The following is a 288,358-nucleotide window of genomic DNA, read 5'->3' as shown; positions in this document are numbered from 1 at the left end:
CCAATATTTTCCAGTAAGGTTACAAGAGTTTCGTGTGGGATCGTTGGGCTTACATTCGATAATACTAGTCTGTCTGCTGGTGAAATTAGACGTCTTGCTTTGATGACTTCATTATTGACAACAATTTGACCATGATTAGTTAAAAACTCATCAACCAGTGATTTATTGGTTAGATAAACACATATTCTGTTGTGTGAAATTCTGCTACAGAAAATGACGTTTATTGGTTTTACCAGAGGTCCCAATTGGAGAAGATAATCTTGAAGTTTTGCTCCCTGAATGGAGCCGAAGATAAGTGCCTGGTCTTTGTTAGGATACTTGTAGATATTTTTTGAGACAGTGCTTGCATAAGATGTGTTGGAGGTATTCATATTATTTAAATTATTATCTGGGTGAGTGTTGGTGGATGAAGATTGATTTGTAAATGTTGGTTGTGACATTTTATTTAAAATATTCAAATTTGCTAAGTAATTTTGTTAAATATAATTATTGTCCAAAACATTTTTCCCAGGCCGACCCTGCCTTTTGTTGTTAAAAATTCTTTATTTCGCTAGGCGAGTTTTTAATGGTTTTTACTAGCTAATTACTTTTCAGTCTTGTGTATCTGATATCTAACCTCAATCAGCCTAACAAAAATCGTCTAGATGCAGTTAATATTAAAAATTTACTCACAGTTGCTGTTCTTGGTATTTTATGTCACTGCACTAGTAAAACTTAACTATTAAAAGGCTTTTATTTAGCGGTAATTTGTTTAAATCGACCGTAAATTATAAAACGTGTGTTTACAAACAGGTCTCACAAACAAGTCCTCAATTGGTGTTTAAAACTATATAAATTAACAATGTACCTAATATAGACCGGAATAGTATTATATAGTTTGGGAGCCATGTAAGTATACGATTTTTGTGTACTAGTTTTATTCATAAGAGGAACAATAAAATGGTCTCTTTGACGAGTATTATATTGGTGTGTTGGTAGTGCATCTAAACTTTTATTTGAATAATACCTGATGCCAGAACACAGATAGTATAACTGCCTTACATCCAAAATTTTCATTTCAGTATATAGACTATCAGATGCATACACTGTACTTCTGGACAAGATTAATTTAAGAAATTTTCTTTGCATAATTTCTAGGGAGGTGATATGTGTTTTAAAAGTTGAACCCCATACTAAAATTCCATATCGCAGATGAGTTTCAACCAATGCAAAATATAAAGTTTTCAAGTGATTGGTAGGTACCAGTTGTTTTAGTTTTCTAAATTTGTACAGTATTACTCTTAATTTATTTATTAAATACTTTATATGTAGATCCCATTTCATGTGGGGGTCTATAATAATCCCTAAATATTTCATTTTCTTTTCAGGTGCAATGGACATTGATTGTGTAATACATAAGTGGTTAAATTGAGGAGCACCCGAAGAATAGCAACTAAATGGTAGATAATTGGTTTTACTTAGGTTGACTGTTAATAATTTACAGTCCAATCATTTTTTAATTTTTACAAAGTCAATTTCAGCTGTATGTTTTAGTTCTTCCCAATTGGTAGCATTATAGAATATTACGGTGTCATCTGCAAAGCCGATAATGCTTCCAGTAGATTCCAATGAAAATAAACCATTTATATATATATTAAACAGGATAGGTCCAAGTATTGAACCTTGTGGAACTCCATAATCAATAATACGTGGACTACTCTCTACATCGCTTATTTTTACAGTTTGTTGTCTGTTAGTTAGATAACTATCAAACAGTTTTAGTGATTTATTTCGTATACCAATATCTTCCATAGATTGCAAAAGTAAATGATGACTAACTGTGTCAAAAGCTTTTGATAGATCTATAAATATGCACAAACACGGCTTACTTTCATTAAGAGATTTATTTATTTTTGAGGTTAGTGAAAGAATGGCATCTTGTGTGGATGTATTTTCCCTAAAACCAAATTGTTTTTCTGAAAGTATTTTGTACTTTCCTAGGTAAGATACTAATCTAGTTTTGATTACATTTTCAAATATTTTTGAAATGTGGGTAATGAGAGATATACGTCGATAGTTATTCATATCAGTCGAGTTTCCTTTTTTATATACTGGAGTCACAATAGCATGCTTAAAAGCTGAAGGATAAATAGAACTGTCCACACATTTATTCAGTATGTATGTCAAAGGTTCAGTGATATAATCAGAAATACTTTTAATTGTTTCTGCTTTTATATTGTCAATACCGACTGCTTTACCATTTTTTAATCCGAATATTATATTTTTTATTTCATCACTTGTAATCGGTGCAAATACAAAAGAATTAGAGACAGTATGTCTGTTAGAAATGTATTCATGATCTTGATGTATTTTAGCTGCCAGTTTTTTACCGATTTCACTAAAATGTTTATTGAATTCATTAGTAATATCCAACTTTTCGCTTAATAATTTGTTTGTGTTTGCTTGCTTTATACTGTCAATTCCTTCATCTCGTTTTTTCGTCTTGGTAATTTGTTGTACCACTTTCCATAGACTTTGACAGTTGCCTTCGTTGCTCTCAATTTGCTGTTGGTAATATCGAAATTTTGCTTTTTGTATTAGCGAAGTTAATTTATTTCTGTATATTTTGTATCTGTTTTTTAGAATAATGTTATTTGGGTCGTTATGAAGTTCAGTATATATTTTATTTTTTTATTTACAGAAATTAGCAGTGCGCTTGTTATCCAAGGAGCGATTTTATCACGTTTCCTTCTTAGCTGTTTTTTCTCACTACACGCTTCCAGGTTATGTTTCAAGATTCTCATAAATGTATTCGTCGCAACTTCTGGGTCCTGTAAAGAATATATTGAATCCCATTTAGTATTTTGAAATGTATAAGTTAACTTTGTTGTATTAATAATATTTCTGAATTTTCGAGCGTTTTTTTGTATGCTTCCACCAGCTACTAATTGTAGAATTGTTATGTAATGATCAGTAACTGAAGATTTCAAGACTAGTGGCAAAACATAGTCCAAATTGTTAACTTCTGTTTTCAAAAAAATATGATCTAAACATGACTTGCTGCTGGCCTGAACCCTAGTAGGTTCATTTATTGTTGAGATATAGCCAAACTCACTTAAAATATTTAAGTACTCGGCAGTGTAGTTATCATCAGGTTGCAACAAGTCAATGTTTATATCTCCCACAAATACAGCATACTCATCTGAATCAGTCAATCAGTGTCAGTCTTTTCTAGAAACTCATACAAACTGTGATTAAAATCATTTAAGTTAGTACTGGGTGATCTGTACAAAGCAGCCACTTTAATTAATTGACGATTTTCTAGTTTTATCTGAATTTGCAACAAATTTATATTATTATAAAAAGGAAGTATTTCAAATTTGTACTTTAAAGATGTTTTTATGTATATAACAACACCATCGTTTTGATTGTAATGGCTCTCACTATATACGACATCATATCCCGGAACATCAAATACATTTATATCAATTATTTCCCATGTTTCACTTAAGATTATACAGTCAATATCAGTTTTGTTTATTAATTACAAATTCCTTTTGTTTATTTTAAGTTTATTGTATACAAAAGTTTGTTTTTATCTATTGAGGCAGTACGAAGTCTGCTACGAATAATAAAAGTAATAGCAGGCAGATATTCAGTTCGGTACGGAAGAAGAATGACGTAACTGCAAATTTTGTCAATTCCTGTTTATTGCGTAATTAACTTATAAAATACTATGTACATAATATGATACAAAAACTACCGAACTGTAAAAATATGCTGGGCCACTATTAGTCTGGGCTGATTATCGGAGAATAGGCCATTTTTGGGAAAAGTTATTTACCAGCAATTTTATTGCTGGAATCGAGTCTTATGATTGTATATATTAATAATATAGCTATGCAAAGTCCGCAGATAGTGTACTACTTTTTTTATAAACAAAATGGCGCCCGAAAATCGTTTTTTTTTCAATTATTGCTCTAGAACTCCGAAGATTTGAACTTTACAACACAACAAAAATACTCAAATAAAAATTCACCGTGATTAAATTCTGCATAGAGACGTGTTTTTCCCGATCTGCTCCGACGAAAATTTTCCTCGGAAAATGCGGGTTTTCCCAACAAAATCTTTAATTTTCAAATAAAGTTTTAGATAAGCAATTATTTACCAATAATTAAATAATTTGGTGACTTAAAAGCCTCCTTGGTTTAGATTATAGTTCCAGAAGCTGGTGAAAATTAAACGAATATTTTAGCAATAATTCAATTGTTAACTAATAATTTACGGTCGCAATAATAACCAAAATAATTATGATACACTGATCAAACTTTGAAATCTTATAAAGATGAGATGCCTATTTAACACTTTGTCGCCAAAATATAATTTTTTTTATTTTTTTTGCATAATCCTTAAATGTTAAAAAAATAGTTATAAACAAATTAACATTTCTCAGAAAGTTTTTATTATATTATAATTTTAAAAAATAGCTAAAATGCGCATTTCAAATATCTTGAAAATGAATGCTTTAAAACTTTTTTGCAACCATTTGCAAAAAAGTTATGAAACAGCAAAGTAAACATACGATTACTACGGTGTTAATAATTTTTTTTAATTCTTTCAAAGCGCAGAAGTGAGTTTAAAGTACAAGCTAATTATTTATAAAACAATATCGATTATCAGCTTAATGGTTATATTTTAATTAAAGATTATATATATATATATTTTTTTGTAATTTATACGCGCGAAAGTAGAATAATACAGTACCGTAGCTACCCGCCCACATACACAACTCGCGCGAGTTTAAGCGTGTCAGTCGCTTCGAGTGAACATTTTATCTCCGGCTCTGTATCAAGCCTACTTTCGCGCTAAAAATTACAAAAAAAAGTATTTTTAATCTTTGATTAAAATATAACCATTGCACTAATTTTTGACATTCTTTGTGAGTAATTAGATCGTACCATAGACTCACTTTTAAGCTTTGAAACAATTAAAACAAATTATAAACAATGGAGATATCTGAAGCTATTTCCTTGTGGCATTTTTATGATTAATTATTTATATGGAAAATAAGCCACAATTAAAATGAAAAAAATAATTGTATTAACGTTTCGACGCCCAAATCGGGTGCCGTTGTCAAAATACAAAATATTACTAAAATAAACTAAAGTGTTGTTGCTAAGCAAAAAAATTCTTCTAATAATTTATTTAATCTCACTCATTTATATTGGCAATTCAGACATATATTATACATTTTAAAGTAGAAGACTTTAAAATGATATTGCCAATATTTATGAGTTGCGTTCCTGGGACGACTTACTGAAACGTTAATAAAATTATTTTTTTCATTTTAATTGTGGCTTATTTCCCATATAAATAATTAATCATAATGGAGATATCGTATATTTATTTTGCTGTTTCCTAACTTTTTTGCAAATGGTTGGAAAATTTTTTTAAAGCATTCGTTTTCAAGACCTATGAAATACTCATTTGAAGTATTTTTTAAAATTAGAATATAATAAACAATTTCTAAGAAATGTTAATTTGTTTATAAAAATTTTTTTTAAACATTTAAAGATTATGCAAAAAAATGAAAAATTTATATTTTGTCGACAAAATATTAAATAGGCATCACACCTTTATAATCTTTCTAAGTTTGATCAATGTCTCATGATTATTTTAGTTGTTATTGCGACTATAAATTGTTAATTAACAATTGAATTGTTGCTAAAATATTCATTTCATTTTAACCGGCTTCTGAATTTATAATCTATACCAAGAAAGCTTTTATTTCACCATGCTATATAATTATTGATAAATAATTAGGTACTGGCCCAAAAAATTTATTTGAAAATTCGAGATTTTGTTGAGAAAACCCACATTTTCCGAGGAAAATTTTCGTCGGAGCAAATCGGGAAAAACATGCCTCTATGTAGAATTAAATTGGGGTGAATTTTTATTTGAGTATTTTTGGTGTAAAGTTAAAATCTTCGGAGTTATAGAGCAATAATTGAAAAAAATACGATTTGTCGGCGCCATTTTGTTTATAAAAAAAGTAGCACACTATCTGTGGACTTTGCATACCTATATTAATAATATATAGGATCTTATAATTCGATTAAAGCAATAAAATTGCTGGTAAATAACCTTTCTTTGTACTTTACTAATTAGACCAACGTATTATAACTATTTTTTTTTTCAAAATTTAAAGATTATGCAAAAAAAAGAAAAATTTATATTTTGTCGATAAAATATTAAACAAGCATCTCATCTTTATAATCTTTATAAGTTTGATCAATGTATCATGATTATTTTGGTTATTATTGCGATCGTAAATTGTTAATTAACAATTGAATTGTTGCTAAAATATTCGTTTAATTTTCACCGGCTTCTGGAATTACAATCTATACCAAGAAATCTTTGATGTCACTAAGTTATTTAATTATTGATTAATAATTACTTACCTAAAACTTTATTTGAAAATTATAGTTTTTGTTAGGAAAACCTGCATTTTCCGAGGAAAATTTTCGTCGGAGCAAATCGTGAAAAACATATCACTATGCAGAATTTAATTGCGGTGAATTTTTATTTGAGTGTTTTTGTTGTAAAGTTGAAATCTTCGGAGTTATAGAGCAATAATTGAAAAAAATACGATTTGTCGGCGCCATTTTGTTTATAAAAAAAGTAGCACACTATCTGCGGACTTTGCATACCTATATTATTAATATATAGGATCTTATAATTCCATTCCAGCAATAAAATTGCTGGTAAATAACTTTTCCATGAATTTTGCTAATTAGCCCAGAGTATATAGGGTAGTTGCGTCGTTACTGAAATACGCTCTATGTTAGACCTTGTTTCAGATGCATAATGACGCAACTGTAGATAGGGTCGAAAATGGTTCAAAAATAGATTAATATTAGCATAGGAATGTTAAAATCATAATAAATTGTATAAATAGAAAAATATATAGATAGAAGAGTTAGCCTAACGTTTTGTTTTTATTTTATCCCTATGAGCATTCGAGAATCTGGTCAAGTTTGGAGCGCTGTAAAACCTAGATAAAAAATAGAATTAAACAACTTTATAGTGGAAATTGTTCGCTGAAAACCCCTCTACAAAATTTCTATAATGTTATTTTATTGTAAAATGAACTAAAAAAAAGTTATAAGCTCCAAAAGAAAACTTGTTAAAAAGTTTTTACTTATTTTTGTTTATATCTTTTTTGCTGATCACTTGACGATAAAAAGTAATAAAAGATTATTTCTGTTCGATGAAAAAAAAATAATTTTAGGAAAAAACAAAAAAAAAATTTAAACAATTTTTAACCATTTTTTGACAGTGGCAACATGCAAAGTGTTAAAAGGAGACCTTTCCAAGCAAGATGGTGAAAAAAAAAATTGAATCAGAATATTTTTCCGAACAAATGCGCAGCTACATCCTGGACTAGTAATAATGTCGATAATGCCATTACCGACTAACCTATCACTACCTTTTATTAAACGTTTGTGGCGTGGTGTGTGGCGTGGCCCACTACACAAGTTAGTAAAAAACATAATGTAAACAAATAATATTTTAGTTTGCGTGTGGATCTGATATATCAAAACAATAAATTATTAAGTTGTTTATTATACTGCACGGAGTGTCGTGTACCTACGTGGAGGGGATATCAAAAGTCGATATTTCTGGAAGATAATTAATTGTAAATAAAGGAAAATATTCATTATTTCAAAATTCCTTGAAATCAAAATAAAACCCTAATCTTCTCTGTGGCTCAGTGGTATGAGGTAGGGATGGCGGTTGTTGACAAAACACCGGTTTTCGGTTATACCAACTTATACCGTCTTTTTACCTACGGTTTAACCTGCCGGTTATAACCGGTCAAAAAAACCGGTTGTTTCAAAAACTCAATAGGCAGTATCGTAGCGTAGAGGAGCCGGCAGCGGCGGACCGCCCCGGGCGGCACTTTTTAGGGGGCGGCAAAATTTAACGATAAATAATAAAAATATTTTGTAAGTATTTGAACCATTTTATATTTTTATCGCAACTACAAATTCGGACCGATTGAAAGGAGCACGGAATCTTTAAAATCAAAAGGAGATACAAGACGGCTTACTAAGGAATGGTTTTGCCGTAACGGCGAAAAAGTTTTACGTACTTGGATGGCTTATTCTCCATCTAAAGTATCATTATTTTGCTTTTGTTGTCGTTTATTTGAGAACACATAAATATACCGAATGGATCTAAATTCTGCTCATCTGATGGATTTAATACTTGGTGTAAATTAAATCCTAAGGTTTCAAGTCACGAGTCAAGTGCACTACACATCCAAAAGTATTGCAAGTGGAAGGAGTTGGAGAGCAGACTTCAAAAAGGACAGACTGAGACTATTGACAAAAAGAGCAAGACATAGTGGCAAAAGAAATAAAGAAAGGGCAGGAAATTCTTATCAGAAGGTTTGATATTATAAGATTCCTTGCCAAACAAAATTTGGCTTTACGTGGACATATAGAAAACGACACCAGTACTAATAGAGGAAACTTTTTAGAATTGGTTAATTTAATTGCAAAATACGATCCTGTACTTCCTGAACATCTTGTAAGTTCTAAAATGTGTGGCCAAATTTCAATCACTTATATGTCACCACAAATACAAAACGAATTTATTGCCATTTTGGGAAATAATGTTTGCCAACGTATCATCGGGCAAATAAAAAAGGCTAAGTATTATTCAATTATATTCGACAGCACTCCAGATCTTTCTCATAAAGATCAAACGAGTCAGGAATCTGTCATAGATTTCATTGAAACTAAAGATAAAACTGCTGAAGGAATTTCAAAGATCATTTTGGACGAGATTCAAGCTGATGGTCTAGATATAAGCAACTGTAGAGGCCATGCATATTATAATGCTGCTGTTATGGCTGGAAAGTATTCAGGAGTTCAGGAAAGAATTCAAGAAATAAACATCAAAGCTGAATTCGTACCTTGCTCAAATCATTCGTTAAACCAGCGTTTGTAAACGCTGCCTCAGTTGAGGTGGATTTAGTAAATTTTTTCGGCATTTTACAACGTTGTTATCCTTTTTTTCCTCATCGGCACATCGTTGGGAAGTTATGATAGCAGCTACAGGCAAAAGCTTCTTAAAAAGGATTCAAGACACGCGGTGGAGTGCAAGAGGCGATGCCGTAAATGTGACATGGCATCATTACAAAGACATTCTCGTCACTTTGAAAAAACTGACAGAGGCATGTGAAAGTTTAAACACTAGAACAGATGCAGGCGCTTTACTAGTTTCGATACAGTCATTTTCATTTCTTTGTTTTTTGGGCCCGTGGCAACCGGTGCTACATGAAGTGAATGATGTACAATAATATTTACAAACAAGGGGACTAGACATAAAATTCTGCGCTCAGAAAGTAAATGCTTTACAGATAATATTAACAGACAGTGGCGGCTCGTGATTTTTACAATAGGGGAGGCAATACCTAACTGTAAAATATCTAGACAAATTTGCACTAGCAAAAAAATCCGCCAATAAAATCTAATTTAAGGCCCCATTTTTTGACCATTTTTTATTTACATTTTATCATATCATCATAATTCATAATTTCATAATATCATATCATTTTAAAAATAGTTAGTCAAATTGTAAAAGTTTATTACCAAAGTTTGTGTCGTTTATTTGTTAAAAATTCTATCTCTGTAAGTAGATATGCATATCAAAATAAATACAGATTTGTACTTTTGCAGTCCATACAGGTTGAAGGTTCACATTTTTTAAGATACTCAACTGAATTTTTTTAATTCTAAAAGCGGCCTACTGCGAATCCAAAAAACACGGTAAATTACCGATATTTTGCTTTGCATTACAGATATCGGAAAAAGTTATTTGAACAAGTTGTTCCAAATATTATTCTAACCCCACATACCAAATTTCATCAGAAAATTCGCACTTTTAGTTTTTTCATTATTTGTAGTAAGGATCCTAAAATTGCAGAGGAGGCTGCTGGCCGATCAGCTGTCCTTGCCCAATCTCCGGGCAGCGTGTGCGTTCAACTATGTATAAAGGCTGTATGACACTATACATTTTCTTGTATCATTTCTAATATCGTTTCCGATATGTCAAAAAAATGCATAGTGTCATACACAGATACAAGAAACGATATCAGAAACGATACAAGAATTTGTGTCAGGCACAGATTCTTGTACAAGAACTGCGCCAATTTCTGCGCAAAGAGCAAAAACGTAAAACCTGCTGGTAAAACATCTAAAATGTCATAATCACAGAGAGTTAAGTGATCTGTGGTCATAATTACTTACTCATAATGGCGGCTGAAATGAAAATGGGATCATGTATTGATGAATTTATTTGTGTTTTTGTAGGTATTATTTATAAGTCTTTTATTGATACTTAATATACCGTTGGGTATGGACTACTGTTCTACTAATAACCATATATTTAGCTCCTAGTAAAGTTCAAACTATAAATTTGGGTTTCATGGTGCATAATTTTTTAATAGACCCAAAAACAATAGTTCCTAATTTGTATTAAACTGAAGATAATTCTAATGCAAATATTTTAGCACAAATATCAAAACAAAATAAAAACACAAATAATCAACCTCAAACAGTCAACGTAAGATTCTGGTTAACATTCATTAAAATGTTAATTAAAAGTTTATAAATTTTATAAAATTCTTAAAATCAGCTGTAGACGCGTGGTAGACGCAATACTACCATACCATACCAATGTAACGTGAATGTAACTTGACGTGACACAGGGTGACAAACAAAATTTCGACCAATCACGTGCCGAATTTCATACAATTTTCGATCCAAGAACTTGCATAGTGTCATACAGGGCACAAATGTACGTACAAGAAATGATACAAGAAAATGTATACAAGAAACGATATCAGAAACGATATTAGAAATAATACAAGAAAATGCATAGTGTCATACAGCCTTTATGCAGCTCTAAGGAGACCGGGTCTCCGTAAACGCTACTGGGCTGCGCGGAGCATTAGCAAGTGAGATTTTCCGGCCAGCAGCCTTCGCTCCAGTTTTAGGATCCTGACTACAAATAATAAAAAAACTAAAAGTGCGAATTTTGTGATGAAAGTTGGTATGTGGGGTTAGAACATTATTTGGAACAACTTGATCAAATCACTTTTTCTGATATCTCTAACGCGAAGCAAAATAGCAAAGTAAACAAAACAGTGTAGCATGTGTAAAAAATTTATGGGGAGGCTCTTGCCTCCCCTTATCAGCCGCCATTGTTGACAGAGAATTATTAAACGTGATTGTAAAACTTAGATAACCTTTTTTATGTAAAATCTAACCTGTATAATGCAAAATAATGATGACTGTTCTCGCCGAAAAGTTATCTATAATTAATGTATGTAATGTATAGTATACATTAAATTAAAATACCTAAATAAGAGGGCGGCCAAATTGTCCTCCGCCCCGGGCAGCCGACACTCACGCTACGCCACTGAATTTTGGTATCTCGTGATTGGCGAGAGAGACGGTTGGAGGGAGAATAGAGTGTTTGAGTCTGGTTTTGAGGAGAAAGAAAGTCACTGTGTAATGAATATCTGGAGAGAGCAGTCCAGTTTTTTTGAAAAGTAAGAAGTCGGTGTAAAGTGGTGAAGTTGGCGGCCGTGTAAGCAGAATAGTGTTGAAACGAAATCGTTGATCGAGTTGAGAAGTTAAATCTGCTTGTGTCCGAAGAGATTCCTGTTTCTGTCTGGAACGAGTAGCCGGTTGGTATCAATTTGCACAAGATATCGAGCAGAGAGAAAACTGAGGAGAGATTTCGAGCGAGTGCTGTTGTTTGTTTGTAAAGCAGTTTGGACGAGAAGGATCGTTCGCAGCATTCTAGGAGCACGTGTGGGAGAATCGAGGACTACACAATCCATGAGAAGAAATAAAGAAGAGAAAACAAGGTTAGTCAGATTATTTGTGAAACGGAGAGAGTTGTTTTATATCACATACCATATTTGTTTATTTTTTATTGAACTCTACAGCATAATTTAGTCAGTCATAAATTCAAAGAAGAAATAAGTAATCTATTCAAAAGGTGAAAAGCAAATTTTGTTTTTTTATATAATAAAGTAAGAACAGTCTAACGAATTATTTAAATGAAAATTTTGTTAAAAAAGCAGAATTAAAGATTAATTTATTAGATAAGAAATAGGTGCAACAAAATTGAGTTTTAGCATACTTTTAAATCTTATATTTATGGTATATTGGATAAATAAATAATATTTATAGAATTTATATGACATTGAGTATATTTATTTTCCCTGTTTTATCCTGGATGAAGTAAGCAACTAGAGATAATAGAAGCTACAAACCAAAGGTAATACACTAAAATAAATTAGCTCTGAGAATTAATTTTACCGGAAAGTTTTATTTAATTTTGGTTTTGTTTTCCATAAATAGTAATTAAAATAATTAATTAATTAATCAAAATAAGAATATGCTGATCAATCTCATAACAGAGAGAAAATACAGAGTATAACAATGGGTGTAACGAAAATACAGGTCATAAATTAAATCACATATTCTGAGACCAAAAATAGTTCGAATGAACCTAATTTACCTTAGTACAAATATGCACATAAAAAAAGTTACAGCCCTTTGAAGTTACAAAATGAAAATCGATTCTTTCGAATATATCGAAAACTATTAGAGATTTTTTATTGAAAATGGACATGTGGCATTCTTATGGCAGGATCATCTTAAAAAAGAATTATAGTGAAATTTGTTCACCCCATAAAAATTGTATGGGGGTTTTGTTCCTTTAACTCCCCCAAACTTTTGTGTACGTTCCAATTAAATTATAATTGTGGTACCATTAGTTAAATTCAATATTTCTAAAACTTTTTTGTTTCTTAGTATTTTTTCGATAAGGCAGTTTTTATCGAGTTGCGGCTTCTTTTTTAATATGTTTACATAAAAATTTTATGGGGGTTTTGTTCCTTTAAACCCCCCAAATGTTTGTGTATGTACCAATTAAACTTTTACTGCGGTACCATTAGTTAAACACAGTGTTTTTAAAATTTTTTTGTCTCTTTGTATTTTTGTCGAGAAGGCACTTTTTATCGAGATGTGACTTTTTTTTAATATGGTTCAAAATATACCTAAAAATGTAAATCATAAATAAATTTTCATATTATTACAAAGTCTCCATATAGGGCAGTCAATGAGGGTATTTGGCTCCGAATTCCGAAAGAAACAAAGTCTACCCTATACCGATGTGCGCTTTTATCTTGGGGGTGGTTCCCACCCCTTCTCGAGGGTAAAAAATGTTTTGGTTAAAATAGCCACGGAAGAGGCTAGAGAACCTAATTTTAAGCAAAAACTGTTCTATAATTATTTTTTTAAAACTCAATACTTTTTGGATTATTCGTGGTTGAAAATTGGCGATTTTGATTGAAAAATGACACCTTTTCGGACGGATTTTTGCGAATAACTTAAAAACTATGCATCTAACAAAAAAACTATTTGAAATATTTCTTTAGGTTATAAAAAAACAAGAGATTCGTTCCTTCATAAATCTTTTAGTTAAAATACAAAGAGGGATATGGTAGGTAAAAAGAGTTCGTTTTTTTGCTGCATGCTCAAATCGGTGTATTCAACTTGAAATAACAGAGAAACTGTCGATTTTAGGTGTATAATGATACTAATAACTTTTGTAGTACTTAAAAAGACCTTTAAAATGAGCAATACTAAATGTCGATTACATTCAAACTAAGCGACGTATTCTGCAAAGAAGTTGATGACTAATGTATTTTAAGAAGAATTGAGAAGTATATTTAACCCCTCATCCATCAGAACTTAAATACATCGTTTTCCTTCTACAAAACTTTTTATTATAGTGTTATTTCTATGTTCAACAAGTTGGACTAGATTAAAATGAATGGTTTTTGAAAAAAAATAAGATCAAATTATAGAGCGCATTTTTAAATTTTCCTAAAAAATCTTCCTTTTCCTCCATGTAACTCGAAAAAGATAAGAGATACGAAAAAAAGATATTGCACAAAAATGTAGGGCTTTTTCAGATAAAAATTTTCTTTTTATTTTTCATTACTGTATCTCTTATCATTTTTAAGTTACATGGAGAAAAAGGAAGATTTTTAAGAAAATTTAAAAATGCGCTCTATAATTTGACCTTTTTTTAAAAACCATTCATTTTAAACCCGTCCAACTTTTTGAACATAGAAATAACACTGTAATAAAAGGTATTGTGGAAGGAAAACGATGCATTTACATTTTGGTGGATGTGGGTTAAAATTACAGTGGAACCTCGATAACTCGGATTAATCGGGACCGCGACCGATCCGGGTTATCGAAAATCCGAGATAGCCGGAGAATATGGTAAAAATTAATAAAATACGGTATACAGTAGAGTGTCGATTATCCGAACGTCGATTAACCGAACGACCGCTTATTCGAACTATCGACTCCCGCGTCCCGCACTCGAATACCGAGCAAGCGTTAGTAATTGACGCTTAAAATATCTTCAATTTTCTTCAATATTGTATTCAAAAATAATTATGTTGTTGCAAAGACTGCACTTTTTTGTTTAGTTGCTAGTTGTCATTATCAAGCTATAAATAAATATGTAGGTATATAAATATGGCTTTTATTCACTTGTGGATAAATATGTATGACTATAAATATGTATCAATATATTGTAGTTCGATTATCCGAACAAATCGGTTTTCCGAACACCTATGTCCCCCAATTAGTTCGGATAATCGACGCTCTACTGTACTTACAGATAAACTCCGTTAGAATTGAAATAACATGAAATATATTTATAAATATGCACAGTACCTACTCATTAAAATTACTAAAAAAAACACCAAACACAAACGTAAGCAAATGGAAGCGAACAATACAAGACACACAATACAGTTACAACGATGTAATGTTATTATTAGAGCAGTGAAAACTAAAGACCATTGTTTTTAAAAGAATTTTTTAAATAGTCTTTCCTAAATAATGCTGACAGTTTGAAATAAAAAGGATTAGATACTACAGACAGATGGCTGTTGTTTCTGCGGCGTGTGCTATGAGTCATTTTTAATATCGTATAGTTCAAATTACCCACATACACATTATCTCTCAAATATTATATATATTACATACATTTTTATTGTTGAAAGGTTTGTCTGATAATTAACTATTTTGATGGGAAATAAGCCACAATTAAATTGAAAAATACAAAATATTGAAAATCAAAATGTTTATCTGATGAAAATCGGTCCGGGTTAGCCGGATTTCCGGGTTATCGGGGGCCGACTTATCGGGGTTCCACTGTGCTTCTTATTTTTTTCTTAAAATACATTAGTTATCAATTTTGTTTGCAACATATCTCGCTTAGTTTTAACTTAGTGGACCATTAATATAGCTCATTTTAAAGGCCTTTTTAAGTGCTAGAAAAGGTATTAGTAGCATTATACACCTAAAATCGACCGTTTCTCTGTTATTTCAAGTTGAATACAACAATTTGAGAATGTACCAAAAAACAAATTATTTTCACCTACCATATCTCTTTTTGTATTATAACTAAAAGATTTATGAAGGCAAATGTCTCTTTGTTTTTTTTTATAAGCTACAAAAATGTTTAATATAGTTTTCTTAGCTAGATGCATAGTTTTTACGATATTCGCAAAAAACCGTTCGAAAAGGTATTATGTTTCAATGAAAATGGCGAATTTTCAACCACGAATATCTTAAAAAGTATTGAGTTTTCAAAAAAAATTATAGAACAGGTTTTGCTTAGAATTAGGTTCTCGAGCCAATTCCGTGGTAATTTTAACCAAAAAATTTTCCACTCCTAAGAAGGGGTGGGAACCACCCCCAAGATAAAAGCACACATCGGCATAGGGTAGACTTTGAATTAGGAGATAAGTAGAAGCTAGGCCCAAAATTGCATTACAATCCATGCAGTAGGATAGAATTCGGAGGTAATATCCTATTCTTGATCCCGTTGACTGGCGTAATAATCGGAGAATCGTACTTAGCCATATACAAATATGTGGTGGATTTGACAAATATTCAAAATATCTCGATAAAAACTGACTTTTCAAAAAAGTACTAAGAGGCAAAAAAGTTTTTAAAATATTGTGTTTAACTAATGGTACTACAATAATAATTTAATTGGAACGTACCCAAAAGTTTGGGGGGGTTTAAAGGAAGAAAAACCCCATAAAATTTTTATGGTGTGTCCAAATTTCACTATAATTTTTTCTTAAGATACTACTACCATAAGAATGCCACATGTCTATTTTCAATAAAAGATCTCTAATAGTTTTCGATATATTGGAAAACATCGATTTCCAGTTTGTAACTTCAAAGGGCTGTAACTTTCTTTATGTGCACATTTGTACTAAGGTATGTTAGGTTCAATCGAACTATCTTTGGTCCCAGAATATGTGATTAAATTTATGACCTGTATTTGATCACATATTCTGAATAATCTCTATATGAAAAGTATATCGTGTTGTACTTGGTCGTCGAATGCCTTCTCGAAGTCGATGAAACAAACATAAACGTTCTTTCGGAATTCACAGCTTTTTTGTGAAAGAACACGCATACAGAATAGTGCCTCTCTAGTTCCTAGACCATCTCTAAATCTTCTTCTTCTTCTTCTTTTTGTATAGACATGACTGTCTGTTTTTTCAATGTGCCTCTAGTAAGTTGTCGTTCCATAGATTTCGTGGTCTTCCCACTGATCGTCTTCTTATTCCATCTCTAAATCCAAATTGCTTATTACCCATTCTACTTTCACACAGAAGGAATACTCGGTTTTGTATAATTCGTAAAAATATATTAAGTGCTTGACTCATCAAACTGATTAGTCTAAAATCCCTGCATTTGGTGGGCCTGATTTTCTTTGGTAATGTTACAAACAATGACTCCAACCAATCATCTGGTATTTTTCCTTCGTTGTAAATTTTGTTAAAGAAAGTTGTCAAGTAGGTAATGTTTTCCTCATCCAAAAGTTTAAGTAGCTCAGCAGGGATTTGATCCAGTCCGGGTGCTTTACTGTTTTTGGCTTGCTGTATTGATTTTCTGACTTCAGAGTTCAGTATACTGGGACCTCTGTCTAACTGGTTGCCACAGGTAGTATGTGGAGCATTTTCTCGAGAAACATCGTCAAAAAGGTCAGTGATGTATCTTTCCCATTCTTTGCACTGTTGTTCGTGATCACAAATTTTTCCGTCTGCGTTTTTAACCCAGATATGCCTAAAACTTAGCTTAAAATATTTTTTAATATTTTTCTTTAAATTTTCGTGTTGTGTAAGCTAACAAAAGCATATTTGGCGTTAAAACAAAATATTTATGTAAAATAAGTAAAAAAATGCTGTACAAAATATGGTATAGTCTGTTCGCTAAACTCAGACGCAACTTTCTAGATATTTTAGTCGGTAATTTTGCCAAATTTAGCAAAATTGGCAAAAAATAATTTTTAAATAGTTAATAATCACTAAATATTTAGTAATTTTGCCAATTTTTGCAAAATTGGCAAAAAACAAAAAAAATATCGACTAAAATATCTAGCCAGTTGCGTCTGAGTTTAGCGAACCGACTATACACCAGGCATATAACCTACCATTAGGTTTGGGTATAGTATAAAACAAAACACTCGAAATTTAAGCATACGTTGCATTTTGAACACCTTATTCATGATATATTATGGTACAAATCATATATACTATCGAGTTCTTTTTTCCTGTGGAATCACCAAATGGTCTAGTCGATCATAGCAAATTTAGACGTTTTCATTGGCAGATGGACGACCTAATCTAAATTAGCGTCTTCTAAATTATAACTAATCCAATTTTGTAAGTAAGGACATCTGTCATAGCTTTAAGTCGATTTCTAGGATCCCTTTCACGTTTCCAAAACATTCTCCTCCAAGGAATGTTGACATAACCACTCAATAGTAGAGTTTCCAGAAAAGCTTTGACCTCATACTCCGGAACTTCTTGTTGGCGATCCTTCTGTGAAGCATATCGATTAGTTGCTGACGTTATAAGCTTTAGTATAAGTTACTTATCTATCAAATAAAAGTGAAAAACATTCAGCGGAACCCTTAGAATCATATTTTGGAAGTTCTTTTTTACCAATGCATTGACCTTCTCTCTGCGTGTTTTCTTTTACCTAGTGATATGTATTTTTTCTTTGATCCTTTACCTCTTAACTCTGAGAATGGAATGTTTTATCGAAAATCGGGTAACAATATGCCTTCGTCATTATTTTGCACATATATCTGAGAACGAGGTTATAATTGCGAGCCAGGTAAATTATCCATTGCCAACATCTCTATCATCAATCTTCGTCTGTTAGGACATCACATGCATTTACTGAAGACACCAAAGCAATACCACAGCATAGAAAACGCAACAGCAGTGACACACTAGTAGGCGGGAAAAGTTCGCGCACTATTACTGCGCAGATCGTCGGCCATTTTGTGCGTAGTACCAGACAATGTAGAAAATCGACACACATACACAACAACATACACAATACGTAATTATCAGATTTACTCAACTTTTATGACATTCATATTTTTTAACATAATTTTATATGTATGCCTGTGGGAATTATGTCAATAATTGGGACATAACACAAAATATTGACGATGAATGGCGATTGTATTGTTAATCTTTTGCATAAATTCCAGAAATTATTCAAAAATAATCTCTTACGGGTAATAAAGTTGGTGACATCGGCAACACTGATGAACCAACACATCACATCACCACTGAGATGTACTACGCGAAAAATGGCGACCCTGTACTTTTCAACTTCAAAGGCGGCATCAGGGAGTGTCTTTGCTGGTTTCGTTTATTATGCTGTGGCAATACTGTGTACAATTGCTACTAAATTTTCATGACTCTCCAACATACCGCAAGCGCATCCTCAGTGAAAAGCCCATGATAATAAATAGTACTTATGGTATTTTCCTGGCGTACAATATTTTGCACACCAAAATGAAATAGCCCAACGCATATTGTAGAATAAAAATTTAATCAATTTCTAAATCTAAATAGAAATATATACCTGTTCTCTACCGGTATGTACAAAAATATATATATTTTCTGCATAAATATAACAAATATTTAATAATTTAGCAAATCGTTTTCCAAATTCAGCCGGATTATAAAACTTAAATTTTTATCACAAAATTATCGCCAGATATCACAAAGTCATTATGATTCCTAAACCAGGAAAACCAGCACATGAGGTTTCGTCATACAGACCGATATCTCTGCTTCCTGTAATATCGAAGCTGTTTGAGAAACTGCTCCTCAAGCGAATAAAACCAATTATTGAAGCAAGAAATTTGATACCGACACATCAATTCGGATTTAGAAATAAGCATTCAACAATTGACCAGGTGCACAGAATCACAAATATTATCGAAAGATCCCTAGAAGAAAAGAGTCTGTTTAACTGTATTCCTTGATGCTGCACAGGCTTTTGATAAAGTCTGGCATGAAGGTTTAACATACAAACTAAAATGTTTTTTACCTATACAGTACTCAAAACTTTTACAATCATACATAAAAGAACGACATTTTAGAATTAGGCAAGAAGACTGTTTTTCAGACTTAAAAGAATTAGAGCAGGTGTTCCACAAGTCAGTGTGTTGGGTCCAGTCCTATACCTATTATACACGTGTGATATACCTGTACTGGAAGACAACACAGTTGCAACCTTTGCTGATGATACAGCTATTCAAGCAGTAGGGACAACAAGTGAAGAGGCGACCAACAAGGTCCAAATGCAGTTAACCAAATCCATAAATGGACACAAAAATGGAGAATCAGGCTGAATGAAACTAAATCTGTCCATGTTAATTTCACCAACAAAAAAATAGAATATATACCAGTTATAATCAACAATATCCAAGTACCATATGCAGATACTGCTAAGTATTTGGGTATAACATTAGATGCAAAACTACGCTGGAAGGTGCACGTTAAGAAAAAAAGGGAAGAACTAAATATAAGATATAAAAAAATATATTGGCTAATTGGAAGGAACTTCACATTGTCGATGCATAATAAGTTACTAATTTACAAACAAATATTGAGACCTGTATGGACTTATGGATGCCCACTATGGGGGTGTACTAGACCAAGTAATATAACAGTAATACAAAGATTCCAGAACAAAATACTAAGAAATATTGTAGATGCTCCTTGGTATGTTACAAACAGTGATCTCCATAAGGACCTAGGAATGGAAACTGTGGATTTAATCATCAAGAAGATGGCAGGAAGTCACGAGCAATGACTTCATATGCACGAGAATATTGAGGCAATCCAGCTCCTCGATACCACTGGGCAAGTTAGAAGACTGACAAAGCCTTATGAACTAGTTTAAGTGATAGGTGATAGTGAAAAGCAGAGCATAGTGCTTGTGCGCGTTAGTGTGTATGCTAGAATAGTGCACTATCTTGTTAGGTTAGATAAGAGACGCTATGGGGTAAGCTCTTAATTTTAAGAAACATTAATAATTTAGGTTAGATTAAAATTGCTCATTGATCAAGTATGACCAGATTGTAATCGTAATAATCATCATCGTAGTGATGATTATGGGAAAAAAAAGATATCGCAAAGTGAGCAATTCAAAACTACACCTTATGGTTGGTTGAGACTTACTGAAAGTATTTACGCTGTTACCAAGACAAAGAATGCGCATATATGTACAAGTCAAAACATTTTTATGGTGTACAATTTATTGTACGTCAGGCACATTTGGGTTAAACGTGAGCATTTTTCTGTATTCTATATCCGGAGGTGTATTTAAGTTTCTTGTGGAGGTTGAAACAGTCATGTTTTTTTGGAGGTCTTCTATTTCTTTACATGAATTTTCGAGCCAGGATTTTTTGGCTTGTTTAATGTTTCTTCAGTCACCTTGTATATAAACGTTATAGTTTACTTATCTATGTTATATTTAAACACTAAATACTTAATACTTCATTCGATTACTAAACCAACTTTAAGTATAATTACGTTCTAAAACTTGTAAATTTCACAAAGAAATACTAAAATTGAACAAATGTATCCAAATATTAGTATATAAAATATTACAAAAATATCCTCGAGTTTCAATTCCTCAACGCCAAGTTCTCTTTGATCTTTATTGTTCACGGAAAAAATTTCTTGTTTCCATTTCTCAACTACTCCTGTGGATAATAATTGGTGAATAATCGTATTAAATTCATTAATATATAAAAAACCTTTCCTCATAATTAAAGAAATGGAGCTGCCATATGAATAATAAAAGCAATAAATTAATTCTTTATCAACTTGTTTCATATCTAGATAATATTCAGTATTACTTTTCGTAGTCAAGAAAGAGGAAAGTCCTTCTTGAATAAATTTTAAACATTCTAGGGAATCGTGACAATCAATTTTCCTCTTTACTATCTCATCTCTGGATATTCCCTCAATAAAGTCACTGTTGAAATATCTTATAGAATTCGTCACAAAATAAGTTTTTAAATTATTTTTATATATTTTGGGCATTGAATCATACATCTGGCATGGTTTCCTTTTCATAAAGAAACTTGTTATTTCCGTTGTAAACGTGGTATTGCAAAAAAATGCAAAAATAATTAGTAAACCCACAAAGTATCTCAACCTGTTAGATTTTGGCAGGCATGGAATCGGAATGTGCAAGCAAATCGCAAATGCTTTTAAAACGATACCATCGATAGACGAATCAAATCTTGATATTGGTTCTTCGCTTCTGTTAGTATACCAAATCAAAATTATTAATGCTAATAATATTAGCAAACCAAGTAAAATTACAATTTTTTCAATGTATATATCATATTGGTATTGTTTTTTGCTTGGAACGCACCATAGTAATTCATCATAGTAATAGGAAACGCTAGGACTAAGGTACAATATTCTTTCGTAAGTTAACGTATATCCCCCAAATATTATATCAAACTTGTTATCAGCTAAATCTTTGAACTCCTTTGTTAGAGTCCCATTGGCGAAAACTTCCCCGCTAGGATATCTTGGATCGATTTCATAATACTCCACAGTAAGTTTACATGTTTTTGCTAATGTCTCTATCAGCCTTTTCTCTATTCCCGGTTTCTTTAAGCTGAAAGAACCGTCGAAAGAAATACCGTCATACATAGTAAAAGGAGGCCATCGGTAGAATTTGGCTCTAACTTTTTTAAATGTTTCCATTGGCCTCGTTACTATTTTATTATAAGTTATATTTTCTCTTCTCAATCGTCCACATATACTTAATTCTGAGATATTTACATTGAGATCGTACATGGAAGATCTTGTAAAGATATCGAGGTTTGTTAAATTTTTTTGATCTATTAGTATAACAGCTATTGGTACAATATCTTCTTTCCAAAGTATGGTGAAAATTGTATTAGCTGTTGCCTTGGAATCTTCGAATGCTGTAAAAGATATAATTAAAAAGTTAGCTTTAGGGTTCCAACTAGGTAGTACTTTGATTATTTCAATAGTTTCTTTGAATTTATCGACAGACGACATTTCTATTAATAGATGTTTGAACATTCTTGTTGATTTGTTCCTTAATATTGATTTGTTCAAAGCTATTATATAGTATGATTTATTTTCATTGGCTAATTCATTGATTAAAAATGAACGGGGAGTTGAAAATTTCGTAGAATTTTCGAAGATTACAATAACGCTCTCATTGAATTGATCCCTAAAATACATTTGACACAATTCAGCAGCACAACTACTTAAAGACTGTTCAGTACTCAGATCTGTAAGTGGATCAATATTTAATATTGCTTCAGCAGAAGGTATAAAAAATAACTGAGCAATCAGAACAAACATATTTTATGCTAGTAGCTTTGATTGTTAAATATTTGGAAAATTTTTGGATACATTATTACTTGTTTAAATTTCTATACTCTATTATGTTGAAAATTCATTTTTGCGTGTAGATAACCGATTATGATAACATATTATAATATACTTCAGGGTAAAAAATTGGTTTGTCACAGATACAAAACTTTAAAATTTTTATAAAAATAATTATACATGAAACTTTTATAGATATCAATAATATATAGTTTATACGTGAACACGATTTGAAAAAATCGTATGATCGGATATGCAGTACTACCGCTTGTGTTTTTACAACTTAACTAATAAAATGGAAACTTCCAGTGATTGGCTGTATACCAAAGTTTTAAAAACTAATTAGTTTAATAATAAAATTAAAACAAAATCAATGGGAAAATCCCAGTAGCTGGTTGTATACCATACCTAATTAAAAAATCATACAGAAGTAAAAACTTCGTTTATACAATGGTATAAAAAAGTTTCTTAAAAACCATTAAAAGTTATCCAAAAGGATTCGCAAAACGTTTTCGATCTAGATCAGATCATCTTCAGTGCGTTCTGCTTAGTACATGAAACTAGGAACCTTATGAAATTGGTAACATCGAGAAATATGGTTTACAGCAGGGGTGGGCAAATACTTTTAAGCGCGGGCCAAAATGAAATTTTCAAAATGTCTCCCGGGCCGGAGGACTATACCCATTATGTACGCTAATGTTTTTGGTGGAGGTTTTTCTCTGCACAAGAAATTTTTTTGACAAAAATACTATAAGTATAAAATAGTATAATATACTAATAATAAATTGTCTTTCTGGTGTGTGCATGCGAACAATTTGTTCACAGTAAAATTACGAAATTTTTATGGTCCATTATATTAAGCCATAACAAGGATCCAGATAAAAAATGAACTTCAGAAATTCGATCAAGAATAGAGTAATCAAGAGCAGCCTTTTTGAAGATGAGGAAATTTTTGAGTAACCAAAGATTCAATCTGCAAATCTGATATCGGATGGTAAAATGTTATGTCAAGTCAACCATCATAGACGGAATTCAAAGGAGGCAACTGATCTGATATTGTCATGTACGACGCCGACGTCAATGGACGACGACAGGCTGCCAAAACAAATTTTAAAATGGACGCCAAGGAAAAGAAGGAAGAAAGGAACGCTGAAACAATCCTGGCTAGGCGGCATTCAGAAGGCAATGTCGGAAAGGAACTTTCACTCTGACGAATGCAACGACGGACGAAGCTGGAAACTGGCAACCGGAAGGCGGAGAACACTATAAAAATCCGGGATAATAATAAAAATGTTATGTCCACTCTATTCCTCTTTATTGGATTGTTAATGCTGACTTAATGAAAAAGCTGCAAGCTTTTGAGATGTGGCTTTTTAGGGGAATTTTGAAAATACCAGATCATATTACGAACGAAATGGTGTTGCACAGAATGGAAAAGGAACAGAGAACTTTTGACCATCATTAAAAGGAGAAAGACAGCAAAGAGAAAGGACACATACTTAGAAATGATAACGCAAGTAAGTTGTTGTAAGTTGTTGCAGCAGCTGATTATGAAGGTAAAATCGAAGAAGAAGGGGTCTTGGTAGACGACAAATACTCTGGCCGAAAAATATTCGCAACTGAACCGGGTTAAACACATAGACTCTTTTAAGAAAAGCAGAAGATAGATATTTATTATTTATACGAACACTACGAACACTAATACTGTTGATTTCAGCTAAATTGCACAAAAGAGATTAAGAGCGTAGGCGCAAAATTTCGGACCAATGCTTTTTAAATGCATTATTTTTTTTCGAATCCTTAGAAAACTAATAAATATTTTTGAAAAATTACATTATTACCGAGGGCCCAAAGTCCCTTAGAATAAAAAAAAAGTTTCTTTGAATTATATATTTGAAATTAAAAATCATACTAAATTTTCTCTTTTTTTTCACCTCTGTGATAAACATTATAGAAGTTTTCAGGGACTTTCGGCCCTCAGTAATAATGTAATATTTCATTCTGTGTATAAATTTTTTAAAAATACTTATTAGTTTTCTCAGGATTCGAAAAAAATGAATGCATTTAAAAAGCATTGCGCCTACGCTCTTAAAAAAATTGCTTGCGGGATTTCTCAATGGGCCGGATAAAGTAAGGAAAACCCCTGGTTTACAGGATACTTATATGATATTTATAGCGACTCCAGACTCCAAGTCGATGTTAAAAGATTGAATGTGTTAGGAGTGCTCAAAGGGCAACATGGTTCCTCATGGTTGGTCTGTGTCCATTGAACTGGCAACACTGGCGAAGCGTCCGTGTAACCACCGTTACCATTGGTAACAGTTAAAAATCTTGCAATAAATATTTTATGACTGTTATGAAATAATTCCATTTATATTTTTTACCAACAGAAATATTTGTTAATAGTACCTAATTCAGTAAATAGCCAACTAGACGCACGAAAATATTGGTGAGATAAATGAATCCATTGCACTTTATTATATATGCTGTTACCGATACTGGCAGTGGTAACGCAGGAGAAACCTCGCTATCGATCCGGTCTAGCTCGTTTCTGAAAATTTTGAAGGAGCGACGGCTCTGTTCGAGCGACGAGAGACGGCGCGCGGGCACGCTGTGTATATCAGTATTGCCACCATTTTGAGGATTGGTAACATTAGTTTAGTACCTATTACAGATTACAGTGTGCGTGCATTTAAACATTGAAGAGTGTTGCTACAAAGTTGCTACGTATTGCGTAATTGGTATTATTGAAAATGGAAGAATTAAAATATGAACAATAGTTTTCAAAATCTATTCTTTTTCCTTGTTCATTTTTTATGTTAATTTTATGGTAGAATAATACAGCGTGTGTCAGCCAAATGGAATAAATTCAATAGTTCAAATACTAATTGTTTTTGTGAAAAATGCTCAGATCTCTCGATTAGTATTTTAAATCTTAATTTTTTACATACAATAATAATATATACAGGGTGTCCCAATTTAGAAATATGACGTCATCGTTAATTTTCTTAAATGGCAACACTGTTATTTTAATGGCTATTTAGATAGAGCGTGTAAAGCTATACATAACTGCAAAATATCAAATTATTGTAATTTTTTGTCCGTGCTTCTTTTACTAGCTAAAATGATCCTGTTTTAGCTAAATTAATCGATAAAAACGATAACTTAAAAACAAAACGAATACAAAGCGAAGTTGTACATTTGATGGCTCAAGAAACTGAAAACAAATTGAATAATTTAATTAAAAAAAATTGGTTTTATTCAATAATTCTTGATACCACACAAGATATTTCAAAATACGAACAGCTTAGTTTTATTTTCCGGTATGTAAAAATGACTTGCGATGAAAATAATTATTTACCTTCTAAAACAGAAGTTGTTGGAAGTTTCTTGGGATTCATTCGCATATTAGAAAATAGGCATGGTCACAAGCCCGAGCTTAGCTGGACTCGGCTTGAGGCTCGGCCCGTTTGAGGAGCCGAGCTTCAAGCTTAAGACGGTTTGTTTCTTGCGAACCGAGCTTCGAGCTGAAACAATTTTTTTTGAGCCGAGTCGAGCTGAGTTCGAAACGAGCAGAGCTTTCCTTAACGAGCTTGTCCATATTTTAGCTAATACTTAATACATGTTCTAATTCATTTATTTCTGCTGCGACTGATACTTCTGTTTGGGAATAAGTAATTCAGACTATAAATATGTATTTTCAATATACAGTGTATCAGTAAAACATGGAAAAAATTCCAGCCGAGCCCAGCTCGATTCGGCTCGAAATATTTGAGTCGAGCTGACACGAGCCACGAGCTCAACCTGCAGCTCGAAGTTCAAGCCGAGCTTGGCTCGAAAGTTAAAGCTTGTCAAAAACTCGGATCGGCTAGAATCGAGTCCATCCCTATTGGGAAATTTTAAAATTCACAATCAAAGCACCTTTCCGTACACAACTGCAAAGGGAAGGGGTATGACGGGGCAAGCGTTATGAGCGGTGTATATTCAGGCGTACAAAGGCGCATAACTGACATTGAAAAAGAGCTTTGTATGTTGATCGTCGTGCATCCCATAATCTGAACCTAGTATTGAATGATTCCGTTGCTGGTGTACAGGAGTTGTTTTTTAGGATATAATTAAAATATTATATGTTTTTCTTTTTAGTGCAAGTATTAAAATATGGGATGTACTATGTGCTGTTATGACTTTGGATTCATCGCGTTTGCCAACACTTAAAAGATTATGTGAAACCCGGTGGTCATACAGACATTATGCTATTGTGGCTTTGCATCAAGCTTTCCAACAAATAATGAAATTTTTCATTAATTGAAATGATTTCATTGCGTAAAAAAACGATGAAAAATTAGAAGCTAATGCATTATTATATATGAGTAATTGTGAATCTAACATCAAAACTTTTGCAATCTGAAACGGCCCTTCAACTTTTTGAAAAAACTCGTGATAATTTTCGAGAAATGAAAATTTTGTTTTCCGAAACTTTAGCAGAAGCAGCAGGAATAGCAAAATAGTAGGGTATTATTATAATATTATACCTATATCGGAATTTAAAAATAAACGGATAAAACGTATAAAAAATTTTTTACGATGAGCTACGATAAAAAAATAACTTATAGCAAAAGTTAATCTTTTCAATGTAAATTTAGATATAATATAATAACTTACTAATAGGTTTGTCGGATTAGAGACATGTATAATAGGTTTTCATGTCTATTCCCAAAAAATCCTTTAACACTAACTGATGAAGACTTATACAAAGGCCAAATAATGTCATTGACATATATTTTAGTAATAATTATACTGTTATTAGTTGTCGTTATGTTTATAATACGGGGGCCCACCAAAAATTGTTGCGGGGAGGCCCCCCAATCTTTAGCTGCGCCACTGGGTCTACCTCGTTTTATCTTTCCTTCTGATTGCCATTGTAGTATTTCCTTTGGTATTCGTTATTCATCCATTCTTTGCAGGGCCGGCGATAACGGGCCTGCAAGGGATGCACTGCAGGCGGGCGCCCCTGTTCAGGGGGCGCCAAACTGAGCTTTTTGTTCTGCTGGTGCTATAAAAAAATATCAATTTAAAAAATCGAAGGGCGCCTATGCTAGTGTTGCAGGCAGGCGCCTTATACCCTAGCACCGGCACTGATTCTTTGTATGTGTCCGAACCAGATAAGTTGTTTTGTTGTTAGGTCATCCGTAATTGTTCGTTTGATTCCTATTATTCATCTAATGCGTTCGTTGATAATCCTTTCTCTTCTAGATCTTCCAGCGGGTCTTCTCCAAAAATCCATTTCCGTTGCTCTCAGCGTTGCCAGTGTTCTTTCTTTCAGTGGCCATACCTCACAGCTGTATAGTATAGAGTAATACTTTTCACTATAGTCTCATATACAGTTGAACCTCGATAAGTCGGATTAATCGGGACCGCGGTCGATCCGGGTTATCGAAAATCCGGGTTAGCCGGAGAATATGGTAAAAATTAATAAAATACATATAAATAATGAACAAATATACACATCGTCGGTCTAATAAGCAAATTGCCCAAGTCCATTTTTTCCGAAAATTGTTTTTTGGTGTCATCTAGTAGTAAACGGTAAAAGCTACCGCCTAACAATTCCCACAAGCGCCATTATTATTTTATTTCGCGCCAATTTCGCTAAACGAATTTTGCTGATGTCCAAACGTTCTTTCCCAGTCATACGAATATTGCCTATGTTAGTGTTTCTGAAGTTGTTTTTATTGAAAACGTTAGAAAATGTAAGTAAATAAATATATTTTGAATATTATTATTAATATGGATATAGTACAATAACTAGAAAGTTTGTGTAAATATTTTGTTTACTTAATTTTGGACAATTATGTATTGCATGGAGTTAGTCAATTTTCTCTTTTTTTACTTTTGTTCAAAAGTTTTTTGTCTCTCCTGTAAAATTTTCAATTTGTGACTTAAGCAATTTGCTTATTAGACCGACTACATTATAATTGCAAAAACTTTGAAATACATATCGTTGGTCTAATAAGCAAATTGCCTGAGTCACAGATCGAAAATTTTACAGGAGAGACAAAAAACTGTGGAACTTGCCTATGTCCAAAAGACAACAAAAGTAATAAAAGAGAAAATTGCCTAACTCCATTCAATACATAATTAATCAAAATTAATTGAACAAAATATTTACACAGACTTTTTACTTATTATACTATAATCAGTGCTAGTCAAAAGTCCGTACCTCCCTCGTATCTTTTGAACGGTTATACCTATAATAGTGAAATTTGGAGGGAGGAAATAAACGGACGTACGCTTCTTAACTATTTATGACAGGTGACGTAATTATGACAAATGACTTTACAGCGCCACAATGAAAGATACTTTTAAATGGGACCTTATGGCAAGTGATACCTTGTTGCAAGTGTATTGAAAATACCTATTCAGTCATACTAACTTTGTTTGAGTTTAAGCTAATTTTGATAAATAAATGAAATAAACATAAAATTCTAGTTTCGCATTTAATTAATAAAAATTAAAAATTCCGCATATGATTACTTGTCAAATAGGTTGACGTTGACGTAAAAGCTACTAGAGAATTGAAAAACGTCAACTTTTTTACAAGAAAACCACAGGCGGACATTTGAATTTTTATTAATTAAATGCAAAGCTACAATATTATATTTATTTAATGTATTCACCAAAATCAACTAAAACCCAAAAAAATAGTGTGACTAAATAGGTATTTTGAATACCTTTCAAACCAGGTATCACTTGCCATAAGGTCCCATTTAAAATTATCGGTCACAGTGGCACTGTAATGTCATCTGTCACTAATACGTCACCTGTCATGACTTGTTAAGAAGCTTACGTCCGTTTATGGTTTATTTCCTCCCTTCAAATTTCACTATTATATGTACCTATAACCGTTTAAAAGATACGAGGGGGGGTACAGACTTTTGACTAGCACTGTATATTAATAACAATATCAAAATACATATTGTTATGCTCTACTTTTTCTATTTATTTAGATTAATTAGCAAATTCTTAATTTAATTAATTATTCAATTATTTTATTTCTTGCCTATGTAAAAACACAACTAAATTCCAATTAAATTTTCCAATCAATTTTATTCTCAGGGCTAATCTTGTATTTAATACAATACCTGTGATATGTGGCTTCTAGTATTTCTGGTTGCTTACTTCTTCCAGGGTAGAAACAGGGAAATTGAAAACACTCAAAATCATATAAATGTAATTTATTGTTTTTATCAAATAAGTCTAAAGAGATTCAAAAAATACTAAAATTTAACTTTGTTGCAACAATCTCTAACTTAATAAATGAAACTCTAACTCTAAAGGCCGCGTCCCACCATCAAATAATTTGATCAAACTGGTTTGAACTGAAAGTGACAGTTAATGACGTCACATCCTGAGTGTTCATTGTGGATAATAATGAAAAATTTTAATTTTAAATAAAGTACAAACAAGTTAGACAACTCAATACAAAAAATTTGATCAAAGTAGACTGATAGTGAGAGCAGAGATTTTTAGAATTTCAAAAAAACTGCAATTGTGACGTCACTTTGACGTACTTCCGGAGTTTGCTCAAACTGTTTGATCAAATTATTTGATGGTGAGACGCGGCCTTGATATCTCCTTGTTTTGACAAAATATTTATTTGATTAATTTCTTATTTACTCATAGTAAATTGAATGAATTTTACTTTTCTTCTTTTGAATTGATTTCTCAAATTTGAAATGACTAACTGCGTTAAAAAAATTGTTCAATAAACAAATAAACAAATATGGTTTTGATATAAATAAATTTTCTCAATTCCTACAAATGATTTGACTAACCTTTTATTCTTCACTCCCTCGTTTTCTGGATTGCGCCGTCCTTGATTCTCCCAACACGTACTCTCTGGGTGTTGCGAAAAAGTCCCTCTCGTCCAAACTGCTTCCAAGAAAAACACACAGGACTTGCTCGAATATCTTGTGCACAAACGGATAATAATCAGCTACTCGTTTTAGACAAAACAAAGGAATCTCCCTCGGACCAGGAAAATTAACTCTTCAACCGGTCGACGATTTGGTTTCAACTTGATTCTGCTCGCAAAGGCCGATCACACCACTCTACACTGATTCTACACTTTATAAAAAATTGGACTGCTCTCTTCCGATGTCAATTACACAGTGTCTTTATGTTTCTCTCAAATCCATACTCTCACATTCATTATCCCTTCTCCTGATATTTTCCATCCAATAAACAACAACCTCTCTAAAACCATTTATTTCTTAAGAAACCAAATATTCTTCCAACAACTTTTCCAATTTGTCAAATTTCAAAGAATATCATAATTAGTTCTTTACTAATTTCTACTTTTACAACTAAAAACTAATACAGTTTGTTTACCACATTAAAATACCTTCCCGGAAGGATCTTAAAAACGTTATTGTCCCGTCAACGCCCTGTCCACTTTCTAATCACCCACTTGTTTGTTAATGTACCGTCCATTTCGTCGAATAATTATCACTAATCGTTTTAATTTTTCCAAAACACTTGCTTAATAGCAAAATTGAATTCTATACAATCTTGGTCATATACAGGGTGATGAAAAACTATGATTTTATGGTCGTTGATATAAATTTAATTTTTTTGAATTTCCTTAAAAAAAAACAATTCCACAACAATATATCTATTTATTTACTTACATTTTCTAACGTTTTCAATCAAAACAACTTCAGAAACACTGTTACGTGCAAGTGAACACGTGATCAAACAATGGACATAGGCAATATTCGTATGAATGTGAACAGAACGTTTGACTTCAGCAAAATTTGTTTAGCGAAATTGGCGCGAAATAAAATAATAATGGCGGTTTTGGGAATTGTCAGGCTGTAGCTTTTACCGTCTAATACTAGATGACACCAAAAAACAATTTTCGCAAAAAATGGACTAAGGTAATTTGCTTATTACACCAACGAATATGAACAGTACATCTAAATTACGTACAGTTGTCTACGGTATTGTTTATTTCTTGGTAACAAACTCGGTCAAAGTGGAAAAAATGTTTGTTTTGTCTGATGAAAATCGGTCCGGGTTAGCCGGAATTCCGGGTTATCGGGGGCCGACTTATCGGGGTTCCACTGTATCCTCTTTTTATTTTCTTTAGTACTTCCCCTTTAATATAATTAATACATAAAGGTAAAATGTTGACTATTACACTGAAAAAACGTGGTAAATATTAATCATTAGCGAATATTGAAACTATTAGCCACATATTATACTTAGTGCAGTCACTGAAGGTGGATATGAGCTATTACATCCGATTTCGGTGAACCTCCATATGGATTTTCATGAAAATTGATGAGTGGTTAGAGAATACCTCAAGAAACAAAAGTGACATGGCGACAACTTGCGCTTTTACCATGGGGGGAATGCCACCATCTCTGGGGGGTTAAAATTATTTTATTAAAAATAATCCCAGAAATCGATAGAGGAACAAATTCTAAGCAAAATTTGTTGTATAAAGTTATATTAAAATAAAACAATACTTTTTAAAAAAAGACATGTAAAAACTATAGATTTTTATAAAAAGTTATCCTCCTCAACCCATTCATTTAGAGACTTTAAAGTGTACATGCATAGTAAAAACCTACCACTTGAGAAATGCACTCTGCCGAAACAGCTGTAGTGACAATAATTTTTAATACATTTTGTGGAAATAGTGAAAACAAAAATTTTCAGTGTTTTATTGATAGAAAAAAGTTACCATAACCAAAATTAAAGATAATAAAAAATCAAATAAACGCCTTACTTGAAAAACTCCTTACTATTAATTTTTACAAGTAACTGGGAGTATATTTTTTTCGGTGAGTAGGTACTCAAATAATCTAAATATTCAAGCTTAAATAACGATCAAACGATGCATTTTATAACATATACTTACTTAACACTTGTCCAAGTCCTCAGGAATATCTATCAAATGAGCTCCCGAAGAAGTTAATAGAAGTAAAATTTTTGCTCCAAAAATTTTTCAAAATTTATGATCCAAAGTTTTTCCAAAAAGATTTTATTGTTTTTTTTTTAGAATCACTCTAATAGTTTTTATGATACCTATCAAGTTAAGGGGATGGGTACGTATTTTCGGCTGCAATGGTATTTAAATGAGGATTCATTTTTTCGAATCCTGAGAAAACTAATAAGTATTTTTGAAAAATTTAAACGCAGAATGAAAGATTACGTTCTTACCGAGGGCCGAAAGGCTCTGAAAACTTCTATAATGTTTATTTTAATAAGTTACAGGGGTGAAAAACTAAGAGAAAATGTAGTGTGATTTTAATTTCAAATATCTCATTCAAAAGAAACTTTTTATTCATTCTAAGGGACTTTCGGCCCTCGGTAATAAAGTAATGTTTCATTCTGCGTTTAAATTTTTCAAAAATATTTATTAGTTTTCTCAGGATTCAAAAAAAAATGATTACATTTAAAATACATTGAAAACTTTGACAGGCGTCAAAATGTTCCAAAAACCATTTGAAAGATAATTTCAAGGGCTATAAAACCGTGTTAAATATAATTTTTGAAATCACTAATGTATTTTTTTAAAGATAAAAGGTTAAAAGGCCCCGATTACACGGTTCTCGCAATAAAATTTAGGCTTTAAACGTTTCTATCTCGGTTAGTTTAGATCGTACGAAAATAATAAACAAAAGTAAAATATTTATAAACCGTAGCAAAAATTAAAATTTAGTTCTCTATCATTTTTTAAAATGTATTTCTACGAAAATTTTAAAAATGATGACTTTTTAAATCATACTTTTTTCTATTTTCTAATTTAATTATTAGAAGTAATATAAAACATCACGAAATAAATAAAGTATGTGAAATAAACATTTAGGCAACCTCGATATCCGTAGAACTTAGCAAGGAACATATAACGATGTCAGTTGCGTATTGTCTCCCTGGTAAAATAATTAAAGAGGAACATTTCTCTAGTTATTTCAATGGGCTTGGTCATCATTTCATTGTAGTCGGTGATTTGAATGCAAAACATACAAGTTGGGGTTCAAGATTGATAACAACACGCGGAAGAGAACTTATTAAAAGTTTAATCGACAATAATTTGACTCCAATTTCTACTGGACAACCAACCTACTAGTCTACGGATAGAAGTAAAATTCCTGGTCTCATCGACTTTGCTATCGTAAAAGGAATTATTAGTGACTTTTTAAATATTAAACCATCTTTTGACCTTTCCTCGGACCATTCTCCCATATTTACTGATGTGATGGAACATGTATACAATACAAATAAATACTCCTCCCTTTCAAATCATAAAACAAATTGGGGTCTGTTCAGAGTTAATATTCAAAATGCAATTAATTTAATTATTCCTCTTAAAATAAATGAAAATGTTGAGGAAGCAGTCCAAAACCTTACAACAATCATTCAACAGGCAGCTTGGAGAGCAACTCCAGATCTAAATCAGAGGAATAACTGTGCACCATATCCACATCTTATAAAAATCCTAATCAACGAAAAGAGAAAACTAAGAAAACAGTGGCAAACTTCCAGATCTCCTGGGGACAAAACTCAACTGAATAGGGGTATTCGCATGCTTAAAAGGGAACTACACAAATACAAAGATCAAGGCATAAATGAATTTCTTGAAGGTCTCGGATGACACAAATTACTCTATTTGGAAACTCTCAAAAAAACTTAAACATCAGATCAAGCATGATGGTCCCATTAGAAAGGGAGATGGTGATTGGGCCAAGGCAGATGACGATAAAGCCCAAGCTTTCGCTAATCATCTCAGGCAAGTTTTTCAACCTCATCCCAGAATTGTTTCTGCGGAAGAAGAAGAATTCATTCACAAGAGCTTAGATGTACCCTACCAGATGTCACCTCCTATCGAAAATATCAAAATAAATGAAATTAAAGATTTAGTTAAAAATCTTAATATTAAAAAAGCTCCAGGGTATGATTTAATATCGGGAAAAATCTGCAAAAACTTACCTGAAGAAGGACTTCGGTTGGTTATGTACATATTCAACGCTATAATAAAGTTAGGCTATTTTCCGTTTCAATGGAAAATGGCACAAATTATTCTAATACCGAAATCAAATAAAGATCCACACGAACTATCATCTTATCGTCCAATCAATTTGCTTCCCATTATCTCTAAGATATTTGAAAGGTTACTCCTTCAAAGAATGAATCCTATCATTGACAGACAAAAGTTGATTCCGGAGTACCAGTTTGAATTCAGGCAACAACATGGAACAATTGAGCAGGTACACAGGGTTGCCAAAGTAGCAAGAGATGCAATTGAAAAGAAAGAATATTGCACTGCAGCCTTTTTGGATGTCTCACAAGCATTTGATAAGGTATGGCACGATGGGCTGCGATCTAAAGTAAAAACTCATTTTCCCCATCCTCTCTATACACTTCTGAGATCCTATCTTACCAATCGATACTTCCAGGTTAGACATAATGAAGCAGTATCAAACATAACTCCCATTATATCAGGAGTACCTCAGGGCAGTATATTGGGACCAACTTTATACTTACTCTACACAGCAGATATTCTCACAACAGCAAACAGCGCAATTGCTACCTACGCAGACGATACTGTTATAATGGCCTCTATCTCGGTTCCAGTTACAGCGTGCCAAAATTTACATCATTTAAATGGTTTAGAGAAATGGTTAAAACTGTGGCTAGTTAAAGTAAATTGCAGCAAATCTGCACATATAACATTCACTTTATGCAGGGAAAGTGTACCATCTGTGCATATAAACAATACCATCATACCCACAAGAAATGATGTTAAATACTTAGGAATACATTTTGACAGCCGACTAAATTGGGGAAAGCACATCTGGAAAAAACGACTACAACTCGGATTAATATACAGAAAAATGTATTGGCTCATGAACAAAAATCCAAACTAAGTCTATACAATAAATTATTATTTTATAAATCTATCCTAAAGCCAGTTTGGACTTACGGTATTCAGATATGGGGTACAGCATCTAATTCCCATCTACTGAAACTTCAGCGTTTCCAATCAAAAGTCTTGAGACATATTACCAATACACCGTGGTATGTGCCTAATTATGTTATACATCGAGCCCTTCAGATCCAAAACATTAAAGACACCGTTGTCTCACTCAGTGGAACCAACAAAAATAGACTACTGAAGCATCCAAATACGCTTGCGCAAGACCTACTTAAGCGACCGAGGAGAGGAAGATTAAAACGACGTGACCCATTAGACCTTTCTGTACCTGTAATTACTGAAACGTAGATTCATGATACTATAAATAACAAGATAATATATTGCACATCCGGAAGTCGTGACGTAACTGGAGACCGGCAAGTTCGTAATGGTTCGTAATCATTCGTAATGTCCGATTACTTTGAATTGTTCGCGGTTGTATTTTATATTGTATCTTTTACAGTTATTTTGACTGGAATCTCGACACTAAATTTTTTTCGAATACATTAAAGTTTAATTTTATTTTGCTAATTGAATAATTTCATCAAATAATGCATACAAATCCCATTTAACTTTAACAAGAATTCAAATTCAACTTCCGGTCTCCAGTTACATCATCAATGCGCGAGCTCGGACGTATTTGCGCTACGGGAAAATACTATCTCTTTATTTATAGTATCATGCGTAGATTAGGTATATAATTTAATGTGTGTGTATTATAACTATTGATGTTTTTTTATATGTTCGTAAAATATGTCTTTGTAAATTGTTATTTATATCTCAGATATTTTTATCAGAAATGTATCGCAAAGGATTTTCATCACTGGATGGATTCCCACTAGGTTAATGTGATAAACCTATTGATTATTGTTTTGTTTTAATTGTACAAACAGATTTCAAGAAATAAAGGATGTGTAAAAAAATAAATTTTAATTTTTGTGAAAATGTACATAAGTAGGTATGTTTATTTTTCAGTTTTCCCTAAAAAAATTCGTAAGAGTTCTCTTATTTTTATCATAACTTACTTATAGTAGGGGAGGAAAGTATGCTAAATTTGCAGTTACTCGAGCGTTGTGGGGACCTATTATTGTGTTGTGAAGATGAGGTCTTAAAACCAAAAAAAGTTAAGTAAAGTTTTCCATTTAAGTGGGGACTTTTCATTTTTTAATTTAATTTTCCATTTCCAACAATCGTTTTTTCCGAATATAGCGCCATCTATCCATAATTCGGAAAAATGTCTCGAATAAAAGTTACTTATGTTTACGTAATGAATTTAAATCTATAATAAAAAATGGAGGCTCCTATTTAAGATTTTAAAGTAACCTTCCCACCCCACCTCCGTGGGGGTCGCGTTTGGTGTCACTCGATAGATTTAAAAAAAAAAATTGAATACGTGTATTTTGTAGTTTTTCGATCTATTGTTCATTTCGCAAAATATCGCGGGATTCCTATTTAAAATTTTAAATTTACCCATAGCCCTCTCCGTGGGGGGGGGGGGGGGCGTGTTTGGTATCATTCGACAGATTTTTGAAAAATATTGAACACGTATTTTTTAGTTTTTCGATCTGGGTAAATTTCTCGAATTAGTCGCTTTTTTCTTGTGTAATTTTGTGACACTTATTTCCTTACGCCCGCTCAAATCGTCAGTTTTTTTAAATATACACTGTTTTGCATGTACTTAACTTACCTTATTTTTAGATAGATTATTTTTCGGACCCCCTTAACAAACTTCCCTGTATTAAGAGCCAATATATGGTAGAGGTTCATTTACAGGGTACAAGGTTTCTCCCATGTGATAATCTGACGCGCTCGAGTAACTGCTCCCTTACCATAAGTAAAATATAAAAAAACATATGAGCCAGATTATTTATTTGTAGATTATTGATGGCATAAAGGAGAAGCATATGGAAGCGATATTATGATTAGAAATTTAAAAGTATCCAGAAGTAGGAAAACTCACATAACCTTAGAATCCATAAGATTAATTGCAACATTCTTTAATGAAAAGGAAATCACGTATAGCAAGCCAGTTGATTCCGTCAAACTTATACACACTTAAACCAACCAACCACTAGAAATTACCCGTGTGGAAAATAGAAAATACTAATTTAAAAAGCCTACGCTAGCTTTGCAGGCGGGTACCTTATACCCTAGCGCTGCCTGGGACTCTGGGACTGCCCGTATCAACCAAAAGTCAAATGGCATACAGCTATGTATTTTTGCAGTTTAGGCTAGGATATCTCAGAAATCAGAAATAATAACATATCTTTCACAAAACACGGAACATTTATTTGATGTCTCATTAACTTGTATATTATACACTGGCGATCAAAAAATTTAGGTCACATTTAAATTTTGTGTTTTGAGGTAGTAATTCGTTTACGGTTGTATCGGTTTCTTAGTAGGCCTTGATATATTGCTTTTCGAGAAATGATGTATAATTTGCTATTGTTATCTGTCAGTTCAGTCACGTATTATCATTGTATTTACGACGTTTACGACTTTTTTATGAAAAATCTGCGTTCATTCTAGTGGAACCTTTACAGTTTTTTGTCAATTTTTCAATTAGGTGTTATTTTTTTTGTCTCAAACCTATCGGTGGTACAGCAGCGTTTCCGAAACGGTGGGTCGCGACTCAGTACCGGGCCATGAAAGCAAAATGCCGGGTCGCCTCGCCTCGTCGCTTCAGATCTTCAAGTGAACATGAACATATTTTACACTGCGAAGTTCGTTGGCTATCAAGAGAGAATTTTTTAAAAAGACTTATTGAATTAATGGAAAAAATTTCACTATTCTTAGAACAACATCCACCAACGGCTATGGATGCAATATTTCAATTTAAAGACAGTTTTCATTATGTCAATTGGTTAATCAAGGTAGCCTATCTTTGTGGCATTTTTTATTACTCGAACAATCTAAATATAACATTACAAGGTAGCAATTAACTGTATTTAAAGTACAAGAGAAGGTGCCCATGCACCACGCACCAAGCACCACGCACCAAGCAACACGCACCAAGCATTATGCACCACGCACCACGCCCCAAGCACCAAGCACCACGCCCCAAGCACCAAGCACCACACATCACGCACCAAGCACCAAGCACCACAAACCACGCTCCAAGCACCACGCACAAAGCACCAAGCATCACGCACCAATCACCACGCATCAAGCACTACGCACCAAGTACCACGCACCAAGCACCACGAACCAAGCGCCACGCACCACGCACCACGCACCAAGCACCACGCACCAAGCACCACGCACCATGCACCACGCACCAATCACCACGCCCCAAACACCACGCAATACGCACCAAGCACTACGCATCACGCACCACGCACCAAGCACCACGTACAAAGCACCACGCACAACGCACCAAGCACCACGCACCAAGCACAAACCACCACGCATCACGCACCAAGCAACACGCACAAAGCACCAAACACCACGCACCAAGCACCACGCACCAAGAACCACGCACCAAGCACCACGCACCACGAACCAAGCACCACGCACCAAGCAACACGCACCACGCACCAAGCACCACGCCCCAAGCACCACGCAACACGCACCAAGCACCACGCACCAAGCACCACGCACCAAGTACAAAGCACCACGCATCACGCACCAAGCAGCACGCACCATGCAACAAGCACCACGCACCAAGCACCACGCACATCGCACCACGCACCTCGCACATTGCATCACGCACCTCGCACATTGCATCACGCACATCGCACATCGCACCCCGCACATCGCCCCTCGCACTTCGCACCTTGCACCTCGCATATTGCACCTCGCACCACTCACTTCGCACCACGCACCTCGCACCTCGGACCTCGCACCTCTCATTCACACACACACACACTCACACACACCAGTGTATGTAGCGAGTATGTAGTATGTAAATAGTGGGTCACGAAGGATAAACACAAAAATAACCGGGTCACGGAAAAATAAGTTTGGAAAACGCTGTGGTACAGTGTATTGTTGATGGTGTATATCTAATGAATCATAATGCCTTTACATCCTGTTATTGTGGCAAGAATTCTAGCATTGATAGAAAATGGTTGCGGACAACGTGAAACTACAAGAATTATTGTTGGAAGGAGTCGATATGTGCAGTTCAAAATGTTTACCAGCATTATGAGGAGACTGGTCTAATCACCAGAAGGCCAGGATTCAGACGAAATCGAATCACCCCCCAAAGAGATGACCGGTTTGTGGTGTCAGAAAGTATGCGGAATAGAAGAGCCTCTGCGCTAGAAGATGGCTACTACAGGTCCACCATTACAACGCCGGAAGATTAAATTTTGCCCAGACTCACCTCCATTGGATTAATGTCACTTAGCGCAACATACTGTTTTCAGATGAGTCTTGTTTTTGTCTCAATGGATCAGATGGATGTTGTCGAGTATGGAGAAGATTCAGAGAAAGATATGCTGCGGCTGATATTGATGAGCGACTCCCATTGGCGGTGGGTCAGTTATGGTAGGGGCAGGAATTACTTCACAAGCACGTACAGAGTTAGATATATTTAAAGAGGTGGCCTTCTGGCCTATTCCACTGCGACATTTTCAGATCTATTGTGGTCCTCTGGTTCTAGATAACATTCTCTAGCCTGACTCTTTTTAAAAAATCTAATAGCTTCGAGACTGAACCTTTCATGTAGCTATTTGCCGTTTTATTTTGTTCTCCTAATGCAAAGAACCGCACATTTTCCAGACTGTCACACTGACATAGAATGTGCTCTGCTGTTTCTTCTTCCAGGTGACAGAATTACACAGGTCATCATCTGCCAATCCCATCAGCTTTAAGTACCTATTCAGCTTACAATGCCCTGTTAGCAGACCTACTATGGCTTTGAATGTTTTCCTGTCTTTACTTATTAGGTCTGCCGTAAATTTTGGCGAATGTTCTGTAATGAACTGTTTCGCCTGTCTTTGGCCTATGGAATTCCTCCACCACTCCAAAGACTTGTGAGCTACTCACTTTCTTGTAGCCGTTCTTGTAACTGCCTTTGCAACGCAGAAGAAGGGTTCCGGTCCAACGAATGGCATTGATGAGCCTTGTTTGGCCATTTCATCTGATTTTTCATTGCCCTTATGACCCTCCTGCTCCAGTACCCAGTCTACCGTAACCTTGCTACGGTGTCCTAATTTATTTAGGGCACACACACAATCCCATACTAGCTTAGAATTGACCTCTACAGAATTGAGTGCCTTAAACGCTGCCTGACTATCTGTGAAGATGGCAACTGAACGGAACGTTCTTCTCTGCCTGTCTATTTCTTCCACACAGTGATGGATTGCTGTTATTTTCGCCTGGAAAACTGTGACGACATCCTTTGATAGACTAACCGAGAAAAGAATTCCTTGATTTGTCCCTACTATGCTGGCTCCCACACCTTCCGATGTTTTTGAGCCATCAGTGTACCAATTAGCAACAACTTGTATGGGTACACATTCCTTCCAGTCTTCCCTGCCTGGTATATTAATTTCGAACTTATTGTCAAAGCTAGATCTCGTTGCTGTTGCATCGTACAGAGTTAATTTTCATACAAATTATCTCCCTTACGGCTAAAAGATGCAGTACAGAAGTTTTAGATGATCATGTTATGCCTTTCATGACTATTATGGGCGAGAATGGCATTTTCATGCATGATGCATGATAATGCTGGACACATACTTCCAGAGTTGTCAGAGAATATTTTGATGAAGTGGGAATTAGGGGGTCTTCTTGGCCTACACTCAGTCCAGACATGAATCCTATCGAACATGTCTAGGATGAGTTAGGCTGAAGTATACGAAGGCATACACCCGCTCCAAGAACTGCCCAAGTAGCACCGAACGGGTTTATTAAGTATTTTAAGGATGCTTTAAAACTGTAGAATAAAAGTAAAATTAAAACCATTTGGTTTTTAAGTAAACCTTAAGGTTGCAATAAAACCGCTTTCAGCATAAAAGAGCCCACTCTGAAAGAGGTCAATCCAAAAATAAAAACCTTAAAACTTTGTTTTCTTAACAAACTGGTTTTAAATCTGCTGTGAAGGTGCTTTTAAAACCATGTTAAAAGACACTTTAAGTGCAGGCAGTTTTATAGCAAACTTAAAAAAGGTTTCTTAAATGGAGACTTTTAAAGACAATTTACCATATTAAATGATTCTTTAAACCGATATACTCCATATAGGCCAACAAATTTTTACATGTGTTATGATAGGTAGATACGTATTTGTAATCATAAAATAATAAATAGTACTTGGTTATTTCGGACTGTCAAGGTAGAAAAACACTTGCGCACCCAACTTTATTGATAATGTTAACAAAAATAGGTCTAATAACTCACGCGCCCTAAAATTTCTGACTTTTAGCGATAAAACAATAAAAATAATAAAAAAAAAATTAAATCTGAAAAATATTAATTTGAAAGAAAAATAATTTTATCTACGATTTTAATGTTTTAATGTTAAAATAAATAGAATTTATGTCTTTAAGACGCTTATTTATAATTTTTATGTAAGCATAATTACAACCTTTTTATAATATATCATGGCTTTCAGCATCCCCAGAAAGCAATATGGCCGAAATCCAAATAAAACTATTTGGTCTATCGACAGAGAATTGTTAAGATCAAATGGTTTTATTTTATACCTTTCCAAGAGCATATATCCTACATAAAAGCAAGGTGTCCTTGGGATTAAAACCGTTTAGTTTTAATGCTGCTGTCAATAATGCCACTCGGTTTTAATGTAAATCTAACCTAAAATCGAGGCTTCGCATTGCTGTATGTGTTGTATTTTTCTTTTAAAATGACCAGTTCGTTTATATTTTAAGTACTTGCGACTTATTTCTTCCATACTAACTGTACTTCTACGTTTTACAACACACGCTACACCACTGTTTCGCTCTAAAACAAATGACCGACCATTTTGGACATGAAAGAAGAGGGGATGAGTTTAGTTTTATTGTTTCTAACAAGAAGCATAGTTTAGTCTTTACGATAAGCAAATTGATTCAGTTAAGAGCGTTTGGTTTTAATGTAGCCTACTAATTGCTTTTATGAAAGCAACTTTAAAGAAAACTAAAAAAACAGTTTTAAGGCATATGTTTTACTGACATAATAGTCTTGATATTTCATTATTAGTCATATTAGGATAATCATTAAAACTGCAATAAAACTAAAAGGCAACCAACTAGAATCTAATAAAACCAAACAGTCCTGAAGTTCTTCATAAAACTGATTAGTTTTAAAGTGAACTGAGAATAAACCATGTTAAAACTACAATAAGACAAATTATCTATTAAGATTAATTAGTCTTATTTGATACTCTTATTAGATACTTTAAAACTAGTGACCAATGCTTAACAGTTTTAAAGTTCTGACAGTATATCTACAAAGTAACTTTAAAGCCATTATCTTCTTATTTACCACAACAAAACCTTTATAAACCTTAAATAAAACTAAAATGTTTTTATTGTGCTACTTGGGAGCTTAGGAGCTACGGGAGTTGTTATTACAACAATGGGATAACATCGACCAGAATGTGATCCGTAATTTGATTGAAAGCATACCTCGTCGCCTAAAAGCTGTCATTAATGCAAGAGGGGGAAAAACACTCTAGTAATCAACATTTTTTTTCAACAGTGTTTCGTTTTAATAATTTTTTTGTCAGTTCCTTAACAAAAAGTCGCACTTTGTTTTAACTATAAAGTTGTTACTTCTCCTAAATAAAGCTCAAAAACCAAAATATTGCTATTAATTTAAAATTTATTATTCAAGTTTGTTTACAAAATACACTACCAATGGTTTACTTATTTATGTTAAATTTAAACACTTAACACTTCAATGGATTACTTAACTAACTTTATAAGTATAATTACGATCTAAAACTTATAAATTTCACAAAAAAATACTAGAATTGAACAAATACAACCAAATATTAGTATATAAAATATTACAATAATATCCTCGAGTTTCAATCCCTTAACGTCATGTTCTCGTTGATCTTTATTGTTCACGGAAAAAATTTCTTGCTTCCATTTTTCAACTACTCCTGTAGATAATAATTGGTGAATAATCGTATTAAATTCATTAATATATAAAAAACCTTTCCTCATTATCAAAGAGATGGAGCTTCCATATGAATAATAAAAGCAATAAATTGATTCTTTATCAACTTGTTTCATATTTAGAAAATACTCAGTATTACTTTTCGTAGTCAAGAAAGCGGAAAGTCCTTCTTGAATAAATTTTAAACATTCTAGGGAATCGTGACAATCAATTTTCCTCTTTACTATCTCATCTCTGGATATTCCCCCAATAAAGTCACGGCTGAAATATCTAAAAGAATTCGTCACAAAATAAGTTTTTAAATTATTGTTATATATTTTGGGCATTGAATCATACATCTGGCATGGCTCCCTTTTCATAAAGAAACTTGTTATTTCCGTGGTAAACATGGTATTGCAAAAAAATGCAAAAATAATTAATAAACCCACAAAGTATCTTAACCTGCCAGTTTTTGGTAAGCGAGTAATCGTAATGTGCAGGCAAATGGCAAATGCTTTTAAAACGATACCATCGATAGATGAATCAAATCTTAATTTTGGTTCTTCGCTTCTGTTAGTATACCAAATCATAACTATTAATACTAATAATATTAGTAAACCAAGTAAGATTACGATTTTTTCAATGTATATGTTATATTGGTAACGTTCTTTATTGGGGACGCACCATAGTAATTCATCATAGTAATAGGAAACGCTAGGACTGAGGTACAATATTCTTTCGTCAGTTAACGTATATCCACCAAATATTATATCGAACTTGTTATCAGCTAACTCTTTGAACTCCTTTGTTAGAGTCCCATTATCGAAAACTTCCCCGCTAGGATATTTTGGGTCAATTTCATAATACTCCACAGTAAGTTTACATGTTTTTGCTAATGTATCTATCAGCCGTATCTCTATTCCCGGTTTTTTTAAGTCAAAAGTAAAAGGAGGCCATGGGTAGAATTTGGCTCTAACTTTTTTAAATGTATCTATTGGTCTCATTACTATTTTATCGTAAGTTATATTTTCTCTTCTCAATCGTCCACATATATTCAACTCTGATATATCTACACTTAGATCGTACATGGAAGATCTTGTAAAGATATCAAAGTTTGTTTTTTTTTGATCTATTAGTATAACAGCTATTGGTACAATATCTTCTTTCCAAAGCATGGTAAAAATTGTATTAGCTGTTACCTTTGAATCTTCGAATGTTGTAAAAGATATAATTAAAAAGTTAGCTTTAGGGTTCCAACTAGGTAGTACTTTGATTATTTCAATAGTTTCTTTGAATTTATCGACATACGACATTTCTATTAATAGATGTTTGAACATTCTTCCTGATTTGTTTCTTAATATTGATTTGTTCAAAGATATTATATAGTATGGTTTATTTTCATTGGCTAATTCATTGACTAAAAATGAACGCAGCGATGAAAATTTCGTAGAATTTTCGAAAATTACAATAACGCTTTCATTAAATTGGTCTCTAAAATAGAATCGACCCAATTCAGCAGCACAACTACTTAAAGACTGTTCAGTACTCAGATCTGTAAGTGGATCAATATTTAATATTGCATCAGCAGAAGATACTAAAAATAGCTGGGCAATCAGAACAAACATATTTGAACTAGTAACTTTGGCTGTTAGATATTACCTAGTTGGATTTTTTTTGTTATATCGCTACTTGTCTGAATTTCTATGCTATTATGTTGAAAATTCATTTTTGCGTTTAGATACCCGAGTATGATAACATATAAAATACCTAAAATACCAGGGTAAAAAATTGGTTTGCCACAGATACAACACTTTAAAATTTTTATAACAATAATTATACATGAAGCATTTATAATAATAAATAATATAGTTTACACGTAAAACGATTTGGAAAGATCGTATGATGATCGGACATGCAGAACTACCACTTGAGTTTTTACGACTTGACCAATAAAAGGAAAAATCTCAATGGTTGGATGTACACCGTTGTTTAAAAAACTAATTAGTATAATTATAAAATTAAACGAATGAAAGTTTTACTTTCAATATTAACAATATTAAAAATAAAACTTTATTAGAACTAATCTTCGGGTTACAGTATTCGTGGCTTCTAAAATTTGCAAGCCAACGAATTGCCGGAGCTAAGAAGGCCGAGGGTGATCCATTAGGTTGCATCTCACTACCCGCCTGTCCAGCACTGTAAAATTGCAACAAAGATTAGTTCCCAATACTCAGGAGAACCAGGGGCGTGCGGTCCATGGAAGCAAGGGAAGCATTGCTTCCCTTGGTGTCCGCAGGTAATACCGTACCAACTGAGTAACTGAGATTATTTAAAAAAAATGAACAAACACATAAGCAAGATTTTAAGTTGCATACCAGAACATTTAATTATGTAATACAAGCAGTAAGTAATAAAATAAAAACGTATTTTACTCTATTTTTGTCATACAGTAAACAACAAAGCAAAGGAATTCTCATAGAGCAGCGCTGAATGCTTAGAGAGAGCTGTGTAGTTCGTGAACGAACTAGTTCAAAAGATCGACTCTCATAACTGAACTAAAAGATTCAATCACAAATATTAAAAAGATCGAATCATATCGAACTAAACGTACTGACTGCAATACACAAACACAACGCAACGGGCAGAGCGAGAGAGGCGACGATGGAACGATGTCGATCTCGATCTTTCAACGATTTCAATCCATCTCGCCAACCGCAAGCAAACGTTTGTCGAGGTCGAACTGGATCGAAGTAAATTAATATTTAACCATTATTTAAAGAAAAAGCGTCATAATTTAACCCCCCGAGGAAGAGTGAGATGCAAATTCGGTTTACTGTTACTGAGTTTGATTATTTGATTTGATATTTGATGGATTTAGTTACGACCTACTAGCGAAATAGAAGTAAAGGTTGCGTTAAGTAAGGGTTCTTTTTCATTTTATGAAAATGAGATGCATGGAGGGTTAAAGAAAGAGTTGCTGAATAATGTCCTATACTTTTCCATTAAATTTTTTAATAACCGTTATTTTATATAAAACCGTTATATTGAAAGATTTATTTCGAGGAAAAACTGAAAACGTGAAAACCCAGACTTTTAGTAAACAGTAACAAAACAAATACAATTTTATAGGTTACTTTTTATTTTTTTATATTTACAAAAATATTTATTAGGTTCGTTCCAAGACGACACATTTGTACGATCCCTTGAACCGCCACGAAATCGATTGGACTGTTTTAATGCGCAGAATCGCCCTTGAACGGTTTTCTTTCGATCTGGAACCGATTACTGGTACGTAACCCTCTTGGAACGAATTGGTGTACCATTTCAAGTTCGAGTTGCGCTTGAGCCATTTTCAGTATGAGTACAACTGTACCACTAGTAGTTTGCTAGATGGTTAGAAATTAATATTTCTAACATGTTCATTAAACATCACTTCAGCTTCAAAATCTTCCCCAGAATCGATATCTGACACAGGGGCGGATTTATTCATTAGTGGGCCCGGTGCTAATTCTTGTAGAGGGCCCTACCCAACTCTTTTTTGACAAGGCACTTTAAAAATTAAAACAATATAAACTTCAGTACATTTAAAATTATGCAGAAGATACAAAGCTAAGACAAGGTAACGCTTTTTTCTTTGTTTATTTTCAACAAATGCTTTTATGACACTTTCAAAATTAATTTCCCCCAATACGTCATTCTCAATAGAGCAGATCGATAACGAAACTAATCTGTTCTCGCCCATTGATGACCTTAATTTATTTTTAATAAAGCTTAATTTTGAAAATGGTCTTTCGGATTCGCTGTTCGTGATAGGTAAAACACTGAAACAAGGTCTTTTTCGATAATAATATCCAACATGTCTTTAGGTGTTACTATAGAATTCCCGGAATTAGGAAGAGATAAAATAAAATTTTGAAAAAATATAATCTCTTCGATAAATGCCTGATCTATATCAAGCGGGTACGTTTTGATAAGATTTCGCGCATATCGTTTTAATGTTTCACCTTCAATAGTGCGAAAATTTCCAAAAAATGCAAAAAGATTAGATACATAACCGTATGCTTCACGTCGCTTGTCTAACTCTGTCATTAATGTATCGATCAATAAATAAAATGTTTCGACTTTAAATTTGTTTGAACCTTCTAAATGTGAAAAGGGCCCGTCTGGAAATTTTTTTTTTGAATCTGCTCGTTTTTTTGAATAGTCAAATTTAACGTATAAACTCAATTTTTTTGCTTTTTCTTCAAAGTATTCAAAATTTTCACGGTGTTTTTGTATACCACTGTGTAGTCCTTGTAGTAGAAGTTTGCCAGTGTTTAGATCCAGACCAGGTTTTTGAAGAATATTACTAACTGTTCCAAGTTGTTTTAAAATTTCGTTCCAAAATACGGTTAAAAAAGCAGTTTCAAATTTCTCAAGGATTTTTACTAAAGTTCCGCTTTCTAATTTTGTTTCCTTTTCTCATCGGGATCGTCGCGAATAACAGTAAGACCATCGTGTATTTGATCATAACTAGCTTCTAATGCTTTTGTAGCATCCTCTCGACATGACCATCTGGTGGACGAAAGTGACTTCAGTGTAAATTTTGTACGATTTTCTTGCATCTTTCTTGTAAGAATATCCCACCGATGAGTTGAACTAGCAAAAAAAGCGTAAAATTTTTGTAAAAACATGAAGAAATGAGATACTTCTGTAGATGTCTCCACGCTGCATTGACCCACTAGATTTAAAGAATGTGCAAAGCACGGCACATAAAATGCAAGGTTGTTCCTGTTTTTAATTTCCGCTTGAAGTCCCCTGTATTTCCCAGACATGTTACTCGCGTTGTCGTAAGATTGACCGCGACAATTCATAATGTTATTATCATGACGTTCTAAAAATTCTAAAACTACACTACTCAAAGAAGCACCAGTATGACTAAATATAAGTAAAAATGTCAAAAAACGTTCATGAACTTTATTAGAAGAGCAATATCTAATAATCACTGAAAGTTGGTCGGTGTGTGATATATCGGACGTAGATAGAGTTCACGATCAAAGAAAAATATTTAGAGTTTTTAACTTCACCAATAATCTTGTTTTTCACTTCACCGCCAATAATATCAATAAACTGTTCATATATAGTTTTTGATAAATATGACACGTGTCCACTACCTTTACCGCCATACCTTTCAATGTGTGTTTTAAGGAAAGGATCAAACTCAGAAATTAGTTCTAGTATTCCCATGAAATTTCCATTTGTACTATCACCAAATTTTTCTACGCTACCACGAAATGATAAGCCTCTTTCCGCTAGAAATTTTACGACCGTAACTACCCTTCTAAACACGTTCATCCAGTACTCAGTTCCTTGAATAAACTGATTAGCTAAGCTTTTGTCTATACGATTCTTTAAATTAAGTCTATTTAACAATAAAGACATACTCTCACGATGTTCTACCACTGGCGGATCCAGGGGGGGTGTCACGGGGGTCATGACCCCCCCCCCCCCATAATTGGTCACCCACCACGCACGTATCCTAGGGTTGGTAAGACCTAGTGACCTTGCATCAGAGAAAGGTAACTAAATCACCCTCAAGATCCATGACCCCCCCCCAAACTAAATTTCTGGATCCGCCACTGTGTTCTACACTATTTTCGTGAGAAAGTGTGCTTTCTTCTGCTTTACCTCAGGTTGAGAACCCGTGGTGAGCAAACGCACTTACACTTTTTACCGAAAAAAGCTTACACGCGAAACAGTAGATGTTTCCAGTCAATACAACAATAATTTCAAAGTAATTTTTACAATAAATAAGAGGAGTTTGGTAGGGTAAGTACGACAGCGCGTCAGAATGCCAAATACGTAATTTTAGACAAATGTGTAGGTCTTCTGGGGGCCCCTTCAACCTGGGGGCCCGGTGCTACAGCACCTCTAGCCCCCCCCCCCCTAAATCCACCACTGATCTGACATTAAATCGTTGTCTTCTATGAAAAAAAAAATAATAAATTATCCATTTTTATAAGATTAATTTGAAAAAAAAAGAATTAATAATTATTTAAACGGAAATCAAGATTCACAGGTACTAATAGCGTAAATTGTGGATTATTCTATTATTGAATCATCAGCTGATCTCATAGCAGTGACCAGTAAAAATGAAAACAATCCTAACTGCGCAAGTCAGTACAGATAGTTTCTGCTTGAAGGCATGTATCAAAAGGGCCGTTCAGTTACCGATTTCGAAGCGGTACATGGATCACTTGGAACAACACGGTGTACAATACCAATCATCGTTCATGTTCGCTTGGAACGCATTTTTTATAATGCGCATGACGAGGGCAGTACGAAGGACGGTTTTCATGTCACTTGGAACGCGCCTAATGTCATTTATCAAAATAAACGATTCCTGATTGATCTACTTTGAACTAATTTAAAATTTATATTTGATTCTCCCATCTTAAAGTATGTCGTATGAATCATCAGTGAACTAAATGAACTAAACGAACTACTCTTTTGTACTATTCATTTTAATGACCGAGATCGAAATCCACGTAGTGAACTAAACTTCCCAGCTCTAGAAAAATCACGGGGGTTACACGCTGAGTGACCAGTTCAAATTTCGAGCATATGTACCGCTTATAAGCAATTCTGTCAATTGCATACAAGGAGCTGTTTTCGTGAATTTAAATGGGATTTACCAGCATTTCACAATGAGGGGCTTCGTCGACTGATTTTGTGGAATTATGAAGATTGATTTTATTTAATTATTTATATAAATAAATATATAGAATTATTTACATTATAAATACTAAATATATATTATAATTAAATATATTTATATAAATATATATGTATTAGGGTTTTGGAGAATGGTAAAAATCTGAAAGTGGGATACAGAAACCATAAATAGCTCGAGAGGATTTTTGGATAGTTTAAAAAATTATTTTAATTTTAATTTTTTAACTTTGCTTTTTCCAGAAATATTTCCATTCTCAGATAATTTATTTAATGTATTGCAATGCCAGATAAACGAGATTGGTTTCTGTGTAATTTGCGAATTTCAAGATGTTATTAACAAAAGGAGAGATATGACTTTGAAAAATGCTGGAATAATATGATGACAAGAATAAGTTTTGAGCCTAAAAAGGAAACGCATACGCACTGATAATGTTGGAGATGTCCAATCGTGCTACCGTCGACTATATTATCAGATTTTAAATCAAATATGCCAACGAATGGAAAACAGGTTTAAGAATTTTGATGACCGAGACTTTCGTTCAGGTAGAAGTATTGAATTACATTATAAATAGGTGTTTTTACAATTTTTTTATAAATTGCTTCCCCTGTTTCAAATTTCACCGCACGCCCCTGAGGAGAACTAACAAAAATAATAAATAACCATTTCGTTGTGAACCGAAACAAGAGCCGTCTTACTTTAGTTAGTTCGGAGAACGCCAAAAGCACTCTAACTATAGTTTCTATCCTTATTGGGGTTTCCTCAGAGAGCGCATATTTGATTCTCTCTGAACTCTGAACAACTAAAATTCAGGCCGCCAGCCTCGGTTCACAAACGAAAGATCATGATGACTTGGATGCCGTGGCGACATCTACTAAATACAAAGTTTTTCTTTCAATATTAACTATTATGAAAATAAAACTTTCCATCCATCCAATGGCACTACAGCCCAAATCGAGCCTTGGCCTCCTTCAATAAGCTTCTCCAATCATTTCGATTTACCGCTGTTCTTTTCCATGAACGCGTTCCCAGAAAGTTTCTGGCATCCTCATCGACTTCGTCTTCCCATCTCTTTTTAGGTCTTCCAACAGGTCTTCTTCCCTGCATTCTTGCATTCAGCAATTTTCTGGGGATTATATTCTCATGCATGCGGACCACGTGCCCTGCCCACCGTAATCTCTGCAGTTTAGTGTGTTGTGCTAGAGTTGGTTCGCTATATTGCTCGTATATTTCTCTATTATACCTAATTCGCCAGTTGTTATTTTCACTTATTGGGCCCAGTATCCTACGTAATACTTTTCTTTCAAACACATCTAATGCATTGGCAGATTTCTGTGTTACCACCCATGTTTCGCAGCCATAACTTACTATGGGCCTGATTATTGTTTTATATACCCGGAGTTTTGTTTTCCGGTGTACGTCTCGCGATTTGAATATGTGGCCCATCGCGAAATAGGCTTTATTTGCCAGCACAAGCCTTCTATTTATTTCCGGTTCTTCTTCATTGCTTGCAACCAGATCCATTCCTAGGTACGTGAATCTATTCACATGTTCTATATCGTCAATAAAGTGTTGTTGCGCCGGTCTATTTGATCTGGTTTGTATGAGTAGTTTTATTTTATTTGTGTTTATTGCTAGCCCTAATGCTTCTGCACTCTGTTTCAACTCAACGTAGGTTTCTTCCGCTGCATTCATTGTTCTGCTCATTATGTTTATATCATCCGCGTATACTGCTAATTGGGTAGATTTGTTTGTAAGTATGTTATTTCCGCTTACCGTCAACCGTCTAGTTACATATTCAAGAACAAGATTAAAAAGCGTTGGAGCCAGTCCGTCGCCTTGTTTCAGTCCTTGCGTTATCGTAAACGCATCAGTGATCTGTCCTTGAATACATACTTGTGCTTCTGTTTCTGTCATTGTCATTTGCACTAGTCGTATTAATTTTGATGGTATGCCAAATTCTTCCAATATATTAGGTAGAATTGTTCTATCTATTGAATCATAGGCTTGTTTAAAATCTACAAAGAGATTGTAAACGTCCATGTCATATTCCCATGCTTTGGCTAGTATTTGTTTAACTGTAAATAGTTGGTCAATGGTAGATCTATTTTGCCTAAACCCTGCTTGATATTCCCCGATGATTTTTTCCGTGAGAGGTTGAAGTCTTCGATTAAGGATGTTTGTGAATATTTTGTATCCCGAACAAAGTAAAGAGATGCGTCTATAATTCTGACACAACAGTTTGTCTCCTTTTTTATGAATAGGGCAGATTATACTTTTCTTCCATTGTTGGGGGATTTCTTCTTCTATCCATATCTTTCGTATTAGCTGATACATCTGTTGTGTCAAATTCCTTCCTCCTTGCTTGAGTAGTTCTGCCGGTATTTTATCTATTCCCGGTGCTTTATGGCTTTTTTGTATGTGGATTGCCGTTTGGACCTCCTCTAGCGTTGGGGGTCTAGTTAATTCATTTTCTTCTCCATCTTCCCCCAGCCCTTGTTGTTGTACCTCCTGCCGTGCCTGCTGCTGCCTCTGTTGTTGTAATGGTGGTTGTGCCCCTTTGTTTAATACTTCCTTAAAATATTTCATCCAGGTTATCTTAATTTCGTCCATATCGCTATTGATTTCATATAAAAACTTTATACAGGGTGCGCCAAACCTCTGGTTTTCTTTGATTACGGCTAAACTATGAGATATACAAAAAATGTTTATAACAAAACTAATGTGTATCAAAGAGGTTTATAATTTAAAATTATTTTCTATTATACAGGGTGAGTCAGAACGACGGTATGAACCAAAGTTGTATTTTTTTAAATGGAACACCCTATATATTAAATCATTTTGGAATATATTATTTAAAAATATGAAAAATTTGTATAAGGTCTTATAGGCCTAAAGTTAATAATTTTCGAAATATTTACATTTTTATTGAGAAAAATGGTAATATTTATAGGGTTGTGGATTATGTTTCCAAGGAAATAAAAATGTAGGTGATAGGTCAAAGTTTTTAAAATATAGTGTTATTTTTAAATAATTTAATATTTTTTACTTTTAGCCATAAAATATACAGTTCAGTATCACTATTTGCAAATACAAAATTTTCTCATTTTTTTTAAATGGGACACCCTGTATATTAGTTCTGCGTTTTGTAGTAAATATTACAACCTTTCTTTTGGTATAAGGTTGTATGTACCTAGCATGTTTCGTTTTGTAGATATTTAAAAAAAACTATAGATTTTACGTTTTTGCGGATTACGTTTTTATTTAAAAATTTTTTGGAAAAAAAATAATTATAATCTGGTTTTAGAAACATACACTAAAATATAAAATATGAAAATAAAAACGTAATTAAAGATTAAAATAAATCGTATGCTAGTACAATTCAATTGAATTTAATAACTTTAAATTATTTTACAAAAAATATTTTACCATATTAATGAATGCATAAATTATTTACTAAATTAAATAAACAACCAAATTTTAAATCAGCCGTAGTAATTCTTCTACCGCAGCAACTTTCCTGTACCAAATTAATTGTTAGTTATATTGTATTTACGAGTAAGATCAGTTAATAACTTTTTAATTTACCTACATCTTGAGAAAGTATAAAGTATGCTTTGAAACACTATGTACCTACTCGTGTCACAAAAGCTGATAATAATTTCTAATGGTTTCGCCCAAAACAAATGTCATATCCAAAAATTTTTCGGTTAAAAATTAAAATTTAAAATATAAAAAATTGTTACAAAAATTTCAACTACAAAAGTATTACCAGCTTTTGTGACACCAGTAAATACTATTTATATTAATAAATAATTTGGCTGATACATTTAACATTCAGCTGTTTTAAAGCATACTTTATAATAATTTTTATATTCTCAAGATGTATGATGTATGTAAGTAAATTTAAAAGGTAAATTAAAAGTTTAACTAAATACAATTTAACTAACAATTAATTTGGTACAGGAAAGTTGCTGTAGTAGAAAAATGACTACGGTCGATTTAAAATTTGGTTGTTTATTTAATTTAGTAACTAATTTATGCATTCATTAAAATGGTAAAATATTTTTTGTAAAATAATTTAAAGTTATTAAATTCAATTGAATTGTACTAGCATACGATTTATTTTAATCTTTAATTACGTTTTTATTTTCATATTTTATATTTTAGTGTATGTTTCTAAAACCAGATTATAATTATTTTTTTTTGCAAAAAAAATTTTAAATAAAAAATCCGCAAAAACGTAAAATCTATAGTTTTTTTTAAAATATCTACAAAACGAAACATGCTAGGTACATACAACCTTATACCAAAAGAAAGGTTGTAAGTAATATTTACTACAAAATGCAAAACTAATATACAGGGTGTCCCATTTAAAAAAAATAGAAAATTTTGTATTTGCAAATAGTGATCACACTGTATATTTTATGGCTAAAAGTAAAAAATATTAAATTATTTAAAAATAACACTATATTTTAAAAATTTTGACCAATCACTTAAATTTTTATTTCTTTGGAAACATAATCCACAACCCTATAAATATTACCATTTTTTTCAATAAAAATGTAAATATTTCAAAAATTATTAACTTTAGGCCTATAAGACCTTATACAAATTTTTCATATTTTTAAATAATATATTCAAAAATGATTTAATATGCAGGGTGTTCCATTTAAAAAAATACAACTTTAGTTCATACCGTCGTTCTGACTCACCCTGTATAATCAAAAATAATTTTAGAATATAGACCTCTTTGATACACATTAGTTTTGTTATAAACATTTTTTTGTATATCTCATAGTTTAGCCGTAATCAAAGAAAACCAGAGGTTTGGCGCACCCTGTATGAACTATACTCAATACTATATACTATACTTATAACTATACTCAAAATAAAACTTTATTAGAACTATTCTTCTGGTTACACCGTTCGTGGTTTCTGAAATTTGCAAGCCAACGAATTGCCGGAGCTAAGAAGGCCGAGGGAGATCTATCAGGTTGCATCTCACTACCCGCCTGTCTAGCACGGTAAAATTCCCACCAAGATTAGTTCCCAGTACTCAGAATAGGAGTAGAACTAATAAAAATAATAAATAATCATTTCGTTGTGAACCGAAACAAGAGCCATCTTACGACTTAAGTTAGTTCAGAGAGCGCCAAAAGCACTCTAACTAGTTTCTACCCTTCCTTATTGGGGTTTCCTCACAGAGCGCATATTTAATTTTCTCTGAACAACTAAAATTCAGGCTGCCAGCCTATAAAATTAAAATTTCAGAACTGTTTCGGTCTTATCAGACCTTATCTTATCAGTGAAAACCTAAAATTATACCTCCTATTTCAGTGAACCTTAATCGACTTTGATGAAAATTGGTGTGGTTAGAGAATACCTCAAGAACAAAAGTGACATGGTGCCAACTTGCTCTGTTACTATGCGGTTGGATGCCACTCCCTCTCGCTGGTGAAAATTAACTTATTAAAAATAATCCCAGAAATCCATAGAGGGGCAAATTCTAAACAAAATTTGTTAAATAAAGTTATTAAAATAAATCAATACTTTTTGAATTATCTAAGATAAAATATTTTAATTTTTTAGGAAAAAATACAAGTTTTAAAGCGATTTTTCATAAACAACTCAAAAACTATAAGTTTTTACAAAAAATTTATCCTCCTCCACCTACTCAGTTAAGGCTGTATGACACTATGCATTTTCTTGTATCATTTCTAATATCAGCCATCACTCGATCATTTCTGTTAAATAAGAAATACTTCATTCTACTTCCATCTTCCAACAATGCAGATTTTTACCACAACCGGCACTCAAATTTATCTGTTTGTCCCTTGTTAAGTGTATTTGTTCGTAGTTATATGTTAATTTAAGTTGCCAGCAATCTAATAAGTATCATAGTAAATGACATTCGAGGATACCTTCATTTTATTGACGAAGTAAGTTTAAAACGTTATTGAAATTTTTTTAACACATCATCTTCGATTTTTTGTCGAAGTTTCCAACTTATTCTTGCTTTACAATGGCGGGCGGCTTTTCTTTACTTATTTCAGATGCCCCTGATGATGATCTATGAGCGAAAGTATACTTGGGCAAGATTAAATTAAATTCAGTCTTCGATATATCTGCCTTTCACTTTGTAAAATTTCTAATATCGTTTCTGATATTAGAAAGATATATACATTTTCTTGTATCGTTTCTTGTACGTACATTTGTGCCCTGTATGACACTATGCAAGTTCTTATATCGAAAATTGTATGTAATTCGGCACGTGATTGGTCGAAATTTTGTTTGTTACCCTCCTGTGTCACGCTACATTGGTATGCAGTGCCGGATTAACCATTAGGCAAAGTAGGCAGTTGCCTAGGGGCCGCGGCCCCAAAGGGGGCATCGCAGGACCTAAACGAAAAAATAATAATTAGAATTAAATAAAAACTATAAATCATGTTATGTTGAAAAATTCAAATATCGCGCAATACCATAAAAGTGGTGGTGGGCGTATAAAACTGCATTACAATACATACTTTAGTTTACATAGAAAGCCTGTGTTGTGAGAATAAGTCGCTAATGAATGCCGTTTGGTAAAAGGAACAGTACTGCCTATCAGTCTGCACAGTTTCTTAGAAAAGTAGTCATCGTCATTCTCTTTGCCTTATCCCTATGCGGGGTCGGTTTCCCTAATTGCATTTCTCCACACAATTCTATCTTGGGTCATATCAATGTTAATCCCCTTTACCAACATGTCCTGCCTTATCGTCTCCCCCCAGGTCTTCTTTGGTCTTCCTCTCCTACTCCTTCCAGGAATCTGCACTTCAGCTATTCTTCGTATTGGGTGATTAACATCTCGACGTTGAACATGACCAAACCATCTTAACCTATGCTCTCTCATTTTGGCATCAATTGGTGCCACACCTAGACTTCCCCTAATATACTCATTTCTAATTTTATCCTGCTTTGTCACTCCACTCATCCATCTAAGCATTCTCATTTCCGCCACATGCATTCGTTGTTCCTCTTTCTTTTTCACTGCCCAACATTCAGTTCCGTGCATCATAGCCGGTCTTATGGCTGTTTTATAGAATTTTCCCTTCAACTTCATTGGAATTTTTCTGTCACACAACACACCACTCGCTTCTTTCCACTTCATCCATCCAGCCCTAATTCTACTGCATACATCTCCATCTATTTCTCCATTACTCGGTAATACCGATCCTAGGTACTTAAAACTATTGCTTTTCACAATCATTTCACCATCCAAAGATACCATTTTATTTGTAGTAACTCCATCTTTAAATGAACATTCCAAATACTCTGTTTTTGTCCTACTAAGTTTTAAACCTTTTTCCTCCAGAGCTTGTCTCCACTGTTCCAGTTTTTGTTCTAAGTCTCTTTCACTATTTCCTATTAACACTACATCATCAGCATACATTAGGCACCATGGAATACTACCCTGTAGTTTCGATGTTATCTGGTCCAAAACTAATGAGAATAAATAAGGACTAAGCACCGAGCCTTGGTGCAATCCTACTTTCACCTGAAATTTATCAGTCTCTCCCACACCTGTCCTAACACTAGTCGTTACTCCCTCATACATATCTCTCACAATCTTTACATATTCGCCAGGGACTCCTTTATTATTGAGAGCCCACCACAGAATCTCTCGAGGAACTCTATCATATGCTTTCTCAAGATCAATGAATACCATATGAGCGTTGGTCTCTTTATTCCTGTATTTTTCCATCAGCTGCCTTACAATGAAAATTGCATCTGTTGTTGATCTGCCTTGCATAAAGCCAAATTGATTATCGGATATTTCGGTTTCTTCACGTATCCGTCTATCAATTACTCTCTCCCATATTTTCATGGTGTGGCTAAGTAGTTTTATAGCCCTGTAGTTTGTGCATTGTTGTATGTCTCCCTTATTTTTGTAGACAGGTACTAATATACTGCTTCTCCATTCGTCTGGCATTTGTCCAACTTCCATAATTCTATTAAATAGACCTGCTAGCCAACTTATTCCTGTCTCTCCCAATGCTCTCCTTACTTCCCCAGGAATATCATCTGGTCCTACTGCTTTTCCTTTCTTTATTTTTTGAAGCGCTTGAACCACTTCCTCGTTTGTTATTCTGGTAACCATTGCTGTTACTGTCTCCGTTAACTCGAAAGGCTGTCTGTCAAATTCTTCATTTAATAGACTGTCAAAATACTTTCTCCATCTCTTTTTGACATCCTTTTCGTGAATTAGTATTTTATTATTTTCATCTCGGATACATCTAATCTGATTAAAATCTCTTGCTTTCTTTGCTCTCTGTTTGGCTATTTTATATATCTTTGCTTCGCCTTCCCTGGTATCAAGTTGATCGTATAGGTTTGAATACGCTTCTGCTTTAGCTTTTGCTACTGCTACTTTCGCTTCCTTTTTGGCGACCATATAGTTTTGAAGATCTATATCCGATCTGGTTTCTTGCCACTTTTTATATAATTTTCCCTTCTCTTTTATTTTTCCTAGTACTTCATTTGACCACCAATACCAAGTCTCTTTATCCTCAAACTTCTTTCCTGACGTTTTCCCAAGTATTTCAATAGCCGCCTCTCTAATAATATTGGCCATTTTTCTCCAAATTGTGTTAGGGCTTCCTTTCGTGTTCCAACATATTTTTTCTACTATTCTTTTCCTGAATAGACCTTCCTTCTCATCTTTTAGCATCCACCACTTGATTTTTTGTGGTCCTCTCCGATATTTTTGTTTAGTTTCGCTTTTTACTTCGATGTCCAGAACAAGCAGCTTATGTTGTTGGCTTACTGTCTCACTAACTATTACCTTGCAGTCCTTGCATTCACGTATGTCTTCTTTCCTTATCATGAAGTAGTCTATTTGGGATTGATGTTGTCCACTTTTGTAGGTAATAAGTTGAGTTTCTCTCTTTTTAAAGAATGTGTTAACAATCGCCATATCCAATGCTGTTGCTAATTCTAGCATGTCATCTCCAGCTTCATTTCTAGTTCCAAAGCCTAATCCCCCATGTATTGTTTCATATCCTGTCTTGGCTTGGCCCACATGTGCATTGAAATCACCTCCTATTATAACTTTCTCCTCTGCTGGAATATCACTCAGTACGTCTCCTAATTGGTCATAGAAAGCTCTTCTTTCATTCTCACCCAGGCCTGTTTGAGGAGCATACACACACAACATTCAATACCTCTTTATCAATTACAAATTTCACTGACATCATTCTATCACTCGTTCTTACAACTTCTACTACGTTATCTTTCATTTCACCATCAGCAATTATACCAACTTCATTTCTAGTGTTACTACTCCCTACATACCACAATTTATATCCATCACCTAGTTCTTTCGCCCTTTGTCCTTTCCACCTAGTTTCTTGAATACAAGCAATTTGAACTCTTCTTCGTTTGAGCGCATCCACTAACTCCAAACTCTTACCTGTAAGACTACCAAGATTCCAAGACCCTATCCTGATTTTTCTAACCTGTAATGGTGTTCCCCCTGAGATAGTCCTCACCCGGAGATCCGTACGGAGGTTCATTTTACTTCCGGAACATTTTACCTCAGGAGATTCCATCATTTCAGTATAAGTTTTTATTGCGTTTGGAGAAAGTCTTTTCATTATTATGGCCTGAAAAGATTTTTTGGATATTTGATGCCTGAATGCCTTTTCTATCAGCACCATACCCTGCCCTGCACGTTTAGCCAATACACCACCAATGCAACCAAAGTGCAGTATTACCCCACACCCGCCTGCATTTTTCTGTATAGGCCAGGATCCCTACTGTAAGGACTGCCCTATTCGCCATGAGCCGATGGGTAGAGGGGATTTGACAGCTTTCGCCAGCGCTGTTAGTGGCAGTTTTGTGCATTTATCTGATAAATTCAAATGGCGCGCCATGGGTAGAGGAGAGGGGATTTGACGGTTTTCACCAGCGCTGTTAGTGCAGCGTTGCCACATTTAGTAGATTTCTACTTTTTGGGTAGATTTTTGATATATTTTAAAAAATTCTAGTAGGCAATATTTATTAGTAGATTTTTGGTATATTTCAACATTTTCTTATGACTAAAATAAAATTTGCTTTTTAATAGTATTTACCCCATTTCTAAATTAATTTTTAGACATTTTGTTACAATTTCCCAATGTCATTACCGAAAATAAGATTCAGTGGTGGGATTCTGTGTACAATTGCTGACACCGCCGACCGCTTTCTATCAATGTCAATATATTTGAATTTTTAGTTTTAATTCAAATATTTTCTTGTTTTACAAGGGCCGGTTGTTCGAACGCTAATCAAAAATGATCATTATCAAATATTTAATTACTTTCACAACTGTCAATGTCAACTTTGATTGGGTTGCTGAAAACAATTTTATTGATTACAATTATGAAATTAATTAATCAATTATGTTAATAATTGTTATGTTAATTGATTAACTAATCTCATAATTATAATAAATTATGTTTTCAGCAACCCAACCAAAGTTGACATTGACAGTTGTGACAGTAATTAAAGCCAAAAACTATATGAAGAATTTATGAAATCAGAAGATCCCGAAATCGGTGACAACTTACTCAAGTCACTGGATTCAACTAGACTTAATAAATGGAAATCTACCGTAGAACATATTGATTTCTCCCGTTCCAGTCGGAAGGCATGGGGACTGATCCGCAAACTGGGCGAAGCAAGCAGAGCACAACACTTAAACAAATCAACAATTGAGCCAAATAAGATAGCCAATAGAATAATTGAGAACTCTCGAGCTCCATCTGAGAAAACTCATACATCGATGGTAAAAAAAGCTTTTAAACAACTTAAAGCAAATACCCCCGCATCATCAGAATACTCACGTGCCTTCTCATTGGATGAAATAAACGAAGCGCTTAACCAAACCAAAACGGGAAAAGCAGCTGGTTTCGATGGAGTATATCCTGAGTTTATAGTCCACACTGGTACAAAAACAAGACAGTGGCTCAAAGAATTATTTAGCGACATTGTGACTACAGCTATGCTACCCCCCGAATTCAAAAGAACAAAAATTATCGCAATCCAGAAGCCTGGCAAAGACAACAAGCTGCCTGAAAGTTACCGGCCTATCGCCTTACTCAGTTGCTGTTATAAATTACTAGAACGACTCTTATATAATAGAATATGTAACACCATTGAGGACGCTGTACCAATTGAGCAAGCTGGATTTAGAAAAGGACGAAGCTGTTGTGACCAAGTGCTGTCCTTAACTACATTCATCGAAGCTGGCTTTGAAAGACGTGAAAAATCTGCCATAACATTTATAGACCTTACGGCTGCCTATGACACTGTGTGGAGAGAGGGTCTTATTTATAAGTTGATGAAAATCATACCCTGTCTCAAAACTTGCCAGCTGATAAACAATCTACTAACTAACAGACTGTTTCAGGTATATATAAATGATGCACGAAGTAGCGTTAGAAAACTTAACAACGGCTTACCTCAAGGCTCAGTGCTAGCTCCTTTATTATTTAACCTTTATACGGCGGATATACCTGAAACAAAATCGAGAAAATTCGCTTATGCAGACGACCTGGCCATTGGCTTCCAAGATAATAGTAAGGAAGCTGGAGAACGAGCTCTAAACGAGGACCTAACTACACTTAGTAACTACTTTAAGAACTGGCGCTTACGTCCTAACACAAGCAAAACTGAAACCTGTCTCTTTCACCTGTCGAATCAACTTGCGGGCGATACCCTCAATGTAACTCTAAATGATGCAGCTATCAAACATAACAACAACCCCAAATATCTAGGCATCACACTTGATAGAACACTCACCTTCAAAAGCCATCTTGCAAACGCAGCCGGTAAACTGAGAACAAGAAACAATATAATAACAAAACTTGCTGGAACAACTTGGGATGCTTCTGCAGATACTCTTCGGACCTCTGCTCTAGCTTTGGTTTTTTCAGTGGCAGAATATTGTGCACCAGTATGGTTAAATAGTGCACATACAAACAAAATCGATGTCCAACTTAATCAAACCATGAGAATAATCACTGGAACAATAAAATCAACCCCAGTGAGATGGCTGCCTACTTTGAGCAATATTGCTCCACCAGATCTACGCCGTACAGCAGCATTAGTGAGAGAGTATCAGAAAATTGTAGCCAACATACAATTACCAATCCATCAAGACATACCAGACATCTCAAAAGAGCACCAGCGACTGAGGTCTAGAAATCCTCCAATCAGAACTGCCCGAACAATTGGTGATTCCTATGATATACAAAGGCAATGGTCCACAAGATGGATGCCAACAATAGCAGCAGACTATATTCAGATATCCATCCCAACCCAGGGTTTCATCGGATCGGGTCTGCCCCGGCCCACCTGGGCGAGGCTTAATCGCATACGTACCGGACATGGTAAATGTGCTGATTCTCTGTTCAAATGGGGACGTGCAGAAAGTCCACAGTGTGATTGTGGATCGCCTAGACAGACCATAAGTCATTGTGTTTCAGATTGCCTAAATCGTGCCTACCGTGGAAACCTCCAGGACTTTGTGGAATGCTCCCCAGATGCAATTGAATGGCTATGTAAATTGGACATTAATATTTAGATTCATTCATTATGTTTTGGTGTTTGAATAATATATATTATATTTGTATATTTATCGTACTGAAAAAGTCCATACGCTAAATAAAAACAGTAATTAAATATTTGATAGTGATCAGTGTTGATTAGCGTTCGAACAACCGGCCCTAAGTGTCACTTCAGCATCAACTAGCAAAACTAGAAAATAATTCAATTAAAGCTAAAAATTCAAATATTTTCACGACAATTGACATCGATAGAAAGCGAAGTGCAGATATCTACAGTGCACGGAATCTAGCCCCAGGACGTAGAAGATGAATATTAAACAGACATGAAACTGGATTCTGGTGTAACAAACTTGCAGATTTCAAGTAGCAGTGCAATCAGTACCTATTTCAGGTGTTATTGAAGAGTTCTGGTATTCGGTGAGCCTGTTAGAAGCTAACGATGGAAAACTAAAATATAATATATTGTTATATTTCTATTTGATATGAAAATTAAATTTTGATAATTATAAACAAAATTCACTTTAATATAAAATATTTTTAATTTTCTCAACCTCGGGCATATAAATTTAGAACAACCTGTATACAACAAATTGTTATATTTAATTTTAAGAAGTGATTAGAATAAGCGTACGAAACTCGGAACAATGTGCTTAGATAAACAAAGTGAATGACGCGTACCATTATCGTTCTTCTCGGAAGGTCGATCATTAGCCTATGCTAAATAAAACTCAGTGAAATAGATGATAGTTCATTATCGTTTTTCGCGGAAGGTTTCGATCATTAGCCTATGCTAAATAAGACTCATTTGAAAGAGAGAATAGGTCATTAAAATTTGTAAATAGTTAGAAAGTATTTTAGAATGGGAATTAAATATTTTCTTTTGAAATCCATTAAGCATATTTAGAAAGATTAAAAATTGGTTTTGAGGAATATTACGAATGAGAGTTGGTGGTGGAAGATTGATTTGTGAATCTGGAAGGGATATTTAGAAAGTAGGGGAATGGATGAGAAAGTGAGATCAGAATGTTTTGAGCTGTCGAGAAGTGAAGTCGAGTAGTAGACGGTAGTGTACGGAGAGTGAGAAAGCCGGTATAGTTCCGTGAGTGTGGAGTATCTATCGTGGAACGAGAAGTAGGCCAGGTCGAGAGTAAAAGAACCTCCTTGAGCCCAGAGTGTCCCGGTAGCTGATAGCAGTTTCGAAAAGGGTAGAACACAGCATCACGACAAAAGCAGGAACGAGAGCTATTCGAGCTAGTTTTTCAAAGGAGAACATCACTGGAAGCCAGGACGAGGTTTGATCGCAGCCAAGGATAGCAGGAAAGGGTCTTGTGTGAGGACATTTTCAGTTCACCAGGAAAAGGTCAGTCTCATTTGTTTGGACATGAATGTATGGGTTTTTCGTATTAAATTCCACATAAAAAATTGAATAACATAATCAATAATATCAGAAAAGCTTCATCAAACTTAAATAGAGTTGTTCCTAATAACTCCTAATAGTTAAATGTTAATAAAAACTTTCAATTGAAAACCAAAAGGAAATAAGATTCCCATTTGTAAATGTTATGTTTAAGAATAATAAGAAATAGCAAATATTAAGCATTGATTGCCTTTTAAATAAAATAAAAAATATTTTGATTATAATTGTGACCCATATGTGTATTTTTTTTTACTCTTTTCTTTTCTATCCCGATTAGGAACCATTAAGAAATATTTAGAAGCCACGGAAGTAAGTAATTAATTTATAATTCGCCCTGAGATTGAAAACATATTGATATGTGATCTGGTTAATTAATTGGATTAGTATTAATACATTGATTAAATTAAGTAACATATAAGAATATTATCTCATATCAATAATCAAGATCACATCAACTGTCGTCCAACGTGGAAAGCATTGTAAAGTATTTCTAGTGGCAAATTTGAAGGATAGAAAGAGTAAAGCCGGTATTTGAAAATTTATATGCCTGTGGTAAAAAGTGAGATACTTACATTTGATAACATAAAATTTTAGATCTCTTTAGGTACAAATTTTACATAACTGATTTAATATTTTATTTTACGATATTTACATTTGATATATTTATTGACAATTTATAATATTTGGGTGAGAAAAAGTCGTCTTGGTAACATACTAGTAAAATTTCATATTTGGCGGGGACAGTACTTCTTGAAAACAAATGTCTGTGACAAGAAGCCAAAGCAAAGACAACAAAAAACAAAAAGAACATTCAAATCAAGAGAATAATTCAGACCAAGAAGATATTTTAGACAAGACAATCATGGCATCAGAACAGCAAGAATTATCAGGAATAGATAAATTATTACAAATGATGCAACTCCAGTCACAAAGAATGGAACAGAAAATGGATGAAACACAACAAAAACTGGATGACAATCAAAGAGAAACAAAACAAACAATGGAGAAAAATCAGGAAGAAACATCAAAGAAAATGGATAAAGTGGATCAAAAAATGGAGGAAACACAACGAAAAATGGATGAAACACAACAAAAATTGGATCAAAAAATGGATGAAACAAAAAGAATAATGCAAGAAAATCAGAAGGAAACAAAACAAGCCATAGAAGAGAACAACAAGAAAATGGAGGAACGCATAGAAAAGTATGAAATGAAAATTCAAGATAAAATAAAGGAGTTAACGAATGGCCAGAAAAAGGAACTAGAAAATTTGGAAAATAAGTTGGAAAATGCTATTCAAGTAGACAGAGAAGAAGTGGAAAAAAGAATCACAGAAATAGAAAAACAAGTCACCGAAAACCGGACGCAACAAAATGTCGGAGAAAGAAGAGAAATGGTGATACATAGCACAGATGACGTGAAGATAAGGTTTGGCGGGGATGTAAGAAGATTACACCCAGTGCCGTTCATAAATAGCCTGAAAAAGAAAATACAACACATCGGAAATTTCGATACAGCAAAAGAAACTATCAGAAACCATCTCAAATATGAAGCAAGCCTATGGTTCGATAGTAAAGAAGAAGAATTCGGCAATTGGCAACAATTTGAACAAAAATTTTTGAATTATTTCTGGGGAAAGGTCCAACAATTGGAAATTAACAAGGAATTGCAAAATGGGAAATACAATGATAGGATGGGTGTATCAGAAAGGACATATGCTTTGCAAATTTACAATAATGCAAAACATTTACAATATAATTACTCATCGGAACAATTAGTCGAACTGATTGCAAGACATTTCGAGGAAACGCTGGAAGACCATATCACATTGCAAAATTACAAAGACATAGATAGTTTATGCCAATTCCTACAAATAAGAGAATCACGTCTAAGAGAAAGAAAATCAAGAAGGTCGCGAGAAGATTACAGGCCCCGAGAAACACAAGATTACAGAGATAGAAATCAAAATAGGAGGGACTATACAAGACGAGATTTTAATCCCAGAAGGGAAAACGAAAATAGAGACAACGGAAGAGGAAATTATGAACAAAGAAATAGGCAATGGAATGAGGACAGAAATCGAGAATACCAGAATAGAAACACCACACGCTCAAATCAAGAAAACAGAAATAATGGTAGACAAAATAAACAGGTATATCGAGAAAACCGAAACAGATCCGACAGACCAAGAGAAAATAGAAGAGAAGTAAATAATACCCAGACAGATGAATATGACGGAGAGAGACATTATGACGAAAATATAAACAACGATGAGCAACCGGCGTCTTTTCACGACGGCGCTCACTAAAAACCAAAAAGCAAACAGGAATCTTTTGTCACCCCAAGGAGTTTATTAAATTGGCAGGAAACAACGAAAAGAAAAATGGAATTAATTTAAAATTTGTGGATGGATTTATCAACGAGAAACCAATTAAAATTATGATAGACACTGGATCTGAAATAACATTGGTCAACAGAAAACTAATAGAAGAAGTTAACTTAACAAATTTAATTTATAAAATACCTAGGGTAAATTTAGTGGGCGCAAACAAACGGACATTGGCAACTATAAATGAAGGCATACGAGTAATGGTACGACTGGGCAAGAATATGTATGCACTACAATGTGTAATAATGCCAAACATGTCACATGACATGATAGTAGGAGTGGACGAATTGGCAGAAAAACATGTAGTGATAGATTTTAAAAATAATACGATGAAACTAACAGAAGAAAAAGAAAAAGAACAGGACAAGGAACATGAGAAACAAAATACGGACGAATCAGGTAAAGAACAAACAGTGGAAATGAATTTGGCAGCGAAGCAAGGACAAAGAAGAAAAAGGAGAAAAGGTCAGAAAAAGATAAAAGAAAATGAAACCTGTGGCTCCTCAAAAGAAGAGTTGAGCCCAGAAGAAGAAAATTTGAGAGTATCAGAAACAAAGGAAACCTGGGATTCCTCAAAAGAAGAGACGGGCTCAGGAGAAGAAGAAATAAAGCTAAAAAATGAAAGTGAAAAGAATATGATTGAAACAGTGGTATTTGAAGAGGAGGTATATGCAAACGAGGATGCAGAATGCACGGTAAACTTGTGTGAAGAATCTGAGAAAAAAGACAGAAAATTGATATGTGGAGAAGGGAAAGAAAAAGAATTGCGGTTGATGTTAAGAAACTACGAAAATTTGATCAATGAGGAAAACAGAGTGGCTAAAAAGTACGAACATTCATTTGAGGTGAAAAACTTGGGAAATTTTCGATCAAAGACTTACCCGATTCCATACAAGTATCGACAAGAGGTGAAAGAAGAAATAAATAAAATGTTGGAAGATCAAATCATCGAAAGATGTGATTCACCGTATGTTAACCCGATTGTGATAGTAAAGAAAAGCAGTGGAGAATTGAGATTATGTTTAGATGCCAGGAATATCAACCAGCACACAGTATCACAATATGAATCACCTCTAAACATCGAGGCCATTTTTGGAAGAATCACCGGGTCACACATATTTTCGAAAATTGACTTAAAACACAGTTTTTGGTTGATACCGTTAGCTGAAAAGTGTAGAAACTACACCGCTTTTTCTATTGATGGTATTGTCTACCGGTTTAAGGTAGTGCCGTTTGGATTGCAGAGTGCTTGTGCTGCACTCGTCCGAGCTCTACATACCATTTTGAATCGCCACGAAGATTTCATAGTTCATTATATCGATGATTTATTAATTTTTTCACAAGATACTCAGAGTCATCTGAAACACATAGAAATAATTCTGGAAGAATTGGACACAGCGGAATTGAAATTAAACATTGAAAAATGTCAATTTTTTCAAAAAGAAGTCATTTATTTGGGTTTTCAATTGGACACCAAAACAGTAAGATTATCCGAAGACAGAGTCAAGCTCATAGATGAATACCCAAGACCAACGAATTTGAAAACATTGAGAGGTTTTCTTGGCACGATTAATTATTTTAAAAAACTGATTCCCGATTTGAGCCAAAAGGAAATCCCTCTGATAAAGTTGCTTAAAAAAGGAATAAAATAGAATTGGAAAGAAGAACAGGAGGAAGCTTTCGAAACATTAAAACGAGAATTCGCAAAAGGAACGAAAATATACCACCCCATTTACAATTTACCTTTTATACTCCGAACTGATGCGTCCATACAACAATTTGCAGGAGTTCTGTCTCAAATACAAAACGACCAAGAAGTGCCGATATGTTTTATATCTCGAGTGACTAAAACACATGAGAGAAAATATAGTGTTACAGAATTGGAGTTTGCCAGTGTACTATATTGCGTAAACAAATTGAGGTTTTACTTATTGGGAGCAAAATTCACAATCGAAACAGACCATGCAGCTTTAGTACATATCATGAAGAATAGATTAGTAAATAATAGAATACATAGAGGCATTCTATTATTACAGGAGTATGATTTTGAGTTCCGATATATAAAAGGAAAAGACAACATAATAGCCGACGCTCTAACACGGGATGAGGACACCGGAAAAAAGGAAACAATTACTCTACAGGTGGGACTAAATAGATTAATACAAGAAGAAGGGATATATTCGTTAAATGAGATAAGGACAAACCAAGAAGACCTAGAGGAAAGAGAGAAAAGAAGAGCGGAAATAGAAAATGACATATATTTTAAGAGAATAGACGGAAAGGAACTATATTTAGTGACACAGACATTGGCCGAAAAGATAATAAAGAAATTACATGAGGACAATGGGCATATCGGTAGCAGAAAAGTTTGGCTCGTTTTTAGGGAAAATTACATCAGCCGACAGGATTACCGCATTGCAAAGGAAATTACCCAGAAGTGCGATGTATGTCAAAAATATAAGAGTCGGAATTTCAAAAACGAAAATGTTGCCAAAAATATTGAAGCCCGAAACAAACTAGACATTGTAGCAATAGCTATGTTAAGCGATCTAATTATGACCACTAAAAGGAACAAACATATTCTGGTAATGGTGGATGTGTTTTCAAAATACGTAAAATTATATAGTTGCCGCACCACAAAGGGGGAGGAAATATTAAGAAAAATCGACAATTTTATAGCCATAGTAGGAACACCAAAAAAGATTCTACTGGACAATGCAACGTATTTCCGAAATGATCGTTTCAAGGGACAACTTCGAGAACGAGGAATAGAGACAAATTTTGTCAGCATCAGGCATCCACAGAGTAATCCTTCGGAACGATTCATACAGGAAGTGACGAAATTTCTTCGCATTGCAACAGATGGTCAACATCGCCACTGGGACAGGAAAATGGCGGAAATAGAAAGGTATCTAAATACAATTCTGAGCACAGTAACAAAAGAGACCCCAGAATACATCATGAAGGGTGTACTGCCGATAAGGCCATGGGAAGACCAAGAGCCAAAAGAATATCAACAGGTGATTGAAACCGTACAGAGAAGATTACGGCGAAGCAACGAAAAATATATCCAAAGACAGGAACAAAATAGAAAAAGAAGACCAGTGACTTTCCAAAAGGGTGAAAAAGTACTCGTGAGGGCATTACGAGTATCAAATCTTCCTGGGGGCATTTGCGCAAAGTTGATGCCTGTTTTCGAAGGCCCGTACATAGTGAATAATGAAAATGGGATAAATAGTTATGAGTTGAGGCACAGGAACTCGGAAAAGATCCGAGGAATTTATAATATTCACGATGTATACAAATATCACGAATAAAAGACAGAATTACATGAAGTAGATAGTAAGTTAGGATATAAGACGTAGATTAAAGTAAGGAAATATACAGGGATTTGGTTTTGCCTCGAGAAAATTTATTTAAAAATGCAGATAAATTTTATCGAATACAAGGCGGGGATTTGTTATATTTCTATTTGATATGAAAATTAAATTTTGATAATTATAAACAAAATTCACTTTAATATAAAATATTTTTAATTTTCTCAACCTCGGGCATATAAATTTAGAACAACCTGTATACAACAAATTGTTATATTTAATTTTAAGAAGTGATTAGAATAAGCGTACGAAACTCGGAACAATGTGCTTAGATAAACAAAGTGAATGACGCGTACCATTATCGTTCTTCTCGGAAGGTCGATCATTAGCCTATGCTAAATAAAACTCAGTGAAATAGATGATAGTTCATTATCGTTTTTCGCGGAAGGTTTCGATCATTAGCCTATGCTAAATAAGACTCATTTGAAAGAGAGAATAGGTCATTAAAATTTGTAAATAGTTAGAAAGTATTTTAGAATGGGAATTAAATATTTTCTTTTGAAATCCATTAAGCATATTTAGAAAGATTAAAAATTGGTTTTGAGGAATATTACGAATGAGAGTTGGTGGTGGAAGATTGATTTGTGAATCTGGAAGGGATATTTAGAAAGTAGGGGAATGGATGAGAAAGTGAGATCAGAATGTTTTGAGCTGTCGAGAAGTGAAGTCGAGTAGTAGACGGTAGTGTACGGAGAGTGAGAAAGCCGGTATAGTTCCGTGAGTGTGGAGTATCTATTGTGGAACGAGAAGTAGGCCAGGTCGAGAGTAAAAGAACCTCCTTGAGCCCAGAGTGTCTCGGTAGCTGATAGCAGTTTCGAAAAGGGTAGAACACAGCATCACGACAAAAGCAGGAACGAGAGCTATTCGAGCTAGTTTTTCAAAGGAGAACATCACTGGAAGCCAGGACGAGGTTTGATCGCAGCCAAGGATAGCAGGAAAGGGTCTTGTGTGAGGACATTTTCAGTTCACCAGGAAAAGGTCAGTCTCATTTGTTTGGACATGAATGTATGGGTTTTTCGTATTAAATTCCACATAAAAAATTGAATAACATAATCAATAATATCAGAAAAGCTTCATCAAACTTAAATAGAGTTGTTCCTAATAACTCCTAATAGTTAAATGTTAATAAAAACTTTCAATTGAAAACCAAAAGGAAATAAGATTCCCATTTGTAAATGTTATGTTTAAGAATAATAAGAAATAGCAAATATTAAGCATTGATTGCCTTTTAAATAAAATAAAAAATATTTTGATTATAATTGTGACCCATATGTGTATTTTTTTTACTCTTTTCTTTTCTATCCCGATTAGGAACCATTAAGAAATATTTAGAAGCCACGGAAGTAAGTAATTAATTTATAATTCGCCCTGAGATTGAAAACATATTGATATGTGATCTGGTTAATTAATTGGATTAGTATTAATACATTGATTAAATTAAGTAACATATAAGAATATTATCTCATATCAATAATCAAGATCACATCAATATATTAGGTACATTCCATGTCAAATCACTCAGACAAAAAATTTTGGATCTCCGATTTGTCTGAAAATTGGTATATAGCTTCTGCGGGACGTAAAAATAAGATAATTAAGGTCAAAAAATCGTCTTCTTCTTTTTTTCTCAAAATGGTATTTTATGCGATTTCACAGTGATTTGGTGTTTATTTAAACAAATTTGCATTTTCTGTCGTAAAGTATCAATGAAAAACATAATATTTTAATAGAAAGGACTCAAAAATGTCATCATATGGCATTATAACAAGTTATTTTGAATCAAAACAAGTTTTTGATCAAATTTTATAGTGTAAAAAATGTTAAAATACCGTTTTTTACATTTTCCTCCATTCCCAAAACACATCATCATTGATTTGTCTGAAAATTTGCCCACCGATAGCCAAAAGATAGGACTCTAAGTGGTTAGAAGGATTTGAATTATATTCCAATACCAAAAAAGTTACATGCAGTAATATCAGACTCAACAGTATATATTAGTCCAGTCGGGATAGCATTTGACCTTGAATGCCGAGCTGCCCAAAATTTTATTTTTCTGATCTTTAGGGGAGTCAATAGTAGCCTAAATTTAAAATCACGAATTAATTCCTCCGTTACGTTTGCCGCCATCTTGATTTTAAAGGAGAACCTGTTTTGCTCAATATCTCCGCCATTTTGAACTTTTCGACAAAAATGGTAGGAACTGAAATTGTTCCAAATAAATCGTATTTACAATTATTACAATTTCTTTCTAACAATTTTTGTCGTGAAGTCGATATTTTTGAGTTAATTGTACTTACAGTAGATGCCTATATTTTTGACTATAATATTGCATGTAACTTTTTTGGTATTGTAATATATAATTCAAATCCTTTTCACCACTTAAAGTCCTATGTTTTGTGTATCTGTGGGCAAATTTTCAGCCAAATCGATTTTGATGTATTTTGGGAATCGAGAAAAATGTAAAAAACGGTATTTTAACGTTTTCTACACTATAAAATTTGATCAAAAGCTTGTTTTGAATCAAAGTAACTTGTTATAATGACATTTTTGAGTCCCTTCTATTAAAATATTTTTTTCCATTGATACTTTACAATAGAAAATGCAAATTTGTCTAAATAAACACCAAATCACTGTAAAATCGCATAAAATAACATTTTGAGAAACAAACGAAGAAGAAGATTTTTTGACCTTAAATATCTTATTTTTACGCCCCGAAGAAGCTATATACCTCAGACAAATCGGAGGTCCAAAATTTTTTTTGCTCCAAAATTGAGTGATTTGAAATGGAATGACCCATTATAATATATATTATATAATATATATTATAATTATAATATATGTAACTTTGCAAAACAACAAATGTTGTGTTTGCGTGTTTCTAATGTAAAATGCGAAATAATTGTTTGAAGAATGTGATCCAGACATGCAGATGTTAAAATCAGTTGATGACAAAATATTATATACAAATATTAAATATGAAACTGATAAAAATTAATTATAGTTGGTCATTTTGTTCCCCAGTTAAAATATAAAAAAGTTTGGTTTTTGTTTACAAACAGTCATATTAATTTCTAGTTAAACTCCCTCTGTGGCTCAGTGGTAAGAGCGCCTACCTTTGGATCGAAAGGTCCGAATGGTCGTGAGTTCGAATCTCACCAGAGTAGAGAATTTTTCGTTTATTATAAATTAATAAATGAAAATAGTTTCTATCCTTGTGGGATCGGTACCCACCGGAGGGACCGCAGACGTTCGGATACAATTAGCGTCTCTGCAGAGACAATGACATCGACTTTGCAAAGTACCAAGACACTTACTCAACACACACACTACACATAACACTAGCTACCTAATTGGTAAAATCCACTGTAAAATCACCATGCCAATGCCCATTAGTTGTCGAGGCATTAGCTAAATAAAAAAAATTTCTAGTTAGTCAGCTGTTATTTTTATTATAAAAAGTCCTAAATTATATACAAATATATTAATAAAGTTTTATAGTATATTTTAGTTTTTGATAAGTAAATTTTAGTAAGCTAAACTTACAGTAGATTTTCTAAATAAAATGTGGCAACGCTGTGTTAGTGGCAGTTGGCCTTGGCAGTTTTGTTTTGTGCATTTGATAAACTTCACAAACTGAAATGGCGGATAATATGGATTTTTCAAAAAACTTATATATTAAATATTAAAATTATAATGAATAAAATAAAAAAACATAATTAATTTTACTATTAATTCTGTGTATTCGTTTAGTAATCAGGTTACAATAATATTTCAGTTCATAATTTGTGTCTTTCTAGATAAGTATCTATTTTTCTCGTTTTGCATATTTCACATACATAAATTTTATCAGAAAAGTATAAGTTTCAAACCGCGAGATAGCGCTACCGTCGAAACTCACAGCCAATAAGCCAATGTATTGTTGCCAGTATCCCGCCACTAGGAGGCACGTACTTTATGCGGGATACCCCGCATTTCTGAGAAAAGTAGTAAGAGCAAGAAATGAGTCAGCGCTCCCCCGCTACCCTCTTCTTCATTACCCATGCATTTCACTACATGTCAGGCAAATACAATGGTCTCCAGGCTCATTCATCTAAAATTAACAAAATTGCAATTTACATTTTTTGTGCCGCACACTCGCTTGGAGTAAGTGCTGCTAAAAGTTGCGGTGGACCCGTTGAAGCAATATCGTATTTTGGATTTGTTCTGTCCGTGTACAACTTTTTTTCAGCCTCTACCCACCGTTCTTCTTCTTTAAGTTCCATCTTCTATCGAAGGTTGGAAATCATCATGGCAATGCGGACCCTGTTGACTGCCGCTCTAAATATCTCTGCACTACTGCATTCGAACCATTCCCGTAAGTTCTTAAGCCAGGATGTTCTTCGTCTTCCCACATTTCGCTTTCCTCGGATTTTGCCTTGCATAATAAGTTGTAATAATGCGTATTTTTGCCCTCTCATCACATGTCCCAAGTACTCAAGTTTTCGTATTTTGATAGTTAGTATTATTTCCGGTTGATTTCCTATCCTTCTAGTTACTTCCACATTCGACATTCTTTGAATCCATGATATTCGTAGGATTCTTCTGTAACACCAAAATTCAAAGGCGGTAAACTTATTCAAATGGACTTGTTTCAACGTCCACGCTTCCAAGCCATAAAGAAGAGTAGAGAACACGTAACATCGAAGCATCCTTAGGCGTAGTTCTAACCTTATATCCCGACAACAAAGAAACTTTTTAAGTTTAATGAATGATGCACGTGCTATTTCAATACGTGTCTTAATTTCTTTGGTTTGGTCTACATTTGATGTTATCCATGTTCCTAAGTATTTGTAGTTATCCACACTCTCAATCACAGTATCTTCAATAGTTAATTGGATGTTTACGTGTGCTGATTTAGTTATGATCATGCATTTGGTTTTCTTTAAATTCATCTTCAGTCCGTACTCATGACAGCGTTCATTAAGGCGTTGCATTACGTTCTGTAAATCATTGTTGTTATCTGTTATTATTACTGTATCGTCTGCAAAACGTAAGTTGTTCAAAACTTCTCCATTGATAGATATACCTTCTATTGAATTTGAGAGCGCTTCTTGAAATACCGCTTCACTGTAGACATTGAAAAGTAGTGGAGACAGCACGCAACCCTGACGGACTCCTCTCTGTATTTTGATATCTTGGGTGTCCTGGTTGTCAACTCTTATCTTGGCAGTTTGATTCCAATATATATTAGATATAATTTTCATGTCACGACTGTCAATATTTTTGCTTTTTAATATATCTACAAGCTTTTTATGTTGAACTTTATCAAATGCCTTTTCAAAGTCTACAAAACATAAGTACATATCCTGATTCATGTCCATGCATCTCTGGGCCAGCACATTCAAGCCGAACAAAGCATCTCGTGTGCTCATACCATTTCTAAAGCCAAATTGTGTGTCACTGATTTCATATTCGAGAGTTTTAACAATTCTACTGTGTATTATTTTCAAAAATGTTTTAAGTGTGTGACTCATTAAAGATATTGTTCTGTGATCCGAGCAGGTTATTGCACTTGACTTTTTGGGAATTGCTACAAAGGTCGATTGCAGCCATTGTTTGGGGATTGTGGCAGTCTGATATATTAGATTAAAGAGTTCAACCATTACATCAATACAATCTTCATCAATAAGTTTTAATAATTCGATGGGCACATCATCTGGTCCAGTAGCTTTACCCTCTTTCGTGTTTTTAATGGCATAGATGACTTCGTCTCTTAATATTGGTGGTCCGATATCCTCTGTGATTTCTAATGACAGTTCTCCTCTTTCATCATTAAAGAGTTGTTGGATGTAATTGGTCCATTGACACAATCTCTCCTTCACGTCAGTAATAATATCCCCTTTATCATTTTTAAGGGTATTCGTTCTTGTGCTTTTTCTAGAACCTGTCATTTCTTTGATTTTTTTGTGGAAATTAAAGCTGTCATACTTTTTATCCAGGTCTTCTATTTCTTTGCATCTGTCGGAGAGCCACTTCTCTTTTGCCTCTCGAATTTTATTTCTGATGTTTCTCTGAATTTCTTTGTATTTATTCGGGTCTTTTGTTTTATGTTTTCTTCGTTCTTCCATAAGTTCAAGAATTTCTACTGTCATCCAAGATTTTGTTTTTTTTCCAAGTGGTTTGAGTGTTTCTTTTCCAACTGATACTAAGGCATGTTGAATTTTTCCCCATTTTTGGTCAACAGTCAGAGTTTCCGCACTATCTTCTTTGACTTTCCTTAAGTTCTCGTTTATTTTAAATTTCGTTTCCGCATAGGTCTTGTCTTGTTTGAGCCGCCTTGTATCCATGATTTTATTGGAGCTAGGGCTCTTTACCTTCTTTAGTTTCACTCTCATAGACAAAACAACCGGGTTGTGATCGGAGGATATGATATACCCACCGTTGGGAAGCTACAATTAAATACTTAAATGAAACTCTACTAAGCGATCCCATTCGCCACGATCTAAACATTGTCCTTAAAAGAACAAGCTGCACTAGATGGGCTGCAAGGGGACATGCAACAAGACCTTTGTCTAAAGGTTACAACTCTTTCAAATCTGCTCTTCATACCCTTGCTGAAGCCACTAATCAGAAAGCTAAAACAGTTCATGAAGCTAAGTGTTTGTTGAAAGAAATGTCAAACCAGAAACATTCATAATGAATGACTTTTGGGCAACAATTTTAGAAGTCTCAACGCTGTCAATAAATCATTACAGAGAGAAGAGATTGAACTTAAAACTGCAGTTCAGCTTCTAAAATGACTTTTGGAGTTCTTAAAATCCCAAAGAGATAATTTTGCTTACTAAAGCATAAGAAGAAGGTCTGCGATCTACAATACTCTGAATATACCGACGAGAGCAAACAAACGCGAGCAAAAAAACTACATTTTGATGATACTAATTTCAATGAAGTTTTTCTACAGGGTGGAGAAAACTTAGAGGTTGAAACGAATCTACCAATTTTGGATAAGCTAATTATTGAGCTGAGTCGTCAGTTGACAGCGTATGAGTCAGTAACTCAGTATAATGGTGTTTTGTGTGTTTTCCAGAACTGATGATACTCAAATAAAGGAATGGGCTTCAAAAATACATGAAAACTATACTGATTATATTGAACCTGAAATTTAAGATGAACTCTTGCAGTTCAAATATTTTATAGTCCATCTTCAGGACTGGTAGCGAAAACAATTTATTCCTTCTTCATAGTCTTTTTGGGTTCAAAGTTCAAATCGAAGTTTCGAAATTTGTCAGTAGCTTGTAAGATCTATGTATCTTACGCTAATGATTACAAATGCAACAGGCGAACGATCATTTTAAAAAATGAAAATTATTAAAAACTGTCACCGTTCGACAGTGGTACAAAATAGACTTAACTCATTTCCCTCAATTATGGCTATTGAGAATGATGTGCTCGAAAATTTGGAAGTTGAAGATATTTTAAGTAGTTTTGTTTCTACGAAACTCAGAAAAGTTGTTTTATATGAAATTATAAGGCTTTGAAAACTCACTAAATTTAATCCATAATTATTTATTATTACATAATTATGACATGTAATAAGTAATAGTATATTATTCAACGAGCATGTAATGATGGGTATTACTCACGATGATGAAGTTTGCAACATGAAGGCGAGTGTCTTCATCAGAGTGAGTAATAGCTATTACATGTAAGTAGAATGCTATACTTTTTCTACGACTTTCTTTTTTTTCATTATTAGAAAAATTATTATACTTTAAAATGAATCATTCGTTTATTGATACCTATAACAAAAAAAACTAAAATAATTTTTTTTTGCAAAATTATATAAATAAACAATTTCTTGCCTATTTCTTGCCAAAATGAAACAAAAATTGAAGTTAAAATCTACAAAATGTCCACTAATATATCAAAGGAATACCTCTCGGAGATGAAGGGGTTATCCGAGGTTTTGGAGGGAAAAGAAAAAGTGTCCTAGGGCCTCCTAGCTTGGGTTGCCTAGGGGCCTCAACATTCTTAATCCGGGACTGTTGGTATGTTAGTACTGCGTCTACAGCTGGTTTTAATAATTTTATAAAATTTATAAACTTTTAAAAACTTATAAATTTAACATTTTAATGTTAACCAGAATATTTGCGTTGACTGTTTGAGGTTGGTTATTTGTGTTTTTATTTTGTTTTGATATTTGTGCTAAAATAGTTGCATTAGAATTAACTTCAGTTTGATTCAGGAACTATTAGTATTTTTCAGGAACTATTATTCAGGAATTAGGAACTATTGTATTTTCCTCTATTAAAAAATTATGCAACATGAAAGCCAAAGTTATAGTTTGAACTTTACTAGGAGTTAATATATGGTTATTAGTATAACAGTAGTCCATATATTAAATATCAATAAAAGATTTATAAATAATACCTACAAAAACACAAATTAATAAATTCATCATGACATAAATCATAATATGATCCCATTTTCAGCCGCCATTATGACATTTTGATGTTTTACCAGCAGGTTTTACGTTTTTGCTCTTTACGCAGAAATTGGGGAAGTTCTTGTATAAGAATCTGTGGCTGACACAAATTCTTGTATCGTTTCTGATATTGTTTATTGTATCTGTATATGACACTATACATTTTTTTGACATATCAAAAATGATACAAGAAAATGCATAGTGTCATACGGCCTTTAGACTTTAAAGTGTAGACGCAGAGTAAAATCCCATCACTTTAGAAAGGTAATCTGCCAAAACAGCTGTAGTGACATTATAGTCAATTTTGTGGAAATAGTAAAAGCAAAAGTTTTCAAACTTTTATTGGTAGAAAAAAGTTATCATAACCAAAAGGGTACCCCCCGTTAAGGGGCAAAATGCCCTCACTCCCAGAATTCAATTTTATTAATTTTTTTACGTTCTATGCAACTAAAAAATGAGATAACGCGGATTTTTAGCTCGCCACCCCCCTTACCCCTCCCCCCACAGCCAAAAACGTAGATTTTTAGATTTAATTTTTTTTAGTTGAGTTCCAATTGATTTAAAAATTTAAAAAAATTTACAAGTGTAGCTGAGGCTTTTACAAAACATGTCCATTTTTTTTGGACCCATAGGTCGAGTGTACATAACCTAAAATTTTTTCTTAACTTTTTTAAAACCTATAACTTTTTTTTTGGAGGGGGCTGCAGGTCCAATTTTTTTTGCATTTTGTGTATTTTATCAAAAGCTATCTCTTGGATTTTTTTCAGATTTTTCCGTCAGGCGCGACATTTTGAAAAATTAAGAAAACTGTTTTTTTAGGGGGTTTTTGAAGATTTTCACCATTTTATAGACTGCAACATAGATCAACTCAAGGTGTTGTTAATAGATTATGTATAATTTAAAATAACTGAGTATATTAGGATATTCAAAAATTGGGCGAAACACTTTTAAACCCCCCAAAAACCATGTTTTTTTAAAGTTTTGTAAGAATTTTTGCGGATCTAATTATATTTTTTGTGGTCGATACAGCCTGAATATTTTTTTATTTTTTTTACGTTCTATATGATTTAAAAAAATTTGGACTTACCGCAATTTTAGCCCACTTCCCCTATTCCCACTCCCCCACAGGCAAAAATATCAATTTTTCGATTTTTTTTTTGCAGTTAAATTATGAATGTTATTCTGAAGCTATTTCTTTGGGCATTTTTGTAATTAACTATTCTAAATGTTCATTTTTTAGTTAAATTGTGGCTTATTTCCCATTTAGAATACATAGTTAATAATTATTAAATTATAAATTACAAAAAATTCACACGCACAGCTGAGGCTTTTACAGAACATCTATTTTTATGGACCTGGAGGTTGAGTGTAAGTACAGTAGGAAAAATGAAAGAATACCCATGAACGAACATATAAAACACGCTGTATTTTCCTGTCACCGTGTCACACAAAAAATTGGCCAGCGCAAGTACATCTAATAATTATTGTTACATGTACTTGCACTGGACAATTTTCTTTGTGACACTGTGACAGGAAAATACAGCGTGTTTTATATGTTCGTTCATGGGTATTCTTTCATTTTTCCGACTGTACATATTATAACCTCTTTTTTTTTGTTTTTTAATACGTATATTTTTTTGGTGATGGATTTATGTCTATTTTTTTTGTGTTTTGTGTATTTTATCAAAAACTATATTTCTGACTTTTTTCAGATTTTTCCGTAAGGTGCGCCATCTTCAAAAATCTGCAAAACTGGTTTGTTCGGTGGTTTTTAGGGATTTTCTCCATGTTATAGACTTCAAAATAGATTAATTCAAGGTTTTTTTATAGGTAATGTAGGTATAATTTGAAATAACTGAGTTTTTAGGGATATTTTATATAATTTGCTATTGAATAAACTTAAAAACAACCTGCTAGTTTTCACAATCATAAACTTGTCAGGATGGCACGTTTCACAATTAAAATTAAGTTTCACAATTAAAACTTCCCCTGTTTCCATACCTACATCAAAGTTTGTCCGACTAGACACCGTTAAACTATTCAGATATTTTCAGCTTGCTATTAATCAAAAATAATTTCAAATTTTTGCAATATTTTTTTATAAAGTAAAGATGTCATTGTGATATCTTTTGGGTAGGATACAAAAAACAAAAATAAAACAGAATAATCAATTTAAGAAAAATACATTATTTTAATATATCCTACTTCGTGTCGTTTTGTGAATCAAAACATTTTGTTCTTTGTTAGTGTGTATTTAGTAGGTACTCTAATATTACCTTCCATTATACATATTCTAATTATTCAAACATGTGCTTGTACCATCTACATAACCTATATCTCTGCTCTGCCTATTATAATGTCATTTTGATTCACGTTTACTGCTACGTAAAACACCATAAAAAGAATAAGGAAAGTATTACCAATATATAGCTCCGTATGCAGGGTGTCCCGGAAAATAGTGCGTTCCTTAAAGGTATAGGTAGAAGGCACCGTGTAGAACAAAAAACTCTTATAACATTTTTTTCTAAATGCAACCGTTTGACCAAAAAATTAAAATGTATTTTGGTAGGCAAATTTAAATCTGACAACTATGTGCGGTACGCAAATTTAAGCAAGACAGTCCCATGTAAATAAATAGATAGAAGATAGATAGTAAACAGATAGTTTTAAAGAATCCTGTTTAGTGTCAATGCCGAAAATGTTTTCGAGTGAGTGTATTACCTATTATGTTATTACCTATGAATGGTGTTTGTGAAAGGTTACTTGAAACATCTATTCGGTATAATAATTATTTTCAAGTAAGTACAACTTAGTTATTTCAGTTCACAAGTAAACAAATTACTGAGACATTATCTGGTGTATTTAAGTTCCACTGTAAACTATTAAAACTATGTAATTCAGTTCAAGCCCTCAGCAATACTCAGCATTCAACCCATTTAAACCTTACTAAATACATAATACTAGTTCAGTTAAAAGATGTGTTTTTATGTTAAAAGTTAAAAGATGTGTAATTCCTTTAAAATTATGCAATAGGTATTTCAATACATTTCAAAAGAAAATAATTTTAGTAAACAAATAGTAAATACATAAGTATTACCTACTATTAGGTTGGATTATTTTAAATACTGTTAATCACAATCACAAACGAGTTCTTATTATGTATTATGTTATTATTCCGTAGTGCGTACGATGTTGCCAGTTTATTAAAATTTCCAAACATTAAAAAACAGGTATATGGAAAACAATGTTAACTTTGTTTTGGAAACGGTTAACTTTAGAAAAAAATGGTATAGGACTTTTTTGTTCCAAATTGTGTATTCTCTCCATACCTTAAAGGAACGCACTATTTTCCGGGACACCCTGTATACTCGTAGAGTATTCGGAGAGTATATTCGTTGGTATAACACTTCAGTTCTAAAGTCTTCATCGCTGTCTTCGTCTATTACAGGTATAACATCTGTATTGTCAAAGAGTTTTTTAAGATATTCTGCTGGCTTGATGATTTTTGTAAAATATCTTCCATGCGATAAATATTATATTATGGCAGCTAATTACATGCGAACAACAGCCTATGGTCATGTTGCCGTTTGCGCAACTCGCATCTACAACAGTATCTATCGTTTAATGTTTTCCGAACCATCTTAGTTTGGATCATAATGCAAATATTCCATGCTGCATGCTTGTCCCCATTAGGTAAATTATTTCGATTAATTTTTTTGCACAAACTTATTCAAAAACAGGTCCTTATAACAAATCCACATGGTGCCAAGCAGTACCGCGGTCGGAAAATTGTTAAACAATTTTTTAAACGAATTCAAAAAATCAATTTTTTCATTTAGAACAAATTTGTTTTAGATTCTCTGGATCAACCTGAGCAAAAAAGGTCTCTTGTGATTTTTCTATAAAATTGACTGTTGTCGAGTTACATGCAATTTAAAATTTGAAAAACGCGAAAATGGCCATTTTGCAAAGCTTAATAACTCGATTAAAATTTATTATTATGTAAGTCATAAAGTGACCAACTCAAAGTTTAAAGCCCCCCTGCAGGAGCCTGAAGAAATTTTTGTCATTATTTTATTACTATTATTTTTAATAATTAAAAATGAGCGCTAACCACGTATTGAACCGGCCGTCCGCGAGAGAGATGTAAATTCATTGGACGTTTTAGAAAAATATCGATGGGAAGTCAAAAATGCGTTTTAAAAACATAAAAAAGGAATTTTGAGGTTATATGTATTGTACACTCGACCTACGGGTCTATAAAAAATAGATATGTTTTGTAGAAGCCTCATAAAATTTTTAAATTAATTGCAACTTAACTAAACAAAAAAAAAATAGAAAAATTGACTTTTTTGTCGGGACAGGGGGAGGGGGTGGTGGGCTAAAAATGCGATTAGTCTTATTTTTAATCACATATAACGTAAAAACATAAAAAAAATTCAGGCTCTATCGATCTCAAAAAAATATAATTAGACCCGCAAAAATCCTTACAAAACTTAAAAAAAAACATGGTTTTTGGGGGGTTTAAAAGTGTTTCGCCCAATTTTTGAATATCCTAATATACTCAGTTATTTTAAATTATACATAATCTATTAACAAAACCTTGAGTTGATCTATGTTGCAGTCTATAAAATGGAGAAAATCCCCAAAAACCCCATAAAAAACAGTTTTCTTGATTTTTCAAGATGGCGCACCTGACGGAAAAATCTGAAAAAAATCAAAGAGATAGTTTTTGATAAAATACACAAAATGCAAAAAAATGGACCTGCAGCCCCCTCCAAAAAAAGTTATAGGTTTTTAGAAAGTTAAAAAAAATTTTGAGGTTATGTACACTCGATCTATGGGTCCATAAAAAATGGACATGTTTTATAAAAGCCTCAGCTACACTTGTGAATTTTTTGAAATTTTTAAATCAATTGGAACCCAACTAAAAAAAATTAAATCTAAAAATCTACGTTTTTGGCTGTGGGGGGAGGGGTAAGGGGGGTGGCGTGCTAAAAATCCGCGTAATCTCATTTTTTAGTTGCATAGAACGTAAAAAAAATTAATAAAATTGAATTCTGGGAGTGAGGGCATTTTGCCTATCTTAACGGGGGCGGGGGGTACCCTTACATAATAAAAAATCAAATAAACTCCTTATACTTGAAAAACCCTTTAATATTAATTTACAGTTAGTTACAATATACCTTTGAATTATAGTCCAGGGTAATAAGGTTTTTTCCATGCCACTCGAGCAGCCAGGGTACTGAAGCGTTTTTTCGACAGGTTTTTGTCTTATTACCCTGGCCTATTATATCACATACTAACTTAACACTACTTGTGAAAGTACTCAGTATTATCTATCAAATGAGCTCCCAAATAAGTCAATAGTATTAAAATTTATGCTCCAAAAATTTTTCCAAAAGAATTTTGTTTTTTTTAGAATAACTCCAGTTAGAATGACTTATTTTTATATTAGGTTCATCTAAAAACCATTTGAAAGGTAATTTCAAAGGCTATAAAATATGAAATTTAATTTTTTAAGTCGCTTATTTTTTAAAGATACAAGGTCAAAGAGCCCTGGTTACATAGTTCTTGCAGTAAAATTTAGGCTTTAAACGTTTCTATCTCGGTTTTTTTATCCTACGAAAATAATAAACAAAAGTAAAATATTTGCCAAAGAAAAAACTAAAATCTGGTAATGTATTATTTTTACGTATAGATATCGAGTATTATTAAAGTTATAATATACTAAGAAATAAGAAATACGGGGTGTGTCAAAGTTAAACTTTTATTTTATTTATTCTTGAATATTTCCTGAGAGACATGGAATAACAACACGAAATTTGGTAAGCGGGGGTTTTGGGATGAAAAATCTAAATTTGCCACCAAAAATGATGTATTACCAAGAGGGCGCTACATAGGTACGTCTTTCAGCGCTCATTTAATACGTTCAATTTTTTTATCTCCCACTCCACGTACTTTTTGAATCAACATTTGTATTCTCTTAATATTTTTTACTTAAAAAAGGTATACCACATTGATCTCGCTAAGCTCAACTGTTTTCGATTTTTAAGTCTACGATACAACATAATTTTTGCATATTATTGTAGTTAGGCCCGAAAAATAAACTTGAAACAATAATAATTGTGTAATTCCCCGCTTACCAAATTTTGTGTTATTATCCCATGTCTGCTAGGAAATATTCAAGAATAAATAAAATAAAAGTTTAACTTTGACACCCTGTATGTCGGTTATTATCAACTTTCGTACAAAGGTAAGTTAGTTAAATCGACATATTTTAACCTCAGGAATATAGGGTTAAGCTATGCCCCATTCTTTACCAAACACCCTGTATACAGTGTGTCGCATTTAAGATGGAACCTTATATTTCGGCTATCAAAATATTTTGATTTTGATGGTTTACATTTTTTAAGATAGTCAACTGAAATTTAAATTTTAAACGCGGCCTACTGCGAATTCAGAAACAGGACGAATTTTCAATATTTTGTTTCGCGTCAGAGATATCGCAAAAAGTTATTTGGAAAAATTGTTAGAAATATTAATCTAACCCCACATACCAAAGGACCTCGCAGAAACCTTATGGGAAATGGCTCTCTGTCAAATGCTCTGAAACTTTGGGTTCTGGTAGTCCTTGATGTGTAGAACAAAAGACTGAATGGGCGCGTAGATCCAAAAAATCATGGTTTTAAGATATAAGCCTCTGAAGTTATAGGTATGTACCTATCTGAGTCTTTTGTTCTACACATTTTGACTACCAGAACACAAAGTTTCAGAGGTATTTCCCATCAGGCGTCTGCGGGGTCCTTTCATGACAAAATTCGAACTTTTCGTTTTTTTTTTCAGAATTGGTAGTCAGGATCCTAAAACATGCAATTGTAAGTCCCGAGATGCAGCTCGACACAACCAACATAAAAGGCGCAAAAAAATCTAGCCTACCTATAGCCCGAAAATATTATTGGAAATGCTGCTACCACGGCCAGGCAAGCGACAAAATTACAGCGCTGTGCTTAGCGTAAAGAGTGAGATAAATGCGAATTCTGTTCGGCTACGTTTAAAAGCGCCTGCCCTAGGGTAGAGCCGTCGTAGTAGTGCTACGCTACGGGGAGCGCACAATAATTATTACAACTTCGGAGATGAATTAAAAAGTAGCTTTATTTTATTTTAGATTTTTAGATACTTAGGTATTGTATCAAAATTTATAAATTATAGTTTTGAAATAAGTAATTTATATTAATAAATAATTTAGTATTGTACATTTGAAGAGGTTAGGCGGCGCCTACCTTACCTACCCTGACGGGCCACCCCTGTCAGACTTGTAACGCTTCCCTATTTGTTGAATGTCATTGTTGAATTTCCGTTTTTTACCTGTTCTCTTGGTGCAACAAAGTCAGATTGTCAGTTGTGCGTGATACAACATTATGATACAAAATTTTAGTATGCAATAATAAAATTAATGCAATTAAGTATGATACAACATTTTAGTAGGCAATAATGAAATTAATAACATAATAATATTTTTTGGAGAAAAAATGACATATTTGCTAATTTTATCCCCTTTCAGGTGGCTTTAAAAGGGGATGTTTAAGAAAAATCATAAAAAAACTTTATATATTATAGTATACGGTAATAACTAAAACGGTGGACAATAAATTTCTAATTTCTCTTGTAATTTGCATCTCATTTTTGGCCTTAACTATTTCAAAAGTTTAAATACGTTTTCTCAACAATTAACAAATTTGCACTTACGTCAGTGTTTCTCCAAAGGTGCGTTATGTCAAATTTTAACACTTAATACTTCAATTGATTACTAACCCAACTTTATAAAAGTATAAATGCGTTCTAAATAGTGCCGGTTTATCCACTGGGCGCTTGGGGAGGGCGCCCATGGTCCATGGCTACGGAGGTGCCCTAAGGGACCCTTCTTTTTATTAATAATAAATTGAAGTCCGCTAAATAATCGAGGTACTTATTTTTTGAAATAGAGAAAAAGACTACGAAATACCTGCGATTTCGAAATGGTCTGATTTTAAGACTGATAACTTTATAAGAACTGTGATAACTTTTAAACCAAAGACTGATTCCTTAGAAAATTGTAAAAAAATGTATGAAGCGGGAAACAAAGCTTATTATAGAAGATTAAATGAAAGCAACTCTTATAGAGTAAAACCCAATGGAGGCAAAGAGAAGAGAGAAGTGTTAAAGCTGTTTATTGTTACCCATTGCAAATTATTTTCAATTGAAAATAGTTTAACTGATTGTGGATGTATTTTACCCACTGGAAACATTTGAATAGTTTACTCAAATCTAACGAATAAACTAAATTTCATCTGAACTGTATGCCTACATTAATAACAAGATCATCAGTTAGATGGATCATCAGTTAATTGGAGTTATAGACGCTGGCTTGAAAGAGCAAGTATGTAGAACGCGAAGCTGACTATTGAGTAAAGATGCTAAGAAGAGTTGTTGTCACAATTAAATTATTTGCTTCTCAAGGACTAAGCTATTAAGTTAGGTTAAACCGTCACTGGTTCTAAATCTTGTATATTTCACAAAGAAATACTAGACATGAACAAATGCAACCAAATATTAGTATATAAAATATTACAACAATGTCTTGCAGTTTCAATTTCTCAACTTCAAGTTCTTTTTGATCTTTATTGTTCACGGAAAAAATTTCTTGTTTCCATTTCTGAACTACTCCTGCAGATAGTAATTGGTGAATAATCGTATTAAATTCATTAATATACAAAAAACCTTTCCTCATTATCAAAGAGATAGAACTTCCATATGAATAATGAAAGCAATATATAGATTCTTTATCAACTTGTTTCGTATTTAGAAAATATTCAGTATTACTTTTCGTAGTCAAGAAAGCAGAGAGTCCTTCTTGAATAAATTTTAAACATTCTAGGGAATCGTGACAATCAATTTTCTTCTTTACTATCTCATCTCTGGATATTCCCTCAATAAAATCATTACTGAAATATCTTAAGGAATTTGTCACAAAATAAGTTTTTAAATTATGTTGATATATTTTAGACATTGAATCATACATCTGGCATGGCTCCCTTTTTATAAAGAAACTGGTTATTTTCGTGGTAAACATGATATTGCAAAAAAATGCAAAAATAACTAATAAACCCACAAAGTATCTTAACCTGCCAGTTCTTGGTAAGCGCGTAATCGCAATGTGCAAGCAAATGGCAAATGCTTTTACAACGATACCATCGATAGATGCATCAAATCTTAATTTTGGTTCTTCGCTTCTGTTAGTATACCAAATCAAAACTATTAATACTAATAATATTAGTAAACTAAGTAAGATTACCATCTTTTGAATGTATATGTTAACTTGATAATATTTTTTGCTTGGGACGCACCATAATAATTCGTCATAGTAATATGAAATACTAGGACTCAGGTACAATATTCTTCCGTATGTTAACTTATATCCACCAAATATTATATCGAACTTGTTATCAGATAACTCTTTGAACTCCTTTGTTAGAGTCCCATTGGCGAAAACCTCCCCGCTAGGATATCTTGGATCAATTTCATAATACTCCACAGTAAGTTTACATGTTTTTGCTAATGTCTCTATCAGCCTTATCTCTATTCCCGGTTGACCGTCATACATACTAAAAGGAGGCCATGGGAAGAATTTAACTCTAACTTTTTTAAACGTGTCCATTTTCTTCGTTACTATTTTATCATAAGTTATATTTTCTCCTCTAAATCGTCTACATATATTCAACTCTGAGATATCTATATTTAGATCGTACATGGAAGATCTTGTAAAGATATTGAAGTTTGTTAAATTTTTTTGATCTATTAGTATAACAGCCATTGGTACAATAGCCTCTTTCCAAAGTATGGTGAAAATGATATTAGATGTTACCTTGGAATCTTCGAATGCTGTAAAAGATATAATTAAAAAGTTAGCTTTAGGGTTCCAACTAGGTAGCACTTTGATCATTTCAATAGTTTCTTTGAATTTATCGACAGATGATATTTCTATTAATAGATGTTTGAACACTCTTGTTGATTTGCTTCTTAATATTGATTTGTTCAAAAATATTATATAGCAAGGTTTATTTTTATTGGCTAATTCATTGACTAAAAATGAACGGAGAGGCGAAAAGTTCGTAGAATTTTCGAAAATCACAATAACGCTTTCATTAAATTGGTCCCTAAAATAGAATCGACACAATTCAGCAGCACAACTACTTAATGACTGTTCAGTACTCAGATCTGTAAGTGGATCAATATTTAATATTGCTTCAGCAGAAGATAATATTAAAAATAACGGAGCAATCAGAACAAACATATTTGATGCTAGTAGCTTTGACTGTTAAATATTTGAATATTTTTTGGATACATTATTACTTGTTTAAATTTCTATACTCTATTATGTTGAAAAATAATTTTTTGCGTGTAGATAACTGATTATGATAACATATTATATACTACAGGGTAAAAAATTGGTTTGTTACAGATACAAAACTTTAAAATTTTTATAAAAATAATTATACATGAAACTTTTATAGATATTAATATTATACAGTGATGAGCGCGCTAATATCCGGCAAAATAGCTCAAAAGATGGAAAACCTAATACATTGCGAAACAAAAAGAGATGAAACTAGTGGAGGTGGAAAGTATCGTTATAAACCAATAAATTAACATTACATTACATATTTTCCCACTTATAGACGTATCAGAGGAGTATGACAACTGTCATTGTGACAGTAGAATTTTATAAAAAAAAAACTCCTGTCACAGACGTCTAAAGGTGGGAAAATATGTAATATAATGTTAATTTATAAGTTTATAACGATACTTTCCACCTCCACTAGTTTAATCTCTTTTTGTTTTGCAATGTATTATGTTTTCCATCTTTTGAGCTATTTTGCCGGTTATTAGCGCGCTCATTACTATCCACATATAAAATTATTATTTATGACCACACCGTCGAAACTTTTTGAACTTGTTATTTGGGTGGAGTCGGACAAATTTGGAGCTAGGCGCATTATGGTAGTGGGGCGTTTGTCTGTCAAGCTGTCACGAAATTGTTAATTTTATGCAAGAACAAAATTTATAACCAGATTGGTCATTTTATTTTAATCAATGCTTTTTATCATATAAATAGCGAAAACAATTTTGTCGGACAAAAATATTGGGCCATATGACGCGTCGGACACGCTAAATATGTCAAATTTATGAAAATAATATATTTATTACCACATAGCCAATTTTAACAGAATCTATCATAAAACCTTTTAACAATAATGTGGTAAACTTGTCGGACAATTTTCACGGGGCTTATGCGCAGTCGGATGCGCCGAAGATGTCAATTTCCTGGAATTTTTTATTTACAACCATTTTTCCGACAAAAATATTAGGTTATAAGTAATTATATTCTAAAAAATAAAAATGTATACCATTTTTATTCAGTTGCAATGCGAAGGCAAAACAATCTTACTTTTCAATTAGAATACGGAGCGCAGTCCAGTCCTCTGAATCGCGATTTTCGGCTCTTATTGGAGCCTCATCGGAAAGAACGTAGGCACTGTTCTCCATACCCTAACTGACCAGCGCCGAGAGTTTTTCCCACCCATTGCAACCGAAGTGAAGGTATTAAGTGACTAGCGTCATCTGGCAATTGAAAGATGAAGTAGTTTTCAATCCTAATAGCAAAAATAATAATATTGAAAATATTAAAAATATTACTAAAAGATTTTTAAATTGAAAACTTATTGGTATATTTCCCTGGTGACACCTCCAAGGCTTCTACAATTTGCAAGCCAAATGGATGCTGCAGTGAAGACAAAGGGAAGGAATTCTACACTATGCAATTCACATCCCCCGTCTGCAGCTTGGTAAAGTTCCAACGGAAAATGCACCTGGTTACTCTACGGAGTAATACGACTATAAAATAAAAATGTATACCATTTTTATTCAGTTGCAATGCAAAGGCAAAACAATCTTACTTTTCAATTAGAATACGGAGCGCAGTCCAGTCCTCTGAATCGTGATTTTCGGCTCTTATTGGAGCCTCATCGGAAAGAACGTAGGCACTGTTCTGCATACCCTAACTGACCAGCGGCGAGAGTTTTTCCCACCCATTGCAACGGAAGTGAAGGTATTAGGTGACTAGCGTCATCTGGCAATTGAAAGATGAAGTAGTTTTCAATCCTAATAGCAAAATTGATAATATTGAAAATATTAAAATTATATTCTAAATAAACAAATCTAAGTGTCCGACAAAAATATTGGGACAAATCGACAGTCGGACAAAAAATTTAATTTTTATTAGTAAACTATACTTTTAAACTATACTTAGTTCGTGCATCTTTTATCTTCACAACCATTTTACCGACAAAAGTAGTAGGTTACAAGTAATTATATTATTAAACAACAAGATGTAATTGTCCGACAAAAATGTTGGGGCAAACGAACAGAAAACAATTCTTTTAGGTTATCGACGTCCTTAACAGGAGGCATTGTCAAAAAAATTTTAAAACAGTTTTTCTCGGATACTTTTGAATCGATTTAGCTGAAGATTGGTACACACACTAAGTACAACATTTAAAAGGGCGTAACGTAGAGTTGTACCCAAAATTTTCCAAAAAATTTTCCGACAAGAGGGAAAATTTTGGAAAAATTTTGATCTGAAAATGTGTGTACATACTCCTTGAACAATGACAAACATCGTACTGTAGTTTTTTTTTCGAATTTTCAAAAAAAAATTCCAAGAGGGAAAATTTCGAAAAAAAATTTTTCCCATTATTTTTGTCCGACAAGTGATTAAATATGCATTACACATGTAAAAAAACAGTACAAAATAAAAATGACATCTGTGGTAATAAATAAAAAAATTCCAGGAAATTGACATCTTCGGCGCATCCGACTACGCATATGCCCCGTGAAAATTGTCCGACAAGGTTACCACATTATTTTAGAAAAGTTTTATGGTAGATTCTGTTAAAATTAGCCATGTGGTAATAAATTTATTACTTTCATTAATTTGACATATTTAACGCGTCCGACACGTCATATGGCCCAATATTTTTGTCCGACAAAATTGTTTTCGCTGTTTATATGATAAAAACCATTGATTAAAATACAATGACCAATGTGGTTATACATTTTTTCTTGCATAACATTGACAACTTCGTGACAGCTTAACAGATAAACGCCCCACTACCATAATGCGCCAAGCTCCAAATTTGTCCGACTCAACCCAAATAGCAAGTACAAAAAGTTTCGACGGTGTGGTCATAAATAATAATTTTATATGTGGGCCCAAGGACTAATAGTTTATACGTAAAAACGATTTGTGTTTTAAATATTAGACTGTTAAATATTAGTTGAAACTTTTTTGGATACATTGTTACTTGTTTAAATTTCTATACTCTTTTCTCTATTATGTTGATGATTTATTTTAGAGTGTAGATAACTGGTTATAATAACATATAATATACCTCACGGTAAAGACAATTGGTTTGTCATAAATACAAGAGTTTAAAAATTTTATAAAAATAATTATAGGTACCTGAAACGTTTATAAATAATACACAGTGTGTAAAAGCCAAATGGGATAAATTCATTATTTCGTGAATTTTAAATTATGATTTTTTGGCATCTATATCATACTACAACGTCATCCATCTGGGCGTGATGACGTAATCAAGAATTTTTTAAATGATAATAGGGATCGTGTGCTAACTCAATTGAAAGGATATTTAATTCTCTCTTCAGTAATATAAATATTAACATAATTATTTATACAAGCTGTCTAAAAAAAATTTTAATTAAATTAATTAACACAAAAAGAAGAATGTATTTAATTAATATGATTCTAAATGCAGTTTACTGCTGTCAGAAAACAGAAAAAATGTTTATTTCACAAATAAACATTGCTTTTCGGTGGGTGGCACCCACCTGCCTCATTGCACTTTGAACATTTAATTGAAGCGAAAAGCGACATTTATTTTTGAAATAAACAATTTTTTTCTGTTTTCTGATAGCAGTAAAATATATTTTGAATTGAATAAATTACATACGTTCTTCTTCTTGTGTCAATTAATTTAATTAAAAAAATATTGGACATCCTGTATAAATAATTATATTAATGTTTATATAATTGAATATAGAATTGAATAACCTTTCAAGTGAGCTAGCAGACGACCCCTATTCTCATTAAAAAATATCGATTGGGTCCACACAGATCACTAGATATTTCACGCAGGTATCTCAAGGTCATCCCAAACCAAATGTCATTTGGAGTACCGATATAATTTCATATAATATACAAAGATATACGATCTCTTTTTTCAGATGTCGCTATACACTGGAGTGAAGATTTCTTCTATATCACTGAGTCTGAGTGTCATTATAATTAATTTGTCAATTGTCATGTCAGTAATGTTCATCCTGTTTATTTGCTTGTTAACAATAATAAAAATCCTGATTTTAAGATATAATGGTTTCAAATACAGTTTTTGAAACAAAACGAATGTGATTTGAGGACAGTTTCAGCTTAGATTTTCATGGTGAGTTCAACAAGTATTTGTTTTTAGAGAACAAGTAACACTACTCTGATTGATTTTAGGTGATTCCTTGTCTAATGTAGGTACCTACTAGAAGTATTTGAAGGTTGTGTAGGGAAACGAATAAATGTAACACCAAGTAAGTAACCCCTACTGAAAATATATATGTAATTAATAAAAATTATTTTACGTGAAATGAATCATGGTATAAATTATTACATATATGTATTAATTTTTTGTTTTAGTTGACAGTCTTTCAACAAGTAGAGATTCACACATGTTTCAATCAATTGAGATACCCTTTTGTAGTAAGTATTTGGAAGATAACTATTAATAATTTAATTTGTAAAGATACGATTTGTAAAAAAATATATACAAAGTGGTTTTGCCGGTATTAAATAAATAAATGAATAAAATACGTTGCCATGTCTTATTTTTTCCCAAATGGTATTTTGTATATTTGAAATTAAAAATAATTTGCATATTTTAAATGCAAATTATTTTTTTTCAACTATTTATTATATTTAAATATTTTAACCTACATTTTTGTTCCCACCAAAATTAAATTTTGAAATTCCCGCTTGAATTAGTTCCTGGTGCAGACCTGTTGGAGTGATGTTTTTCATATTTAACGACAGCGTTGTCGTGAAGCATCTAGAGAGAGGTAGGTGATCTGTGATTGGGTCATCACGTCCGGATGGATGACGTCACTAGTAGTAGGATATATATGCCAAGAAATCATAATTTAAAAATAAAAATCGACCAGTTTCAAGATTTATTTCCAAAATCGCTCATTCACAAAATTATGAATTTATTTCATTTGGCTCTGCCACACTGTCTAGTGTAGGAGCCAAATAGAGGTCACCGTGGCCTTTTCAATTCTGATGGGCAAACTTAACGGTTTCTTATGGATTTTTGACTGCTTACGAATTTCGAGGGTGGATTTTCAAGCATAATTCATTGTACTTCTAAAAAAAGTTAAATTACTTTATCTTCATTTGTGTTAGTTATACACGTTTGAAGTTACAATGTTCTTAAAAAAGTTGTACATTAATTTGTTTATAAGGGTTTTCAGCAAATTTTGAGCAATAAACGTTTATACTTTCATTAACATTAATGATAGAAGAACTCAAAAGGAACATTTTGAGATTAGGAAAATGTTCGTAGGTTTATTTTTGGCCAAGATATCGATATTTTAATAGCGCGCTCTGAGGTGCAAGGTCGGCTCAAAGCGTAAAGGTTCGCGCGCTAACCTCTCGATATAAATTACAATTTATATGTGTATACGTTATCGTCATTTTTCATTTTTGAAGATCCTAATAAAATTTTATTATAGATTTAATTCTTATAATTAAATCATGATACAGTAGGGACCGTGGCACAGTGGGCATAGGGGCACAGTGGTCACTTTAAATGGAATGCGTTGCTACTACGGCCACCTAGTAGAGAAAGGCAAAAATAAGTCCAAGTGTTGGAGTTTATAATACGACCTAGTAGTTAAAGCAGATTACCAATCAAAACTTTAACCTCCAATTTGTGAGTGTCAAGTGTCAAGTAATAATTCGGTCTCCAAAGTTTGTCGAACTTCTGGTGGATACGATTAAAGTAAATTTATTTTGGACCTATAAGTCTTCAATTAAAAATCTTTTAGTAATATTTTTAATATTTTTCAATATTATTAATGTTTCTACTAGGTTGAAAACTTTGCCTTTTAAATTTATTTTCTTTATGTAGTTGATTGTTGCATGTATTAATATTCTACTGTCTCATAAAGATATAAAGAATAACCTTTTATTTTGAATATATAAAAATTTACAACATAGTTGTACTTTGGGGCACAGTGATCATTTCAAAAAGGGGTACAAGGGTTACTACTTTCTCAGAGTTCGAGGAGTGACCACTCTACACCCATCAAAAAATGACATTGTTTTATATAAACTGTTTTAGGAAAATATGGAAGAAATAGAAATATGGAAACGGAAATCGCTCTTACCAACGAAAAAACAGTGCTTGCAGCATTGCGAACTGTTTTCAATGGCGGATGGTCAATTAAACATATTGCAATGCAGTTTTCTATTGCACACCACAACAATAGGGAACTTGCATAAATTTTTAAATATTAAAATTATATTAAAAAACATAAAGGCCGCGTCCCACCATCAAATAATTTGATCAAACTGGGTTTGAGCAAACTAAAGTGACAGTTAGTGACGTCACATCCTGAGTGTTCATTGTGGATAATAATGAAAAATTTTAATTTTAAATAAAGTACAAACAAGTTAGACAACTCAATACAAAAAATTTGATGAAACTAGACTGATAGTGAGAGCACAGATTTTTAGAATTTCAAAAAAACTGCAATTGTGACGTCACTTTGACGTACTTCCGGAGTTTGCTCAAACTGTTTGATCAAATTATTTGATGGTGAGACGCGGTCTTAAGGTAACATGATCTTAAAACGCTTGCATGTAAAAAAACAAATATTTTTAACCCATACGATTATTATGAGGCTTTGAAAATGTTATAAAATTCAAATTTCTTAGAAGGCGCTTGAACGTCCTTCTATTGGTCTGACGTCACGGACCACAACCGGGCTACGAGTCGAGCCCGGTTAAACGCGATTATTACGGGAATTGTATATGACATTTTAATCGTATTTAATTGGATATTACCAGATATTATTTGTATTCTTGCATAGTTTTACAATCAGTTTATTTAGTTTCAAAGTGAAATTTATAAATCTTTAGAAATTGGTACCTTCTAAAGTGCTTAAAACGCATAAGTAGATACTATTACTCACGAGGGTTTTTCAAAAGAAAGCGAGTAGGCTATTTTGGGGATTATATATGACATTTTAATAGTCTTTAATTGAAATGCTAAGGGTAACTTTAATTTAACTGGACCAACTTGGGGATTAAAGATACAGATCTTAAATATTTACTAATTAATGTAACGATTTTTCTAACGGATATTTTTAAGTTAAAGTTGATTTCATGTAAACGACTGAACTATCTAAATACCAATAAAGTCGTTCCAGGAACGCAACTCATAAATATTGGCAATATCATTTTACAGTCATCTACTTTAAAATGCATAATTTAGGCAGACATATATGCCTATGTCTGAACTGTCAATATGAATGAGTCAGATAAAATTAGATTATTGGAAGAATTCTTTTACCAAGCAACAAAAACAAAATTTGTTTAATTTATTAAAGTTTTGTAGTTTGATAACAATTTTTGAAGTAGAAATCGAAACGTCAAATAAATTTAACTTCAAACTTAAATTGTGCCTTATTCCCACCTAAATTAGTAAATTTGTAGACGGAATAGGTTAGGTATATAATTAAAAATTGAACTAAAATATAAGAATTTATTTCAAGAATACACATACACTACACTTACGAACTAATATAAATATCTACACCTATACTAAATAAATTAAAGCTCCATGTTACTACGGTAGTGAAATGAAGCTGATTTTACATCAAATCGACTTATTTCACCGCCTTCATATTTTGCAATTAATGATCGTAATAACTTTAATTAAGCGCTCTTTATATTTTTATTAGAAATTATTTTTGGGAGGTGTATGGTGTATGCTATTTATTTTAACGTAAACACTAGTTTGATTTTGTATTAAAACGTGTAAAAATTGTAAAATATTAGGATGGCGATACCTATGCAAATCTAAGTAACCGTAACCGGCATGTTTTTGAAATATTTAATTTTTGTTGGGTACTAATAAACACCTTACCTCTCACCCAACCTTTCTTCTTAGTACCTGTAGTAATAAACAGACTTCCTTCTTTACGCAATTTTTCTACATTAGGAGAAATTCCAGTAAATAAGTAAATAATGATCGTCCCACACCCGGGGATTAAAACTGCCACCGGCGCACTCCTGCCTACAGCTTAAAGTACCATTTATCGAGACTGGATTATACCAGGTAAAATTGGCGCATCCATCCCATACCCCTTCAAGAAGCTGACATTTAACCCTTTTAAGGGATGCTTCCCTCATGGGCTCAGAAAAAGTTCGTTTTCTGTCTAGTTAACAATCAAATATGTGCGGGACAACACCTGACTTAATAATTTTGGGACCACCCATAATCTTGAATTTATATAAGTAATTATCCATGTCTTGTTCCAACTGCAACAAATAAACAAGCTTAAGTAGGCACATTTCCTGAAACGACAACTACCTAATATTTTTTCTTGAAATAGAAAATGTCTTATTAGTGTTAGGTACCTAATTAGATAAATACTCACATTGAAATGATCCTCACAGACATAAAGACCTTTGCTAGTTTGTGAAATATCCTTTTCATCTCGCCTGCATGCCTTTATAGCCATTTCAATCGACGTTTTTGGTTCTACTGGTAGTACTGGTAGAGTAAAAAATATTTGAAGTGAAGTAAAAGTCAGACTTACTCTCAATCTTTATTATAACTTCCGACGACCGGTTTCGCTCTTTAAAATTTGTAGAGCATCTTCAGGTCAAAGGTAACAAGTTACAAAATGCTACAAATAAAAACCAGAATTAGGACATTGTCTGTTTGTAAAAGATGCTAAAGATCCATATGATCAAGCCAATGTTGAATAACATACATAAAAGTAGCGAAATAGCATATACCAATGCACATGCAAGCATTCATGGGGGTGGTGGTAGAAGGCAACATGCGCAGAAGTATGCTATATATAATCATGCAATCATAACGTGTCGTACTTACATTCGGATACAAGGTGCTATCAACTCAGTTTTCATTATCATGATGTTTCTTTTAAAGTTATGTTAACGGGATATGGTGGAATAGACGGACGATGCAGCAAAGGTAAACAAATCTATGGGACTTAGGAGTTCTTGAGGGTGATGAGATAGTAGGTGTAAGTTAACCAGCAAATCTATGTCTGTTATTATGTTTGTGTAAATCAAATTAGTGAATGACTTATTTACAATTTTAATGTGTGTTGATTTTAAAGATTTTGTTTTTATTTTATTTAATTTTATTTATATTTATATATATATATATATTAAAGAATTCTATTTATTATTAATGTAAGATTGACAACGTATGGATCGTAAATGTATTGAGTAATTATTGTGTATGTTAGAACTTGATTGTGCAGTTGCAAACTGATTATTTAAGGTCAATACCTGATCTGTGACGTGTACTGCTCGTGTGGGACTATTGTTCTAAAAAAAGTAGGGTGATCGAAAGCTTTTTAATTGTAGTTAAAATGCCATATCGGCAGTCATATAATAAATAGCAATACAAAGTAAAAAGGTGGATTTAAATTAAAACAGCAATGTAGGTAAACAAAACATTACAAATTTAAGGGTGGAGAATTGGAATAGAAATTAAATAGAAATGTAAATGTATTAAGAAATAATTGTTTGTGAATAGCAACTATGTTTTAAGTGATATAAGCTATGGATAGATATTAATAAACTATTGAACCAGATAATGGAAATTGGTAGTAAATTATATTTTCTTGGTATACCTACATTGTGTTATAAAATTTTTGTCAATAAATAAATACTTGCTAGTTATGTAAATTCACCTCACATAGAAACACACAGGACAAAGGACGATACAACAAAAAAGAGGGATTGGTTAGGTCTGGAGCACTACATTTGATTATTTTACTACATTGATTCTTAATTTCTTAAATTCTTTCATAAGGTGTCAGTTTTTTAAACTTTGTGTTTTTTATTTATGCAACCCATTCAAGATTTAAAAAATATTTGTTGGATGTTCTGACAGTTGTGCTTTGGCATTCCGGCACTATATAGTTCTTATATTGCGCAGATTTGTTTTCCATTTTGATAAAGTATATTATACACTAAATACAATATGTAATATAACCGAGCAAACAAGACAGTTATTCGACACGCACAACGGCACAACCACTCTTCTATGGGCACAACTAGCAATGGCAAAATGCATTCAATGCGATAGCTCCCCGAACGGGCGAACGAGAACGCAATGGTTGGTGACGTCAGACCCCAGCTCGCGCTCTTGATGTTCTTGAAACGGAAATTTTGGGCGCGGAACTATTATCAGTTGTTGTACGTAGTACGTACACTATTCATTGTTAAGATGTAATATTTTGAATATAACATTTTTAAACATTAATTAACAATTTTATGCAAAAATATTTTTATGTGCAAGTTCCCTATTACGGACACAATGCCTTTACTCCAACACGGACACACCACTCATCCGGAACTAAAGACAACAGAGTTAAGAATTGATCAACAGACAACACCTAAAAACTGCACCGTAAAACAAGATTCTCTAATTACACTAGTAATAACTATTCCGTTACCAAAAGCTGTTCAGTCGAAATCAAAGTCTAAAAAACGCAAAAAGACTACTTCAAAAATTTTAACCGATACTCCAAATTTACACGAAATAAGAGATGAAGAAGAACATATATAGTAAGCCGATAGAAACGTAAAGAAGATGCAAAAAATTAAAAGAGATATAGGAACTAAAGACCGTGACAGACACGCAAACTTTAAGCTTTAAGTACGCGAGTTTAAAGATCGAGGACTTACTCGGCTCTCCGTCGGTAAACTTACTCATTATGCATTTCGATGTCGTCGAGAGAAGGTGCTTTGTGTTATTTAGGAATTCTATCATATTACCTACATGTTTCATAAAAATGAACACTTACATTTTACACGATATCTTACAAAAAATATCGTTTTATTAAAAAAAAATTGTCCTGATAGACCATCGTCGTTCATTTATGTAATTTTTTTCGTATGGCTGTGGGTACGATTCAGTCCGAAAGAAAAGGATTGGTCCCCAATTATGACCATCGTGAAAGGTCGTCCTGTAGGATCCTTTATTTTCAGTTTTGGAGCAAATATGAAGGTGACGTAATATTGTATGTGTCGGCATAGAAGACATAAATAACGAAACACAGAGAGAGGTGTAAGAAAAAGTACAGAAAGTTTTCAAAAACATCGGAGCAGAGGTCAATGTAAAAACTGACACCACAGAAATATGTAGACGGAGTATTCAAATCCAACAAAAATAGACCAATTCTAATAAAGCTGCAAAACTAGGCAAAGAAAAGAGAAGTGTTCGAAAAATCTAAAAAGTTAAAAGGCACCGATATTTGGATATCTGATGACTTCCCAAAAAAGGTGCAAGAAGAAAGAAAAATACTGCTACCATATCTCAGAGAAGCAAGAGAAAACGGAAAACGAGCATATCTCAGATAAAATAAATTAATTGTAAATGATAAGAGCTATACAGTGGAAAACTTTAATGAAGAAGAACAAGAACAAAAAGAAAAATACTACAAACGCTCCACAAGTGAACGATCCCCAGAGAGTGATAGGTTAAATGAACAACAAAGGAAATTTACTAAAACAGACCCAAAAAACTAGCAAGTGATGGTCAAAGGGTGGATGTACAGGATAATGACCAGGCGTGGATACGCAAAACGATTAAGAGAGCACCAAAAAGTAATAGAAATAGAAAATTGCGAGGTATAACAAATATAGGAACGTGGCATATAAAAACTATGCTAGCCATGGGCAAAATGGAAGAAGTAGCAAAAGAAATGAGAAATTATAATATAGACATAATAGCATTGCAAGAATTGCGATGGAAGGGAGAAGGCAGGATCGACAAGCAAAATTTCACAATGTACTACGGAGGAGAAAATACACAAAGTAGAAATGGAACAGGCTTCTTGATAAGTAGAAGATGGAGAGAATGTGTATTAGAATTTAAAAAAGTAAATGGAAGAATATCTTATTTAAGGATAAAAAATAGAGCTGCTAATATCTCAATAATAAATATTTATGCATCCACAGAACAACCCGATGATCAAGAGAAGGAAGATTTTTATGAAGCTCTAGAAAGTCTCTGTGAGGAAATTAAAAATCATGACACACTTATAATTCTAGGAGACTTCAATGCAAAGATGGGTAAAGAGGAACACTGGAGATCGGTAGCAGGGAAAGAAACAGCACATGACACAACAAATGAAAATGGGACAAGAATGGGCAATCTAGCTACAGATATGAATATGTATGTAGCAAGTACTAAATTTCGGCACAAGCTAGAGCATAAAATAACATGGCTTATTCCAGGAAGAAATACAGGAAACCAAATTGACCATGTCCTAATAAATAAAAAGAGACTAAGAATGATCCAAGATGTAAGGTCATATCGAAGCGCGGATGTGGGCTCTGATCACTTCCTTGTAATAGCAAAGCTTAAGCTAAGAATGATAGATATGGAGAAAAAAGAAAACAAAAGGAACAGATAGAATAGAAGAGTTAAAAACAAAGAAACGGCAATATCAACAATAAATGGAAAAACAACTATTGGAAAATATAGAAAATGAAAACATTCAAACAGACTGGGAAAATATACGAAGAAGTATAGAAAACACAGCAAATACAGTGCTAGGAAGAAAATATGTAGAGAAAAGGAATGACTGGTTCGACAATGAGTGCGAAGAAATATTAAAGAAGAAAAAATCAGCAAGGCTCAAATGGTTAAGAACGGGAGTCACAGATGATTACAGAATTTACCAAAAAATCAGAGGAGATACCACAAAACTAATAAAACACAAAAAGGTGAGGTGGATTGAAGAAACCATGGATGCATTGGAAAAAGACACAAAAAACAACAGCAAGCTGTACAAATATATTAACAAGCAAAATAAAAAATTAAATATGGCAACAATAGAAAAGAAAGACTGGCAAAATTATTTCAAAAATCTCTTAACGCAAGAAAACATACAAGCAAATGAAGCAAAAGAAGATGAAGTTTTGGAAATAACAGAAGAAGAACGGCTTGAACAAAACATACCAACGGTAGAGGAATTTGATGAAGCGATAAGCCAACTAAAACAAAATAAAGCAGGGGGAACAGCCTGTTTAGTTAATGAGTTGATTAAACATGGAGGGACAGCCATACGGCAAAGATTGTATAACCTGATTAAACACATTTGGATAAAAGAATCAATGCCTAAAGAATGGGAAAAAGGGTTAATTGTTCCGATATTTAAAAAAGGAAACCCAAAAGTTTGTGAAAACTACAGAGGTATTACTCTTCTAAATGTGGTTTATAAAATCTTAACCACAATGATAAATAAACGATTTATGGAGCATGCAGATAATAGGGGATTATCAAAATGGTTTTAGGAAAGGAAGATCTACCGTAGATGCCATACACATAGTGACTCAGACAGTCGAGAAATTCTATGAATATGACATGCGGCTACATATCCTTTTTATTGACTTTAAGCAAGCATTTGACAGTATCAAGAGACCAGAAGTAGTAAATGATATGAGGAACATAGAAGTACCTGGAAAGATAATAAGACTCGTGGAAATGACGATGAAAGAATCAAAGGCATCCGTATTAACGCAGGAAGGAACAACAGAAGAATTCGAATACAATGCAGGAGTAAGACAAGGAGATGGGCTGTCAACTACGCTCTTTAACATAACTTTAGACGGCACAATTACGTGCAAACTCAATGGGACGATCACCAACAATTCAGTCCAGATAGTAGCATATGCTGATGACCTAGCGGTGCTGGCGAGAGACAAAAGAACCTTAGAAGATATACGTAACCAGACAAATTGAAAAGGAAGCAGTGAAAAGAGGCCTAACAATAAATAAAGAGAAAACTATATACATGAAAATAGAGAGGAAAAACAAAGATACAGAGGAACGAAATATAAAAATCGGGAATTATAATTTTGAAATAGTCAGTAATTTTCAATACCTAGGAGTCATAATTAACAACAAAAATGAAAGAAATATAGAAATTACCAACAGAATACAAGCGGGTCATAGAGCATATTATAAATACAAAAGTATTTTAAAAAACAAAAAAATCAGCAGAATTACGAAAACCCGAGTATACAGAACAGCAATTCGAACAGTGGTGATATATGGGGCAGAAACCATGAGCCTAACAAAGAGAGAAGAAGAAATGTTAAAAATATTTTAAAGAACAATGGTAAGAAGAATTTATGGACCAAAGAAAACTGTGCACGGAGATTATGAAAGGCTCTTGAATTTAGAAATAAGAGATATACTGGGAGGCGAGGATATAGTGAAAGCTATAAAAACCCAGCGACTACGGTGGTATGGACACTTAAAAAGAATGGTCGAAGAAAAAGATGTAAGGAAAGTTACAATGTGGAACCCAAATATAACAAGGGCAAAAGGAAGACCAAAAAGTAGGTGGAAACACCAGGTATTAGAGGACATAAAAAGATTGAAAGTGCCAAGATGGAGACAGAAAATACAGGACCGGGATATATGGAGTAAAATAACAGAGGAACCCTAGATTAGACTAAACTGGAGAGAAGAAAGAATGTGGAGTGACTCACCACAATAAATGAGTCAATGAGCTCAATAAGAGTGGCTCCAACTCCGCACGGAGTGTATAGCTGTATATACAGGGTGATTGATTAGTGTGAGGAAGCTCAGTAGATCTGTTATAGTAAAAATTACAAAAAAAGTTATTGACAAAAATTGTAGGCAGCTTTAAACTCCACATTTTAAAATTAGTTACAATCTTACAGGGTGTTCCATAAGATGGTGGCAGACCAAACATTTGTTTTTTTAAATGGAACACCCTGTATTTTATTTTAAATTTGAAATCTGCTTCACTTCCACATCACAACAATGTAAAGTTTGATTATGTTATACCGGGTATTTAAAAAGTTATACCCAATATTACCTGAAAATCGTATCAAGTTTACCTCCCTGTATAATTAAAAATGAGTATAGGAGCATTGATCTATTGCAACCATAGTTTTTTAATAATTGTTAAAAATTATAAAACATATTCGTTTTCATAATATTCGTTAAATCAAATACAGGGTAAGTCAAAATGCAAGTACATTATTTTCTTAGTAATTTTAAATAGAACACCCTGTATTTTATATCACTATCAAAAAGTACTAATATCGTACTTCAAATTTTATAAAGTACTCCCTATACCTAAAGATATCAGTTTTCTAAATATTTTTATTTTTCCATCAAAGTATTAATTTGGTAGATATTTTAACGTTTACCAATAATTATTGTGAGTTGGCCATGATTGATTTGTCAAAAACTGAAGTTTGACATTATTGTTTATTATTTCAGTAACGAAATAACGACACAGAAAAGAAAACAATTTATTTCAAATAAAATTTATAAAAAATAATCGACGGAAAATTAAAAAAAAATAACAACACAAAAAAATAAAAAAACAAGAGTAATTTTAACTTATCTTACTTAAGTAAGGTGTTCAAAATGACCTCCCAAAACATCTATGCATACTTGAAAGCGGTCATTGAAAGAGTTGCTTACATTACTAAGCATTTGTAAAGAAATATTTTGAAATGCAATTCGGATTGTATTTTTCATATCATCCCTTGTTGTTGGAGGTATTTTATATACTTCGTTCTTAACGTAACCCCAAAAAAATGAGTCCATTTTATTGAACTCTGGTGACCTTGGGGCCACCTTACCGGTCCATCCCTTCCGATCCATCTTTCACCAAACTGATCATTAAGTTCACCACGTACCTACTAATTCGTTGTGGTGCGCAGGAGCACCGTCATGTAGAAACCACATTTGTTCACGTATATTAAGTGGAACCTCTTCTAATAATATCGGTAACTGATTTACGATAAAATCTAAATAAATCTCACCATTTAAGTTATCTTCAAAAAAATATGGTCCTACTACATGGTTACCGACGATACCTCCCCACACATTTAGAGACCATCTTGTTTGACTATGTGTTACTATGTGGTATGGATTACTTGTTGAATAGTAGTGAAAGTTATGCCTATTAACAGAACCGTCTCGATGGAATGTAGCTTCATCACCAAATAGGACATAATCAAAAAAATCTCTCTGCTCATTAGTTTTTTCTAAGGCCCATTCACAAAATACTACTCGTTTCTGAAAATCATCATTATTTAATTCTTGGTGCTTTTGAATATGATAAGGGTGCATCTTGTTTTTAGATAGAATGTTTTGAACAGAGTAGTAACTAAGTTCTTGTTTATTGGAAATACTCCTTATACTTGTGTGTGGGTTTTCCGTAACTGCCATCAACACACTCATTTCGTTTTCCTCTGTCACACTAGTTTTTGTTCGTTCATGTTTTTCATAATTCACTGAACCAGTGCGGTTAAATTGATCTTTCAATTTTTCAAATGTATCTTGTCTAGGTTGCCGCCTATCTGGAAACCGTTCTTGATAAATTCTAGCTAATAGTAATGAATTTTTATTGCATTCCCCCAAAATCCAGATCATATCAATCTTCATTTCATCAGTAGTAAAATTCATTATTGCTAATTTAAATTGAATTAATTACTGAATTACTAAATAATAATTGTTGCTAATTTACGGTGTACACCAATACTGAATTAATAAACAATAATGTCAAACTGTCAGTTTCTGACAAATCAATCATGGCCAACTCCACAATAATTATTGGTAAACGTTAAAATATCTGCCAAATTAATACTTTGATGGAAAAATAAAAATATCTAGAAAACTGATAACTTTAGGTATAGGGAGTACTTCATAAAATTTGAAGTACGATAATAGTACTTTTTGATAGAGATATAAAATACAGGGTGTTCTATTTAAAATTACCAATAAAATAATGTACTTGCATTTTGACTTACCCTGTATTTGATTTAACCAATATTATGAAAACGAATATGTTTTATAATTTTTAACAAATATTAAAAAACTATGGTTGCAATAGATCAATGTTCCTATGCTCTTTTTTAATTATACAGGGAGTTAAACTTGATACGATTTTCAGGTAATATTGGTTATAACTTTTTAAATACCCGGTATAACATAATAAAACTTGACATTGTTGTGATGTGGAAGTGAAGCAGATTTTAAATTTAAAATAAAATACAGGGTGTTCCATTTAAAAAAACATAAGTTTGGTCTGCCACCATCTTATGGAACACCCTGTAAGACTGGAGCTAATTTTAAAACGTGGAGTTTAAAGCTGCCTACAATTTTTGTCAATAACTTATTTTTGTAATTTTTACTATAACAGATATACTGAGCTTTCTCACACTAATCAATCACCCTGTATATATATATATATATATATATATATATATATATATATATATATATATATATATATATATATATATATATATATATATATATATATATGAGTGTGTTTCAAGGATCTACATCTCATGTTTTATATATATATATATATATATATATATATATATATACAGTTTAACCGTCGATAAGTTAATGTTCTGTGAATGTCGTTATGTTTGTGAAAGTCATGCGCTTCACGCTATTTTTACTTTTAGATTTTGGAACTAGAGTTCCTATTTCCTTTTATTCTTCCAAGTCAGAGTTTTCTTTGGGACGGCCTCGCTGGGCGGTGGGTGGGCGATTATACTTATCAGGCCGATTATAACTGCTAAAACCCCGTAGCAAAAAGAGCCAAACGTCTCTGGTTGATCGGATTCGCGTTATCGGAGCGCGGGTGCGACCAACCAGCGAGATCTGGTCTGGATCGATGACAAAGGGGGCTTATGTTGAATTGGCCCCTCGACCGGCATGCCCAGGCACGCCAACAGGTTTTGGCTCCACTCTGATACACGTGCGAAAAAGGTCGTCGAGCCATAAGTTCGCTTACTTACTTGCGTGTCTGCCACCCCTTTAAGAATTTCATATACACGTATTTAATGATCTTGTTATGTTTTGTATAAGATAATAATTGTCATTTCTCGTGATTTTATTCCTTATCAAATTATATTGAAATCTTCCTGGTAAACTACTTCGTTCGATAACAATTACAACACGATCGATTGTTTTGACTATTCAATCCGTCTTGACGTATTTTTGATAATTTTATTTTAATTCGTGAAAGAATTTTGGTAATTTTGATTAAAAATATTTCCGAGAAGTGTATGTTTTGTTTACGGAAAATAGTGATGAGTTCACTAAGAACCGGCAAAATAACGGAAAAGGCAAGAACATAATACGTTGTGAAATAAAAAGAGATGAAACCACATATTAGAGGTGTGAAATTATGAATAGAAACCTATAAATATTATATCGATAGTTTCCCACCTTTAGACGAAGGAGTTTGGCAACTGCAACTGTGACAGGAGAATTTTATAAAATTTTAGGTCACAGGAGAATTTTAGGTCACAGTTTAACTCCGATACGTCTAAAGGTGGCAAACTATCAATATAATGTAGATTTATAGGTTTCGACTAATAATTTCGCACCTCTCCTAGTTTTATCTCTTTTTTTCACAACGTAATGTTTTCCGACTTTTCCGATATTTTGCCGGTTATTAGCGTACTCATCACTATACAGGGTGTCCAGAAACTCTACCAACAAACGTAGACAGGAGATTCCTCAGATAATTTTAAGACAATTTAACCCAATTCACCTAGTCCGAAAATGCTTCCTAAGGGAGCTAGAGCTCTTTGAAAATGGCGTCGTATAATTAGTTTTTCTTAAGTACCTCCAGAACGCTTTTATTTAGAAAAGCGAAAATTGGTACATTTATTTATCTTCCAGAGATAAATCGATTCCATCCATTTAGAATATCTAGTACCGGTCATAGGCGTCCGTTTTGGGTAGGGCAACGGTTATTTTATCGCATAACTTTTTTGTCTTCAATTTTTAAGCATTTTTGACTCTGGATTATTAAATTGTAAGGTATTTTAGTACTAAAAGGTACTCTGTACTCTCGCTTTAAGTCGATAGGATACACTGTTTTCTAAAAAAATCAATTTGAAAATTTTTCGTTATTTGAATTTCCAAAAAAAAAAATTCAAAAGAGAACTATATAGAAAAACGAAAACTGGTACGTTTATTTATATTTCAGAGATGAATCGATTTCATTAATTGCGAATTTCTAGTACCGGTCATATGCGTTCGTTTTGGGCAGGCCAACGGTTATTTTATCGCATAACTCTTTGTCTTTAATTTTTAAGCATTTTACACTCTAGATTATTAAATTGTGAGGTATTGTGGTACTAAAAGTTACTCTTGCTTTAAGTTGGTAAAATACACAAAGTTTTTCTGAAAACTTTTTAAATTTTTTTTTCAAATTCAAAAAATGAAAAATTTTCAAATCGATTTTTCTAGAAAACGGTGTGTCCTACTGGCTTAAATCAAGAGTACCTTTTAGTAAGGTAAGTGAGCCAAATATTGCCACCTTAACGTTTGGTCGTAAATAAAACATACATTTTTATTAATAAATGAAAACAAATTTGGGTAGTAGTAACGAAATGTATTCCCTTTAACAATATAGTTTAATTATATCAAAAAACTAAACAGAAACTAAATAAAGAATACTTTTTTATTGAGGTTACGAATGGCAATATTAGGACTACAGCTCTCCTATTATTGCCACCCATGTCAATATTATGCACTGCAGAACTGCAGTTAAAAGTAACACATTTTTCCGAAAAAAAAAAGACAATTAAGTAATATAAACTTAATAAACATGTCTGTTAAATATAACTTAAGAACATTGAGGGCAAATAAAGTTTTCTTTGTCATCTTTAGTTAGTCCTACACAGGCCTCGTGAACATATCGACAGCACACTATGCACAAGCGCATATCTTCTTTACTGCAGACTTTACAAAGGAAACAAAACCACGATTCTTCTTTTCTTGATATTTTTGGCACACCGCTTGTTGTTTTTTTGACAACTTTAACTGGATTAACCAATTTTGATTTTGGTGCGAACAAATCTTTGGTAACTTGCTGGGCTTTGCTGTTTAAAGCGGGCTTCCTCTTCACGGTGGGTAATTTAATTTCCGGTGTTATCAGCAATCCTGTATCTTTAAAGGAACTGTTTAAGCATTTGGAGTCAGAAGTTGTTACTTGGTTAGACCCCGGAACATATTTTTTTGTTTCTTTTGTAACCGTATTGCCTGTCTGTTTATATTTTAATTCTCTTAGTGGACTGCCATCTTCAGAGCTGCTGCTCCTTTTAGATCTTTTCATTGGTTCATCTTCACTAGAGACATCATCAAGTGAGTCATCGTGAAGACTAAAATCTGATAATGATTCACTACTTGAGACAGAAATTAAGCGCTTCTTTTTTTTGTTATTAGTTTTTTCTAGCACTTTATATCCGCTTGTACTCGCCTCGTTTTTATCTGCGGGTTCAATTGACTTGCTAGAACTTCTAACGACATCTGATAAATCTTGGCAAGTACTGTGGTTTACTATGTCTTCTTCTCTGTGATTCTTTTTTTTGTTATTAGTTTTTTCTGGTACTTTATATCCGCTTGTACTCGCCTCGTTTTTATCTGTGGGTTCAATCGACTTGCTAGAACTTCTAACGACATCTGCTAAATCTTGGGAAGTACTGTGGTTTACTATGTCTTCTTCTCTGTGGGTGATCAAACTTGGTGCAAAGGCAGCTTCAGGTATAGCATCTGGTCTAAACGGATAAATACCGGTGGCTGCAAAACCGGAGATAATGTTTGATGGTGTCATTGCTTTTAGCCATACTGGAGTAAAAATGTGTCCAAATCTCATTTTGGTGATAGCCATGCCAGGGTTTGTTGTTAAAAACTGTAGGACTTCTTGGTCCCAAAATGTCTCAAAGCTTTTAAACACTGATTTATCCATAGGTTGCAGCTCGTGTGATGTGTTGCTAGGAAGACAAAATAAAGTTATGTCCATGCGATTAGCTGCTTCAACTATGGAAATATCTAGGTGACATTTAGCTCCATCAAATATTAGTAGGGTAGGACCAGGGTTTTTGAATGAAGAGAAATGGTCAAGCCACGAAATAAATGCTTCACATGTCATACTACCTTTATTTGTGACAATAGCTTTTGAGCCAGGGGGCAAGTGATCAGACCATTCAGGTTTAAACCTTTGCCCTTTAAATAGCACAAAAGGTGGTATCGCTTGACCAAGTGCATTTCCGCAACCTACAATTGACACGTTTTCTCCGTGTTCGGGTGCGGTTAAATGTACCCGTTTTGCTCCCTTTCTAGCAAAAACAATTTGTTGCTTATGGATTGTCAATCTGCACCCTTTTTCGTCAATATTATATATGCTACCAGGTTTGTCAAATAGATTTAGCTTTTCTATGGTATCTCTCAATTTATGAAAGTAGTCATCGACAATTGTTTTATTCATTTTTTGGGCTCGAGCCATATTCATTTGTTGAGCTTTTCGCCTAGCTACCTCTGGATGCCTGCACAAGAATAACTTAAGCCACTTTCTACCAGCTTTATTTGACTCTTTAGAAAATGGATTTGGAATGCGATTTGTTATAGCGAAAGAAAACACACTTTTCATTAAAACTTTGCTAGTAATAGGCATTCCTACCTCAGCTAATCTGTAAATCTTTTCCACAAGATCATTTTCTTGTGCTGCAGATAACACCGGTGATCTTCCAAGCTTTTTTACTGGATTTTGCGTTCTGTGATGAAGACCTAGCGTTGAGCGAGGAATGTTGTAACTCTTGGCAGCACCTTTGATGGACATTCCGTCCGCTATAGCTTGCAGCGCCGAGCGTAGATCTTCTTCTGACCATTGAGCTCGTTTTCTTGGCATTCTGCAAAAAAGTTTAATATTTAGTCCCTAATATTGCCACTAGTCCCTAATATTGCCACTGGCAATAATAGGAAATATTAGCTATGGCAATATTAGGAACAAATGGCATGCAGACAAAAACATCCGTAACTTAAAATTACATTTGAAATAATTAATGGAATTCATAAAATAAGAACCACTGGAGTGTACTTACCTAAATGTAATTAAAAAAATCCAGGCAACTTTAATATGTCTCGCGTAGGGTCAACGAAAAAAACAGGTTTATTTATACCGCAGACACCAAAAACAAATAGCGTGCTCCTTCATCCGACGATTACCATAGACTAAAACCGCCGAATAAAAAACGGGTTGCTAATAGACAGAGACACTCGCTACTGTTGTCACCTTATTTGCAACGTCGATAATATCTGCGATATAGGGAGTGGCAGTATTAGGAACAGTGGCAATATTTGGCGAACCAGAATACCTCACAATTTAATAATCCAGTGTCAAAAATGCTTAAAAGTTAAAGACAAAAAAGTTATACGATAAAATAACCGTTGCCCTACCCAAAACGGACGCCTATGACCGGTACTAGAAATTCGAAAAGGATGGAATAGATTTATCTCTGGAAGATAAATATGTATGTGTACCAATTTTCGTTTTTCTAAATAGAAGCGTTCTGGAGGTATTTAAGAAAAGCTAATTATAACACGCCATCTTCAAAGAGCTAAGAGCTCTAGCTTAGGAAGCATTTTCGGATTAGGTGAATTGCGTTAAAATAACTTAAAATTATATGAAGAATCTCCTGTCTTCGTTTGTCGGTAGAGTTTCTGGACACACTGTATAGTATACAGTGATAAGTGCGAGCCATGGCCGATGACAAACGCTGTCGTCGTTCGTACACACCTAAACTTTACGCAGACAGGATTTCTCTGACCTGCCATGGTTCGCTCCGGGAGCTGTAGGAATGTTCAATTGTGATATAGTTGCTGTAAGTCCAACATAATCGCTGCGGCACAAGCGATTGCTCTCCGCATACTAGTCGATTCAGTTTGCTCACATCTTTCTACCAGGAAGAACACATTTTTTATATACAGTCCGTCTAATTTACTTACCGTTGCACGTCATTATTTACGTTAGAGATCTAAGTTGACATTGTTGCCCAATTGCAAACAATTCTTGAATTCATTTTAAATCAAATACATCACACAATGTTTGCGGATGTGAATTATACAGCAAAACAAATTAATATTCAATGTAAATAAATAAAAACTTTAGAAATAAAAAACAAGAATTAAGTTATAATCTTACGTTAAAGTACATAATAAAAAACAGTAAATATAATGAAACAAATACTTATAGCATTGTTTATATAGGGATATAAACAATGTTTATATATAAACAATGCTTGTTTATATATATATATATATATATATATATATATATATATATATATATATATATTGTTAAGATATGTAAAATTTGAATTAATATGGTTTCGATCTTAATATTTTAGAAAAGTTAAAACATATAATAAAAATATACCAAAATTCATTTCGAAGAAATGAAAGTCAATTATCTTTGGATGGCCGTAGGTAAACAAAATTTAAATAGGGATTAAGTATTTTCTTTGTACAGTTAGTATGATAAGGAAGTGGTTATGTGTTTGGACAATGAGACCGGGTTAGGGAACAATTGTATTTAGAAATTTAAATGAATGTAATCTCCTTAAAAACCGATTGGCATGTAATTAGTTTTAGGAAATTTCTAATGGTAGGAAAAGTTGGTGTTGAATCTGACATGGACAATTGGGAATTTAATTCTTTGGAATCGTTGTCAGTGGACTTTCATAATTTTTTACATAATTTAATTTTACGGTAGAATAATTTTTTCAACGTTACTGTTTAGTGCTGGCCTTTAAACGAATGTGATTCTAGACGATAGTTGTTAAATGATCGTCAAGTCGAATAGTGGTGATCTCTGAGAGTCTCCTGAAGTAGTAAGGCAGATAAATGAATAGCTGTGAGTTTGTTGAAATAAGTGTCCTGACGGAGGCTCATCACGTAAAACATTGTAAGTTATATTGTTCTACTTATATTCCAAGAGTCACCGTTGCATGCCGGAACGAGAAATATATTCAGTTTATTGAGAGGAGAAAAGGCTAGCATTGTTTTTTGAAAGATACGTGCATCTGTAGGGGGTCATTGATGACAATAGGCTTGCAATAGTTTGTTGCGAGATTGCTGACTACATAGGGGGCTGCTAAGAGTAAATTGTAGGCGACCAGAGACAAGAATTTGGACAACTCATCATCCGAGAGACAGTTTTATTTTTTTTTGTAGAATTATTCATAACGCAAATTTCAATAAGTACTTTAGATAGTGGTAGGAGTATTTCAATAATCAGAATAGGAGATATTATTTTTAGAGGATATTTTGAGGGTGAATTTATTTCAATAGATGTTTTTGTACCATATATGTGTTTTATTCCGTTAGTCTTTGACCTTATTTATCATATGTAAAGCAAAGGAGATATTGAAGCACGAGAATATAAAACCCTGAGATTAGAGCATTAAATAGTGTGATTAAATCATAAGTGCATCATTAAAATTAAATTTAATTAATTAATTAATTATCTAATCAATTGCTTTGAGCACACCGATCTTTGAATATCACATTAACTGGAGCCCAGAACGTGGTGGCTTAAAAAATATCGCAGCTTTGCATTTGATGGTAGGGAAAGAGATAAGGAATAACTACAGGTGATCCAGAGATAATTTGACAATTTTTCCAGGTGTAAAAATATTTTTGATTTATGGATTGATCGTAGGTAGTTGATATTTACTGCTATTGAATTATTTAATATTTTTACCAATCGTACATTTGATATTTATTTTGAAATTTACTGATTGCATATTTGATATTTGTGGCGAAAATTTATTAAATTTGGGGAGAAATATTTGTCGTGTTGTGCAACTTATAGAGTGTTGTAAAATTTCACATTTGGCGGGGACAAAGAAAACAGTAACAAAAAGAAACAACATGTCGACCACAAGGAGGCAAAGCAAAATGCAAGAAAGCAGAGAGAATAACAGAGAAGAGGAAAAAATTGTTGAAGAAGGATTGGGTAATGAAGGAGATACAACGATTATGGAGAGAAAAGAACAGGAATTAACAGGAATAGAGAAACTATTGCAACTGATGCAACTCCAATCACAACAAATGGATAGAAATCAACAGGAAACAAAAAGGACAATGCAAGAAAATCAACAGGAATCAAAACGAGCCATGGAAGAAACACAACAAAAAATAGAGAAAAATCAACAGGAAGCAAAACGAGCCATGGAAATAACACAACAAAAAATGGAAGAAACACAAAGAGAAATATCACAGAGAATAGAACAGAAATTGGAAGAGAATGATGGCAAATTGGAAAAGCGTTTGGAAAAATATGAAAATGAAGTGAAAGCCTGTTTAGAAAAAGTTAGAGAAGAAACAGAAAGGAAACTGAAGATGCAACGAGAAGAAATAGAAACTAAAATGAAGGATATTAAGACTGTGCAGAAGATGGAATTAGAACAGTTAGAAAGCAAATTTGAAAATGCAATACAAGAAGACAGGCGAGAAATAGAAGAAAAATTTAAGCAAAACGAAAAACAAATTGCGGAACTCAAGAATCAACAGAATTGTGGAGAAAGAAGGGAAATGATTATCCTTGGTACAAGCGACGCGAAAATACAATTTGGAGGGGATATTAGAAAAACACACCCAGTACCATTTGTTAAAAATTTGAAAACCAAATTGCAACATATTAGATATTTTGACGACTGCAAAGAAACAATTAGAAACCATCTGAAAGAAGGAGCAGCGTTATGGTATGAAAGTAAAGAAGATGAGTTTGAAAATTGGACAGATTTCGAAAATAAATTTCTCAACTATTTCTGGGGGAAAGTTAAACAGAGGGAAATCAACCAAGAGCTACAGAATGGAAGATATCACGAGAAAATGGGAATATCGGAAGAAAGATATGCTTTGCAGATATATAACAATTCCAAATATCTAGACTACAAATACTCTACCGAACAACTGGTAGAAATGATAAGCAGACATTTCGAAGAAACGCTGGAGGACCACGTGATTTTGAGAAACTATCAAGATATTGATAGTTTGTGCCAATTCCTTCAAGTAAGGGAAGCAAAAAGAAGAGAAATGCGAAACAGAAGACAACATGAACAATATAATGGACCGGCAAGAAGGTATCAATCAAATTATGACCAGAGAAACCGACATGCCCAATCAACAAACGAAGATAGGCCGAGAGAATACCAAAATTACAATAGACAACAAAATTATGATAACAGGAATCACGCAAAAAATAGAACATATGAAAATCACAACAGAAACAGAGATGCACAAAATCCTCCGACTAGGAATACGAACGAACAAAGGGACGGTAGAAACAATCAGAATTTCCAACGACAAAATAGAAGGGAGATGAATCATGTAACAATAGAAAACGAGGAAGAAGATGTATGCAATGAATCCAGACAGGATTTTCAATAAAGCATCCACTGAACAAACATAAACAACTCTCCGGTATATTTTGTCATCCGAGAGAGTTTATACAGTTGGCGGGAAATGAAAGACAAAGTTCTAATTCAAATTTAATATTCTTAGATGCATTTATAAAACATAAAGCGATTAAAATTTTGATTGATTCTGGATCGGAGATATCGTTAATCAATAAGAAACTAGTAAAAGAATTAAATTTGGACAGATTTGTGTATAAAATTCCTAGGGTTGCTTTAGTGGGTGCAAACAACAAAAAATTGACGACAGTAAATGAAGGTTTGGGAGTGCGGATCAGAGTGGGAGACAAATACTATATTATGCAATGTGTGGTGATCGAAGATTTAAACCATGATATGATAGCGGGAATTGATGAATTGAGTGAAAAACATATCACCATAAATTTTTCGGAGAATAAACTGGAAATCAGAGCAGAACCAGACAACATAGAAGAAGAAATGGAAATAGATAGGAAAATAATTGTTGAAAAGATAAATGAACAGGAAAAACATAAAGAAATCAATATGACTGTAGAGGAAAAACAGAAAGTACAAGAAAAAAATCAACCAAAAAAAAAAAAAAGAAGGAAGAAAAAGAAGAAGAGTTCAAAAAGAAAGAAGGAAAACAAGGTGGATACAAGAGAAAGACAGGAAATCGAAGGTACGGAAGAATTGTCGGCAATCGACGATAAAACAGAAAGGAAGCAGGAAGAAAAGGAAGTTCTCATAAGAGAAATGAAAGAAAATTAAAATGTGGAGAAAACATGGAAAAGGAAGTAGAGAAGATTCTAGAAAATTATGGAGATTTGATTAATGAAGAAAGCCGAGTGGCTAAAAATTATGAACATTCTTTTAAAGTTAAAAACTTAGAAAATTTTAAATCCAAGACATATCCAATCCCGTATAAATACAGGCAAAGCGTCGGACAGGAAATTGAAAAAATGATCGAAGACAAGGTGATAGAAAGATGTGACTCTCCATATATCAACCCGATAGTATGCGTTAAAAAATCGAGTGGTGATTTGCGATTATGTTTAGATGCAAGAAACATTAATTCACACACAATCGCGCAATACGAAGCGCCTTTGAACATCGAAGCCATATTTGGACGAATCACAGAGTCACACATTTTTTCCAAAATCGATTTGAAACATAGTTTTTGGTTAATACCTTTGGCAGAGAAATGTCGAAATTATACCGCTTTTTCGATCGACGGAGTGGTATACCGATTTAGGGTGGTACCATTTGGCCTACAGAGTGCATGCGCTGCTTTGGTTCGCGCATTGAACACAATCTTAAATAGGCATGGAGAATTTGTTGTACATTACATAGATGATTTATTAATTTTCTCACCAGATATAACAAGCCATCTACGACATATTCACACTGTGCTAGAAGAACTGGATCAAGCGGGATTGAAATTAAATATTAAAAAGTGTCAGTTTTTCCAAAAGGAAATACTGTATTTAGGATTCAAATTAGACACAAAAGGGATTAGTCTTGCAGAAGATAGAATCGAAATTATAAATAACTACGCTAGGCCAACCAATTTAAAAACATTGCGGGGATTTTTGGGAATGGTAAACTATTTCAAAAAACTAATACCAGACATCAGCACAAAAGAAATACCGTTGATAGCATTACTTAAGAAAAATGTTAGGTGGAAATGGGGAACGGAACAAGAAATGGCTTTCAAAAATTTAAAAGGAGCTTTCTCCACAGCTGTAAGAGTACACCACCCAAGATATGATCAACCTTTCATTCTCCGGACCGATGCTTCCATAACAAAATTCGCAGGGGTGTTATCACAGATCCAAGACGATGTAGAGGTGCCAATCTGTTTTGTCTCCCGTGTAACCAAAACATATGAGAGAAAGTACAGCGTTACTGAATTAGAGTTCGCCAGTGTGTTATTTTGTGTAAATAAATTACGGTTTTACCTACTAGGGGCAAAATTCACCATTGAAACAGACCATGCAGCTTTGATACATATAATGAAAAATAGGCTGGTAAATAATAGAATTCATAGGGGCATTCTTTTACTTCAAGAGTATGATTTTGAATTTAAATATATCAAAGGAACTGACAATATCTTGGCTGATGCGTTGACGAGAGATGAACAATTCCGCAAAGAGGACCACAAAACTCTCCACGTTGGCATGAACATAATGAGAGAAGAAGCAGGCTTATTTTCTTTGGCTCAGATCAGGGAAAATCAGGAACAACTGGATGAAAGAGAAAAGCAAAGGGTCGAACAAGAGGATAACTTATATTTTAAGAGGGTCGATGGTAGAGAACTATATGTAATCAAGGAACAGATGGCAAAAGAAGTTTTAGCAAAATTACACTGTGACAACGGACACATTGGAAGCAGGAAGGTGTGGCTTATGTTCAGGGAGAACTACATTTGTCGAAAGGACTATACAATAGCCAAAGAGATGACTCGAAATTGCGAGACATGCCAAAAGTGTAAAAGTAAGAATTTCAAAAACGAAAACATCACAAAAAACGTCATAGCTCGGAAGAAACTGGATATTGTCGCCATTGATATGTTGAGCGATTTAATAACAACAACACAGAGGAATAAACACATATTAGTTATGGTGGATGTTTTTTCAAAGTATTTAAAACTGTACCCATGTAGAACCACGAAAGGAGCTGAAATACTTCGGAAGATAGACGATTTTATCGAAACAGTGGGAAGACCAGACAATATTTTGTTGGACAATGCAACATACTTTAGGAACGACCGTTTTAACCCTGCTGTCTTGTTCGGGTCTCTTTGACCCAAAAAATAATTTATTTCTTATTTTACAAATTATTACGCGGCATAACGATTTGGTGTTTCGTGACTTTATTACGTAATATGAGGTCTTTTAATTGCATATGAGATAAATAATCAACTTCCTTATATTTTTGATAAAAATTAAATTTTTACCTAGAGTACGTTCGGGTCAATGTGACCCGCGTATTTAAACCGTTAAAAATTACCTGTGTATGTGTGCTTAGTTGGCAGTATTCTATATTGGCAGTACCTGTGTGTTTATCAGCCGGATACGCCTGTAAATAAAACAGGTCTCTGCAAGCTAAAACTTGTAAAATAAACTGAAGTATAGCAGGACGAAGTATGAAGTTGCAAACCAAATTATAAATATGACCAACATGGACGGACCTTAGACGGTCTTTGGAACCAACAGAAAAGACATGAAGAAAGTTGTTGGTTTCCAAGCATACATTGGTCTTTTATTTTTAGCTCGAGTTTATAAGTCCGATGGTGAATCAACTAAAAATTTTTGGAATGAATGAAGAAACGGGTCGTAGTATATTTCAATCAACAATGTCACTTGATATATTTACAAAAAGTTTGCAAGTAATACGTTTTGATAACAAAACTACTAGACAGGATAGGAGACGTTTTGATAAACTTGCTGCAATACGTGAAATTTATGAAACATAGTTAGAAAATGTACCAAAATTTTTTAACCCTGATGAAAATGTCACCGTCGATAAGCAACTAGTTGCTTTTAGAGGCCGCTCTCTCTTCAAATGGTATAATCCAAGCAAGCCAGCGAAATATGGCACAAAAGTTTGAGTTCTTTTGTAATTATGAACAAAAAAACTTCTTATGCTCTAAAATTGAAGATCTATACAGGAATGCGTGTGATGTGTGACTTGAGTAGTGATTTGGAAGGCCACAGTTTACGTGTAAAACTTTTTTACGTCGTAAAATTTAGGACAATTTCTTCTAAAACAAAGTAGATACAATGCCGGGGATTATAAGTAAAATAAACCGGAGCTTTCAGCAAAAATCGCAAATAAAGAAATTCATAGCTCGTCTGTTTTGCTTCATGCAAGATACCACTGTTGTTGACAATATTTTTAAAAATAATAGAAATGGTGTTCTTATGAGTACTTTGCATCTTGAATCGATGCATGCATCATTTTCACCAAATGAAAAAGCCCCAAATTATTTTAGATTACAATTCAAATAACGGAGCAGTGGATACTCTATAGATTAGCTTGTTGGCACGTATACATGTAAGAAGAGATAAATCGGTGGCCAATGATTGTTTTTCTACTCTGCTAGACATTTCTGCCTACAACGGGTTCATGTTATGGGCATCAATAAATAATATCCAATGGAATACCAATAAATTGGGAAAACGGCGAATTTTTCTTGAGGAATTGTAAAAAAAACTAATAAAACCAGTCATCATTTTCAGAAAAAATATACCAATAACTAAAGTCTCTCACGAAATGGTAAAAAGGACACGAGCAGGAACAAGTAGATAAGATGGAAATGCTAGTGAACCTTCTATGCACAATCTAACTCCGCCTGCTAAACGAACAAGCTGTAAACTTGCCCTAAAAACGATAACAAGACGAATTGTTATGTTGTATATATCACAAACATATTTGTAAAATCCATTATTTTTATTACTGTCCCTGTTGTGAACTAAATTAAATTTTTGTAGATATCTGTTACTAGGCTTTTTGAAAGAAAAAATGCCTTTTTATTATTGTTAATAAAGTTTAATTTACATTAACAACATAATTTTTGTTGAATTAACCATAATTTCTTGTTAATAAAGTTTTATTTATCACCATTGGGTTATTTTATTTCGATTAAGGAGCGTAAACCATAGTTGGGTCATATTGACCCGAACAGTACATTTGTGTAGTTGACTCGAACGGGACAGCAGGGTTAAAGGGGAATTAAGAGAGAGAGGCATAAATACAAAATTTGTAAGCATCCGACATCCACAGAGCAACCCATCAGAGCGTTTTATACAAGAAGTCACAAAATTTCTAAGAATTGCTGCGGAAGAACATCATCGACATTGGGACAGAAAAGTGTTTGAAATAGAGACGTATTTGAACTGTGCACCAAATACGGTTACCAAGGAGACGCCTTTATATGTAATGAAAGGAACAATGCCTACGAGACCGTGGGAAGACACCGCCCCCAGACAATACGAAGAAGTGATCGAGGTGGTTCAACGAAGATTGAGACGAAGTGGAGAGAAATATCTCCAAAGGCAAGAGAGGACCCGAAGAAGAAGGCCGGTTACATTCCAGAAAGGGGATAAAGTTTTAGTGAGGGCACTAAGGGTGTCCAATTTACAAAATGGTATTTGTGCTAAATTGATGCCGGTATTTGAAGGTCCATATAGGGTCAATACGGAAAATGGGGTAAATAGTTATGAATTAGCGCATATAGAGACAGGCAAGATACGGGGTATTTTTAACATTCACGACATTTATAAGTATCATGAGTAGAGTTTGGTAACATAATGGAATAATTTGATCCTAAAAAAAACTTGTGTCATTTAAATAAATAACAGAGTTTTTCGGCAAATCAAATGGCGGGGAGTTGTTAAGATATGTAAAATTTGAATTAATATGGTTTCGATCTTAATATTTTAGAAAAGTTAAAACATATAATAAAAATATACCAAAATTCATTTCGAAGAAATGAAAGTCAATTATCTTTGGATGGCCGTAGGTAAACAAAATTTAAATAGGGATTAAGTATTTTCTTTGTACAGTTAGTATGATAAGGAAGTGGTTATGTGTTTGGACAATGAGACCGGGTTAGGGAACAATTGTATTTAGAAATTTAAATGAATGTAATCTCCTTAAAAACCGATTGGCATGTAATTAGTTTTAGGAAATTTCTAATGGTAGGAAAAGTTGGTGTTGAATCTGACATGGACAATTGGGAATTTAATTCTTTGGAATCGTTGTCAGTGGACTTTCATAATTTTTTACATAATTTAATTTTACGGTAGAATAATTTTTTCAACGTTACTGTTTAGTGCTGGCCTTTAAACGAATGTGATTCTAGACGATAGTTGTTAAATGATCGTCAAGTCGAATAGTGGTGATCTCTGAGAGTCTCCTGAAGTAGTAAGGCAGATAAATGAATAGCTGTGAGTTTGTTGAAATAAGTGTCCTGACGGAGGCTCATCACGTAAAGCATTGTAAGTTATATTGTTCTACTTATATTCCAAGAGTCACCGTTGCATGCCGGAACGAGAAATAGATTCAGTTTATTGAGAGGAGAAAAGGCTAGCATTGTTTTTTGAAAGATACGTGCATCTGTAGGGGGTCATTGATGACAATAGGCTTGCAATAGTTTGTTGCGAGATTGCTGACTACATAGGGGGCTGCTAAGAGTAAATTGTAGGCGACCAGAGACAAGAATTTGGACAACTCATCATCCGAGAGACAGTTTTATTTTTTTTTGTAGAATTATTCATAACGCAAATTTCAATAAGTACTTTAGATAGTGGTAGGAGTATTTCAATAATCAGAATAGGAGATATTATTTTTAGAGGATATTTTGAGGGTGAATTTATTTCAATAGATGTTTTTGTACCATATATGTGTTTTATTCCGTTAGTCTTTGACCTTATTTATCATATGTAAAGCAAAGGAGATATTGAAGCACGAGAATATAAAACCCTGAGATTAGAGCATTAAATAGTGTGATTAAATCATAAGTGCATCATTAAAATTAAATTTAATTAATTAATTAATTATCTAATCAATTGCTTTGAGCACACCGATCTTTGAATATCACATTAATATATATATATATATATATATATATATATATATATATATATATATATATATATATATAAAAAACAAAATATGCACAAGATGGAATGCAACCATAGACACGTGTTTCTGACTTATTAGTCGTCATCAGTATGATATAGCTAAACAGGAGCAATGCAACCAATTTGTGGCTGTAATGTTAGAAGACCCTCAGGATTCGAGAGCAACAACTAACAAATCCACGGAGGAAGCTACAGCTACCTGAGGCAAGGAATGCCAAACGTTTAGAACGTTTTAAACAATCAAACAAGGAGAGGTTAGCGCGAGTTAATAGATATCGGCATGGCTCGCAATAAGTATGAAAAACAAAATATGCACAAGATGGAATGCAACCATAGACACGTGTTTCTGACTTATTAGTCGTCATCAGTATGATATAGCTAAACAGGAGCAATGCAACCAATTTGTGGCTGTAATGTTAGAAGACCCTCAGGATTCGAGAGCAACAACTAACAAATCCACGGAGGAAGCTACAGCTACCTGAGGCAAGGAATGCCAAACGTTTAGAACGTTTTAAACAATCAAACAAGGAGAGGTTAGCGCGAGTTAATAGATATCGGCATGGCTCGCAATAAGTATGAAAAACAAAATATGCACAAGATGGAATGCAACCATAGACACGTGTTTCTGACTTATTAGTCGTCATCAGTATGATATAGCTAAACAGGAGCAATGCAACCAATTTGTGGCTGTAATGTTAGAAGACCCTCAGGATTCGAGAGCAACAACTAACAAATCCACGGAGGAAGCTACAGCTACCTGAGGCAAGGAATGCCAAACGTTTAGAACGTTTTAAACAATCAAACAAGGAGAGGTTAGCGCGAGTTAATAGATATCGGCATGGCTCGCAATAAGTATGAAAAACAAAATATGCACAAGATGGAATGCAACCATAGACACGTGTTTCTGACTTATTAGTCGTCATCAGTATGATATAGCTAAACAGGAGCAATGCAACCAATTTGTGGCTGTAATTGCCTCAGGTAGCTGTAGCTTCCTCCGTGGATTTGTTAGTTGTTGCTCTCGAATCCTGAGGGTCTTCTAACATTACAGCCACAAATTGGTTGCATTGCTCCTGTTTAGCTATATCATACTGATGACGACTAATAAGTCAGAAACACGTGTCTATGGTTGCATTCCATCTTGTGCATATTTTGTTTTTCATACTTATTGCGAGCCATGCCGATATCTATTAACTCGCGCTAACCTCTCCTTGTTTGATTGTTTAAAACGTTCTAAACGTTTGGCATTCCTTGCCTCAGGTAGCTGTAGCTTCCTCCGTGGATTTGTTAGTTGTTGCTCTCGAATCCTGAGGGTCTTCTAACATTACAGCCACAAATTGGTTGCATTGCTCCTGTTTAGCTATATCATACTGATGACGACTAATAAGTCAGAAACACGTGTCTATGGTTGCATTCCATCTTGTGCATATTTTGTTTTTCATACTTATTGCGAGCCATGCCGATATCTATTAACTCGCGCTAACCTCTCCTTGTTTGATTGTTTAAAACGTTCTAAACGTTTTGGCATTCCTTGCCTCAGGTAGCTGTAGCTTCCTCCGTGGATTTGTTAGTTGTTGCTCTCGAATCCTGAGGGTCTTCTAACATTACAGCCACAAATTGGTTGCATTGCTCCTGTTTAGCTATATCATACTGATGACGACTAATAAGTCAGAAACACGTGTCTATGGTTGCATTCCATCTTGTGCATATTTTGTTTTTCATACTTATTGCGAGCCATGCCGATATCTATTAACTCGCGCTAACCTCTCCTTGTTTGATTGTTTAAAACGTTCTAAACGTTTGGCATTCCTTGCCTCAGGTAGCTGTAGCTTCCTCCGTGGATTTGTTAGTTGTTGCTCTCGAATCCTGAGGGTCTTCTAACATTACAGCCACAAATTGGTTGCATTGCTCCTGTTTAGCTATATCATACTGATGACGACTAATAAGTCAGAAACACGTGTCTATGGTTGCATTCCATCTTGTGCATATTTTGTTTTTCATACTTATTGCGAGCCATGCCGATATCTATTAACTCGCGCTAACCTCTCCTTGTTATATATATATATATATATATATATATATATATATATATATATATATATATATATATATATATATATATATATATATATATATATATATATATATATATATATGCAATGAACAAAGAATATAAACAAATATGAAGTGTCATCACCGCAACTGTCAAATAAATGTTACCAATTTATGCCAAAATATCACCTTCGTTCGATTATAGTTACAGTGTATTCCGAACAAATGTGCTTCATAAAAACGCTTTATAATACATTTATACAAATTAAATGAAACATATTATTGTGTATTTCTTTAAGTTAACATTAACAGAAATCTTTAAATATTATTTCTACGCGTATATAATAAAATATGCCTAGTGGCTGTAACGCCAGTGTACTCGGCAAAGTGATTTCCACAAAGCTACTAGCACTACATTCAACGAACATAACATTCACCGATCTTAAAAAAATCTTAAAATTTAATTTAGCGCAAAAATAAACAAACAACGAAGGAAACAAAAGGCCGTCCGCACATGGGGCGACGCTCGATGCAGTCGACTCGATCCAGTCGCGTAAGGCGCGTTTTCACGGGTCGATCTGGGTAGAACGGTTTGGATCGTTCGACCATAATTCGATCTGTGCCGAAAGCAAAAAGGTTTACACGACAGTCGATGAATGTTGAATTAATTGTAGTACAACATGGCGTCACGTGAAATTCTTAAAGTAGGTGTGCAATTAATTTGTTATGCAATTCGAGAAGAAATCGCCAAAACAAACAAAAATAAACGAAGGTGGAGGACCCGACCGTGGATTTTAAGACGAAATACTCATGGTGCATCACAAAGCCTGCTCCAAGAAATGGTTGTGGAAGATCCAGAGGCTTATAGAAATCATCTAAGAATGAATAATGCACATTTTAAAGAACTTTTAGAAAAAACTGCACGCTAGAAGTACTCTACTCAGTCAGCTTTCGGCACGTTGTGTTTCTGTTCGACGAGGTGTTTACACATATTCGATTCCAGTCGTTCGACATCGATTCGGCGACAATCGCCTATCAAAAGTAGACAGTCTTTCTACTTCCGTCGAATCGACTCACTCCGCCGAACGGCCAAGTCGATTTAAGTTGGATTTATAGTTTGACGTAGCGTAGACGTAGACGTAACGTAGACGCACTGGAAAAGTTCAACACCGAGTTTTGTGTACTCTTGTTTATAAATGAACGCAAGCGCCTGACGGAACGCAAGAGAAACGTAACGTAACGGAAGAGTTCACCAACTTTCATCTCTTACAGTACGTTTCTTATGTCTGGCCAATCAAAATCAAGAATTTTGTTCTGTCACCCAAAGCCCAAAGTGGACACGCCCTCATCCATTTTGTAAGGTTAAGGTGTTTATTAACATATTCGAATTTTGTTAATTATTTGTTACAGTTAGGACCGGTTGTTCGAACGCTAATCAGAAATGATCATTATCAAATATTTAATTACTGTCACCAACTGTCAATGTCAACTTTATTTGGGTTGCTGAAAACCTAATTATGGATTACAATTATGCAATTATTTAATCAATTATGTTAATAATTGTTATGTTAATTGATTACCTAATCTCATAATTATAATCAATTATGTTTTCAGCAACCCAATCAAAGTTGATATTGACAGTTGGTGACAGTAATTAAATATTTGATAGTGATCATTGTTGATTAGCGTTCGAACAACCGGCCCTTAAGTTATCAATTTAATAAAAATATATCATGGTGTAGTTTCAATATTTCAGATAAATATGAGTTGTTTATTAGTCTAATTCTGGGTTATCCACACATATACGATAGGTAAATCCAATAAACATTAAACATTTTAAAGACTAGGAAATGAAACAAAATAGTTGGAAATACCACGGCACTAAGGAGCATACCTTCGTGTATTTCCTAATCCATGTAACACCAAAACGGATACCTATATATTATAATAAATAATAGTATAAATAAATTAACACAAAGTGTAACAAATGTTGTTAAATTAAGTCATTCTTTCTACTCATGCGTAAAAATTCCGCTACGTCGAATTATAAATTGGCATATTATTTTCTTACGTTTCCAGTCCGTTTCTTCCGTCTCCGTTGCGTCTACGTTTACGCTACGTCAAACTATAAATCCAACTTTATGGTTAAAGGCGCGTTTGCACGAGTCGATCTGGATTGAACGATATAGATCGATTATTAAATCGAAAGCAAATTGAATATGTAAACCATAAATCGACTTGGCCGTTCGGCGGAGTGATGAGTCGATTCGACGATACTTTTGATAGGCGATTGTCGCCGAATCGATGTCGAACGACTGAAATCGAATGTGTAAACACCTCGTCGAACTGAAACACAACATATTTGTATCGTTTTTTTGAATTTTCCCAACATTTTTTTCTAAATGTTCTTTAAACTGTGCATTATCCATTCTTAGATGATTTCTATAAGCCTCTGGATCTTCCACAACCATTTCTTGGAGCAGGCCTTGTGATGCACCATGAGTATTTCGTCATAAAATCCACGGTCGGGTCCACCACCTTCGTTTATTTGTCTTTTTGTTTGATTTGGCGATTTCTTCTCGAATTGCATAACAAATTAATTGCACACCTACATTAGGAATTTTACGTGACGCCATTTGTACTACAATTAATTCAACATTCATCGACTGTCGTGTAAACCTTTTTGCATTCGGCACAGATCGAATTCTGGTCGAACGATCCAAATCGTTCAACCCAGATCGACCCGTGAAAACGCGCCTTTAGGATTGCAAAATCTCGTCTTGTACGACTCTCGTCCCCTGCGATCCGTAAAGTACGAGAAAGTTCGAGTGAGACACACGTTTTCAGTCATGGAAGTAAGTTTATTTTATTTGTTTCCTTAGGTTTTTGTTGATTTTTGCGTTAAATTAAATTTTAGTTTTTTTTTAAGATCGGTGCATGTTATGTTCATTGATTATGGTACTTTGAGCCCGATCAAAGAACAAACAATTTTCCGAAAACCTCCAAAAAAATAAAGGAAGGATAAAAATTTGGGAATAGGTAGTTGAAATTGTCTATTATTATATTAGAAAAAGTTTAAAATTCTACATCCCCTCCATTTTACAAAAATTGGGAAATACGGGGTGAAAAATATTGTCTCGGGTGTGAAAAAATATACATTCAAAATAAGTCCGGAATTGGACAAAATAACTTATTCTAAGCAACTTTTGTTCTATAGAGTTTTTTCACTAAGTCAATACTTTTCGAGTTTTTTGCGAGTGAGTATGTTTATTCTTAACAAAAAAAAAACATGTTTTTGGACGGTTTTTCGCAAATAACTCAAAAAGTAAGTATGTATTTTATTTCTACAAAAAATATTCCTAGCAAAAATATAGCTTATAAGAAAGTAAAAAAAATGGTGTACGCATGAAGTCTGTAGACCCAGTACAAGCAAAGTTATAGCTAATGAAAAGTAAGTTCTTATTCGTCAAATTCCAAATCGAATATTTCAACGTGAAATACCCAAAAAACGGAGCACTTTTCGGGGAAAACTCATAACTTTTTTAAAGTGTTTAAAAATATATTTAATATTGTTTTTCAAAAAAGCTTCTAACATTAAAAGTAAGTGAGTTACGCTCAAAATATTGTTGGCCCCTTTTATTTTTTGGTAAAAAAATCGCGAAAATCACCCCCTAATTAGCATCCCAAAATAAAATTTATCGTTACCGCTTCACAAGTTACTTTACTTATGTATTTTTTATATGATGTATAAGTTTCATTGGTTCAATGTGCACATTTTAAAAAAAATTGGTATTTTTTTCAAAAAAATTGGTTTTTTTTCAAATAACTTAAAAATTATTAGTAGGTAATACCAAAAATCTCAAAGATAATAAAATGTACGTTTTGCGTTTCTGAATATTTTTGATTTTTTGTTTGCTTGTTAGACAAAAATTGGTTATGCTATGGCTGTTCAAAATTGACATAAACTCGTGATTAGTTACTCGTTCAAGCCATTTTAACTACAGCCTTTTCAAAAAAGAGCAATTTGAACCGATGAAACTTACAGCTCATATAAAAAAATACATAAGAAAAGTAACTTGTGAAGCGGTAACGACTAAATTTATTTGGGATGCTACCTAATTAGGGGGTGATTTCGCGATTCTTTTTACCAAAAAATAAAAGGGGCCAACAATATTTTGAGCGTAACTCACTTACTTTTAATGTTGGAAGTTTTTTTAAAAAACAAAAATAAACCTTTTTTTAAACGCTTTAAAAAAGTTGTAGCGATTTTCCCCGAAAAGTGCTCCGTTCTTTGGTTATTTCAAGTTGAAATATTCAATTTGGAATTTGACGAAAAAGAACCTACTCTTCATTACCTACAACTTTGCTTCTACTTGGTCTATATAGCTAGACTTCATGCATACACCATTTTTTCACTTTTTTATAAGCTATATTTTTGCTAAGAGTATTTTTTCGATAAGATACTTACTTTTTGATTTATTTGCCAAAAACCGTCCAAAATAATGTTTCTTTTGTTAAAAATAAACATATTCACTCGCAAATAACTCGAAAACTATTGACTTGAATAAAAAGCTCTATAGAACAAAAGTTGTTCTAGTCTTAGAATTAGTCGTTTTATCCAATTCAGGACTTATTTTGAATGTATATTATTCACCCCGAGAAGGGGTATTCCCCTCCATTTTTGTAAAATGGAGGGGATATAGAATTGTAAACTTTTTCTTACATAATAATAGACAATTTTAAATACCTATTCCCAAATTTTCAGCCTTCCTTTATTTTTTTGGGGTCAGATTGTTCTTTGATCGGGCTAACTAGTATCTTTGTGTAAATACATTGTTTGTAATATAAAATTCTGAAAACATTCAACTTCTGTTTCTAGGTATTTATTATAAAATTCGTTGGGAAAATAGAAAAATACCCTGAATTGCATAAGACCGTCCGCACATGCGGCGACGCACGAACTACTCGACTCGATTCCAGTCACGTAGGTGTCTCCCCGCCAGTAAAGTTCCTTCGTTGTGGCATTGAGCTCCGTACACAGAGCGTTTAGGATTGCAAATCTCTTCGTCTTGTACGACTCTCGTCGCTTGCGATCCGTAGTGCACGAGAAAGTTCGAGTGAGACGCACGTTTCCAGTCATATAGGTAGTTTATTTTCTTTTAGTCCTGTCGCCAGGGGGGGTACAACGGCCTCCTTAATTCAGATGGACTTACCCAAGTTTTTTTTATGTATTTTGACCCGTAGAACACGAATTTTTTGGGTAACAGTTGATCCGGATGTCGATAAGATTGTTATAAACAAAGAACTTGAGGAATTTTATAACAGCGATTTTTCGCAAAACAAAACATTTTTTTGTATTTTTTGGGTGATTCTCAGCAAAAACACTGGAGATGTCTTACAAGTTTTTTCGTAGGATGCATAGTTTTCGAGATAAATGCGGTTGAACTTTCAAAAAATCGAAAAATTGCAATTTTTGAACCCGAATAACTTTTGATTAAAAAATAAAATAGCAATTCTGCTTACTGCATTTGAAAGTTCAAGTCAAATTCTATCGGTTTTGATTATTTGCATTACAAAAAATTAAGTGTTTATTTGATAAACAAAGCCATAAACACATAGTGTTTCCCGTGCCAATGCATGCGTTTTAATGTACGTAATCTACGTAGAAATTCTGTATGCGCGCCTACTCGTTCGATTTCAAATGAGAAATGCATTGAAAACATCATTGAATCACTATATGTTTATAGCTTTGTTTAACAATAAAAAAATTAATTTTTAGCAATGAAAGTAATCAAAACCAATAGAATTTGACTTGAAGTTTCAAATGCGGTAAGCAGAATTGCTATTTTATTTTTCAATCAAAACTTATTCGGGTTCAAAAATTGCAATTTTTCGATTTTTTGAAAGTTCAACCGCGTTTATGTCGAAAACTATTGTAAAAACATTTTTTGCTTAGAATGACCCAAAAAATACAAAAAAATGTTTTGTTTTGCGAAAAATCGCTGTTATGTGATTCCTCAAGTTCTTTGTTTATAACAATCTTATCGACATCCGGATCGACTGTTACCCAAAAAATTCGTGTTCTACGGGTCAAAATATATAAAAAAAACTTGGGTAAGTCCATCTGAATTAAGGAGGCCGTTGTACCCCCATTGGCGACAGGACTATTTGTTTCCTTCGTTTTTTGTTGTTTTTTGCGCTGAATGAAATTTTACTTTTATTTAAAGGTCGGTGCATGTTACGTTCGTTGATTGTAGTACTACATACTAACTTTGTGGAAATATATTGTTTGTAATATAAAATTCTGAAAACATTGAACTTCTGTTTCTAGGTGTTTAATATAAAATTCGTTGGGGAAGTGGAAAAATGTCCTCAGTATAACGCTCATTGTATTTAAATTATACTAAAAATGTAACAATACCGTACTTTTCATAGATCAAAATAGTCGTTTTGGTTGATATATAAAAAATGCGTTCTTCCTGGTTGGAAGATGTTAGCAAACTGAATCGACTAGTGTGCGGAGAACAATCGATTGTGCCGCAGGGTTCGTACAAGACGAGCAAGACGCGCGAACTTCGAGATGTGTCTTCGATCGACCGATGTGCGGACGGCTTAAGGCTCATTTTATACAAATTATACTAAAAATGTAACAATACCGTACTTTTCACAGATCGAAATAGTTCATTTGGTTGATATATAAAAAATGCGTTCTTCCTGGTTGGAAGATGCGAGCAAACTGAATCGACTAGTGTGCGGAGAACAATTGATTGTGCCGCAGGGTTCGTACAAGACGAGCAAGACGCGCGAACTTCGAGATGTGTCTTCGATCGACCCATGTGCGGACGGCCTAAGGCTCATTTTATACAAATTATACTAAAAATGTAACAATACCGTACTTTTCACAGATCGAAATAGTTCATTTGGTCGATATATAAAAAATGCGTTCTTCTTGGTTGGAATATGTGAGCAAACTGAATCGACCAGTGTGCGAAGAGCAATCGCTTGTGCCGCAGGGTTCGTACAAGACGAGCAAGACGCGCGAACTTCGAGATGTGTCTTCGATCGACCCATGTGCGGACGGCCTAAAATAAACTTACCTCAATGACTGGAAACGTGCGTGTCACTCAGACTTTCTCATGTGCTGCCGACCACTAAACGCCTCGTCTACGGAGCTCAACGCCACAACGAAGGAACTTGAGTGGCGGGGAGAGACCTATATATGCGACTGGAATCGAATAGACCACTTCGAGCGTCAACCCGTGTGCGGACTGTCTTATTCTTAAGCTGGGTACTCACTTGAGCACGAATACGCGTGAGGCAAGCCGAGGCTGTACCGAATGTCTCGAGTCGGGAAAAATGTATGAAAACACGCATCCCGCATGAGGCTTGTCGCAGTAGTAATCCATTTATTCGTCTTGAAGCAGCGATCGTATCGAACTAACAGTTATATGTGGCTTGTTCTAGTTTTATAATTATTTATAAATTTTTAAAGAGTAAAATGCGTGAATTATGTTGATTATTTCATTCATAGGAGATTCTGACCAATAGAAAGCTACAGAAATCTAAATTACATCGATAATTTTTTATTATTTCATTCATAGGAGATTCTGACCAATAGAAAGCTACAGAAATGCAAATTAAGGTGATAATTTTTGATAATATCCCGTCGTTAAGCATATTACGTCAGATGCCCTTCGTTGCTACGAAAAAATACATTCAGTGACATTAATGACAATTAATGTTTTAAAAATTATAAAAGTGATGACTTTCAATCGTCATATTATATTTATAAAAACTGTGTGTTTAATGGTACTTTGTACTTACATAAATAAATTACAATTAAATTTTAGCTAGCTATATATAGCTATATATCTAGCTATATATCTACGATTCATTGCATCATTTTTTTTTTTAATTTTAATATTTAAAGATAAGAAATAGAATTCAACAAAAACCAAAATTTTAACGCTCTTTTGGATTATTACATTATAGGACACATTCATTGCTTGCACTGTTTGTTTAAAAATGTATATCGATGGCTTAGTATGAAAACTTCGTATCTCAATTTTTTTCGAAAATGACATTTTTGTGGTTTTAGTTTGAAAACTGTCTCTCACGGTTTACAGCTGTTAGAAAAAATCCAAATACACCATGTTTTTTTCTAGAGCCATAAAAAGAAAACACGTATATCAGGTGATTTCTTGATTTAGTGTGAAGACCACGTATATAATCAAGAATGTGGTACTTAATTTGGAGTGTTTGTTTGAGAGTTTTGACTTGGATAAGTGTTTTTTTGTGAACAATGATAAGTTGTCATGCAAGTAGAAACATTGTATTTATCTTAATTCAAAAGATTTGTACTGTATTAACCTAGTATTTGGAGGTGTCCACTAGGATATTAAAAATGAAAACCTCGTAAATAATCATGAACACAGCATAACTATCTATGAAAAACACGTATATCAAGATATACTAGGTCATCATAGTTACTTGAACAACGTCTATATGTACTGCAAGGATAATAGTTACGAGTTTTTCATAGTTAATATTTGTGTCTTCATTTTGAAAGCAATATTTGAACCACATAACAAACTATTATTTACAATAGACCAATTTTTACAGCGCCTAATAAACGCTAGAGGTCTAAGTGCAGCTGAAATTGACAACGGACCATATAACAATATTTTTTCTGTAATAGACCGCTTTTTACGGTACCTAATAAACCCTAGAAATTTAAACGCATTTATTGTAACTAAATATTAACCGACCAGAAAGAAATAAAATTTAATTTGGATGGTTCAGATGTTGACAAAACAATTATATTCTTCAAACAACCGGAAACTCAATATAATACAGTAATATAAAAACCATCACCAATTCGATATAATTCAATACCTAAGCTAAATCTCCGACCCTATAATAACGTCCTTTTCACAATAATCCCATTTTACAATAATTGGAACATTTTTAAAACGTAAGCTTTATCTCAGTGTCGATAGTACCTGATTAAGAATACGGGAGCTGTCAGTTGACTTGTGTTCGTTCAGAAATTAGATTAATTTATAGCCTAGATTCAGGAGGGAGTAATAATATATGAAGGTATGTTACTTGTTACCAGAAAAATCTATATGCTCTAATCTAATATTTTTGTTTTATAGGTAATAATGTCAAGAGGAAGCTTAATGTTAAACCTTGCCCTCAAAGGGAAAACAGTCAACGCAGATCGTGTTCGTAGCAGTTCTAAATACATTCCAGTTAACAAAAAGTTTACTCAACGTAAGTTACAAACTAATAGGCCCAGTACTAAGCCTACTTATGCACTATAATAAATGTGTATGATGTTACCAAAAAAAAAAAAATCATAGGCTATTTTGTTACATCTTAACTTTCCGATGACCAAGGGGGTGAATTTTGACCCCAATGCATGTTTTTATTTAATTCAGACATATTTTCAATTTTAAACTCATTATTTTTTATTTGACTTTAATATCATTCTAGATACCCTCATATTTTGTAATAAAAAATATTTTCTATATTTTACGAAAAAAAAATATTTTCTGAATTTGAGGGCAACGAACTCCTTTGGCCTTCCATGTTCCAATTTTATATTAAGTAAATACCACCTATTATGTGGAATTGTATGTAAGAAACATTCCAATATTGAAAAAAAAAATTGTTTGTTAAACCTGTGGCGACGTAAATTAGTGTATATTTTAAAACTTCTTTAGTTATAAGTTCAGAATGATGATTCCTGTTTTTTTTTCAATTGTAATTAAAAATATGTTTTACTAATGTTTATTTATGATTTATTGATACAATAGTAACATAAAAACTACGAATAGATACATTATTTTATTTTTTAAAACAACTTAATTTTTTTGGCAAATGTCATTTTTTACTGGGGGTCATTTTTTACCCCCGTTGGTCATCCGTGTAACAAAAAAGGTTGGTCATCGGAAGGTTCACGGAATAATTATATTCCTTATTATTATTACTATAGGTTTTTAATTGTTTTAGACGAAGAAAATCAATCCTACTATGTAGGGCTAAAAAAATAATGAGTGCGCCTGTATTCTTCAGGTAAGAGTGGACCCTAAACAAAGTACAGACTGACATAATTAAGAAATAATTAAAAGACTGAGATAATTAAGACATTTTATTATAGCATTGAGTTTGTTATTTAGATTAAAAGTCAATGATTTTATTGTTTCAAAAATCAATATATAATAATTTCGTCGTTTAATGTTAATTTTGTCAAATATGTCAATAAACTAAATAAATAACTTATTTTTATTGTTTTATATAACCCTTTTAGTATTCAAAATTATGTTAGACAGATATACATGAATCAATAATTAATATGAAAAAATCGTATATTTTAAATATATAATATGAAAACCAAGAATGAATACCTCGTAATACATGAATCAATAATTAATATGAAAAAATCGTATATTTTAAATATATAATATGAAAACCAAGAATGAATACCTCGTAGGTCAGGTAAAAAATTAAATAATAATAATATATGTTCAAAATTTATGTGTAACTATCGAAATGTGTCCAAATTAAAAATACGTAAAGATAGTTTTTTGTTTTTATGTTATAATATGCAGTAAATCAGTTTTTTGCCTCTCCTGTAAAATTGTATTTTATTGAGATACGAGGTTTTCACACTAAGCCATCTATATATGAATCGAAACGCAAACGCATATTTAAATAAAAATACTTAAAAAACGTCCACACTGAGGCACGAATCCCTTTGATGGACCGACAACAAATCGCTCCGAGGCGTGCGGCGAACGATTTGAGCATATTTGCCGCACCTCGGATGACGTCCTCACTGACTGCCTCGGCTTGCCTTATGCGCGTTCGTCCTCAAGTGAGTACCCAGCTTTACAAGCACTCCTTACAGTCCTTTAAAGATCAGATTTTAGGTGAGCAACAAAAAGAGGAAGAATTGAACGAAATATCTTAAGGGGGTATGTAAACGCCACAGTCAAAATGGTTGGTGATCATAGGAACTAAACGTTTAACAATTCTTTCAGTAGATGGCAGCACGTATATATATTCGAACATTTTAATAACGACGAATTTTAATTCTATTAACGACGGAGTTGTTGCCACGTACTAAATAGAACTTATGATCGTTACCGATCGATCGGTACTGTTCGCCTTCAATTGTACTTGTATTGTATTTACAGTGATGAGGGTGTTTAATTATTACCTGGAAATGGTAAATTCTTACTATTAATAGATAGCATTGTATAAGGCCGATGTCAGATTATGCGTTTTGACCGGATGCGTTTCCGCCGCATCCGGTGAAAACGCATAGTGTGACAGATCGGTCCGGTTGCGTTGGAAACGGATGCGTTTTGAGTCATCGGTACGCGCTTACAAACTGCACCAGACTAAACGCATAGTGTGACAGGTCGCTCCGGTTGCGTTGGAAACGGATGCGTTTTCACCGCATCCGGTCAAAACGCATAATGTGGCATCTGCCTAACTAGACAAATTTTTATCTTTTTTTAAACAATGCTAATAGATACAAAACGTTTCATTTGGAAATATTTTATCACTTATTGTATTTAGATTATATTTGTAATAATGTGATTTGTAATTTTGTGACAATTATTAATTCTTTACCGGATCAAAAATTTTTATTTTAAACTGATAAAGAAATTTGCAATTGTTTGAAATACCATTGAATCACACTTTTTGCTCTAAATTTTAAATAATCGCTTGGATTAACATGAAATTTGGCATACAGATAGGTAACATGTCAAACAAGAAAAGTGATAGTGTGCCGATGTAAGATTTTGCCCTGAGGGTGAGTTTTATTCCATCTCGGGGGTGAAAAAATATACGTTCAAAATAAGTCTGAAAATGGATAAACTGACTAATTCTAAGCAACTTTTGTTCTATAGGATTTTTTCACTAAATTAATATTCGAGTTATTTGCGAGTAAAAAACACGTTTTTAGGCGGCTTTTACAAATAACTCAAAAAATAAGTATTTTATCCGAAAAAAACATTCTTAGCAAAAATATGTACCGTAAAACGGGGTTACTTTGCACTGAGCAGGGTAACTTTGCACCGAACGTGTAAAAGTATATTTTGTGTAAATCTACGCTCAATTTTCTTTAGATATTTGTACTACCTTTAGAACACATAGGCAACATCGCAATACATCAGTAAGACGCGCGCGATTGTCCCTGCGGTCGTCAGTTATTCATCAGCAACGATTCGAATATCAACCTTAAAAATTTATTATTTTCTGGCTTTGCAAAATCATACAGTACAGACAGTCATAGCGGTCAAAAATTGGTAAGTACACATCTAATGATATATACCATAACCAATTGCGATTTTTAGTTGTTAAAATAACGGTTTTAAACCAGGATAGCACTAACAAAAAAAAACATTGTTGACATGTGCACTTAGACATGAAATTGGGTATACTTTGCACCGCCAACTTGCAAGTGGTGCAAAGTATCCCCAGGAGTAAAAGTTAAATATAAAAATTGTTTCAGGAACTGCCCAGACATTATAAAAGGAAACTGGGATCTCGCAAATATGCAGACTACACAGAAGAAGATCTGAAGGCATGTTTGTCAGCCATAAAAGATGGCATGAGCACAAGAGTTGCAGCTGAAACCTTTAAAATCCCAAGGAGTTTATAAATTAAAAGGACTACACGCTGGAAAACCAGGATACCCAACAATATTCTCGTACGAAGAGGAAAGGTGCTTCGTACAATATATTCAGAGCCTTAGTGATGCTGGTTTTCCTGTTACTGGGATGGAATTACGGCAAATAATAAAGAGCTATTTAAATCGTCAAGAAAAAAATATTACTCGCTTTAAGGATAATACTCCAGGTATCGATTGGGTCAAATCATTTTTAAGTCGTCATAAGGACCTTATTGCAAGGATAGCCTCAAACATTAAACGAAGCAGAGCAGCGCTCAATGACTGAATACATTGAAAATTTAAGACAAACCATAACTGGTGTGGAGCCACATGCTATTTTTAATTATGATGAGACTAACTGAACAGATGATCCCGGAAAAAAAAGGTATTAACTAAACGTGGGGTTAAATATCCTGAACGAATTTGTAACTCTTCAAAAAGTAGCATTTCTCTTATGATGTGTGGAAATGCAGCTGGTGAGCTATTACCTCCTTATGTGGTGTACAAATCCAAGCATTTGTGGGACAACTGGACTGAAAATGGCCCCCCTGGTACACGTTATGCAAATACTGCCTCTGGTTGGTTCGAATCACAGACATTTGCAAATTGGTTTAACGCTATTCTATTGCCCAGGCTTAAAAAAGTTTAGGGAAAGAAGGTCGTTTTAGGAGGCAATTTGTCTTCTCATATTAATGTTGAAGTCCTGGATTTGTGTCGAAAACACGACATTCATTTTATATGTTTGCCTCCGAATAGCACCCCCGTTACACAACCGTTAGATGTTGCATTCTTTGCTCCAATGAAAAAGGCCTGGAGGGAAATTTTATCTCAATATAAGGAAACTCATGTAGGCAGTAGATCAAATGTACTTGAGAAACAGCATTTTCCAACGCTTTTACGGTCATTAATCGAAAAAATACAAAAGAATGGCGATCAGATATTAAAGTCCGGATTTAAGAAATGTGGTATCCTTCCTTGTGATGTAACACCGCTCTTGGAGCGGTTAAAAACAACTAAGCGATCTAATGTGATAACCGATAGTGATTCAACAAATAATAAATCAAGTTCGTCGGATATCGAAAACACTTTCATTCAGTATTTAGAAGATAAAAGAAAGGAAGCCACAAAGTTTAAGACACGTGGGAAGAAAAAGAAAATAACTGTTCCGGCAGGACAAAGTATTGCCCATTCTGAAATTACTTTAAAAGATCTAACTGAAGCATCTACTTCCACACCTCATAAAGCTGTTGAGCCAGAAATCGTAGATGATTCAGAGGAGGGCAATGTTTTGGACGACCACTTTCCACTAGGCAGGGATTCATCAGACGATGAAATAAATGAGGTACAAGAGATGGAAGAAGAAAGCGAATTTAATGAAAAACTCGCCTCTGGTTCGCTTGGAAGGAATATTGCTGAAAAAGTTAAAAACTCTGAATTAGATGTTGTTAAAAAAATATTGGTGAGTACGTTTTATTTTTCTATGAAGATCATGTTTATCCCGGCGTAATAACAGCAATAGAAAATGATGGAGCGATGATCAATGACATGGCAAAATCGTTAAAGTCTTGGAAACGGCCAGAAAGGCTCGACGAAATATGGTATTCGTGGGACAATGTGATTGGTGCCATAAAACCTCCCAAAAAAAATTTCTAGACGAGGATTGTACATTGTTCCAGAATGCGACAAATTGCGGTGGGATTAGTTTCAAACTTTGTATTTTCACTACTGTCGTTATAATAAAGGTTATTCATTTAAAATGTAGCAATGTTTTTTCCTTTTATGTTTCTTTTATAAATGTAGGTAGGTTTAAATTCAAAAAATTGGCAAATAAACATTTTTTTGCATTTAATTGGTGCAAAGTTTAAAACTCTGTAGGATTACTATGCACCAGCAAGCATCTTGTAGCCAAATATTATTAAAATATCGAATGGTGCAAAGTATGACTCTTCTAGGGTATACTTTGCACCACTAGTTAAACTAGGTTTTTCTTTTAATTATGCAATATACCTAAAAAGTAGCTAAAATAAAAGCTATATTACGACCTGTTCAATAGATATGTATATAATAAAAAGTTCAGATCTTCTTTCAAGTAACTTTATATCCACGCTAAGAAAAAAAATAATAATAAATGATGCAAAGTAACCCCGCTTTACGGTAGCTTCTAAAAAAGTATAAAAAAATGGTCTATTAGACCTGGATCTCGCGTACCAAAAAAACTTGATTAATAGCAAGTTGAAAATTTGTTAATAGCTTAACGGTGTCTAGTCGGACAAACTTTGATGTACGGGAGGGAACACTGGAACAGGGGAACTTCGTAACAGGGGGTTACGAAAACGTCCCAGGTATTTTGTCGGACAGAACATCCAATTGATTTCAAAAAAATTGGAATAAATCCTTTGTAAAAGGTATAAACTTTATTAAAATCCCTAAAGGGCTACATCAGACCAAAACGTTTTCGATTTTATTACAAAATCATCATCAGTGTAAGACAGTCTGGATGCTAGCTGAGCCACCAAAGAAATATAGGGGTAATAACCCTTCAAATATAAAATGTATGCTTTACAGATGCGTATTTACTTAAAATGCCTTGTGATGGGCAAAAGACAACATGAATAATTCCCTAATACGGAGGATACTACATAAAAGTCTTACCAGTAGCTTATCAGAATGGTGCTGTAAACATAATATTACACATGTGGCTATTAATGACCTGTTAAATATTTTAAAACCATATCATCCTGAATTACCCCGAGATGCTAGAACTCTGTTACACACTCTAAGGAAAACTATTCTACAACCAATAAACTCAGGTCACTATATTCATTTTGGATTGAGAAATTGTTTGCAAAAACTACTGTCTCAGTATTCTGGAGAAGAGTGTCTTGATACTGTAGAAATTTTAATTAATATAGATGGTCTTCCACTTTCAAAAAGTTCATCCAGTCAGGTGTATCCAATTTTATGCAGTTTATATCCGAAACAGGGGCCAGTTGATATAGTTGGTATATATCACGGTTATGAGAAACCCAAAGATTCTAATTTATTTTTAGAAAAATTTGTAGAAGATGTCATAGAAATAATTAATAATGGTATGAAATATGAAAGTAGAACTTATTTTATTAAAATTAAAGATTTTATTTGTGATGCTCCTGCTAAAGCATACATTACATGTACTAAAGGTCATTCTGGTTACATGTCCTGCAGTAAATGTGACATTGAAGGGGTTTACACTAATAGGATTTGTTTTCCTGACACGAAGAATTTTCATTTGCGCACTGCATAAATTTGACTGTATTTAAACTACATTTGACTGTAATTAAATGCATTATGTAACAAAGATATGTACTGTACAGTTAACTACAATTTATTGGGCTTAAAATAAAGCATTTAATCGTACTAGAGGGACATCAGTCTTAAAACAGATTTTTTTAAATTATTGTAAAAAACAACCCACTTCTAAATTTATAAATATTTAGAGCAGTTGCAAATATGAATTGATTTTCGGAGACACACAAGGCAGACATACATTTATCAGTATTATTTATTTATATGGGTGTATTTCCATGGGTTAATTAATGCTTCAGTTGATGATGGTTGTGATAAAATATTCTTTATCAAAAGTATCCAGTTTTATAATTTGATATTCTTTCTTTATAGAAGCTGCAATAAAAAGTGAAAAATGTAGTGATAAGAAGGTGGCGGAGCAAGAAATTGGACGATGGTTGAGGAGAGCCGGGGATCGCTTAAAAACTTTCAAGGAAAAGGAATCAGAATAAAAATTGAATTTATTTATTTTTTAAATAATAAAGATATATTCACCTATATTTACTTTTATTTACATAAATCATCATAAGTGTGTATAGTATGTACATAATATTATGTATATACAGTGATGAGCGCGCTAAAACCGGCAACATAGCACAAAAGATGGAAAACATATTAAATTGTGAGATAAAAAGAAATAAAACTAGTAGAGTTGTTAAAATTAGCGATAGTAACATATAAATTGATATCATATTGATTGTTTCCCACCTTTAGACGTATCAGAGGAGTATGTCAACTAAAACTGTCACTGTGACATTTCTCAAAATCGTCCGATACGTCTAAAGGTGGGAAACAATCAATATAATGTCAATCTAGAAGTTACTATCGCTAAATTTAACACCTTCACTAGGTTAATCTCTTTTTATCTCACAATTTACTATGTTTTCCATCTTTTGCGTTATTTTGTCGGTTATTAGTGCGCTCATCACTGTATAGTATGTACTACGTACATACCTTCAATATGTATCTACTAGGTACGTACCGTCAGTACGTATTAGGTACGTACCTTCAGTACGTACTAGGTACGTACCATAATTTGGAAAATGTACGTCTTATGTACGTATTAAGTACGTACTTCGTACAGCAAAGTACGTACATTGTACGTACTTTATGTCCCATCAGTACGTACTTAGTATGTCTTATGTACGTACTTGTGCTTACTGGGGTTAATGCTGTAATATGAACAAAATCCCCAGATTGCAGCTTTTAACAATAATTTTTACCTTTAGGTACAGTTAATTTAAAAATTATGGCAGTACGGACAATGAAATTTTGTTTAAAATAAAGCTTTTTGCGTAGTTAATCGTTTCTGATAGTTATTTTCTACCGAAGTTCAAAAATTATTATGCAAAACGAATTTTTACAACAAGTTACTAAGTAAGTTATGACATGGACTCCTTTAAGTACAGTTATAAAAAATATACTACTTTCTTTGGAAATTTTAACTAGATACTATTAAAATAGAAAGTCTACAGTTCACGTACATACTCCTAAGTTGAAGATTGGTTTTGAAATAGTGACGATAACTGTACCTAAAAACTATATAAATTTTAACATTGTGTCATACCACCTTAAATTTTTTTTTTCTCTGATTCTGGCTTTGGTTTAGAATTAGAACCTTTAGCCACGTAATTGTATAAACTTATCACTAAGTCAGGGGAGTAATGTGTAGTGTGTGTGTTGAGTAAGTGTCTTGTTACTTTACAAAGTCGACGTCATTGTCTTTGCAAAGAGACGCTAATACCACCTTAAATTAAAAAATAAAGCTGCAGTTAATGGAAAGCCAAAAGGGAAAAACAAGAAATCACGTTCAATTAAAGCTATAAAAAATAAACAAAAGGACCTAGGTGAGGAAGAGTCGGATGTTGAGGAAGATGCAGAGCACTTTATTTGTTATGATACTTTTCTAAGATCTCCCGCAGGAGAGGGCTAGGTGCAGTCCAAATATTTTTCCCTGCAGCATGGCTTGTAGGAGCAAATATCTAAATTCATTTCGCTTAACGTATCCGAACTACCTACTGTACTTTTCGAGATTTAATTGTAAACATAACAGAGAAGACGTAGTTGTAGAAATGAGCCCATGAGAGCCAGAGTGGCCTAACTGATTTTAACATTACTTTACATAATCAAAGAAAATGATCAGAAGCTATCAATGTCCGATTGTTTTAGTAATTGTATGTTGGCCAATAATGATTGTTGGTCAACATAAAACTACTAAAACAATCGAACATTGTTAGCTTCTGATAATTTTCTTTGATTATGTAAAGTAATGTTAAAATCAGTTATGCCACTCTACTCTGGCTCTCATGGCCTTAAAGTGCATTATAAAATCCATATACATATTTAGATTTTTCAGTTCTGGACTTTTGCTCTATCTTCGATATGTCTAGTTTTACGTCGGAATATTTTTAAGGACATTCTTGAACTGACGATGGAAGATGGAACCTTGTGAAAAGATGTTATAAAGAATCTGTTAGTTCAAAAAAAATATTTTTATTAAGCAAAAACCAGTAAGAGATACGTAAAATAAATATATATCATCAACTTTGTGTGTTTTGTGTAAGTCCATCCTCATCAACATTATTAATTTCATTTGCCTGCATTTGTTCTTGAACAGATTGGTACTGTTTTATCCATGCAGTCGGTGTAGTTGTTTTGTACATCTAAAACATAATTTATTAATATATTAGACACTTATATATAAAGTTTGCTCTAAAAAATGAAACTATGTATAAAACAATGGCTTGAACAAAAATTCGATAGTTTTTCCTGTGTTTACATACTAATTTACTCTGGCCAAAATTAACCGGCAACCTTAAAAATGGGTCATTTTTGATGTCTTATATCTCCTAAACCTGTTGTCCGATTTAAGTGATTTTTTTAATATGTTATAGCCTTATTCCTTGACAATATCGTTATAATAATATTGTTGCTAAACAGGGAAATTTTCATTGTATACCGGGTGTACGAATCAAACTGTGTTTTTTTCTTAAAGTTTGCATCACCCTGTGGAATATTCTAGCATTTGTAGAATACTGAAATTAAAACCTAACTATAGCCATATGCTTTCTCAACATTACGTGCTTTAACAACTAGACATGTTTTTTATCAATAGACATGGTTTTTAAAAAATTTTGGCAACGTTTAAGGGGTAATTCTGCATGAAAAAATAATGACAGTTTGCTTTATAAACTTATGTCCGCAAATGCTTCGTTCCGAGATAGGGAGTGTTGAATTTTTTCTGCCAAACTGACGATTTATTTATTGCTTTAAAACCGGTTGAGATATGCAAATGCAATTTGGTGGGTTTTATGACGTAGTTATTGCATATTTTTTGACAACGATTAAGAATTTAATATTCACCATTGGCGCGCATACGGGTAATATGAGCCATCACATTACCCGTATGCGCGCCAATGGCGAATATTAAATGCTTAATTGTATGCCAAAAAATGTGAAATAACTACGTCTTAAAACCCACCAAATTTCATGTGCATGTCTCAACCGGTTTTAAAGTAATAAATAAATAGTCAGTTTGTCAGAAAAATTTCAACATCCCCTATCTCGGAAACGAAGCATTTGCGGACATAAGTTTATAAAGCCAACTGTCATTATTTTTTCATGCAGAATTACCCCTTAAACGTTGCCAACATTTTTTAATAACACCCTGTATTGATAAAAACATGTCTAGTTGTTAAAGCACCTAACTTTTTTATTATCCAACATAAGCGAATCATTCAAAAAACAAAATGTTGAGAAAGCATGGGGCTATAGTTAGGTTTTAATTTCAGTATTCTACAAATGCTAGAATATTCCACAGGGTGATGCAAACTTTAAGAAAAAAACACAGTTTGATTCGTACACCCGGTATACAATGGTAAATTACCGGTTTAGCAACAATATTATTAAAACGATATTGCCAAGGAATAAGGCTATAACATATTAAAAAAATCACTTAAATCGGACAACATCAAATGATCAAAAATGACCCATTTTTAAGGTGGCCGGTTAATTTTTTCCCAGAGTGTAGTTGTGCAATCTTCACAGTATGTCTGAACTGTCCAAATATTGTGCAAAAAGAGGAAACATGTACTCCATTTTTTATTGAGGAGTACTCTGTATATGTTTGGAACGTAATTGTGAAAAGATAAAATAAAATTTTAATTGCCCACAGTTGGCTGTTATTTAGGTAGATATGGTATCGGGTATTGACTCCTGTACATCTGCGGAGAACTTCAATACGCCTAGCCATACTTGCAATAAATTGCCGAATCTGTTATTGCGGTATATGTTCCCATTCTTCATTTAACGCTTCATTTTTAGCTCTTGAATAGTTTCTGGTAATGGTTGCCTATTTTTAATAGTTTTCCCTAAAATGTCCCATAAATGTTCTAATGGATTCATGAGAGGACTAGAACCGGGTCAATCAAAAACCAAAAAAAGCATTTAGGTAGTTTAGGTAGTTAATGACGATTCGCGCAGTATGTGGACGCGCATTATCTTTCATAAATAAGTAATTATCCCAACGAAAGAGGGGTAGAGGACAACATTGTCCTCCAGACACTGTCGTATGTATATGTCAGCTGATAGACTTCCAAATTCAATGCATATTAATTCGGTGCGTCGGTTGAAAGAAAATCCCGCCCACTTCATAACACCTCCGCCACCGAAAGGCGTTCTAAGCGAAATACAGCAAGGTTCAAATCGTTTTCCGGGTCTACTTCATACACGTTCGCGTCCGTCTGGAGATAGAGAGCAAAAAGAGGACTCGTCAGAAAACATTACAACACTCCATTGCTGAATAGTCCAGTCTCTCTGATCATTCGTAAATCTCATCCTGTTAGCTCGATGAACTGATGTTAATTTAGGACATTCTACTGGCTTATGAGAATGTAAACTATTTTTATGCAGGACTCTATGAGTTCCTCGAGCTTCTAACAAACGACTAGCGAGGGAATTTGACGTTAAAGAGAGGTTCCGTATGTACCATTTTTTTCCTGATCCTGGTCTTCTAGTGTATTCTCCAGTCTGACGATACTTCGTAAGAGCATCATGGACGGTACTTTTCGCAATATTCAAATGATTGGCAGTATAACATATACTACGACCATCTTCACGTAATGTCAAAACTTTTACATTATTTTCGGGAGCCATATTAACACAATTTGAAAGCATTAATGAACAGTGATCTGAATTTATCAGAATAAACGTGAAACTTATCGTAAATTCAATAAAAAATGCAAAAAGTACTAGACCTGGATCCCGCGTACCAAAAAAAAGTTTATTACGGTAGGGGAGCCCAAGCGGGGATTTTTGCAGTAACTCGAGCGCGTCAGATTATCATATGGGGAGAAACCTGGTACCCTGTAGATGTACCTCTACCATATATTGGCTCTAAACACAGGGGAGTTCGTTAAGGGGGGGGCCGAAAAAGAAAATGTATCCTTAGAAAAACTCGAAATCATCAGATTAAGATAAGGTAAGTTAAGTACATGCAAAACAGTGTACATTTCAAAAATCTGACGATTTGGGGGGAAATGGGTGTCACAAAGTTACACAAGAAAAAAGCGAATATTTCGCGAAATGAACGATAGATCTAAAAACTAAAAAATACGTGCTCAATATTTGTCAAAAATCTATCGAATGATACCACACGACTCCCCACGGAGAGGGTGGGGGTAAATTTTAAATTTTAAATACGAATCGCGCGATATTCCGCGAAATGAACATCAGATCGAAAAACTGAAAAATACACTTATTCAATATGTTTGAAAAATCTATCGAATGACACCAAACACGACCCCCCATGGATGTGGGGTGGGGGGTTACTTTAAAATCTTAAATAGGAGCCCTTATTTTTTATTGCAGATTCGGATTCCTTAAGTAAAAATAAGTCACTTTTATCTGAAACATTTTTTCGAATTATGCATAAATGGCGCTATAATCGGAAAAACGATTGTTGGAAATGGAAAATTAAATTAAAAATGGAAAGTCCCCACTAAAATAGAAAACTTTACTTAACCTTTTTTGGTTTTAGAACCTACTCTTCACTACCCAATAGGTCCCCAAAGCGCTCGAGTGACTGCACATTTAACATACTTTCCTCCCCTACTATTAATAGCAAGCTGAAAATTTGTTAATAGCTTAACGGTGTCTAGTCGGACAAACTTTGATGTACGGGAACACTGGAACAGGGAAAGTTTTAATTGTGGAACAGTTTAAAAATTTGGAACGCCAGATTACGAAGACGTCCCATGTATTTTGTCAGACAGAACATCCAATTGATTTGTTACCCTTTCATTAAACTCTCATGAAAAAATCAGACTGCTATTACTAACCAACATGATTCTTGTCATTTGACATGTTCTTCATGTTCCACTCATTAAAATGCCCAGTTGGTGATAAACACCAGTCTGATTTTTGCATGACAGTTTAATGAAATGGTAACAAATCAGTTGGAATAAAAATACACGTTTTCGTAGTCTGACGTTCCAAATTTTTAACCTGTTCCACAATTAAAACTTCCCCTGTTCCAGTGTTCCCATACATCAAAGTTTGTCCGACTAGACACCGTTAAGCTATTAACAAATTTTCAGCTTGCTATTCATCAACTTTTTTTTTGGTACGCGGGATCCAGGTCTATACGTTCCTAGTAAACAAGATAAAGTATAATTTTTTGCTAAATGTCAAAGTTTTGTTTCTATGGTGACGCGATCATTTAAAATATTAAAAGAACCGTGTCTATTGTTGTGAATAATAGTATATTATTCAACGAGCATGTAATGATGGCTATTACTCACCATGATAAAGTTTCCGACACGAGCCGAAGGCGAATGTCGTAATTCATAAGAGTGAGTAATAGCCATTACATGCGAGTAGAATACTATACTTTTTCTACGACCTTTTTTTATTTGGACTAGTAGACAAATATAATTTTCAACTACTAACATTATTTAAAATCGAAAGATTTTATTTTTCATACGAAAACATATTTTATATAGCTATGGCAACACTGTTAGAATTACCCTTCTTGAGTGTATGAAACAGTAGTAGTTGTCATTAATGTCATGGTATATAATGGCGGTGGCTTTTAAAAATAAGACATATTTTAAGACAATTACATGAAAAAGAACGTTTGTTCCCAATAAAAATCTACTGTACAATCAACAGTAAGTGAAACAGAATTCATTGATATAAATTTCACATCCGTAAACCCTTTTACGGAATTAGTACCCAAATGTTTATGTTTACCTTTTAATAACGTCAATCTTAAAATGTCAAATGTTGAAATTTAAACGTAAAAAATATAGGTACTTATTTATTTATTTAGCGTATGGCAATTTGATACACAACATTATCACACATATGTTATAGTCTAACATCTAATGTATTAATATATTCAATCGACGCTGGTGTTGCAGAGGCGAAGTCCAGAGGATCTCCATCATACTTTCTCCGAGGGCATTCGGCAATCATATGCTGGATGGTCTGTTTCTCGGCGCCGCAGTCGCACTCAGCAGAGGTTCTCATTTTCCATTTATAAAGGGAATCTGCGCAGACCCGTTCAGACTCCATGACCCGTTCTTATCCTGTTAAGAGTTGACCATGATTTTCGGGGGAGGTCAAGACCTGGTGGAGTTTCTGTGATGCATGGTGTGTTTCTCATTATTAGGTTCGGTCTGTCGCTCTGCATGTTCTTCCACTGGGAGTTCATTTGGAAATTGTTGGAACTCCAGTTTATTACATCTCTAGTCGGAGGTTTTCTGGAGCGCAATCGATGTGAGTTAGCGTCGGCGACATATGTGTGTATAGGTAACTGCGGGTTGTTAAGCAGCTTTTGGAATTCTCTAAGCGGAGCATGCTGACGACGAAGGTTAGGTGGAGGTATGTGGCTCAGTAGTGGAAGCCACTCCACAGGTGTAAACTTGATCGTTCCAGATATGAGACGCATGGCGACATTGAGCTGAGTATCTATAATTTTTGTGTGAACGCTGTTCAGCCAAACAGGGGAGCAGTATTCAGCTGCGGAGTATACGAGTCCAAGGGCTGAACACCGAAGTGTACTTGCTGTTGAGCCCCATGTAGTCTCGCAAAGCTTCTGTATGATGTTGTTACGGGTTCTCAGCTTTGCTGCGGTGTTCTCAAGATGTTTCTTACAGGAGAGTGTTCTGTCCAGGGTGACGCCGAGGTACTTGGGATTATAGTTGTGCGTGAGCAGTTGGTTATCAATGTACACTTTAAGTTTTGTGTGGGCCATATTGTTGTTCAGGTGAAAACAGCTAACCTCGGTTTTTTTGGGGTTAGGTTTAAGTCTCCATTGTTTAAAGTACTTAACCAGGCGTTCCAGATCTTCCGTTAGGAATGCCTCGGAGTTTTGTATTAAGGAGTTTTGAGTTGCAAGTGCCCAGTCGTCTGCATATCCAAATTTTTTAGATCTGGTAGGGGGCATATCAGCTATATACATACTAAATAGCAGCGGTGCAAGTACGGAGCCCTGGGGGAGGCCGTTGTTAAGCGTTCTCTGTTTGCTCACTGTAGTTCCCATGGTTACACGAAAGTTTCTACTGCTCAGCATAGTATTTATGAGTCGGGCGGTTGCTTTGCAGGGGATTATTTTCAGGAGCTTATAGATGAGGCCATCTTTCCAAATCGTGTCATATGCAGCCGATAAATCGATGAATGCCACAGACGTCTTCAGTTTTCTTTGGTAACCTGCCTCTATGTAGGTAGTTATAGAGAGCACTTAGTCAGTGGTGCTTCGTTGAGGCCTGAATCCTGCTTGTTCAATTGGTATTTTTTGAAGTAGCTTTGGGCCGATTCTGTTCAGGACCAGTCTTTCGAGGAGCTTGTAAGCTGAACTGAGTAAAGCGATGGGGCGGTAACTCGCTGGGTTGTCTGTTGGTTTTCCAGGTTTTAGAATGGCTATGATTTTTGTTTGTTTAAAGATGTTTGGTAGGTTACCTGTTTTGAGTATATCTGTATAGAATTTAGACAACCAGGTTTTTGCAAATTTCCCACAATGGATCAGGAATTCGGGAGGTATACCATCTATACCAGGAGCTTTGTTAGGTTTAATGTCTTTGATGGCGTTTGAGACTTCTTCTGGAGTGAACGGTGCGGAGTACTCTGTATCTGATGGACAGGCAGCTTTTAGATGTTTAATCTCCCTTTTTATAGTAGTGGTAAACTTTTTATCACATGCTCCTCTGGAGGTGGCAACTATACGTGATGCAATTTTATTAGGGTTGAAGTCGTGGATTTGTCGTGTTGCCAGTTTGTCACTTCCGAGTTTTCTTAGGAGCGACCACGCTTTACGGCTAGACTTTTTGAAATCTAACGATTTGACTTCATTTGTCCATTTCTTCCTTCTTGCTACATCAAGGCTCAGGAGAAGTTCGTCCGCAATGTCACTTTCACCGGTTTCAAGATATTCTTCGTAGAGGTTTTGGCTTTCCTCACTCCATCCTGGTATGTATTGCTTACGATGGCCCCTGGGAATGTGTTTCTTTGCTGTAGCAATTATTGCCCCTCTAAACCTTTCATAATTTTTGTATGTTGGTGGAATCCATCGTAGGATCTTATCGAGTTCATTGGTAAAGGCGGGCCAGTTACCTTTGTTAAAGTTCCAGCGTGGTCGTGGAATGGTTGTGACTAGTGGGATTTGGATACCAATCTCAATAATGATCGGCCTGTGCTGGCTATGCGGGAAGTCATGAAGTACTCTTCTCTTGGTTGGTAAGGGGTAGCTTTTCTGGTTTTTGCTCACAAAACATAAATCTGGATTGTACTCTTGTTTCCATGCCGCCGATTTAAAAGTGCCCCGGTCTTTGGCATCGAAGACGTGATGCAGGTGGTTACTCTCTGCCCAGTCTAGCAGTGTCTCCCCGTTTTCATCGTTATTTCTGTATTTCCATTCTTGATGATGGCTGTTAAAATCACCTAAATAGATGGCGGGATGGGGCCTTATGTCTATGACGTGGCTTGGCCATGTAATACTTGGGGGTTTATAAACATTTGTCACTTCCATTTCACCTATTTTGGTAACGGTCAAATGTATATTATCTTGCATGGTGGCAGATATGAGGTGAGCGTTTTCTACGGAGTTTTTTACGTAGTTGGCGGTACCATAAGCATGGTGATAGGTTGCTCCCAGAAGATCATAGCCTGGAATTTTACCTCTACTTGCGAGTTGTTGTTCGTTCGCAGCATGGGTTTCCTGTATGACTACCAGGTCGATGTCGTTAGAAAGTAGTATATTTGACAGCATTTCGCTTTTGGATCGACTAATGCCTTCAATATTTATCTGACAAATCCGGACAATGGGTCCCAGAGTTCTAGTCGCTTGGTTCTCATAAGAACCATTTCTTGGTTGGGCGTTCATGTTTGCAGTTGTGTATTGGCCAGGAGATCGTTAGATAGTTTGGCCGCCTGTTCGTATAGGTACTAACCCATTGTTACAGCTAAAAATCCTTTAAACATTTTTCGAAGTCAATTCAATCAAACAACACGTTTAAGTAATTTTATTTTCTAATAAGTATATTAAACTGCCATGCACCACTTGAATCTAACTCCAACCCGTGAGTAACTTCAGCCCGTGAGTAATGAATTATTACTCACGGGTAAAGTAATGGGTGTTATTATCTACTCAAAAATAGTGAATAACGAGCATACTATTAAACGGTCGTAGAAAAACGTTTATTATTCCTATGTCAAAGTTTTGTTTCTATGGTGACGCCTCATTTAAAATATTAAAAGAACCGTTTTTATTGTTGTGAATAAACGTCTATTATTATTCATGTTTACTTCCTCCACATGAAAAACACTATACACTAACAGAATTTAAAAAAAATCTTACATGTAAGTGTCCGGCTTTTTTGGCCGGGAGTGTATTGTCTTAGCTTACCTTACAGACAAACTTTAATACTTCCAGTTTGGATATTTCTTTTTCGGCTCTGCTGCCCCAAGAAAATGTGACCTTTTTGGATAGCTGTTCTGTTTCCATGTTTATATACTTTTTATTCTTTAATACATTTAAACAATCCTTAATGCTTCCAAAAATTTCGTGTCGCCTTTGCACGTCTATCCCAAATGTCTCTAAGAAGGAATAAAGAGAATCTGGAAAGAGTGTTACCGTTAAATTTGAAATATAGTTTATCCCAAACCCTTTTTTCAGTGCGTGATAGTTTGTCGAATTCGTTCTAAAGCATTAAGCTCGAGGTGACAGAAAAAACGTACGTCCGTGATTATTATATGTAGAACTTCGGAAATTATGTATTCGTTGAAGGGTATTTCCATATTAAAGCGACTTATACTTATATATGTATAATTGGTTGACAATTACAATACTCTAAATGTCTAAATAGAAACAGAAATGTTGAAACAAAAGTAATCTATCGTGACAGTACTTTCACAATGTTAACGAATAAAATGACAATTGCAATTCTAGGTTAGAAATGTGTCAACGACGTAAATATAAAAAATATTTTATGTCATTGGTATATTCGGACATTGTATAGTGAAATTGTATTCTATATTTATTTATTTTTTCCTTAAAATATTTTAAATATTAATATTCTGGCAAATGTTTATATAAATATTGATATTGATTGATTTATATAAAATGTTTATATAAATATTGATTATTATTGATAAATATTATTGAGGAGCATTAAGAAATTTAGATGAAATACGAGAGAAATATAGAATCGAAATAATGGCCTTGCAAGAGACTAAGCAACTAGGAAGTGAGATAGTAAAAGTTGGGAAAAGTACCCTTTTTAAAAGCGGAGGGCCAAATAGATACCTGGGGACTGGTTTTATAGTGTCAGACAGAATAAGACGAGTAGTAACTGACTTCCAAGCAATATCAGAAAGACTGTGCTATTTAAGATTTCGCGGGAAGTATAGAAAAATTAGCATAATAAATGCACATGCTTCTACAGAAGAGAAAGACATGGAAACAAAAAATGAGTTCTATGAACAACTGGGTGAGCTAATTGGGAAAATACCAAAATATGATATAAAAATAATTGTGGGAGATATGAATGCGAAAGTAGGAAGAGAAGAAATTTATATGAATATAACAGGAGGTAGAAGCCTACATAAAGAAAGTAATGACAATGGCAAAAAACTAATAGAACTTTCAATGGAACATAACCTTAAGATAGTAAGTACACAATTTGATCATAAAGATATACACAAAATAACCTGGATCTCTCCTGATGGGAATACGAGAAACCAAATAGACCATGTCCTCATTGATAGAAAACACAACAGATCTGTGACTGATTGTAGAAGTTACAGAGAAGCAGACGCGGATAGCGATCATATATTGACAATAGTCAAACTTAAGCAAGAGATTCCCAAGCTACCAAGAAAAGGAACACAACGGAAAAAATACCAATTAGAGCGACTCCAAGATAAAGAGGTAGCAAAAAGAACAGAGGAAGAGATAAACAAGAGATTGGAAAGAATCATGACCGGGAACATAGAAGAGGAATGGGAACTAATACAAGCAGCTGTGATAGAAGCGGCAGACCTTAGCATTGGGAAAGTAGAAAAAGAAAAGAGAGAACAAAAGAATTCTAGAGCAGAGAAACAACGCAAAAATGGAAATTATTAGAAACAACATAGAAAAAAGTAACGAGTATTATAAAGAAAAGAGAAGAGAAGCTAAGCGATTATGTAGGCAAAAAAAGAGAAAATCACTGGAAAAGCAACTAGAAATGATAGAAGAAAACTATGTCCAAAAAGAAGTTAAAAATTTTTATCAAGGAGTAAAAAAAACACGAGGGACTCAAAATAAATTTACAATGTTTTGCAGAAATAAAGATGGTATGTTGCTGGGAGACAAGATAGAAAAATTGAATAGATGAGCAGAATACTTCGGAGAATTATAAACGATAAAGCCCAAACAGAAACAGAAATGCAACAGCGAGGGCAAGAAATCGAACAACAACAAATACAAGAAGCGGAACCACAACAAACACAAGCACCGACAGAAAGGGAGATAATAACAGTAATAAAGGACCTAAAAATAATAAAAGTGCCGGAGAAAGCGGAGTTCCAGCAGATATATTAAAGCTACGAGGAAATATACTGCAGCAAAAAATAGCTGGACTTATAAAGAAAATATGGGACAACGAAAAAATGCCGGAGCAATGGAACACAGCATTCATCTGCCCAATTCACAAGAAAGGTGATAAGACCATATGTGAAAATTACAGACGAATCGCACTGTTAGAAGTGGTGTATAAGGTATTAGCAAAAATTATAAGAACTAGATTGAAAGCTTATGAATCAGAGATAATAGGAGAATACCAGGCTGGTTTCAGACAGGGAAGAGGAACAACCGATCAAATTTTTTTTGCTAAAGTTATTACAAAACAATAGTTATGAACAAAATCTAGGCTTACATATGCTCTTTATCGATTTTAAACAGGCTTACGACTCAATCTCACGAAACGGGCTATACGAAGAAATGAGAGCACTAGGAATATCAGAGAAACTGATACGATTAGTTAAAATGACGTTAACCAACACAGTCAATAAAGTCATGATAGAAGGCAGTTTTTCAAATCAGTTTAACGTCAACAGAGAATTAAAACAAGGGGACCCCCTGTCAACAGACTTATTCAATCTAGTACTAGAAAATATAATTAGAGGAGCCAATATCCAGACAAGTGGCACGATTCTTAACAGAAGACAACAGTGTATAGGTTTTGCAGATGACTTGGTGTTTCTGACGCGTTCAAGAATAGAACTTCAAAAAATGTTCAAGCAATTTGAAGAAGAAGCAAAAAAATATGGCCTGACAATAAACCAAGGAAAAACCAAGTTCATGAAAATGAGAGAAAATGCTGAAGAAAATAAGTGGACAAATTACTCTAAGGACAAGTTACTCTAAGGACAAATGACAAAAATTATAAATTTGAGAAGGTAACTGAATTTGAGTACCTTAGAGTCACAGTTACAAATAGAGGAGACGAAGAGAGAGAGAGACAAACGGTTGTTAAAAGGTAGTAAAGCAGTAGGTTCATTAAACGCACTGTTGAAGGCAAAAAATGTGTCCAGGGCAGCCAAGATCCGAGCGTATGAAATAATAGTGAGACCAACGGTGCTGTATGCATATGAAACTTGGACAATGAACCAGAAAGTAGAAAAGAAATTAGAGATTTGGGAGAGAAAAATATTGAGAAAAATTTTTGGTGGTATAAAGGAGGCTAACGGGGAATGGCGCAGAAGAACAAACCTGGAGATAATGGAGATGTATAAGAAACCTAAAATAACTCAGAAAATCAAGGCACAGAGAGTTAGATGGTTGGGCCATGTTTTACGAATGCCACAAGAAAAAACGTCCTAAGAGTTTTATCAGCAGGAGAACAAGGGAAGAAAAGAAGAGTGAGACCACGAAGGAAGTGGTTTGATGCCGTCCGGACTGACCTAGAAGAAATGGGTACAAGAGACTGGAGAGGACAAGTACAGGACCGCAAAAAGTGGAAGAAATTAGTCAAGACTATCGAAGCCAAGGGCCTCTAAGGCCTGTAGGGCTGTTATATATAAATATTGATATTGATTGATTGGTTTATATATGATTGATATTTATATAAACATAGATAATGTAAAAAAATATTCTGGCAACTGACAGATTTATACATTCTTAAAACCTTATATGACGTCAAAATTAATGACGGACTGAAAAAAGGGTTTGGGATAAACTGTATCTAGATTAAATCAGGTAAACCAAAAGTCAAACAATTAGGTATGCACGTCATAGATTTAATGACATCATAACCCACTGGTTCAAACTTGACGGCAAACAAATTCAACAATTTTTTTCTCATATATTAGTTTTTTCATTACCGTCAAGTTTTACAGGAAATCGCGGTTGCCAAATAAAAAACATATATGTATTTACCACAGTAACTACCGGCTATACTATTTCTCTTCGTCTTTAAGAGTGTGAAACAAAGATAACTATCTGTAATATAAGTGTCAAAGTCATGTTGTCCTATAAAAGGTTATGTAAGATGTTTGTTTGTTTATTGTTATTCTTCTTCTTTTATTGCCTTTAAGAGATGTGCCCATTTAGCCAGCAACATTTTTTAAAATTAATGCCTACCTAAACCTACCATATACAAACTATTACGAACCTAATCAAGAATAGGGAAGGGAAACTGATGTTGGTTAAAAAATAAATTGTCGTTAAAATATCTTCTTCTTCTTCCTCTTTAGAAGCAATTCTGCTTGTTCATTGGCGGATTGATACCTCTATGAAATGTTGTCACTCCATCTTTTGCGCGGTCGGCCGATACTTCTACCGATTGGTGATTTATCTCTTGCTATTTTGACCACACATATCTCCCCCATTGTGGTTATGTGGTTATTCCATTCTTTTTTATTTAGTGTCCATTTGTTTATACACTGTACGTTACATTTTCTTCTAATGTCTGCACTCATCTTTGAATCCCTCAGCGTATTTCCTGTAATTCTTCTCAGTACTCTCATCTCTGCCGTTTACAGTAGTCTTTGTGTTGTGGTTGTATCGGGTCATATGTCATTAGGTTTGTTCCAACACGACCAAGGACCGTCAGATTACCCTTTCGTTACTAGATAATTAACGTTCTATGGGAACGAAATAATACGTTCCATGGTACTGCGCAGGACGGTGATCGTCGTTACGGTTTATGGACCGTCCAAAAGTTCATGTTGGAACAAACCTATTATTGGCCTTACACTGGCTTTATAAACTCTTGACTTCATCTGTGTTAATATGTCGGTTTCGCCATATTCGCGGTGTGCAAGTACTTGGAGAAGATACGAAAAACGATCGTGCGCGAATAGCGGAGAAATCTTGCAACTCTCTTAAATAATTCATATTGTCAATTGAAATTGTCAAATTGACGTATATTTCATACATACTGTCATTGAAGAAAAAATTATATGTTGCTCACAATATTGATATGATATGCAATTATTATATAAAAGTATATTTAATTAATTGTATTTTGCTTTTAATAATTAATTTTATTTACTACATACAATTGTTTACCTTTTAATAACATAACCCAAATCTTACTTTTTCTTCTTATAATTTTTTTTGGGCTACGGCCTTGACAATTATTTAGCAACCAGGACGGTGGCAGACTTGAATGTGTTAAATAAGTTATTTGACTTCTGAGGTTTACATGCCATCCTTTTAATATTAATATGAAAGTATTTTATTTAGAAACACCTTAAGTTAAAAGATGCCTCATGAAACTTAGTAAATTTTTTGGTGGGTGTTCCAGTGCGAAGTCTTTTTAAGAAGAAGAGAAGTTTTTTCACTACGAAGAGGTGTTAGAGAGGGTGACACTTTTATTTGGGATTATAAAGGGATACGTATCGACGAGGAAAGATTAACCATCTGTGTTATACTGATGTCATACTTTTTATAGATGATCTAGGAGAAATCAACACAAGGTTAGAAGAACTGGAAAGAACCTGCAGAGAAATTGGTGTAAAAATAAATATTTCCAAAACAAAACACATGACGAACTTTATGCCCACTAACACAGTAACATACCGATGCATCTGAACAGAAAAGTCTTCAATCAGTGCGTTCTGCCAGTAATGAACTGTCCCTGATAAAAAAAAGAATGTGTGTGTACTTTGTACGCACGTAAGAAGTTATACTTCTATTATAATATAATTTCAACGAAATAAATATACCTACTTAACAGTTACAATACAAAAAATTAACAATAATTACCAAAAATGAACCAAAACTTAACAATACCAAATATTAAAAAAAAAAAAGAAAAATATGAATCGTCCGGGATTTGAACCCGCAATCTCGCGATTTTTTGATCTCTGGTCCAATGCTCTACCAACAAGGCCATCAAGCCGCATGCTTCTTACCTTTCAGATATACATAATTATATATCACGGTGACAAGTGAAATATAAAAATAGATGTTTTATTATTTTACGCCCAAGGAAGACAAATCCAAAGACACAAAATTATAATAGAAAACCTTTTAAACCACCTTTTTCAAATTGCGCAAGTTGTATTATTAATATTAATGTTAATAAATGAAATATAAATATTTTGACGTTTCACAATTTGACAATTCACTTTTAACTGCAGTGCCTTAAAAATTTTAAAGCACTATTAGTGCCTTAAAGTAGCATTTTTAACGCTCCTATGGAGTCCTAAAAATTGCATTTTTAACACGTTTGTAGAAAAATATATTTAAAAACACTAATATATTCTTTCCACACCTTTTCTGGACTGATACATACATAAATTAAAACATTTTGAAGTAAAACTTTAAAAATATAATATGAAAACTATTTAAAAATAACTATTAACTAACCTTTGTTGTTTCTCTTCCCACAAATTTTAAAACGCAACAACCATACATAACCAAACCGTCAACCGTCCAAACCACAGTTGCGCTACAGCTGCCATATTGGATAATTTTTGACATGTCATTTGAACATCCAATCAGAACAAAGTTATAATGCGCATGCGCCGGGATCGTAAGTTTTAACATATAAAAATTCACCCTCATATCGCGCGTAAAGAAGTATAACTTCAAAAAGAATGTGTGTGTGTGTACTTTGTATGCACGTAAGAAGTTATACTTCCTTATATGATTTCTTAAAAATAAATATACTTTAAACAGTTTGTTTTAATTTTTTTTAAACACCAAACTAATTTTGTGCTTACCGCTTCCAAAAAAATAAAAAAAAAAGTATAGGCTTGCTCCGGATTCGAACTCAAGACCTCTCGATCTCTGGCCGAATGCTATACCAAATACGCTACGAGGACTGTGTCTATATCGGTTCGGACGTACCTAATGACAATTCACGGTAACAAACAGGCACGGTGAAGTATAATAAATATACAATAAAATGTTTTAATAATACTCATCTTACTCCTGAGGAAGACAAATTCAAAGACACAAAAATTATAATAAATATATTTACTAAAAACACTAATATATTCGTTTCACACCTTTTCTTGCACTGATATATTTATACATAACTTGAAAGATAGCAATTAAACGCCATACTGTCTGTGTGCGCATGCGCGCAGTATTATGAAATGTTACTCTCAATCGTGCCTAAAGAAGTATAACTTCAAAAACAATGCCCCAAAACTAAGAATCGCAAAAAAGAAGGAAGAAGCGTTCGATGATAGGAATAAGAATAAAAGACAAGATCAGAAACGAGGATGTACAAAACAGAAACAGAGTTACAGATACTGTGGAGAGAGCTTGCAGATTGAAATAGCGATGGGTGCTGGCCACATGGCAAGGATGAAAGATGGAAGGTGAACACGCAAGTTAACCGAATAGGGAACAAGAGCAGAAACGAACTATCAGAAGACCACCTACACGATGGCAAGATGATCTGTGAAAGATGACGAAAAATGGGATGCATATTACACAAGACTGTGCACTAGGGTGATTCGAAAAACTTTTTTTGTTATTTCAGATCGCTATAGTGCACAAAAGTTGCCATTGGTATAGACGTGAAAAAACCACTAATTATTATTTTTTTATTAATTTGTCTTCCGGTCGCGCAATGCCATCGAAGTTAGCAAAAATTGTGAAAAACCTTAATTTTTCATATTTTTTTTTTAAGCAGGCCAGATTGTTTTTAATTGCGTTCCTATACCATGAATTAACTACTAAAAGTATGTAAAATCAATATAAATGCACTTATTATACATTTGTTTCATTCTTCCGGTCGCGCAACATAACACAAAATGAGTAAAATGAGTAGTTTTTGCAAAATTTCAAAGTTTGACTGTTTGGTACAATTTAATCATACGACTCTTAGAGATGCTATACGATGCTATTCTATTACAATAATATATTTAAAAATAAAATAATAAATTTTGATATTCAAGTAGAATTCGGTCGCGCAGCTTCGTCAAAAACAGCAGACTACCGAGAGGCGAGGCGAAAGTGACGAATGCCAGCGAAGCGCGCGCAGCCACAAATAGAGATACATGTGGGAATACCTCTATAATGGAGTATTTGTCTTCTCCATTCCAACGAACTGCCATTCCGCCACCTTTTCCAACACTTATATGAAAATACAACAGGCTCAATAGGATATTCCGGACCAATTGGAAAGGCCCTATACCTGATTGTGAAAGACTACCAGTTATTGGTTTTAATCCTATTGATTGTGAGATTCCAAAAGTTGACAAACGTATTCTTAGCAGGGACCAATTGTACATGCTTGAGATATCAGAAATCATCAAGTCAGGACATTGTTCAGAAGACTTACGTGATCCTGGCCTAATGTCACATTCAAGATGGCTTACTACTGCAAACCGAGTTTTGTGTTTCTACATCAGTGTGTCCAGCCGTTCTGAAAATCTGAGAGAGATTGTCACATTCATTCTCAAATGTTATATGCCTATGTGGTTTGTGCGATAAAAATAAACTACAAATTCACAGATTCAGCCTGTTTACAAAATCATTGAATCTACAAGGTACTTACCAGAAGAGCTTCTTCAAGTTGTTGATACCGTTTTACAACAGAATGCTTACTTTGCCCATCCCGAATATTTACTTTTGGCTATGGTAACTGATGAAAGAAATGGCATATCATGAAGGCAAAGCAGCAATATCTGAAAGTGACTATCAGAATCTTTAAACCACCAAACTTAAACTTTAAGCTAAAGTGTATTACGAAATTATCAAATGGAACACCAGTACACTGACTCCTCCTCCTCTGTTAAGACCATTGACTAATGAAGAGATAAAACAGTATGTGAGCAATGACTTCAAACCTGTTATGAGTATAGATATTTTCCCATGCCATACACAGGCAGTGTAAAGATGCCTTAAGCTAGTGACAGAAGCTTCAAGTAAAATATGTGGACACAGTTCCAGAGACGCTATATTAGAACCACATTATTGCAACGCTCAGCGATGCCAACTTTGACACTGGGCCAGTATCACGTACTACAAAGTCTTCTGAACAATGTTCTAACTTGACGACTTCTGATATCTCAAGCAAGTACCATTGGTCTTTACTAAGGATACGCTTGTCAACTTTTTGAATATTACAATCGATAGGATTAAAATCTACAACTGGTAGTCTTTCGCAATCAGGTAGGGCCTTTCCAATCGTTCCGGATATCCTATTGGGCCTGTTGTATTTTCATCTAAGTGTTGGAAAAAGTGGCGGAATGGCAGTTCTTTGTAATGGAGAAGACAAGTACTCCATTGTAGAGGTCTTCTCACATGTATCTCTATTTCTGGCTGTGCGCGCTTCGCTGGAATTCGTCACTTTCGCCTCGCCTCTTGGTAGTCTGCTGTTTTTGACGACGCTGCGCGACCGAATCCCACTTGAATATCAAAATTTATCTTATATTCTTGGATTTTAAATATATTATTGTAATAGAATTAAACTATAGCATTTCTAAAAGTCGTATGATTAAAATGTACTAAACACTCAAACTTTGAAATTTTACAAAAACTACTAATTTTATTCATTTTGTATTATTTTGCGCCACCGGAAGATGTGAAAAAAAATGTATAATAAGTGCATATATATGTATATTGATTTTACATACTTTTAGTAGTTAATTCATGGTATAGGAACGCAATTAAAACCATCTGGCCTGCTTAAGAAAAATATGAAAAATTAAGGTTTTTCACAATTTTTTGCTAACTTCGATGGCATTGCGCGACCGGAAGACAAATTAATAAAAAAATAATAATTAGTGATTTTTTCACGTCTATACCAATGGCAACTTTTGTGCACTATAGCGATCTGAAATAAAAAAAAAGTTTTTTTTTTATTCAACAAGGGATACCTATGTCCTGCAGTGAACTTAAAACTGACTCGTGATGATGTTGACTCCTAAGTTTAATACTTACTATCACTGACTGAATTATTACTCATAAATACATGGGATAAAACCAATAGAGTAAAAACCTTATTTGCATCTTCAGGATAACCATTGGGAGGTATATATTCTGTTGGATCTGGTTTATATGGTAAAACATTAGTAATCAGGTACTCCTTTGCTGAATTTTGTGATGAATCTGCTATTAATATCTTATAACCGTATACCTAAAAATAAATAATTTTATAAAATATTACAACAAGGAGAATACATTTAAGATAGGTACTTATACCCACTTGTACATGGTAATTTACAACAAAAATAATGAAATAAACACAAAGATAATTACAATCAAGGATCTACTTTCCTTATAGTTAAAAGTATCAGCAAGTAGACCACAAAAGTGAAAAATGATTTAAAATAAATAAAATATTAAATAAAAAATAACTCCTCAAACAGGTCTGGGTGACAATGAAAGAAGAGCTTTCTATGACCAATTAGGAGATGTACTGAATGATATTCCATCAGAGGAGAAAGTTATAATATAAGGTGATTTCAATGCACATGTGGGCCAAGCCAAGGCAGGATATGAAACAATACATGGGGGATTAGGCTTTGGAACTAGAAATGAAGCTGGAGATGACACTTGAATAAACAACAGCATTAGATATGGCGATTGTTAACACATTGAACAAAATCAAGTGGTGGATGCTAAAAGATGAGAAAGAAGGCCTATTCAAGGAAAGAATAGTAGATATGTTGGAACATGAAATTAATACAATACCTAATACAATTTGGAGAAAAATGGCCAGTATTATTAGAGAGACGGCTATTGAAATACTTGGGAAAACGTCAGAAAAGAAGTTTGAGGATAAAGAGACAAGAAGTGGTCAAACGAAGTACAAGGAAAAATAAAAGAGAAGGGAAAATTATATAAAAAGTGGCAAGAAACCAGAGCCGACACAGATCTTCAAAACTATATGGTCGCCAAAAAGGAAGCGAAAGTAGCAGTAGCAAAAGCTAAAGCAGAAGCGTATTTAAACCTATACGATCAACTTGATACCAGGGAAGGCGAAACAAAGATATATAAAATAGCCAAACAGAGAGCAAAGAAAGCTAAAGATTTTAATCAGATTAGATATATCCGAGATGAAAATAATAAAATACTAATTCACGAAAAGGATGTCAAAAAGAGATGGAGAAAGTACTTTCGACAGTTTATTAAATGAAGAATTTGACAGACAGCCTGTGGAGTTAACGGAGACAGTAACAGCAATAGTCACCAAAATAACAAACGAGGAAGTGGCTCAAGCGCTTCAAAAAATGAAGAAAGGAAAAGCAGTCGGACCAGATGATATCCCTGGGGAAGTATGGAGAGCATTGGGAGAGACTGGAACAAGTTGGCTAGCAGGTCTATTTAATAGAATTATGGAAGTTGGACAAATGCCAGACAAGTGGAGAAGCATTATATTAGTACCTGTTAACAAAAACAAGGGAGACATATAACAATGTACAAACTACAGCGCTATAAAACTACTTAGCCACACCATGAAAATATGGGAGAGGGTAATTGATAGATGGATACGTGAAGAAACCGAAATATCCGATAATCAATTTGGCTTTATGCAGGGCAGATCAACAACAGATGCAATTTTCATTAAAAGGCAACTGATGGAAAAATACAGGAATAAAGAAACCAAAGCTCATATGGTATTCATTGACCTTGAGAAAGCATATGATAGAGTTCCTCGAGAGATTCTGTGGTGAGCACTCGATAAGAAAGGAGTCCCTGGTGAATATGTAAAGATTGTGAGAGATATGTATGAGGGGGTAACGACTAGTGTTAGGACAGTTGTGGGAGAGACTGATAAATTTCATGTGAAAGTAGGATTGCACCAAGGCTCGGTGCTTAGTCTTTATTTATTCTCATTACTTTTGGACCAGATAACAGAGAAACTACAGGGTAACATTCCATGGTGCTTAATGTATGCTGATGATGTTGTGTTAATAGGAAATATAGTCAAAGGGACTTAGAAGAAAAACCGGAACAGTGGAGACAAGCCCTGGAGGAAAAAGATTTAAAACTTAGTAAGACAAAAACAGAGTATTTGGAAAGTTCATTTAAAGATGGAGTTACTACAAACAAAATGGTATCTTTGGATGCTGAAATGATTGTGAAAAGTTATAGTTTTAAGTACCTAGGATCAGTATTACAGAGTAATGGAGAAATAGATGGAGATGCATGCAGTAGAATTAGGGCTGGATGGATGAAGTGGAAGGAGGCGATTGGTGTGTTGTGTGACAGAAAAATTCCAATGAAGCTGAAGGGAAAATTATATAAAACAGTAATAAGACTGGCTATTTTGTACAGCTGGTTCCTAAAAAAACTGATACGACTCGTAAAGCGTATTTTGTAGAAAATTGAGCAGTGTATTTTGAAGGATAAATACTTATTAATTACATACTGTCACTGTCACTGCTAAATCTTCAAATTTGTCAGATAGCTTATTCTGTTCAACCTCAAAAAATGGCTCCACATGCTAGCAAAGAACTAAAAGCAAGAATTGTAACGAAATTAGAAGATGGTTGGTCACCATCTGCTGTAGCGAACCATTTTAACATAAGCAAAACAATAGTTGTTAATATTAATAAAATATGGAAAGAACAAGAAACTCTCTAAAGAAAGCAAGGATCTGGAAGAACAAAAATATCTACCGCTCATAGAGATCGTACGCTTTTGGAGAGATTAGAAGAGAATCCTTTTGAAGATGCGAAAACTGCAAGAATCATGTCACAGTTTCCGAGAAGAAAGACAACAACTTGGGGCAGAATTAAAGCATCGCATCTTAGGTACCGAACTGCAGCAAAAATTACTTGTTTATGAATAATTATTACAATTTTTTACTTTTGTTTTATTTAATAATTATTACAATTTATGAATTAACATATTATGTAATCAGTTGTTTGTTTGTTTATTTTATTATTTGTCTGTCATAATAAATATAATATAATGTCAGAAAAATCAAATACACTGCTCAAAATGATCAAATCTTACTAAGAGTCATATCAGATTTTTTAGGAACCAGCTGTACATATCATGGGAGTCAAGTCAACTATCATGGATGAAATTCAAAGGAGCCAATTGATCTGGTATGATCATTTAGAAAGAATGGACGATGCCAGGCTTCCAAAACAAATTTTGGGAAAGAAGGAAGAAAGGAAGGCCGAAAAAATCCTGGAGCAGCATTCAGAAGGCAACATCGGAAAGGACCCTTCACCCTGGCAAATGAAACATTCGACGGAGCTGGAAACTAGGAACCGGAATGCAGAGAATGCTATAAAAAACTTTGATAATAATAAACCACTACTTCGTATTAAACTTACCTCTTCTAATATTTTTGTAGCTTTATTCATAATCTCTTGAAATTGTGTTCCCACGTTTACTAACACATTTTTCCTTAATTCTGTTCTTTTGAAAGATACATGTTCTCCCGCTCTGTTGATAAAATACCTTACCAAATTATTAACATGGTCTTCAATATCTGTTCCATTTCCATTTCTTTGGGAACTCTCTTGAGTTAATTGACTTAAAGATCTTTGAGATCCTTTACTTCTGGACGAATTTGTTGGTCTTCCCATGATTAGTTGTAACGAATTATTAAATTTATTATACTATTATTTATAAAAATACATTGGTCGATTTTATTTCAAATTTATGCTGTTAACCATTAGAAAAAAATGCACTATTGTTGAAAATACGAAATAAAATACAAACTTTCCAATAGTTTAATTTATCTTAACCATTTACAATTATTTAAATGTACTAAAGTAGATTAATTCTTGAACGAAACACCTTTGACAAAAATAAATATGAAAACTATATTTTAAAAAAAATACAAAAGGTATCTTTACATCGTTGCCATATGTCCATCTTACTCAATCTAATAACTGAAAATTTTCTGTAATAATTCTTTCAATTTGGAAAAAATATTGTAAACATTAATTTTAGATAAAATTACAAATATGCAACACATTTACAAAAATTTTAATATCTTCTAAATTAAGATTTCCAAAAATTTTATCCATAAACAATATTCAAATGCAAAAATGCATGAATCGGGAGCACTAATATTTAGATAATATAAAGATGATAATAGCTTGTTTTAGTATATTTTGTGATATATTTTATATATAATTATTAATTATTAATTAATAATCATTATCATTTTGAAAACAACATAATTCTGTGATTCAAATCTTACAATGAAAGTTGCCTAATTATTGGCGCGATGTAGCGTTCGTTTGGATGGCAACGTCTAACGTCCCTCTCTACTTTTCCAAGGATTTTATTTTCAAGGGTGGGAGTGGGAGTGTTTTGTTTTCCTACCAGCTGATTTGTGTCTGGAGTAAATGTCACTATTGTGAAGGTTGTTGTTGACTATTATTTTAAAATTAGTAAATAACTTAAAAAACTGGTTGTTTTTATACTTTAACTTAATATATCGGTTTTTAAAATGTGTGATTTTGTTTTAAAAGTATTAATTCGTATCTAAATCGGACATAAACTATATTAAGATGATCTTTTGATATATCGAGAAATGACGCAGTTTTATATTAAAGCAATTTTTTCTTAGGTATTTCAAGGTAAGGAAAATGTTTTTATGTAATTGAACGTAAACAAACCTTAATGTTGTTTTTGGTATGTTATATTTCCATATGCACCCCAAATTATCATTTATTTTGTATAATTTTATCCACACCCCTTTGTTGTCAGTTGCTTTGTTTTGCTTGATTGTGCAAAGCTGCGACATCCAGAGAGTAATGATGTTTTGATTGTTTTAAATTGCCAATCGTGATTAGCTATGCTCGTTTTTACTTCCTCCTGTCTATTTTAATTATTCCTACTATATCTGTAATTATTTAGATAATTGTTTAAGGGTAAAGGCTTTTAATACTCCCTTCTAAAAAAAATACCACACTAAGGAAACAGAAAGAAAATAAAATAAGTTACAATACAAGCAAGAACAATACACTTTTTGAAAAATACTGTTACACGGTTTTGATTTCTTAAAATATTCACTCTTTATCATTGTTAAATATTATGATTATAAATGACATTAATCCACAGCTGAACAGTTTAAGAACCTTTATCAGTCAGTGTATTCAAACCTCTCACTTTTTCTTGTTTATTGACATTTCAAGGAGAATTTGATTAAAACCTGTAGTTTTATTTCAGGTAATAATATTTTCTTAGTTAACTATTGATAGATTATTATGTATAATTTATATTGCTTTTAATCATTTACAAAAAAGTCTGCAGGGGAAAAGTCTGGAGCTTTTGTTGGTCATTTGCTATCATTATTTGCTTTACAGGACATACTTAAATTGTTTCATTAGGAATATTAATTACATTTTATAGAAGTATAATGCTAGAACATCTTGATGACCCTACCTTGTTCCAATATTTTGCAAATCACCAAATTAAATGCATGACAATAAATATTTTATACGGTATAGAAGGTGTTATATTCAAAAAACTTGAATGGAACAACAAAGGAATCAACACTAATGGACAACTGCTGAATAACGTGAGATATGCTGATGATATAGCGGTGATATCAGACAATATGAAAGATCTTAACGAAATGATGACACAATTGGACAAGGAAGCAAATGAGATAGGTCTAAAAATGAACTACACAAAAACTAAATATATGACAAACATAGAAGAGGACAACAAAACCCTGCAAATAGGAACAAGTACGATACAGAAAATCAAGGGGTGCAAAAAACCTAGGGCAAATAATGCAATATGCCCAATATCTCTGTACAAAATTATTTCTCCCTGGTTAGATCTCATTTTGATTACTGTTCCACAGTTTGGTCCCCCTATTACTTTACTCATAAACTGAAACTTGAGGCTGTCGCAACACAATTTTCAACACAATTTTCTGAGATATACTGCCACTAAAATGCATGTATACTACGACTATTCTGCATTAGAGCTCATACTGAACTTAACACAGAAAACAAAGAGACTTAATAATTTTATTTAAAATTATCAACGGGCTGTGTAACTGCCCCAAGCTTCTCTCCAAAATATCTCTTTTTGTCCCCAGTCGTTCGACTAGGCAGGTGCAAACCTTTTATGTTTTTTTCATAGATTCAATTATTCTTACAACACATTTATTCCTAGAACTCTTCGATTAGCTAACTCATTAAATAACCTCGAAATTTTTAATATACCTATCTGTTTCCTGCTTTAAAAATTATATTTCTTCCCTAACTTTTTAACTTTTTAATACTTTCGGCCAGAGCTTTTGTATTGTGATTAATGTTACATGACCTGTATGTATTAGATAACTCAAAACAGTTATACCTTGGAACATTTTTGAATTGATTTATGTGTCATCTTTTGTTTGTAATTGTACTGACCTATATGTTATCTTATTCTTTTTTCTTTTTTGTAACTGTACTACTCATAGAATTATTTTTTCTCAAACCACTTTGTTATGTTATATTATGATAATTTATGTTATATTATGATAATTTAGAACACTGTAACATTTATACCTGAATAGGGCTTGCCCGTGAATAAATAAATAAAAGTATATGATCAATGTGTCCTACCAGTACTTACATAAATATGGAGCACACACATGGACCTTCACAAAGGAAAATATTGAAAAGATGGCTAAGACTCAAAGGGCAATGAAAAGGCTGGGTATCAAGCTAAGTGATAAGAAGAAAAATACATGCATCAGAAATGAAACCAAAGTGAAAGATGTAAACAAACATGCAGCTACTCTCAAATGGAAATTTGCAGGACACAACAGCAGACAAAGAGATGGAAGGTGGAATGAATCAATAACCTACTGCAGACCTTGGGACCATAAAAGAGGAAAGGGAAGACCACAGATGAGATGGTCGGACGACCTTAAAATATATGCAAGTACCAGATGGACAGGATTAGCACTGAACTGAGAAAAGTGGACAAATAAAGGGCAATAGATAGATAGATAAAAGTCAGGATTATTGGTACACATATTTGACATTGTAGTATTAATTTAAAAAAATCTATAGAGTGTCCAATTAAGGGAATCTTTTTATATTTAGTTTAATGAAAAAAGTTATTCTTTATATAAAGTTCTGCATGTTCAAAAACGTAAAATACAATAATCAGATATTAAATTTTTTCAGTCTATACAAGGTCTGTCAAATATTGTATGATATAATATAATTCATATTTTTTACAAACCACATACATGAATGAAAAAATGTAATAACTGATGATTGTACTCTAGATTTTAGATCATTCAGAATTTTTATAAAGAATAACTTTTTTTCATAAAACTAAAAATAACAAGTTTCTCACATGATCCAACTACGTAACATATGGAAAACTTTTTTTATTTTTAGTTTTGTCAAAAAACCTATTCTTTATGAAAAGTTCTGCATGTTCTATAGGCTAAAACCTCTCTCTTCAATCCTGACCCCCCAGAGGGAGTGTAGTGGTTGATGTGATGTTGTGTATTGTTTGTTTCCAAAGATATCTGTCTCTGCTCATTTCTTTTAACTCATGGTCTTTTGCATATTCCTGTAATTTGATCTGTCCATCTTATTGGGGATTTTCCTCATGATTTCCGGCCTTCCACATTTTCTTGTATAATGAGTCTTTCCATGTTTTCTGTGTTTGCTCTCATAACATGTCCAAAGTATTTTAATTGTTGGAGATGGACTTTACTCCAGAGCTTTTGGTTAACCTTTAGGTCTCTTAAAATTGAAATAATTATTGGTCCTATCTAGTAGGATTCGTCTCCAACAGAACATTTAAAACATATTAAATTTTTTCAGTTATAGGTACCTACATAATATATGCGGTTTGTTAAAAATATAAATTTTGGATATTGTTAACGCCTAAATAAAATTAATATTTTTTTATGAACGGCATATATGACTAAAAAAACTTAATATTCCCCCGATAAAACTTAATATGCCTGATCAAAGAACAATCTGACCCAAAAAAATAAAGGAAGGATCAAAATTTGGCAATAAATAGTTGAGATTGTCTATTATTATATAAGAAAAAGTTTACAATGGATGGGTATACCCCCTTCTCGGGAGTGAAAAATATACATTCAAAATAAGTCCAGAATTGGATAAAATGCCTAATTTTAAGCAACTTTTGTTCTATAGAGTTTTTTCACTAATTTAATACTTTTCGAGTTATTTGTGAGTGAATATGTTCATTTTTAACAAAGAAAAACATGTTTTTGGACGGTTTTTCGCAAATAATTCAAAAAGTAAGTATTTTATCGAAAAAATATTCATAACAAAAATATAGCTTATAAAAAAGTGAAAAAATGGTGTAGGCATGAAGTCTGTATACCCAGTAGAAGCAGAGTTGTAGCTAATGGAAAGTAAGTTCTTTGTCAAATTTCAAATCGAATATTTTAACGTGAAATAACCAAAAAACGGAGCACTATTCGGGGAAAACTCATTATAACTTTTTTTAAAGTGTTTTATTAAAAAAGGTTTATTTACGGTTTTTAAAAAACGTGTAGCATTAAAAGTAAGTGAGTTACGCTCAAAATATTATTGGTTCCTTTTATTTTTTGGTAAAAAGGATCGGGAAAATCACCCCCTAATTAGCGTCCAAATAAAATTAATAGTTACCGCTTCACAGGTTACTTTATTTATGTATTTTTTATATGATCTATAAGTTTCATTGGTTTAAAGTGCTCCTTTTTGAAAAAAATTGGTTTTAGAATAAAAACAATTTTTAATGTTGAAAAGAATTTTTAGTTTGTTCAAAATAACTTAAAAATTATTAGTAATACCAAAAATTTCAAAGGGTAATAAAATGATTGTTTTGTTTTTCTGAATATTTTGGATTTCTTGTTTCCCTGTTAGACAAAAATTTATTATGCTACGGCTGTTCAAAATTTGCATAAACTCGTGATTAGTGACTCAATCAAGCAATTTTAACTACAGCCTTTTCAAAAATAACCACTTTGAACCGATGAAACTTACAGATCATATAAGGAATACATAAGCACAGAAACCTGTGAAGAGGTAACGATTAATTTTATTTGGGATGCTGGGGGTGATTTTTGCGATTATTTTACCAAAAAATAAACAGGACCAACAATATTTTGAGCGTAACCATAAATAAACCTTTTTTAAAACACTTTAAAGTGTTTTAAGAGTAGTGTAAAGAGTTTTTCCCAAATAGTGCTCCGTGTTTGGTTATTTCACGTTGAAATATTCGATTTGGAATTTGACGAAAAAGAACCTAATTTTGGTTAGCTACAACCCTGCTTCTACTGGGTCTACAGACTGCATGCGTACACCATTTTTTTCACCTTTTTATAAGCTATATTTTTGCTACAATCATTTTTTCCATAAAATATTACTTTTTAAGTTATTTGCGAAAAACCGTCCAAAACATGTTTTTCTTTGTTAAAAATGAACATATTCACTCGCAAATAATTCAAAAAGTATTGACTTAGTGAAAAAAACTCTACAGAACAAAAGTTGCTTAGAATTAGTCATTTTATCCGATTCCGGACCTATTTTGAATGTATGTAGAATGCAGAACTGTAAACTTTTTCTTAATAATAATAGACAATTTCAACTATGTACCTATTCCCAAATTTTCATCCTTCTTTTATTTTTGTTGAGGTTTTCGTAAAGTTTTGTGTTCTTTGATCGAGCTATCATTCAGAAATTTTTATAAAGAATAACTTGTTCCCATAAAACTAAAAATAACACGCTGGCTAGTATATTACTATGTATAATGTTAATAATATCACTGTTAGACCAGTAAGGATCTGTGAAAAAACGTATATTTTTGGATGTGAAAGGTGGCATTCGGAGTTTTGCAGATAAAGTTAGGTGACACCTTCAGTAATAATAATTGACTTATGCTCCTTCTCCAATATGCCCGGAACATTAATAAAAAAATTAAAATATTTAAAAATTTCGAAAAACGTCGATTTTTTTCTGCTTTCTTTGCTTATAACTTTAAAACGATTCGTTTTGGAACAAAGTCGTAGAGAAATAAAATAAAGATAATTTAATTTTTTATGATATACGACTGGTCAAAATGTCTTATGCCCGGTTGCATCAACAGATCTTAAGCTTAAGTCGAGAATATCATAAGAATTAATATAATATAATTATAATATATTACAATAAGAATACCATAATATAATAATAGATATAATTGATAATAAGGTAAGAATCTAAAATTATGGTGCAACGTAAGTGATACTCAAGAAGGCCCTATCTATAAGTAGAGCTTAGCTAAGCTGGAGCTTAAGATCTGATGGTGCAACCAGGCATTAACGTATTACCTTTTCTGCAATATACCAATAAATACAAAATAGGGGGGCAAAATACGCCTGTTGTTATTCAATGTTTTTAACCACTTCGGTACCACTTAGAACCTTAATAATTCGCTTAGAAAATTCTTTGTAACATGTTTAAACCGTGTACCAAATTTCATTCAAATCGACCTAATAGATTTTGCATAATAGATTTGCAATCTAAATGTTTTTAAAAAAGTTCAAATTTTTTAAAATCTTTCTGAACAAAAAGTAGACCAAGATAAAAAAGGGTTCAAGGCAGGTTTTGTTTATATTCGATTCAGAGTTGGACTACCATCTCCATATAGTAACTCTTTCAGCATCCTTATGCATCATCAGTGAAGATTATGCAGTCACAACTCTGAAGGGAATACAAACATTCTGCCTCTTTTAAAGCAAACCATCGCGATGCGATGAACCCGCCTTTTGAGACGCAATACAGCGACGTCTCTCGTATTACGAGGAAAACGAAAAGCCCTAGATACAAAGTTTACTACTTTTTAAACAATTAGAATAATTGAAATAAAAATATAATAAACAATATTTTAAATCCAAGACTTTTCGTTAATAAACTGCTTTCTGGCTGCATCCCATATCTCCGGATTTTACAATATATAATCACATAGAGACGACGAAATAGGAGAAAGCAAATAGAGGACACTTAGGCCACGCATTTACCTTGTCTTCGTCTAGGAAAAGGACCGAAAGACAGTTTCTAAATACTCACAAATTGAGTAAAAATGAAAAAGATAAAAAAGGGTTCAAGGCAGGTTTTGTTTATATTCGATTCAGAGTTGGACTACCATCTCCATATAGTAACTATTTCAGCATCCTTATGCATCATCAGTGAAGATTATGCAGTCACAACTCTGAAGGGAATACAAACATTCTGCCTCTTTTAAAGCAAACCATCGCGATGCGATGAACCCGCCTTTTGAGACGCAATACAGCGACATCTCTCGTATTACGAGGAAAACGAAAAGCCCTAGATACAAAGTTTACTACTTTTTAAACAATTAGAATAACTGAAATAAAAATATAATAAACAATATTTTAAATCCAAGACTTTTCGTTAATAAACTGCTTTCTGGCTGCATCCCATATCTCCGGATTTTACAATATATAATCACATAGAGACGACGAAATAGGAGAAAGCAAATAGAGGACACTTAGGCCACGCATTTACCTTCTCTTCGTCTAGGAAAAGGACCGAAAGACAGTTTCTAAATACTCACAAATTGAGTAAAAATGAAAAAGATAAAAAGGGTTCAAGGCAGGTTTTGTTTATATTCGATTCAGAGTTGGACTACCATCTCCATATAGTAACTATTTCAGCATCCTTATGCATCATCAGTGAAGATTATGCAGTCACAACTCTGAAGGGAATACAAACATTCTGCCTCTTTTAAAGCAAACCATCGCGATGCGATGAACCCGCCTTTTGAGACGCAATACAGCGACATCTCTCGTATTACGAGGAAAACGAAAAGCCCTAGATACAAAGTTTACTACTTTTTAAACAATTAGAATAATTGAAATAAAAATATAATAAACAATATTTTAAATCCAAGACTTTTCGTTAATAAACTGCTTTCTGGCTGCATCCCATATCTCCGGATTTTACAATATATAATCACATAGAGACGACGAAATAGGAGAAAGCAAATAGAGGACACTTAGGCCACGCATTTACCTTCTCTTCGTCTAGGAAAAGGACCGAAAGACAGTTTCTAAATACTCACAAATTGAGTAAAAATGAAAAAGATAAAAAAGGGTTCAAGGCAGGTTTTGTTTATATTCGATTCAGAGTTGGACTACCATCTCCATATAGTAACTATTTCAGCATCCTTATGCATCATCAGTGAAGATTATGCAGTCACAACTCTGAAGGGAATACAAACATTCTGCCTCTTTTAAAGCAAACCATCGCGATGCGATGAACCCGCCTTTTGAGACGCAATACAGCGACATCTCTCGTATTACGAGGAAAACGAAAAGCCCTAGATACAAAGTTTACTACTTTTTAAACAATTAGAATAATTGAAATAAAAATATAATAAACAATATTTTAAATCCAAGACTTTTCGTTAATAAACTGCTTTCTGGCTGCATCCCATATCTCCGGATTTTACAATATATAATCACATAGAGACGACGAAATAGGAGAAAGCAAATAGAGGACACTTAGGCCACGCATTTACCTTCTCTTCGTCTAGGAAAAGGACCGAAAGACAGTTTCTAAATACTCACAAATTGAGTAAAAATGAAAAAGATAAAAAAGGGTTCAAGGCAGGTTTTGTTTATATTCGAAAAGTAGACCATTTAGAAGTTGTCTATTTTGTTTACATATAAAGAGGTGCTCTACCTATCTAATACACTTTACAGAATTAAAATCGGATTATTTAAGGGCCCTCAGCAATGTTTTAAACTTATAAACAATTTTTTGGCTTATAAACAAATAGCTTTGTTTAATAATAAAAAAATTAATTTTTAGCAATGCAAATAATTAAAACCGGTATAATTTGACTTAAACTTTCAAATGCTGTCAGGAGAATTGCTATTTTATTTTTTAATCAAAAGTTATTCGCATTCAAAAATTGCAATTTTTCGAATTTTTGAAAGTTCCACTGCGTTTATCTCAAAAACTATGCATCCTACGAAAAAACTTGTAAGAACATTTTTTGCTTATAGAATTACCCAAGAAATACAAAAAAATGTTTTATTTTGCGAAAAATTGATGTTATAATATAATTCCTCAAGTTCTTTGTTTATAACAATCTTATCGACATCCGGATCAACTGTTACCCAAAAAAATCGTGTTCTACGGGTCAAAAAATACATAAAAATCTTGGGTAAGTCCATCTAAATAAAGTAGCCCTAGCACCCCCTCCTGGCCACAGGACTAATTTGTTTATAAGCCAAAAAATTGTTTATAACTTTAAAACATTGCTGAGGCTGCTTAAACAATCCGATTTCAATTCTGTAAAGTGCATTAGATAGGTGGAGTGCTTCTTTATATGTAAAAAAATTGACAAATCTTTGTATGTTCTAGTTTTTGTTGTGCAAGATTTTAAAAAATTTTAATTTTTTAAAAAAGTTATTTTAATTTTTTAAAAAAGTTTAGATTACAAAATTTTTATTCAAAATCTAGTAAGTCAATTTTAATGAAATTTGGTGTACGGTTTTAGCACATTACAAAAATTTTCTAAGGAAGGTTCCAAGTGTAACCTAGGTGATGGAAAATCATTGAATAAGGACAGGCTTGTTTTGCCCCCTTATTTTATATTTATTGCTATTTTGCAGCAAGGGTGATAAATTAAGACATTTTTAACCAATCGCATCTGATAGAAAATTTAATTATCTTTGTTTTATTCTTATTGGGACCGTGCAAGTTCGGAAAAGCGACACCTGGTTTCTACGCTCTGCACTTTTATTCGCACTTTTAATTATATTGGCAAATCATATGGTCCTGGTTACTGGATAATTGTCAAGGCCATAGTCAAAAAAAATAATAAGAAGAAAAAATAAGATTCAGGTTATGTTATTAAAACGTAAACAATTGTATGTAGTAAATAAAATAAGTTATTAAAATGCAGTACTGCAAGCAAAATACAATTAATTAAATTTACCTTTATATAATAATTGCATATCATATCAATATTGTGGAGCAATATATAATTTCTCTTCTTCATTGACAGTAGATATGAAATATACGTCAATTTGACAATTTCAATTGACAATGAATTATTTAAGAAAGTTACAATATTTGTCCGCTACTCTCGCACGATCGTCTCTTGTATCCCTTCCAAGTACTTGCACACCGCGAATACGACTTTGTTCCAAAATGAATCGTTTTAAAGTTATAAGCAAAAAAAGTAGAAAAAAAAAACGAACTTTTTTGAAATTTTTAAATATTTTATTTTTTTTATTAATCTTCCGGGCATATCTGAGAAGGAGCATAAATCAATTATTATTAACAAAGTTATCACATAACTTTATCCGCAAAAATCGGAATGCCAGCTCTCACATCCACCTTAAAACAGATCCTTACTGGTCTATGTTTAGTGTATATAATAAATGGGTATTAAAAATGAATGATACACTTTTTATTATTTAAATAAGTATTATTTAAAATTTATAAAAGTTAGCTCAGTTTAAAAAAATGATTTATATGCAACATACAGTGTGTCGCATTGAGTCGGCACCATATGAGAAAGTTTTTTTATTTTTAGTTTTATGAAAAAACTTATTCTTTATAAATAGTTCTGAATGATCTAAAACCTAGAATACAATCATAAGATATTAAATTTTTTCAGTCATATACGTGGTTTGTCAATAAATATGAATTTTATGTTCATATTTTTTGACAAACATGTGGAACATTTTATAAAGAATACCTTTTTTTTTGAGAAAACTAAAAATAAAATATGGTGCCGACTTAATTGGACACATTATTACTCTTGGCAAATTAGCAAAATACAAGGAAAAGTTATTTACCAGCAATTTTATTGCTGCAATCTTATGATTGTATATATTAATAATAGGAGGTATGCACAGTCCGCAGATAGTGTGCTATTTTTTTATAAACAAAATGGCGCCTCCAAATCGTGTTTTTTTTCAATTATTGCTCTGTTTTGCAGTGTCAATTTTGTTGATGAATTTTATGAGTTTGCATTTCTTCGGTGTTTGTATTGCTATTTTCTTTAGTTTTATTTAGTTTATTTTTTTCTATAGTTCATCGTTTTCGAGTTATGAACAATTCAAAACTTGAAAAAACCAAAATTGGTGATAGTGCGGCCGATATGTGAAACAATTGCACATTTAATGATACAAGCATATACTTTGGACCACATAAACCACGCATATAAAGGTTCAAATTTATATATGAGGCCATCTCAGATTTTGCCTTTTACAAAAATGGCGGGCATTTAAAATGGCGGCTATACATATGTGTTTAATAGTACCATAACTTTTGAACGAAAAGTCCGATTTCAACCAAATTTGGTATATAGGTTCTTTTTTTGATTTACAAGATGGATGTGGTGAACCAGAAGAATCGGTTTATTAGAAGTTGTGTTTTTACTGCTTGTTTATGGAAAAATATGTTTTTTTTCCAATTTTTTCACTCTGTATATATTAATTTTTCAAAAAGATAAGACCGCAAATGAAAAGAGCGTAAAAATATTTTGTAGAAAATATTTTGAACTTTTTAGTGATATTAATTACCATTTAATAAATGCATAACGTATCTTGACATGTACCTATGTGTGGCAGATTCGTGCAAATATTATAAGACTTATTGCGCATTTAATGGTAGAAGCATATAATTTGGACCATATATACTACACACATTAAGGTCCAAATTTAGATATAAGGCCATCTTAGATTTTACCTTTTACAAAAATGGCGGGCATTCAAAATGGCGACTATACATTTGGCGACTAATAGCACTATAACTTTTGAACGAAAAGTCCGATTTCAACCAAATTTGGTATATAGGTTCTTTTTTTGATGTGTAAGACCAATGTATTGAACCGGAAGAATCGATTTACCAGAAGTTGTGTTTTTCCTGATTTTTATTTACAAACATGTTGTTTTTTTACCAATTCTTTCACCCTGTATATATTAATTTTTCATAAAGTTAATACCGGTGTTGAAAAGAGCGTAAAAATATTTTTCAGGAAATATTTTGAACTCTTTAGTTATGTTAATTACCAATTAATAAATGCATAATATATCTTCACATGTACCTATGGAACTATGTGCGGCAGATTCGTGAAAATAATATAATTATTGTGCATTTAATGGTAAAAGCATATAATTTGGACCACACACTACACATACAAAGATTCAAATTTAGATATGAGGCCATCTCAGATTTTGTCTTTTACAAAAATGGCGGGATTCAAAATGAATCTGTCGCACATAGGTACATGTGAAGATACGTTATGCATTTATTAAACGGTTATTAACATAACTAAAAAGTTGAAAGTCTTTTCTAAAAAATATTTTTACACTCTTTTCATTGGCGGTATTATTTTTTTGAAAAATTAATATATACAGGGTGAAAGAATTGAAAAAAACAACAACATATTTTTACATAAAAAACAGCAAAAACACAACTTCTGGTATACCGACTCTTCCGGTTCAAGACCTCGATCTTATTCATCAAAAAAATAACCTTGATGCCAAATTTGGCTGAAATTGGACTTTTCATTCAAAAGTTATCGTACTATTAGTCACATATGAATAGCCGCCATTTTGAATGCTCGCCATTTTTGTAAAAGACAAAATCTGAGATGACCTCATATCTAAATTTGAACGTCTGTATGTGTAGAATATGTGGTCCAAATTATATGCTTCTACTGTTAAATGCACAATAATTCTTATAATATTTGCACGAATCTGTCACACATAGGTACATGTGAAGATACGTTATGCATTTATTAAATGGTAATTAACATAACTAAAAAGTTCAAAATATTCCTAAAATATATTCTTACGCTCTTTTTAATGGTGGTATTACCATTTTTAAAAATTAATACATACAGGGTGAAAAAATTTAAAATAAATTATTTACATAATATAAAACAGTTTTACATAAAAAGCCAGGAAAAACACAACTTCTGGTAAACCGATTCTTCCAGTTCAGGACATCGATCTTGTAAATCACAAAAAGAACCTATGTACCAAATTTGGTTGAAATCGGACTTTTCGTTCAAAAGATATCGTGCTATTAGTCACATATGTATAGTCGCCCATTTTGAATGACCGCCATTTTTGTAAAAGGCAAAATCTGAGATGGCCTCATATCTAAATTTGAACCTTTATATTTGCAGTATATGTGAACCAAATTATATGCTTGTATCAGTAAATATGAAATTCTTTCAATATTTGCACGAATCTGCCGCACTATGATGTTCAAGGCTCAAAAACATAAGTAAAGAATATTATTTTTGAATTCACAAAGTGCATAAATTCAAGCTCAGACCTTCTGGTGCTTCCTATGTGTATTTTGGACTTATTTTATATTCGAACATTGTTTTTATTTATTAATGAAGCGCTTATTAGATAAGGCGAGAAAATAGGGTCCGTTCAAAAATATATTCCGATGAGATATTTATGCATAATCATATTCATGAGATACCCCAATTTAAGGGTCAAGAAGTCAGTCATGCAAAAAATGGTTCCGTTTTTATTTAAACAGTTTATTTTGACAAAATCCTAAAAATAAACTTTTTTGCCTCGGACAATAATTTTTTGTTTTTTTTTTGTATCCTTCTGAACAAAAAAGGTTTATTGCAATTTTTTTCTAAATTTGATTTTTTTCGAGTTATAAACAATTTAAAAAAAAAACGAAAATTGACGATTTTCATGGCTGTAAAACACGTGTAAAAAATATTATGTTTGAAGCCATTAAAAACCTAAATTTAAGTTCAAACCTTCTTCTATCAGCTCCCTATTAGTATTTTGGGCTTATTTTATTTTAAAACATTGTGTTTTAAGGCCATCGGTACATAATTCGCAAATATTTTATGGCTATCCTTAATTTTTCTGTCTTTACAGGCAAATTACGTGTAGTAAAATTTACACTGGTATGAATGTAAACATTACTAGAATGTCATTCTACTTGAAAATGCCATCATTAACTTAAAGAGATGGCTTTTGAATGTTCTTGGATAACTGTTATTTGTATAATTGCAAATTATTAATTCAGTTAATATGTGAATGTGATAATTTTTTCACTAACTATGTATTCAGTAATTGTAATAATTTATATGTACAACAAAAACTAATACTCAATCGAGAAAAGAGGAAAAGTGTTAAAGTGATTTTTTAATAATATGGTTACTATGGAATTCTTACAATTTTGAACATCTTTAACAACAAAATACTTGGACCACAGAATAGATTATCCTGATGTATTATCAGCTTGGATCTTCCACAAATAATACACAATAAATAACTTTTTATTTGGCGAATGGATTTAGTGTCCGCAGTCATATAAACCCAAACAAACAACAAACAACTTTTTATTAAGTTCACGTCTTAAATCAATTATTTTTATCAAATACACTATATAGGTATCAATATTAGTTAATCAACAACTTAAAATATTCCCGATGCCATGTCAAATATTTAAAATTGTCACTGATTGTCACTGTCTGACTGACAATATGCTGACAATATTCTATTCGACTGAGTGCGTTGTAAGACAAAGATAAATTTGAAAAATATTACCACGAACATTGTGTTCATTTTTTTCGAATCCTGAAAAAACCAATAAATATTTTTGAAAAATTTAAACGCAGAATGAAAGACTAAACTATTGCCGAGAACCGAAAGTGCCTTAGAATAAATAAAAAGTTTATTTCGAATAAGATATTTAAAATTAAAAAATCACACTACATTTTCTCTTAGTTTTTCACCCCTGTAACTTATTAACATAAGCATTATAGAAGTTCTCAGGGACTTTCGGCCCTTGCTAATAACGTAATCTTTCATTCTGCGTTTAAATTTTTCAAAAATACTTACTAGTTTTCTCAGGATTCGAAAAAAATGAATCCCCATTTGAATAGCATTGCAGCCGAAAATACGTACCCATCCCCTTAATTGTTAATGAAGTGCTTATTAGATAAGGAGAAAAGCACGGCAGCGGTCTATTCATAAATCTATAATCAAAATACTTATCAAGAACTGATAGAACAGGATTTGAACTTGAATTTAGGCACTGATAAATTTAAAAATAATATTTTGTAGCCTTGACTTGAGTGCCTTGAGCCTTGACTTGAGTGCCTTGAGGCCTTGAAAATAATCATTTTTCGTTTGTTTTTCAGTTTTGTGTGTGTGTTTGTGTTTTATTGGCACTGGTTTTAGCAACCAACTGGCCAGTCAATGTGTTTTGAGTTCTCTCTTTTACACAATTTGTGCTTAGTATCTAATTTTAAAACTATTACTACTACTAGGTTTTTTACTCTATTTTTTTATTATTTTTTTTTATCATATTTTTTTACAATTATGTATTTTTTTTATTATATTTTTTTATTATTTTTTTAGTTTTTCTTGTTTTGTTTTTATTTATTTCTTTATCAGAGCTTTAATTTTAAACAATTAATATGGCTGTATAAAATTTTATATACATCTAGATTGTTTGTCTGTAAAAGATACGTAAGATTAAAAGGTAACTGAACATTAACTTGAACTAAACTTACATGCATATAAATCGGCCCACTTAAAAATTTGGTCATTTTTGATGTCTCGTATTTCCTAAACCTGTTGGCCGATTTAAGCGATTTTTTTAATATGTTATAGCCTGATTCTTTAACAATATCGCTGTTAGTATAGTATAGTTAATCCAAAAGATGGCATAACCCAGACATCCAAAGTGAAAGTTATCCTTCAACACCAAATTGTTCTATATGGTCCACACAATGTCCAGAAAAAAGTCACACCATTTTGAGCGTCGGGTTTGGGGGGGGGGGGGAGAGGGGGGAGAAATCGGTAAATTCGTAGTTTTTTAAGTTTTTCGCCAATATTTCTAAAACTATGCGGTTTAGCATGAACAACCTTCTATACAAAATTGTTCTACATTAAATTTGAAATAAAAAAGGCCCTATGCATAATCTTTTCAAAATGAATGGTTTCAAAGTTACGGAGGTAATATAGTATAACTGGTCCAAAAAAAGGCCTAACACAAACATCCAAAGTAAAAGTTTTCCTCCAACACCAAAATGTTCTATATGCTCCACATATTGTTCAGTAAAAAGTCACACCATTTTGAGCGTCCGGTTTGGGGGGGAGATGGGGGAGAAGTCGGTAAATTAGTAGTTTTTTTAAGTTTTTCGTCAATATTTCTAACACTATGCTTTAGCTTAAACAATGTTATATACAAGAATATTCTATGTGAAATTTAAAACAAAAAATGTTCTATACATAATTGTTATAAAATCAACGGTTCCAGAGTTACGGAGGGTGAAAAGTCGAGGTTTTCGATACTTTTTATATTTTTTGGGCAATATTTATGATATAACTATACCAAAAACCCAGACATCCAAAGTGAAAGTTATTCTCCAACACCAAATTGTTCTATATGGTCCACATAATGTTCAGAAAAAAGTCACACCATTTTGAGCGTCGGGTTTGGGGGGGGGGAGAGGGGGGAGATATCGGTAAATATAAAAAGTATCGAAAACCTCCACTTTTCACCCTCCGTAACTCTGGAACCGTTGATTTTATAACAATTATGTATATAACCTTTTTTGTTTTTAATTTTATATAGAATATTTTTCTATAGAACATTTCTTACGCTAAAGCACAGTTTTAGAATTATTGACGAAAAACTTAAAAAAACTACTAATTTACCGACTTCTCCCCCATCTCCCCCCCAAACCGGACGCTCAAAATGGTGTGACTTTTTACTCAGCAATATGTGAACCATATAGAACAATTTGGAGTTGAAGGAGAACTTTTACTTTGGATGTCTGGGTTAGGCCTTTTTTTGGACCAATTATACTATACTACCTCCGTAACTTTGGAACCGTTCATTTTAGAAGGGTTATGCATAGGGCCTTTTTTATTTCAAATTTAATGTAGAACAATTTTGTGTAGAGGGTTGTTTATGCTAAACCGCTTAGTTTTAGAAATATTGACGAAAAACGTAAAAAACTACGAATTTGCAGATTTCTCCCCTCTCTCCCCCCCAAACCCCACGCTCAAAATGGTGTGACTTTTTTCTGAACATTATGTGGACCATATAGAACAATTTGGTGTTGGAGGATAACTTTCACTTTGGATGTCTGGGTTTGGGTCTAACTATACCATACTATGTATAATTGTTGCTAAACAGGTAAATTTTTATTGTATACCGAGTGTACGAATCAAACTGTGTTTTTTTGCATCACCCTGTGTAATATTCTAGCATTTATAAAATACTGAAATTAAAACCCAACTAAAGCTTCACGTTTTCTTAATATTTTGTTTTTTGATTCATTCGTTTATGATGGAAAATAAAAAGTTATGTATTTTAACAACTAGGCATGTTTAAGGGGTAATTCTGCATGAAAATATAATGACATTTTGCTTTATAAACGTATGTTTACAAAAGTTTCATTTCCGAGATACGGGATGTTGAATTGTTTCTTACAAACTGACGATTTATTTACTGCTATAAAACCAGTTGTGATATGTAAATGAAATTTGGTAGGTTTTATGAGATAGTTATTGCCGATTTTTTGACATCTAAATAGGAATTTTATATTCACCATTAGCGTGCATACGGGTAATATGATCGGTGATATTACCCGTATGCGCGCTAATGGTGAATATTAAATTCTTAATTGTATGTCAAAAAATGTGCAATAACTACGTCTTAAAGCCCACCAAATTTCATTTGCATATCTCAACCGGTTTTAAAACAATAAATAAATCGTCATTTTGTAAGAAAAAATTCAACATCCCGTATCTCGGAAACGAAACATTTGCAAACATAAAGCAAACTGTCATTATTTTTTCGTGCAGAATTACCCTTTAAAGTTTGTCTCACTTATTTAGAAACACGTGTATTGATGAAGAACATATGTCTAGTTGTTAAAGTACCTATCAAAAAACAGAATGTTAAGAAAACCTGAAGCTGTAGTTCGGTTTTAATTTCAGTATTTTATAAATGCTAGAATATTCCACAGAGTGATGCGAACTTTGAGAAAAAAACACAGTTTGATTCGTACACCCGGTATACAATAAAAATTTACCTGTTTAGCAACAATATTATTACAGCGACATTGTTAAAGGATCAGGCTATAACATACTACAAAAATCACTTAAATCGGCCAACAGGTTTAGGAAATACGAGACATAAAAACGACTAAATTTTTAAGTGGGTCGATTTCTATGCACGTAAGTTTAGATTGGTATAGAAATTTGATATTTCAATAAAATTTAAAGGACATTCAAACTGTTTATAACTCAAAAACGATCATTTTTTTGTTCAGAATGATCCAAAGAACCTAAAAAAATTTTCCAGTGCGAAAAAATTGATTTTTTACATCATCATCATTCTCTTTGCCTTATCCCTATGCGGGGTCGGCTCCCCTAATTGCATTTCTCCACACAATTCTATCTTGGGTCATATCAATGTTAATCCCCTTTACCAACATATCCTGCCTTATCGTCTCCCCCCAGGTCTTCTTTGGTCTTCCTCTCCTACTCCTTCCAGGAATCTGCACTTCAGTTATTCTTCGTATTGTGTGATTAACGTCTCTACGTTGAACATGACCAGACCATCTTAACCTATGCTCTCTCATTTTGGCATCAATTGGTGCCATACCTAGACTTCCCCTAATATACTCATTTCTAATTTTATCCTTCTTTGTCACTCCACTCATCCATCTAAGCATTCTCATTTCCGCCACATGCATTCGTTGTTCCTCTTTCTTTTTCACTGCCCAACATTCAGTTCCGTACATCATAGCCGGTCTTATGGCTGTTTTATAGAATTTTCCCTTCAGCTTCATTGGAATTTTCCTGTCACACAACACACCACTCGCTTCTTTCCACTTCATCCATCCAGCCCTAATTCTACTGCATGTATCTCCATCTATTTCTCCATTACTCTGTAATACCGATCCTAGGTACTTAAAACTATTGCTGTTCACAATCATTTCACCATCCAAAGATACCATTTTATTTGTAGTAACTTCATCTTTAAATGAACATTCCAAATACTCTGTTTTTGTCCTACTAAGTTTTAAACCTTTTTCCTCCAGAGCTTGTCTCCACTGTTCCAGTTTTTGTTCTAAGTCTCTTTCACTATTTCCTACTAACACGACATCATCAGCATGCATTAAGCACCATGGAATGTTACCCTGTAGTTTCGCTGTTATCTGGTCCAAAACTAATGAGAATAAATACGGACTAAGCACAGAGCCTTGGTGCAATCCTACCTTCACATGAAATTTATCAGTCTCTCTGATTTTTTACAATTTGTTTAAATAAATTAGGACAACTTTTCGCATGGCCTCTTGAACCTCATTCTTTGGTATCTCATAAAAGTGATTATGAAAAAAAAATCTCCTGGGAATATTTTTCGAACGAACCCAAGCTTTTCGCCCTGTCTAATAGGCTATTGTTCAATGTTTGAATTTTTTCTACAGCTGTTGATAGAATTTTGTGGGTGTTTTTTGAAATGGTGAATGACTATTTTTTCTTTTTTTTTCTGAACGTTCTCCTTTTTTACTCACTTAAGATTTTAAAAACCTTACAGGGTTGATCACGTTATGCACTGCTGAAGTTTCATGTCAGTTATTTTTTTTGCACTGATTTTATCTTAACCATCCGAGGTGATGACACTTATGCTGTGGTTGAAAAACCTATTCTTTTAGTCTAATTATACATATCTTTGGACTTATTGAATCGAAAATTATGACCGTTAATTTCAATCGTTTATTTACTATGAATCACACGGCTTAAAATCAGATCGTTTCATTTGCCAAATCATCGACAAATATGATCCTTCCGACTGATTGCTCCGAAGTTTCCGTAATGAAAGGTTTTTTATGGGGCGGCGACTAACCCGTTGCATAACCTTGGGTAATAATATATAAGGTGATCCAGATTTAAAGCGGTGGAGACTCGCCTTCACCCATCCAATTCAATGTCGATACCTACCACTTCTTCATAGATTTTAAATGAGCTTATGATAGTATGCTACGAAGTAAATTATTTTATAAAGCTAAAGACGAATTATACATTCCCGATAAACTAATAAGAGTTGTAAGGGCTAGAATATGTAAAGTACTAATGCAACGTAGAAATACAGCGTGAACAATCATAAGCGTTTGAAACACATTTCGGACTGGACAGGGAGATGCGCTGGAGCCCTACCTTTTCAACAAAGTCCTGGAAAAGGTAGTTAGAGACACCAGAATAGAGAACAGAGGAAATATGTTTAATAAATCCTCACAAACTATGACCTCTACAGATTATCTAAGATTATCTAAACCTAATTACTCATACAACAGGCAAGCTAGAAGAAATGTACACTACTTTGGCAAATATCTGAAAAAATATGTGCCTACAAATAAATGAAGAAATAATAATAATGCCATCAACACCCTAGAACAGGGCCAGCAACAATTTACTGTTGGTCACCAATTCATTGTTGATAACTCTAGTTTTGAAGGGCTGGACAAATTCACATACTTACGCTCCCTGATGATCAATGAAAACCCTATAACTGAAGAAATCAAACGAAGAATTAGTCTAGTCATCAACTTTTATTTTGGTCTGCGTAAACATATGAAAATTACAAACTTAAGCCAGAAGACAAAAATAATATCAAAAATGAATTACCATTTTCAATTTCGTTGCAACTCGAAACTACAGCCGCATCATATTCTAGTTCAATCAGAGAGTGTAGCAAGCACCTCAACCGGTTTCGAAACTTACTAGTCTCTCATCAGGAGGCACATATGCTGCTCTCTCTGACCCAACCAGGATAAACCCCGGTGTGCAGTTACGGATTGTAACGAACGAAATGACAGGGATGCCCTAGCGGCAACTGCTAGCAAATGACTAAGTTTTCAATCTAATAGCACATAAAATAACATTAAAAATATTATTCTACATTCCACAAGGTTGAAAACAATTGGAACCTTCTCTGGTTACACCTGCGAGGATTCTAAAATTTGCAAGCCATAACGGAAGATACATGTTTACTCTGATTGGAGTACGAAGGGAACCATTCTCTTTGGAACTTAACCGCGCTGAGCAGATGGGACGTGAATTATAAATTGTAAAATTCCCTTATCTTCTTTAGTCTCAGCATCCGTTATGGCTTCAAAATTTTAGCCTCGGAGGTGTAACCAGAGAAGGTTCCCATTGTTTTCAATCTGGTGGGATGTAGAGTAATATTTTTAATGGTATTTTATGTGCTATTGGATAGAAAACTTAGTCTTTAAAAAAAATAATGATATACAGAACCCTTATATTGCCAGTGCTCATTATCATCATTGGCTCTACAACCCATGGTGGGTCTTGGCCTGTTCCAGAATCAGCTTCCATTTCTTTCCATCCTTCGCTCCTTTGTTTTCCAATTTCGCACTCTTAATGCTAGTAAGTCGTCTTCCACCTGGTCCTTAAATCGTGCTTTGGGCGCCAGTGCTAACATATGGATTGGAAATATCGACCATCTCTAAGACATATGAAAACCTCTTGCTCATATTTGAACGAAGAATCCCAAGAGGAATATTAATAAAGATTATTATAAAAATATTAATAAAGATTCGTAAATACGTGAAATTTGTCATAAAAATAGGAAGGCTAAGATGGGCAGGACATCTAACAAGGTCACAGTAGAACTACCCTCCTAGACAAATCGTCATGTCACAGCTAATGGGAAGTTGATGGACAGGTAGGCCAAAACTTGATGAAAAGATAGTGTAGACGAAGATGCCAGAAACTTCTGTAGACTTGGGAAGGTCGAAGCTCTACTATAGGGCTTGTAGTACCATTGATGATGATGATTGAACATATTTTTACGCCTACTGACATTTTTTTCACACTTTCCATCATTATTATATTTTAGAATTAGTAGTTAGTGTACCATCGTGTTAATATGTTACGAAACCTATTTATATATCCCATCCATCTCGTGTAGGTAATATTATTCTCCTTAAATATATATTATACGAGTATATCTTCTCCAACATTAAGCCGTGTGATGGATGACCGAAGTTATCTTTAACGTTTGAGTTAAAGTTAAGATTACTCTCAGGAATAACGATGCCCATAACTATTTAGGTAAAATTCGGTGTGATGTATCCCTCACAGTTTTATGAGATAGTTATTTCGTCAACGTTATATTAGAAATAACATTTGAGGAACAAAGTTTGAAGTAACAAAGAGAACCTTATGTAGAAATAGTACAAGTTGGAGTGAGAGCGAGAGATTGTTCGGAACATGCTACAGGATGGGTAGATGACCGTAAAAGTAAATACCCGTCATCGGCCACCGCCAATGACCGAACAGCAAACAGCTGTTTGGGTTCGGTGGTGTTTCAAACGATAGATAGAAACAGGGTTGACAGATTGGTGTATTTTCCCACAATTTTGGGGTAATTTAAAAGCGTCTAGGGAAATTTTTCTAAGCAAAAATTGTAGTGGGATTTTTTGTGGGAGGAAAATTATGGGGGATTTTACGGGGTTATGGTAAATTAAATTTGCGAATGTATGAAGAACTGTATATTATACTCCCATATAATCGAAGACGATAGGAATTATGAATTATTTCCAGGGCTCTCGTTGATAAGTAGTATAATTTTGGTTTACTGTTCTCTTCATTTGACTACTAATTTATTAAAATTCGGCAAACATTTAAATTTGGGGTATTTCAGCTTCAATTTGAGGAAATTTCAGTTTCTAAGTGGGGGATTTATAAAATATCATCTGGCAACTCTGGATAGAAAGCTCAGTAGGTACTTAAAATAAAATTTCAACTTAACGTTTGAGTTAAAGTTAAGATTACTCTCAGGAATAACGATGCCCATAACTATTTAGGTAAAATTCGGTGTGATGTATCCCTCACAGTTATGAGATAGTTATTTCGTCAACGTTATATTAGAAATAACATTTGAGGAACAAAGTTTGAAGTAACAAAGAGAACCTTATGTAGAAATAGTACAAGTTAAAGTGAGAGCGAGAGATTGTTCGGAACATGCTACAGGATGGGTAGATGACCGTAAAAGTAAATACCCGTTATCGGCCACCGCCGATGACCGAACAGCAAACAGCTGTTTGGGTTCGGTGGTGTTTCAAACGATAGATACAAACAGGGTTGCCAGATTGGTGTATTTTCCCACAATTTTGGGGTAATTTGAAAGCGTCTAGGGAAATTTTTCTAAGCAGAAATTGTAGTAGGATTTTTTGTGGGCGGAAAATTATGGGGGATTTTACGGGGTCATGCTAAATTAAATTTGCGAATGTACGAAGAACTGTATATTATACTCCCATATACATAATCGAAGACGATAGGAATTATGAATTATTTTAAGGGCTCTCGTTGATAAGTAGTATAATTTTGGTTTACTGTTCTCTTTATTTGACTACTAATTTATTAAAATTCGACAAAAATTTAAATTTGGGCTATTTGAGCTTCAATTTGAGGGAATTTCAGTTTCTAAGTGGGGTATTTATAAACTATCATCTGGCAACTCTGGATAGAAAGCTCAGTAGGTACTTAAAATAAAATTTCAACTTAACGTTTGAGTTAAAACTTAACTTATATCTCTCGATTTGATTTTTGTATAATTTTTAAAATTGTATTACCTTTCTATTCTTAATTATTCAATTATTAGCTTCTAAATTCACTTGATTTCTGTCTAAAAACCAGTCAAAAGATGAACCCAACCTTACATAACTACAGAGTTATCTCATAACTTGAGGTTTAACGTCGCGTTATAAAGTGACAGTTGATATGTCAGATAATTCAAGAACTGTCAAGAAATAACGCCAGTAGTTAAGTTAAATATGATACATCACACCAATTCGAGGATTATAACTTAACTACAGGATAACTTTACGTTAATAACTTCGGTCATCCATCACATGGCTGACTGTCTTGTATCTTTCATTATAGATACCTGAATAAAATTACACTATTTTATGTTTTTCTTTGTTCCAGACTATTTATAGTTAAGTAAATTTATTTTAAAAATGTCAGAATCACCTGTAAACACAGGCCCTGAACCATTAAGTGGACCCTCTAAAGTCCTACCAAGACATGTCAATGATCCAACGATTCTTGAAAGTGTTGCTGGCTTTATAAATGAAGTAGTTCCTACGTCCCACTTGGATCTTCATAACATCAACAATCAGATTCTTTGGGCTAGGTTTGAAGAACCGGAAACTGACAAAACGGCGGTTGTTGAGGTTGGTAGTTATGCCAGCTTTATACCATCGACACTTATTCTTATTTTGGGTTATAACACAGGAATACAGGTAAGTTATTTGTGATAATAATTTTTTTCTTGCTATGGTCCCAGAAGTAATGTACAGCTGTGGCCATCGAATAGTTTACACCCGTACATATCTAGTAGCCGATTTTTTGAATTTTTACCTCGTTACGCACAATTTTGCGTCGAAGTTACTAATGGCGTACCCAATATAGGTTGATTTAAATTAAATTAAAAAAATCTATTTTACAACACGTAAGAAAATGGAAATTATAGAAAAATGTTTTTTTTTTACAGATAGTACGTTCTTTAACGGTAAAATATTGCAAAACCTCTAAATTTTAAAGAACCGCTTGGATTGACATGAAATTTGGCATATACATAGCTAACAAGTCAAAGAAAAAAAGTGATATTGTGCCGATATGTGCTTTTGAACCGGGGGTACTTTTCACCCCCTCTTGGGGGCGAAAAAATATTCGTCCAAAGTAAGTCCGGAAATGGATAAACTGACTAATTTTAAGTAACTTTCGTTCTATAGATTTTTTTCACTAAGTCAATACTTTTCGAGTTATTTGCCAGTGAATATGTTCATTTTTTCAACAAAATAACCACGCTTTTAGACGGTTTTTCGCAAATAACTCAAATAATAAGTATTTTGTCGAAAAAACAATTGTAGCAAAAATATAGCCTGTAAAAAATTTAAAAAATGGTGTAAATATCACGTCTCTGTACCTAGTAGAAGCAGAGTTATAGCTAATTAAAAATTGGTTCATATTCGTCAAATCCCAAATGGAATACTTTAACGTGAAATAATAAAAAATGAAGCACATTTCGGGGAAAACTCATTACAACTTAATTAAAGTGTTTAAAAAAGGCTTCATCTTTGTTTTATAAAAAAAATTCTAGCATCAAAAGTAAACAAGTTATGCTCAAAATAAAGTTAGTCCCTTTTTTTTTGGTAAAAAAATCGGGAAAATCACCCCCTAATTAGTATCTCAAATGAACTTAATCGTTACGACTTCACAAGTTTCTTGACTCGTGTATGTATTGTTTATAGGATCTATAAGTTTCATCGGTTCAAAGACCTTATTTTTGAAAGGGCTGTAGTTAAAAGGGGTTGAACGAGTCACTGATCACGAATATATGCAAATTTAGAAACACCAAATCTTAATCAATTTTTGTCTAACAGAAAAACAAAAAAATACGTGATATTCAGAAAAGCAATGCTGACTTTTTTTGTTTTTCGAGATTTTTGGTATCTCTAACAATTTTTAAGTTATTTTGAAAAAAGCATATTTTTCAAAATTAAAATTTTTGAAAATTTTACTTTAAAACCAAATTTTTAAAAAAATAAGCACTTTGAATCGATGAAACTTACAGATTATATAAACACAACATAAGTAAAATAATTTGTGGAGCGGTAACGATTAATTTCATTTAAGTTGCTAATTAGGGGGTGGTCTTCCCGATTTTTTTTTGCCAAAACAAAAGGGACCAAGTTTATTTTGAGCGTAACTTGCTTAAATTTAATGCTAGAAACTTTTTATAAAAACAAAAATAAAGCTTTTTTAAAACACTTTAAAAAAGTTATAATGGATTTTCCCCAAAAATTTCTTAATTTTTTGGATATTTCACTTCGAAATATTCTATTTGAAATTTGGTGAATATGAATCTATTTTTCATTGGTTATAACTCTGGTTTTACGAGGTCCAGAGACCTAAAGTGTACACCATGTTTTTTACTTTTTTACATGCTATATTTTTGATAAGAACGTTTTTTTCGATAGCATACTTACTTTTTGAGTTATTTGCGAAAAACCGTCTAAAAATGTAGTTATTTTGTTGAAAAATGAACATATTCACTCGCAAATAACTCGAAAAGTGTTGACTTGGCGAAAAAGCTCTATAGAACACAAGTTACTTAAAATTAGTCAGTTTATCCATTTCCAGACCTATTTTGGACATATATTTTTTCACCCCCAAGAGGGGGTGAAAGTCACCCCCAGGGGAAAAGCACACATCGGCACAATATCACTTTTTTTCTTTGACTTGTTAGCTATGCGTATGCCAACTTTCAAGTCAATCCAAGCGGTTCTTTAAAATTTAGAGCAAAAGCCGTGAAAGAATGGACTAAGATTATGTTCTTAATAACAAAAGTAAGGAAGTCTGGATTAAAAATATCCATTTTATTTTAAATCTTTTTTTATATTAAATAATGATAAACAGTAACACAATTAATACTTGGTGAAAGTCCCATTATTGTCAATACAATTTTGCAATCTTCTGTTCATAGATAGCACAAATCTCCTCATGTTATGTTCAACAATCTCCTCATATGCCTGCTCAATTGCTTCCCATAGTTAAATTCTATTCCGCGGCCTAACGTTTCTTTCATTTTATTTCTTTGTCAGCTCTGCCCACATATTTTCCATAGGGTTAAGGTCTGGACTACGGGAAGGACACGGAAGAACATTAACATGAGTTTCTTGCAACCATTCTCGAACAATTCTATTCGTAGGCATCGGCAATTGTCATGTTGGAAGATGAAGTTGTTATTGGGAAATCTCTGGATCACTTATTTCAACATTATGCTCTCAAGAATATGTTTGTAAATAATCCTGTTCAATTTTCTTCTATATGAGAACGAACGCTCGGGTTTTCAGAACGTATCCATCCCCATACGTTGACCGAGAATCCTCCACAATAGGGAAATTGCATAAAATTTTAAATTCGAAAAAAATGTTTTAAATTACAACAGAACAGAATTTAAATCATGTATCAAAGATAAAAAAGTTGTTTTTGTGTTCCGTTTGGCCTCTAAAGATGATTCTAAATTCAAATCATTGCAGCTAGCCCAAAACGTGTCGTGACGTCATATGGTTGTGTGTTTACATTCTGCACCAACAAAGTAAACAAAATTTTATATAATTTTACATTCTACATTATAAACGTCAGTAGAAAATACGTTTGATCGTTTGAACTATTTTAAATTCATAGAAAACTTGTACTTTTACAAAATGACACTAAACAACACTTATAGTGTTTTCTTTTATTTTCCATACTAAACCTTCTTTCCTTTCCTTCAAAAACTGTATCAAACTCCAATCTCAACAAACTGGTATTCTTGTTCTCATGATCATTTTTCAGTGCGTCATTAATTATGACGTCATATACTGTATTGGGTGTGTCGAGACTTATTTCATGTAATTATTGACGAATCTGACAGATGCCAGAATCGTACTTCGCCATAGGTGAAAAGCTTGTGGAATTAAACTAATTAGTAATTTAGTAGATTTTATTTTTACACAATATGTTAACATGTAGGTATTTTTTATAAAGGGGAATAAAATTAAAAAGTAAACAATATTGTTAATTAAATTTATAAATATGGAAACATTCAAAAATGACACAAAACTATCCATAAACTGTATTTTTATCTTCTTCTCTAGGTGCTGTCTCCGCTTCAAAAGTTGGTAATCATCAGAGCGATCTTTATTTCTGAAACCGCGGCTCTAAATAATTCATTGTTATTACATCCAAACCAGTTCCTAAGGTTCTTCAGCCATGAGTTACGTCTCCTTACTATGGATATTTTTCTTGCATAATAACCTGGAGTATAAACTAACTTCTAACGAGTTAAATTCTAAACCAAAATACAAAACTAACTTTTAACGAACTAAATTCTAAACCAAAACACAAAATAATGCACAAAAACGTTGTGAAACACAAGGGAAGTCGAATTCGAAATTTCAAAATGATAGGTACACAAAATACTGACCTGAATAATAACCGTCACTTGACTCTTTGACACTTCTAAAAATTGGCCAAAATGGACGAAGTTTTCGTCAAATGTTCGTAATACGTGTATTTGATTGGCTAGAAAAAACGCGCATTCTAAATATCAACGAATCAAACGTAGGTTAGGAATAGACATCTTATGTATATAACCATTGTAATGCTGCATTATTTTTGTGTTTAATCAAGGAGCTACCGCTTTTTCCGTCTCATCAAACTTAATGCATTAGAGAGAAATCGAAAAACTGTGACGCACTGAAAAATGATCATGAGAACAAGAATATATATAAACAAACTGGAACATGAAGTAAAAACCACTTCTATGTAAAAGGTATATTTACTAAAAATTTTTAGAATCCCAATGGATTCAATAAAATGAGTTCATCAGAACGTTTTCAAACCTATCGGTCCATCATCAGTGATTTGAATACTTGCAAAATAGCCCCAGAACCAAACAATGGTTGTGATTATAAATAAATCTACATTATGTTGAAATAAATTTAAAATGGCTAAACGCCGATGTTAAAGGATTAAACCTCTGGGAACATGGTGAAACTCTACCCGAGGACCCAATCAACCATCTTCGGTCAACGATGACTACTAAGTGACTACTAAGTAAACTTAGTAGTCATCGTTGACCGAAGATGGTTGATTGGGTCCTCGGGTAGAGTTTCACCATGTTCCCAGAGGTTTAATCCTTTAACATCGGCGTTTAGCCATTTTAAATTTATTTCAACATAATGTAGATTTATTTATAATCACAACCATTGTTTGGTTCTGGGGCTATTTTGCAAGTATTCAAATCACTGATGATGGACCGATAGGTTTGAAAACGTTCTGATGAACTCATTTTATTGAATCCATTGGGATTCTAAAAATTTTTAGTAAATATACCTTTTACATAGAAGTGGTTTTTACTTCATGTTCCAGTTTGTTTAACTATAAGGTATACAGCCAATCCAGGGAACTACCCCCTTTTAAGAATATATATGTATTATTACAATGACATACGATAAATGTCATTGGAATATAAATATTTTCCCTTATTCCGCGACGATGAGCTGGCCAAATACCCAAGTAGGTGGAAGCCAATAAACTAATGAATAAGAAGAAGCATATACCTAAATATAACCATAAATATAAATATAACCATAAAGTTCAACTATGTGACGTCACGGGTCGTTTGAAATAAATTATGTTAAATAATTGTTTGGGATTGAGGGACCAACATGCAAATTAAGACCTGGCATAGAAAGGGTTAAAATCAGCGTTTTCGTACACCTGTTGTGTAAAGCACGGCTGGCCAATTTTCTGCGGATCGCCTGCGATTTCTGACACTTCCAGATAAGCAACGCGCTTGCTCAATGTTTTGTAGCGGCAGTAAGGCCCAGATAGGTGGTCTCACCATTCCTTGCAGGGTTGGCCGTTTTTCTCTACAAAAAGTACGGCTCCAGAAAATAGGTTGATGTAGTTTCCTCTTTGGGGTTTTGTTCATCCTATACAGAAGCTGTTCGCCTGGAAGTGTCAGCATTCGCAGGCGATCCGCAGAAAATTGACCTGGCGTCTGCCGTGCTTTACACAGCAGGTGTACGATAACGCTGATTTTAACGTACATACAATCGACGAATACCACACTTTTCACGTCATATGTGGCATTTCTTGTATTGCACCAAAACATGCAGTAGCTCCTAAGCAATCCATTCCTCGGATAAAAAAAGAAACCCGCGCCTGAGGTTTATGGAAGTCAGGGAGCTGTTCAACTAATTCATTTTGAAAGGACAAAACCTGAAGGTTTATCAGAAATCAAGATAACAGATCCGAGGGAAATGTTCACACCAACTGAAACAGTGACTCCATCTGTGCCTGATCTTCTGTGGCTCTAAGGAAAAAGCAGAGACATTCCCGGCCTCTTACGACGGAATGGAGTCATGGAAGCTGTCACAAGAGACATACTATACCTATGAACTACCATTTATTATTTGTACAGAAAACTAGGAGAAATTTATCAAATGACAGCATTCTAATAAAAAATAAAGCTTTGGAATGTAAAAAGTGGGTTTTGCCGAGACCGTTAAATATTGGCAATTTTCAACTTGTACTTTAGACCGAACGGTTCGTCTGAAAAAAAAAAAGTAAATAGTGATATTTGTAGATAATTTTAAGTACTTTAATTTCTGTTAACAGCCCATTTACTAAAAGTTGATAGTTTTCGAGATTTGAGCAAAAAAGTGGAAAAAATCTGAAATTTTTCGCTTTTTTCGCAAGTTTTTCAATGTTCCGGCAAGAAATTTTTTCCGTAAACCTCATATTCGGATTCAGCAGCCCAAAATCCATACATAATGAAAGAAATCAGAACTACTCCAAAACTTTCCTAGTCAAAACACAATTTTATTGAATCATATGTATGTACATATGGCTCACGGTCAAATCTGCAGCATCTTGCTTTAGTGACCAACCTTCTTCGAGTTTAGCAATTGTTTTTGTTTTTGCGCGTGATTCAAATGCATTCTAGGCATTTTGGATGCATTAATACCTGTTTTATTTTATTTTTCAATACACGAGAAATTTTTAACATTTAGCAAATCCGTACGGCCTGCGACACTAGGAATTTACAGTATTACAAAGTAAAAATGAAGGTGTAAACTTTTCAGGGACCGCAGGTGTACATTGAGGACGGATATCTGTTGGTCTTTATGATTTTTTTGTGTCTATATATTAATTAAATTTGTTTTTGTAGGTCTGGGCCATTCCAGCTAATGGTGAAGCCACTGAAATTTTATCGTGGAGGCATGGTTATGTTAATCTACTTAAATTTTTACCTGTGCCGAATATAGTTGGTAATACAACCAAAAAGGACTTGTATTCCTCGAAGAGACCCTTGCTTGCGATCTGTGATAATTCATCGTCTGGACCTAAATTTAGCTCTTTAAATTTTGTTTCATTAAAAACAGGAGAACAGGTATGACATGGCTATTATTTCTAAATTGCTGAATCATCAATATTTATTACATTGTTTTGAAAATTAATATGTTACTATAATAGTGTAAAACTGGTAAACTAGTTGTCTGAATCACCATTTATTACTTTATTATTTTTAAGGAGGAGGGGGCATCCTTTGAAATTAACATTTCAAGCACATTTGTGTGATTTTTTTTAAACTATGGTAGAATTATTTTATTTTTAAATTAAATAATTATATACAGACACCTCCAAAAAATGGATTTTGTGGTGGACATCAGAACTCATCATTGGATAATGTAAAAAAAATTAAAAAGATTTTATTAACTTATGAGTTTCTCGAGGTAAAGCTGTTGAGTTTTTTAGTTTTAACGATTTTTTGAGTTTTTGGTCTCACTCAGTCAAAATAACGATTTTTTTTTTAAAAAGGATGAAAATATTTTTTCATCATTCTCTTTGCCTTATCCCTATGCGGAGTCGGCTTCCCTAATTGCATTTCTCCACACAATTCTATCTTGGGTCATATCAATGTCAATCCCCTTTACCAACATGTCCTGCCTTATCGTCTCCCCCCAGGTCTTCTTTGGTCTTCCTCTCCTACTCCTTCCAGGAATCTGCACTTCAGCTATTCTTTGTATTGGGTGATTAACGTCTCGACGTTGAACATGACCAAACCATCTTAACCTATGCTTTCTCATTTTGGCATCAATTGGTGCCACACCTAGACTTCCCCTAATATACTCATTTCTAATTTTATCCTTCTTTGTCACTCCACTCATCCATCTAAGCAGTCTCATTTCCGCCACATGCATTCGTTGTTCCTCTTTCTTCTTCACTGCCCAACATTCAGTTCCGTACATCATAGCCGGTCTTATGGCTGTTTTATAGAATTTTCCCTTCAGCTTCATTGGAATTTTTCTGTCACACAACACACCACTCGCTTCTTTCCACTTCATCCATCCAGCCCTAATTCTACTGCATGCATCTCCATCTATTTCTCCATTACTCTGTAATACCGATCCCAGGTACTTAAAACTATTGCTTTTTACAATCAGTTCACCATCCAAAGATACCATTTTATTTGTAGTAACTCCATCTTTAAATGAACATTCCAAATACTCTGTTTTTGTCCTACTAAGTTTTAAACCTTTTTCCTCCAGAGCTTGCTTGGTGAAAATATTTTTTATAAATATAAACATATTTATTATTGTTAACCAAACAATAAGCATGAAACAAAAAATATCTCGACAGTGTTACCTCACGAAATGTCTAAATAAAGTCTATGCAAAATTCCAGGCCAGGCCAAGTAGTTTTTGAGCTACCATGTCCACTTGCTTTGAAAAAAGCAGTTTTGAGAAAAACACGTTTTAAGTTTTGACAACTTTTACTTTCAATTTCTTTTTGTCAATTTCTTACTGTCAATTCGTAAAATGATGCACACCGTAATATGTTTTTTAATCGCGGAGTAATTTGTAGCATTTATAATGTTAGTTGAAACATTTCATTTCGACGCGATTTATAAGTACAGACCAATATCACATTTACCTTTAGTCAAGTTAAATTATAAATAAAACGCGACAATGGGTGGAATGCATAAAACGTAGTACCTGCTAATGCTTCAAGTATGTACTATATTTTTCAAGATTTTACTACACTTACAAATACTTTGTAAGTGTTTTACTATAAAGCATATAAAGCATTCAATGCTTTGTAAGTGTAGTAAAATCTTCAAAAATGTAGTACATACTTGAAGCATTAGCAGGTACTACGTTTTATGCATTCCACCCAATGTTTCAAACGTATTTGAACAATCCTCGCACTTCGTAGGAGAGAGGTGAAATAAACAGACAATAAAAGATTAGGCCATCAAATAAATTGACATTGATATTATTCAAAATCACTGATGTTTTTACATGCTACTTGGAATGGACATTCGATATCGCCGGCGATAGTCGGTGGGTGTACATTATGTACTTTCATTTATAATAATAAACAAAATCGAAAATTTCAATTTTTTCACCCCCCCCCCCCCCCCATTTTAAACTAGGTTTTTTTTATTTAAGCAAGTTTTCTAGTAGTTAATTTTCCCCAAAAATATCCTCTAATCTTTCTGTTTAGTTGGAGAGTAATTGTCTTTCTCCCTTTTTTTAGGTTAAAGTAATTAAGTTCAAAAATTCTGTCATTGATGTGCTAGCCAACAAACAGTTTGTTGTGGTAAGTTTTCAAGAGAAAATTGCTATATTCGATGCTCTCACACTGGAAGATCACATGACTGTTACAACTTGTTTCTTGAGTCCTGGCTTGAACCCCAATCCAGTAACTCTTGGAGCGAGGTGGTTAGCCTATGCTGAGAAAAAGATAAATATGTCGAAAAGGAGCAATGGAGGGATGGATGGAGAAGGTGTACAAGTAAGTTTAGCCAACTCATATCGGAATCCGAAAATTACTTGTTAAAACCCATTTTAGAGTTATACCGCAACTGTAATCCATGCTGCGAAGTCTTTGGGCAGAGGACTAAGAGGTTTAGGAGAATCTGTCGCCAGTAGTTTGACGGGAAATAATACATTTAAGCCAGGAACGTCTCCAAATAGTCCCCAAGCTGGTGGTCAGTCGGATGTTTCTCATAAAGGAATAGTTACCATTTTGGACATTGGGGTAAGTCTTTCAAAAGTGGCAATATAATATTGATACTATTGGTTAAAATTTCTGTTTGCGATAGAAACTGTATCTACCAGTGTTGTCTTTTTAGTTTAGCATATATCCATAAAGACAAAAAATATATAAACTTTAAGTATTTTATTGATTTTCAAAATATGTCCCACCAGGATCGATACACTTTTGCATACGTTCAAACCAATTGGTAAAACAGTTATTCCATTCTTCAATTGAAACCTGCAAAATCGCTGTTTTAAAGGCATCGATGGCTTCTTCGGGCAACTGGAATCGCTGCCCACGCATTGAGTTCTTGATCTTTGGGAACGTGAAGAAGTCGTTGGTGTTGAGTGAATCGCTAAAAACCTCCTAGTTCCATTCTGTGTCATACAGGCTATTTTTGTAGTTAATTTAGTATTTATATTTAATTTAATTTAATTTAATTTTATATTTAATTTAATAGGGGCAGTTGCCCCTAAAAGCAAAAAGTCTGTCTTTGTTGTATTTGTCCCATGCCAACTCAAAATTGCCAGTAAACTAAAAAAGAAGTAGAAGAATAAGATCGTGTAGTAGTCGACAGTTGCCCCTGAGAGAAAAAAGTTTAATGTCGTTGAAAAAAAGTTTAGTTGTTGTATTTGTCCCATGCCAACTCAAAAATTCTACTAAATCAAAGAAGAAAAAGAAGATTGTTTATTGATAGACAGTTACCCCTAGCGTGAAATTTTTTTTATCTTGTCATGTTTTTCCCACACCAACCAAAATTTCCAGTTAACTCAAGAAGAAGAAGAAGAAGAAGAATCAAATTGTACAATGTACTAACTCCAAATTGTAAGTGAATAAGGGATTTTTCCCTTATTCCGCGACGATGAGCTGGCCAAATACCCAAGTAGGTGGAGGCCAATAAACTAAAGAAGAAGAAGAAGAAGGCTATTTTTGGTTAATGTCAATTGTCATGTCAATATTAGACGGAAGATTTGTATTGTATCCGCTCCGAGCTTCGCTGGTATCGCCACCTACCTACAGGATTATTAGTATAACTTTCACCGGAAATTTTCTGGAAAGAAAAAAGTGTTGCCTATACTCTGTGAGTTTCGCTGGTATGGCTGCTATCGCCATCTAACGGTTGACTAGTGTTCCTATTTCGGCCGGAATTTTAAAGAGGACAGTAGAAAAGCAAATAATATTTGTTTCAAACTTATTATGTAATTCTTATCGTGTAATATTTACAACGTAAAGAAGTAATTGGATTGTAATCGATAATTAATAGCAGTAAGTACAGAATTTATTATTCATTATGATTATTTCTAAGATTTTGCTTATCGTTTTGACGTTTACGTTGACAACTAATATTAGAAAAAATTTATTCTGCAAAAAAGTATAATAATTTAATATAATTGTAGTATAATACTTCTTAAATATTAACTTATGAATGACAGTTAACGGCATCCTACGTTTGCTGTAATTGGTCGTTATCTTCACGCATTCAAATTTTGTTTCAGGATTGGATTGTAAAATTGAAACCGTCAAAATTCGAGAGTGTGCTAACTGATCCTTTAGCTCAAATTTTTCTACCGTTTTAAAATTAAAATTGTGTTTACTTACTTTTTTCTAATTGCATCAATCCATTTTTGTCGTTGAATCACCTTATGCTTAGCGACAGGAAAGTTGACACTCGTTAATACAACAACTTTCGTGAGACATTTAAAAGCTATAATATGCAACTCTTAATGCAGAACGTCAAAAAGCAAATTTACAGTAAAGGTTTACAAAATTGTCACTACTGGCGCTCGCGAATTTTTAATTATCCCCTCTTCCTACGAGCTTCCTACGAAAAATAGGAAGAAAATATTATTTGCTCCAGATAATCTCAACGGAAAATACTATAGATATCAAAAGGTTATGTGCCCAAGACGCTGATGACAAAAATAATAGAAGGAATAAAAAAGTTTTGAGGTTATCTCATATTGAATATTGAACTATTATCAAACGATAATTATCTTAATTGGAAGTTCCGAATGGAGATGATATTAGCAGAAGCTGGAGTGACTGATTATATTGAAAAATGTATAGATGCAGAAGATAACACCCTGACAGAACCTCAGAAGAAAGCACATAAAAGCAGTGATAACAAAGCAAAGTCTATAATAGTTCAGTGTGTTTCTGATGTCCATTTAGAAGTATTACGAGAACAGAAGACGGCATATAATATGTGGAATGTCTTAAAACAAAAGTTTGAAAAGAAAGGGCTGCACGGGCAATTATATCTAAAAAGGAAATTACTTACCATGAAATTAAAAGAAGGCGAATCTCTGCAACAATTTTTAACCCAATTTGAAGATATTTTAAGACAACTAAAATCATCCGGAGTGGAGATCGAAGAAAAAGACTTAATATGTAATCTACTAATGGCACTCCCGAAATCTTATGAAACAGTGCTCACAGTTATTGGAAATATAGAAGATGCCCACCTAACATATGAAAATGTGAAGAAGAAATTACAGCGCGAAGAAGAATAAAGACAGTTAGGAAGAAAGAGTTATGAACCAGTTGAAAATCAGGCAGCGTTTAATACTATGAATGTAACTTGTTACAAATGTGGATTCCCCGGACACATTAAGAAGTACTGTACAAATACACAACATGAAAATACCAGAGCTCACTCAAATTATGACGACCAAAATTATAGAAGAAACCATCAACCTGCAGTGACACAAAACTATCAAGGTATGCAAAGAAATCAAAATAAATCTAGACCTTGGGATTTAGTTCGGGGTTATACGGTGGATGGTTTAACAATTCGATGTTTTTAAGCTCCAAAAACTCTGTTGTCTTTTGGGCAGTGTAAACACTTGCGTTGTCCTGATATAGGATAATTCTCCGTGTGTTGTGTTGATCTGTCGGAGTGTCGCGATAACTTCTTGTAAACGGTCATATACCAATAAGAAGTAACCATTCGTCGACCTTCTAAAGCAATTGTTGTCACATGAGCAGATTTTGACACAAAAGTTGCGACCATTTTCTTTGACACACTTCAAAAACGGATTACTTTTGTTGGTTTTTCCTCATCGTGAAACACCCACACAGCGGATTGGCGTTTATTTTCTGGTTCGTAGGAATAAATTCCAGATTCATCGCCACTAAAAATACTAGAAACGTTTTTCGAGCTTCCTTTGTTGAACTGTTCCAATGTTTTTCGACACCAATTATTGACGCGAATTGATTTTTGCTCTTCTGTGAGCAAATGAGGGATCCGACGAGAAACCAACTTCGTAACACCCAGTTCTTCATGTAGGATCTTTTAGATTGAGGTCTTTGAAATGCCCAAAGATTCCTCTATCTCCCGGTATGTTACACGGCGATCATCCTTAATAGGGAACTTGCACATAAAAATATTTTTGCATACAATTGTTAATTTATGTTTAAAAATATTATATTTAAAATATTACGTCTTAATAATTAATAGTTTACGTACAATATCTGATAATAGTTGCGCGCCCAAATTTACCTTTTCAAACAACTTCAAAAGCGTGCGCTTGGGTCTGACGTCACCAACCATGATGTTTACACTCTGCTCGTTTGGCTAGTGGCAGACGTGCACTGTGAAGACAATTTTTTGACATTTTAAAGATCTTCATTCATTTATAATATTGTTTTTAGTTTACGGAAATACATTTTTATTTTACAAACTATCTCAAATGCCAAATTATATTATTAAGTTATGTAAGTATGTACATAGTACATAGATAGTACTAAAAAATTACTTATAAAAAGAACGGATATTTTATTAAAATATATAAATATATATTTAGTTTAAAATTTGAATTTCATTCTCACATAAAGAAACAAAAAATATTTTATGGATAAAACTTCATTGTATAAAAGTTTTATTCCATATATTTTTAATAATTAGCAGAGCCAAATAGATGGGGGAAATATTTACACTCGAAAAGTCTTGTGCTATACTAATCAAACTTTCAATAAGACCTGCGTCCGATTCTATCCAAATATAAGTAAATTTTTAATTATTTTCAAAGTCTGTAGGTGCTACGCAAAAAAACACTTATTTTTAAAATAGAAACAGCCCGTGTTGAGCTGCCCCCCCCCCCCACTTGCAAAAATTAAAAAACAAATAGCCTTGATTTATGAGCTATTTATGAGCTCTCATATTCCGCAAACTAAAAATTTTGAGCTCGTTCCACTGAGCAGGAATTTAATACCCTAGTGGGGGGGGGGGGCTGAGTCAGCCCCCCCCCACTACTTAAAAATAGGAATATTGAATCGGTTTTTGCGGCAGAATTACGAGCTATTTATGAGCTCTTGAAATTATATAGTTTCGATTTTTGAGCTCATCCCCTTCACCCCCAAACAACCCTTTAATTGATTTAACTTAAGAGAAAGATGCTGAGAAAACTTAAAATATATCGTATTGCGGATATAATTCCTATAGCTTATATACTCTAAGAATAAACTATTAAATCAAGGGCATTTCGATTATTGAGCTGCAACCCCTTCGCAAGAAAACCACCCTATCTTCCCGGCTTAAGAGAAAGTTGTATTTAAAATGCGTTAAACTAATTATTTGGCGACTACATATCATTTAATAATTTATAAGCTTCCAAATTACGCGCATTTAGATAAGTAAATTGCAATTTATTTTGTATAGTGCAGTCACTGAAGGTAAAAATCAACGATTACCTTCAAGTTCGGTGTACCTTCATCGATTTTCACGAAAATTGGTCAGTGGTTAGAGGATACGTCAAGAAACAAAGGTGACATGGTACCACCTTGCGCCTTTACCCTGAGGGTGGATACCGCCCCTTCTCGGGGGTGAAAATTATTTTATAAAAAATAACTGCACAAATCAATAAATGAACAAATTAAAAGCAAAATTTATTATATAAAGTGAATAAAATAAGTCAATACTTTTTAAGTTATTAAAGATCAAAAATTTTAATTATTTGTGAAAAAAATGCATGTTTGAAGAGGTTTTTTGTAAATCACTGAAAAACTGTAAGTTTTCACAAAAAAGTTAATAGTAGTTTAATTCGCATAGCTTATATTCTAAGAATAAACTCTTAAATCACGCACCTTTCGATTACATAGCTACAACCCCTTCGCAAGAAAACGACCCCATTTTCCCGGCTTAAGAGAGAGTTGTTCTTAAAATAATTTAAATTGATTATTTGGCGACTACACATCGTTTAATAATTTATTAGCTTGCAAAATATACGCATCTCAATTATTGAATTGCCATTTTCTTTCTATAGTGCAGTCACTGAAGGTAAAAATAAACTATTACCTTCGATTTCGGTAAATCTCCATTTATTTTCACGAATTGACAATAACAACTTGGGGTTTTAGCCTGGGGTATATGTCACCCCTTCTCGGGAGTGAAAATTACTTTATTAAAAATAACCCCACAAATCGAGAGAGGGACAAATTGTAAGCAAAATTTGTTATATAATGTGATTAAAATAAATCAATACTTTTTGAGTTATTAAAGATCAAATATTTTAATTTTTGGAAAGAAAATGCATGCTTTAGAGCGATTTTTCATAAATGACTCAAAAACTGTAAGTTTTTACAAAAAAGTTTTCATCACTAAAATTGAAGCTAATAAAAAATATAATAAATTGCTTACTTGAAAAACCTTTAATGTTAATTTAAAGTAAGTTATTGGTAATTAAATGTATATTTTTTTCCGCGACTGTTCAAATCTAAGGGTTCAAGCTTAAATAACGGGAAAAAGATGCATTTTATAACACTTAGGTACTAAATACTTGTCAAAGTAATTAGAAATACCCATCAAAAATAAGATCCAGAAAAAGTTGATAGTATCAAAATCCGCTCACCAATTTTCGTGAAAATGAATGGAGATTTACCGAAATCGAAGGTCATAGTTGATTTTTACCTTCAGTGACTGCACTATAGAAAGAAAATGGCAATTCAATAATTGAGATGCGTATATTTTGCGAGCTCATAAATTATTAAACAATATATAGTCGACAAATAATTAATTTAAATTATTTTAAGTACAACCCTCTCTTAAGCCGGGAATAAGGGATGGTTTTCTTGCGAATGGGTTGTAGTTCAATAATCGAAAGGCGCGTGATTTTAGAGTTTATTCTTAGAATATAAGCTATACGAATTAAACTACTATTAACTTTTTTGTAAAAACTTACAGTTTTTCAGTGATTTACAAAAAACCTCTTCAAAACATGCATTTTTTTCACAAATAATTAAAATCTTTGATCTTTAATAACTTAAAAAGTATTGACTTATTTTATTAACTTTGTATAATAAATTTTGCTTTTAATTTGTTCTTTTATTGATTTGTGCAGTTATTTTTTATAAAATAATTTTCACCCCCGAGAAGGGGCGGTATCCACCCTCAGGGTAAAGGCGCAAGGTGGTACCATGTCACCTTTGTTTCTTGACGTATCCTCTAACCACTGACCAATTTTCGTGAAAATCGATGAAGGTTCACCGAAATTGAAGGTAATCGTTGATTTTTACCTTCAGTGACTGCACTATACAAAATAAATTGCAATTTACTGATCTAAATGCGCGTAATTTGGAAGCTTATAAATTATTAAATGATATGTAGTCGCCAAATAATTAGTTTAACGCATTTTAAGTACAACTTTCTCTTAAGCCGGGAAGATAGGGTGGTTTTCTTGCGAAGGGGTTGTAGCTCAATAATCGAAATGCCCTTGATTTAATAGTTTATTCTTAGAGTATATAAGCTATAGGAATTATATCCGCAATACGATATATTTTAAGTTTTCTCAGCATCTTTCTCTTAAGTTAAATCAATTAAAGGGTTGTTTGGGGGTGAAGGGGATGAGCTCAAAAATCGAAACTATATAATTTCAAGAGCTCATAAATAGCTCGTAATTCTGCCGCAAAAACCGATTCAATATTCCTATTTTTAAGTAGTGGGGGGGGGGCTGACTCAGCCCCCCCCCACTAGGGTATTAAATTCCTGCTCAGTGGAACGAGCTCAAAATTTTTAGTTTGCGGAATATGAGAGCTCATAAATAGCTCATAAATCAGGGCTATTTGTTTTTTAATTTTTGCAAGTGGGGGGGGGGGGGCAGCTCAACACGGGTATAGAAACATTTGCAACTGTACTTTTGCATTGTACATTGTAACATTGGTTATTTGGTTGATATATTAAATTTTATCTCTCGGTCTCGGTTTTCTAACAACACAACTTTTTTTTGAATCCAAAACGTTCGCCCCTTAGGTATACCTAATTAAATGTTCCGAATATAATATTTCTGGTCGTAATATTTTGTAATAAACAAAACTAAAACGTATCATTTTTAAATATTTTAGATTCATAACAAAGAAGAAAGAAGAAAACATAAAAGTAAACAAAACTTTTAGTAATAAAAGTAAGAGTAACTAAAACTTATTGTTATAAACAATTTAAACATGCTTATTAATAATACTAACTTCTTTGTCTTAACACCTGATCAATTTCAGTTTGAAACTAAATAAACTGATTATGAACATACAAGAACACAAATTATATAATACCTTTAAATTTCCAATTAAATACGATGAAAATGGAATTAATACAATCCCCAAAACAACCTTTTTTTTTCTTTTGAACTTTTATTTTATACAATAGACTTTTACATAAGAGTTTTAAGAGGATGTAAATGAATTTGTAAATCATATTTTCGAAATATCCTAGCGGTTCTGTTGTCGATGGCAGGTAGACCGTGGGTCGTGACATCAGACCCGTTTAAGCGTCCCTGAAGAAATTTGAATTTTATAGCATTTTCAAAGCCGCGTAATAAGCGCATGAGTAAAAATATTTGTTTTATTTGCATGCATGCGTTTTAAGATCATGTTACCTTATATTTTTTAATATTATTTTATTATTTAAAAATATATGCAAGTTCCCTATTAGCTGACGAACCGCATCAATCTTTTGCTGTGTGACTGCTGTTGTGGGTGCACCTGGCATGGATTCGTCGCTGAGACTGGAGCGACCACGTTGAAATTCGCAATACTAGCGGGAAATAGTTGACTGGTGTGATGCTTAATTCCCAAACACAGAAACCATTTCAGCGAGATATTGTTCAGAGACCAAAAATGTTCTCGGCTAAGATCCATTCTACCGACTTACTAATTTCAAAAATCCACTGTATCTACACGACTTGTATCAAGTCCAGAGAAATAAGATTTTTCTCGTGACACATCCCCCTCCAGGCCGAAACCAAATTTTTTGAGTAGTATGGACATCTATAATAATAACCTATATATGTTTCCTGCAGCCGATTTTGATGATATATGTACATGTACATAGTTATAAACAAATGAAGATCAAAAAACGGTAAATTTTCGGTCTATTACCAAAAAGTATTTTAAACAAATTTGAGAGTAAGAAACAGTAAGCATTTTAAACAAATTTGAGAGTAAGAAACTCATAAATCATGTAAAAAAACTTCAATATGGCGTTCGCTGAATATGTCTATCCTTATTGGTTGCTTAGAAAATTGCAAAATAAATCATAAATTTTGAGTTTATATAAATATTCATAACTTATGTAAACATGAACTTAGAACCTTCTTATTACACGAAATGCTGAGACTTCTGGTGCTTAAATCATACCCAAAATGTTAAAGCAATTGGTAAATTAGTTTAAAAGTTATTCAATTTGTTAATCCCAAATTCATTTTTTTTTGCAACACTATAAGTCAGAAAATTATGAGGTTACAATAATACTTCGGACAGTTTATGAAAGAAGAACATTTATACTATTAACGTAATTAAAAAAAAAATGACAAAAAGTAATTTTAAACAGTGTAAAATTATTTTGCAAAAACATGTTGATTTTGTGCTTACTTATAAACAATTAGAATAACTTTTTAACCGTTACCCGCAGAAATAGCTATTTGTATATCAAGGGAGGAAAGTGCTACTTTTCCTCCCGAGAATGAAGTTTACTGCCCGACGCGTAGCGGAGGGCAGTAATCATTCAAGGGAGGAAAAGGCACTTTACTCCCATGTTATACATATGGTTTTTCCACCTTCCTCAAATAACAAGTCATATTTTCAGTTTTACTTAATTTATTTATGTAACTAACCAACAAAATTTATTAGACCTAAAACTAACAAGTAGGTACAATATAACTGTCAACTGTCAAATATAAGTCAAATTATTAATGTAAACATTGTTAAATCAAAATAACAATATACTGTTTTTTACCATTCTGCAAAATACAGGGTGTTTTATAAATAAACGTTAAAACGATACTTACGTATAATATCAAATCTAAAATAGATATTGTACAGGGCGTCAATAAGTTATATTTCATAAATGAAATACCATGACGTCACTTTTACTTTTCCTCCCTAGGGACGAAAAATATTTTCCTCCCTAGGGACTAAAAGTACAACTTTGCTTCCTACAATCAGGTCCGGAAAAGTATACTTTCGGTAGAGGTAGCTGGAAATAGCTATTTGTATAACAAGGGAGGAAAATGCTACTTTTCCTCCCGAGAATGAAGTTTACTGCCCGACGCGTAGAGGAGGGCATTAATCATTCAAGGGAGGAAAAGGCACTTTACTCCCATGTTATACATATGGTTTTTCCACCTTTCTCAAATTAATAACAAGTCGTTTTTCATTTTTACTTAATTTATTTATGTAACTAACCAACAAAATTTATTAAAATTAAAACTAACAAGTAGGTACAATATAACTGTCAACTGTCAAATATAAGTCAAATTATTAATGTAAACATTGTTAAATCAAAATAACAATTTACTGTTTTTTACCATTCTGCAAAATACTGGGTGTTTTATAAATAAACGTTAAAATGTATAGATACTTACGTAATAGAAAATAGATATTGTACAGGGCGTCAATAAGTTATATTTCATGAATGACGTCACTTTTACTTTTCCTCCCTAGGGAGGAAAATATTTTCCTCCCTAGGGAGGAAAAGTACAACTTTGGTCCCTACAATCAGGTCCGGAAAAGTATACTTTCGGTAGAGGTAGGTGGAAAAATAATTTTTCTTAAAAGAGGTAGGGAGGAAAAGTAAAAGTGACGTTATAGTATTTAATTCATGAAATATAACTTATTGACGCCCTGTACAATATCTATTTTCTATTACGAAGTATCGTACATTTTAACGTTTATTTATAAAACACTCTGTATTTTGCAGAATGGTAAAAAACAGTAAATTGTTATTTTGATTTAACAATGTTTACATTAATAATTTGACTTATATTTGACAGTTGACAGTTATATTGTACGTACTTGTTAGTTTTAGTTTTAATAAATTTTGTTGGTTAGTTACATAAATAAATTAAGTAAAATTAAAAAATGACTTGTTATTAATTTGAGGAAGGTGGAAAAACCATATGTATAACATGGGAGTAAAGTGCCTTTTCCTCCCTTGAATGATTACTGCCCTCTGCTACGCGTCGGACAGTAAACTTCATTCTCGGGAGGAAAAGTAGCACTTTCCTCCCTTGTTATACAAATAGCTATTTTCATATTTAGAAAGACTGAATTTTTATACACATTTAGAATGAAAAACAATTTGTCGCCTAGGACAATTAGGGACGAAGTTAGCCCCCCTTTTTTAATTCACATGTTCTTGCAAAATAATTTTACAATATTTAGAATTATTTTTTGTCATTTTTTTAAATTAAATTAATAGTGTTAATCTTTTTCTTTCATAAACTATCCAGCGTATTACTGTAACTTTTTTTTTTCTGACTTATAGTGTTGTAAAAAAATGAATTTGGGATAAACAAATTAAATAACTTTTAAACTATTTTACCAATTGCTTTGAAATTTTAGGGTATGATTTAAGCACCAGAAGTCTCAACATTCCGTTTAATAAGAAGGTTCCAAGTTAATTTTTACATAAGTTACGAAAATTTATAAAAACTCAAAATTTATGATTTATTTTGCAATTTTCTAAGCAACCAAAAAGGATAGACATATTCAGCGAACGCCATATTGAATTTTTTATACGATATATGAGTTTCTTATTCTCAAATTTGTTTAAAATGCTTAACTTTTTGGTAATAGACGAAAAAAGCGAAAATTTACCGTTTTTTGATCTTCATTTGTTTATAACTATGTATATCATCAAAGTCAGCTGCAGGAAACATAAAGGTTATTATTATAGATGTCCCTACTACTCAAAAAATTTGGTTTCGGCCTGGAGGGGGTTATGTCACCAACAGGATATTTTTTTCCTTATTTCTCTGAACTAATCCAATGAAACTCTGGATTTATGTCAACAATAGATTGAGGTTACATTTGTGTCGGAAGGATTATTTATTGATGGCGCCTTCTAAACGGCTATACGTAGAACTAAAAAGACAAACCTCGTATTAATATATAATACTTTTCAGTGTCCTAGTTATAATAACCTCCAAGAAAACTCAACTCCATCAGGGGACCCGGTGATAGCACACTTTATCGCACATACAAAACCCGTAGTAGCTTTACAGTTCGATCCTAGCGGCATGTTACTTTTGACAGCCGACAAACGTGGCCACGATTTTCATCTATTCAGAATTCATCCACATCCAGGACGACCTCAGTTGACGTCTGTTCATCATTTGTACATTTTGCATCGAGGAGATACATCTGCGGTTGTCCAAGATATGTGCTTTTCGAAGGATTCAAGGTGGGCTTGTGTCAGCACTCTAAGAGGTACTACACACGTCTTTCCGGTTACACCGTATGGTGGGAATGTTGGAATGAGAACACACGCTACCTCACATGTTGTTAACAAGATGTCTCGATTTCATAGATCTGCAGGTAAGTTATTTCTTGTAATGGATATTACAATTGACTCTTATTCATTCCTTATAAATTGGCTTATAAATTGTAAAAGTCAGAGATAAAGGATGTTACCAGAAAGTGGTTCCAAGAAAGGTTTCAGATCTAAATCATTATTTGTTATTTTAATTTTATTTTAATAATGAATTTTGTATCTGGGACCTTTCTTCTTTTCCCTATTCATTCCCTTTATTTCACAGTATCACTATTTACAATAGTTTTTGAACAATATGTTAACGCGTATTTATTTTTTAGGTTTGTCAGTTGATGGGAGATCAAACAGTCCAATCTCGGTGATAGAAATGCCTAGTGTGTCTCATTATCCTTATCACAATCCAAGATTTCCGCCATATCCACATCCGACTGTAGTTAATCCCCTAGCTCAAATTAGGCAACCCATAGTGCTGCAAAACAGTGGGAATACCCCACCAAGACAGACGACAGGTTTGTAACAGGTTTTATCTTTAAGAGAATTATTACAAATTTGACAAATTTGGAGACAAAACTGAGAGATTGGACACAGTAAGGCTTGTTGTGTTGTTTCCAAAAATCAATTTGTAGTGGGAGCAAATATGGAGGATTTAAAGAAAGTTTCCATAGTAGGGGAAAGTTTTCCATACTTAAGTTTCCATGGAAAAATTTTACTTTACACTATAGATAAATATGTATACCCCAGGCTGTGGGTGAAAAAACGTGATATAATTCAGGAATTTTTGAAACCTATCAGGTGTTGTAAAGGACGATGCCAGGAATAACTTCTACTAAAATGTGACCAAAAACATTGTGAGCTTTTTTTTAATTGCGAGTTTCATTTGTTAAATTTGCAATTTTTAAAGATTTTTAATTTTGGAGCTTAGGATATTGATTCTAGAGAAAAACGTTTTAATAGAAAGTTGTAGTAAATTAAAAAACCTACAATTTGAGCTATGGTAAGTTTAATTTCGTTTACTGGTTATTGCAAAACAGCATGCGAAATGTCCAAAATGGCCGTTTTTTTACAATTGCGTTATTTATTGTACAAATAATTTTTTTTTATTTTTTAAAGCTTTAAAATGAAGATCTTTCAATTCCAAACATAAAAAAAATTGTAAGGCGGGATTAACGAATTTGTTGCTTAGATATTATAAATTGTTTATCCCAAGAGGTCAAATGTCGAAGGCTATAACTTTTTGAAGAAAACTCGTAGAGAGTTGTTGTAACATCCAATCTCCTTTTAAAGAGTTATATTTTCATATTCTGATGTAAATAAATGCGTAAAACATTTTTAAACCTCTAATTTTTTGTTTAAAAATAAGGGGCAAATTTCGTTATAAACATTTAGAGCTGAAGCGGCCCTGTACATCCTATGAGTTTCTAACTTACAGATTATTGTTGCTAAAGACAAAACGAAGATTTATAAAAAAATAAAAAAAATTACAACCAACTGAAGCCGAGATAATTGTTTATTTTTTCTTAAATCGTAGTGCCTTTATTTATAACAATTAAGAAATTATTTTACAGTCATTGACTAAAGAAAGACTTATATTATCTTAAAATAAAAATTATTATAAACTATAATTACATTTAATTATTAAAAATTATTTTTAAAATCGGTGCTTTTGCGAGCGGCCGAATTTTGCAAATCGCCCGGCTCGCTTCAAATCCGCGCGCTCGGAAAATTTTTACGTAACTGGTATTAAATTTTGACCGAAAACAATTTAATAATATTACCATTATAATATGCAGTGTATTTACCACTGTATTTGTTTTTCTTGATAAACTTTTATATGTGAAATAATATTACAAAAATGATACATATAACTATATTTTTAATTTTTGCATTGTTATATAAATATAATAATAATGTTACTTCTTATTATACAATATAAAACTTTTTCTTTTTGTAGTGACTATCCGTTTTGGATGTTGGCGACCATCATGGCAATTTGGCAAACCACATTTGGAAACTGAGAACCAGGAAGGCAAAGGATTACCTTGCTAGAAAATTTACGTACGTCGTTCAACACAACAACTACAAATCTTTTTAGAGCAGCAGTACCGATTTAGTGTGCAAGTACAGATTGCCATGATGGTCGCCAACATCCAAAACGGATAGTCATTACAAGAAGAAAAAGTTTTATATTGTATAATAAGAAGTAACATTATTATTATTATATTTATATAACAATGAAAAAATTAAAAATATAGATATATATTTCATATTATATATGTATCATTTTTGTAATATTATTTCTTCAGAAATGAGATTTCTCATATAAAAGTTTATCAAGAAAAACAAATACAGTGGTAAATAGACTCTATATTATAATGGTAATATTATTAAATTGTTTTCGGTCAAAATTTAATACAAGTTACGTAAAAATTTTCCGAGCGCGCGGATTTGAAGCGAGCCGGGGCCTCGATTTTTGACCCTTCGCTTCGTTATCGAACGTATTCGCTTCGTATCTGTTTAGTATACCAAGCGAATACGCTCGATAACGAAACGAAGGGTCAAAAATCGAGGCCCGGGCGATTTGCAAAATTCGGACGCTCGCAAGCACCGATTTTAAAAATAATTTTTAATAATTAAATGTAACTATATTTTATAATTATTTTGATTTAAGATAATATAAGTCTTTCTTTAGTCAATGACTGTAAAATAATTTCTTAATTGTTGTAAATAAAGGCACTACGATTTAAGAAAAAAGAATCAATGATCTCGGCTTCATTTGGTTGTAGAAAATTTTTATTTTTTTATAAATCTTCGTTTCGTCTTCAGCAACAATAATCTGTAAGTTAGAAACTCATAGGATGTACAGGGCCGCTTCAGCTCTAAATGTTTATAACGAAAATTGCCCCCTTATTTTCAAGCCCAACATTTAGCTCGGCTTCAGTTGGTCGTAGAAATTTTTTATTTTTTTATAAATCTTCGTTTCGTTTTTAGCAACAATAATCTGTAAGTTAAAAACTCATAGGATGTACAGGGCCGCTTCAGCTCTAAATGTTTATAACGAAATTTGCCCCCTTATTTTCAAACCCAAAAATTAGAAGTTTAAAAATTTTTTACGCATTTATTTACATCAGAATATGAAAATATAACTCTTTAGAAGGAGATTGGATGTTTCACCAACTCACTACGATTTTTTTTTTCAAAAAGTTATAGCATGATAAACAATTTATAATATCTAAGCAACAAATTCGTTAATCCGGCCTTACAATTTTTTTTATGTTTGGAATTGAAAGATCTTCATTTTAAAGCTTTAAAAAATAAAAAAATTATTTGTACAATAAATAACGCCATTGTAAAAAACGGCCATTTTGGACCTTTCGCAGGCTGTGTTGCAATAACCAATAAACGAAATTAAACTTACCATAGCTCAAATTGTAGGTTTTTTAATTTACTACAACTTTCTATTAAAAAGTTTTTCCCTAGAATCAATATCCTAAGCTGCAAAATTAAAAATCTTATTTCAAATTTAACAAATGAAAATCGCAATAACAAAAAAAGCTCACAATATTTTTGGTCACATTTTAGTAGAAGTTATTCCTGGCATCGTCCTTTACAACACCTGATAGGATTCAAAAATTCCTGAATTATATCCTGAAATCGACCTATTTTTCACCCACAGCCTGGAGTAGTAGTAGATAACTATAGAACCAACGAAATAGAAACTGAGATGAAAAAATTTGTATTTAAAAATCCTTTCACCATATAAAATATTCTATTCATTGAACATTACTAAAGGCTATGCCCTATATCGTATATTTTTTTAATCCAATTCGTTTAGTATCTTATAGACATTTATGAATCCTTTTCATTATGTCTTGTAATTCTGGAAACATAGTCGAGTATTAGAGAATTAAAAGAAGTAAGAAGCAAGGTCATTTGACGTAGGTAACAGGTTTGGAAAAAACCTGATTTTTAATGTATGATCCCAAAATACCAAAATCTAAAGGAGTTAATTCAGGAGGGCGAGCTGGCCAACGAAACGGACACTGATTGGTAATACATCTATCATCAAGCATGTCGTAAATATGCTGAACAACATGCCCAAAGTTATAAGGAGGTGCTCTATTTTGCTGATACCAAGCTGAAGCCACCTCTCCATTTCTTAAAGTATGTAATGCCGGTCGTATGGCTGTTTCTAAAAGGTGCAATGCTGTAATTTTTTACTATTAAAATTGCAATGCTACAATTTTACTGCACAAAAAATATTAAAACTCCAACTTTCTTGGAAATAATGTTCTCTACTAACATCAACTAACATGTGGATTTTCATATAACTTTTTTTATTAAGTTTTCTTCCTCTTGCGTCTTCATTAAAAGCCATGCACAGACTTGTACCCTTCGAGGAAGATCACAGAATTGTCACAGATCGTGTGATACAGAAGTGTTGCACCAAATGATATGAATAAATTAGGTTCCATTTAAAATAACAAAGTTGGCATTTACTTCCGGTATAACCGGAAGTGCCACATTCAGGACAACGTTCTATTTCAATTCAGCGTCATCCAAAATCTCCAGTTTCGTAATTTCAGATTTTTAACATAACTAACCACAATCAGTTTTAGGTTTAAAACAGACAAACCACTCTGCAGCGCTACTATTAGACCAGGGTAATAAGCTGGAAATAGACCATGTTCGGGACACTCAAAGATCCAGGTAGCTGACTACTTTTTTAGTTATTGTATACCTATAGGATGAAAACCTACCTGTTTTCTGCCTAGAGTTCGAGTCCGTTTTTAATTATTAACAATTTAGTGAAAAAATCGCGATTTTTTCGATTTTTTGCACCCCTTTCAAAAGCTAAATAGTTGACATAAAATTACAAAATTTAATTTTTTAGAACATTAAAAAACCTTCAAAATGCCGATTTTTGAAAGTTAAAAAGTTAATTTGTTGCTACGCAAACTGCAAAATAAGTGAAAATCCTTATTTGTTAATATCTTTTACTAAAACTACCTTAGAACTTTAGTGTTTCACCCAAAGTTGGGTATTGGGGTACTTAACAAACCCTCAAAATTTGAGACCGATCCATTAATTAGTTTAAGAGTTATTCCAATTGTTTATCCCAGAGACCTTTATTTTGCAATTACATAAGACATAAAATAATGAAGATAGGGCAATTCTGAGTATGCCAAATGAAAGTAGAAAACTCATACTATCAAAATGTACTAAAAAACGATAAAAAGATTATCTAATATAGTCAAAAATCCTAATGCCAAATTTGTGAAATTTTGTAGTTTAAAAACATTTGGAATAACTTTAAAAATATTGTCTGTAAAAAAAGTCATTTTACATATTACAAAAGCAGCTATTTTACACGAATTTTTGAAAATGTAGTTTAACTGATGACTAGTCGTGGTAAGTGAAGGGGGAGCTGGGAGCCGACAAATGCACGAATTCAAAAACTAAAAAAAGCAACTTAAAACTACTATCATTTTCTCTATCTCGGGATCTACTGAATATATTTTGATAGTTCTTTTTTTAATTGGTATGTAATTTTTCTGTACATTACAAATATGTAATTTGTCTAGACATTTATTAATTAATAAACAGTTTAATTTGTTTAAACAATTTTTGAAAAAATAATTTTTTCCCAAAAATCCATGATTTTAATCATACTATCCCTATTAATCATAGAAAAAGTTAAGGTATACTTGATTAAATAAATTATCTTCAATAAATAATTATCTAATAAAAATCATTTATTTATTAAAGTGTACTTTAACTTTTTCTGTGATCATTAATGACTATCATTAAAAAAATAGATTTTTGTAAAAAAATATTTTTTCAAGAATTGTTTAAAGAAATTAGACTGCTTATTAATTAATAAATTTATAAACAAATTGCCTATTTGTAATGTACGTAAAAATTACATACCAATTAAAAAAAGAAAGATCAAAATCCATTGAGTTGATCCGGAGATACAGCAATTGATCGGAGATTATATTCGTTTGAAATTGCTTTTTCGGTATTTTAACTCGCTGGATTTGTAGGTTCCCCCTAGTAATCGTTTGCACTACATTTTTGAAAAATCGTAGAGGGTGCTGTGAAGGTATAATGTTTGTGCAGTTTTTTTAAGAAAAAATTCAAATCCCCTTCTTTAAAATGGCATTAATGAGATTCCTTAATTATTATAAACAAATTAGCTGTGAATTAAAAAAAACATATGGCTAACTTTGTCCCAAATGAGCCCAGGCTAAATTTTTTTATTTGAAAATTCTAAAATACTATCTTTTCGAATATATAAAAAGATTGTTTCAACGGACAACATTTTTAAAGTTATTTAATTTGGCATACTCAGAATTGCTCCATCTTCATTATTTTCTGTCTTATCTTATTGCAAAATAAAGGTCTCTGGGATAAACAAATAGAATAACTCTTAAACTAATTAATGGATCAGTCTCAAATTTCGAGGGTTTGTTAAGTACCACAATATCCAACTTTGGGTGAAACACTAAAGTTCTAAGGTAGTTTTAGTAACATTTATTAACAAATAACGATTTTCACTTATTTTGCAGTTTGCGTAGCAACAAATTAACTTTTTAACTTTCAAAAATCGGAATTTTGAAGGCTTTTCAATGTTCTAAAAAACTGAATTTTGTAATTTTATGTCAACTATTTAGTTTTTGAATGAAGTGCAAAAAATCGAAAAAATCGCGATTTTTGCACTAAATTGTTAATAATTAAAAAACGGACGCGAACTCTAGGCAGGAAACAGGTAGGTTTTCTCCCTATAGGTCTATAATAACTAAAAAATTAGTCAGCTACCTGGATCTTTGAGTTTCCCGAGAAAATCCTTATTACCCTGGACTATATATGGATCCACAAAGTAGCTTCCGATGATTAGCCGTAAATTTTTATGTAAATTATACGTGCCATTCCACACGAGCGGCAGTAGCTGCTCACTGTCGGCGATCCTCACTACTGTGGCGTCCATTACAAAAGCATTGAGGCTACAAAACCGCCTGTTTCAGCCACTGTGTGGATCCACAGAGTAGAGCTGCAGAGTGGTTCGTCTGTTTTAAACCTTAAAACTTATTGCGTCACACCCTGCATATGTTTTCAAAGCATTTCTACTTTTACTTTAATTATAAACAAATCATATTTTAGGTCGCCAAAGATTGCCATCTGCATCAGAGGAAAACATCTCTCTTCGACTGGTCACTTGCTTCGGGGCTCCACGAGCACTCATTGACATGACCCGCGATAGTTCAATAATCAAGAACACCAAACCTATTGACTCTCTCTTTGTCATGTCCTGTCTGGGAACTCTTATACAGTATGATCTCGATCCTCACCAGCAATCCAACATACCGAAAGAACGAGTCTCCAGTGACACTCCCATTGAACTCACAGTTACAGCTAGAGCGCAATGGTTGTTGCAGAGAAAAACTGGTGGAGTAGATCTGGTGCCACCCATGACGAAAGAGAATCTTAATTTCGTTAAACAGGATAAGGTGGAAGTTAAGAGTAATAAACCGGATTATAATGATGAGCATTGGTTGTCGCAAGTGGAGATTATTACACATGCAGGACCTCACAGGAGGTTGTGGATGGGACCACAGTTTACTTTTAAAACATATAAAACCATTGCCGGGTAAGTTTTTATATATTGATTTGTATTTGACACCTATATTGTAAGACTTGTGAAACATATATATTTTAAAAAATGTTTCATAATAAATGCAATTTTTAATCATACTCATCTCCTACTATAAGATTGATTATATCTGTAACTACAATTTATTATTTTAACAATTTTCATTCACATTTAAATAAAAATATTTCCCTTCAATATGTACAACAACCAATACAAAGTCCAAATAAAATTTGACCTAGATTTTAATTTTCTGCATATATTTCTGTATACCAATTAAAAATTTAATTTTCTTCTCTCTCATCACCACCTGTTTTATCTTTATCATTATTAAAGATCTGTTCACATTCTTCTTTTCAATTAATTTGATCAGTGTAATTTTATAGTCAATTTTTAGTTAACAGTTAAATACAAATAATTTTAAATTCTAAATTCTGTAAAACACATTTGTCTTTTTCTTTTTTAAAAACAATAGATTTATATATCAGACATTTCAGGTATTAAAATCTCTATCACATCGTTGTTTTGGTTCATGACCTTATGTTGAAACTTTTGAAAATCGACTACCTTTTCCTTAACTGTCACTGTCACGACAAGTAGTTCCTTACCACAGAATAAATAACCACACAGAAGCGAAACTCCTGCCGAAAACGGTAACATAATTTTCATGCTCATGTATCAGTAACTGGTGCAACCTCACTTTTGCGACTGACGTGACAGTTGTTTATAGTTAAATTTTATATTTATATATATGTTTTATTTTATTTATATTTTATACCACTGGATAAGGAAATGAGTCTATACTCGCAATCTTATAGTTTGTATGTTATTTATTAGTTGTTACAATCAAGGGGCAACCGGTTTCGAAGCTTACATTTTATGCTTCATCATCAGGCCCAGTACATATAGTCTTCACATATACAAACTACTAGCTAAAATTAACAAAAAGACAAAATGTACATACATATAAAAATATAAAAACAACTATGTCTAGGTTGTGAAAAAAAAACATACAATAAAGCAAACCAACTGTGGAGTATTGAACTCAGGGTTCCATAAGGTGTATATTGGGACTTTCTTTTATTGGGAGTGACCAGTCTGATGTAAATTGCTTGGTATATAAATTTTTATATATACTACCATCAATCGTTAAGTGCTTAAGGGTTGATGGAGTCTAGACAAGAGGGTATAAATGATCAAAATACACATAAAGTTTTTTGCAATAGGTATGTACTTACATATCAGTATTTGGAACTGTTCTACAGCCAAATATATTGTTCCGGAAGTCACCAGCCCCATCAAAAAGCAGACAAGTTTTAGTTTTGGATCTTATGTTGCAAATGTTGAATTTTTGTATCTACAGTTGGTTTTTTGTCTTAAAACTTTTTCAATGCAGTTGTTCTCTTTAATTTTTAGTTGTTTTTTTTAATTTTGTTTGTAATGTTTGTATTGGTGTAAAAACATTTAAATATAAAAATTGGACATCACTCACAAATTAACATTCACAAAATTTTTTTTTAAAAAGAGGGGTTTCTCAGGATGCAATGGAGGTATTTTATTTTTTCTATTTCCTATATGTCAATCAAAAGTAGTGGGAAATCTGACATATAAGAAATAGAAAAAATAAAATACCTCCATGCCATCCTGAGAAACCCCTCTTTTTTAAAAAATTTTTTGTGAATGTTAATTTGTGTGTGATGTCCAATTTTTATATTTAAATGTTTTTACACCAATACAAACATTACAAACAAAATTAAAGAAAACAACTGCATTGGAAAAGTTTTAAGACAAAAAACCAACTGTAGATACAAAAATTCAACATTTGCAACATAAGATCCAAAACTAAAACTTGTCTGCTTTTTGATGGGGCTGGTGACTTCCGGAACAATATCTTTGGCTGTAGAACAGTTCCAAATACTGATATGTAAGTACATACCTATTGCAAAAAACTTTATGTTTATTTTGATCATTTATACCCTCTTGTCTAGACTCCATCAACCCTTACGCACTTAAGGATTGATGGTAGTATATATAAAAATTTATATACCAAGCAATTTACATCAGACTGGTCACTCCCAATCAAAGAAAGTCCCAATATACACCTTATGGAACCCTGAGTTCAATACTCCACAGTTGGTTTGCTTTATTGTATGTTTTTTTTTCACAACCTAGACATAGTTGTTTTTATATTTTTATATGTATGTACATTTTGTCTTTTTGTTAATTTTAGCTAGTAGTTTGTATATGTGAAGACTATATGTACTGGGCCTGATGATGAAGCATAAAATGTAAGCTTCGAAACCGGTTGCCCTTGATTGTAACAACTAATAAATAACATACAAACTTTAAGATTGCGAGTATAGACTCATTTCCTTATCCAGTGGTATAATGAACTCGCATTAGCAACCCTTTCATCATTTATATTTTATAGTTAAATTTTATATTTCATATTTAATTAATAACTACTTGTCAAAAATATTACCTAATTTGGAATGGTCTATTCCTTTTAGAACATCAAGTTCTATTCTGTAACTGGTGCACAAGGTCAAATATTTCGGTCCCAACAAAATCAACGGAAACGACAGTCAGATTCGCTTCTGTGTGGCTATTTATTCGGTGTCCTTACAAACTTTTGACACTTGGCAGACCTCGGCCCAAGATGGTTGTTAGGGTTCTCGTTTAGAGTCTCACCATGTTCCCGGAGGTATTCTTTTAAGATCGGCGTTTAGCCTTTCCAATTTCACAACACTATAATGTAGATTGGATTATAAGTACAACCATTGTTTGGTTCTGGGGCTAGTTAGCAAATATATATGAGTAAGTAATCATAACCACATTTTTAACTTTCATAATTTCAACCATCTTTTCAATTTTAATAGTGGGATTACTTATTCTATTTTATATTCACACATGATGGACTGATATGTCCGAAAACGTTCTGAATGAACGTTTATTCGTTTAAATTTTATTAAATATACCTTTTACATAGAAGTGGTTTTTACTTCATGTTAGAGTTTTGTAACTATGTGGTATACAGCCAACCCAGGAAACTACCCCTTTTAGTTTATACAGGGTGAGCCATAACTATAGGGACATAGACTAAGGACAGGTTATTTGGACCAAAATATGGCTATTGGGCCAAATATGCCTTAATAAAATGTTGCTGAGAAAAAAGATACAGGGTGTTAAAGTTAATTTTTGTTTTTCGTTTTTTGCTAATAGTTTCCCTGTATATTTATAAATTGCTATCAAAATTGGCACAGAGGCATAATCTTAGACAAGAAATAGTATTTTATCTACAATTTTACGTTTTGTCATTGAGGGCGCCACGTGGATCATTCCTGATGATCAAATTGAGTCTAAACTTTTTCTGATGAAACTTTTTAGTAATTTTTATTAGAAAATATGACGTAAACATCATTTTTACGTAAAATTGGTACTCTTGTTTAAACATGATAATTTCAACCGTTTTCGATAAAAACGCAGTCGAACTGCTTAGAGTCTTAAAAAAGGATTTCAAATATTATTTCATTTATGAAAAGTATGCTTTGGACTGTCAGATAATTGTTGTTGGTAAATGTCATTTGTTCAGAGTAAATTATTTTTGATGTGACAGTGTAGTGTAGTGTTGCATTTTTTAAAAGTAATCATTACTTTTTTGATTGAAATGCCTCGTCACAATCATTTCAGTTGCAACTTTGTTTATTAGTTTGGTATTTGATATCCCCTTCTGAGTTCATGAAATCTTTAATTGCGTTTTTATCGAAAACGGTTGAAATTATCATGTTTAAACAAGAGTACCAATTTTACGTAAAAATGATGTTTACGTCATATTTTCTAATAAAAATTACTAAAAAGTTTCATCAGAAAAAGTTTAGACTCAATTTGATCATCAGGAATGATCCACGTGGCACCCTCTATGACAAAACGTAAAATTGTAGATAAAATACTATTTCTTGTCTAAGATTATGCCTCTGTGCCAATTTTGATAGCAATTTACAAATATACAGGGAAACTATTAGCAAAAAACGAAAAACAAAAATTAACTTTAACACCCTGTATCTTTTTTCTCAGCAACATTTTATTAAGGCATATTTGGCCCAATAGCCATATTTTGGTCCAAATAACCTGTCCTTAGTCTATGTCCCTATAGTTATGACTCACCCTGTATATTGTAAGACTTCTTTATTTCCTGAAAATAAATAGTGTTATGATATTACTGAAACACGGGTTCCTCTTCCACGTTCCCGTTTCACGGCAAAAATTTTTAAGGTGACATCTTCTGTGGCAGTTTCTACAGTTGTCATTGGCAACGTTATTAAAAAAATCAAAGCTTTTGTATTTTATGGTTAGTAATTTCATGTTGTCTTCTTTGAATTAAAACAACTAATGCAAAAAAAATATTTTCTGTTGTAGAGCTTCCAAAAAATAATTGTTTTATGCAAATTGGCAACGTGTTGTAAAATTTGCCTACTTCTGTATGGCATACGGAATAAAACATACATTGTAACGGGCATGTTGTACGTAATGTAGACCTCTGCGAATTTACATGTGATCGTCTAAGTCGCTTTTCAAACGTTGACGTGTGTGTACACTTCAAAGTGCAGTAAGTGAATATTATATAAATGGAAACTTCACCAGTGAAAGCTGCCCAGGTTGTTGCATAATTACGAGAGCGCTATAGTCAGAGGAGTGTCGCCCGTCGCCTCCTTATAACGCAGCCTGCAGTCTCAAGGGCTTACCGCCGAAACCAAAGGACCGGTAGCTATAGTCAACGACCAGGTTCGGTTGGGCGACTTGTAATATCAGAGAGGGATGATCGATTCATTGTCCTGAGTGCCTTGCAGAATCAGCACGCGACAGGAGTTGAGCTTCGACAATCCTTGAGGAATGTTCGAGGTTTCACCGTCACTCAGTGGATAGTTAGACGATTCAAGTCTGCCACTTTGACTCCCAGACAAGCTAACACAGGGCCAAATTCAACGCACGTCAGAAAAAAGTTGCCCGAGAACACGTCATTGGGACTTTGGCCACTGGAGCAGAGTTTTATTCTCTGACGAGAGTCGAATGTGCCTGTAAAGCAAGAAGACAGCAGACGCCACGGTCATCTGAGGCCCGGAGAACCATTTGCCCAGCATTGTCAAAACAGTGAGCTATGGAGGTGGTTCGTGTATGTTTTGGGGTGGTATATCTTTAGAACGAAAAATAAAGCTTGTGTTCGTGCCCGGTGGTGGTCGAGTAGGGAGTTAGACAGCGGATTGTTACATTACGGATATTCACTAAGACCATATTGTTCCTGCGCCGGCTACATAGGCGAAGGCGTCATGCTAATGCATGATAACGCTCGATGTCACAGCCCGTATTACCTGGCCAACATCAATATAACAACAATGGACTGGCCTCCATTGAGTCCGGATATGAATCCCATCGAGCACCTATGAGCTGAGCTCAAACGCAGGGTTCGGGTCCGTAATCCATCACTAGCGACCGGGGCGTAGGGCGTAGCTAAAACTGCATTAAATGAAGGTGGGAAGCCATTCTTCAGGAATCAGTCAGAAACTTAAAAAGGTCTTTAAGATCTCGCATGAAAAGTGTAATACAACGCAGAGGAGGAAATACTCAGTATTTCTTATGTTAATTTACTTTTATATTCATTCATTTATAACATGTTTTCTCACATACAATATTAAGTTCACAATATTTTACTTCTAATTTTACATATATTTATATGGTGTCCCAAAAGTAGCGGAACGGTCGAATATTTCGTGAACTGAACATCCGATCGAAAAACTGAAAAATACGTGTTCAATAATTTTCAAAAATATATCAATGACACCAAACATGTCCCCCCACTCCATCTCCTGGATGTGGGGTGGAGGTAACTTTAAAATCTTAAATAGAAACCCCCAGTTTTTATTGCAGATTTGGATTCATTACGTAAGAGTAAGTAACTTTTATTCGAGACATTTTTTCGAATTGTAGGTAGATGGCGTTATAATTGGAAAAAACAGTTTATCGTGATACCATAGGTAAATTATAGAAAATGTCTTATATCTCGAGAAAGATACTTCCAAATAAAAAACCAAAAAATATGTGTTTGATATTTTTCAAAAACCTATATCAAATAACACCAAACATGACCCCTCCCCACCCCTGGAGGTGGGGAGGGGAGTAACTTTAAAATCTTAAATAGGAGCCCCATTTTTGATTGCAGATATGGATTCCTCATGAAAAAATTATTGTTGATAGATTCGCAAAATTAAATTCCGACAGAGGGCGCTCAAAATCTCAAAGATGGACGATAACTAAAGGAAAACAATGAATTTGTCATTTGATTTCGAAGTCGTTAAACGTTGAATATAAATCATTTACACGGGTTTTTTGCCAAAGTAACCACTAATTTTTACCACTAAGACATTTTAAGGGTTAAAGAAGACTCAAATTATGTTTCATCTGTATGCATTCATTAAAATTTGATGCTAACTACTGATTTGTTTTTACCTTTTTTTCATTAACTAGAAACTATCAATAATTCAAATATTTGCATCTGCGATAATCATAATTTAATGTAAGGAACTCTTACAATGCTTTCATATTAAGCTATCGATATATTTGTTCAATTTCTTTATAAAGAAACATTTTATTAAATTAAAGTTGCCATTACTTTTTATCCTGCTCGATATACACAGTCCAGCAAAAAAATCTGGTCCCTGATAATTACACAGCGTTTTAAAAATTATTAATCTATCTTACAATTTCTAATATTGTTTTTTAGTTTAGTTAATAGGTACACTACAATTTATTTTACACTAATAGATAACAATTTTTAATTAAATAAAACTGTAAACTAAGTAGGTGAACTTATTTTATAATAATTGTTTTGGAAATTATTATGAGGTGGTCGGAATATTTTACACAAAAACGTACACTTCCCGTCATAAAAAACTGGTAACTTTTTTTCCCAATGTAAATCTGTGTTCAGACTGGATACAATAGTTCGTGAATCACTTCGTTGTTGCCATAACAGGTAACGGAATTGCACTAAATCTGAATACAAAAAATGACGTTTAAAAATGTATAAATAGGATATGTTAGATAGGTATTATTTTTATCACTACCAATTGACCATCATTGAAGAAACCTGGGAAAGCTTGGACGAAGATTAAAATTTATAACTAAATTTATTTCTCAGTGCCCAGAAGATTACAAGAAGTGATTAATAATAATGGAGCTATGACAAAATATTAATATTTCAGCAGTTTCGAATTGTAATACATACATTTAAATTCCACACTTGTTCACTGTAAAAGTTATTCATATTGTATTAATTTCAAATCAATTTTTTTATTTTCCCCGTGTGCTTATTCTAGCATCCTACAACTCAATAGAGTTTTGTATTTACAGTACAATTTACGAGAAAACAATCACGCTTCTCGATTTTAATTTAAACATAATAAGTTAAAGTTATGTCTAGATTTATTAACTACATATCATTATTTTTGAATTGAAATATTTTCATAAATTATAATAAAACACGAATCAATGTATGGGTACTTAATTGAGATGACTGGCAACGTTGCCCTAGAAATTAGAATGACACATTTGACAAGATCAACTTACACAACTTGAAAAACGCGATTTTCGGTTATAAGAGTTGTACCAGTTTTTTTGACGCGAAGTGTACATGCTGTGCACCGAATATATACTACATTTTATTTATTTATTTAATTTTACAGTCGTTTAAACATTAAAACAATACTACGTTTAATACAACCATTAAATTAAGAAAATGTGTAATTTGGCATTGGTTAGTTCACTTCATTACGTAGAGTATAATAGGAATGAATACTTAGGAACACTGCAATAGTTTTTTCAAGTCGAAATCATTGTAAATTATAATATAAACTGACCGCAAATATGTACATAAATTCATGTCAAAGTCAATGTTTTCCTGGAGTTGGTGCTTTTGAAATTCGGCACCAGGCGTCGCCCACTTTGCGGTTCCTCGCCAATAGCGCTATAATCGGAAAAATACGATCTATTAGCGCCATCTATCAACAATTCTAAAAAATGTTTCGAATAAATGTTACTTTTTCTTTCCTGAGGAATTCAAAACTGCAATAAAATCTGGGGTTCCTATTTAAGATTCTCGAGTTACCTCCCGCCCCAGCTCCAGGGTGTGGAGTGGGGGTCGTATTTGGTATAACTCAATAGGTATTTGAAAAATATTAAACACGTGTTTTTTGGGTTTTCATTTGCAAATGCATTTCTCGGGATATTAGACCGTTTCTGTAATAATTTACCTATGGTATCACGGTAAATCGTTTTTTCCGATTATAGCGCCATCTATCCACAATTCGAAAAATGTCTCGAATAAAAGTTGCTTACTTTTACGTAAATAATCCAAATCTGCAATAAAAACTGGGGGTTTACATTTAAGGTTTTAAACTTCCTCCCCACCCCACCTCCAGGGGGTAGAGTTGGGGGTCGTGTTTGGTGTCGTTCGATAGATTTTTGAAAATTATTGAGCACGTATTTTTCAGTTTTTCGATCCGATGTTCATTTCGCGAAATATTCGACCGTTCCGCTACTTTTGGGACACAGTTTTGGGTGTCGAAACGTTAATAAAATTATTTTTTTTTATTTAATTGTGGCTTATTTTTCATTTAAATACTTAATAATAAAAATGCCACAAGGAAATAACTTCAGAACAACCTTAGGACACAGTGTAGTCAAAAAATATAACCTATTTTACTTTTAAGTCAATTTTTTTGCTCGCAAAAGTAGTTTTAATTAATTAAAAAACATTTTAGGTCTCCCCTGTCAGTAGGAGAATCTCAACCTATCGATTTGGGTCACTCCAAACCCATCAATATGCCGATAACGAAAGCAAACGCTGTTCTGATAGAATCAAGTTCTGCCTCGAGCTGCGAACAACATCTGCTGGAGAATTACCATAGAACTTTGGAAGAAGGAGGAGGAGTAGGGGAGTTGCAATTGAAAGAGGATCTGGCCGACGCAATGTTGGAATCGCCCGGATTAAGAGATACTGGTAAGTTGACAATGATGAATGTGAAGTTTTCTTTTCGATGTTTTCTTTTGATAGTTTTTTATAACGTAGCTTACGCACGATTATTTCATTTTCTTACAAAATTATTGATTGGGTCCTTTATAATTAGTTAAGGCTGTGAGGTATGAGAAACGTTTTTGATTTGGTTTTATTGCGGATTCCTGTTAAAAAATTTCCCATTTAAACAAATTTGAAGGGCGTCGGGCCAAATTTTTGGACAGAAATAATTTTTTTAAACAAATTCCAAAACTCACCTTTTTCTCCCCCGAAAACATTTTTTTAGGTTTTTTTGGGCCATTTTAAACAAAAAAGGTCTGTTGTTATTTGTACCTAAAGCTAACAGTTTTCTAAAAAGATTAAATATTCTAAAGATTAATTGGGGTTTATTTCAAGTTAGAGTGTTGTTGTTTAATTATTAATTATGCGAGTCTTCTCAATTTTTAAGCTCCGCACGATTAGGTGCGTCTCTGTCGCACTTATACATATTATACGTAATTACGCAAACAAATACCCAACACATTTTTAATAAACAACAACAACATAAACAATAACTGTCTAAATTGAAATAAACCTTGATTATTCTTTAATCTTTAAACTTTTTAGAAAACTATCAACAAGATAACAAGAAACCTTTTTTTTGTTTATAATGATCCAAAAAAAAAACAAAAAATGTTTTTCGGAGTAGAAAAAAGTGAGTTTTGGAATTTGTTAAAAAAAATTTTCTGTCCAAAAATGTCTCCGACAACCTTCCGATTTCTTTAAAGGGAACATTTCTAATAGTCCAGGCTGTATCTTCGCCCCGTTAGCCTTTATTTATTTCGATTCGATTTTTTTTACAAACTCAAAAAGCGGTTCTTATAACAAATCCACAGGGTGCCAGGCGGTGCCGTGGTCTAAAAATTGTTTAAACTATTTTTTAAAACAAATTCACAAAACCAATTTTTTCACTTCGGACATTGTTGATTGATTGTTGTCGAGTTATACGCGATTTAAAATTTTAAAAATGCGAAAATCACCATTTTCAATGCTTAATAACTCGGGTAAAAATTACTATTATGATTATTTCATTCATAGGAGATTCTGGCCAATAGAAAGCTACAGAAATAAAAATTACAGCGATTATTTCATTCATAGGAGATTCTGGCCAATAGAAAGCTACAGAAATATAAATTAAACTGATAATTTTTGATAATATCCCGTCGTCAAGTATATTACGTCAGATGCCCTTCGTTGCTACGAAAAAATACACTCAGTGACATTATTGACAATTAATGTTTTAAAAATTATAAAAGTGATTACTTTAAACCGTCAAATATTTATAACAACTGTGTGTTTAATTGTACTAATTTGTACTTACATAAATAAATTACAATAACATTTTGGTTTTGAAGAGTTTTATTCATGAAATAATCGCAACAAATTGCACTCGATCTCTAAAATTATTATCGAATTTTTGCCCTCGTGACACTTTGACATAATTTCACTCCCCTTCGGTTCGTGAAATTAAAACTGTCAAAGTGTCACTCGGAAAAAATTCGATAATTTTAGAGCTCTTGTGCAATTATTACTGATTATTTCATTCATAGGAGATTCTGACCAATAGAAAGCTACAGAAATCTGAATTAAATCGATAATTTTTGATAATCTCCCGTCGTTAAGTATATTACGTCAGATGCCCTTCGTTGCTACGAAAAAATACATTCAGTGACATTAATGACAATTAATGTTTTAAAAATTATAAAAGAGATGACTTTCAATCGTCAAATATTTATAAAAACTGTGTGTTTAATGGTACTTACATAAATAAATTACAATAAAATTTTCGTTTTGAACAGTTTTATTCATGAAATAATCGCAACAAATTGCACTCGACCTCTGAAATTAATATAGAATTTTTGCTCTCGTGACACTTTGACATAATTTTCACTCGCCTTCTGCTCGTGAAATTAAAACTGTCAAAGTGTCACTCGGGAAAAATTCAATAATTTCAGAGCTCTTGTGCAATTACTACTGATAATTTTTGATAATATCCCGTCGTCAAGCATTACGTCAGATGCCCTTCGTTGCTACGCAAAAATGAACATTCAGTGACATTAACGACAATTAATGTTTTACAACTTGTCACAGATAACACCAAGAAACGGGTTTAGCAAATATTCAGGTGAAGATATCAATAAAATATTAGTTAAAATGATTTAAAAAGACAGTTTTATCCAAGAAATAATTTCAGCGAATTACACTCAATCTCTAAAAGTATTATCGACTAGTTCTCGTGACACTTTGACATAATTTCACTCCCCTTCGGGCCGTGAAATAAAACTGTCAAAGTGTCACTCGGGAAACAAATCGATAATTTTAGAGCTCTCGTGCAATTACTACTGAAAGTCAGAAAGTCACCAATCATCATTCTCTTTGCCTTATCCCTGTGCGGGGTCGGCTTCCCTAATTGCATTTCTCCACACAATTCTATCTTGGGTCATCCCCTTTACCAACATGTCCTGCCTTGTCGTCTCCTCCCAGGTCTTCTTTGGTCTTCCTCTCCTACTCCTTCCAGGAATCTGCACTTCAGCTATTCTTCGTATTGGGTGATTAACGTCTCGACGTTGAACATGACCAAACTATCTTAACCTATGCTTTCTCATTTTGGCATCAATTGGTGTCATACCTAGACTTCCCCTAATATACTCATTTCTAATTTTATCCTTCTTTGTCACTCCACTCATCCATCTAAGCATTCTCATTTCCGCCACATGCATTCGTTGTTCCTCTTTCTTTTTCACTGCCCAACATTCAGTTCCGTACATCATAGCCGGTCTTATGGCTGTTTTATAGAATTTTCCCTTCAGCTTTATTAGAATTTTTCTGTCACACAACTCACCACTCACTTCTTTCCACTTCATCCATCCAGTCCTAATTCTACTGCATGCATTTCCATCTATTTCTCCACTACTCTGTAATACCGATCCTAGGTACTTAAAACTATTGCTTTTCACAATCATTTCACCATCCAAAGATACCATTTTATTTGTATTAACTCCATCTTTAAATGAACATTCCAAATACTCTGTTTTTGTCCTACTAAGTTTTAAACCTTTTTCCTCCAGAGCTTGTCTCCACTGTTCCAGTTTTTGTTCGTAGTCTCTTTCACTATTTCCTATTAACACTACATCATCAGCATACATTAGGCATCATGGAATGCTACACTGCAGTTTCGCTGTTATCTTCTCCAAAACTAATGAGAATAAATAAGGAGTAAGCACCGAGCCTTGGTGCAATCCTATTTTCACCTGAAATTTATCAGTCTCTCCCACACCTGCCCTAACACTAGTCGTTACTCCCTCATACATATCTCTCACAATCTTTACATATTCGCCAGGGACTCCTTTCTTATTGAGTGCCCACCACATTATCTCTCGAGGAACTCTATCATATGCTTTCTCAAGATCAATGAATACCATATGAGCGTTGCTCTCTTTATTCCTGTATTCAGAAAATCACCAAATCATAGTTTAAAGCCCCCCTACAAGATCCAGAAGAACTTTTTGTCATTTTTTTATTACTACCTACGCTGTTATTTTTAATTATTAACAATGAGCGCTAAGAGCATATTGAGGTGGCCGTCAATTTTAGTGGGAGTTAAATTCACCATTGGACGACCGGAATGGTTCATCGCTTTCGCACTCACCATTGAAGACCGTCTAATACGTGCTTGCGCTCATTGATAATAATTAAAGATAACTGCTTAGTAATACAATAACGACATAAATTTCTTCAGGGTCTTGTAGGGGGGACTTTAAACTTTGATTTGGTCACTTCCTGACTTTCAAAATAATAATTTTTAACCGAGTTATTAAGCCTTGAAAATGGCGATTTTCGCGTTTTTCAAATTTTAAATCGCGTATAACTCGACAACAATCAGTTTTAGAGAAAAATCACAAGAGACCTTTTTTGCTCAGAATGACCCAAATGATCTAAAAAATAATTTTGGAAGTGAAAAAATTATTTTTGTGAATTTGTTTAAAAAAATGTTTGAACAATTTTTCGGCCACGGTACCGCCTGGCACACTCTGGATTTGTTATAAGAACCTCTGTTTCAGTAAGTTTGTGCAAAAAAATCGAATCGCCCCTAAAGGGAGCGACGGTACAGCTTGGACTGTAAACAGTAATCGGCAAAGCAATCGAATCAAAAACATTTTTCTTGCTGGAGCGGCCTCATAAGCTGTACTAATAGCCTACAATTTCGACATATTTTAAACTTAACCGTTGATTGACTTTTTTAAAATCAGTTTTGATCTTTTATCAGCACTTTACACTTTTTATCGTGGCCAAGACGGTAGCCATGTGTAGTATTTAGTGACTTTCTATAAATATTCCTTGAAGTTCTAGGCGTATACTACACTCCTGGTCAAAAAAATCGGGACATCTTAAAAACGGGTCATTTTTAATGTCGCCAATCTCCTAAACCTGTTGTCCGATTTTAGTAATTTTTTATGTATTTTTTAGTCATTATTTATAAATTTAATATGGTATAGCCTTATTCTCTAAGAATATCGATGTAGTAATAGTGTTGCTGAACAGGTAAACGCCATTGTATACCGGGTGTAACAATAATACTGCGTTTTTTTCGTGAAAGTTCGTAACATCCTGTGGAATATTCTAGCATTTAAAAAATATTGAAATTAAAACTCAATTGTAGCCTTATCCTTTCTTAAGATTTTGCTTTTTGACTCATTCACTTATGTTAGATAATGACAAAGTTAGGTACTTTGACAACTAGTCATGTTCTTTATCAATACAGAGTGTTTCTAAATAAGTGCGACAAACTTTAAGGGGTAACTATGCATGAAAAAATAATGACCGTTTGATTTATATGTCTGCAAATGCTTGGTTTCCGAGATACAGGATGTTGAATTTTTTCTTACACATTGAGATTTATTTATTGCTCTAAAACCGGTTGAGATATGCAAATGAAATTTGGTTGGTTTTAAGAGGTAGTTATTGCGCATTTTTTGACACACAATTATGTATTTCATATTCGCCATTGGCGTGCATACGGGTCATATTACCCAGTCATATTAGCTGTATGTACGCCAATGGCGAATATAAAATTTTTAGTTGTATGTCAAGAAATGTTAAATAACTACCTCTTAAAACCTACCAAATTTCATTTGCATATCTCAACCGGTTTTAGAGCAATAACTAAATCGTCAGTTTGTAAGAAAAAATTCAACATCCCGTATCTCGGAAACGAAGCATTTGCGGACATATGTATATAAAGCAAACTGCCATTATTTTTTCATGCAGAATTAACCCTTAGAGTTTGTCGCACTTATTTAGAAACACCCTGTATTAATGAAGAACATGGCTAGCTGTTAAAACACCTATCTTTTTTATTATCCAACATAAGTGAATGAGTCAAAAACAGAATGTTAAGAAAGCTTAAGGCTACAATTGAGTTTTAATTTCAATATTTTTTATATGCTAGAATATTTCACAGGGTGTTCCGAACTTCGAGGAAAAAACACAGTATTATTGTTACACCCGGTATACAATGACATTTACCTGTTTAGCAACAATATTACTACATTGAGATTCTTAAAGAATTAGGCTATAACATGTTCAAAAATCACTAAAATCTGGCAACAGGTTAAGGAGATTTGACACATTAAAAATGATCCATTTATTGATTTACAGTTTTAATGTGTAATCTAGAATAGTAAGGTGTGACCCTAGTAGATTGAAAACATCTGTAACATTTGAAGTTAACCGATTTGAACTACTTTGGACAAAATATAAAATATTTATTTGAATTTTCAGAGAATACAACGATACTTTTTCTTAGCTGAAGATATGGAATTTTATTGACGATTTTCACAAAAACATATTTATTAACAATAAAGGCAGAATAACGTAAAATTTGAAAATCTACTTAAGCAATGTATAGAAATGCAGACACAACATCAATAGATTATCGCGTATACTTTATATTTTAATCAAAATTAAAAAATAATATATGATCTGCTTGACAAAGTTAAAAAGTTTTTTCCAATTTACTAATTTACTTTTTTTTCTTAGAATACCAGACTGAAAACTTTTGTTTTCTATGCTTCCACAAAATTTATTATTTAATGTTCGCTACAACTGTTTTGTCAGAGTGCCTTTCTCAAATGATATATTTTTATTATGCATCTGCACTTTATAGTCTTCAACTGAATAAGACGAAGGAGGGAGAGTTGTTTGTCTCAACTTAATCATTCAAAATTATAACAGGGTGAGCCACGCTCAACGGGACGGAGTCTACCGGGGAAACGGCTAAAGATATTAAAAATTCCTTCCGTAGGAATACGTAGGTCGGTACCGGCTACAAATTAAAATTTGTGAAATATATACGGGGTGTCCCAATTTGGCGTAATGATATAAAGTTATATATTTTTAAATGGAACAACCTATATTTCACTTTAATTTTGAATTCTACTGAACAAAATAATGTTATTTTATTCAACATTCCCTATAATACCTATTTTTGACAGGCTTCGATTTATTTGGGTTTTTCTGAAAATGTACTATTCGCGAAATTAATTAATTACACATTATCGCATGAACTTTAATTAACGTCTTTTTGTCACTTAATTGTCAACTGTTCATGCTTTATATCAGAATAATTACCATTTGAAACTAATCTACAGAGTGTTCGCAATCTGAAGTGTCAGTGCTGTACAATATTTTGTATAATAACTTTCCTGACTTAAATGGGACACCCTGTATTTTACTTTAATTTTGAATTCTAATCAAAAAAATAATATTACTTTATTAAACAATCCCTATACCTATCTTTGATAATTTTCGATTTATTTGCGTTTTTTTGAAAATGCACTATTCTTGAAATTAATTAATTACACTTTATTTTACACTATTATAAAATTTTATATTAATATCTAGTATCTTCAGATCTATTTGCATTATGTTACTTGGAACATTAAATGTCGTTAATTACATAGCTCATTATACATTATAAAGAATGCCATGAAAAAACAAACGCTACCTAGCTGTCAAACTATTAACTGTATTGCTTTCAATTAATAGAAATGGCAGATTATTCAATTAAAGACCGAGTAAATATGATTTTAATACTGGGTGAATGTGATCAAAACAGTTTGTTAGCATTAAAGAGTCTATGCTGAGAGATTTCCCTTAAAACGTCATCCTCGTAAAGAAGTATTTGAAAGAGTCTTAACAAGGTTTCGTGAAACTGGCAGTGTTTTTTATACTAAACGAAAATTGATAAATCAAATAACTGAAGATGGAAATACCGAATTAGAAGTTATTCAATCAGTTATTGAAAATCCAAACACAAGTACAAGGACGATGGCCAGGGAGATTGAAGTAAGCCAAACTAGTATACGCAGAATTCTTAAAAAATATAAATATCACCCATACCATATTCAAATGCATCAGCATTTGTATGGAACTGATTTTGAACGTAGGTTTTGTTTATGGTTTCTAGACAAAACGGGAGTAGATCAACATTTTTTTGATAAAATTTTGTTCACTGATGAGTCTACTTTCCATAATAATGGACTGGTGAATCGACATAACTTTCACTATTATAATACGGAAAATCAACATGAATATAGATGTATTGATCGACAAAACTGATGGTCCCTTAATGTATATGGTGGAATAATAGGAGAACATGTGATAGGACCGTATTTTTTTAATGGCCATTTAAATGGACAAAAGTATTTAAGATTTCTACGAAGAGGCTTTTAGATACTTTTGCAAAATATCCCTTTAAATATTAGAAGAACAATGTTTCCGCAGCTAGACGGAGCTCCGGCACATTAGACGCGTAATGTTAGAGAATATTTAGATACAAAATTTCCCGGAAAGTGGATAGGTAGGGGTGGTGCTGTCAATTGACCTGGGTTAACATCAATGGACTTTTTTTTGGGGGATATATTAAAAGTTTGGTTTAACAAACTCTACCTACAACCGCTGAAGACATGAAAACGCGTATTCGTAATGCGTTTGCAACAGTTACTCCATAAATGTTAAGAAAAGTAAAACAAAATTCTGAACAGAGAGTGAGGTTATGTATTGAAGAAAATGGACACCATTTTGAACATTTAATGTAAATTAATTTTTTCCAGTGTGTTTTGTTTAACTTTATGTAATAAAGTGTAATTAATTCATTTCAAGAATTCATTCATTTTCAAAAAAACGCAAATAAATCGAAAATTATTATAGATAGGTATAGGGATTGTTTAATAAAGTAATATTATTTTTTTGATTAGAATTTAAAATTAAAGTAAAATACAGGGTGTTCCACTTCAGTTAAGAAAGTAATTATACAAAATATTGTACAGCATTGACACTTCAGATTGCGAACACTATGTAGATTAGTTTCAAATGGTAATAATTATTCTGATGTAAAGCATGGACAGTTGACAATTAACTGACAAAAAAAACGTTAATTAAAATTCATGCGATAATGTGTAATTAATTAATTTCGCGAATTGTACATTTTCAGAAAAACCCAAATAAATTGAAACCTGTCAAAAATAGGTATGGGGAATGTTGAACAAAGTAACATTATTTTGTTCAGTAGAATTCAAAATTAAAGTTCCATTTAAAAATATATAACTTTATATCATTACGCCAAATTGGGACACCCCGTATATATTTCACAAATTTTAATTTGTAGCCGGTACTGACCTACGTATTCCTACGGAAGGAATTTTTAATACCTTTAGCCGTTTCCCCGGTAGCCTCCGTCCCGTTGAGCGTGGCTCACCCTGTATATGTATTTTTTATTTATTAATTTCCATAGATTCTAATGTAGATATAAGGCCTTTATTTTGACTGTGGAGAATTTGAAATTGGTCGTTAAAAGAATGATTATGATCTAGAAAGCGAAGTGCGTATTCTTTTGTGTTCTCCTATACTTTTATTAAAGGTTCTACCAGTTTGGCCGATGTAATTTTTTGGACAGTCACCACATGTACGTTTATATGCACCACTGTGTAAGTTGTTTTTGGCTCTTGTTGTTCTTAATATATTTGCTTAGGGCATTTTTTGTTCTAAAAGTTGGTCTTATTCCTTTCTTTTTTACAATAACATTAATCTAATCAAATATTTGGAAACAACAAGAGCCAAAAGACAAAATACTTACACAGTGGTGTATACAAATTTACATGTGGTGACTGCCAAAAAATCTACATAGGTCAATCAGGTAGAACCTTGAATAAACGTACAGCAGAACACAAAAGGGCTTTCAATAATAAAAAACAGATTCTACGTATGCACTTCACCTTATAGATCACAATCACTCTTTTAACGAACAATTTCAAATTCTCTACAATTAAAATAGATTTGATGGGAAATAAGCCACAATTTTGACCCCCTTGAGACAGAACATCTCCGTTCCTCAAACTATTCAATTAAAGACAATTAAGTGTAGACATATGCAGTCGAACCCGCTTATTGGAATAGCCTTCGTGCCAAGCAAAAGTATTCCTATAACCGGGATATTCTAATAACCGATCATTGGTGGCTAGTAGAAAAGTTTCGGGACCTCAAATTTCTATTCCTTAAAGCGGGATATTCGTTTAACAGGTATTCTAATAAGCGGGTTCGACTGTAGTACAAATACATCACTTGATAGTGCAGTTATTGAAGCGTAAACTAGGTTTTTACCTCCGAAATTTTTTACTATGAACCGATTTATATGAGATTTTGGAATTAGGCTTATCTTACCCTTAACTTCAAAAGTGATATTGACCCGAACTCCGTTTTTATTTTTAAGGGGTAAAAACAACCCCTTAATGGAAAAATTGACATTGAGCCATTTTATCGCCAGAAAACGTGCTTAATAATAAATAGTGACATTGTGAAGTGTTTTCTAACACAATAACCTCATGTTAAACTCATTTTAATCCCCTTGAAAACCATACAACCCTTTCAAACAACCCCTAAATCGAAAAATTTTACAAAAAATTAATTTAGTATACATAAAAAGATTTAAATATAGAGTAAATGATATTTTACGTTCTCTATCTTAACTATCATATTGTTACCCCCCCTTTCAACCCTTAAAAACAACCCCTGAATAGAAAAAATTTACAAAAAATTAATTTGGTTTGACAAGACTTAAATATAGAGTAAATAATATTTTACGTTCTCTATCTTAATTATTTAATTGTTAACCCCTTTCAACCCTTAAAACCAACCCCTTGATTAAAAATTGTATAAAAAATTTCTTTTGATAAACTAAAAAGGATTTATTTATCGTTCCACGTTCTCGAAAAAGTTATGCTGGAAAATCATATGCTCAAGTTCTTTAACCCTTAAAACTACCCCTAAATTAAAACATTGAATATGTATGATTTAGTTTTTGGGCCATAACTACTTCAATTTTGAAGCTATCACAACTTATAAAAAACCATTTTGAAGATAATTAAAAGAGCTACAACTTTTTTTCAGTATAATATGTAGTGAAAAACCTTTTATTTTGAAATGGTGAAGGGTCGGAGGGCTCGAGAGAGACTGTGGTTGCGCTGCCGCGCGCTCTTTAATCAATCATATCTTCGTCAATTTTTGTGTGATAGGAAAAACAAACAAACCAAAATTTTTGTCGAAAAAAAAACGTATTTTTTTATTATTACACTTTTTTACGTATGTTTCATTATTTTTGAGATATTATGAAAAAAAGGTGGTTTTTTTAAAAATTCGAAAAATTTTTTTTCTTAAAATCGTGATTTTTTCATAAAATATGTGTTCTAAAGCAGCGAAACTGCTAGAATCCATCAAACTCTTTATATTAAAGTTTATTCTAGACGGAATGCGATTAATTTTAATTTTGGTGGAAATGGCACTTATAAAATCCATTGATTTAAAAAAAAACCATTAGATGTTCCCCTTTTTTTCATTACAGCTCACTCATTTTGCGTACAAAAGACTTTTAACAGTGCTTATTTTAAAGCTTATTTTAAGCACTATAAAATCCTTTCTCATTAGCATGCATAAAATTTATTCGCTCTCCGTTAGATGGCATTGAATACATCGATTCAATTTCACACAAAATAAAAAACGGCTTTGATCTTCAATATCTCGCTTAATATTGCACTTAGAACACTCTTTAAAAACCAATTTGTTCATTTTTTTTACCTGCTACAATTTTGTTCATTATAATATTATCGTTAAAATGCACATTTTTGGAGATATTTGCAAAAAACTGTTGAAAATCGTGAGAATATTCCGAATTTTCAATTGGCAATAACTTAAGAGGTATTGGGTTTTTGAAAAAACTTTATACAACATTTTTTGCTTAAAATTAGGTCTTCTATCAATATCTGAGGTTATTTTGAAAAAAAAAATTACACCACCGAAAAGGGGTGGCAACCACCCCCAGGGTGAAAAGGGAGTTCGGGTCAATATCACTTTTGAAGTTAAGGGTAGGATAAGCCTAATTCCAAAATTTCATGTATATCGGTTCATAGTAAAAGATTTCTGAGCTAAAAAGCTTCAATGACTGCACTATGAGAAAGACACTCTGTCGAAACAGTTCTAGTGAAAATAACTTAATAAATTTTGTGTAAGTGTAGAAAACAAAACTTTTTATTATTTTGTTCTTAGACAAAATGAAGTTCCATCAAGTAACAATCGAATCCATCACTTACTTTTTTTTTTTCATTTTCTTATTTTGTGTTGGTGAGTTTTTTGTTAAAACAAACCCCACCTAACATAACCTATTAGTAATTTTCTTATTAAAAAATTCCCAATATACTTTTCTTACAAGTATAAAATATAAATATTCCGTGGCTATCTGTGGATATATGATCTTAATTTGTGACTGTTGCTTAATAAATTTCCACGGTTTAAGTTTCAACTTCGTGATTAATAAATATATTTATAATATGAAATTTTGGCCGCAATTATTTGTGGCATTCTATAAATTCAGTGACGCAGTAAATTTTTTATTAAAATAATTGCTAATAAAAATTCTCGATTTTCTAGAAAGAAAGAATATCGTAGAATGCACTGAAAATATGTAACAGCTTACAGATGTGTTTTCTATCGAATGGGCTACTTTGTACAGTGAAGTAAAAACTTAAATATACATTTGTCTGTACTTTTAGTGGATTTTCTAAGTAATTATCCATACGTTTCTCTCTTTTTAATTGGTATGATTGGTATGCTTTTTAATTTTTATTGGTATGATTGTTAAACAGAAGTCTTTCATTTTTTGTGAATCTAATCTTATCTTCTTTAATTAACTTCTTACCTCTAAGCTAACTTGTAATAAGAAAGAAAAGGGATATATACTTTTAGGCTATTGATTACGTATTTTAGAAAGGAACTACAACCTTAACGGGGTTTTATTGTTTCATATAGTCAATGGACCTCTAATTATAAAAAATCCGCGGAGTGCTACCATTTAAAGGGGTGCGTTTTTGAAAAAGGGGTGAATTAGTCCCTAGGCACAGGGCGAATTAGGGTGAGTTCTTTGCACTTTTGGTACAAACACGTCTACAGAAAATTTGTTCCATGTTAAATTTACTATCGAAATATCATATTTGAAGGTCAAAAATATTTTTTTTTTCAAAAATATATTCAAAAGAAAAGCAAGAAAAAAACACGAAAGGTAACAATTTTGCTTTTTGCCCCATAACGTTTTTCCACGCAGATATAGGTATAGGCATTACTCTACAGAAAAAATACTTCCATCCTTTCTCTTTAAACTGACGTTTGGTAGAAATCTCTAAGATTTATAGTTTCCAAAATATGATTTTTCAAATTTCGCCACTCACAGCGATTTTGGCCCATTTTCCTTGTTATTTCGCAAACATTGTTCTGTAACTTTTTTCTACGCAGATTTAGGTATATGCAATGTTATATTAAATAGGAAGAAACGTCAATATTATAATCTTTAAAATGGTCTATTGTAGAAGGTTGTAGGACTATTTTTGAGTAAAATATTGTTTTTCAAAATTTTATACTTTTAATGATTTTCGATATACACTGCAGTGCAAAAAAATCGATCCACTAAAAATTTGGTCATTTTTGATGTTTCAAATTTCCTAAACCTGTTGTCCGATTTAAGTGATTTTTTATCACGTTATAGCCTTATTTATTGACAATATCTCTGTAATAATATTGTTGCTAGCCAGTCAAACTATCATTGTATACCGGGTGTACGAATCAAACTGTGTTTTTTTCTCAAAGTTCGCATCACCCTGTGAAAGCAAATGAATCGAAAAACAAAATGTTAAGAAAACTTGAGGCTATAGTTGGGTTTTAATTTCAGTATTTTATAAATGCTAGATTAATCCACAGGGTTGTGCGAACTTTGAGAAAAAAACACAGTTTGATTCGTACACCCGGTATACAATGACAGTTTAACTGTCTAGCAACAATATTATTACATCGATGTTGTCAATGGATAAGGCTATAACGTGGTAAAAAATCACTTAAATCGGACAAGTTTAGGAAATTCAAAACATCAAAAATGACCAAATTTTTAGTGGATCGATTGTTTTGCACCGCAGTGTATTTTCTCAATTTCTCAATTTCTCAAGAAAGCTTATTTTCTTTAATTTAAAATGGTGTATTGCAAAAAAGTGTATGACCATTTTCAAGCAATATATGATTTTTCAAAGTGTGACATATACACATGCAATAGGTGCCACTAAGTTGGAACCATATAGAAAACTTTTTTATTATTAACTTTATAGTGTAGGAAACAGAGGTTGAACCTTGCAAAATGGACACAAGTCCGGTTTTATTTTTTTTCTGGCATATCAAGGGGTGCTTATTATAAGACTAACTTTTTCTGAAAAAATTTCGCCCCGGAACCCCCCTTTTCACCCCTTTAAAGGGGGTAATTTGTGGTTTTTGCGGAACGTAGCCCTTCCTGTACCTTTTACAAAAAATTTCTTTTATAGAAATATGAAGAGGACTATATTTTCTACGATTTGTTTCTGACAGCATCTCTCTATCATCCACCGTTTAGCAAGGGTGGCGCCCCAAAGTTGACAAGTTTTTAAAAAAGATGTTTTAAAAAAAATATATTTTTCCCTAACTGCAACGGAAATTAAAAAGAAATTCTGCGAAAATTATTCACAAATAGATGATTGATTTTTTGGTATAGGTTTCACTTAAGGGTAATTGCCCTTTTTTTAATTACAGGGTGTTACATTTTAAAAAACCCCTTTTTATACCATCTGAAGCGTTTATGCTAGAGTAAAAAGACTTTCAGCGATTACCCATGTACTGGTGTTATTTACAAATTTGTATAATGCACCCCCATTTTTTCCCCGAAACCACCCCAAAAAAAAGAAGAATTAATAAATAAAGTGATTTTCTTGGAATCCTTCACACACAATGCCCTTCATTAATATGCTTCATATATCATTTTGTGCACGTTATTATTACCCATGCATGGACACTTAAAGCGATTTCCTAGTGCAACCCCTGTAGCCAAAAAAAATAAATAAAATGGAGGGTTGAAAATTTTTTTTTGTTTTTTGCTTTTTGATCCATATGGGCATATGCTTCATCAATAGTGCTTTTCAAAAATATATATGGTTATTGCAACATCCCTGCGGAAACCACCCCTATCCTTGAAAATATACTGCCGAAACTACCCCTATACCTTGGCGAGCATGTTTTTACGATTTCCTCATTACCTATTCATTTTTTTTAAACAAAACTTATACAAGGTTAAAGACCACTATTTACTCTAAAAATTAGGTCCTATTCATTTTTTTCGTTTAAGCAACCGTTACGGCACAGTGGCGCCGTAAACCTCATATATGCTTTGGCGGGCTCCAGTTTTTGTTTTTTTTTTTTCGTCATCTGTTCGTTTTATTGATAAAGTACTTATGTAAAATAAATCAACACAGTGTAACCTACAAATCATGACCTATGCACATTTTACATTCTTTGCTCCCCAAAGCCACAGTGGTGGCCCAAAATAAATTTTTTCATATTTTCGCCACCTACACGCATTTTACTGCGTTAATGCTACCTTAATAGCACAATATTCACCCCTAAGTGGTCGCTAAGCAGTGGCGGATCCAGGGAGGGGTGATGGGGGTGATCACCCCCCACCCCTCTCAAACCAAAGTGATATTATATTTGAAGATTATAAAAATATTCATTTATTTTTATAGAAAAACATATTATAATAATATTATTTTTATAAGAATGAGTTTTTATGCTTTAGCGACAGTGGCGGATCCAGCATCGTTAAGAGGGGGGTGCCAATTGGTTAAATTTCTATAAAAATAAATGAATATTTTTATAATCTTTGAATATAATATCACTTGGTTTGAGAGGGGGGAGGTGATCACCCCCATCACCCCTCCCTGGATCCGCCACTGCTTAGCGACCACCTAAGGGTAAATATTGTGCTATTAAGGTAGCATTTATGCAATAAAATGCGTGTAGGTGGCGAAAATATGCAAAAATTTATTTTGGGCCACCACTGTGGCTTTGGGGAGCAAGGAATGTAAAATGTGCATAAGTCATAATTTATAGGTTACACTGTATTGTTTTATTTTACATAAGTACTTTATCAATAAAACGAACAGATGACGAACAAAAAACAAAAACTGGAGGCCGCCAAAGCACATATGAGGTTTACGGCGCCACTGTGCCGTAACGGTTGCTTATACGAAAAAAATGAATAGGACATAATTTTTAGAGTAAATAGTGGTCTTTAACCTTGTATAAGTTTTGTTTAAAAAGAATACATAGGTAATGAGAAAATCGTAAAAACATGCTCGCCAAGGGATAGGGGTAGTTTCTGCAGTATATTTTCAAGGATAGGGGTGGTTTCCGCAGAGATGTTGCAATAACCATATATATTTTTGAAAAGCACTATTGATGAAGCATATGCCCATATGGATCAAAAAGCAAAAAACAAAAAAAAAATTCAACCCCCCATTTTATTTATTTTTTTTTTGCTACAGGGGTTGCACTAGGAAACCGTTTTTGGTGTCCATGCATGGGTAATAATAACGTGCATAAAATGATATATGAAGCATATTAATAAAGGGCATTGTGTGTGAAGGATTCCAAGAAAATCAATTTATTTATTAATTCTTCTTTTTTTTGGGGTGGTTCCGGGGAAAAAATGGGGCTGCATTATACAAATTTGTAAATAGCACCAATACATGGGTAATCTCTAAAAGTATTTTTACTCTAGCATAAACGGTTCAGATGGTATAAAAAGAGGTTTTTTAAAATGTAGCACCCTGTAATTAAAAAAAGGGCAATTACCCTTAAGTAAGACCTATACCAAAAAATCAGTCAATTATTTTTGAATAATTGCCGCAGGATTTCTTCTTAATTTCCGTTACAGTTAGGGAAAAATATATATTTTTTGAAAACATCTTTTTTAAAAACTTGTCAACTTTATGGCGCCACCCCCGCTAAACGGTGGATGATAGAGAGATGCTGTCGGAAATAAATCGTAGAAAATATAGTCCTCTTCATATTTCTATAAAAGAAATTTTTTGTAAAAGGTACAGAAAGGGCTACGTTCCGCAAAAACCACAAATTACCCCCTTTAAAGGGGTGAAAAGGGAGGTTCCGGGGCGAAATTTTTTCAGAAAAAGTTAGTCTTATAATAAGCACCCGTTGATATACCAGGAAAAAAATAAAACCATACTTGTGTCCATTTTGCAAGGTTCGACCTTTGTTTCCTACACTATTATGAAAAAAAAGTTATTCTTTATAAAATGCTCATGCTCATTCTGTACTCAATACTGTAAGAGGTATGTTAAAAATATGAATTTCGCTCAGGAGTAAAGTACCTTTATATTTCACAATATGGAAAAGTGTTATTAAGAAAAGCTATTTGGAATTAACAATTATGTTATAATATGCAAGTATATTCTTCTAATTGAAACAAATAAAAAAATTTAAAATTTTTCTCAAATTATGGATACCCTTGGATATCCTACGGATATCTTATATAAAAATAGTCCTATAATTTTGTGCAATACACCATTTTACAGTAAAGAAAATAAGCTTTTTTTGTAATTTCACAATGTTTTTACAATGTACAAGAAAAGAGTCATAATGAGAAGTTAAAAAAATAATCATAAAAAATATCAAAAATCATTAAAAGTATAAAACCTTGAAATGCATAACTTGCTTAACAATAGTCGCACAACCTTATACAATAGACCGTTTTAAAGGTAATTAACTTCTTTTTCTTCTAAATGTGTGATTGCATATACCTAGAAATGCGTAGAAAAAAGTTACAGAACAATGTTTGCGAAATAATGGGGAAAATGACCCAAAATGATGTGAGCGGCGAACTTTAAAAAATCCTATTTCGGAAACTTTAGATCCCAGAGACTTCTACCAAACGTCATTTTAAAGAGGAGGGATGGTGGTTATTTTTTGCTACAGCAATACCTATACCTATATCTCTGTGGAAAAAAGTTATGGGGCAAAAAACAAAATTGCTGTCTTTCGTGTTTTTTTCTTGCTTTTCTTTTGACTATATTTTTGCAAAAAAAAAAATTTTTACTTTAAGATGTGACATTTCGATAGTAAATTTAACCTGGAACAATTTTTTCTGTAGACGTGTTTGTACCAAAAGTACAAAATTGCATTGAACTCACCCTAATTCACCCTGTGCCTAGGGACTAATTCACCTCTTTCTTAAAAACGCACCCATTTAAATGGTAGCACTCCACGATTTTTTTAAATTTAAAGGTGCATTGACCATATGAGACAATAAAATCCCGTTAACGTTGTAGTTCCTATTAGCTCTCTTATTTTGAACATAATCAATAGCCTATTTATAACATGATACTTGTAATATCTGTTTTGTTATATCTACTAGTTAGTATATTACTTGGTGTGGGATCTGTTACTATTGATTCAGCTTTTTGGCCGTTTTGCAAACCTATTAATTGGCTTACATTTTGGGTGAATAGTAACTAAAATTTTGAGGCTTCATCACTAATAATCATTCATTTTTTTTATTTTCTTACTTTCATATTTTCGTCACACTACTAAAATCCATCTACTGTTTATTGACGAAATTTACATAGGTCTATTCATTGTCGTCATTTCTCTCGTACTTAACGTATATATATATATATATATATATATATATATATATATATATATATATATATATATATATATATATATATATATATATTGTACGGCCATATGTCAAGTGTACGAGAAAAATGGCGGCGACGAATGGCCCTGTTGTTGAATAAATAGTAGTAGCACTTAACGCACAAAGTTGAAATAAATAGTAGCAAGGTCTAAGCATCAATATTTATTTTAATTAATGTGAAAATTTTAAGTTATTTAGTGATCAAGGATTGTACAATTTTTTAACCACTATTATATTAAAACATATTTCATTTAAATTATTTATAACAGCTCAAATTTTCGATTTTATTGAAATCAGCAACAAATTAATTTTTGTATACACAGTACTTTAATTCTCCATCTGGCATGTTCCAATTTACGAGTCCTAACAATTATTATCATTCTATTTGCCTTTGTCACTGTGCCGGGTCGGCTTTCCTAATTAGATTTCCCATACGTTTCTATTTTGGGTCATAGTCCATTCTTTCACGGTTTTTGCTTTAAATTTTAAAGAACCGCTTGGATTGACATGAAATTTGGCATACGCATAGCTTACATGTCAAAGAAAAAAATGTGATATTGTGCCGATGTGTGCTTTTGCCCTGGGGGTGACTTTCACCCCCTGTTGGGGGTGAAAAAATATAAGTCTAAATAAGTCCGGAAATGGATAAACTGACTCATTTTAAGTAACTTTTGTTCTATAGAGCTCTTTCGCCAAGTCAACACTTTTCGAGTTATTTGCGAGTGAATATTTTCATTTTTCAACAAAAGAACTACATTTTTAGACGGTTTTTGACAAATAACTCAAAAAGTAAGTATTTTGTCGAAAAAAAAACGTTCTTAGCGAAAATATAGCCTGTAAAAAAGTAAAAAAAATGGCGTACGCGTTAGGTCTCTGGACCTCGTAAAACCAGAGTTATAGCCAATGAAAAATATATTCATATTCACCAAATTTCAAATAGAATACTTCGAAGTGAAATATCCAAGAAATTAAGCACTTTTTGGGGAAAACCCATTATAACTTTTTTAAAGTGTTTAATAAAAGCTTTATTTCTGTTTTTATAAAAAGTTTCTAGCATTCAATTTAAACAAGTGACGCTCAAAATAAAGTTGGTCGCTTTTGTTTTGGCAAAAAAAAAAATCGGGAAGACCACCCGCTAATTAGGAACTTCAATGAAATTAATCGTTACCGCTCCACAAATTATTTTACTTATGTTGTGTTTATATGATCTATAAGTTTCATCGATTCAAAGTGCTTATTTTGCAAAAAATTTGGTTTTAAAGTAAAATTTTTAAAGATTTTAATTTTGAAAAATATGCTATTTTTCAAAATAACCTAAAAATTGTTAGATATACCAAAAATCTCGAAAAACAAAAAAAAGTCAGATTTGCTTTTCTGAATATCATGTATTTTTTGTTTTTCTGTTAGACAAAAATTGATTGAGATTTGGTGTTTCTAAATTTGCATACATTCGTGATGAGTGACTCGTTCAACCCCTTTTAACTACAGCCCTTTCAAAAATAAGGACTTTGAACCGATGAAACTTACAGATCATATAAACAATACATACACGGGTCAAGAAACTTGGTGAAGTTGTAACGATTAAGTTCATTTGAGATACTAATTAGGGGGTGATTTTCCCGATTTTTTTAACAAAAGAAAAGGAACTATCTTTATTTTGAGCGTAACTTGTTTACTTTTGATGCTAGAAATTTTTTTTATAAAACAAAAATGAAGCTTTTTTTAAACACTTTAGATAAGTTGTAATGAGTTTTCCCCGAAATGTGCTTCATTTTTGGTTATTTCACGTTAAAGTATTCCATTTGGAATTTGACGAATATGAACCTATTTTTAATTAGCTATAACTCTGCTTCTACTAGGTATAAAAACGTGATATATACACCATTTTTTAAAATTTTTTACAGGCTATATTTTTTCTATGAATGTTTTTTCGACAAAATACGTACTATTTGAGTTATTTGCAAAAAACCGTCTAAAAGTGTGGTTATTTTGTTGAAAAAAATGAACATATTCACTGGCAAATAACTCGAAAAGTATTGATTTAGTGAAAAAACTCTATAGAACAAAAGTTACTTAAAATTAGTCAGTTTATCAATTTCCGGACTTACTTTGGACGAATACTTTTTCACCCCCAAGAGGGGGTGAAAAGCACCCCCGGGGCAAAAGCACATATCGGCACAATATCACTTTTTTTCTTTGACTTGTTAGCTATGTGTATGCCAAATTTCATGTCAATCCAAGCGGTTCTTTAAAATTTAGAGGTTTTGCAATATTTTACCGTTAAAGAACGGACTATCATATCAATCTCAATCCTCTTTACCGACATGTCCCGTCTAAGCGTCTTGTCACAGGTCTTCATTGGCCTTAATCTCCTACTCCTAACAAGAACCCGCAGATCAGCAATTCTTTGTATTGGGTGATTAATGTCTCGACGTGGAACATGACCATTCCATCTTAACCTACGCTCTCTCATTTTGGCATCAATTGCCCTAGATCGTAATATAGTAATCTTTAATTTTATCATTTTCTGTCATTCATCTAAGCATTCTCATTTCTACCACATGCATCCGTTGTTCCTCTTTCTTTTTAACTGCCCAACATTCAGTTCCGTACATCAAAGCTGGTCTTATGTCTGTTTTATAGAATTTTCTCTTCAGCTTCATTGGAATTTTTCTGTCACACAATACAGCACTCGCGTCCTTCCACTTCATCCACCCAGCCCTAATTCTACTGCATACATCTCCATCTATTTCCCCATTACTCTGTAATACCGATTACCTAGGTATTTAACACTATTAATTTTCACAATCATTTCACCATCCAAATATATCATATCACTTGTCGTAACTACATCTTTAAATGAACATTCCAAATACTATGTTTTGTCCTATGAAGTTTTAAACCTTTTCCCTTAAGTGCTTGTCTCCACTTCTGCCCATTCCAATTTTTGTTCTAAGTCTCTTTCATTATTTACTACTAATATTACATCATCAGCATATATATTAAGCACCAGTGAATGTTATCTTGTAGTTTTGCTGTTATTTGATCTAAAACTAATAGGAAAAAATGAGGACTAAGCACCAATCCTTGGTGCAATCCTACTTTTACATGAAATTTGTCAGTCTCTCCCACATCTGTCAAACACTAGTTGTTACTTCCTCATATAGGTCTCTCACAGTCTTTACATATTCAACGGGGACTCCTTTCTTATCGAGTCACCACATAATCTTTCGAGGAACTCTTAAGATCAATGAATACCATATGAACGTTTGTTTCTTTATTCCTGTATTTTTCCATCAACTAACTATAGTGAAAATTGCATCTGTTGTTGATCTGTCTTGCATAAAGCCAAACTAATTATCGCATATTTTGGTTTTTTCACGTATCCGTCTATCAATTACTCTCTCTATCTAATATATTAAATTCTTCGTCGAAATGTGCCACACTCAATTTTGAGCATAGGCAGCTCCCCCAATATATTGGTGTTTTGGTACGCAAATTGAACAAGTATATACCTATAAATATCTGGGCCACGAGATTAAATTAGAAAGAGATAATCAAACAACATAGACGGAGAGGCAGCGCCGAAAAATCTCTCTGAATTTACTAAAGCTAGTTTTTTCACAGTTGATTACTGTGATTGTGTAGAGAAACATACGGCGGTCGGTCAAGCGAAACGTTGAACAGGTGGTACTGACAGCTTGTCAAAGTTGCTTACCTGCGGAGCTAATTAAATCCATTTACTAAGGCTGAAAATCAGTACACACATTCTAAATTGAATATAAATAGAAGTTATTATAGTCGGTCAGCTGTATGATGGGACAGAGCCGGTCGGTCGGCCCCAGTGAATGTACAGGGTTAATCACTATATTTTGACCCCCTTTGTAAACTGCTTTATTTACAGAATTAGAAAAAAAATGTAAATACAAAAGTTATTCGATTTTTTAATTATGATTTTTTGACATTCGATTCGATATGTAATCGATAATTGATATAATTTGCCGTATGGGCTGTGTTCATGTATATTTATGGATATTTTTTTGAGGGTAGAATCCATTTGTTATTTCTAATGAATGATCTTCACATAGCTGGATTATTCACGTATAGTTTGGATTTGTACTCGTCTACCCATATATTCCTATTAGGTATGGTGTAATTGTTTCACTTTCCCACCCGCGAATTTAGATCTCCCAAAATGAATAGTTCTTTACATTTATTAAATCCTAAACAATTCCGTAACTTTCTATAAAATTTTTCTTTATTTTAAATATTCAAATCCACCATTTGGAGGAGTACCACAGCAAATGTATCTAGATTATGACCTTTTTTTAAACTCTAGAATGATAATTATTTGCTCGTCAACCTGCGTGTGTGTGTGTGTGGGTGAGTTTTGTTTTATGGGGCTGGAACTAAGCCAATTAGCCAGGCTCGTCAACCTCTTAACACCTTTGTATAAATTTTACCAATTTGTTTTAAACTAATATTGTCCTGTCCTGTTCTATATTTTGCTCTATTACTTTTTGGTAGCCCAAAACGAGTACTTTTTGCTACTTTGGTTTTGTATAGGTGGTTGTCTAATACTCTAGTATAGTATAGAGGAAACTCTGTAGAATTTCAGTTATGAAGTCCTAGTGATTATTAAAGGACATTATATTATAACAACTATATAAGTGGTTAAAAAATTATATTTGTTCTTATTAAGATTATTATTTAGTATTTTGCGTAAGCACACTAGATTGATGTACAGTTTTGATCACCTAACGTTGAGAAGAAAGCCTTGCTGCAAAAACAAAGAACCAGTTAACCTTAAGTTCTGGATCCACGCAACTTCCGAACAGTAGACATTTGAAGATACCATTTTTTTAGTTGATTGCGCATAGTTTTGTGTGACCGCTTCATTGTTCATAGCATGCTTGCACGTGTGGCCAAAGTATTCGCACAATGATTATATAAGCTGAGTTACTTCTTAGTTGACTAATCAAACCAAACTCCTAACAATTAGCAGGTAGATAGCAAGGTAGGCATTGATAAACTTGAAGACTCACAGGACAAGTCTTTGGTTATGTTCGAACGACCTCAGCGGCTGGACAACTGAGTAAGCGGTAAGCTTTCCCTATTGCCGCTGTATACAACCACTAAGCCGCTTTGTGCTTACATTCAGCCGCTGGGGTCGTCCAAACTTACCCTTTGATTCGACCAAAAGGCACATTCCTGTCTTACAACTAAATATGTTGGTCAGTCTTCGGTCTACCAGCTAAATGTGTTGGTCAGTCTCTGTTGAATGTAACTCGACTTTCAGTTCAATAGCTTCACGAATAGATTAATTCTATAGAATATATCGACGTCACATGTATTTACAGATGGATTTGTTTGGTGTTTTTATAAAAATCTGATTAAGTATATTATGATCCACGTTTCCGAAAAATTTTTCGTACAGTTTTTCTAGAAATTATTACAAATATTCAGGCTAAAACAAAACAAATTAAATATATTCACAAATTCACAAGCTTGCAGGCCCTGCAATATATGGTAGCAGGATCGGATTTGAGTCTAACCAGGCTCTCCGCTCTCATGCATCAGTCTTTCAGGCCGAGATTTTTGCGATTCTGGTATGTACTCAGGAGATAAATAGCAAGCAGCGCTAGGGGCTCTTTTACCATCCAAAGTCAGCTTTAAGCTAGTCCTTGGGTGCAATAGAGCACTGGCTGCTGTTACGCTGGCCAATAGGGTCAACTGGATAGTGGTACTGGGACCACAGGTATGTTCAATATACCTATAATTGTGGCTCAATCCCATATAAACATAATACGTTTGTATAAAATGTCAAAACGGTACTTCAAAGAGTTGAAGACCTAAGTGAAAGAAGGGCGTATGTCACATTTTCTAAAATTTTGAGTTTCCTAGTGAATGAAGGTGGTATGTAACTTCACCATCATATGACACTTATACTGTACCTCTAAAAAGCTTAATAAGAGATATTCCAGTGGATGACGGTGGTATGTAACATGTAAAATACGATTCCTGAATGGAAGAAGGAGGTATGAAACATTTTTCGTTTTTTTCGGGTTTAAATTGTTTATAATTCGAAAATGATTAACTTTAGAGAAAAATTACAAAAGTCCTTTTTTGTTTCCAATGATCAAAGAATCTAAAATAATGTCTACCCGGGCCGAAAAAAATGATTTTTATAATTTAATTTTTTTTAAATAAATGTAGCAATAACTCTGAAATTATTGCATTTAGGTATAGGGAATATAACACACAAAATATCAGCATTTCTTAAGGACTTCAAAACGCAAAAAAATATACAGGGTGTTCCATTTGAAATAAGAAAATTAATTAGATTTCCGAGATAATTGAGGCTTTCCATACATAACAGTCACTCTGTATAATATACTCCATTTAATAATACAAGGCAAGGTAGAAGGAAGAAGAAGGCCATCGAAGGTCGAAGAAGACCGTCATGGCTTATAAACCTGTGAGAATGGTTTAACAGATCCTCTGCATCCATTTTCCGAACTGCCATCATCAAAATTACTATAGCCAATTTGATAGCCAACGCTCGATAATCGAGCACGCCACATGAAGAAGATTATTTTGTGTTTAATTACATAAATTTCTGTAAAACTATTTATAGAGTATTATTTCATGCAACATACCCCCTTTATCCATTCAGATAAAGGATAGTAATACAAACTAAAATTAATCGAAGAAGGTACAGTTTTTATTTATTTTAAGAAAAAATACTAAAATTAAAAACAAATTATCAACATTACAGTAGGAAAAATGAAAGAATACCCATGAACGAACATATAAAACACGCTGTATTTTCCTGTCACCGTGTCATACAAAAAATTGGCCAGCGCAAGTACATGTAATAATTATTACTCACAATCGGTTAGTAATTTATGGATTTCTAACCTTTGAAGTAATCAGGAAGCGACTTATTACTTACTTTACTTTCCCAGCTAGCCGGGAAAGTACTTTCCCTTCTAGCATCTGTCACTTTTCTACCTGCAAATGTCAATGTCATTTTTGATTAAAAGATGGTTTAGAAAGAATAGAATCCACTCAACATTTATTTAATTAAGAAACAACAACAACAATAACAAAAAGAAAACTATTTGGAATTATAAATATTAATAGTTACATTGGAATTATGATTACTATTAACGGTTAAAGTAAGACCGTGTTGCTCAAAATTATGAGTTTCAGAAATAGATGATGACGCCGACGTTTCTGGATTTTCTACATGAGATAACATATTAGCAATTTTTATTTGTCCATGTAATGAATTCTCCACATATATTATTACATGTACTTGCGCTGGGCAATTTTCTTTGTGACACGGTGACAGGAAAATACATGAAAATACATTTTATATGTTCGTTCATGGGTATTCTTTCATTTTTCCGACTAAAGGAATGCTTATAGCAATATAAATAAAGCCAAATAACAGATACAATATTTTCATGATAAAAGTAGAGGAATAAAAACTTTAACTGCCCATATCTCAAAAGGTAGGCATTGTAACATACCCCATTCTTCCACTTAGGTCTTCAGTTATTCATTCACATTCACATTTTAATAAAAGAGAGCACTACTTTTATTATAAAAATCGATTCGTATACGATCCTATTTTTTTTGGCTTTAATCGAAAATATTAGAAATGAGCATTTCACTATGCGGACACTTCAAAAGGTGGGCTCAATTTTTTACTAAACAACTTGCCAAAAAAAAGAAATTAGAAAATTTCAATTTTTTTCTCCTTTTCGTTTCTATATTTTGAGAGCTTTGTATTTTAGAAAAAATTTGTGAAGACAAAAAAGTGTTAAAATTAAATTTCCTTTAAGCTAGAATTGATTACAAATTGGAAAAATAATATTTATTATTATTGCAAAATTAGCAAAAACCATTAAAAAAATGTCAAAAATGTAATGTTTTTTTCAATAATCGTTTTCAGGTATTTAAAAGCCACATAAAACGTTCAAAATTTTTTTAATACAAAAAAATACTACGCAAAATTTCAGCTTAACAGATCTATAGTTTTCACAAAATAATTTTGAAATCTAAGCTTTTGAAAAAAGAATATGCAGAACCAACAAAAAGATTTAAATACGTGAAAAATATGAAAAATAGTTTTACATATAAAAAAATTCAAACTTTCAAATAAAATTCGAAATCCGTTGAATAGGAGAGCCTAGATTACTTTTTAAACAAGTGTACAATTTTGTGCACAACTTACAAGTGCTAATAAATAAATAGAATAACTTTCCAATTTTAGGATCAACAAAAGTTGACCAGAATAAGTTTGATGTCTGTTTTTTAAACAAATATATTAGTTTTGCCAAGTACTTACTAAATACATATATAAATGTTCATCTTTTTTTTCTTTTGTACAACCTGGTAAAAATGTTGCTTTAAAACTTTAAAAATACAGAAAAATCGACGAGAGGCAGTGGTGGGGATGAAGGGATGGCAATTTCAGTCATTTTTTTTAATCTTTAAATTTTAAATAAAAGTTATTCTATTTGTTTATTAGCTTAAACATTATAAAGTTCTTTAAAAAATTCGAATGATTCGAATTATTTCACTTGAAACCTTAATGCTCTTAGGGTGTAAAAATTTTTTCAAGTATTTAAAGTTTTTTAAAAACTAGTCGATCGATTGTGCTTAAATTTTTTGCAGTCCTTTTTATATTAAAAAGAGTTTCTGGGTAAATTTTTAAGGTTTTATGTGGATTTCAAATACCTTCAAAAATTATTGAAAACATTTATTTTTTTTTGCTAGGTTTGCAATAATACTAATTAGTTTTTCAATTTGCAATCAATTCTATCGTGGCCATTCTAGATGCCGAGATAGAACTATAAACAGAAAAAAAATTGTATTTTTTAAATTTTTTTCATAAATTGTATAATAAACAATTTAGCCCACCTCATTGTTAATAATATTTTTGAAGCGTTTAAAGAAAACAAATATGATTATGTACGATTTACCCAACCCAAAACAGATACCGCTTGATCTATACAGTGTGTCAATTTGAAAAAGTATCACCATCTACAATTTGGTTCCCATAGAAAATCTAAAAATATGCATGTCAAATGTATTTGTTAGGGGGACATTTTGTAGATAAGTTTTCAACTACAATATATCAAAATCAAATAAAACCGTGCAGGTATTAAGTATTAAAAAAAATTAAGTTTTCAATCTAATAGCACATAAAACAACATCCAAAAATGTTATTCTACATCCTACCAGACTGAAAACAATTGGAACCTTCTCTGGTAACACCTCCGAGGCTTCTAAAATTTGCAAGCCATAACGGATGCTGAGACTAAAGAAGATGAGGGAATTTTACAATTTATAATTCACTTCCCATCTGCTCAGCGCGGTAAAGTTCCAACAGAATGGTTCCCTTTGTACTCCAATCAGATTAAACATGTAAATCAAAAATAAATAACCATTTTCAATTTCGTTGCAACACGAAACTACAGCCGCATCATTATTCCAGTTCAATCAGAGAGTGCAGCAAGCACCTCTACCGGTTTCGAAACTTATTAGTCTCTCATCAGGAGGCACATATGCTGCTCTCTCTGACCCAACTAGGACAAACCCCGGTGTGCAGTCGCGGATTGCAACGAACGAAATGGCAGGGATGCCCTAGCGGCAACTGCTACCAAAAAAAAACTAAGTTTTCAATCTAATAGCACATAAAACAACATCCAAAAATGTCATTCAACACCCTACCAGACTGAAAACAATAGGAACCTTCTCTGGTAACACCTCCGAGGCTTCTACAATTTGCAAGCCATAACGGATGCTGAGACTAAGGAAGATGAGGAAATTTTACAATTTATAATTCACGCCCCATCTGCTCAGCCCATTAAGTATTAAGTTCAGAACTCCAAAATTTTTTGGAGTGTTGAGTCACAAGATTTTTCGAAAAATCACTGAAAAGAAATAATGTATGGGGTATTTTTGAAAAGGTAGTTGAACGACCTTTAAAAAGCGGTATCACTCAACTTAAAGATTCCATTAAAGATTTTGAGGGTGGTGACCGCCCCTGCTAGAGGGTTGATGTAATTTAGTTGAAAACTGGTCTACAAAATGTCCCCATCACAAATAAATTTGGCGTGCTTTTGCATATTTTTAGATTTTCTATAGGTACCAAATTATACAGGTGGTACCTTTTCAAATTGACATACTGTACAGGGTGAGGCAGATAAACGGCCTATTAGAAATATCTTGAGAACTAAAGGCAACAGAATCATGAAAATTGGAATGAAGGGGTTGTGAAGAGTGATCTATTTAATGAAAATAATTTCATCCATTTGCTACTTCCGGTTATACCGGAAGTTGCTTATAACTTCGTTTTTTTAAATGGGACACCCTGTATATTTTTACATTTTTGGATTCTACTCGATGTCTTCTTTCTTAAAATATGAGGTTTTGTAATGTTATACAGGGTAGTTTAAAAGATAATTATGTTTTTTTCTTAATTTCGTAGCAATATTCACACCCTGTAGAATTGTAGTAGTTGATATCAAAAACTCTATTTATGCTCAAATGATTTTTAATATAGTCTACTATTGTTTAAAATTATTAGTATAGCTAAATGTTGAATTTTAGTATACAGTGTTGGTCGAAACTAGGAATGAGGATTTTCTGAATTTTCTTAAATGGAACACCCTGTATTTTAGTATTATAATGAAATGATATTTTATGGTAATTTTTTATTTCTTAAGCATTCCCTATACCTAACTGCTTTAATTTGTGAGTTATTGGTGATTAAAGCCCAACAGTAATTGCAAAAAAATACGTGAAATTTTATTAGGTTGGCCGTGAAAATACTCAATCACAAATAATTTTTCGAAAATAAATACATATTAATCTAGACTGATCCTTAAAATGACCAATAATGGTTGAGCTATCAAAATATCTACGTAGTTAACATTGTTGGTGCGATTCAATTAAGCACAAATTAAAGCAGTTAGGTATAGGGAATGCTTAAGAAATAAAAAAGTACCATAAAATATCATTTCATTACAATACTAAATTATAGGGTGTTCCATTTAAAAAAAAAATCAGAAAATACTCATTCGTAGTTTCGACCGACCCTGCATACTAAAATTCAATATTTAGCTATACTAATAATTTTAAACAATAGTAGACTATATTAAAAATCATTTGAACATAAACAGAGTTTTTGATATCAAACTACTACAATTCTACAGGGTGTGAATATTGCTACGAAATTAGGAAAAAGACGTAATTATCTTTTAAACTACCCTGTATAACATTACAAAACCTCAGATTTAAAAAAGAAGATATCGAGGGGAATCCAAAAATGTAAAAATATACAGGGTGTTCCATTAAAAAAAACGAAGTTATAAGCAACTTCCGGTATAACGGGAAGTAGCAAATAGATGAAATTATTTTCATTAAATAGATCACTCTTCAAAACCACTTTATTCCAATTTTTATGATTCTGTTGCCTTTAGTTCTCGAGATATTTCTAATAGGCGGTTTATCTGCCTCAGCCTATATATAACAGATCATTATTTCATAGACTTTTATGCAAAAAAATAAATTAATCTGATGTTACAACAGCATCATCAGAGAGATGTAGTTTTAAAGTGATTTTCTGAATTACCAATTTTATTATGTAGGGAGAGTTTCAGAACATTATTTATGCCACTAATGATAAAATCATCTCTTTTCGAATAAAAGTGGTTTTACCTCATTGGTTTGTAACAGGTTAGATTTTATAATGCTTTAAAAAATATTCACTTTTTTTGTTTTGATTGTGTCCGAAAGTTAAACTTGTGAAGCTATCGTATAATCATTCAGATTTTTATAAGAAATGCTAAACAGAACTATTTGACGTACACATTTGTGACCGTTTCATATTCGTTGTGAAGCTATTGGACTAAGAATACCAGTAAAAAATGTGAATAAACTGCCACTAGTTTTCTCTTTGTTCAGGTGGCCGTTGCGTAATCGTTCAAATGAAGCCAGCAGTGGCAAAGGTTGTGAATCCTTTGGGCACCGTGGTGAACGTTCACTCTGACGACGAAGCTGACATAGAAGTTTTCGAAGAAGCCATTCACGAGAATTGCGACGAAACGCTATTTAGGCCTGTAGTCGCACCTAAACCTGCACTGCATCAAGATAAGGTGCAATACTGTGAGAATATGCTTACTAAAAGTTTAGACTCCACAACAGAAGTAGCTGTGAAGATACTAAAGAAATCTACAGATAAATCAGAAGACAAACCAGTCGCTAGTTATAACAAGGTCACTTCGGTAGATGCCAAAAGTAAGGAGGGTAAAAGTGAAAGTAAAAGATCTAAGAAAGTTGTTACCAAGGTTAAGGTAGAACCTATTTTTAATCTTTTAGACACCAAACCTCTTACACCAATTGTTACAGAAGTAGAAAAGGTCAAACCTCTAATTTCCATAGAAAAATTAAACACAGATTTTGAACAAAGTAATACAAGTCTCTTGGACTTCCCTACTTTAGACAATGACGATTTTTTCTCTCTAGAAAATCTTCCCAAGGTGGAGAGCTTCGAAGACGCAAACGAGGAGCCTAACACGGCGTTCAGCGATAAGAAAAAGTCCAAGTTAAAAGTCGATAGAAGCAGTATAGAGCACGTTTCAGAGAACAATTCATCAGAAGAAAACGCTTTTGAAGAAAAAGTCGCTCCCAAACGCAACAGAAAGCCGAAGTCAAAGCTAGGCGTTAAGATAGTTAATAATAATAACGAAAATACCAACGCGGATAAGAACCTAGAGAATTCTTCATCTGATATAACACTGCCCGCTCCTCCCAAGAAATCCTGGAGCAACATTGCTGCTACCAAACCCAAACCTAAGACTATCATCGATTGCACAGTAGACCAATTTGAAGATTTGCCCAAGATCGAATTCGTTGAAGAAGAATTCACCATACAGTTGCCCAAGAGGGCGCCTCAGGCTCCCCCAAACATATCAGACTTCATCGATGTAAACGTCAGCGAAGAGGAAAAGGCGGACACCGATACAGATAAAGACGTCTTCTCCATACCTGAAGATCCGTTTTTGTCGGCAGGCCATAAGTGTTCTGACGATGAAAAGTGTGACCTGAGCAGCTCCCCCACGGAGGCTACCGAGAGCGACGATTCAGGAAAGATTTCCAACACCACGATTTTTGTAGAGACCAAAGTACCGACGATAGCCAAGAGTTCGAAGAAGAAAAAGAAGAAAAAATAAGAGTGGTGTTAAGAAATTTTTGGTGTCGTTGAAAGAGTGATGGTTAGGTTGATACTATGTTAGAGAATATTGATTTTTGAAAATTGTGATTTCCTAAACAAGAGTCTATTTTTATGGAATGCTATGTTAAATGTGATGATGATATTCCCTTACACTTTATTTTTAGCTTCGAAAACAATCATTAAGGGCCATCCTTTTTATATTAGATACATTTTAATATTATTTATTAACAAACCAGAATGGAATATTAATTCAAAAACTTGCTTTAGGTATTGTTCAAATTTTACCTAAATTATTTCAATCTTTATTTTGAAAAAAATGTTATATCTGACAAAATTAGGAAAATGGAGAGAAGCAGGTATTAGAGGCGAATCAGCCTTTTATTATCTAGAATCCCATGGTATTTTTTATTGTGTTGACTATAAACTGCTGCGAATTTTAAGCGTTAGCGTGTTCTAGAAACCATGCTGATTATACAGGGTGTGTCATTGGGAAACGGAAATACTTGAATGGTGAATAGAGGTAACTCGGGCGGTTCTAAATATACAACAATTTTTGCCCACCATGTTTATAACCGAGTTACAGGGTGCTTTTTCGATTTTGCCCATTTCTTTCTGGATCCATAACTTTAGAACTACCTTGTATATTTTTTTGATATTTAATACACATTTATGTCTCACTTAGAATCCAAACCACCCAACTACTCATCACAAGAAAAATCCAGGTCCGGATTAACAAAAAATATAAATTCATTGTGACCTTGAAACAACACCCTTTAGATTGAAACTTTTAAAATATTTTAATAATAAATTATTAAAGCTAATGAATAAATACTCATTTTAAAAATGAATAATACTTATTTACTACATTGAAACGACCATCTTACTAATCACAACAAAAATCCAGGTCCGGATTAGCAAAAAAATATAAAGTAATTGTGACCTTGAAACAACACCCTGTATATTGAAATTTTCAAAATCCGTTTGTACATTTGAAAAGAGTACAAAATACTAAGTTTAATGGTTCGCTTACATCTTTCGCAGAGACCATTTAATTACTTTAGTTTTGAAATTATGTCGAAATTTTTAAAAACTCTGAGAACTCATAACAAAAATTTCGATATAATTTCAAAATTAATGTCATTAAATTGGCTGCGCAAAAAATTGAAGCGAGCCATTAAACTTAGTTGTTTGGGCTATTTTCAAACGTGTAAACGAATTTTGAAAATTTCAATATACAGTGTCTTTTTTCAAGGTCACAATTAGTTTATCTTTTTTTGGTAATCCGGACCTGGATTGTCATGGATTGGATTTTTCTTGTGATTAGTTAGCGGGTCATTTAAAAGGAAGTAAATAATTCCTGTTTTTTTTTTAAATTGAGTATTTTTATTCATTAACTTTAATAAATTATTATTAAAAGCGCTTTAAAAACCTGCTTTTTAATTTCAGAAGTCTTAAAAATTTCAATATATTGTATTTAATTTCAAAATTAAAGTCATTAAATTTTCTGCGCAAAAAAATAAACCGAACCTATAAACTCAGGTTTTTGTGCTCTTTTTAAATGTTCAAATGGATTTTGAATATTTCAATATACAGGGTGTTGTTTCAAGGGCATAATTACTTTGTGACTTTTTGTCTATCCGGACATGGATTTTTCTTGTATTGTTCTTAAAAATTTCAATGTAATTTCAAAATTCATTCAAAATCAAAAGGTATTAAATTGTCTGCGCAAAAAATTGAAGCGAACCATTGAACTTAGTTTTTTGTGCATGCAAACGAATTTTGAAAATTTCAATGTATAGGCTGTTGTTTCAAGGTTCCACTGAATTTATAATTTTTTTAATCCAGACCTGGATTTTTCTTGTGATTAGTGGTTGAGTGGTTTGGGTTCTAAATGAGACATATTATGTGTACCAAATATCAGAAAAATATACAAAGTGTTTCTAAAATTATGGGTCCTGAAATAAATGGGCAAGACCGACAAAACTCAGTTATAAAAACCGTTAGACCCAATAAATGTGGTATATCTAGAACCGCCTTAGTGACCTCTATTCACCATTCAAGTATTTACGTTTCCTAATAAAACACCCTGTATAAAATAGAATCTTATTTCGTACAGAGATGCAATTTTTTTAATCAATTGCTGGTCTATTTTTGGTAGCCGTGTTTTTACATAGCTAATTAATTAAATAACAAAATATTTTCGAAAATCACATTTTCTAACATAGTAACCAATAAGCCCAAAATTGTGTAAACGTAAATTATTTTAACTGTAATCTATTAATATATTTGTAATATATATTTCATCTACTATTTAAGTATTTAGGCACTGCTGGACAACCTGAATACTATTGTATTTTAAATGGTTATTACACCATGTGAGTATAAGGTTTCCTAAACGTCATACATACACAATTATTAGGAAAAGAGTATATTGAAGCTTTCACTTTTTAATTAGTATACCGAAAGAGATATACAGAGAAAATATTTCTTTTCATTTTAGTGATATATAGAAAGAAAGGTGAAGAATTCACCTTGTATTAAGTACCTAATGTAGACTACATATTCATTACGCAGCAAATTACGTTTTTTATTAAATTGTTTTTTAGAGGTTACTTTTAAAATCATGTTAAAACCACTAATGTAACTGAAAATGTGAATAAACTCTGAATGGTTTATTTATATTTTTCTATAGCAAATGAAAAATAAATAAACAAAATAAACAACTCCAATTTCAAAAGCAACGAGAAACCTAAAAGATAAAATCTAAAATATTTCTAAAGTCGGAAACAAATTAAGATTTTCGCCTGTACCAGATTCTTCTAGAATTTACAAGGAAAACGGGCGATAAATTAACAGACATGGGGAATCTACGATATGAATTCCACAACACGTCAATTTATATACACTTGAGACCAGGGTTCTTTACCCGTGCGTCATTAATACCTGGCGAGATAAAACACATACTTTTTATCTAGCATCATTGTCTTCCACGCATGAAACAAAAGACAAACCAGCTACCGCCTGTTATTAAGTAAAGACACATGTTATTTTTATGAACGATCTAGACTCAGTACATCGAAAAGAGATGGGTACAAAAAAGAGTCTTGGGACATTTTCAGAATTTAAGTACAGTGGAACTTCGATAAGTCGGATTAATCGGGACCGCGGCCAATCCGGGCTATCGAAAATACGGGTTAGCCGGAGAATATGGTAAAAATTAATAAAATACGGTATACTTAGCAGCGATAGATAGTTGGCGTATTCCATGACGTTTTTTCCATCTGTCCAGCCAACCTTGACTCGCAATGAAATTTAGTTCGGAATTAGGCAAGATTTTATTCAGCTTGAGTGCTGTTTCTTGAATAATTGGTCCAGACACTGGTAAACCACGTTCCCATTCCGCACAAAACCACACATACAAAGCGTCGTCGAGAGTCTCATTTTTAGCTTTCTTAGCTTTGCACCGATTGTCCAAACTGTCTTTTGTTATCATTTTGAAACAAAATTCTTCGATTTTAGTTCTATTTTTCTTCCAATCCGATACTGTGTAGATGTACTAAAGATTCGTCTTTATCAATCCTACCTAATGCTTTTAGTCTATTTTCCATTGTCACTACAACATTTTTACGTTTTGTTGCCATTACGTAGACAAAAACACACGCAAACATCTGAAGCACTACTACAGAACGGAAGCGAATAATACGACTGTACTACACACAATACGGTCACAATCGGAACGATGATATTTAAGAACAGTGGAGACTAAGACCTTTGTTTAAAAAATAATTTTTCCGATATTGTTGCGATAATGTTTCCGATAATCCGAGCCAATGAACGTCGCTCTGCCGCCGTGTGCCATGAGTCATTTTACTATCGTATAGTTCAAATTACACAAATACACATTATCTCTCAAATATTATATTACATACATTTTTATTGTTGAAATGTTTGATGAAAATCGGTGCGGGTTAGCCGGACTTCCGGGTTATCGGGGGCCGACCTATCGGGGTTGTAGGTACCTACAATTTGCGTTTGTGACGTTTCTGGTTTGTTTACTTGTCACTGTCAGTTTGTTGGATATTTTGCTGTTTTTGTCCTGTTTTTTGCATTAAGAAGTTATTTATATTACATAAACAGTTGTTTTTACTACTAATTTTATATTGGATATTGAAATTTTAAGGTACCTATTATATTTTCCGGTAATATCATACAAAGTTAACCTCATTCGCAGTTAAGGAAAGTTTTGTTTAAGTTTCCATAAAAGTGAAATAAATAACAAAAAGAAAATATTTTATTGTCAAATATTTATATTATAACAAATATTTAATTACAAATGATATTAAAATGATTTATTAAGCTACTTCAAATGTAGCTGTAATTATGCACCAAAATTTTAAAGCAAAACTAACATTTTACATTTTATTTATTTGATAACGTCAATTTTTTTAATATACTCCTTGATCGGAATAGTATAGCCACTTTCTGTCACTTGCTGTTGCGTGGAATAGATTTTTGACTTATTTTATATGCTTTAAATGATGACGCACGGGTAAAGAATCCTGGACCCAACTGTAGCTAAAAATCAAACGAGTTTTGATTCCTAGTACTCAGTTCGTGAGTAAGAACGAAGGTAAATGAATAAAGTTAAGATTTAATTTCGTTTCAGAGACCACCACCATCTGTTTATGTATGTTTCAACCCCTTAGTTTTTTCATAACAGCCCGTGGTGTGCTATGTTCAAGCTGTTGCTGAAAACCGTGCATCTACGGTTTCTAGTCATTCTTAATGAGCACCATTCAAAAAAAATGTAAAAGTGAAACATATGACAGGAAAAACAAAAAAAGTATATGTTTGTCAACCCTGTAACCTCTTTCTTACTGTTAGCAAAAAATATAATTATTTTATTTTATTCTATAGGAATTAAAATTTGAGTCACCTACAATTTCATATCTATAACTGTCTTGTGTTTATCAGGATCCAAAGTAGTGGAAAAATTAGCATAACCTATTTCTCTCTCTCTCTCTCTCTCTCTCACACACACACTCTCCCTCTTCTTCCTTCCTTCCTAATGTAGTGTTGCATTTGTTAGCCAAAAGTGAAAAATGGCTGATTGTCTAGATCAGCGCAGCAAAACCTATATAATAGTATTTATACTGCTTAGGGCCAATTTTTCATATCGAGTTCAACTCCAGTTTTACCTGAACTTTTAGTGAACGTCAGTTTAACGTCAAAATCGTCTTTTTAAATTCACGTTCAACCGATGGCAGTTTAAACATGAACAATGCTTGAACGCTGGAATTCGGCCGTTCAAAGATTACAGAACCCAGTTCAGATGATTTCATGGATTACGCATGCGTTGTATTAACACGAAACGCTGTCATAATATAAATATATCCTGTTTTCTTATATTAAGTCTAAGGATAAACGATAACATTATTTTTGTTTTTATAACATTTATCTATAATTATTAAAATTACTATTTGATTATAAATACTTAAATTTAACTGTATTCAAAAACAGCATAAAAATGGTCGTACAAAATGGCGATAGTTTTTTACCTTTTGCCATCTATTGGTATTTCTCGAAAGCTGTACAACGTGCACTGACATGAACGCGCACTGACATGAACGTGCAATGAGAAAGGCATTCCAAACAAAACCGAAGTTCACCGGTGAACTGCGGTCAACTGAACCATAGATTAACTCAAATATGAGAAATCGACCCTTAACGTAACTCATCCGAAATGAAAATAAATTGAATCTTAATATTTTGAGCCCAGGAATCTACGGTTAAAATATTTCCAATTATTAATGAAACACCCTGTATACAGTTCTTTATATAAATTTGATACGTAATATTTTAAGAACCAATTATCTGGATATCTCTTTTAAAATTTAATGGCAGTTCTTTGGCTATATTAGATATTAGTTTAGGACATTACTTTTTAGTTAGATAACTAAACGTACAACTTATTTTAAACCACATACAAAAGACCAAAAACAAAATAATACACAGAAATAATAAAAAATATGTTAGATATATTTGTAGTTAATAGTTTTAATTATAAGATTTGTACCTGTACCTACCTGTTTCCCTTTATCAACCTGTAGGTTTAATCAAAACGGAAAAATTACCAACTAGTTATAAAAAAAGTAATTATGAATTAATGGCAATAAAAAATTTGGAGTTAATGATTTAAAAATGATCACATTAAAATATAGCAAATATTTTTTTATGTAAGTTATAGTTTTTTATGAAGCTTCAGTATACACTTCAAGTATACATACTGTTTATAAAAGAAGACATTTTACATCCAAAGTATATAATAAAGATCAGCTTTAAAGTCATGACTTATCTTATAAGATATTAATTTATTTGTACAAAGATTTTTTTATATTAATATACGTTCGCAGACATTGTTTCAACATGCGTTATGACAAATACATGTACACATTACCTTACAGAAAATCGGAGAAGATCACTGTCGACGTGAAGGAGGTTTATTAGCAAAACGGTAAAATTTCTAAAAAATTTGTTACTTTAGTAATTTTGTATGTTAATACAGGTTACATTTTAAAATTATTTTGGCATATACGGAGTGTCCCAATAAATTGTGCATCCCAAAGTTATGTTTTTTATTGCGCTCCCTGTAAGTTATTGCAGTTTTAGATACTACTTAAAATTATAATACATTTATATAAGCTATTATATATATGAAGTTGACATATGGTATGTTTAAGATTAAGTATTGTTAGATTATTTTTTTTAAATAAAAAAAATTATAAATTAAAATCTGACAAACAAGATAAAATGTTCATCCATCTGAGCATGGCCTTAGTCTCATTTTGCGCCATTTGAATCCAATTTGTAGACTCCTTTTTATGTCATCGGTTCATCTTGTCGAGGACCTCTGTCTGTGTCAGCTTGTATTCGGGATATCCATTCCAAAACTCTTTTCGACCACCTATTATCAACTGCTCTTGCTACATGACTTGCTAAGTTCAATTTTTGTGTTGTTATTCTTTCAATTCTGTCAAGTATTTAAGACAACGCTGGAGGAAAGCATAGAAGGCATAAAGATAAATGGAGAAATAATTAATAACATATGGTATGTTGATGACACTGTGATTCTAGCGAGTAGCATGGAGGATCTGAGTTGCTTAATGAGTAAGATACAAAAAACAAGTGCACAATACGGACTCAAACTATACATCACAAAAGCCAAATGGATGTTAGTAAGCAAAACCCAACAACGACTAAGACAACTGATATTAGACAATCAAAGAATTGAACACGTGGATTCGTACATCTACTTAGGAACAACAGTTAATTCAAGTTGGGATCTTTTTCTTCTTCTTCTTCTTCTTCTTCTTCTTCTTCTTATTCTTCTTTTTCTTCTTCTTATAATAGGCCTCTTGGCCTGTTCCTTAGCGATTTTGAGCTTGTATTCGTAGCTGAGATGTTGACTGCCACCTATCTCGCCACCTTTTAAAGGGTCTTCCTATTGGTCTCTTGCCTGTTGGCTTCGAACCCCTGGCTATACGGGCTATTCTCTCGCTGTCCATTCTCGTCACATGCTGATTCCACTCTCGTCGTCTCTATCTTCCCCACCGTACTATATCTTGTATGTTACAGTGATCTCTTATTCTGTCGTTCGGTATTCTGTCTCTCAGTGTTTTCCCAGTTATTGACCTCAACGTTCTCATTTCTGATGTTCTCAGTATCCTCTTGGTTTCTGCTGTGTCACATCTTGTTTCTATCGCGTACGTTATGATCGGTCTTACTTATACATGATTTGTATATGCGTACTTTCCCTTCCAGCCTCATATCTTTGTTTCTCCAGATGACATCCCTCAGACATCCTGACACGTAATTGGCTTTGTTTGCTTGCTTTCGGACGCTCTCTTTAACATCTCCATAACTACGTATTTCGATTCCCAGATATTGGAATCTCGAGACTTGTTCAATTAGTTCGTTGTTAATTACTAATTTGCATCTTATGGGTTCCCTTGACACTTATGGGTTCCTATGACACAACCAGGGATTTTGTCTTGGCTGTTGATATTTTCATGTTGTAGTTCTTCGCCACTGTAATGAAAGTTTGTGCCATTCGCTGTAGGTTATCCTCGTTGTCAGATGATTTTTATTTGTAAACAGAGGATTTTTATTTGTTTTTCCGCCATCTTATATCCTTTTCCAGTACCTTTAATGTTTTCTATGATTTTGTCCATGACTAAATTAAAAAGCAATGGGCTCAAGCTATCCCCTTGTCTGATTCCCGAGTTGATTTCTACTTCCGATGTTAGTTCACTCTCGACTTTTATTCTGGTTTTGTTCTTCGTATTAATGTCTTTAATTATCCTTATCATCTTGTTGGGCTGATTTTTCTTCTTTAGCAATCTTAGCACATCTTCCAATCTTACACAATCGAAGGCGTTAAGAGTTTAAGAGTTGTGCTCAGCAAGGTGATGATACGGTAGTTGCTAGGGTCTTTGCTGTTTCCTCTCTTGTGTATAGGTATTGTTATACTCGTCCTCCACTGGTCTGGTACACGCTGCCTACATATTATTTCTTGAAAGAGGATCTCTATGTTTCCGATTAAGGTTTCTCCTCCGTATTTCAGGAGTTCATTTGGTATCCCATCGGGTCCTGGTGCTTTTCTGTTTTTTAATTTACGTATGTTATTCCTTATTTCTTCTTTTGTGATTTCTAGTTCTGTATCTATGTTGGATTCGTCTTCATTTCCTGTTTCTTCCTCTTCTTCAGGTATTATAGTATCTTCCTTATATAGTTCTTCTATATAGGCGGTCCATTGTTCTGCTTCTATTTTATTTAAACTACTATATTCGTTAATGGGTTTTTTCCTATTTTTTAGTATTTTCCAAACTTTTCTTTGCGCCCCATACAAATCGTGTTCCATTTCTTTGGTAAAGCGTGTCCAATATTCCCTTTTTATATTTTTTATCTTAGAATTGATGTAATTTCTTGGTTCTCTGTATTAATGGTAATTGTTTGGTGTTTTGTTAGTGCAGTATTGTAGGTACGCTTTCCTTTTCTCATACGCTAGATCTCTTATTTCAGTATTGAACTAGGGCTTTGATATTTTTGTTGCATTCAGGTTAATTTTTCTAACCCCTATGCTTTGCGGCTTGTAATATATTATATTCTATTTTTGCCCATGTCTCATTTACTCCTTCACCTGTTGTTACAATCACCTGTTGTGGGTTTATCTCAAATCTTTATTCTAAACGTCTTTTATACATCCATTTTGTGTTTTGGTTCTCTAGAGACTCAATGTTTAGTTTTTCGAAGTACTTGGGTAGTTTTTTCTTGTTTTGTGGTATTTTGAGCAAACATTTTCCAAGCACCATTTTATGGTCTGATCCGATATTGGGCGATGTTAATGCTCTTATGTCTAGTATTTGTTTAGGTATGATTTCTCTATTTGTAATTATATAGTCTATTGTTGATTGTTGGCCTTGCGTGTTTTGCCATGTGTAGTTGTGTTGGGGTTTGTGTGGAAAAAACGTGTTGTTTATTCTCAACAAATTTTGGGTACAGGATTCAACAAGGTATTCTCCATTTCGGTTCAATGTATCTTCGTTGAATCGTTGTTTGATATTATCTATGCTGTCGTTTCCTACTCTTGCACTGAGATCTCCAAGAATAATTATTTTTTTGTTCTTCTGTATCTTGTCGATTACATCCTGTAGTTTATTGTAGAAGTCTTCGGTCTCCCCCTCGGGTTTACTTATATCTGGTGCGTAGACTGATGTGGAGTTTAGTGTTTTCCATATTCAAAGTCGTCATCAGGATTCTATGGTTGATATATTCGATGTTTTCTATGCTCTTTTCATCACCAAGCCCCGGATACCGGGCAAGTTGGGATCAAGCGAAGGAAATGCGTATAAGAATAGAAAAAGCAAGAGCGTCGTTCACTAGCATGAAGCAAATTTTCACCTCTAACAGCTTCACCCTACCTCTCAAAATCCGACCTCTGAAATGTTATATATTCCCGGTTTTGTTATATGGAATGGAGGCGTGGACAATGACCGCAACATAATGAAAAAAGTACAGGCCTTTAAAATGTGGTGTTACCGACGTTTTTTACGTACATCCTGGATCGAGCACGTGACCAACGAGGAGTCGAGGAGATACTACGCCGGATAGGTAAAGAGTGAGAGGTAGGAATAACTATAAAGAAAAGAAAGTTAAAATACCTGGGTCATGTTATGAGGCACAATAAATATACAGGGTGTCCCCGAAAATAGTGCGTTCCTTTAAGGTATGGATATAATACACAATTTAGAACAAAAAAGTCCTATAACATTTTTTTTCTAAAGTTAACCGTTTCCTAGAAAAAAATTACATTGTTCTCCATATAAGTGAATTTTTATTTTCATAAATTTGAATGACATGGCAACGTAGCCTAGAAGAACTTGCTGTGACTGTGGAAATTTAACCTAATAACCCCTTGTTTATTTACTTTGAGGTGTGATTTTTGGGGTTGTTGACATCGTAGGTACCTACCTGCAAAATGATGGATATGGGTTTGGTTGATATTTACATTATTTTACCTACCAGATTTAACTGACCTACAAACCTACTTTTTTAATCTTTAGATTTTTGAGTTGCGCGTTGTTGCCAGACTTCAATTTGCATATCAAAATGTATTTTCGTTTTTTGGTCAAACGGATCAATTTCGAAAAAAATGTTATAAGACTTTTTTGCTCTACATTGTGCCTTCTACCTATACCTTTAAGGAACGCACTATTTTCGGGGACACCCTGTAGAGTATTACAGCTAATCATCTAAGGGAAAGTAAACAGTAGAAGGGTCCAGAGAAGAGGAGACACTTGTGGCTCCAAAACTTGCGGCAATGGTTCGGATTGTCATCTGTCGAACTATTCAGATCTTCCATAAACAAAGTCAGAATAGCAATGTTAATTGCCAACGTTCTGAACGGACAAGGCACATGAAGAAGAAGAATTCTTTCAATAACGTCTGCTACTACTGATCTTTTGCGTATAGTAGTCTATCACGACGAGAAATCATATTTTAGGGCTATTTAACAAGTATTTGAGTTCACTGATGATGGACTGATAGGTCCGAAAACGTTCGTCCGTAACACAATATACCTATTACATAGAAAAAAACATTTTATTAGAACATTACATAGAACATTAAAACATATTACATAGAAGTTATTTTACTTCGGTGTTAAGAGTTTTTTAACTATATGGTATACAGCCAACCCAGTGAACTATCCCTTTTTAGAAATCATATTATTCTCTACATTGCTCTTGTAGTTCACTCATTGTTGTTCTTGCGAGTGTTAGGGTTTGTGCATCATAGGTCATCTTTGACAGAATGTATTGACTAAATACTGATCTGATGGCCTAAATACTTGTAGGTGTCAACTGGTTTCTATGTCCCTTTTTTGTAGCAGTATGGAGCTCTTGGAGCATTATTTGCGCCTATTCGAAGATGTCCGCAATGAGAACGATGTCATCTGTAAACTTAAGATTATTTAAAAATTGTCCATCTGCTTTTCTTGTTCCGATCTCTTTAGAAGACAGGCAACCTATCTCCGTTAGGAGACAGGTTGTCTCCTTTCCGAACGTCCCTTTCAATATGAAAGATCCAGTATCCTCATTAAGTCTTAAACATGCTATGGCATGCTCATAGATATTTGATGAGGCATATGTATCGGTGACCTATTCTACATTGCGTGGAACATCTCAGTAATCAATTTAGGAGACAAGTTGTCTGATTTCCGAACGCCTTTTTCAATACGAAATGTCCCAGGATCTTCATTAAGTCTTAACAAGATGTAGCCGGCTCATAGATTTATTTGATAAGAGATATGTGTCGGTGGTATATTCTACATTGCGTTTGAGCATGTATCATTTTACTTTGGTTGACCATGTCAAATGCTTTTTCAAAGTCCACAAAGACAAGTATCGGGATCTATTGTATTCAAGAGCTTGTTCCGTATCCAGCTTTAAATCCTGCTTGGCAATTTATAAATGTGATATAACAAGCTAATGCGTCTCAGTTCTACAATAACTATTTTGTCATCACCAGCTGCTTTATTATTTTTCGTTTGAGTTCCTACTCCTTGTATTATGCCTAAGAATTTTAAGAGATTGTTAATAAATAGGCAAATTATCAATATTGTCTCTCTGTGTCAATGATTTTCAAAAAAATAACGAATGTTAAAAAAATAAAAGTACATGAAATTTAATATACATACTATAAAACATAAAATATATTTTAATTTTATCTTAAGTCTAAAAACAATAACATAAATGGTGTCTATAATAAAAAATATAACTTTACAACTGAGATTCACAAAGTAGTTTATTGGGACATCCTATATATTATATTATAATATACATGGTCAATAATAATATTATTGATTAATTAAGCACAATTAAATACAGTTCCCAGAAAAACTTCAATGAAAAAATAATATTAGATGGAGAAAGAAACGATAAGATAATGGAAGCAAATCTCAAGATAACATTGTCATTTATCGTCTCAAAATAGTCAATGAACAGGGATACAGAAAGAGAAACAACATAATGTAGTAAAAGTGATACTGTTCGTCCGCTATAAGTTTTCCCATGCGTCACGATTCATTTTCAAACAAATTAAGTCAAAACATAAATATGCAGTCCAGGGCTCATCTGTTGTGAGATGGACGTTGAGAGGTGACTCATATTTTTTTGCAGAAATTGCTTGGAAATAACTCATATAAATAATAATTGAGTTATCCTCCCACTCAAAAAAATTTCGGAACTTTGTTTAAATAATCAAAATGTTAAAAGAATGAAGGAAAAATTCGATTTTTTTCTTCGTTTTTTGATAACTTTCAAAGTATTCACTTCCGAGAAAAGTTGCACTGACATAAAAGTTTCTTAACTAAATTTCCTGCAATATAGGGGTTGTCAAAAATGTTAAAAATTGTCACCCTTGTTGCAAAATAGCAATAATTGCGAAAAACCATAAAAAAACAAGTATTCGCATTTTACGCTTTTCAACCATTTATGCTACACTTAGGACCTTCATATTTTACCCTGCAAAACTTTGATATAATAAAACAATACTGTACATTTCATTAAGATGGATTCAATAGATTTTGCAAAATAAATTTTGCAATCCAGGTTTCGCAAAAAAAATTCATTTTTTCAAAATGTTGCAGGACCGAAAATAAAGCAGATATTAAGTTGAATTTTTTTACATATAGAAGAAGACAGTACCTTTCATTTGCAATTTGCAAAATTAAAATCTATTAACTACCACGGCGTCAGGATTTTTTTAAATAAACAGCGGTGTTCGATTCACACAAATTGATTTCCACCAAAATTTCTTCCAATCTTTGTCTAATATATTATTTTCTTACTCTGTATTTTGTTGTATTTTAATATTTTAATTCCACAAAAATCAAACTAATTTGATTATTGTTTAAGCCATGGCATGTGTTTAAAAATAATAAACTTGTATTCTCTAAGTTAAAATATATAAACAAAGAAAGTTTTTGCTAAAAAAGTATTATTTCAAAGGACAGAGTATGTGTTTTTATTTTGCAATAAACAAATTTATTTATTTATATCGAAATGTACTAAAAATTAAGATTTATCAAATCATTATCAAAGGTATTCTTCTAGGGAAGGGAACAGTATTCTTCTATATGTAAAAAAAATTCAACTTGCTCTCTGCTTTATTTTCAGTCCTGCAATATTTTGAAAAAATTAATTTTTTTTGCGAAAGCTGGATTGCAAAATGTATTACATCCATCTTAATGAAATTAACAGTATTGTTATTATATCATAAAGTTTTTCTGGGTGAAATATGAAGGTCCTAAGTGTAGCATAAATAATTGAAAAACGTAAAATGCGAATACTTGTTTTTTTTTTATGTTTTTTCTTCGCAATTATTGCTATTTTGCAACAAGGGTGACAATTTTTAAAATTTATAACTAATCCTGCATTGTAGGAAATCTAATTACTCAATTTTTATGTTAGTGCAACTTTTCTGGGAAATGAATACTTTTAAAGTTGTAATTGTTACAAAGTTAAAAAAATCGAATTTTTCCTTCATTTTTTGACATTTTGATTATTTAAACATTGTTCCGGACCTTTTTGAGTGGGAGGATAACTCAAATATTATATGAGGTATTTTCAAGCAATTTCTGCAAAAAATATGAGTCACCTCTCAACATTCAAATGTACTAATATTTTTACAAATTCGCCCTGGTCTAGTACTGATACGACAAACGATCCGTGATGACTGCAATTCCCGATTAAAGTAAAAAAAACGATGATTTTTGTAGTTTTGTTTTTAAACAAATATGAGAAAACTATGGACTAAAACAGTCTAGTACTGATACGACAAACGATCCGTGATGACTGCAATTCCCGATTAAAGTAAAAAAAAACGATGATTTTTGTAGTTTTGTTTTTAAACAAATATGAGAAAACTATGGACTAAAACATAAATTCAAATAGTAATTTACATAATGACAAAGAAAAAAAATGTCTGCAAACGTATGTTGGGTAATTTAACAGTATTTTTTGTAGCAACTTGTGATTTTAGTAAGAGAATGATGCAGGAATTCGCAGTATTTTATATAACGATCAAACTTTCTTAAATAAATGTACCTTCTATATTTCAACTTTGTATCAAAATTTGCTTAGAATAATGAGAGATATATTTTCTTCTACAGGGATTAAAAGCTTTAGTTTATTTATTGATCTTTCTATGGTACATTCCATGTCAAATCACTCTGACAACTGACAAAAACTTGAGGATCTCCGATTTGTCTGAAACTTGGTATATAGCTTCTACGTAACATAAAAATAAGACATTTAAGCCTGAACAGTAGTTTTTTTTCCTTGGGTGTTTTAAATATCATTTTTAGGGATTTTACAGTGATTTGGTATTTATTTAAATAAATTTGTATATTTTATCATAAAGTATTAATGGATATATAATATTTCAACAGAAGGGACTCAAAAATGTCATTATACGGCATTATAACATGTTATTTTGATGTTTTCGATTAAATTTTAGTATATAAAACGTTAAAACATTTTTTACATTTTCCTCAATTCCCAAAATACATATTCTTCGATTTGGCTTAAAATTTGCCCACAGAACACAGCCAAAATAATGAACTTTAAGTGGTTTAAAGAATTTTTATTATTTTACAATAAAAAAAGTTGCACATGCAATAATATCAGAGTCAAAAATATAGGCGTCTACGGTAATTACAATTCAACTACTAAATAGAAGAAAATATCGGCTGCAGGAAAAAAATGGTTAAAAAGAAATTGTAATAATAATTATTGTAAATTGTACAAATATTTTAAATGCGATTTATTTGGAACAATTTTGAGTTTTTACCATTTTTGTCAAAAAGTTGAAAATGGCGGAGATATTGAACAAAAACAACTACTATAAAACCAATCAGATCTTAGCAAAAAAAATTAAAGGTCAAAATTGTAAAAAATTTAATTCTCCCCCATTTTTGTATAGCTACATTTTTGTCGTAAAACTAATAGTAAACGGGATAATTTAATAATTATGCTCTAACTGTCACTATTTCCCCCTTAACTCGGAAAATATCGACCGCACAAAAAAAAATTGCAATAAAAGGAATTATAGCAAATCGTATTTTCAACAATTTCGGTCTCCACACTTTGTGTCGAAAGTTGAAAATGGCAAGATATTGAGCAAAAACGGTTATCCTTTAAAATCAAGATGGAGTCTAACGCAACGGCGGAATTCATTCGAGATTTTAAATTTGAACTACTATTGACCCCCCTTAAAGATTAGAAAAATAACACTTTGGGCACCTCGGCATGCAAAGTCAAATGCTATCCCGACTGGACCATATATTTTTGACTCTGATATTATTGCATGTAATTTTTTTTTATTGTAAAATAATAAAAATCGCTTTAACCACTTAAAGTCCTTTATTTTGGCTACCTGTAGGCAAATTTTCTGCCAAATCGAAGGATATGTATTTTGGGAATTAAGGAAAATGTAAAAAGTTGCCTTTTAACGTTTTCTACACTAAAATTTGATCGAAAACATCAAAATGACTTGTTTTAATGCTGTATGACATTTTTGAGTCCCTTCTGTTGACACATTATTTCTTCCATCGATACTTTATGATAAAATATACAAATTTATTTAAACAAATACCAAACCACTGTAAAATCGCTAAAAATGATATTTAAAACACTCAAGGAAAAAAACGACTGTTTTGGCTTACATGTCTTATTTTTATGTTACGCAGAAGCTTTACATCAAGTTTCAGACAGATCGGAGACCCAAAAATTTTTTGGATCCAAAATCGAGTCGTTTGAAATGGAATCACCCCTATATGTAAATCAAAATACCAGGTGTGCCGCTTATATTTAATATTGCATTAACTTTATTTCTATGCACCAGCAACAGGTAACAGTGGATTCGGGACATTCAGCTAAGAAACTGCATTGTTTTCAAGCACTTGTACTTGTATAATATTGTGCATTTGTATTAGAAAAATAGTTGAGGTTGTTCGCCTATTCTTCGAAATAATAACAGGTCGCGATGGCAGTAACTCGATGAAATACGACAGACCCAAAAAAACTAAGAATGTATAGTGTTTTTACTACAAAAATACGCTTACGTCATTCAAGATTTCTGACGTCAGAGCATTGCCAAAACATTAGAATATGACTTTTAATCATGGCCATGTTTTTGTACAGTGAGAAGCTAGGCATTAATACTTCTCAGAGATATTTTTCTTTGTTTTTGTTTACTGTACAAAATAATATATATAATTGTGTATTCTAATTAATAATGTCAATCGGTTTTCATTACTTGCTGAGATGTATTAATTAACAACCATATTATCATATAGACAAGGCGAAAACGGCGGGTTCTTTGGAGAAAATACTCCCATGAGGTTTTTTTGCATAATCACATACGTGAGACATTCCAGAATAAGATTGAAGAAGCCGCCCACGCGAAAAGTGGTCCAAATTTTTTTTAACAATTTTTTTTAATCAAATTGCAAAAATCAATATTTTTGCCCGGACAATTTTTTTAGGTTTTTTTGGACTATTCTGGATAAAAAAGGTCTCTTATAATTTTTCTCTAAAGTTGATAGTTTTCGAGGTAAAAGCATTTTAAAATTGAAAAAACGAAAAATGGTGATTTTCAAGGCTTAATAACTCGGTTAAAAGTTATTACTATGAAAGTCAGAAAGTGACTAAATCAAAGTATAAAGCTCCACCTATAAAATCCTGAAGAAATTTTTGTCATTATTTGAGTACTAAGCTGTTATTTTTAAGTAAAAATAATGAGCGCCATGCAAGTATTAGGCGGCCGTCCATGATGAGTGCGAAAGAGATGCCATTCAGGCAGTTCAATGGCGCATCTCACTCGCACTCACATTTACAGCCGCATCAATACGATCTTACCGCTCATTATTAATAAATAAAAATAACTGCTTAGTAATAAATTAATGACACAAATTTCTTCGGGATCATGAGGGGGGGCTTTAAATTTGATTTAGTCACTTTTTGACTTTCATAATAATAATCTTTAACCGAATTATTAAGTCTTAAACATGGCCATTTTCGCGTGTTTCAAATTTTAAATTGCTTATAACTCGAACACGATCAACTTTAGAGAAAAATTACAAGAGACCTTTTCTGTCCAGAATGGTCCGAAAAATCTAAAAAAAATTTGTCCGGGCCGAAAATATTGATTTTTGCAATTTGATTAAAAAAATTGTTAAACAAATTGGACCACTTTTCGCGTGGGCGACTTCTTGAACCTTATTCTGGGGTGTCTTACGAATGTGATTATGCAAAAAAATCTCATGGGAATATTTCTTCGAACGAACCCGCCGTTTTCGCCTTGTCTAATAGTGTATAATCACTAAAATAGTTCATTTAATATTTTAAAGCTAAAAATGACAGATGGATGTACTGAATAGTATTTGATACAAGTAGAATATTCCTATATCACGAGATTATAAAGAAATATAAGCTTTGGTTTTTTTTCTATCTAAATTACCTATGTATTCACAGGTACTTTACTATTATCTATTTATATTACTAGCCTAACCTAACACTAAAAAATAAAAAAATATCAAAGTATAATTATTGAAATAAAAATACTAAAATAAAGAATAAAGTTCCTCAACTAGCGAATGAATTTTTTATTCGATTATTATTATCTATCTAATCTAATCAGCCTTAAACGCCCATTCCTTAAACGCCCTGTTAATCTCCACTGGTCTCTATTCTGGGCGTACTGCATCTAGTCCTGTATTATTATTATACCTGTACTAAAAGCTCAAGTACTAAAAAATAACGAAACCGTATCGTTATGGAGTGTGTAAGATTGATACACATTATAAATCATTTAAGACAATACATATTTTATAACTTTTCCAAAGCTTTTATTTATTTATAAACAATCTCGTGCTATACCTATAATACATTATTTTATTCTTATTAAATACTATTCAGTACATACATGCATCTGCCATATTTAGCCTTAAAATATTAAATGATCTATTTGATTGATTATACATTATGATAATAAGTAGGTATTGTTGTTAATTAATATATTTCGGCCAGTAATGAAAACCGATTTACATAATTAATTAGAATAAATAATTATATATATTATTTGTGCTCTAAACAAAACCAAAGAATCAAAAATGAATAACCATTTTCAATTTCGTTGCGAAACGAAAATACAGCCGCACCATATTCTAGTCCAATCAGAGAGTGCAGCAAGCACCTCTACTGGTTTCGAAACTTATTAGTTTCTCATCAGGAGGCACATATGCTGCTCTCCCTGATCCAACCAAAACAAACCCCGGCGTGCAGTCCCGGATTGCAACGAACGAAATGGCATAGATGCCCTAGCGGCAACTGCTAGAGCAGTTTTTTGCTAGAGCAATTGTCGCTAGGGCTTCTATGCCATTTCGTTCGTTGCAATCCGGGACTGCAAGCCGGGGTATGTTTTGGTTGGATCAGGGAGAGCAGCATATGTGTCTCCTGATGAGAGACTAAGAAATTTCGAAACCGGTAGAGGTACTTGCTGCACTCTCTGATTGGACTAGAATATGGTGCGGCTGTATTTTCGTTTTGCAACGAAATTGAAAATGGTTATTCATTTTTGATTTACATGTTTACTCTGATTGGAGTACGAAGGGAACCATTCTCGTTGGAACTTTACCGCGCTGAATTATAAATGGGACGTGAATTATAAATTGTAAAATTCCTTCATCTTCCTTAGTCTCAGCATCCGTATGGCTTGCAAATTGTAGAAGCCTCGGAGGTGTAACCAGAGAAGATTTCCATTGTTTTCAGTCTGGTGGGATGTAGAGTAACATTATGTTGTTTTATATGCCATTAGAGTGAAAACTTCGTCTTTTTTTTTAAACAAAGAAATATATCTCTGACAAATAATGATGACTAGCTTCGCACTAAACAATAAACTATAGACTTATATATATATTAACTAACAAGAAATATGACCATGATTTAAAGTCAAATTCTAATGTTTTGGCAATACTCTGACGTCAGAAATCTTGAATGACGTAAGCGTGTTTTTGTAGTAAAAAACTATAAAGTAGTATGTGCATTAAAAATCACGTGGTTTATTATTTTAACCACTTTCATTGAATAATATACACCTTGTTTATAAAATTCTTAATAAAATTTTGAACAATATAATATGTTTACAAAAATCTTTTATACTGATAATAATGGAAGATCATAAGAATATTTCTATTTTTAGAATAATATACAATGATCATAATTAAAATTACATATTTTTGATGTTTTCAAATTAAATGTATTTTCCTCATCACGACGGATTTGCTTGAAAATTTGGATTTTGGTTCTTTTTGTCTTATCCTCTACTTCACTCTAGGACTTGAGCCCAGGTTTGCTTTTACTTTGGGGGGGGGGGGGGGTGAAAAATATACTTTCAAAATAAATCCGGAAATGGATAAATTGACTAATTCTAAGAAACTTTTGTTCTATATAGTTTTTTCACCAAGTCAATACTTTGCGAGCGAGAATGTTCATTTCAATAACTCAAAAAGTAAGTATTTTATCGAAAAAATATTCGTAGCATCAAAACTAAGCAAATTACGCTCAAAATAAAGTTGGTCCCTTTTTTGGTAAAAAACATCGTGAAAATGACCCCCTAAATTAGCATCCCAAATGAAATTATTAATCGTTACAGCTTTACAATTTACGTTACTTATATATTGTTTATATTATATGATCTGTAAGTTTCACCGGTTTTTTTCTTATTTTTTTTTTATAGATTCCTAAAAAGTGTTTCTCCCACTCTTTTTTATTTATTGTTATGGTGGTTTTTTTGTACTACATTGTTTTACATATTCAAAGAGGCTGTGGTCCTTATTATTTATTTCCAACAGTTTCGCATCTTGTTTTTATGTTTGGTATTATTCCAGATGTTTCTGGCCTCCTATTCTCTAACCATTTATTTCGCTTGAGGTTTTTAAGCTTTTTTTATGACATTCTTCATCAAACCTTCGATTTTTTTTTGGTTTACAAGGGGTTCTATTATTGGTTCTGCAGACCCGCAAACCAGAAGTAGTTGTTCCATTTGGCCCAACCATAGAGAATAATTTCGTCTTTTTGCTTGGTCCATGCTGTATGCTTGCCCCCGTTAGGTACTTAAATTACTAATCCGATTCGTTTTTTTTTTTGCACAAACTTACTCAAAAATAAGTACTTATAACAAAACCACTGGGTGCCAGGCGGTACCGCGATCGGAAAATTCTTCAAACAACTTCGTTTAAACAAATTCAAAATATCAATTTTTTCACCCAGGACAATTTTTTTTAGATTTTTTGGGTCATTCTGAACAAAAAAGGTCTCACGTGATTAGGTTATACACGATTTAAAATTTGAAAAACGCGATAATGGCCATTTTCAAGGCTTAATAACTCAGTTAAAAATTATTATTATATCTATTATATACAGTGATGAGCACGCTAATAACCGGCAAAATAGCTCAAAAGATAGAAAACATAATACAATGCGAAACAAAAAGAGATGAAACTAGTGGAGGTGGAAATTATCGTTATAAACGTATTAATTAACATTACATGGTTTCCCACCTTTAGACGTCTGTGACAGGAGTATTTTATAATCTACTGTCACACTGACAGTTGTCATACTCTTCTGATACGTCTTAAGGTGGGAAACTATGTAATTTAATGTTATTTTAGACGTTTATGACGATAATTTTCATCTCCACTAGTTTCATCTCTTTGTTTCGCAATGTATTATGTTTTCCATCTTTTGAGCTATTTTGCCGGTTATTAGCGCGCTCATCACTGTATATTTTGTATTATTATACGGTCAGAAAATGACCAAATCAAAGCTTAAAGCCCCCTACAAGATCCTGAAGAAATTTTTGTTCATGTTTGTAATAAAATAATTACAAAAATTTCTTCAAGAACGTGTAGAGGGGGCTTTAAACTTTGATTTGGTCACTTTCTGACTTTTATAATAGTAATTTTTAACCGAAAATGGCCATTTCCGCGTTTTTCAAATTTTTAATCGCGTATAACTCGACAACGGTCCATTTTAGAGAAAAATCACGTTTTTTGCTCAGAATGACCCAAGCAATCTAAAAAAAGATGGCACCCAGTAGATTTATTATAAGAATATTATTTAATTTACCTAAAGGGGGCAAGCATACAGCCTGAGCTATGATTCTTATTACAACGTTTAGAAATTTTTATGAAAAATATGCTATTTTTCTCTATAAATGCATAATATATTTTTTTGTGTTATATATGGATATAAATATTTACGTAATAGATCAATTCAAGTAATTCTCTACTTTATACTTTTCCAACTACACATTATTCATCTATAAACTTTGATTCAAATTTGGATACTGCAATTAGTAAATAGACTTTCATTGAGAGAAAAATAATTCATCAAAGTTCTTTTGATGGAGCGAAGGGGTCAAATAATACCTATCTTACTGATTGTACAACTATCCATAATTTACAGTGGTAATTTTTGTTTAAATAAATCAAAATTTACTACTTCAATTAAAGTTTATGAGATTCAAAATTTGGTTTCGTAATTTATTGTAATTATTATTAAAAATATAGAAATAGTGGTAATTCCAACTATTATAAAAATTTAAAAAAAAACTTAAAAAAAATGAAATTAAGAAAAACTGAAATTTTGTACTCGGGTATTCCATGATTACAAAAGTCTTAAAAATGGTCTTAAATGCTTCGTTTGGGGGAGTCTACCACTTTGGGGGAGGTCCCAATAAATTTTCAATTAAATATATTTTAGGAATATTTTTAAATATTTTTAATATTTCTATTAGGTTGAAAACTTTAAAACTTTGACTTAAAAATTATAGTTTTGCAATCACAATACCTAACCGCGCTATAGCTACAGGTTTTAAAAGCAATTTTAATTAAAAAACGTAAATTTACTTTAATGTTAAGTAATATATTGCAGAAATGCTAATACATAATCGTTCCTCTTGTACCGTTAGGTATCAAGAGAAAAATGCTAATAAAAATCATAAATATACAATAAAAAAATAAAAATAATATTCAATAATTTGTTATTAGTTTAGTTATTAATATTTTATTATATTTTATGGATTAGCTTAGCTGGAATTAACAGTATATTCTATAATAAACATATACCATCTGTGTATATGACACTAGTAGATCTGGTAATAGATTATTAGTAGGCGATGGCAGAAAAAAACAAAAAATTTATAAATTTACGTACTTGCTAAATAGACTCAAGAAATAAAAGGATTTTACAAAAAATGGATTTTTATTGTTTATTTAGGGGTTTCTATTATACTAAGTGACATAGAAATCAGAACACTCATTATAAATTATTTTGTTTTAATAAAATTTGATATACAGGCTTATCTTGACAAAGGCAATACGACGGTTAAAATGCAAAACCTCGTAAGTCGATTTTTGGTCCATTATTACTTTTATACTTTGTTGGTTTATACTTTTACATGAGGGGATTATATGCTAAGGGGTACAAGTGATAAAATGGTTCAATTGAGAAAAACGAAGTCAAAGTTAAATTTACATAGTAAATTCTACAGCAGATTGATTACTTATAAACTTATTTAGAATTAATGGTATACCTTTTATTTATCTAATTGTAAAAGCTTTTTTAAAGTTATTTTCATTTAAAATATTTGAAATTTGGAAAAAAACGTTCGTATTTGTACCCTATGCTTCAAATTTTGCACTTGTTTCTGTTTGCCGCTTAAGTACCTTGCGAATTTCTTGAATTCTTAAACTAAAATAAAAGAAAAATTACGTAAAAATTAAACATTTTTATTTATGAAAACTTACTTGGTACATTTTGTGTTATTATTTCACTTATTTTGAATACTTTTATAAGGGCTTGATTTGCAAAGATACTAAACAAATCACCAAAAATAATATCCAACACCTTACAGGCAAAAGGATACAAGTGAAGTTATACCTGTTTGCCGCAAACTGTTTTTAAATATTTCGTAAGTAGTCAAACTAGAACCTGCGATATGTCGCCACCAGTAGTTTAATTCACCTGTATCTCTTTCCCACTACAGTTTTAATACTATTTAGTATTATTTTGTGCACTTAACTCCGTTTACAATATTTTGTCACTTGTACCTCTTAGCATCTAATCCCCTCACATATCTTTTAAACTACGAAAGCTTGTAAGTCAATATTTAAATTTAATGGTACTAGCGACATCTACAAAAACCTAAAGTAAGATTTTAAGTTACAAAACCTCGTAAGTCGCTCTTTGACAAAAAAAGAACAATATTACCTAAAACGAAGAATCGTTACCTAAAAAGAACCTTACACACACAAAAGGAATAAATTGAATCTTACATAAAGAAGCCAAAATGTTTTTCATCTCTCCTCTAAAGTTACATAAAACTAACTTAGGAGGTTTTGCAGTTTAACCGTCGAATAACTGATTAAAATGTCAGTTATATCAGTTTAGGTTGTCATTTTTTGTTCTTTTTTTTTTATTTAATAACCACTAAAAATTTTAAGTTTATTATCAATTTAAAGGGTATCCTGGTAACGATAGGCAAAATGCCCTCACTCCCAGAATTCAATTTTTTTCATTTTTTACATTCTAAATGACTAAATACCTCCACTACTCTCCCCCTCTCTCCATCACCCAAAACGTCATTTTTTATTTTTTTAAGTGGGATGCAATGAATTTAAAAATTTCTAAAAATTCACACGCATGGTTGAGGCTTTTACAAAACATGTCTGTTTTTTATAGACCTGGGGTGAGAGCACGCCAAATAGAATTCTATTTTAGTGACGTCACGTTGCCTAGCAACCGTCGATTCTCCTATTGTGAAATTCGATTGTGTGACGTCAGCAAAATAGAATTCTATTTAGGGTGCTCTCACCTCTGTAGGTTGAGTGTACATAACCTCAAAATGGATTTGGACAAAAGCGTATAACTTTTTTTGGAGAATGGATTCAGATCTATTTTTTTATTTTGTGTATTTTATCAAAATCTGTATCTAATTTTTTCAGATTTTTCTGTAAGGTGCGCCATCTTCAAAAATTCGAATAAGCATTTTTTTAGCGTGTTCTACATCTGATTTCATAATTTCTGGGTCGTCAGTAGAATTTTGGTAGAATTCGGTAATGCTATTCTGTAATTTTCAAACAACTCTTATGCTGGCCACTCACTTACGGATATCGAAGAGGCCATGGCATGCAGGCCAGGACTGAAGGCCGTTATTTGAGTAGTTAAGTTAATGAACTGCAGTTGAGACACCACACACATGCAGTTTTGTAATCGAGCGTGCCAACGCCTTTACGAAAACTGCGTGTATATGGTGATTTTGGCTTCAATTAACTGCCTGTCAGTCACCCGGCCTCTTCGATATCCGTAAGTGAGTGGCCAGCATTATATATACAGCTGCCATTCTCTTCTGATTTCGTCCTCATTTACAATAATTTTTTTATTGTCAACTAGTACAGAGGACGGGTGTTTTTTTTAATGTTGCTCATTTCTTTTATTTTGCTATTTGCGTTTGCTATTTTCTTTCGTTACCTGTATAATTATACAGAAGCGTATTCAAACCTATACGATCAACTTGATACCAGGGAAGACGAAACGAAGATATATAAAATAGCCAAACAGAGAGCAAAGAAAGCAAAAGATTTTAATCAGATTAGATATATCCGAGATGAAAATAATAAAATACTAGTTCACGAAAAGAATGTCAAAAGGAGATGGAGAAAATACTTTGACAGATTAAATGAAGAATTTGACAGACAGCCTGTAGAGTCAACGGAGACAGTAGCAGCAATGGTCACCAAAATAACAAACGAGGAAGTGGCTCGAGCGCTTCAAAAAATAAAGAAAGGAAAAGCGGTAGGACCAGATGATATTCCTGGGGAAGTATGGAGAGCATTGGGAGAGACAGGAACAAGGTGGCTAGCAGGTTTATTTAATAGAATTATGGAAGTTGGACAAATGCCAGACGAATGGAGAAGCAGTATACTAGTACATGTCTACAAAAGCAAGGGAGATATACAACTATGTACAAACTACAGGGCTATAAAACTGCTTAGCCACACCATGAAAATATGGGAAAGAGTAATTGATAGACGGATACGAGAAGAGACCGAAATATCCGAGAATCAATTTGGCTTTATGCAGGGTAGATGAACAACAGATGCAATTTTCATTATAAGGCAGTTGATGGAAAAATACAGGAGTAAAGAAACAAACGCTCTTATGGTATTCATTGATCTTGAGAAAGCATATGATAGAGTTTCTCGAGAGATTCTGTGGTGGGCACTCAATAAGAAAGGAGTCCCTGGTGAACATGTAAAGATTGTGAGGGATATGTATGAGGGGAGTAACGACTAGTGTTAGGACAGGTGTGGGAGAGACTCATAAATTTCATGTGAAAGTAGGATTGCACCAAGGCTCGGTGCTTAGTCCGTATTTATTCTCATTAGTTTTGGACCAGATAACAGTGAAACTACAGGGGTAACATTCCATGGTGCTTAATGTATGCTGATGATGTCGTGTTAGTAGGAAATAGTGAAAGAGACTTAGAACAAAAACTGGAACAGTGAAGACAAGCTCTGGAGGAAAAAGGTTTAAAACTTAGTAGGACAAAGACAGAGTATTTGCAATGTTCTTTTAAAGATGGAGTTACTACAACTAAAATGGTATCTTTGGATGGTGAACTGATTGTAAAAAGCAATAGTTGTAAGTACCTGGGATCGGTATTACAGAGTAATGGAGAAATAGGTGGAGATGCATGCAGTAGAATTAGGGCTGGATGGATGAAGTGGAAGGAAGCGAGTGGTGTGCTGTGTGACAGAAAAATTCCAATGAAGTTGAAGGAGAAATTCTATAAAACAGCCATAAGACCGGCTATGATGTCCGGAACTGATTGTTGGGCGGTGAAAAAGAAAGAGGAACAACGAATACATGTGGCGGAAATGAAAATGCTTAGATGGATGAGTGGAGTGACAAAAAAGGATAAAATTAAAAATGAGTATATTAGGGGAAGTCTAGGTGTGGCACCAATTAATGCCAAAATGAGAGAGCTATTGAGATGGGTTGGTCATTTTCAACGTCGAGGCGCTAATCACCCAATACGAAGAATTGCTGAAGTGCAGATTCCTGGAAGGAATCACCCAATACAACGGCACCCCATTTGGGCGTCGAAACGTTAATAAAAATCATTTTTTAATAATATTGTGGCTTATTTCCCATTCTAAATAGTTAAAATTCCTGGAAGGAGTAGGAGAGAAAGACCAAAGAAGACGTGGTGGGAGGCGATTAGGCAATACATGTTGGTAAAGGGGATTAATGTTGATATGACCCAAGATAGAATTGTATGGAGAAATGCAATTAGGAAAGCCGACCCCGCATAGGGATAAGGCAAAGAGAATGATGATGACCTGTATAATTATACAAAATATTTTCAAAATATAATAATTGTTAATGGGTGTTTAGGTTTATATGTCTTTTAGTATATTTCACCTGTATTAGCTGCATGACTGGTGGTATTTTTTGTTGACGGGGTTAGATGTCTTGATTCAAAGGCTGTGGTCTGCTATAGATGCTGTAGGTAGGCGACGTACAACGTCCCGCTGTAGGAAAATTGTTCATTTTTGTTACTTTCAATAAACTTTGAAGGGCAAAAACTATCTTACAGCCGAAAATAGTTAAAAAAGAGTAATTCTAAAAGAAATTCAAATTACGGGGTGAATTGAAGTGACCACCGACTTAGCCGTTTGTCGCCAATAGACGCCGTAGGCTGCGTATAGCGTGTATTGGAGACCATCGACTAAGCAAACAAACGAGCTTAATATGCTATTCATCCTCCTCCTCTTCACCCTTTTCTTTCCCTTCATCGCTTTTGCTGCTTTCTTCCTTATCTTTTTATAATCAACTATTTTCAATGGGAAATTAGCCATAATTTTACCAAAAAAATGATTTTATTAACAAAACTCATACAGAAGTAAAAACTTCAACTTGTATTCTGGTATAAAATCGTTTATTTAAAAACTATCTAAAAAGTCATCCAAATGGATTGCAAAAAACGTTTTCGTTCTAATTCAGAACATCTTCACTGCATTATGCAGAGTAATTTGAAACTAGCACACCATTTAAAGTGGTAACCCCATAATATATGGTTTAAATATGTTATTTTAACAAAACATGATGACTACAAGTCGATGTTATTAGATACTGATTGCCCAGTTGGTCTGTGCCCATTGTACTGGCAAGTACCTAGCATTTTCGAGCAGGGAGCCATGTTGCCCTTTGAGCATGTGTTCTACTATATCTAATAACATCGACTTGTAGTCATCATGTTTTGTTAAAATAACATATTTAAACCATATATTATGGGGTTACCACTTTAAATGGTGTGCTAGTTTCAAATTACTCTGCAGAATGCACTGAAGATGTTCTGAATTAGAACGAAAACGTTTTGCGATCCATTTGGATGACTTTTTAGATAGTTGTTAAATAAACGATTTTATACCAGAATACAAGTTGAAGTTTTACTTCTGTATGAGTTTTTTAAACTATGGTATACAGCCAACTATTGGGTTTTTTCCATTGATTTTATTTTTTTGATTTTATTAACGTTTCGACGCCCAAGTCGGGTGTCGTTGTCAAAATACAAAATAATACTACCTAAATTAAACAAAAATGTTGTTGCTTAGTAAACAATTCTTCTAATAATTTATTTAATCTGACTCATTTATATCGGCAATTCAGACATGTATTATACATTTTAAAGTAGAAGACTTTAAAATGATATTGCCAATATTGATGAGTTGCGTTCCTCGGACGACATTACTAAAAGATAGTTCATTTGATTACATGAAATCAACCCAACTCAAGAATATCCGCCACAAAAAATCATAGCATGTGATCTGTCTTTAAAAAGACAACCAAATGCAAGTCAGATTAAATAAATTATTAGAAGAATTTTTTACTAATCAACAACATTTTTGTTTAATTTAGTATTATTTTGACAACGACACCCGACTTGGTAAAATTGTGGCTTATTTCCCATTGAAAATAGTTGATTATAAAAATGCCACAAGTAAATAGCTTCAGAACAACATTATCTTTTTACGTTTTCTCATTTATGATTGAGTAAAAGTATTCATTCCATATTTCTTTAACCTGTTCATATTCTGTTATCCCCTTCTTGTTTTTTATTCCTCTCGCTGAACGGTGGCGTTCTTACCACGCCTTTTTAAATTTTTAATTCTTTGCACACTCGTGAAATTGGACGTGATCTTTTTTCCTTTCAAGGTTTTTATTTTCTCTTTTTCTCTCTTTTATATAGTCCAACATTATGCGACATAGGTTGTAATTGATTGTGCTTTTGTTTTGTATATACGAAGCTTTGTATGAATTCCTATCTTGGTCTACAGCAATGAGTTTGTTATTTGAATGTATTGTTTATTCTGTGCAATTTTATTTGTCACCTTTTCTTTGGTGCAGAGATGCACAGACATCAATTGCGACATATACGCATGTCTGGTTGATTACGAGAAAGCGTTTGATCGAGTACAACACGCCAAGATGATGCAAATACTAGCAGAAGCAACAATTAACAACCTAAATCTGAAAATACTAGAAACCTTTACTGGAATCAGACCGCAAATCTCAGAGTTGAAGGTGAACACACCGAATATGTGAAGATTATGCGTGTTGTGAGGCAAAGCTGTATTTCGTCTCCTATAATCTTCAATCTCTGTTCTGAAAGAATACTTATCGAAGCTTTGCACGAAACTGAAAAAGGTATTCTACTGGGTACCGGCTAAACAACATCAGATATGCATATGACACAACAAACGAGCACGGAAGTATTGCGAGAAATGGGAAAAGAATACGAAATAATAAACACTATAAAAATACGAAAGTTACAATATCTGGGACACGTAATGAGAGGACAGTGATATGAAGTGCTAATACTGTAACGACGAAGATCACGCTGTAGGAATAATGGAAAATAGAATTTGACAAGATGTTGATAT

General features: G+C 33.0%; 5 protein-coding genes across 5 annotated transcripts; 1 reads left to right on the top strand and 4 right to left on the bottom strand.

Moving 5' to 3' along the window:
- Positions 1-20,989: 20,989 nt before the first annotated feature.
- On the bottom strand, positions 20,990-45,538 carry LOC114334491 (uncharacterized). Its single transcript, XM_028284535.2, has 2 exons — positions 44,443-45,538; positions 20,990-22,779 (listed from the first exon to the last, which is right to left on the bottom strand). The coding sequence occupies exons 1-2, from the start codon at positions 45,536-45,538 to the stop codon at positions 21,029-21,031; spliced, it is 2,847 nt and encodes a 948-aa protein (XP_028140336.2). The 3' UTR covers positions 20,990-21,028.
- A 41,746-nt stretch (positions 45,539-87,284) lies between these two features.
- LOC126885368 (uncharacterized) lies at positions 87,285-89,195 on the bottom strand. The gene has a single exon (XM_050651927.1). It carries the CDS (start codon positions 89,193-89,195, stop codon positions 87,399-87,401), a length of 1,797 nt encoding a protein of 598 aa, XP_050507884.1. The 3' UTR covers positions 87,285-87,398.
- A 19,563-nt stretch (positions 89,196-108,758) lies between these two features.
- On the bottom strand, positions 108,759-111,408 carry LOC126884181 (uncharacterized). Its single transcript, XM_050650030.1, has 2 exons — positions 111,210-111,408; positions 108,759-111,017 (listed from the first exon to the last, which is right to left on the bottom strand). Exon 2 carries the CDS (start codon positions 111,014-111,016, stop codon positions 108,956-108,958), a length of 2,061 nt encoding a protein of 686 aa, XP_050505987.1. The 5' UTR covers position 111,017; positions 111,210-111,408; the 3' UTR covers positions 108,759-108,955.
- A 31,334-nt stretch (positions 111,409-142,742) lies between these two features.
- Positions 142,743-164,994, bottom strand: LOC114334499 (non-structural maintenance of chromosomes element 3 homolog). The gene is made up of 4 exons (XM_028284546.2): positions 164,505-164,994; positions 161,152-161,347; positions 151,165-151,376; positions 142,743-142,924 (listed from the first exon to the last, which is right to left on the bottom strand). Exons 1-4 carry the CDS (start codon positions 164,757-164,759, stop codon positions 142,802-142,804), a joined length of 786 nt encoding a protein of 261 aa, XP_028140347.2. The 5' UTR covers positions 164,760-164,994; the 3' UTR covers positions 142,743-142,801.
- A 517-nt stretch (positions 164,995-165,511) lies between these two features.
- LOC114334498 (breast carcinoma-amplified sequence 3 homolog) lies at positions 165,512-271,910 on the top strand. The gene is made up of 10 exons (XM_028284545.2): positions 165,512-165,764; positions 189,164-189,480; positions 195,966-196,187; positions 198,338-198,595; positions 198,653-198,841; positions 210,235-210,646; positions 210,923-211,111; positions 217,764-218,250; positions 227,064-227,302; positions 257,457-271,910. The coding sequence occupies exons 2-10, from the start codon at positions 189,196-189,198 to the stop codon at positions 258,722-258,724; spliced, it is 3,549 nt and encodes a 1,182-aa protein (XP_028140346.2). The 5' UTR covers positions 165,512-165,764; positions 189,164-189,195; the 3' UTR covers positions 258,725-271,910.
- The last annotated feature ends 16,448 nt before the right edge of the window (positions 271,911-288,358 follow it).

The sequence above is a fragment of the Diabrotica virgifera genome, chromosome 5 (genome assembly GCF_917563875.1).
Source record: "Diabrotica virgifera virgifera chromosome 5, PGI_DIABVI_V3a".
Classification (NCBI taxonomy): Eukaryota; Metazoa; Arthropoda; class Insecta; order Coleoptera; family Chrysomelidae; genus Diabrotica; species Diabrotica virgifera.
The sequence above is the reverse complement of the archived record's forward strand: the minus strand, read 5'-3'. Positions and strand labels throughout refer to the sequence as shown.

What these genes read in the sequence shown, in the direction of transcription:
- LOC114334499 (XM_028284546.2), bottom strand. Translation starts at nt 164,759, where the DNA reads ATGGGAAGACCAACAAATTCGTCCAGAAGTAAAGGATCTCAAAGATCT. An exon ending in CTACAAAAATATTAGAAGAG is followed by an intron (nt 161,348 to 164,504) that starts GTAAGTTTAATA and finishes ATTTATTTTTAG; the next exon opens with GTATACGGTTATAAGATATT. An exon ending in TATTAAAGTTTGTCTGTAAG is followed by an intron (nt 142,925 to 151,164) that starts GTAAGCTAAGAC and finishes ATTATGTTTTAG; the next exon opens with ATGTACAAAACAACTACACC.
- LOC114334498 (XM_028284545.2), top strand. Translation starts at nt 189,196, where the DNA reads ATGTCAGAATCACCTGTAAACACAGGCCCTGAACCATTAAGTGGACCC. An exon ending in TTACCATTTTGGACATTGGG is followed by an intron (nt 198,842 to 210,234) that starts GTAAGTCTTTCA and finishes AATACTTTTCAG; the next exon opens with TGTCCTAGTTATAATAACCT. An exon ending in TCGATTTCATAGATCTGCAG is followed by an intron (nt 210,647 to 210,922) that starts GTAAGTTATTTC and finishes TTTATTTTTTAG; the next exon opens with GTTTGTCAGTTGATGGGAGA.
- LOC126885368 (XM_050651927.1), bottom strand. Translation starts at nt 89,195, where the DNA reads ATGTTTGTTCTGATTGCTCCGTTATTTTTAATATTATCTTCTGCTGAA.
- LOC126884181 (XM_050650030.1), bottom strand. Translation starts at nt 111,016, where the DNA reads ATGCCAAGAAAACGAGCTCAATGGTCAGAAGAAGATCTACGCTCGGCG.
- LOC114334491 (XM_028284535.2), bottom strand. Translation starts at nt 45,538, where the DNA reads ATGTTTGTTCTGATTGCCCAGCTATTTTTAGTATCTTCTGCTGATGCA. An exon ending in ATTTGATTCATCTATCGATG is followed by an intron (nt 22,780 to 44,442) that starts GTATCGTTTTAA and finishes ATCCACTTACAG; the next exon opens with ATCTGAGTACTGAACAGTCT.